This window comes from Plodia interpunctella, chromosome Z (genome assembly GCF_027563975.2).
Source record: "Plodia interpunctella isolate USDA-ARS_2022_Savannah chromosome Z, ilPloInte3.2, whole genome shotgun sequence".
Classification (NCBI taxonomy): domain Eukaryota; kingdom Metazoa; phylum Arthropoda; class Insecta; order Lepidoptera; family Pyralidae; genus Plodia; species Plodia interpunctella.
In genome coordinates, this window is record NC_071324.2 from 6507895 (window position 1) to 6796252 (window position 288358).

General features: G+C 34.0%; 19 protein-coding genes and 1 long non-coding RNA gene across 45 annotated transcripts in view; 11 read left to right on the forward strand and 9 right to left on the reverse strand.

Annotated features, from left to right (window-relative positions):
* Positions 1–2022: 2022 nt before the first annotated feature.
* LOC128682807 (tetratricopeptide repeat protein 39B-like) lies at positions 2023–19259 on the reverse strand. Its single transcript, XM_053767677.1, has 14 exons — positions 18953–19259; positions 13433–13541; positions 12959–12993; positions 10908–11009; positions 10592–10775; positions 9659–9816; positions 9235–9400; positions 8666–8827; positions 7923–8086; positions 7314–7475; positions 6813–7002; positions 6220–6380; positions 5644–5763; positions 2023–5299 (listed from the first exon to the last, which is right to left on the reverse strand). The coding sequence occupies exons 2-14, from the start codon at positions 13535–13537 to the stop codon at positions 5179–5181; spliced, it is 1830 nt and encodes a 609-aa protein (XP_053623652.1). The 5' UTR covers positions 13538–13541; positions 18953–19259; the 3' UTR covers positions 2023–5178.
* A 401-nt stretch (positions 19260–19660) lies between these two features.
* LOC128682806 (zinc finger protein ZFP2-like) lies at positions 19661–28123 on the forward strand. Of its 2 annotated transcripts, XM_053767675.2 has the most exons (15): positions 19661–20385; positions 21423–21584; positions 21914–22007; positions 22500–22607; positions 22832–22980; positions 23066–23198; positions 23288–23385; positions 23462–23542; positions 23764–23889; positions 24254–24480; positions 24839–24934; positions 25574–25731; positions 26206–26289; positions 26381–26559; positions 27011–28123. In XM_053767675.2, the coding sequence occupies exons 1-15, from the start codon at positions 20248–20250 to the stop codon at positions 27122–27124; spliced, it is 1947 nt and encodes a 648-aa protein (XP_053623650.1). In that variant the 5' UTR covers positions 19661–20247; the 3' UTR covers positions 27125–28123. The 2 variants fall into 2 exon arrangements, with proteins under 2 accessions (XP_053623650.1, XP_053623651.1); XM_053767676.2 differs by lacking the exon at positions 22500–22607 and having other exon boundaries at positions 19662–20385.
* Positions 28124–30139: 2016 nt separating this feature from the next.
* On the reverse strand, positions 30140–45445 carry LOC128682808 (keratin-associated protein 10-6-like). 4 transcript variants are annotated; one of them, XR_008406215.1, is made up of 19 exons: positions 45327–45445; positions 45188–45226; positions 44411–44440; positions 43970–43996; positions 43395–43421; positions 42756–42782; positions 41576–41602; positions 41149–41175; positions 39238–39270; positions 39026–39052; positions 38358–38384; positions 36013–36039; positions 35797–35823; positions 35673–35699; positions 34346–34735; positions 33111–33137; positions 32046–32072; positions 31570–31596; positions 30144–30200 (listed from the first exon to the last, which is right to left on the reverse strand). XR_008406215.1 is itself a non-coding variant. In XM_053767679.1 (18 exons), exons 1-18 carry the CDS (start codon positions 45378–45380, stop codon positions 30165–30167), a joined length of 543 nt encoding a protein of 180 aa, XP_053623654.1. In that variant the 5' UTR covers positions 45381–45445; the 3' UTR covers positions 30140–30164. The 4 variants fall into 4 exon arrangements, 1 of the variants encoding a protein (XP_053623654.1); XR_008406214.1 differs by having other exon boundaries at positions 30140–30200; positions 33111–34735; XR_008406216.1 differs by having other exon boundaries at positions 30140–30200; positions 33111–34944.
* Positions 45446–47216: 1771 nt separating this feature from the next.
* Positions 47217–123182, reverse strand: SLO2 (slowpoke 2). 3 transcript variants are annotated; one of them, XM_064437008.1, is made up of 24 exons: positions 122169–123182; positions 74262–74341; positions 72455–72554; positions 67969–68167; positions 66637–66711; positions 66138–66221; positions 63933–64027; positions 61563–61746; positions 60668–60895; positions 60425–60582; positions 59526–59723; positions 59305–59454; positions 58813–59225; positions 57145–57291; positions 56918–57068; positions 55835–55921; positions 53795–54145; positions 53587–53721; positions 53269–53380; positions 52825–53010; positions 52517–52651; positions 50613–50702; positions 49092–49297; positions 47217–49015 (listed from the first exon to the last, which is right to left on the reverse strand). In XM_064437008.1, the coding sequence occupies exons 1-24, from the start codon at positions 122363–122365 to the stop codon at positions 48391–48393; spliced, it is 4386 nt and encodes a 1461-aa protein (XP_064293078.1). In that variant the 5' UTR covers positions 122366–123182; the 3' UTR covers positions 47217–48390. The 3 variants fall into 3 exon arrangements, with proteins under 3 accessions (XP_064293078.1, XP_053624825.1, XP_053624824.1); XM_053768850.1 differs by having other exon boundaries at positions 50613–50705; positions 52442–52651; XM_053768849.1 differs by having other exon boundaries at positions 50613–50711; positions 52442–52651.
* LOC128683346 (uncharacterized) lies at positions 121814–127732 on the forward strand. 2 transcript variants are annotated; one of them, XM_053768883.2, is made up of 4 exons: positions 125450–126249; positions 126322–126394; positions 127059–127260; positions 127358–127732. In XM_053768883.2, the coding sequence occupies exons 1-4, from the start codon at positions 126196–126198 to the stop codon at positions 127668–127670; spliced, it is 642 nt and encodes a 213-aa protein (XP_053624858.1). In that variant the 5' UTR covers positions 125450–126195; the 3' UTR covers positions 127671–127732. The 2 variants fall into 2 exon arrangements, with proteins under 2 accessions (XP_053624859.1, XP_053624858.1); XM_053768884.1 differs by lacking the exons at positions 125450–126249; positions 126322–126394 and adding an exon at positions 121814–121890.
* Positions 127733–128770: 1038 nt separating this feature from the next.
* Positions 128771–153049, reverse strand: Plod (procollagen lysyl hydroxylase). 4 transcript variants are annotated; one of them, XM_053768864.1, is made up of 14 exons: positions 152960–153049; positions 150605–150798; positions 145937–146168; positions 145523–145698; positions 145270–145437; positions 144972–145168; positions 144159–144412; positions 143770–143994; positions 141089–141230; positions 140345–140527; positions 139437–139541; positions 139125–139271; positions 137413–137527; positions 128771–130538 (listed from the first exon to the last, which is right to left on the reverse strand). In XM_053768864.1, exons 2-14 carry the CDS (start codon positions 150747–150749, stop codon positions 130369–130371), a joined length of 2259 nt encoding a protein of 752 aa, XP_053624839.1. In that variant the 5' UTR covers positions 150750–150798; positions 152960–153049; the 3' UTR covers positions 128771–130368. The 4 variants fall into 4 exon arrangements, with proteins under 4 accessions (XP_053624839.1, XP_064293079.1, XP_053624838.1 ...); XM_053768863.1 differs by lacking the exon at positions 128771–130538 and adding an exon at positions 134708–135505; XM_064437009.1 differs by lacking the exons at positions 150605–150798; positions 152960–153049 and adding an exon at positions 146999–147795.
* LOC128683348 (immunoglobulin domain-containing protein oig-4-like) lies at positions 141573–143765 on the forward strand. The gene is made up of 4 exons (XM_053768886.2): positions 141573–141817; positions 141892–141963; positions 142144–142293; positions 143160–143765. The coding sequence occupies exons 1-4, from the start codon at positions 141707–141709 to the stop codon at positions 143316–143318; spliced, it is 492 nt and encodes a 163-aa protein (XP_053624861.1). The 5' UTR covers positions 141573–141706; the 3' UTR covers positions 143319–143765.
* Positions 153050–153935: 886 nt separating the features above from the next.
* Gbeta76C (G protein beta subunit 76C) lies at positions 153936–161071 on the forward strand. The gene is made up of 9 exons (XM_053768887.1): positions 153936–154093; positions 154182–154327; positions 155214–155347; positions 155841–156006; positions 156661–156746; positions 157432–157547; positions 159412–159538; positions 160389–160475; positions 160754–161071. The coding sequence occupies exons 1-9, from the start codon at positions 154025–154027 to the stop codon at positions 160858–160860; spliced, it is 1038 nt and encodes a 345-aa protein (XP_053624862.1). The 5' UTR covers positions 153936–154024; the 3' UTR covers positions 160861–161071.
* Positions 161072–161212: 141 nt separating this feature from the next.
* LOC128683343 (alpha-(1,3)-fucosyltransferase C-like) lies at positions 161213–163033 on the forward strand. Of its 2 annotated transcripts, none has more exons than XM_053768877.2 (2): positions 161213–162331; positions 162757–163033. In XM_053768877.2, exons 1-2 carry the CDS (start codon positions 161361–161363, stop codon positions 163031–163033), a joined length of 1248 nt encoding a protein of 415 aa, XP_053624852.1. In that variant the 5' UTR covers positions 161213–161360. The 2 variants fall into 2 exon arrangements, with proteins under 2 accessions (XP_053624852.1, XP_053624853.1); XM_053768878.2 differs by lacking the exon at positions 162757–163033 and adding an exon at positions 162461–162656.
* On the reverse strand, positions 162665–170777 carry LOC128683339 (juvenile hormone esterase). The gene is made up of 10 exons (XM_053768871.1): positions 170292–170777; positions 168133–168285; positions 166569–166716; positions 166259–166453; positions 165176–165372; positions 164862–165018; positions 164557–164729; positions 164017–164167; positions 163800–163926; positions 162665–163711 (listed from the first exon to the last, which is right to left on the reverse strand). Exons 1-10 carry the CDS (start codon positions 170760–170762, stop codon positions 163525–163527), a joined length of 1959 nt encoding a protein of 652 aa, XP_053624846.1. The 5' UTR covers positions 170763–170777; the 3' UTR covers positions 162665–163524.
* Positions 170778–171961: 1184 nt separating this feature from the next.
* Positions 171962–173103, forward strand: LOC128683347 (uncharacterized). The gene has a single exon (XM_053768885.1). It carries the CDS (start codon positions 172160–172162, stop codon positions 172736–172738), a length of 579 nt encoding a protein of 192 aa, XP_053624860.1. The 5' UTR covers positions 171962–172159; the 3' UTR covers positions 172739–173103.
* Positions 173104–174058: 955 nt separating this feature from the next.
* Cat (Catalase) lies at positions 174059–177297 on the reverse strand. 2 transcript variants are annotated; one of them, XM_053768875.1, is made up of 3 exons: positions 177150–177297; positions 176633–176785; positions 174059–175818 (listed from the first exon to the last, which is right to left on the reverse strand). In XM_053768875.1, exons 2-3 carry the CDS (start codon positions 176687–176689, stop codon positions 174352–174354), a joined length of 1524 nt encoding a protein of 507 aa, XP_053624850.1. In that variant the 5' UTR covers positions 176690–176785; positions 177150–177297; the 3' UTR covers positions 174059–174351. The 2 variants fall into 2 exon arrangements, with proteins under 2 accessions (XP_053624850.1, XP_053624851.1); XM_053768876.1 differs by having other exon boundaries at positions 176883–177284.
* A 9348-nt stretch (positions 177298–186645) lies between these two features.
* On the forward strand, positions 186646–192429 carry LOC128683338 (homeobox-like protein HDP1). Of its 2 annotated transcripts, XM_053768870.1 has the most exons (3): positions 186646–186930; positions 187780–189373; positions 190215–192429. In XM_053768870.1, the coding sequence occupies exons 1-3, from the start codon at positions 186851–186853 to the stop codon at positions 190257–190259; spliced, it is 1719 nt and encodes a 572-aa protein (XP_053624845.1). In that variant the 5' UTR covers positions 186646–186850; the 3' UTR covers positions 190260–192429. The 2 variants fall into 2 exon arrangements, with proteins under 2 accessions (XP_053624845.1, XP_053624841.1); XM_053768866.1 differs by lacking the exon at positions 190215–192429 and having other exon boundaries at positions 186648–186930; positions 187780–190123.
* A 129-nt stretch (positions 192430–192558) lies between these two features.
* yps (ypsilon schachtel) lies at positions 192559–196667 on the forward strand. The gene is made up of 5 exons (XM_053768882.2): positions 192559–192773; positions 194335–194398; positions 194620–194835; positions 195248–195391; positions 195558–196667. Exons 1-5 carry the CDS (start codon positions 192665–192667, stop codon positions 195832–195834), a joined length of 810 nt encoding a protein of 269 aa, XP_053624857.1. The 5' UTR covers positions 192559–192664; the 3' UTR covers positions 195835–196667.
* A 1146-nt stretch (positions 196668–197813) lies between these two features.
* On the forward strand, positions 197814–216925 carry LOC128683340 (facilitated trehalose transporter Tret1-like). 3 transcript variants are annotated; one of them, XM_053768873.2, is made up of 15 exons: positions 197814–197988; positions 198537–198819; positions 206066–206186; positions 208352–208456; positions 208771–208973; positions 209870–210025; positions 211398–211481; positions 212851–212938; positions 213395–213525; positions 213919–214047; positions 214378–214446; positions 214816–214914; positions 215571–215716; positions 216047–216167; positions 216274–216925. In XM_053768873.2, exons 3-15 carry the CDS (start codon positions 206069–206071, stop codon positions 216358–216360), a joined length of 1536 nt encoding a protein of 511 aa, XP_053624848.1. In that variant the 5' UTR covers positions 197814–197988; positions 198537–198819; positions 206066–206068; the 3' UTR covers positions 216361–216925. The 3 variants fall into 3 exon arrangements, with proteins under 3 accessions (XP_053624848.1, XP_053624849.1, XP_053624847.1); XM_053768872.2 differs by having other exon boundaries at positions 197837–197988; positions 213838–214047; XM_053768874.1 differs by lacking the exon at positions 206066–206186 and having other exon boundaries at positions 197836–197988; positions 213838–214047.
* On the reverse strand, positions 198971–205651 carry LOC128683344 (uncharacterized). Of its 2 annotated transcripts, none has more exons than XM_053768879.1 (6): positions 205406–205651; positions 204495–204773; positions 203965–204122; positions 201029–201287; positions 200510–200632; positions 198971–199500 (listed from the first exon to the last, which is right to left on the reverse strand). In XM_053768879.1, exons 1-6 carry the CDS (start codon positions 205595–205597, stop codon positions 199420–199422), a joined length of 1092 nt encoding a protein of 363 aa, XP_053624854.1. In that variant the 5' UTR covers positions 205598–205651; the 3' UTR covers positions 198971–199419. The 2 variants fall into 2 exon arrangements, with proteins under 2 accessions (XP_053624854.1, XP_053624856.1); XM_053768881.1 differs by having other exon boundaries at positions 204495–204624; positions 205406–205509.
* Positions 216926–218161: 1236 nt separating the features above from the next.
* Positions 218162–254847, forward strand: LOC128683335 (eukaryotic translation initiation factor 4 gamma 3-like). 5 transcript variants are annotated; one of them, XM_053768847.1, is made up of 30 exons: positions 224583–225135; positions 229085–229110; positions 229199–229362; positions 229946–230052; positions 232052–232189; positions 232743–232807; positions 233199–233381; positions 234849–234908; positions 234997–235079; positions 235261–235993; positions 241688–242086; positions 242676–242735; positions 242983–243291; positions 243406–243536; positions 243985–244138; positions 244236–244405; positions 244486–244689; positions 244853–244999; positions 245087–245171; positions 246028–246380; positions 247003–247185; positions 247383–247533; positions 248016–248096; positions 249049–249346; positions 249539–249725; positions 250995–251171; positions 251255–251416; positions 251526–251757; positions 251866–251967; positions 253362–254847. In XM_053768847.1, exons 1-30 carry the CDS (start codon positions 225080–225082, stop codon positions 253439–253441), a joined length of 5280 nt encoding a protein of 1759 aa, XP_053624822.1. In that variant the 5' UTR covers positions 224583–225079; the 3' UTR covers positions 253442–254847. The 5 variants fall into 5 exon arrangements, with proteins under 5 accessions (XP_053624820.1, XP_053624822.1, XP_053624823.1 ...); XM_053768845.1 differs by lacking the exons at positions 224583–225135; positions 229085–229110 and adding an exon at positions 218162–218428; XM_053768848.1 differs by lacking the exon at positions 242676–242735 and having other exon boundaries at positions 224584–225135.
* A 1166-nt stretch (positions 254848–256013) lies between these two features.
* On the reverse strand, positions 256014–266151 carry LOC128682829 (uncharacterized). 3 transcript variants are annotated; one of them, XM_064436996.1, is made up of 11 exons: positions 265679–266151; positions 263739–263865; positions 263047–263227; positions 262339–262552; positions 262039–262160; positions 261179–261357; positions 258978–259150; positions 258365–258497; positions 257004–257168; positions 256533–256691; positions 256014–256191 (listed from the first exon to the last, which is right to left on the reverse strand). In XM_064436996.1, exons 3-11 carry the CDS (start codon positions 263097–263099, stop codon positions 256046–256048), a joined length of 1344 nt encoding a protein of 447 aa, XP_064293066.1. In that variant the 5' UTR covers positions 263100–263227; positions 263739–263865; positions 265679–266151; the 3' UTR covers positions 256014–256045. The 3 variants fall into 3 exon arrangements, with proteins under 3 accessions (XP_064293066.1, XP_053623705.1, XP_053623706.1); XM_053767730.2 differs by lacking the exon at positions 263739–263865 and having other exon boundaries at positions 265679–266150; XM_053767731.2 differs by lacking the exons at positions 256014–256191; positions 256533–256691; positions 257004–257168; ... (1 more) ...; positions 258978–259150; positions 263739–263865 and adding exons at positions 259539–260024; positions 260195–260495 and having other exon boundaries at positions 265679–265815.
* Positions 257814–262543, forward strand: LOC128682830 (uncharacterized). Its single transcript, XR_008406217.1, has 3 exons — positions 257814–258284; positions 258367–258514; positions 262423–262543. It is a non-coding gene; the product is annotated as an uncharacterized LOC128682830 (long non-coding RNA).
* Positions 266152–266940: 789 nt separating the features above from the next.
* Positions 266941–288358, reverse strand: part of pico — a 52948-nt gene continuing 31530 nt past the window's right edge. For 3 of the 4 annotated variants that reach the window (XM_053767727.2, XM_053767729.2, XM_053767728.2), the window contains 13 exons: positions 285039–285128; positions 276314–276503; positions 275780–275916; positions 275519–275608; positions 274986–275220; positions 274309–274458; positions 273822–274013; positions 273427–273674; positions 273200–273292; positions 272783–272895; positions 272248–272339; positions 271943–272137; positions 266941–271851 (listed from right to left, as the gene is read on the reverse strand). In XM_053767727.2, the coding sequence (XP_053623702.1) occupies positions 270650–271851; positions 271943–272137; positions 272248–272339; positions 272783–272895; positions 273200–273292; positions 273427–273674; positions 273822–274013; positions 274309–274458; positions 274986–275220; positions 275519–275608; positions 275780–275916; positions 276314–276503; positions 285039–285128 (3027 nt within the window). In that variant the 3' untranslated portion in view covers positions 266941–270649. Of the gene's footprint in view, positions 271852–271942; positions 272138–272247; positions 272340–272782; positions 272896–273199; positions 273293–273426; positions 273675–273821; positions 274014–274308; positions 274459–274985; positions 275221–275518; positions 275609–275779; positions 275917–276313; positions 276504–277723; positions 278375–285038; positions 285129–288358 lie in introns of those variants that run through there. The other variant, XM_053767726.2, reaches the window with a different exon arrangement.

Here is a 288358-nt window from a genome sequence, read left to right on the forward strand (position 1 = left end):
AAAAAGATTTTTTAGGACTTTAGTCATTTTTGTATTATCGTTCTTTTCCTAGTAAGTACTAATCTGTACCTATTTGATTTATTTTATTATACAGTAGGTACTTTATTCATCTTTTCCTTATGTAAGCATTCGTTTATGCAAATATACAACAGTATTGCATATTCGGGTGCCGAAATATAAAAAGATAAAAAACTATGGGAAACCGCCACACTCTGCAAAATTTTCGAGTCAGTAAATTGTCAAAAATATGCTCGGAACACGACGACTTATGAAAATATGGACTTCATAGAGATAAGGTTTTCAGTCAAAATCAAGTTCACCACCACAGTCGACCAAATTAATGCAGAACATAACCTAAAATGGTGTTATTATTTTCAGGACCAGTTAACTGCCCTTCAGTTTCTTTATGGTCATAAACTGAAGTCTTAAAAGTGTACTCAAAGGTGACAAAAGAACTGCTAAACGTGAAGGTAAAACTCAAAGGGTAAATTTCACGACTGTTTGAACGCGGCGTGTAGCGTTTCTTTAGTATCGCACATGTTTTTAAATAAAGAATCATTTAAAAAAATAAACTATGTATTATATAAATTGAAAAATTTATAAAATTAACTTTTCTAAAATAGGTTAATTAAATTAATTATTATGTGTATTAGATATACTTAGTATTTTTATGATTTTGAGTACCTTTATTGATTAAACCTGTTGGGGCTTTGCTGATCACGTAGTTAAATTGACAACCTGTATATTTGTTTAACGTATCAAAATTATTTTCAAATTTTGAGTACCTTTATTGATTAAACCTGTTGAGCTTTGCTGATCACGTAGATAAATTGACAACCTGTATATTTGTTTAACGTATCAAAATTATTTTCAAAGCTTTCCACAAAGTCAATTTTTGTTGATATAGGTATAGGTAGTTTACTGAGAATATTTAAATCTGGCCAAGAATTTACTGTTACATTCAATAAAGAACCAATTAAAGAACGTCCAGACAAAACATGACAGCAGTCTTGATTATTAACAACATTGTTAACCTATTTCTTTAATTATAGTTTTAATAAGTATTTTAACTATATCTTCGTCTGAGCGTGTCACTTGGCTAAATTGGTGTATTACTGTAGTTTCGTGGTTACTATTATTAGTATATTCAAGCCAAGAACTGTACTAGTTGCAAATGGGACGAGTTGAGAACGATGAGAGAGAGAGATGATTTACGTCACACCCAGGGACGGACAAAGTGGAAACCATGTGAATAATTTATGCGTGAACTGATGAAGTTCACGTGACAACTGCAAGGGTGCATATTTCAACACCGATGATTAAAACCGAAAGGTTTATGCCCCCAGAACCTCAAAATCTTATATCCCGTGCGTTCATTGAAATTCAAAGTCATAGGTACATTGCAAAGTTCTGAATGACTGTTTCCACTTTAATCTAATACTAAAAATCTACAATACCGATGCACTTAGCACAGAAACTGTAAAATATTCTTATAATCATTTTCGTTGTGATCGCAAGTAGATAGGCCATCATCATGTCTACCATTATAAACCATTATAAATAAAAAAATATAAACTATGGCTATGCAACCGATGTTTGGGAAAAACTCATTCATTCATCTCATTCTCTATTTCTAACCCAAAAAGTCGTTCGACGCCATCTTCAGTTTCTCCGTAACTGATGTTGATCTCAACTCATATCTAGCTTAATTTATTTTTTGCTTAGTGGGCTTATGCAAGAATTCAGTGACGGGTAAACCTAACAAGTTTATTTTGATTATACCAATAAAATGCATAATGCTGGTACCTACTAAAAATTCAGGCGGCAATTTTTGTTCCGCAAATAGTATTTTTCATTATAAGCAGGCCAAGCAAAATAATTACAATTATTTGGGCAGCAAGATTTGTTCAATAACAATTGGTCAATAACGATCAGCAGAGAGTCAAAACCGCACTTGGTTGGCGTTTATTTTAGAATTTTGGACAGTCATCCGATACCATATTATGGAAATTAAAGAAATAGTTTTATTAAAAATCTTTTTATTTAAGTACACAAAACGGCAACCTAATAACTTATTTATAAAATATCTATTTCACCCTACCGTACAACAATGACCATAATTAAGTTATTTGCCAATTACACTGTAATATACCAAGAGCCTACCAGAGCTAGACCTTTATAATATAAAAGTGAAAAAATCACTGTGAATTTTTCTGTGCGATAGGGCACAGCGGTACTATTGGGAGGAAATTCCTGATTTGTTAGATTCAAGTAAGAATAATTAATGTTTGCCTTCTAAATCACTCATTGAAATTTTCTACTTTTATAATACCTATGTATTACATATACCCATGGAATTAGTAAGTACTACGTAATAGCTACTAATTCCATGACTATACCTAAGTCCAGTTTTCGCAGGCTCTAGATCTATAACTAAATTTGTACTGGGTGCCAAGATCGTGTCAATTTCGGCAATAATACGCATGTTAGCGATAGTTATTGGGTGAGATTCAACTCGAAACCTCAACCGTAAATGTCATAAATAATAAATTACAACCAATAAATAAAATGCAGCTAAAATATTTTTGTACATGGTACAGATGTATGCGTACTAAACTATATTTTCATTTCCAGCTCTACTAGTAATAAACATGTTATAGAATATGTTCGTTTTTAGTTAGAATACAATGCCTTTCTACCTATATAACTTTTTATTTTCGGTGTTTTTCTTTTTTTATCTTCTTTCAGAAAAGAGATACAGCTTTTTTTTAAAATAATTTCAAAAATATTCAATGCAACATGTTTAACAGTGTCGCCCTATCTAAAGTCTTAACATTAGTTACATCGAATTTGAGGAGTTTGTTTGTTACTTCAAATTGCAAGGTTTACGCTAAGCCTCCTTTAACTGTAGATGTAGGGTATGTCGAGTCAAAGTCGATATTTAGAAAGAATCACATTTACCTTAATACTTTTGGGGAAAAATATGCCTTCAAAGTTAAATGTATAGTACTTTGCGGCTTATAATCCTTTTGATTATACATAATTATCTTTAAATTATATTCTTATATTTTTATATAATAATATTTAAGATAAAATTCAGTTCATAAGAGACATTTATGCTAACAAGCAAGCCATTATTTTTGACATTGATGGTTGGCTGGCTTCTAAATTAGGTGTTCTAATGCCGTTGTAAACTATTTCGTATATACGTTAATAATGTACCGCAGCTATATTCGATGGCGCTGAAATGTGCAACTTACAGCCACACATCGTCTCATTTCGAATTAAAAAATCAATCGTCAATCCATGGAATTAGTAGGTGCTCAGTAGTACTAAATCCATGTATCAATCAATTAAAAATTCATCATGACTTGTGTCATCTAACTTCTAATAAGTACTTTGTCGGAGCACCTACTAATTTCGTGCCTAATACTTGTAAGCATGGAATTAGTAAGTACTCCGCACAGTACCTACTAATTCCATGCTTGCAAGCCATTCGAATGACTAATCAGAGATTGCTATGTTTGTCCATTACTTGCTTGTCATTTGCTGAATTATAATTAAAATGTTGCAATATAATTTTATTTCTGCGCACGTATCTGCGGTGTAAATTATAAAAATGTCAGATCTGTTCATTTTGTAACTGTTTAGAAAATATAAATAATATTTGTATATTGTACTCTTTGTATTACATTATAGTGAGAGTATACGTATTTGAATTTGCCCAATCAAAAAATATATTATTTATTTACAATACAATAGGATGTTATAGATTGTATTACATCTTAACAGTTTAGACAGTATCAAAACTGTTCAGTAATTATTTTTAATAATCTATAGTCTAGTATCAAGAAGTACAAAATTTAGAAACACAGGTGGAAGAGTTACAACTACAACTAGAAAAATCTTCGAGAATATAAAACTTAGAAATATGAAAAAGTAGCCAAGTTAATACATTATTACTAAACTTTGAACATATTTTTATTGAAAAATGTTAACAAAAATATTGCATATATATTTTGGTACGGCTATTTATTACGATTATGTCACAAGATTGTACTGATATTATTATCTATTTGGTCGCTGTGCTATATGAGCAGATTATATGACCAATATAAAGCAAATTATTAAAAGGTGCGCAAGTTTACTTGCTTACAATAAAGAAAACCTTTTGAAAAATTTAACTACTTATTTTACTACGAATTGATTACATTCAATACAGATTTGTGGCAACCAATTTGACGTTTATTCAGCTAACAAACTGTTAAACAACACAAAAATGAAAAACTATTGAACAACGTCAATCGAACGACTAAACGACCGCAAGGCTTTAGGTTTTATTCTATGTATCAGGTATCTATGTATTCATACATTTAGTTGAATGCTGTTTAATAGAACGGATATTTTAACCATTTTGCTGTGACAAAAAATGAAATAGGTTTAGATAAAAAGTATAAGAAATTTGAATATATTAACTATTGTCGAAAAATAATTGATGTAAATGCTTAAGTTTTAGGAACCCACACCTCAAAAAGAAAAAAGAGCCAACTTCGTTGTATGTCTGTCAAACTATCTGCCGTAGCCAAACAAGTTGACCACTACAGAGGCAAATAATAATAAGAAACCATATTACCGATTAAACTTAAGTTTTTAAAAAGTACGGAAACTTCTCCACGATATACAGTATTGCAGAAGTAACATTTAACTCGAGTTAGTCTTTTCTCCAGCTCATATGCGGGTTTTATCAAAAATATTTTTGTACAACTTTGGGTAAGTAAATACTTAAATGCGACTATACATCTACTACATGAATAGAAATGTTTTCGTTTTAAATGTTCATATTGAAGTATTGAACCACCGTGCCATGAGTCAGTGATAGCCCTGCTATTTTCATCTAAGTAGAACTAACGAGACTTAAAGCACCAGTAGATCTACTTGGCATGGCAATGAAAAATATGCAGTGAGCGATATCATCACAAACTTATGAATCAAAATTTAATTGATCTACAGAAAACTTCTTAATTTTTTATATAATAGTTTTGTTTCACACATACTTAATATTTTTTATAATAAGTTAAATGCTATCACGAAGTATAACAATATCCATATTATTATCTACAGCATTATATAATAGCCCCTTCATAATTAAACGTTATAGCGAAATTCATTTTCAATATTTCAACTGTGAACAGTTTTGCTGGACGATCCCTTTCCAAAGCCGTTGCCTTTGACGATCTGCATCTTCGAATGTAACCGAAAGTGCAAACGAGATTCCAACGCGTAGCCGGAATACTTCTTCCTGTAACATTAATATTGTACTCAATTATCATTTATCGTTTCGTCAAGCAGACGTGTAAGTATTGAATATGATTTTAGACTGTAATACGAATATGTTACATATGCATATAAGTAACAGTTGGACATATTTAAAAATAATTTGGTGTACATAATTTATTGGGTAGCTGTTTTCGCTAAGATATTACTCAAACGTCAAATAAGATTTATTTAGTATTATCTATCATTTAGTATTGTCACAGTAATTTTTTCACTTGTGTATCTTATAATACAAGGGTTTTCGAATAGTTATAAAAATAAAACTAAAAATGTCATCTGCCCTATTATGTACGTGTGTTTATGACTCACCTGGCATCGTGTAACATTTGAGCCGCCCGCTCCTTATCTCCAAGGTGATAGTGACACATAGCCATCTCCGCCAAAGTGTATGGAAGCAGGAACGTGTCTTCTTTTATGTCATTTTTCAACCTAGTTGTGAAAAGATTAATATCATATGAATGCACATTATAGCTGTTACTGTAAAATTAAAATACACCAGAAGACGGAAAACAGCTTTATGATCCTATATCATGAACTTGATTTTGGGAACGGATTTGCCCGCGTTAATGTGTGCTGTTTACCATTTCGAGTTTTTAAATACTTATATACGTTTTTTTAAAATCAACACCAACCTTAGGTATGAATATAAGGTACAAATAAGTATCGAAAGGACTTTTATCACAACTGATAGAACAAAACTTGTTTCTGTATAGTTCTGCAAAGTTGTTCTTTATAGTTCTGGTATTTTAAAAATAACCCTGTATATGTTAGTTATAGATAAACCCCGTAGTGCTCTGCTAGCTCAAGTTAAGCTAGACATGCAGCTGGCCTCCCACAGTTGCACCTTACTAGCATTAGCCTTGTCATAGAATAATGATGGCTTACTGCAGCACAGACTGTAAGGTGTCGAGCGCCAGCCTCGGCAGCTCCAAGGCGGCGAAGCAGCAGCCGTGCAAGTAGCGCAGCAGCGCGCGGTTGTCCGCATCGTAGCCTGCCATCCAGTCCTGAGGCCCGGCCTCCAGGCGGTCGCGACTGCTTTCTATCAGCTGCGATCAACATCGACTACTTTCACTTCAATCTTTATTATGCAACCAATGCCACATAACTATTTTCGTGATTTCTCAAGTAAACGTTAATATTATTCTCAAGTGGTTTTTTTTAAATATATTTATAGTTACACTGTCCTACAATGAAGTTTGCCTGTCTATCCGCCGCTTTCAGGGCTAATCTACTGGATCGGTTTTAATGAAATTAGTATCGAACACAGGCTACTTTTTCAAAAATCAATAATATAATGGGGGTAAAACTTTGAAAATCATCGATTAAAGAAGACCGAATTTGCTATCCCACAAGAATATTGGTCATACAACACATTAATCACAAAAAAAATATATATTGTCAGTAAGAAATGATATTGACATTTCCAAATCTGATAAAAATCTGAAAGCCCTATTTAAAATAAAAACACCTTCGTTTACCTTGAGCACGTTCTGCGCACCATTCTTATTTTTGGCCAGTATGGTGAACATGTTCCAGAGGCACAGGAGTTCGATCGCCGGCAGCACCAGCTGGCCGCCCTGCGCTTGGTAGCGGGCGCATCGGCGGATCACGAACTTCTCCATCGGCAGAGATTTACCCGCGATGCGCTGTTTGTAGTACGACGCGTTTCTAAAAAATAAATCGTTCTTTTTTTAAAGTATCACATGTGTATCGAATAATTTGTAGGATACTTGCTACTTCCTTAACTCTGGGCGTGATGGTGAAAAATGTGAATATGTGATGGTGGCGCTAGTGAGCGGGTCCGCCCATTCTACATTATACGGTATAAAACCAAGTAGATTCCCGTTGTCTGTTTGTCCATATGCTTAGATTTTTAAAACTATGCAACGGATTTATATATGGGATTTTTAAATAGATAAGAGTGATTTAAGAGCAAAGTTTATAACCAGAGCGGGTCGCAAGTAAATTATAGTACTTACCTAAGCAACTCTTGACACTGTAGTCTTTCGGCTGCCGTCAGTCTCTCGCCGAGTTGGAGCAACATGGCGGCTTTGGTGTAAGAATATATGGTGCGAGACCAAGAGCTGTCTTCTATCAACTTGTGCGCGTACACTGCAGCTTCACGCCACTCCATCATCAGTCTGGGTATAGGCAAATAAACATGTAAGTCACGTTTAAAGATCTTATAATGAAATCTTCATAATATGAAAATTAACTTTCCAAATATTGTTGTCATACGTTGTTGAAAATTAAGTTTTCGAAGGGAAATGTACAGTAAAATGACAGAAACAGATTTTAAGTACAGTGTGTCAAGGATTTTTCTTTAATAATTTTTAACCAAATCGTGGGTCAATGCTATGCAGGCAGAGAAAACACTGTTAAAATGTTTCTTTTCAGCGGGTCGTCACGAAATACCGACTGTACATTCTGTATATAAAGAGTAGAAAATAAATAAGGGCGCTGTGTCCTCTTGGCTGGCAACACTGGGTATTTATCATCGACCTTTCTACTTCGAAAAAAATCAGTTTGTTAAAAATCAGTTTTCTATTCATAATGGCATAACAAGTTTAATTATTGGCACCACTCACCCATTGACCCACATGATCTCCCAGTAGCAGACGTGGCGGAACTGGCACCAGGTGTCCTGGCTCACGATGGCGCGGTTGTAGGTCTCGATGGCGGGCCGGAACAAGCCGCGGAGCAACTCTTGCCGACCCTTGAAGACCAGGAACCAAACGCTCTCAGGGTATATCTGAAAATTATTATCAACTAGGAACCCGGTCTGGCTTCGCATGCATAAATAACAGTCAAAACTACATCAAAATACGAAGCGAAACAGACAGCCCCGGCGACTTTGTTTTATATTATGTAGTCATTATCAAGATTATAAATTGCTTCTAAAATATGTAGTTCGTTAAAAGTTCATTTTCTAATCTTTAAAGATAGACTATTCGCGTATTTATATTGAACAATCAAATTCGGTATGGTAGCAATAGGGTAGGTGCCCGCAATTAAATCAGACACTTTTTTCTATGCGTCTAAAACAAAAATATATGGGGCTTGTATTAATTGTATTTTGACAAGTGACGTCACGAATCAAGGTAGTCAAAGTGCGTTTCAATTATACTTTAAATAAAACTAAAACATACTAAATCTTACTATAAATACAATTGATCAACTAAAGTGACATTTGATTATCGTGTTTCATTATGTGAATGTTAATAAATTTTATTGTATACCCAGGCAACCCTACTCTGCCATAAAGATAGTATTATTATCAATGGATTTATTCAAGGTCTATTCTAACAACGGATGAGATCTGTTTGCTGACCTTGAGCTCTTTGTGCAAGATCTCGTCGCAAACGTGCAGGTCGCCAGGTGCTCCGATGAAGTGACATATGACTAGGTGGTAGCCCAGCAGGGTGAGGTCACACAGAACTGAACGGATGCCCGCCGAACGCGACCCTGCTTCGAGTTCTGCAAGACCGAGCGTCTGTGTGACAAAAAAATTCATAAATGTAAATAAATATGTACCGATAACAAATATATACATCTAGCATGTTTTGTTGGACAAATTAAAAAAACCCCGACTTTCAATATTAATTTCGCTATAACTTTTGAACGGCTGAACCAATGTTGATAAAACATATCCAAGAAAAATTAGCTATAAAATAATAATAAAAAACAGATTATCTATTATGCAGACATTTATCGAGGTACTTTCCATTTTTCTTGCTTCGTAATGATTTCAACAGAAAAATCAAGTAGTTGTTCTACTTTTTGTTTGATTGCTGTACAGACTGATCACGTGTCTTGTGTATCATTCGAACCTGTTTTCACTGTACCACCATCGTTTAAAACCAATAAACGCAAGATTAGGCGGTAAATAATATAAGCTACCTTGTTCCCAGAGAAACCAACAAACTCGAGTAGACTGATAATTTTGGGTGGCAGTAGCGAGATCATCACGTTGAAGGTGGCGGTCCCGAGCCGGACTCCGCTATGAAAATGCACTTTCGCTTCTTCGCTGTTCCATTGCTTTTTCTCGAGAATCTTTGCGCAATCTCTGTAACAAACAATTTTTCTTTATTTCTGTTAGAGACGGATGTCTCTCTCGGAGCTCTCATAAATATTTTTCTTTAATATTCAGAAAATTATTAAAGTAAAAATCCATGACACTGTACTTTCTTTGTATAGACATTGCTTACAGTTTGATTATATGTAGAGATTAGTATGGGAAGTCTGGTAATAGTAACAGCCTATGCACTGGCGGTTGTCTCGTCAAAATCAAGGCCGATGGATAACTGTGCAGAAGTATATTTACTTGTAGCTGTTGTAGCAACTCTTGACCTTGATGGTGCCCTTGATAAGTCCCGTGAGATCCTCGCCTTCCATTATGGTCATGGCCGCCTGCAGCAGTAATGCTTCAGCATAGCACAGCTCCGCATGGGCTTCATTGTCTGTGTACATGCTGTAGTCGGTCTGAAATACAATTGAAATTATCAAAACTAAATACAAACCTAGCTTATGCACACCGTACGCTTATCAAGCACGTGAACAGGAAAACTGTTTAAAATTTTAACACACTTGTACGCGTATACACATGCATGTGGTACAATTCGATTCAAAAAATGCTGCGCATGAATTTGGTGTGCTCTACCTTTTTACAACAATATAACCGGCGAAATTACGAATTTGTTGTCCTTAGTCAATATTTCTTAGATAATTTTATGTGATTTTTTTTGCTATTTTACACAAGAGTATCTAGATAGCTCTTGTATCATATTTCGTGATCAAAATGAACACGCATTTTCAACACGAGCTACTAAAAATCTCGGCGCCCCCTAAAAATCTGTGCCCGGTTTCATCGCAACCACTGCACCATAGGTAAATCCACCCTGTGTCATACTTCAGCACTTGATCAAATATTTCCCGCAGATATTAATTTCTCCAATCGCACATGCGCGAAAAAAAGACATATTGTTTGGCATTTTCCATCATAAGGTTTGATTTGTCACGGAAGGAAATATACTTCGGAGATTAAGGAATTATTTTGTAATTATACAAAACTGGTTTTAGGTCGTTCGACATATTATAATGTAGTGTTGATAAATTGCTCTTATATAATGGATCTTTAATGGCTACATTAATAGACGAAAAAGTAGGAAATCCGACCGGGATCCGATGCTCAACGGCTGAGGAAGAATCCGGGAAACGCCCAGATAAGAGAGAGAGAATGCTTTTTTCCGACATTTACCTTTTTTATAATGGTTCCCAGGCTTTCAACCAGCGTATAATTTCTCCGTTGTTGATTGCAAATTGAAATGCATATTTTGAGGGCCGCCAGCGCTCTATTTATTTGCGCGTGGTCGAATGTCAGCATGGCGGGTATGAACTCAAAGATGGCTGTGCCCAGACTATGGTACAACGACGACTGGCACCTGAAATTTTAAAATGGAGTTGCAAAGTTCCACCAGAATACATTGCATGTTAAATAAAACTTTGTAAAATATCAATAACGGGTTTCTGCTATAATTTCATCGCGAAATATGTTTTAGGTTACACACACTTACCAAGGTTTCATAATATTCATAGCACCGATCAAATCATTGCTGAAAAATTTCCTGATAGCCACTTCACATTCTTCCAGCGCTGTGCTGAGGTCCATTGTGTAACTACAAAAGTAAATTCAAAATAATACTAAGGTCGAATTTACAACCAACCTGCACTGGATGCAGTGTTGCGTTGTAACTGTTATAAATAAATCAGTTATAAATCAAACTCATACGGTAGGCTGGATGTCCGGCCTGTCTAATCGCCTTGATGACAGAGGTGTATACCATATTGGTATCAGCAGTATATGCTCAATATCCTTGTCTCGACTAATTCGAGTGTTTAAAAATTATTTGATTGTTGAACATTTTCGAAAGTCATTGTGCTTTATATTATTTATATTTTATTGATTGATATTGTTACTTATATTATTCAATGCCAAAGCATTGAATAATTGTTTCAAAGTAAACCCTCGGAATGATGGAGGTGAGGTGTTTGCGATTTTTCTGATTGATGTTCGCCTTTATACTTTGTTCCTCCACCTTAAACGCCTGTTCATCAATTTTATTCCTAAATAATATAAATCTCATTGTTCGAAAGTCATTATTCAAATATTTTTGTAAAGTTAGTAAATTTATTTCATTTCACTTAATTCATCTTCTATATTTTCTTGTTTTAGTATTCCTTATTAGACGAATTATTTCATTTTTATTGTTTTATTTGCTTTAATAAATCCCTGATTTGTGAACAGCAATTTTGCGTTATACGGTCGGTTTTGTCACGGGCAGGTATCTGACAGGATTAAAATGCGGGTTTCAGGAATACCGAAATATTGAATTTTCCCGATTGGAGCTCCCTACGAGTCTTATATATGCTGTGGATTCACAGCTACCTCTACGCTGTGTATCCGGAGACACGCTAATCTCAGGCTACGTGCTGTCTCCGTCCAGCGCCCACTATTCCGAGTTTAGCACAAGTTAAGCGAACCCAAGGTAGGCACGGTGGTCAAGTGGTTCAGTTAGCCTGTGATCGGAAGCTTTGAATCATCCCAAATAAGTCTATATACCAAACTGACTCAAGTGTAGAAGTTTTCGTAGATCGCCACTTGCTTCTGATGACCGAAAAACATCGCGAGGAATTTGCACACGGTGCTTTGTGCCAGACAGTGTAAGCTCACAAGCTTACACTGTCTGGCAGAAGGCACCTGATGTGTCAGGTGAAATTCGAAGAAATATATGGACATCTCTGAACCGTGGCTATATTGTCTATACCCGTGGAAATTGTGTGGACCATATCCTCCCGTGAAAGTGTATGAGGCGACTAAGGGACACAGTCTTGTCAGTTGTCAGACAACAATAGCATTCCTAAAGAGGGTTGGTCAGGGTGTAAAATAACAGCGATATCTTCAACATTTTAGGATTTACGCTGACCACGGGTCCGCACAGACCGGGACGACACTGGAAACACGCAAAGATGAAAGACAAAAACAGATCGCCTATTGGCATGATGATATTTTCCAAGCCGAGCGGTAGTTCTATATACTACAAGCCATGTCAGCTCTATTCAGCTATGTTAACTCTAACCGAGTGGAGATTTTCAACTTTCGCCTTTGACAAAGTATTTAATTTTCATAACTACTCGTATTATTCACTATTAAAAAATAATAAAATAAATATATTAGGACAAATTACACAGATTGCCCCAAAGTAAGTTCTAGACTTGTGTTATACAAACTCAACGATACTATATTTTATAACATATACATATATAGATAAACAAAGACCCGAGCCAATCAGAAAAAGATCATTTTCCTTCATGACCCGACCGGGAATCGAATCCGGGACCTCTCGGTTCAGAGCCAAGCACTTTACCACTGCGCCACCGAGGTCGTCAAACTATAGGTCATCTGATTCTGAATGCACGTAGGTATTTAGTAGCACGGTATTGTATTATTTTATACACAGCAAAATATATTGTTAGCTTGCTATGATTCTAAAAGCTGATGTAAGTATAATAATGGCACAGTAATTATATAAATTTTTATCGCTCTAGTAAAAAATTGTTTACTTACACGGTGTGCTCTTCCGCCGCATCTTCGAATTCATCCTGAAAAGTAAATATTTTATAGTATTACCATGTTTAGGGTTCCATATCTAAAAGCATAAAATCGGACCTCTTATAAAATCACTTCTACGATATCTTAAAGCGATGTAAATATCACACAACGCGATCAAAAGATGCACACTTGACCGGATTTTTTTACAACGTTTTAAAATAATAAACAGTATCATTGATTGAGCAATATTGCAAATAATTGTTGATTAACCTGTTGCGTAGGTTCAGCAAAAATTGTGCTGTAATGTTAAGCGTTCTATATATTATTTTATTACAATGCGGCAACAATACAATTTAACATTTCTATGATATTCAGTGGTTTTCATTTTCTATGATATTCAGGTTTTCATTCATGTTTTAATCTGTAATTTTAAAAAAAACGAAAGTTTACCCAACCAGATTAAGTAATAGGTATTCCTGAAGTACACACCACATCATCGAAATCTTCAGTAGCCAAAGGCGGCACGCCTTCACCTCTGTATTTTTCATGTAAAGTCGGAGTTATGGCAGTCACGGTCTCTTGTCTTAGCGCCATCTCGCTGCGGGAAACAAATTATTTGAATATCTAATCTATAACCACTACCATCTGAGCGTTTTCCCGATCCCTCAGCCGTTGATGCTCCCTTTCTTACTTTTTTGACTCCATTTCTGATTGTCGTCACTATCCCTAGTCCGACTATTATTGCCATACAAGTACATCTTGGATTTGTGGAAGCTGCTCAGTTACAAATGTTGATGTTATCAAAGACACGCATATCATTCTGACAAGTAAGGTTTTACAAGAACGAAGAAAAGAGGTTTGGCTTCGACGTTCTTTACAGCAACAATCAGAAAAAAGTTATTTTCGTTTGAATCAATATGTATATAAAATTCTTCCGTTACTGAGTGACTGACAGACAAGGTACAGCCGAAACAACTATGCGTTGCCCTGGGGAGTGTAGATGAGCACTAAGAGAGGATCCTCGGAAATTCCACCCCGAAGGGGTTGAAAGGGGTGAAAAACTTTTATAATACTTTTATTATAAAAGTTTTACACCGTTGAAGTTAGTGTCTTGAAAATTTGGATTTTAGTAGTTTACAACAATTTACGAATTGTTTCAGATTTTTCTGAAAATTAACCCTCAGTCTTTAAAAAGGGAGGTGAAATATTGTATTGGACTTAATACAATTTTCAAGATACAAAACTGAAAATTGGTAAACATACTCTTTGTAGTAAGTAAAAAAAATGGGAGTTGTAAATTAATTTAGAAGAATTAAAGAGCGCTGTTCGCGCTTTCAATGTACGCAACATTGAAAGGCACAATATTACCAAACTTGATGCGGGTGAAGCATCTAGCTAATATATCATACTTTTATCTTAACAAGATCACTTACACTATGTATCTAAGTAAAGAAATATTTTTAATTTTTCAATAGTAATCGTATATCTCCATGATTTAGTTATCGTCATTAAAAGACGCGTTTGGTGTGACCTTTACTAGGCAGCAGTAATCAATTGCAGTCTTGTGAGTTGCAGTAATTGTTTTGAGTCATGTGGCATTGAAGGTTTTGGAAAATTATTTCCTGTGTGGAGACGATAATCACAACACTAGTTACAACCCACAGAAATTATAACTTGTCTCATCTGGTTTGATTACTGGAAATGTTAAGGCAATAATAATCTTTCAATGTAACTCAAAATACAGAAACAATTAAGACAACTGTCCTTTGGCCTTTAAAGGCCTGATAAAATGTTCAAATGATTAACTGAAAAATAAATGTACTTACTTGTAAGTACAAATACAATGTTTCATAGGTAAGTTGTTTCATGTCATGACTTTAGTTATTCGTTAGCCGTGTGAGGTGACCATGACAATGTAGATGAATTAAAAGGAATGAGTTGTACATATGCAATGTATTGTTATAGAGATAATTTTATAACGAAGTTATGGAAAAATTCTGTATCAACTTGATATATTTTCAAAGCCCAAAAGATTATTTGTCATTAAATGATTGAAACGGACGCACGCTACGTTGTCTACACAAACATGACCTCAATCAACTCATATTTTACATTCTTCCTACAAAAAGGTAAAATTTACAAACATATTTACCCACAACAGCGTCAGTGAAAGTGGTCAATGTCGTTGGCTGACGATGGCGGTCAGTGCAAACGCTTTCACCACATGCGGGTTTAGTTTTGCGAATAAGTAGCACCCAGAAGATTAGGTTGAGGAAAAGGGTGTTATGTGGGTCCCATAACCGAAATGTATAAATATTATATGAATCACAGGTAATACAGCAAACTCAGATAATTTAACCTTTAAGGCTAAATAGTCTGTGACAGCAAACAAGGCACAATTGGTGATGTTCACCAGTTGTGCCTTGATAGAACAACACTAGTTACAGTGCAAGATAAAATACAGCATTTCCAAAGAACGATCCTGTCCTATACATATATCAATGGCTGCATAATAACATCCCCCAATGCAGCTTTGGTTGAAGATCATACTAATCATCAAACTACTAGACTACATACTGTGGGTCTATGGAAAAGGAACATCCTGCTCACCACATACACACATTGTATCAATGGCCCTGGACGAAACAGATCTAATGGTGTTAATAAATTACGGAATAGGGAGTATTAATGCACATTTATCCCGCCAGAGTACTGTATGATAGGTACACAATAGCTTTGCAGCCTTTTGCTATGTCGATAAAAAAGGTTATTTTAGAGTACTACATTAATCCTTTCATTATGTAAGCATACGTTTGTGAGAATATACAACAATGTAGCATATTCGGGTGTCGAAGTATTGGGAAAAATCGTTTTCCATACGATAAAATCTTTTTCCATACGATAAAATCTTTGAAAACTATGGGATACGCCTCACGTTAATTTTTCGAGCCAGTAAACGGTCGAAAAAAGCTTAGAACACTTCACACGTGAAGACTTCCTAAAATAGTGCTATTATTTTCAGGACCAGTTAACCGCCCTTCAGTTTTCTCATGGTCTAAAACTGAAGACTTAAAAGTGTACTCAAAGGCGACAAAGAGCTGCTAAACGTGAAGCTGACAATCAATTATGTGTCGTCGTATATGAAGTTAACACTATAGGCGGTTTTTTGTTTATATTTTTGATTTGAATATTTTTTGGGTGGAAGTGGTTAATTGATTAAGTATATTGAAGAAGTGGTGGTCGAAAATAATATACATATCTCAATCCCACAAATAGTGTAATATGTTATAAGTAGTGTTTAATAATTATAATAAAAGTATTGGACTTGAATCGTTTGGCAAATTCGTCTTTAATTTAACACTTTGTGTTCTGAAAGCCTATTCAATAATCCACTAAATCCTTTCTTTTCTAAGGTATTTTTGGTCGTAAATCTGCAACGATATTGAAAATTGGCGCTTTTTGCCTCCATTCTGCCGCTCCATCTGCGCTGAGCTTAGCGTAATATGCCCTATTGGCTAGCAGCAGTTCATATTTGACAAGAAATTCTAGACGGTTATCGAAGTAAAAGTTTACACCGATGACTTAAAGACGACGACAGACAGATAGAAGGCATAAAGACGGGAAACGGAGTAGGAGCATGCATGATCTCTCAGGACCTCAACGATGCAGCAGACGAGCTTGTGTGGCGGAATCTACAAGTACCCCCGTGGGACTCTACGGACCCATTCGCACAGGTTACTCATCTACGGTCCGCTTATGCATTTGCGAAGAATAATCTCAATACCCTTGAGACATGTCGACAAGCCAGAGAAGTCTTTCCCGACTGGGACGCAGTGGCCACTCAAGACATACCTTCGACACCACATCATAGTTGGAATCTTTACTTGTCATTAGATACTTTTTAACCCTAGGTCTTACAGATAGTCCACTATGCAGAGCATACATGGAGGCTGAAGATACTGCAAGCCACCTTTTTTTGGAGTGCCATGGCGATGCATCAACAAGATAAGTGTCCCTAGGAAATTTTGAGCGAAGCCAACTGTAAACCACGGTGAATGCTCTGTTTCCTGAAGGAGCTGGGCTGTCTCGACTAAGCCATGAAAGGGCTCAAACAAAATGCCTACCTGCAGAGAATTTGTCCTCGAAGGAAGTAAGAAGTATAAGAATGAATCACGGAATGCCTAATCACCACAGAAATAATCGAATGTAAAGACCTATGTGATACTTTTTATGCGAGGTTTTGATTCGGCTAGCTATATATCAATACGACTATTGGTGTCAATAGAGTTTCTTGGCATTCTACTTAGTGGACGAGTTAAGCGACACAATAAATTGGTGTACAAGATAGCCATGGCACATGGATACTTTAGTCATCAAGTGGAAGTAAGTCTTTGTGTGTCTTACTTCTGGACATCTGATGGCTTTAAACAAATACCTATGTGAAATTTTAAGTGGAAAATTGTTCTCTAGACACCAATTCTCAAAATCATCAAATCACAGACTGTTAAATACTGGTCAATTTGTGCAAGAGTTGCACTCAAGCACCATAAGTTAAACAAAGAGAACTCAAGACTATAGACTTGGGTAATAGATATAAATTTCAACCTATAGGCATTCCAGAGAAAAAGAACAACAAAATGTGTGAGTCTGATTTTACCTTCTGAGTATGGAACCCTAAAACCCTTCAATTCTACATCTTTTAATTTCATTACCATTGGCAAAAAAAATATAAAACACAGACAGATTTATAAAGTGATATCACAATTGAATACTTTACTGAGATTAATACAGATAACCCTATTCTTCATAAAATAGTTAAAATATGCTAAGTAATTAGTTAAACAACTTTAAATTATGTTTTATGTCTCCTTTTCTATACCAAACCACTCGAGTATAAAGTGATAGTTTTATTAGTAAATAGGTTAGTAGCTCATAGCCTGAAATGATAATAAACATTTTAAAGCCCTTTCTGTAGATTGATTTTCTTTGTTTTTCTTTCCCTCCCAGGCCAACAATCATTACTGATTAGATTATAATAAAAAATAATATAGAAATTTCACAGATTTTTAGATATTTTTTAATGCTGACATTGGCATTTATAATATACCTCAGCTTTGAAAGCTACTGGGAACATGCAGGGTAAATCATAGGTCACTATGATCATAATAATCATCACATACACAATAGTATAACCTCATGAGTAGGCAAAACCTTCCTTATTGGTAATTTACGATAAATAATCTCTCCTCTTTTCTATCTGTGGGAGTGGAATCACTCCCACAGACAGGCAAGTTATTCTAATTATATATTCATTTTACCAAGATGAAGTAATCTAACTTCTTATTGATTATTAACAGTTGCAATGTATGGTTTTCAGGCCAAAACATTATGACCCTTGCCTTTTTCAAACCCCCATTTTCTCAAATGATTGACCCGTGATTTTCAACTACATATTACAAATTTAATTTTATTACTCTCATTTTACTAATATCTGCCTAAAATATAATGTTTTTATATTTAATAAAATGCCTATAACTATGTAGAGGTACCAATTTTATGAAACAATTGTACTTCTTGACTTATTACTTACTACTGACATACTTTACTTCTTATTTTTATTTTATTTTAATACAACATTTTTCAAAAGTACTTAATTAAAATTTAGAGACCCCATATAAATATATTTTGGAATAATACTGTTCTAGGAACCATACAATCATATAATTTATCATGATCATAAGATGATTTATTTCCATAGTTAGCTGTGATGATATAGTTAATTCCATAGGTAAATAAAGCTTTTAATAAATCAGGTATTTAATATTTTTAACTAAGCATATTATGAAGAAAATAACTTATTATATAAAATGCATAATTCAATGACGAGCTTAGGTCTCTTCTTTCGTGGGACGTCGTACAAACTACCTATATGGTAACATGGCAAATAATATTAATATTTATCTGAAAACAGAAACATGTAAATGGAAATACGGTTAATTATGTACTCACATGTCTTAAGTTCAAAGTGTGTAAAATGTAGGTACAGAAGATTTACGCGACTGTAGACATTTTTATGCAATTTTTAACTACCTAAGATAGGTACACGTCGGCAAGCACCTAGTAAGGTAATTCACGCGTACATATTTCACACCTACGGAGTCAAATGAATATTATAAAATAAAATGTAACTAATGACTGGAAAAGTAAAGATTATTGTTTGAATAACTCTACATCAATGACTGAAATTATCCACAAAAAAACGAACAAACAAACAAACGCGACGTCTGACGGCGACTGATTTTGATTTTGACAACTCTGAAACGGAGTTTGACTGTTTTGTTTTCATTTTGACTTGACATATGATCTACCCAACTGTCATACTTGAGTATGACAGTTTGATCTACCTACGCAATGACCTCGCAATGACCTATGCCATTGAGCCATATTGACTATCTATTTCGTTTTAGGGAACGATGGATTTGGTAAATACTGTTGGTAAATAAAATATTGCCACCTTTTGCTACGTTGATGGAAAATGTTTTTTTAAGAGAACTGTATTCATATTTTCCATATGTAAGCTTTCGTTTTTGAAAATATAAAACAGTGTTGCATATTCGAGTGCCGAAATATTGGGAATCATTGTTTAAAAAAAAACTTCGATCACTATGGAAAACCGTCAGACTGCAAAATTCGAACCACTAAATGGTCAAAAATATGCGCGGAGCACTTCACACGTTTTAGTCAAATATAATTATAATTTTAGGCTTTTAGTCAAAAGGCTTTTAGTCGATGCAATAGTGTTATTATTTTCAGAATAATCCACTAAACCTTCCTTTTTCCTTTAAACTCGCACCACGATTCCGTAGAAGGTATTTTTGGTCGTAAATCTGCATTATTTGGTCAAATGTGGTCATAAATAAACTTTATGTGACTACAGACGTTGTATATTTTCACAAACCAATGCTTACATAATGAAAGGATTAATAAAGTACTCTAAAATAGGTAAACGTTTTTATCGACATAGCAAAAGGCGGCAAATCTTTTGTGTACCTAACATACAGTGCTGTACTCTAGCGGGATAAATGTGCTATTTATGTGTAATGGGTAGGTATTTTGTGTGTCGTGTCAGCGGCAGCTGCGGCGGTGAAAACATGGGAGCGATTTACTGTGAAATTCAAACAGCCGATAGCCTTGTAGAAAACAAGACAAGCATGTTTAGTTATGTATTTAATTAAAATCCAGCTCATATGAAGCTAAATTGTTACATATGCTAATGAAAGCTAATCCCTTTACTAAAACAAATAATGGCGTCGAATTCCAAAATAAAAAATGAAAGTATTTGTAGAACTTGTATGGGAAGAGAAGAATTACTTTCGTTGTATGAAATCATGTATGACACCATGACACTGGACTTAGTAATTTCTGCAGTTACAGGAGTCAAGGTAGGTTGGTACATACAATTGCTACTACAAAAAGAATCAAATGTAGGCAGGTAGGTACCATGTTGTTTGGTTTATGAACCTAGTTTAACTAGTGTGTATAATCATGTGGAACACAAATTAACAGTACAAAGCTAAATTTTTATTTTTGTTATTTGGCCTGTCAACTAAGGTATTCCAAAGACTGAAGTGCAGAATAAATAGTAGGAAAGTGGACCCCAGGCTCTGGCGCTTCCAGCTACAGAAGCAACTGGGAAACGTAGACAGTTGTCTTACACACTTATTTACATGCCATTACTTTGTGTTGTTCACTAGCCTTAACCTTATTTGTGTTTTGTTATGTATTTTTATTTTTTGCTCCTAATAAATATTTTTACTCCTTATTATTTCTAAAGTTTTGCTGAGCGAGTTCCTTTTTTATATATAGATAAAAAGTATAGTTTTCTAGACTAGAAGTGAATTGCTAGATTATTTGTGTTCATTGTTTTGCCGTGCGATTATTCTTATATATTATAAAACATAGTCCTCTGCCGCATTAGTCTATTTAACTCAAAAATTACTACCTACATGGATTTTAATGTGTTCTCCAATAGATAGATTCCATAAGAAGGTGCATAATTTATTATTATTTGACTCAAGTAAAGCTGGTATGGGCCCCTATTAATATTTATAATTACTATAGTTTTCTGTCTGCCTGGAAATGAATTGCTGCATTATTTTTTATTATTTAGTAGTAATTGTTTAGTTGAAATTTTTATTCTTCATCATTGTAAATCATCAACATTATGTTGAACAGTTGAACAAACCATTGTCGCGGGAGGCCAGATGTATTTATACATTCTGGAGAGGGGTAAGAACGCAAAGGCAGACAATACCAAATAAAACAGAATTTCCCCATGAGGCTGGCATAGTCGCACCAAGCAACAGAAGCCTCGACAAAAAATAGATTTAAAAAAAAATCATTGTAAATCAGTTTCAATGTCCACAGCTACATAGGTTAAAAACCTACTTTTAAAACTATCTTTTCATGTTTTTTAAAGATTGAACAAGGAGATGGGCTGCCATCAACTATTTGTCTGAACTGTAAGGAACAAGCCACTACAGCTTTTGATTTCAGAAGAAAGTCTCAAAATGCAGATATTGCATTAAGAGGTTTATTTAAGGAAAATGGTACTGCATTGAAGCGTGATGACACTTTTGAGGTAAAAAATAACAATGTACCCAATACAATAAAAGGTTTTATATGAGCAAATTGATATTAAACAGAAGTTTCTCCATATACTTTTTCTTCAGGTTACAAGTGTGATATATATAATACATATTCTAATTAATTGTGAAACAAAATGTGGCACAATATATCCTAAGATGGCTGTTGTAGTGTCTCAGTTTTTATCAGCATGCAAGCATTGTAAATGGTTTTGATATTAGCTGTCGGTGTTGCCTTTGTTGTCATTGACAGCTAGATTGGCACACGAGAATGTATATGTAAACTCGATCAGTTGATCTGATTTTAAATAATTTAATTTTTTAGCATTGTGAGCAGATAAAAACTGAGCTGAACTTGGTGGATGAACAGGACCATTGTCTGGATGAATGGGTCACTCTAGATGGCTTGGAAGATATGGGTACAGTATATTATAATTAATTACTACTTTTTTAATATAGTGACCAGTGAGAAACTATTGAAGTTTCTCACTGGTGGATTCTATCATTCATCTCATGCAGCAAGATACTGCTGCATGAATCCTCTCAATTAGATAATATGCAACAATAAACAATGTTTTTGTATAACTTTGTTCGGTTAAAACCTTAATAAATTGTACGTCTAAAACTTCATCAAGAAACACACTATCTATTACAAAAACCCCCATGAAAAGTGAAAGTTGTGTAGTTTTAAAGATTTAAACATACATAGGGACAGACAGTGGTAAGTGACTTTATATTATACTATGTGATGATACATAATGAAATGTTCCTTTTATTTGTACAACATAATTACCGTTTTGTATAATCCATTTTGTATTCTATATAGACTGACTGTACGTACATATACATGCATATAAAAACAATATTTGTACTTAATTTTGCACATTGTGATTTATTTGTTGTTTTTGTAGCCATTGTCAAAAGCGAGAATGACTCTCAATATGAATGCAAAAGTTGCACAGCTATTTTTGAATCCTTCAAAAAGTACCAAGAGCATTTAGGAAAAAAATGTGTAAAAGGTATGTAGCAGGCGAATTTTTCTTCATTTTTTTTCTTTGCATCAGCAAAATTACTTTTTTTTGTTTAATTTGCTTGTACCCCACGTTTTCGCTCCCTTTGACGGTCAACAGGAATATTTCTTCCTTTTCCTATACACTATCCATGATTTTGTCAAGAACTCAACAAAATAATGTTAATTTCCTTAACTTTTGAATACATTAGTTTTGGTTTCTTTTTGTTTCAGTGGAGATTGATGATTCTAGTAATAATTACTGTCCGCTTTGTTGTACATACTATTATGATGCTGTTAAACTGACAAAGCATATGTGGGACTGTCATACTGAGCTGATGGGTCCAAAGAAACGAGGAAGGCCTAAAAAACTGATGGCTGGTGTAAGATTAATTTATTTCTGATGTTAAACGATTATGAATGAGGCTGATAAAGAATTATATGATTATTATTTATTTAAATTTTTAGACTTTACTCAGCAAATTGACTGAAAATGGATTTCATTTAAAATCTGTTCAGGTGAAAAAATATAGTTGTACATTTTGTAATGAAGACTTTAAAACCAAAGAAGAAATTCATACTCATGTAATGAAACATAAAGGTACTTTTTACATTTGTATATAAACTTTGTATACTAATGTTTTTGTATATAACAGTGTAGTCCAATGATGTTATTTAATTTGTTTACAGATAAGCTGTTGTTTTGTCTTTTTTGTAAAAGGACTTATCTTAAAAAGAAATATTTTGACAAACACATGTGTATTGTAAATAAAAATATGCAAAACAAGGTATTCAATGAATTATTTCTTTTCATTTGAAATTGAAGAAATGTGGCTAGTAAATTTATATAATTTTCTATTGCAGGATTATGACCAGGACAAATCCAAACAAGATTTTTTAAGTGAAATCACTCTACAAGAATTTCTAGGGCCATGTGACGCCGAGGTTTGTTGAATGTAATGTACGGTAACGATTAGGTATCCAGCCGCATGTTTTACCCATTCATGTTTTTTGAAAGCACAGTATAGTTTTTATTAAGGTTTTCTTATTTTTGTTTGTAAAATCTAGTAAAAATCTTTCAAGTGAATTACTGACAAGATATTTATAACATTATCATCTTGAAAGTGAATCACTCAAGACAGTTTGCGATATTCCTTTGATTATAGGAAAATGATTCTGTACTACAAGCATGTCCAGTGTGCACAGAACTGTTTCATTCAGAGGAACAACTTGCTGACCATAATGACAATGAGCATCCTGAACTTTCTCTAAGATGTAATCTGTGCTCAAAGGTGAATATTATTTTATTATTACCACTTATTTTAACCGCCGACGTATTCACTTGCATGATATGTTTTATTTGAATATTTGATTAACTATGGAAGGAATGCTTATTTATTTCATAATTGTGACAAAATAGCATGAAACTGTTATACAAGTTCCTTGTATATTTTATTTACATGGGAAATTTTGTTGAAATTTGACACTGAGATAGACTAGACTTAATTTAGGAGCAGAGATGGGTGACGCTCTGTATTGTATTTTCCCTGGTTATTTAGTTCAAATGATATTGAACAAACCTACAAACAATTAGCATTTAGACTTTAACTATTTCAGAGTTGTATTAGTTTAGATCTATTTTTTTATCAATTTCAGATTTTTGCCACAGTGAAATCTGCGAGCCGTCATAGAAATCTTTGCAAGCAAGTCGAACGGAAGTTCAGATGTAGCACTTGCGGCCTTAAGTTTGCTTATGAATTATCACTCAACAAACATATACTTCGATATCATGAAGGTCAAAGTGTATCGGTTACTTTTATAGAAACTGATTCCAAGGAAACTATACAATATCAATGTGATAATTGTAATAAAGTTTTTGGCAGGTAATTATTAACTTATATATTTCTTAATATAATGATTTGCTAATATAGTAATATTATATAGTAAAGTTTTAAATTCAGTCATTGGCAAATCGATCTTCGCACATAAATAAGTACTTATTATGCCGAAATACCAAAGGAAGGAGAGTGGTGGACTTTACGATTTAGAAACATCATATGGGTGGATAAATAGGAAGAGAGATAATCTTTACCTAAAGTATCTGTGCAAAGGTAGAGAGTAGGTACCCTCTAATATAGAACCAAAGTTATAACAAAATATACCGAAATCTCTCGATCATGATTCAGTAAAAAGTATATTATTGTGATGATCATATTTATAATACTAAGTATTTTTTTATAGAAAAGAGGCACTTATCAGACATTCAAAAATACATTCCGAAAAAGTCTATGAATGTGATGTGTGTCAAAAGAAATTTAACAGAAGTGATAATTTAAGGTAAGTGTTTATACAACTCTATATATTTAAATTATAGAAAACTAGCGTTTCCCATGGAATTTGTCCGCGTGAATTTCTTACCGGAATTTGTACCTTCCTAGCTCAATTTGTGTGATAGTCCTAATACATTAAATAAATATCTACATGCATTATACATATATCTGAAATTTCAAGTAGGTGAAGCTTAAGTAGCAACTAATCAAGGCCAGTACTTTACGGTAATTTCATTATAACAAATAATCGAATCTTGCATTTATACAACATCCAAGGTTGCCGCTATCCATTGGAGCCGCGTATGACATCTGGCCTGGTAGTGGGAAGATCTATCCTTGTGATCGAACATTTCACCTTGCTCTCTCTGCATGTACACGTATTCTAATGATAGGATTTCTACACTGGTCGAAGTCATAGATCGGATTCGGAACGAAATGAAATCTTCGCAGACAGAGGGGCGTGTGGTGGTCTTAATATCGTCGCAGACAGAGACGGGGCACACTCCGGTTTATCTTACGTGTAAATAAATAGTACCTAATATGTAAATAGAAGTCCTAACATCCTTCACAGAATTTCCGTTAGTATTTTTCATCTGCGTTTTTGTATAGACTGTAATCCCGTATTTTCACTTTCGTCAATTACCAGGTCTCACAAACGGATACACGAGCCTCGAGACAAGACAAAGATCACCACCTGTCTCTGTTTGTACTGCGGTCGAAGTTTTAATAATTCATCAAATCTCATCGTGCACATGCGCCGACATACAGGGGAGAAGCCATACAAATGCGACTTTTGTGGCAAAGGTCAGTTTGTTTAATCACATTTGGTTACTACTATCTTGATAAACTTGATAACAGGCGTTACTGACGCAAGTGCATTAAAAGTAGTGTATACTTTCGACAACACCGCAAAGCTGACTAAAGTAAAATCCCGCTAAATCCCGTAAAATTAGGCAGAAAGGCAGATGCCTTTCTGCCTAATTTTACGGAACCCTCAGTATTCGGGTCCAACTTCCACTAGCACGTTCTTTATTTTATACATCTATTCTTACTGACAGCCTAGTCTTACTGAGATTTAGTCACAAAGCTTCTAAACAATTTATTTCGGATTTTAAGTCATGGAAAGCAATGTCATTGTATTATTAAAACACATGTTCAATACACACCTACTTAAACTGTCTAATTTTGATTACTTTAACTTTTTTCCAGATTATTGTAAACTTTCAAGTTTATGGATGAATTTTATTTCTATTATTTTTATTTATTATTACATTTCAGGATTTCCTAGATCTTCAGACCTGCAGTGTCACAGAAGATCACATACTGGGGAAAAACCTTGCATCTGTGGTGTGTGCGGTAAAGGTACGACTTACTACTGCAATAATATGTAATAATTTTTTGTTAAAAAATTGCAGTAGAAGTGCTTTAATTACTGGTCTATTTCTGATTGTAGGGTTTTCACGAAGCAACAAATTGTCTCGTCACATGCGGGTCCACACTGGCGTCAAGCCATACAAATGCACTTACTGTGGGAAAGCCTTCTCGCAAAGCAACGATCTCACATTGCATGTCAGGAGACACACGGGTGACAAACCATATATATGTGAAATTTGCGGTGACAGGTTCATTCAAGTAAGTTTTCTTGTATATCATACTTAGAGAATACAATCCCGGAATTGTACTCCCTAATTATACTTATTTTATAAATGCGACAGTTTGTGAAAAGTTATGATACCTTTTCACAAAACTATAATTAGGGAGTACAATTACTCTCTCACGAAATACTGGAGGAATTGATCAATTTAAGGTAGACTACCCCTCTGTGTAGTCATTTATCCCGATATCCCCACGTGAGCAAAACTTATTATTTCTTATTTTACGTCTTAAACAGTGTTGTTTTTTTATAAAAGTTTAGTAAAAAAACTTTAACTTTTCACACTAAGTACGATCAACTGATCGGTGAATTCAGATATCAGATTTAGCTCTTAATTTCTTCGTATAGCTGCTTTATTTCCTCATTGAAACCTGTTGCGAAAATTTGGCTTTTGTCTGATAATCTATCGTGTATATTTCAATGTTCCAGGGCACTGCGCTGCACAACCACAGACGTACTCACGGACATTTCCCAGCGTCAACGTCGGACGCGCACCTGCCTCCTATCACGTATACTGTTCAGCGCATAAATTCACAGGAATAATAAAAGCTATTTCATCAGTTCTAATAGTTGCTACATTAGTCTTTGTATATATTTTAATCATACGCAGATATATTTTTATATACCTAAATTGTATACATTTTACTCATTTTATTTATTTTTAACTCTGTTTTACTTTTGGGAAAAAATAGTTTTTACATAGTTATTGGTATGCATAGAAAACTAGAATCGTACGTATGAATGTTTTTTGCAGATTTTTTGTCTAGGTGTAAATGGTCAGATTTATTGATTGGTTTATTTTATGAGGGGTCAGATTGGAGCAGGGAAGCGAAACTCCAGAAGAACTCCATTTGAGAAATATATTCACTTTCTCGAATAGTCGGAGTAGCAAATCACTCGTATTTATACAATTTCAGGCTGTGTTGCGATTTTTAAAGTTTACATAAATGTTTTGAATAAAATGAAGAAAAAAAAATTAAATGTACCAATTAAAAGTTTTTTTTCTTAACTGTGATTTATGTTGGTTGAATACAAATAAATTTTGATTGAGAATAAGAGGGTTCCGAGTTTATGATCTCTTAACACACTGTGCTACAAGGTTGCGAATCTGTACAAGTATTTTTCATTTGATGGGTGTTGTCCGACTAGTTCATGGTGATAGGTTGGTCGGGGGAAATTGTTTGTTTCACCTGCAAGCCCCCAAATGTGTATGACGAATTTAATGAAAATAGTGAAACATATTTATTTTCGGAGCCGAGGTGTTCTTCATTAACAACTCTGCTTCAGAAATAGACTTGTTTCAATTAATTAGTTCCAAGCACTTTAATAGTTTTTGTATTAAAAAATCGTATCTTAAAGCTTGTGTGTTTAAGATTTGATTTTTAATTGTTTGTTTCTGATATTGTTGAAATATTGACAATGTTGGAAATAGCTACATTTTAGTTCGTCTATGATTTTTGTCTTTGGTTTTGTTTGTTCCCCGCACTCTTTCTTTCTCTGTACCTCCCAACTTTCTAGATGAATACACGTCTATTTCGAAACCTCCGGACCTTTTTATTAGCCCTATATTATAATGCATTCGCAGTAATATTTTCATTTATTGACAGATGTCGATGTTATATAGTCGGTTTTTTTGCACGTGAATAAGAATTGCTATGGAGGAACCATTGAGACATATTTCGGCCACCAGGATCCCTAACTCGATCCTCCAGGGGATCCTCGTGAACTTATCTGTTCATCAGGATTCCCTTGAGTATTTTTTGAAATTAAAAAACTTTAAAAATTTAAACAGGAAACAAATTAAATTAGATAAGATAGGTAATTTATCTTATTTTAAAAATGACCTATTGCTATATCATTATTTAATAATATAACTGTGTTTCCTGTATAAACTTATCAGTTGCGATTTGATCCGTCTTGCAAGCTTTTTTCGGTTGCCTTCGCTTATGTTTGGTATCTGTTTTTAATGCGTTCAGTAACTGTAGAATGTTGGGGGCTTTTGGACCAATTATTTTGATTAAACCCGAGTTCCAACTTACCCTACAGTTATTGGTCCGATGTCTTTCGCCGAAAGCGCTTTTTCTAACATCGTCATTTTTGAGCCAGTATTTCATATGACTTTCTAACTTTAACATATTCAAGAGCGAAGTTGGCTAAGGAAATCCAAAATTAAATGTTTTTGCTACAGGCATTGGTTCTGCTTGGGTCTCACACTTTTGCTTTTTCAAAATTTAATGATTTTGCTATAGGTTCTGCTATAGTATAGCAATTATGATTTTCCAAAATTATATGCTTTCGTTATATTGGTTCTGCGACTCTCGTTTTTGCTTTTTTTCTTTGAAGTCCTGATATAGACTGTCTTGTTACAAATCGTTTATTATTGGAAAGTATCTATAATTATTCGGAATAAAAATTATTGGGTACATTGCTGGATTGAATCTTATTGACCCTAGTATTTCACAAGTCCAATACTAAACATTTTATGTAATATAATAGTATATAATTTATATGTAGATCGTGGTCGATGATATCTTTGCTTGTTTTAATTATTTTACTTCTCATGCTGATAATGACGATTTAGGCGGTCTAAAATTAAGATTTTGCCAACATACAACAACATGTGAATTGCAATAGTTGACCATGTCATTTAATTTAATTAAGCATATAATATTGTAATATAAATAAGGGAATGTGAATTATTTACGTGTTAATCAAGATCTTTGTTCATTATATTTTCTTCAGATCTCTGAATATTATGATAGTGGTGGTATCATAATATTCAGAGACTCTTAGACTGAACCTCTAGACTCTTAGAGTAAAATGTAGTAAAATCCCATACAATATTCTCGCAATCAAAGTGAAGCTTAACACCTTGGCAATAAAGCGACACTTTTACCTTGACTAAAATGCATTGGTTTAATGTTATTCATAAACAAAAAGTTTAAACTAAAGCATGTTTTCTCAATATCGCATTGTACAAAATTTGAAATTGACACTTAGCTGAAAGTATGCTTCATCTTGTTCGTGAATAACAGTGACAATTATAAATTCGTTGTTCTGATAGTGCTTAGATTTTAACAATGTCATCAGCGTGTCGGATCTGTTAACATAATCGGTCTCAACTCAAAGATCTTTAGTAGGTTTTACTACGGAGAGACTATTTGACACAAGAAATAGACCATAAATATATGTTGACGTGGTGTCTCAATGGTCTCTCCGATCTTGTTATGATATCAGGGTGTAGATTCTTACAACTTGTAATCAAGCTCGAAGTTGGCTAAGCAAATCTAAAATTAAATGTATTTGCTATAGGTATTGGTTCTGCATTGGTATCACACTTTTGCATTTGTTTTTGTTGTAACAATACAGGATTTCGTCGTTTTCTTTCACATTTCTTTCAAAAATAGTTTTAAATAAGGCGTCATGTCCTATCAAGTGGCCAATCATTCTTTCCCTTCTGTTTTCTTACACAAGCGTACAAGATACTTTAAAATAGTCAATCTCGTGCATTGGCAATTTTATAGCATGTCGTAAAAAAGAATAAAACAACATTTATTATCGGTGGTAGTTTATTTTACTGCAGTTAGCTTTGGCTATGTTTGCATCGGCGTCCAGAACACTGAAATTAAAACATAAAAATGGTAATTAAATATATAGTGCTATAAAGATGTACTTTATGGGTCTAGCTTTTGCGCTCGGCTTTGAACTGCGTGAATTTCTTATTGGAAAAGTATTTTTATACGACGAATGATCATATTTCATCTTTAAAAGAGAAAATATATGTGGTATCTAATTAAAGTTGCCTTGGGAATAATATAAAATAATTTGGGAATAATAATAATTTGGGAAGCGGCGGAGAAGAAGCGCCTGAAGTACGACACAATGGAGCCACAATATCGTATTGTGCCCATTACGTGGGGACAATGGGCAGCTGGGGCTCTGATACCAAACGCCTTATTAGGGAGATCGGGCACCGTGCAGTGGAGAAATGCGGTGACGCCCGCTCTGGCGCATATTTTCTGGTGCAAAGAATAGCCATAGCAATACAGCGCGGTAACGCACTGTTTTAGGCACCTTTACACTTGCACCGGAGTCGCTAAGGTTAGATTTCAAATTGTGTATGTATTATTTTGCATGTTTGACAATTTTATTATTATAAATAAATAATCTTTTATTATTTTGGTAAACCACCTTCCTGGTGAAAACCAATATATTCCCAAATTAAATTATTAGTTAACACATTTCCTGGTAGAAATTAATGTAAATATCGCTGTATATAAACGTCATTTAGAAAGGTCCAAACACAATTATGTCGAGTTGTGTAAATGTAAGTTTCACATCTCGTGTGTTCGCGGCACTCAACGCTTCAACATACACCATCGTTAGAATCTGTGGCTTTTTCAGTGTATAATTTACTCTTTGTACACCGTACCGTACATTATGTATGCACCTATGTACCTATTTGGACAAATCGTGAAGAGGTAACACATACAACTTACTTTCGCATTTGAATTAATTGGGATTCTTAGTTATTACTTTGTTTTAGGGTCATGTAGTTCGGAAAGGAATAGTAATGTTTAATCGAATAGGTTCCCTCTGTCCCTATTCGATGGTCCTTAGAGGGAATATATTCTATTGAACGTCATTCTGGATTAAATTTTATACGTATATTTGTTAACAAATCATAACCATATGTTTGTTAACCAAATATAAAACATTGTTAAATAAATGTATATATCACGAAAATAGAAATAGAGAAAAAGATAAAAACATGTAGAAAGTCGTTATTTGCCCGTATGGCGAATAGTCCTCGGAGGTCTGAGGGCTTTTTTAACACATTGTGTACTGGAATATCCGAATGTAACCTATGTGATTTTGGTTAGAAGAGATAGTAGAGATGTTCAAGGTTAAGCTTGTTTCGTGAAGACCGTCTTTCTTGTTTCTGTGACGATTTCCAAAAGGTAATTTGAATTTTATGTTGTCTTTACCTTTGCTTCGCAAGCTGGACCGATGCACTGTTCGGGGTAAAACAATTTAAATTGATTAATGAATAGGTATAGAAAATAAACCTTAGCGACCATGGCTATGGTTTATTTTCTTACTGACTGAGTCCTTGTACATTGCGAACAAGTGATCAGTGCTATTTTAATTATGCTCACTGCTCACTTATTCTCAATGTCCCAGTGACTTTTATCAGTGAGATTGGCTACAAGCCACATGCGACATGTTTAGTTCAATATTTTTGAAGTTATCGCCATGCCGAAATTGGCCGCATGTCGTACATCATCGTCATAGCGAGGTCAATTTAGACTGAAAATTCACGATCTGGGGATTATTGACGTTTGTGGTTATTAAAACGCAAGAACAAAGATACTAGAAACGGATACGTAGCGGAACTTGGGACCATACCTAGCGGGAAAGGGGTTGGGACCCTTTTTGTAATGTGAAACAGATTTTTACTTACATGAGCTTTACAGTCTTTAGCAAAACACTGAAATCGAAAAATTTTAAAGTCAATACTTATGTTGATAGCCCCTAACAAGCATTTTTTTCACTTTGTTAAAATCAGAATCACATGATGTACTTATATACCAAATAGTCGATTAGTAGCCAAGGGCTGTAAGGCAGCAATTGCAGCTTGAGATATTTAGGCGCACGAGCGCAGCGAAGTCGCCTATAGCTCGAGGGTGCAATTGATGATTTACTCTACACATCACATACATCTCGATTGTGAGGTAAGTAGAAAAAAACCGACATTACAAGAATAAAACATTTTAAAGTAAAAGTTGTATTCCCGCCGATTTTCATTACAAAAAACCAAGTAAAGAACTTTTCGGAAGGGTTCTTAATTTTATTGAGGACTAAAAGGATGAAAAGGGTTTCGTAAATAACTATACAAATAATCAATTTTCAAAAAAATCGATTATTTGTTTGAAAAAAAAAATTTCGTCGTAATTAGCACATAAAAAATAAAAACTTATTAAATAAACTAAAAAAAAAAATCATCCACTCCGTTCACGATAAAAAAAAATCTTCACTTCACTAAATAAACAATCATCTTTATTATCAAAATATTTGATACATCCGTATTATATAGTTTATTCCCTATATAGTAAAACATTGAATTTAACATACTTCAACGTTTCACTATTTAAGTAGGAAAATGTACAATTCACATACACACAAATGTTCAATACAGTAGTGAATTGTATATATATTTTTTAAATACAACCCTCAGTAACTGAGTGTTGTATTTATATTTAAAGTAAAAATTATTTAAAATATTAAAACTTCTCTAAAAAAGAAAATTTGGTCTTTAATAACGAAATAAAATTTCAATTTTTCTAGACAAAAATCTATGAATAAAAATCGATTATTCTAACAATATAAGAATTTTTGAATATTCTATTATTTTCTACATCTCTATCGAGTGGGTATGTACCGTGTTTGGTGCGAATGTTTTCTGGCGCAGAATGTGTATCTGAAGCTATATTTCGTCGATAATGAATACTATTTTAATGTTATTTACCTCTGATATGCAGCTAGTTCCTTCACACTGAAATTTAATTTAAATGTTTGTATTTGTAATAAAACTCGAGTTTTTTCTATGTACATTCCAAACTTCATAAATAATGCTGATAAAAAACTGACACCCGTTAATCTTAGAGACAGAAATACCCAAAGAAAAGAACAAGTCATCACCATACACGATAAAATCGCATCATGGAAGCAGAAATCCCTTCATGGCAGGCATTACCAAGACATTGAACAGCCCTATGTCGACAAACTAGCGTCGAACGCCTGGCTGCGTCGAGGTGAGCTCTTCCCAGAAACTGAAGCGTTCATGATAGCGATTCAAGATCAAGTTATAGACACACGAAATTATCAAAAACATATCATACGAGCTGTCATTCCATCCGACATATGCAGACATTGCCATTCTAACCCCGAGACAATACAACACATAACCTGAGCCTGAAAATCCCTGGCACAAACTGATTATAAGCATCGCCACGATCAAGTGGCTGCTATTGTGTATCAGCATCTAGCACACAAAAATAATTTTATTCCTCACAAAATACCCATTATAAATACCAACCGGAAGCCATACTAGATAATGGCAATATTAGAATCTACTGGGACAGGACCATAACTACAGATAAAATAATCCAAGTATTTAAGGAAAGCTTGCATTTTGGTGGTGATTGGAGCTTGTTCTAGAATTTGTCCCCAAGCCTCAGGAATTCGTTGTAAAGGCAGGGGTGGAAACAGAACACAATCTAGTTATTTTTCTACCCTCTTTAGAGAATGTTGTTTTCAGCTCTTTTGATTTTTCCATTCTGCCTTAAGTGATAAAAGCAGCCATTTTACACCCGGAAAGGAATTATTAACATACTTCATTTGGGCCTGTTCGTAATCACATTTGTAAATTTGCGACTTCGTCCGCGTAAATTTCGAGTTGAATGTATATAATGTGAAATCGATATACAAGTGACCTTACCAATAAAATATATTTGGTCAATACAGCAATCCTTTGAGGTAAAGTAAACTCAAAGAATTTGTTTATATACGACATTATTAGCTTTCCGAATGGAAAACTAATAATGTTTCCATACGGAAAGCTAATAATGTCGCTAGTAAAAATAGATGGACCGCACTACTGACCCGTGAGCAAGCGTAAAGTTGGCCGTGGGAAAAACTATCTTAAATCCACTCCAGCGACTCTTAAAGTTATAAACCTTGTGACTTATTGATATTGATTACCTCTGAACCACATCCTGTAAGAATCTACTGAGATTCTTGTCTTGTCTATGCAATGCTGTTACTTTCAGCTGAGTACCGTTCACAGTTTTGGCGGTGTACAGTTTCTCATCAGGTTTTTTGTTTGTATTTATCACAAACGATGATGAGGCAACATTCCTTGTTATCTATCCAACATTCCATCCCATTCACAGTTGCGTGATATCGCACAGGTTGAAGTTGGCGACATCGTATCTAGTGGTATTTTAAACATTGTGTGAGCTGTTTTCCCTCCGGGAAGCTAGGCAGCCTTGATACGTGACGTCGCAGTTGCTAGAGCGATTTTACCTTGTCTTCGTATTTCAGCTAGTATTGCCTTAATTACAAAGGTCTTCCCTGTTCCTCCCAGGGCATCTAGGATAAACAGCTTTCCTTCATTATTAAAGGTACTTTGGACGACTATTGAAATATTTGAGACTATTCCCGTGTAAAATTAAATAAAATATCTTCGACTATGGCGTTCAATTTTGTTGAGTTGTAACTTGTTTCTGCAATGTATTCGCAAATAATATAAAGTATATCGGGCAGTATTTGAGGAAGACCGTAGTCACTCAATGACTTACCTGCAATTGAAAAAACAATATCTTGTATAGAAGAAAGTGAATGCTCTTTCATCAGTTGGATTGATTTCATGGTTCGAGTTTAGCCTCAGAGTATATTAAAAAAAAATTTTTCTTTAGAAAAATTCGTCTTGTAAAAAAAACTTGGGAAAACCCCGTGGGTCGGAAATATCAAAAACACTAACATTACAGGAAATCACTAACCTACTACCTCCTCGAGGGGTTATATATATAGTGTTCATCGCCTTCAAGCACGTGAAGAGCTCTGCAAGCTGCTTGGAACATAGCAAACTCTACACTGTCAATCGTTTTTAAAAACGCGTTTTAAAAACGTGGGCCCTGGTACATTGTGCAGTAACAACAGCAAATAATAGCATTCACGATGGCTGGGATGAACAGTGTATACTGGCAAGGCAGCATCTTCACCCCTGGAAAATTCCTCTACAGGAGTGCCGCCGCGTCGAAGTCAATTAAAAATACCTCTGTTTATTTGTAAAAAACGTTAACTTATGAATAAGGTCCCGCATATTACTAACGATAACTTTGAAAATTCGACTTCTTGACATAACTTCAAAAACCCTAAAAGGGTCGTTTGTCGTGGATAGTCTACGCGGTCTCTTTAATTTTCTGGGTTGAAGTATATCCGCTATCCATTTTCCAAATTAACGCTCAAAGGTCCCTCTATCCATTTTAGTTAATTTATTATATGTATAGACTATTTTTTTAATTACCTCAGATTTACAACTCACGCCTGTGCACTGAAATTATTAATTATGGATTTTATTAATCACGTATTTGTAACTTGCAATAACATTCACAAGTAATTTAATTCGAACATACTTAAATTTGACTTACGTTTGCGCTACACTTATGCCCCACACACTAAACGTAAATAATAAAATTAACGTGTACAGCCATCAATTTAAAGAGCATAAAAATGCAATCGCATCAACTGCAGTAAACATAATCTTTTTAGATCAGTGTTTTTTATATTCTAACTATTTTTCCCACTAAAACTTTTTAAAGTTATACATGATGCAAGCGATAAATATGTATTCGTTATAAACTCACGTTAGACGATGAAGACAATCCATCACTCTAGAATAAAACTAATTCATTATCAAAAACATTTTTGACTAATAAACAAGTCCTCTCTCTGCCTCTTTACCGAAACTTCGAAAAATGAAACACAGTACCACATTCTTTCACGAGCGTTTTGAACTCCGTCGCGGGCTCTCATTAGTGTTTATTAAATTGTACCATACAACACGGTAATCAATTCTGTATTTAAAAAAAAATTTGGACGGTAATGAAACGCTACACGCAGCGGTAAAACACTCGTGAAATTCACCCACTTATGTTGTACCCTAATGCATAATAGCTGATGGCGTTAATCTCCCTAGTTGAAAATCGTACTTTCTTCAGAGTTGATACATAGTGTTTTAAACGATACCTGCTTACATGGATAATGATGTGTAAGAAGATTTTTCCGGCATAAGGTTATTTAGTACAGCTTATAGCTGTAATTCAACAAGTTTCTAACGTGCATTGCATTGTGCACATTTTTTTCGATATACTTATAATTATACTTTTCATCGCTGCGGCTGCGCGGTCAATTTTCTTAAGGTAGGAATCATTTCCAAAATCAATCATTCATAAAATTTACATTACTACAGTACAGTACAGTACTCAATCTCAAATATCTTAAAGTCATATAGTAAAACTCATTCCTGTCTTTGTTAAAATTTGAAAAATTCTAATGTCAGCGCGTCCGCAGCGGTCGAAACTCTCTGCCAACCCCGATGTCATCGTATTCTATTCATATCGTAATACGAGTATATCACGACAGAATTGTTTTGGGGCATTAGTTAGACCCAAGGGCATTACTTTAAATGGTACTAGTACATACCAGGAACATGGAATGCCGTCTTAGGACGATCTTCCTTTCGTAAAGGAATTTCCCAAAATGCTTTTGCGATATCAATGGATGAATATTTACAATTTTTTACGTTATCTAATATATCTGAAATTAAAGGTAATTCGTAAGCGTCTTTACGAGTGATGCTATTTAATTTTCGCCTATCTACACAGAAGCGTCAGGTGCCATCTTTTTTAGGAGTAATGATAACAGGGCTAAGCCATGGGCTTTCACAAGGCTCAATTACCTACTCTCTCTGCTTTCAGTGCTTTTTGTTTCTCGGGAGATAGACGATATATATGACGTTGACCAATAGGGCATGATCACCGGTATCGATATGATGTTCGGTGAGGTGAATTTTCCTAATGGTTTATTTTCAGTAGAAATTTGTTTAAAATTTTCTAATTATTATATTAGCTAATTCTTGTTGTATGTTTGTTAAGTTTTGAAAAGTGTGAAGATTGGTGGAAGTAGAATAAATTAAAAAAATGTCTTTTTGAGATGTTGAGTGAGTGTTAATGTTACGAAGTATGTTGGGAGCAATATTGGTTGACCGTTAGCTACGGTACCTAAGATACATTGGTCTTTGTTTAATGAGAAACCTGATTTAAGTAAAATTGTATGAGAATCCTTACCAAGAATAGTAATGGAACTACCACTATCTAATAAACCATTTAAAGTAAGTTTATTCACTTTAATATATAAGTAAGTACGTATTGTGTCTTTATTTTTAAAAAGGAGAGTTTTCTTATTATGGGATCTAAAGAAAAGTTTTATATAGTTAACCCAATTATTCCAATCTGTTTTATCAAATTTAATAGAATTTTGGATATGTTTAAACTCATTCTTATTTAGTTTTTTTGGTTTGATTTATGACAATTTGGACAATGAGGAAATGTGTCGTTTTTTTTTGCCACACCTGCAAAACAAACTTTTTGTGTATTGGTACAAACAGCAAGGAGATGTGAGTTAGTTCCACATCTTGGGCAAGGGAATGTGGGTATTTCTTCAAATCCACTCTTTTTATTAGTAATTTTATATGAAGCCTTCAAGCTTATTTTGTCAATTTCAGTAACTCTAATTCAATATTATCGAAACCAGTTTTTTTTCATATTCATAGGTATCTTTAATTTTCTAATAAGTATACAAAATAATATAAAAAACGAATGGGTGACAGTTGCAAACAAAATATTAAGTTTAAATGATTATATTTATTCAGAGATAATGAAAATACCCAAATTATACCTAACGCACACAAAAGCTCTAAAGAGATAAGTCATGCCCATAACGAAATATTCTTATATAACCAACTTTAATAATATCATAACTTTAATTTTGCTTAAAATCACTTTCCACTACTGGACTAAAATTGCCATTTATTTTTCGTTAGTACGAATACCTACTTATTGGATTTGAAGCCAGTGCGTATGCAGCACGATTTTATGGAATTTTACGTCGTTAGACAGCATGTGGCAGTATTTTGTCTTATTTTACTTACATATGTTAGACATGATCCGGAACGACACTGAAAAATTAGACAACTTTGTTAATCATAATGTGAAAAAAATATTCATGGGTTTGACATTTATTGGTTTATTCATTCCCCTGTGAAATAGCATAATTCGACACAAAAATAATAGATTTTCATAACTATTTTTTTAAATAAATAAATATGACAATTCGCGAAAATAATATTATAAACTATATCATTTCGTTAAAACGTATACAAAAGGGCTAATGATCTCCAAGCAGTGGTGATCAATAATAATTTTATTTTCTTTTAATTATCTTAGTGAAAAAATGCCAACTTGCCACACATACACTCTGCTGTACAGCAAGGTTTAACTTTGATGATAATAATAAATGAGCCATTGTTAAGATGTAAGGAGTTACAGCTTGTCAATGGCTCAGGACGTCAATTTAGAGTTTGGATGAGAACTTCCTCTGACAACTGACACTCATTGATGCTATAAAGGTTCCATTTATCTTTTGAGGTTAGAAATCCTAAAAATGAGTGAAATGAGTGCCAGAAAATATCATTTTTGAAGCCATGAACAATAAGATTTGGTAAAAATGTAATTACTTTAACAATATTATGCCTTTACTTTTAGGAAGTAATCAGAACCAAAAGTAACGAGACTGAAAAAACTGGCCTAACAGACTCACCGTTGCCTCACAGGCACGACCGGCACACTGAAAAATTTAAATGCATTTATTACATTTGTTGAAGGAGGATAGTTGGAACTGAGGAAAATGTTTATTATTATGTTCAGTGTGTTTTGTTTAGCGAGTGTGAACTTTAAATTTTACTAAAGTTTTGTCCTATATGACCTTTGTAATGAACGTATAATACATAATGCTAATTAAAATTTATTTACCTTAGACATGCACACATTTATAATTCCGTCGCACTGAAAGCAAAACATATATATTTAAATTTAAGTATTGTAAAATGTGTTAAAAATCTTAATTTACATTAAGTGCCAAGAAAGTTGTTGTCTCATTCCACGAAATGACCACGACCCTCGACCATGAGGAAATAAGACTATGAAGTACGAGTATATATAACGAAGTCTGCACGTGTGCTGTCAGCTGCGGATATTTGGGTTGTCACCATTGTCCCATTATACAATCTAGTAGATTGTAGATTTAATCTATAATAAATTTTTGTAAAGGCTCGCGTACACCACTAGACTTGCCGTACAGAGTCAAATCGAAACGGAGACAACAACCAATAAATGATGGTATGTATGTACTTAGTATTTCGGAGAACCACTTGATTTTCGATTACTACTTCGATTTAGTTTCTTCAAAGATTTTGCTTTTTTAATGCGTCCACACTAGGAATAAATATAAACAAATAAATACACACACAGATTGAGCTAGCCCCAAAGTAAGTTCGAGACTTGTGTTATGGGATACTAACTCAACGATACTGTATTTTATAACATATACATATATAGATAAACATCCAAGACCCGGGCCAATCAGAAAAAGATCATTTTCCATCATGACGAAAAATTATGCATTTTTGTTCAAGTTTTTATTAAGCATAGCGTAACATTTATTAGACGCCTGGTTTTTGATTATCGTTCCGAGTACCCACGTAACATGTTTTGGTCCTTCGAGCTGGATCAAAAGATCGTATGTTTGATATAATATTGTAATTATGTAAAGCTGGTAAATATGCGGAAAGAAAATTTCTGATGATATTCGAACAAAAATTGTAATTTCTGATTGTAACTAGACTAGATGGACACAATAAGTTTAAAAAAAAAAACACAAATATTGCCTCAATATTTATATTTCTTGATCAAATTTATTTTAAATTGACTATATAAATTACGACGTGTGTTTAAAATTAAAAATATTTATTTGTTGATTTGTCTCCTTCAAATTATAATGATCAACTAAATGTTGAACATTTAGTTCATTCCCATGGTCCCAGCCTACTCAGCCTACTACTAGCCTACAGTAAAAGCGCCACTGTTTTCTTTGTCGACATTTGACTTGCTCGGCTCTGGCCAGAGCAGATCTTTTTCTTGATATTTTCCACTTTCACTTGGTTGATTATATGTGGAATATTATGATGTTTGAACTTCTCTTGCACCTGCAACGACTGAGTTTCAAATTCGAAGCTTTGAGCATTGAGCTTGAAGGAGAGGCTCCAAGGCTCGTCCCCAAACGTGGACTCCTTGATATACCTACTGCCCGGACCTATTAACGTTGCACATTTTTATTCTTATTACACTTAAAATATAGTTAAATGTTCACATAGACATTTGGGTATACCTAAAAATGTTCTCGTCTTAACACGTTTTATAGTTTAAACAAAATTCTATATCTTTTTTTATCGTTTTCATTTATATCGTATACACCGTCTCTAGTCTTCCAAAGCTCCAAACTCAGGACGGGTCTGTCTAATAAAAATAACTCGTTAATGGTTTCTATAATATTACTAATATTGCGACATATTATGAATAAACGGAAAATTCGATCTCTTTTTCTATGATGCGTGCTACACGTGGGTCAGGGTAACGGAGACGGAGTCGAGAGTAATGTAGGGAAAATCACACAGTACAAAAGAAGTTCTACTAAACATATGTTTATTACTAGCTGAACTCCGGCGGCTTCGCTCCCGTGGCTACTTTTTATTTTCGAGCATTTCTTGATAAAAAGTACCCTGTGTCAAAATTCATAACAATCAGTCCAGTACCTAAATAATGCTTTGAGAGTGAACAAACTAATGTACTTTCACATTTGTTATATTATAGTTGGGATTTACTTACGAACACTTTACAAAATGGCCCCTGACACTAAAAAATAACATTTTATTATAATGAAGGTCAATTTGCGCGCCAGGCTGTCACTCCAGTGGGAATTTCGGGGCAAAGTACCTTTTGTCCTAACCCTCATAATATGTAGATATTTAAGCATTTACCAAATATTATACATAACATTGATTGAGTAACAAACATTAAGAAGTGTGTTAATACACTCACGAATATACAAACTTTCGCATTGCAGGCAGTAGGATTACTATGATTATTTTAATAAGTTTGTAAAATAATTAGTAGAGTTCATGGAATATCGGGATAAAAAGCAGTTTAAATTTCATCGTAACCCGTTCAGTAGACGATTAAATTATAAATACTAACATTATATATCCAAAGAGTATTATTATTAGAAAATTGATTCTTTGTAGGTACCACTTACTTCGGCTATTGATAAGTCACCATATACCTAAAATAAAATATTGTCAACATCGAAAGTCGTCAATAATTAACTTGTTAATTCTAGAAAATTAGAGTAATAAAATGTGTTGCTTCAAGTATTTATTTGGAACTTTTTTCAAGGTTTAGAAAGGAAATAATTTCGCCATGTCTGTCCGCGGTTTAGCTCAAAAACAACTGGTACTAGATAGTTGTAACTTGTCAAGGGTGAACATATTAATATTCGGGGCAGCGGTCCAGCTGCTCCGTCCAACTAGTTTGACCACGGGCCTATAATAGGAGCAGTTGTGTAAGAGAGTTCCGTAATTCATTAAAAAATTACTTGCCTATCCTAAAACCTTAACAGCATCTTTTTAGTAAAAAAATAATAAAAGTTGGTGATAATTTTTTTTACAGTGTAACATTTAAAGCAATTTATCTAACGCATGACTTACATCAACATAAGCTGAAATCAGCTATTGCTAAATTTGTCGTATATAATCATCATTTTAATAATAGTCCTTTGCGTGCGGTATCACTGGATAAAGTCGTGAAATTTTAAAATATAACGGACGTGATATAGTCACATTTATTGTTAAAAAGTAATCGATGAAATAAAACATCAGCCGAGATTGCACAAGATTATTATATTTTGTTGAGAGTGAAAAAACGTATTTAGTATTCAGCCTAGACGGAAGGAGCCAGAAGTCAAGATGACATTTTTTATTTTTATTTTAGATTGCGACCATATAGTTCAACATTTATTGCATAATGCGCCTACTTAATTTTGAATGTGAGCTTTAGAGAAAATTTGTCAGCTATTTATATTGTCGCTGGTTATGTAAAATAAAATGGGGAGTAAATACTTAGCTGCATATTTTTTGTATTATCTGTCTATAGTTCAAAGGATTTTTTATTTAGGTGTTGTTTTTATTCATCCAATGATATAAAATGATGGCATGTATTATATTCGCAAGATAAGTTTTATTTTTATTCTTCTTTCACATTTATTTCTAAACACTTCAGATGCCTGCGATCGGGCATCAGTCAATCATATACTAAAGTTGTGTGTCAATAATTTTTATCAGCTTATATTTAAAATTATTCAACATTTGTCAAAATATAAATTAATATATTTTAATTTTCGACAAATAATTTGAAACATTATAAATTTAATAAATTACCGTTGCTGAAGAGTGAAATCCTATGGCCTGAAATGAATTACTTGTATTTAAATTATTAATTATATTCTTACTAATTCTCAATACCATTCATGTCGATTAGATTTGCAAGGAACATTGGCCATTAGATGCCGGAGCCGGAGCTAAGTATTTAGGTTGCGGCCCAATCATTCCCGAGGTCTTCTGTTGTCTCGACATTGGTCGACAGACAACGCAGAAATTGTAGGGAAATTTGACGCAAGTCACTGTCAAAATCTTAATAAACAACGGAGCGGTAATGTATAGGATGCACGCCCTTGTTTCTTTAAAATTGATATCCACCTTCGAACTCCTAAATATATGAATCCGTAAATTCGAAATGATATAGGACAAGAAAGAGTGAAGACGTAATAAACTCCTTTCTTATTTATGACTAGCTTTTGCCCGCGACCTCGCCCGCGTGTAATTCGTGCGTCCGCTCATATCTTATTATTGTTAATATCTTTTGTTCTAAGAAATTATTGCAGTAAAACCTATACAAGATTTTAAGTTAGACCATCCGCTTTACAACTGAAAAATCCGCATGCGGGAACAAACGTAATCCACTTACAGTTTTATTATTGACATAGAAGATATAGATATTAGTATACATTTTGATCATACCATCGCTGAAGACATTGTTCCGGTACACTGTAATTGACGTGAAGTTTGCAATGAATAATTACACACACAACACATTATAAGGGATTCTTAGAAAATATCCCTAGCAACGGAAAAATGTAAGTAAATAATGAACAAGTGATGAGTTTTCATAAACACACTGCATTTCACCTATTATTCGAAGTCACAATGTATTTTCATGGGTTTCCATTTGTGGTATTTGCGATTAATAAGATTATAAGTGGGTTCCTTGCGGTCTGTCATACCAGCGAAAATTGAGTGCTTTGCATTAGTATTTGTAATTTGTTACTATTTTTGTTTGTTTGTTTGTTGTTTATTCCAATCGAAGATATACCTAAATCTGGGTAGAACCGTAAATGTACCATCGGCAAAGTATTTAATAATCTTAATATTAATAACCTGCATTATATATTGTTTGCTGAAATGTATTTATTATATAAACAAAATAAAATAAATTGTAAAATATGTATGTACGCTTATCTAATTATTGTAAAACTTCTAAATATATTGGTGTAAAACTTCTAATTATATTGGTGTTTATGATTTATATTTCTTACATTTGCTTTACAGTCATCTCCTTTACACTGAAAAATAGTAACTACATTTTAGTAAAGTACTACTCTGTCTATAGTTTTTATATACCAATGATCACGGTAAATTCAACGTAAATTAACAGATACCATTACTAATTGTTGTTTTCTAAAAAATCTGGAATTACGAAGAAAATAAAGTTTATCGGCCAACGCGCCGTGTTTACTTTCCTAAATTTTACAAAGAAATATCAATAAATATGATATCTAAAAGAAATATAAATAAATATGATATCTTTCTTAAAACGAAGATTAAGATGAATTTGGATGACTGAAAAATTTGTAGCGGGAGCGAGGTGATCAAGCTCGATCAATTCTAGGTGTCGCTCCTTGTGAACCGCACGGTTCCGTAGGTGTTACGTTGTACATATGTGCTTATTATAATTTTTATCATTTAATACAACATACCTTAGCAGTGCAATTTTTACTCGAAGCAGCCTAAAAAAGTGCAGCATTATACTATGTTCTTTTTTATATTTTTTTCCCACCCAAAAGGTGACTGGAAGAAATCGCTTTAGTAATGAGTTCGCCTTTGTGCCTTTTATCTGTAGTGTGTGATAATTATTTTTGTATGTTACTTTCGTGCACCAAGGAATATAACTACTGTATTTATATGATTATATTACAGGCCTCACCCAATGCAAGTACGCTAATAGGAGTAGTAGATTAATCAAGAGCTTAACGTTAATACGACGTAAGTGACTACGCGAGTTGTCTTCGAAGGATAGTTATGCCTATATAGATGTAGGAGAAGGCGCCTGTTGTATGTTTTGGCTAATTAAGTTATTGGCCACGTAGTTTTAAGTTAATTAGATGAAGATTTTACTTTTTTGCTTTATAGTATACTTTGTATGTACACTTTAGGGCTTGACATCTATTGTGAGAAGTGAAATACAATTTCCAAATTTGGTACATCTAACAATGTCTAGTGTGTGAACTTCACCTTTATAGTTTACCACCGAAGAATTAAATGTTAACATGTGCTTTTTGACGTGGAACATTCAATCATTCATCATTACGTTATCGTAATGACACATATAATGTGGTCCTAATCTAAGGAGTCACGGGAGTGTCCCTGCCAAGACGAGCCAAGCGAAGCGCAAGGGCTAGTGCCTTTGCGCTTCGCGCATTTATTATTAATCTAAAAGAACTAAATGTAAATATGATAATAAAATAATGTCTCACATTTATATCTCTTCGCGTATCTTCAAAATGTAAAGAGGCCTGGAATAATCACTTATTTGTAAATTACAATAAATCTGATATGGTTTTACACAAAAGAAAAAATATTAAAATGCATTTAATGTTACACTTAAATTTATACCATAGTCAAAATAGTTCCAACTGTTACTAAAATGGAAACCTTTAAGTAAATCATAGTTGGTCAATTGTTTTAAGGTGAAACATACAGTTACATGATAGGCATGATTCCGCTCAAAGTTGCAATCACATGCATGATTGTCCATATAATCCGATTAGAAATAGTTGATGATAAGATTTTTTTAAAATTCAAGTCACGGCAAGTTTATTGAATAGAAACAATTTTATTATAAAACGCCAATCAACCACTACAACTCAGCTACCACAATATTTAAGACTTGTATGTGAATTTTCAATCGACTGTCTGCCAGACGTCCTTCAGCTTATTAGGTGATAGGGTAATCTCAGGGTAGGTTGGAGTTGGAGTAGAAATAGGCAAAGGCAGACAGTTGTATAATAGTATAATTGATAAGTAAAATACAGATCTGTGAACAATAAAAAAATACATAAACTATAGCACTAAATCACTGTAAAATTTAGAACACTTTTCCGAAACATATTAAAACACTTACTCTTCAATGGTCTATAAATAATTTAAGATATTTTATTATATATATATTTTATTATTATTACACCGTACTGTGGTACGTGCCGATATCGTTATGGTAATGAATGAGTCAAAATGTGATTTCAAAATATCAAGTGGAACAATAAATTTAAAATTTTAAATTTAGACTGAAAGAGATAAAAATCATGCCAGCACGCACGCGATATGACTAAAGAGGTCATAATGCGTGGCGTTACAAGCTGATGTTCTTCAGAAACTGTGTCTCCTATGTAGTTTTCCAGATTAGTATCGTTGAGTTAGTATCTCATAACACAAGTCTCAAACTTACTTTGAGGCTAGCTCAATCTGTGTAATTTGTCCTAATATATTTATTTATTTATGACTTGTCTTATGCCTCTCTCGTTCTGATAGTTAAGGAAAAATCAGTTAAAAATTAAGGAGAGTGTAGGTTAGGTAAGCACTAGAAGATAGTATCTAGTTTAGTGGTCCAAAACTACGAGGGGTGACTGATAAGTAATCTACCTAAAGATAATAGAAAAGACATAGATGGATGATTTATTTTTCTATGTATGACATTTGTCAATTAGTGACATTATACCAGTAAAAAAAATTGTCTTGGCGTCCAAATGGTCGTTCACATCTCTTCATCCGTTAAAAATCTGCGACCTCTCAAATTTTTGAATTGAGCGTGTTTTCCCCAAGGGCCCAATGACCATAACGTTGGTGTAGATGTGCCATAGGCCCCCCCGACGTGTTCCCATCTTGTCGCGATGGTGGGGCTTAATAACCGGGGGGGGCTGGTCTGACACAACCAGCCACCCCGGTGAACCAAGAGGAAGCCAAGGCCCAGAGACTTTGGTAGGTGCTCTGGGCCTATTGGACGGTCCCCTCGGTAGTACTGCCATTGACTGGTGACCAGCCACCAGCCTTTGGATGTGGAAACTAGAGGGGACCAGAGGTGGGGTCGCGGGGGTTTGCCCTCCGCGACCACAGCGCAGCCGTGGCGCTGAATACAGGGGAAGAGGAGAGTCGGTATGTCTCTCGACGATCCCCCCTGTCCTCTGCGGCCGAAGGGTGGCTGCCTCTGTATCGGGCGCAATGTGTGGGTGTCACCTGCCTATCACCTCTTGCACCCGTACAGGGGCAGACTTGGGTGCCCTGTGGCACCCAGGATTTTGTTGTGTGTGTCCTGTGTGTGTTGTGAGCGCGAAAAAAAAAATGGTATGCCATAGGTAAGTAGTAAGTAAGTAAAAAATAACGTGTCCAAAAATGATTTACCTAATCATTTTTGGTGTCCATTTCCTTGGTTCCAGGTTTAAAAAAAAGAACAACTTTTCTATCTGAATAGCACAGTAGGGATATGTGGAATAGGAGAAATAATACAAGTTTGTTTTACATACATGAAGTTTATTATTTGGTTAACTGATTTGATACCATGAGTATTTAAATCTGTCATCAAAACTACTTAATTTATATGTGTATGTAGAATCTAGATATAATTCAATTTGATTGATATATTTATAGATAATTTGGTCTGTAAATTCTAAATTCAAAGGCCAGCTTACGCCTTTAGTCAGCTCTAACTTGACAGCGTAGAATATCAATTAACTCTTAATAATTAATAAAAAAAACTCAACCGATATACGAAACTAATAAATCTCTTGCTTTTGAATGTTTTGACACGACATTTTTTTAGTTTCGCTAATTAACTGAGTACCATCTTCAAAACATCTCATCGAAATTAATTCTACAACATTGCTCGCCTTCATGGTGATATCACCTAATGATCATATCACATTCTCTTTAAATTATAATTAAATATTCTTCTTTGTCGCCTAAGTAGTTTTAACTATGTATAATATAAATAATTTTTTCCTTAGTAGTTTATCAAGAAATTGGTAAATACTAATTTATTTGCGATGCAATTGGCATATCATCTCTATCAATTCGTTTTGAGCACAGAGACAGTTCGTTTTCAATTTCCTCCAATTAGCAATAACTTATAAAGGAATACTCAATCTGAGTAGTTAGGCGACGACGAAAATGACTATTGTATAGGCGACGAGGAAGAATTGATAATTAATCGTATTATCTTGGGTTTCTTCGACTTTACTACCCACAAAGGCTTAAGTGGCCCTAAGAGAAGTATTTTTCTAAAAGCTGATATAAAGGGTACGTTTGACTTAATCACGTTATGTACATTTATTTATTTGTAAATAATTAAGCTATTCGTTTATTTACAGTGTTTATGAAGAAAGACTAAATAATATCTTATATATAATATACAGCAGAACGCTGATTTCCATATATTTAAGTAACTAGTTGATCCCGCTTAAATTACACAGCTCATATTCCATTTGCCTAGACAACTATGTTCGAAAGTACACAACTTCACAGTTCCAACACTAATAAATCAAAACTACGTGCGAAGTAGAGACGCTATGATAATACAATTCCGCTGAATTTAGAAAGGGAAACTATCAGATGCCGTCATCCTACGGATCTAAGTCCACTTATTTCTAATAACGGAACTGAGACGACGCCCCCACATTAGGTGGTATCATACAATAGTCCCTTGGAGATGTTGTGGGTCATTGGTGGCTGCAGAGGTCGACAAATTGGGACCTATAGATGTAGATGGTAAAGCAGCTTCTACTTCTTGATAGCCGCTAAGAGGGATACTGGGCCCTGGAAAACGATCTGATGGGCTTTCTTCAGGTGGCGTCACTTCCAGTCCAATACTTCCATTAAGAGCAATTTTTATTGCATTTGCATTCTGCTGTTGTTGTTGCTGTTGATGTTGCAATAAGGAATTAAAATGAGATATACCTATTTCTTCAAGGCTACTCTTTCGGCGCCGCGAAGCAACTCCACTTAGGCCTTGTCTTAGAGAGTTGGAACGCCTCAATAATATGTCATCAACAACTCTAAGCGAGTTGGAACGACCACGAAAATCGGTTATAATAGTTGGACTATCAGGTAATGAAAGTGAGTTTGCTTTAGTAGTGGAGAGTGGAGGTGCACGAGGTTGTGTAAAGCTCGCTGCTATGCCAGAACCTCTTCTGCTGGCAACGTTTTGAGCTTGAATCAAAGCTTGCGAGCAGAAGCTAATATTAGATTTTCTTCTACTGTTGTGTCGTTCAAAAGTTTTCTGAGCAGAAAACGGCGAAGGGCGAACAAGGTATCTGAAAGAGATTTTTTATTATTTCGGATTTGGATACAAAAAATAAGCGTGTTTATCATTACAAAAAAAACACTCACATAATATCCCCCTCTTGTAAGTTCAAATCGCAGCTTGGATTGATGATTACATAAGAAAGGCTATTACGTTTCTCGCTTACGTCATCATAATCAATACCAGTTAAATTTAATGACTCCATTCTAGAGCGAACTAAATTAGCTATTTCAGCTCTTTCAATCTGTTGTGCATGATTATCACGTGCTTCATCAGCCAGACTTGTAGAGTACTGTGAATTTATTCAAAGTTAAAATTATTTTCCTTAATAAGACTTGTGCATTTGCCATTTAACAACAACACGTAAGAGTTCTGTTTGAATTTAAAAATAGTTATAGGGAGTTGCCGAATACTTTTCAGCAGCCTTCGATATTGTCTTATTTTTAGTATTGTATTTCTATGGTGAAACTTTTGGTTGTTATTTGAATAAATTATTTTGGCCTAACGGTCATCACGCCGGCCTGCTATGCTGAGGGTCCCGGGTTCGATCCCCGGTCAGGTCATCATGGAAAATGAACTTTTTCAGATTGGCTTCTTTGATGTTTTCATTGTCTTTGATGTTTATCTACTTATGTATATGTTATAAAATATAGTATCGTTGAGTTGGTAACCCATAACACAAGTCTCGAACTTACTTTGGAGCCAACTCAATCTATGTGATTTGTCCATACATATTTATTTATATTTTCTTGAAATTTATTGCTTACTCGAATTGAATCGTTTTTCTTATAGCTTTGAATTTTTAATCTTCTATGATATTTAGATAAACGATGACCTATTTCAAAATTTGTTCGAATATTCATCATTTATCTACTTGTTGTACACCTCATTCGCAGTCAGTACAGTCGAATTCGCATGATTTTAATGTCCGATATAAAACCTATTTCTTCTGTTATAAATTAATTTCATATGTTATAATATGATATGAGCAGCTATGTATGAAGATTGATTAGCTAGAAATTACTCTTACATATTGTTGTTAAAGCTTCCATCAAGCAGTAATGACATGCGTGTTTGCTATTTTTTGTTCAACTTGTAACTAGATATCGTTTATTTGTTATACTCGTATTATCTAAACTAGTAAATAGTGCTTATACGTTATACGCACTTACAGCTTTACTAAAACTACCTCTAAGACTAGGTTTTAGTGAAATAGTTGGAAGAATACTATGGCCGTGTATATTAAGGAAATAAATGTGCTTTCCTGTTAATGTATTTATAAAAATATTATTATGTTTTCCTTTTATATCACTTTTTAATAGGACTACGAATGAATGGGCACTTTCAAGATTTATGCGTCATCAAGTTATATTTGTTATACTTTATTGTTCAATGTGTCACTCGTTATGTAAAATTTTATGAAGTAATTTCCAAAATTCACGTAGCCAATGAAAAGATCGTAATGATAAGTTATAAGAATGGACCGCAGTAACTTGTACCATTATATAATTTGAATCCATTACTAACTCGTATAACTAAATTTCGTCTCAAGCAGGTGTAAGGCGAGTGTAGTAATGGATTTTTATAAGTTTCGGTAGTGACCTTACCGCCGGCGTGCGTTCTCCGTAACAGCCGCCGAGGCAGCCAGTGGCCTCCCTGCGCCCGCACGCCGGGAATCCTCCACCTTCTCCCTCGTCCTGCTGCAACTATCGTGTCACAGTTTTTCCAACTCCCTTTTTATTCAATTTAGCCACATAGGAACAACAACCCAATCTAACTACCGTACATTGAACTCAAGTAATCTTTTTTCTTTATTTCGATACGAGGTAATGTTATTTTTATTGATAACATTTTTCAGATATTTCCGGTTGAAAGCAAAGTTTATAAAGAATGAACAAATCTATGTTTTAAGCAAGCATGCAATAAGCAAAGCAATTGTGTTTTTATTTTTTGCGCTACACGAATTGTATTACGGTTAGAGATTAGTATCCATTATTCAGCGGTTCGATTGTAATTGTTTATGACATTTTTTTGTTAATATTGTATCTTAAATAATTGATTTTTATATTAACATGCAATGATATTATAATACTTGTACTAATAATAATTTTAATTGAATAATTTTTTTATATCAGTATCTGAGAGAATGTCAGTTTTGCATTATTTCTATACAACGAACTCTTTATTTTACTTGGTCTCTTTTTTTACTTGGTTCGTTAGAATTGACAGTGGTAGACGATGGTCATTCATCTTATTAATTTTTGTGATATATATTTATGTGTAATTATTAATTTCAATTTCAGTGGTTAAATGTATAAAATATAAAGCCTAATTCTTTTTTCACTTCCTCTGATTTTTGGAAAATTATTGTATATAAAAATAAAACATAAAAAAACCATTGAATCATCGAGTAAAATTGATTTACCAAGAAAAAATGTAATGCTCGTATATAAAGTCAATCCAGCTAATGTATTCGGTATTATAGCTAGGTTGATTGAGGAGCTTAGCTTGGTAGATATAATATTTATATAGAATACGTATGTATATTGTAATAAAAAATCTCAAAAACAAAATAAAATTACTTGGTTCCACTTTTGAACACTATTCAATGTTAAGTAGGAGTAAAAAAGCGAAGTTAGTTTAAATAAAGCTAGTCGCCCTTTATATTAAGTAGAATTTACTCAGATACTGTATGTTAGAGGTTTAAGATTTAATCAATTACTATCGTGAGTGATGAAACTACCAATATTGCTAAGAATAGTAACTTTGTTTATATATGCTACTTTTTGTCTAAAACAGAACATGCAAACACACACTAGAGAAAGGTAACATAGAGGCGGGATTGCGATCATCGAGTTAAGTACCGACAGAGTTAGCGTAGATAACCCCCATAAATAAAAGAAAAGGTATAATCTTAAATTTATTCAGCCGCTGATTAATCTTATCTGAATGGAATCTCAACCGAACTGATCCAAAGATAGTGTATCTTTGTTCACGCAAAAGCAAGAATAATATTAAACCGTTTGGCCATAGCATTTTGCGATAAATCATAAATTAAGCTCGTGTGTTTCACAAGACAAACCAAGTTTCGCGTGATGAAATAGAAAGTTAGTAAATTCTATAACTAATTACAGACACGCCACAAGTGTTAGGCTCAATATGTAAATGTAAACAGATTATAATAATGGAAAAAGTGTGACGCTGTCGCGGATAAGGAAAAAGAGATAAAAACAAAACCCGAAATACAGTCCCGGGTACTGGACTACATCTATGAGTGAGTTTAAGGCATATTATATTAATAGTACTATTATATGAATATACATATTTAATAATGTAGATTTAATATTGTACATAAGTGTTATAATCTTTAGCGCATGACAGTTACAGCAAAGAAGGACTGTATTTAAGGAGACAGATATCTGAGTGTCCGACTCACCGATGCACGCGATGGTCGCATTCTCGCGAGGCGTGACCAAAACCATTTTGATGGTGTCCGTGGCGACATACTCACGTGATGATCGGCGTCGGCTATTGTTGTGTCCTGTGTGCGATATATCCCTATAGGGATTTCGCAAGTCGTAGAACACAATTTTTGATAAAGCCGACCATACGTACGTATCCACATGTCTTCTTTTGTTATTTTCATCTATAAAAAGATGCCTATTGAATCATTATCTAAATGTTTTTCGCTATATAAATAATAAGTATTAAAAACAATCAATCGCATGTTCAACTACTACAAGGCCAAGGTATTTCAAATTTCGCTAGCATCTTATAACACAAACGCAATGCAGTTGGTAAAATAAACAATGAACTTACTGAAGTAAGAAAACCTGATCCAGGAGCCTGATCTACTCCCAATAAAAGACGTACAAATGTGATGACGTAATCTTTAACAAATGCTTGATATAAAAGAGTATCCAACATCGAGGCTGAGAACACTGAGCCCGCTGCAAAAGGTAGTCTGAACATATAGGAGATGTGGGAACCACGTTCTTTTTCACGCTGTAGAAAGAAAGCTTGTTTTAGTATGGTGCTACTGTTACTGATAAAATTGTCAATCATCTCTAAATAAATGTAGACCTCGTGTCATTAATTAAATCTATTCCAAATTCCATCAAAAAACATGGACAAAATGAAATGAAAGCATGACAGACAAACATACTTTCGCTTTTATAATGTATGTTATGTTAGTATGGATAATCTAAAAACTCTTCAAGGATCTTATTATAAATAATATGTAAATATTAATACTGTGGGAACCTTTTCCATCTTGGATAGATGCAATGCATATTTGTCATGTGCTCTAAATTGCATAAACCGCATGTTCGATGATTGTGATAATTCCGTTATGGATTTGATTGATGGGAAGAATCTGCAAAAGAAATATAACATTAACAAAAATTCATAAATAAATAAGTGAAACTATTCGCATCAGCATCTTTTTATTTATCTTAGAGCATTGTCATGTTTGTTAAATAAATCTAATAAAGACATTCGCAAAATATAACAACAATTAACGATCGCATTTAGCCGACATAAATATTCTTTTTATTAGTAAGAATAATACAAAGTTTTTACTTGAACATAGTCTGAACAGCGACAATTGTATTACAGTCTGCTAGACTGTCTTCCTCTGCAGAATTTGATAATTCTTTATTGACTACGACAACATTTTCCGCCAGTGTAATTCCAGCTCGTAATAAATCGTCTAAACTGCAACAGATAATTGTATTAATTTAATACATTAAAAAAACTGTATGACATATACACATACGGTTACACTTACCAATCAATAGATCCTAGCATCCAGTAAACTAGAGGGAAATAAGATATAGCGTCTAAGAATGCTATATCCGGCCGTCGCTCCAGAAGCAAAATTATGGGATTTAGGGATGTCTTGGATCTAAAGTGAGCTCGTAATGGAATGATAAAGTTGTAAATCCCATTTGATGCAAAATCAGCGGCGAGGATAATAGTTTTGTTTTGCCATTGATATTCTTTGGCATTTCTATATGCGCAATGTTCGCATACTTGTGCTAATTGCAAACAACATAATGGCTTTTTCTCCTTCAGTAGATAACACAAAGTTGGGCTTACACCGATAAAAGGCGACACAGGCGGGAATCCTTTGACAATCCTGCAACATACTGTTCGTGTTATTTTATCCCGCACCTTGAGCCCTGGTGCAAATATTTGAAATAATCAACTTCGACTGAATGTAGAAAATTTCCAATTATACAAATTTATTTCAAATTGGAGTACTTCTAGGCTCTTTTATGTTATTGATTTATATAAAATACGCCAAGAACACACACATAACACCCGTGGCTAAAAATCTTTTACCAACATATAGGGAATTGTAAGTGCAAAGCTTTGAACTGTTGTTAGTACTGACCATTTTTTATAATTTGATTTGTACTAATCAGCCTTAGACTTAACTATTCATTTTACAGGATTCTTAGGGGTTTTTTACGAATACTTAAAAATTAGAGACAATCGCTGTGTTATTTATAATTATAACGCTGAAACGATATAAATAATATTTATTTTCTTTTAATATAAACAATGTGTTAACAAATTAACTTTGAACTGCCTAAATTTAGGCGTTTTCGTAAAAATCATCCAAAAATTCCGTAAAAAGAAGAGTTAATTACACTTTGACGAAGACTCATGTAATTTAGGTTCTAAATGGCTATTATTTCCAGCTAACTACCTGCTTTAGCTTTGCAACCATCTGCCAAACTACCTGTATAAAATTAAGTAATATTTTAATCGAATGATGATTAAAACATTATTTGATAGCAATAAACCCAAGATGTTAAAATAATGAAAATAAGTAATGTTTTAGTTTCAAAAGTAGATAAATCGAATTTGTGAATAATTCTATATTGAGTGCTGTATATAATAAAATCTAAACATTCAACATCAAATTAACGAACTTTTCATGCTGGACATTTGTGCCAAGGAAGTTTTACCGGGTTACAGATTGAATGAAAAAAGTTAATCAAGGACCATTTTATATTCTGTGCAGTAAACCCATCAAACTTAAATACTATAGAGGCGACAATACACCATGGCGTACTTTGTTGTAGTCAAACGATTCATTTAGTCACATGTATCGATCAGTTTTCTAAGTTCTGTCAAAATACAAATCGAAAAATGCTTTGCCGTGCTTGTTTAATAATCGGTCAGCCGGTAAGTAGACAACATTGAAATAACATAAACCAATCCTAATAACATAGTATAAAACATTTTGTGAAAAATGTATTTGATGGGATATATTATGGCCTCCCGCCAAATTAGAGGAATAAGCAGAATAACGAGGAACACCGAAAAGATTCGTGTTAGAAATCAAGAAATATATTTCTGTATACGTATAAGAAATAAAAAAAAAGAAACCAAATTTAATTATTTTTATAAATATATATACAATAAACTTACAACTTCCATTATTAAGAAATATTATGAAGAAAGTATTTCCGAGCAATGGCTTACAGTAACTGTTGTAATTTCTCTAATCCCCTTGCTTGTATCTTTCGACATACTTGCAGCTTTTTTTTGCTACGTTTTACAATAGAATAACAATAGTATTCCCAAGGACGGTTAACGTCAGGCAGGCGGCCGGCAAGTAGGCTACATACAGAAATATAATTCTTTTACTAAACTGATTCCGAACTTTTCACTAAGGTGAACCATGTACATCTGAATGTACCGTATATTATTGGCTCCTTAAACCAAGTAAAAATTTACAGCATTTATTTTTATATCTATTTGACACTGAAAATATACGTTTCACTTGGCCTGAGTGAAAGTCATTTTGGCTCACCTGGTGAAGTCAGTTCGCCAGGCGCTGTGACTGTGAACGATGTCGCTGCCTGCCAGCGAGGAGAAGGAACTCGCCGTTAAGTCGTCACTGGAGGACGGGCCGTGCGTTGGGATTTATGCTCAGGGGTAATATATAGATACACAATGCACACAATTGCTTAAAAAATTATATTAAAATATTTGTTTAGTGGAGATGTGAACTCTAATTAGGATGTTGAGCGCAGTGTTCATCTAATGATTGCGTATATTTTCAGAAACGATTACCAATTTTGTAATGAAATCGAGCTTGATTACAGTGACTTCATTTTATGCATTTTATTGCTTTAAATACTAAATGATTTGTAATAAAACCGCACTACATGTCGTATTTATTATGAAAAGGGTTTGAACATCAACTGTAATCAATTTATCCCGAGATAAGAATGCAATTGTGGCATTGTAGATTTTAAAAATAATAAATATTTTTTGTACAGTTGTTAAATCTTTTCAAATATAGGTAAAACGCCGCGAATTTCGAAATTCCGATTCCGATTTAAGTACAGTGCTCATATATTTAAGGAATACACAAGGATAAGATGAAGTGTCTGGAAGCTCCCGAGAGGCCTTTTACCATAGGGAAAATTTAAAAGAAATAATTTTTCGTTAATAATCTACGATGCTGCAATGATTGTTTACAGTGTAGCCGAATAATAAGTGTAAGTATATACGTAAATAAAAAGCAGCGCAAATTGATAGGAAGCAAACAGAACACTTACATGTAACAATGACTGAGATATTGTGCGCTTTTCATGCATCTGGAGTGTTCCTGGTCTATATCTAAAGAAAAAAAATAACGAGACGAGAAAAATAAATAATATAAAAGACTATAAGGCTTTTAACTTTACAAACCTGCGATGCTATTTATAGAATTGTTAAATTCATAAGAATATGTATCTAAAACGTAGATAGAAATAATTTGGGTATTAAAAAATATTTTAAATTGTAAATTTTTATAAAAAATATTATGAAATTTGAAAATTGTAGGGTAACTATTAGCATGTGCGTACTTGAAAAGCATGCTGGTTCTAGTTGTGATGTTTCTTACGCAATTTTTTCAGAAGGCGACCTCCATGGAACATCGTCCTCTAATTCATCTTCACTTTCATCGCCCTCGGGTTCCTCGTCTTGATTGTCAGGAGCTATATTATGGCTGCTCACCATATCTGGCACAGGTAATATAGAAGGACGTCGACTTCCTAAAAACATAGGTGTGAACCGTCAGGGAACATCTTTGTATCATTTAAATATCAGGAAAATAAGAAAAAATAATACCTCTACGATAATTTAAAGCATCTGGACTTAAAAAGTTACTATTGTCTGGCTTTGGCAAAAGTAAATGACTGTCAGTAGCACTATCAGTGCCCGGTGAATCCTTTAGGCACGATCTAGAGTCTGTTGACGTGCCTTCGCCATATTTCGCTGTATAAAATATTAATTAAATATTATTATATATCCTTATTATATAAAATATTAATATATATCCTTGATTTGAAATAAATATTTACATATTTTATTTTCAAATATGTATATTTACTAGTTAGTAAATTCATAGGTATGAATAGCATATTATAAGCCATGACTTGCATTATGTATTCAAGTAACAGAGTCCAAGCACGGAAATCGTTATACCTGATTTATTGTTTTACTCTTTACTCTGACATTTATGTCGATATTGAAATTGTCAAAATCAAGAACTACTGACATTACCCGTAAAACAAATGTTGTTTAATTGATAGCTCGAGAACTGATGACCGGTTTTGAGAAGGTAATTTATGTATCTTTTCACACTTTTTGATTCTAAAGTGTTTGGGTATTTTTAACATGCCAAAAATGTTATAAAAGGAAGTATAGGTAACTTGGATTTAAAAAAAAATGTTTAGGTTAGGTCGGCGTATTATGGATGATTATTATTTATTGTTTCATACTGCTTAAATGATCTTCTCAAAATCAGTCATCGGCTCTCATGCTGTTATTTATAACGGCGTCAATTTATTGTTTACCAAATGAGTAACATACAAAAGTATCTTTAACTAACGATTAATTATTCAAAATACAAAGCCATGATGATACCAAACCGACACACAAAAACAACACGGATGAATGTGACTCAATAGAACACCGGGTGCAGCGTATTATTTAAAAGCATGATGGCATGAAAAACTTGACCTTGTAATAAAATAAATAGTTAAGATGTGGATAGAAGAAACAGAACCTACGATGCCAAACATTTTTGATTGTTGCTGGAAAATTTGTATATTGGGAAGACACAGTTCCCAAACTGTACGTATATGTTACCGAATCTGAACAATTTTATTAAGTGTAATGAAATAGAAGCCCTCATGCTTATTATTGAGCAATTTAAGTAACTTTTTAAATATAAACGATGCACCAGATGTCATGTCATGATGTAAATGTCAAAGTCGTTCACCACCCTTCTAGATTAGAAGCTTTAATGGTTATGGATATATTTATACCATCATACAATTATGCAAAAGCGAAATGTCGTATTATTATTTTATTATATCAAATAAATACTAATTGATTTTTTAAATTTTAGGAAAAATAAATTTTTCACCATCCTGTGAGTCTTATAAAAATGTGGGCTGCTGTTGTAATTCCCAAATTACACATTTAATAACTATGAAGTCATAAACATTCAATGACAGCACTTTGCTTTCAGTAGCCGACAATGAATCGATAGCTCTTATCTCAGAATATTTTCTATTAATACAGTACCTATATAGAAGATTCAAATAACTTAATAATAAAAATATGCGATATTTATTCCAAGATAAAGAGCATATATTCAGCCAGAACAACTGCTGTAGATGAAATACACATTCATTTTTTTACGCAAAAAATCACGTAACTGAACATAATTTGGCATTGTAACATGTGTATTTTTTCTACTTTGGGCGTTTATTCAACTGTGACACTCACAGCTAGCAACAGTAATATTAGCAGATGAAACAGTATTAGCTTGGTTGATGCGTGATGGCGATGCGTTTGGTGTGGAACTCGCGGGAGCTTGGAGAATCACTTGTGGAAGTTCGTATTGAGCCACGTTACTACCGTCTGGTTTCTTATGCTGGACAGTACCCTCCTCTGCGTCGCCGCATTTCTTCTCGGTTGATAAAAGACTACAGGCAGTCTGGTCTTTAGGAATAGCTGATTTATTTTCAGTTTGTCTTTCCGCTACTACGAATGCTGAATTTTCTTCTTTTGTGATACTCATATAGTAGCACGTGTCACTGCTTTTCATAATATGCCTTGGGCCAGGGTTCAATAAGATTGTATCTTCATAAAATTCTGGCAACTCAGCAGGGCGTACACCGACTAAAGCTACTCCATACCTTGATTAAAAAATAAAAAATAAATTAATGTCTAATAAGCTAATATCCTTCGAACCGCATGAAGCATGTAAGTACTAACTTTCTATGGGAATGAAAACTTGCATAAGTAAAACTTTTTCCCGCATATTCTCCAAAAAACCGGCTGTCACCTAAAACTATATGATAAATTTCGTTTCCAGAGCATTTTCCATATAGGCGATGCCATTCTTCTTGTGATTGTTGGCCTTCCCTAAAAAAAATGTTTACTATCAAACACTCAAATATTGAAGATTTTTTTTGTAAAACAAGTGTTTGACTTACTGTCCTCTGCTTGTATGGAGAAGTAGAGTTACAAGAGTAGATGCTCCAGGGCAAGTGCAATTGTTTGCTAATAGAGCATATTTGAACTCGTCCTCGCAAACCACAAATTCAGCAAATTTCACATGTAATTTGTTTTCAGGTCTGAATATTTGCACATACTGGGGTACATCTGGCGCAAAATCTTTTACAGCCCAAGACCTTTAAATTTAAAGTTAAAATATATATAACATAAAGTTATATAAATAAGTTAAAAAATATATATAAATAAGTTAAAATATATATAACATAAAGCGATATCGCATAGTGTTGCTACACTCGCTAGGGAATAGGTATACTTTAGCGACTAAGGGTCAAAGTAATCGATGCCGTCAAGGATGCTTTATTTAATTATGTGTTGCTTGGCGTCATCGACCTTATAACATTTTGGTAAGGCAGAGCCATTCTGAGAGACCCTAGTACTTCAGGTAAGTTTACATTGGCAATGTCTACGTTGCATAGGTACGAGTAGTTTTCTTTATCCACCCATCTCTTGATACTGATCGATGTCATAGTAGAAAAGGCACTTCTTGAATATTTTGAAAAATGAGCTATTAGCGCTAACATAATCGGAAGTGATTTTTATATATTTTATTTAAAAAATATTATATCATATTAAAAATACTTCCGATAATATAGATTATATTATCGTATTTATGCTGTATCAACCAAACTACGCTGTACTACCATGTTTGATACTTCCGATTGGTTGAAAAATTAAGCTAAAGTGTGATTGGTATAAGACATTTCCTAACAAAATGATATAATGGAATGCATTTATATCGCAACAAAGAAATCTTCCGTCTCATCTTGGTATTGCATTTCTTGTAAAGTAGGAACGTTATATTTATTGAAAACAATACCTTAAAATAGTGTGTTCGTCCGCTGCCGTTTTATCGGCATAATTTCGAGCTGCTAGGACAAAGCATGCTTCTGCTTCGTTCATTCTAGCTCTTATTAAATCTGTATCTTTCAGACATGAACCTTGGATATATATAACTCTCTGCGCCCATATCGGAACCTGAGGCATTTAGAATGATGAATGATTAATTTTGGTTGTTTTCTCTTTCTAATTAATAAAAGTAATGAAATAAATTGGTATATACCTGTAATATCATTCGCATAGTTGTGTCCAACTCCATAGGAGATAGTAAAACTACGTAATAATCTTGAAGTAAAGGATGAGCGTAAAATTCATTTAGAAAATCCATTATTGTGTCGGCGTGCAGTGTAGTGGAACAAACAACGACGTGCTTCTCGGACTGAGCTCGGTGTGACGAGTAAGAGCCTCCAAGTTTTTGTCTCTCCATCCAAGTAAAAGCCAGTTGCTCGAACTAAAAATAATAATAACGTTCATATCATCTGCTACAATATCTGCTCTATACATTAACAAAACATGTCCTAACCTTTGACATTTTGGTTTGAAGCGCCATCTTCAACCGTCATAATGGAATAGTAAAATAGAAAAGTTATAAAGCTCAATTTATTCTAAAAATATTCTTATTTAATAAATATGCTGTTTGTAAAATATAGTAAAAATATGCATTACAGTTTAATTATTGCTGTATTGAATTTTAATGAAATATATAGATTACATAGAACAGATGCCAATTCATCAGTTAAATTTTATAACAAGAATTCCTGTTGAAATATCCTAATCCTTATTTCATTGTTACTTTATGTGAAGTACACACATACATTTTGTTTGAATCCAGTAGTATTTACTATAAATCCCATTTCTTTTCAAATATATAAAGAAGTAGGATTTGTAAGTTCGCCGCATTGTCATGACAATTAAAGAAGCAAGTTGCACCCGTCAACGTTGACGTGGACTTTAACCAGCACGCTGCTGACTTTTAGACAAAATGACGTACTTTGCGGTTTTTCTGGGCAGGTTGAAGTTAACATTAGAGTTAACTGGTGCAACTCAGATGACGTCATTGTTTGAATCGGAATCTACATAGAAATTTCTTAATATTAAGTCAAATTCACATCGCATACCTGAGTAGGTAATACTACTAGAGCAACTCCTATCATTATCACCATATATAATTGTGATGGCCAGATATCGGGAACAAAGTCACCATATCCCACAGTAGAAAATGTTACAACGACAAAGTATGTCGCCTGAAATAAATTTAAATGGCGGTGACCAGCTCTTTGAAAGTGTTGGATGCCGCATACGCTGAAATTAAAAAGGAATACGAAATGATACACAGGTAACGAAAATGTATAATCTAATATATCTGTAGAAACCGGGATCCAAAAATAAAAAGCTTAGAGCCATTTTATATTTTATTTCGTGTCCAAATCGTTTCCCACGTCTTTCATATTTTTGAACTTCTAGCTCTATCTCTCTCTAACCTTATCTCTCTCTCTCTGTGTTCCTAATGTTGCCATCCTAAACTCGGTCATCCTGCAACTATGGCTGTTCTCAGACATTACACAAAACATAAACAAGAATACTTTAAACATATTACCTTATAAAAAATAAGTTTTTAAGTTTAGACCGAGATCTAAGTGTTAACAAAATAAAATAACGCAAAGAGAAAATTCTAAGTTAGAATTATACACCTTGGAGATTAGATTCAGACTTAGTTTACTCTATCTAAGCTAAATCAGCATGAAACTCATTAATACTTTAACGTATATAACTATAACATAGAGACTACTAACTAACTACAACCTTAAGAGATTAACAAAACAATACAGAATGGCTAATCTTAAATTAACAAATTATAATGTATGTTTATAAAAATACAGAATAAAACAAACTCAAAACTCTTAACAAATGTTACAATGATGAAACATAAGAAAGGTAATATTTTCCATTCAGATCTTATATACATACACCCCTATCACTTCCAGTAAAATCAAAAGTTCCCATCTTCACTCGACTAGACGTTTTAGTAGGACCTTCCGTATCGCTATCAATTTTCACGACATCATAGCGATCATTTGGCTTAACTTTCAGAATCCTATAAGGGCCTAGGTATTTAAGCTTCAATTTAAGACTTGGCCCGAATTGAGTTCTCTTTATTGCAACCAAATCTCCTTCTCTGTATTTCGAACCAGGTTTTCTTTTCTTGTTGTAAGTATTTCTATTTTTCCTCTTGAATTTTCATAATCTGTTGCTTTGCTTTAATTCTAATTTCTTCTCTTGCCTGTTTTTGTAATAATTCTACTTTTTAAATTCTATATCTTCTTTCACCTTCATTCCAGTGCCAATCATTAGATGAAACGGTGTGTTACCTATTATACTTCTCTGATAAGTACTGTTGATTGTTCGCTGAACTCTACTGACATGTTGATACCACAAAGTTGGTTCTTCTATGTAAAGCTTAGTTAATACCGCTATTATAAGACGGTGAAGCGTGGTGTCTGAGTCTAAATATTCATCTTGTTCCCGTCTTCGGCGCCGGTCTTTGGCGTCTTTCGGCATGATTTCGAAAAGGCGTAGTCGACGTCCAAATCCAAGCTTTTTGCGTCGTTCGAAGGCCGCGTGGCTAGTCGCGATTTTCGTCGTAATACGCAGCACACCAATCAGCAATCAGTTTTTTTTTTAGATCCCGGACGAGCCTCCAAAATTTTGTAGAAACCGGGATCCAAAATTAAAAAGCTTAGAACCACCTTATATTTTATTTCGTGTACAAATCGTTTCATAAGTCTTTCATATTTTATAAAAGAAAATAATATAATGTAAAAATAATGTGGTTTTGTAAAACTTCACGAAGCGGCCGACGTTTTAAGAATTTTGCATATTACGTGAATGAAGTTAACGTACTGTTATGTTTTGTGATATCTCACGTCTCCTCCAACTTTCCTTGAACCAGTGTGGCCCTTGTTTTCCGTAAACTTCAATGAATTTCTCACTGTAAAGCTCTTTTCTTTTTATAATGGTTTCGTATGCATTCGTTTCCTCTTCCATTGTTTTTAAGGATCTGTTAATACGACAATATGAGGATTTTTTGAGAAAACCTTCGTCTTCTTTATTATAAAAGGTAATTGTATTAATGCAAATTTAGATGTAAATATTTTACTTTATAATTATATTAGAATGTACCGTCCCGCGCCGGCCGCTCTGACTCAGGTAGTACTGGCACTCCCGAATAAAAAATAAATAAGTAGTAATAGTCCAGACAGATGGATCTTCCGGATTTGGTCAAATATGCAATTTGATCAACTATCATCATCATCTCAGTACTGTTTCACGAACTGCTGAACACAGGTCTCTTTATTTCCGCCAAATTTCTCATCGTGTGCTAATATTAGCACACGATGGTGGGATATCCCACCTGCCATATCCCATTTCGTTCTGTTTATTTTAAATAGGTAGAATTTAAAAGTGAAAATTTTCACGATGGTTCTTACCTAGTGAACACAAGACACAGTAATGTGACGCATAGTATCATTAATTGCTGAGATAGTGCTGATTGTGATTTCTGCATCGCTCGATGTAGATCGTTCTGGAAAATGTAATTTACATAGGTTAGAATTAAACACACAAATGTGTATGTAAATGAAAGATCCGTCTATAGACGAGATGATAACTGCTAAACTTAGCTCCAGCCAAATATAATAACTAGGCTACGCCTTAAGACCGGCTGTAGATAAGTCTTGCTGGCTAAACTTTAATCCAGCCGCATTTGGATATAGCCGTAGGGTGAATTACGAGCGCATTGACCGCTGGCAACGAGTTCTTCAAATTTCAACAAAGACAAGAATGTTTTTGCTATCCTAATTTATAAATAATAATCTGTGTTCTTTAAATGTTACACTACCCACGTAGTGTAAATTTTAAATAACATTTGATTTTTAATATTTTATAATGGTTCTTTATTTTGAAGGAGGATAATGTCGGCGTTCAAAACGCTCGAAAATTCACCCTGCGACAGTATTGTAGTTTTATAACTTATAATACTAATCATATTATAAGTAACCCTGCATTATAGTCGATTATTCTACAAGTGTGTGGAATAGAGAAGGTAATGCCAAATTAGCCCACGGAAGTCATTGTGATCATGTAGTGGTTCCGGAGCCAGGTCTATAACAGGCTAGTAAACGTTTATAACCACGGAAAAGGGCCCATTTTATATTTTATTATTTTATATATATTATTTTAGCGTACTTTTGCTAGTAAAACACTCATTATAAACTTAGCGAGCACAACTTATACAAATAATAGACTTAAAGTTGGACTAAGCGGAACCCGAAGCCAGCTATGAGCATTTAATAGAAGCAGGCAGGCGTGTAACGTACTCCGCGCGTCTATTACTAGCTACTTCAAACATTTGTTAATTTTGTTGTGTTGTGCGGTTGTAAGAAAATTAAATAGTAAAAGTTAAATTCATCATCTATTTTATATAAAATGTATTACAAGTATTCGCACGTAATATTGTACGTATGTACACACGGTGCACGACAAACGCATAAGTATTTTCGGTGAAATATATTGTGTTTTACATCTCAATTTTCGTACGCCTTGTGAACATGGCGTATTTACTATGATGTGTGATATGACCTAACAGCGTTGTCGCGCCATATTGTGAAGAATTAGGGTTCTGCATATACATGTCTTATGCGAAATTCTTAAATTGACTTCACGAAGATGTCTCTTTGGACTTTAATAGTTTTACAAGAAAACTCTATATGGAAATTAAGACTATTACAGCATTCGAGAGTCCACAATAATACCAAGTACACTTACTCACAGAATAAACCATTGTAGAACTAATTCACTTATAATTGGCACCCCTATAATGTCAAGTAACAAAGGCAAAAGGTTCCAAGTCCATTTAGTTTTTTAAATTACTATTACTGGCGTATGACATTTATAGCGGAATTATAATTACTCTTGTAGGCGATTATAAGTGTAATTTATTGGAGCAACTCTTCTCAAGTGTATTTACACTTATGCAACACATTTCATATGCCATATTATTTTTTGCCATTTATGCCTTTATTGGGCCTATAATTTCGTTTTATACACGACTAAAGTCGAACTTATAAGAATATGTGTACTATAAACCTAAACGAACTCCGTGTGACCAAGCTTGGTAGTAAAACCTAGAACCACTAAGAAATAGGTACTAGTGCTGTGAGCCTGTAAACTGTTCACTACAGGAGAACCTTGTTACTTGGGTATCCACAACGTTTCATTCCATATAATAAACACTATCCACAAAGTCATCAATACATATAATAAAACAGTAGAAAAAAAATCCCGGACATTGGATAAATTTACATAAAAATCAAATTAGGCGATAGAGTCACAGCAGCAGAGTAAGAATTTGAGAAAAAAAATCTGTCCGTTTGTCTGTATGTCTGTCGGTTTGTCTATTTGTACACGCGAATCTTTGGAAGTTCTTGACGGATTTGAATGAAACTTTTTTTGTTATGTAGCTGTTAAGCCTGGGCAACATATATAGAATAAATTATTTTGAAAACTGGAACAGTTGATGGAGAATCATGATAGTACAGCTAAACTATATCAAGACTCAATAGGAGTAATGCCGGTAATTTGGGTGAGGTATGTTAACTCTATCAGTGCAGTTAAATGTTACTTGAATTACTTACAAACATATTTTCCAATGATCGCTTGGCTAGCCAGCAGTTCAGAAATACTGGTATGAAAAGGTTGCGCAGAGGCGGGAACGGCAACTGAAATAAAAATAAAATAATAATGTCAATTAAAACAAATTAGTGTCGTTGCGGTAGGCATCTAGTAATTAATACGTCCGCCAGTGCGCTTGTGGTCGAAAGCTTCCAATTTCGTACTCGTGCTTGATGACTAACATTCTTACTCATTTGATTTATTATAATGTATATTTATATGTTATGGTGAGTTTTAAGCAGGTTGGGTGGGTCTGAAGTTGTATGGCAATTGTATGGTATGCTTATTCTTTGAGCGAAGAATTCACAAGCCCTCGAGTCCATCGGACCCAAACAAATTTTTTATAATTATTTTTTTTTTAATAAAAAAAAATATGCCTAAATTAAATTTAAAGTAATAGACGACACGTGAAACTTAAATTAATTATTCAATCATAAAATATATTATAAAAAAATGACTTACCGTCAAGGCAAATGGTATCGTATTCACCATTTCTAATATGAAGTGAAACGATAGAATTTGTTGCCATATATTTCCCTGAAATGAATAAATGTTGCTATTATCTAAGTAATTTCATTCAATTACTAAGTGTTGGTAATTTATTTTATTGGCGTGTGTTACCACTCTCTGTCAGTCAGGGATACGTAGCTTTGGCAGCTAATAGACATAAACGAAGTTGAGAGACGAGAGCAGTCAGCAGTAAAATTCATACAGTTCTTCGAATTTTTGAAGTTTTAAGGTTGTATTTTTTCCTAAACAACAGATTTCGCGGCGTGCCAGCCCCAAATATGACACCCAAACATGAGAGAAATCTGTCGGCACGGCAGTGTTCGCAAGTCGAGCAACAAAAAGCGGTACGGCCGTACCTCCTTTTTTCGAAGCAATTCAGGCAAATTTCGAACCCTAATAATTTGGTTGTGTCTAAAACAGGAAGCCTGAATTTTCAGTATCTAAGCAGGTATTGTATAAACTGTATGTTTAAAATTTTATTCAATTTGAACCAGTACTTTAAGATTTGTAACTTGTAAACGCTTATTGATTTTGTCACTCATCGATCATCAAAAGTATATGGCACTTTTAGCAGATATATAAGCTTCAAATTTAGAACACAATTAGTGCTTAGTATCTAAATCAAGGGAAAACCTAAATATTTTGTAATTTCGGTCCAGTTTTCTAGATATGAATGCATGAATGACTTTGTATTCCCATATAAATAGGAAATTATAAAGTTACATTTGTAATGTAACTTTGTAATTTAATTAATGGATCATTGTACCTGTATAATGGTAAGGTTGAGAAAGGGTGTGTTTAGACCATGAAACTGAACTATATCCCCATAGGAACACATGTCAAAATATAAAAAACACGACTTTCCACAAAAATTCGACTTATGACTGCCTACAAAAAGCTTGTTCGCCTTTAAAATTTCAGGACCATTAACATCTTAAAGATACTCACCTAGATCATCTCACATCGAAAGGACTGGTGAGAAACCAGGTTGATGGCTGTATGGTGATGATGATAGTGATGATGATATGGTACTGTAGGTGTGATTAATACTAAACTATCTAATCATGCGCTGGCCAAGTCGATCTATCTATTTAAAACGTAATTTTTTTTAAATATCTAAGCTATATCATTATCTCCTTTGTATTTATTGCCTTTTGCGGACAGCTTAGCCTAAAGCTTTTTTGCAAAATATAAATTTCAGTTTAGAAAAAATATTGTAGTTATTAAGTATATAAATTAATCCGCTTAATTACCGTTACTGTAAAATAATTAACATGTACTTACCTTGTACCCAAGGTAGGCTAGTAATATAGCTTCAGTGAAAGATATCATAGCCAATATGACTTGCACTATCCACAAATACAACGGTCTATTGACCCATATTATTCCGTCCCAGTTGATAATAGGATGCTCTTGGAACTCCTCCTCTGTCAAGTTAGCCGAATATTCGAATTCAGTCTTATTGCCTGGTATACAGCCATAACTGGAACAATAAGTTGGTAAACGTCAATTCCACTTATAAGTTACTATTACTTCAACAATAAATTATCTTCGCCTTAAAATATTTTTTTATTAAGCAACTGGAGGACTTGTATAGTAGTAGACAAAACTGCGTACTAATGTTCGACTAATATGCTTTTGTTTTATTATATACTAGCTTTTGCCCGCGGCTTCGCCCGCGTGAATTTCATAATCATTTAAAATCTTATTATTTTTTTTTTAACGCGTACTCTGTAAGATTGGTAAACATATGTGATTCGAATTCGTATTTTTTCTCATCTTAAGTTCAATTTCCTGTTTCCCGCTGCGTATCTCGTGCCGCAAACTTGTCCAATCCCGCCTCCTGATATGTAATGTAGATATCCCGTTCCGTTTCCCACTACGTGTCTTCTTCCCATTTCCCGCTCTGACTCCCACTCCCGCATTCTGCAACGCGTGCCGTCCCATTTTCCATGACGTTTTACGTCCCGGTTTATTATTAACCACAAACATAAATTATTATTTTTTTGTATTTACTATTACAATTATTTACCACAAAAAGTAAGTGTGCAAATTTTCAGCTTTTTATCTTAAAAATTATATTAAGTCACATACAATCTTTCATCCCCCTTTTGTAGATAATTTTCAGAAAAATCTGAAACACGTATTCATTACTTTGTTGTAAACACCCAAAATCCAAATTTTCAAGTCACTAACTTCACAACAGTGTAGAACTTTAATATTTACAGTTTTTCACCCCTTTCACCCACTTCGGAGAATATATACATATATATATATATATATATATATATATATATATATATATATATATATATATATATATATATATATATATATATATATATATATATATATATATATATATATAGCGCGTTTTAAAAGTCTTGATGGCGCCGTCTATTATCTTTATGTTCAAAACTAAAATATAACAAAATTAAATTGAAAATTGATACCTTCTGATTATAAATTAAAAATTTTGATTCGTAATTAGTTTTTCAATTATTCTACGGGAACCTGACCATTTACCGGGATTAAATGTATCTAATTTTCCTATAGGACCCTCCTCATTTTCCGGGATGAAATGTCTATAAGATGTTATCCCGGGATTCCAAGGCATTTTTGATTCATAATTCGTTTGAATTATCCTACGGGAACCTGATCATTTACCGGGATGAAATGTATCTAAGAATTTAACCCGCCATATAAGGTACCTACATACCAAATTTCAAGCAAATCGGTCCAGTAGATTTCGAGTGATGCGTGTTCAGATAGACAGACAGACAGACAGACACAAAAATTTCCAAAACTATATTTTCGTCATCTATATCTGTAACTAAGTATATTCCATGAAGAATTAAAAAAATATATCCAATGTACAAATTTGGCCTTTCTTCAATTTTATTATATGTATTGATTATATATTTTTAATAGAAAACAGTAAACAAGCGATATCATTTGTCGTCACGTTGAAGTAGTCGACGTTGTCATAGACACCACATCGCAATCGCATCGAACAGAATATTATGTGTTCAAAACACTCAACGAAACAAATGGAGACTTGCAGACTTCATAAAACGTACATCGTACGAGTTTTAAAGTTCTTAACATTTGATTTTATTTACCTTGAATCTAACATGCTAAGAATAGATTGTGAATGCCTCTGACATACTTTGTGTCTTATACATACTAGTACTTATGCCCGATGCAGTACATGTCATAATCGCTAACGGAGTCGATAGAACCAAGAGTCTTGAAGTTTTAGGTCACGTTAACTTGTACAAAATCATTAGATAAGCCAATTTTAGTCAACTGACTGATGAAAACATGAAATTTTATTTAGTCAGTACAAACTGGTGCTATGCCTCTTTATAGGCCTTGACTGACTTTACGACTTTTAAAAAATAAACCCAACAATGACACACTGGAAAAAAAGGGTCTCTCTACTAGGGACGGAGTGCAGGTCGAGACGCGGACTTTGTGCGGAATTTACCAGGAGGCTGGTGCTCTAAGTTGAGGAGTAGACGTCCAGTTAGACACAGTTCATGTTTTGCCTTGACTAACTACCAAGTGTCAACTGGTTGCGGGGTAGCTGAGCATCAGCAATTACCACCACGTCACCTACAACCAGTATGGTCTGTCAGCATCGTGGAACTATTTATTTATGTAGCAAAGGGATGTAAAAGGAATCAAGTATAAAGTCATTAGGCATCAAAGGCAAGTACATCTCTTGACAGAGTGGGAAGTATTTTTTTTATTGACATGGTGTTAACACACTGGAGTATTGTGAATAACACTGAATTATTGGCAGGGTCCGAGGACTGGAATAGAGAACGAAGAGATTATTAAATATCATGACATTTAATACTCTCTTCGTTATCTATTTTACAAGGAAATTTAGTATTTAATTGTACTACTAAGTACATAGTATTTTTCTACGCTTTTATGACTGAATTTATACATTTGTTAAAACGTATATCCTGTTTAGACGTGAAATCTCTCGTTATTGATGCTGGAAACATTTTAATGGAACATTTTATGTCTTTTATATCCTTGCCCGTAACCAAATAACGTAATGTGACAATTTCTTTAGCTCGGCGCGTATGAAACTCACTCGAGACGTAGGCGCATGTTGGCTTGGCACCATCTATAAGTAAATACATTGTTTACCGTGTTTTACGTTAGTAGAGGGTAGTACACGATTTTGAATTGTACTTTCTTTCGAGTGAAAGTACTTTATACGACACGTTAAAATAAAAAAAATAGATTTAAATACAATTTCTAATCAACACATATAATAAAACAGTAGAAATAAATCTGTACATAGAATATTTTTACATAAATTCGAAACTACTGGACGGATTTGAATGAAACTTTTTTTGTTATATTGCTATTAAGCCTGGACAACATATAGGAATACATTATTATGAAAACTGCAACAACTGAAGGAGAATAACGATGGTACAGCCAAACTACAGGAAATTAGAAATGACGCCCTAATAAAAGTCGTTCAGTCTGATGAGCATTTTCTGTTGAAATATAAAAATCGAAGATCTAGAACACCTGATGACCCAAGATGGTCCAGCTAAACGATAGGAAATAAATATATGACGCCTTGACAAAAGTTTTTCAGCCTGATGAGCATTTCTTGTTTATGTATAAAAATCGACGATCTGGAATACCTGAAGAAGTGTCAATGGTCCAGCTAAGCTAAGCTAAGAAGGGGGTAAAATAGGGGTTGCCAGTTTGTATGAAAATTTGCAATGTTTGAAATGAGACACATGAAATTTTTGATTTAAATTTGTAGTTGAATAAAAATATTAATGTATTAATTCGATTTTGAAAATTACATCCCTATAGGGGTGAAATAGGGGCTGCAAATGTGTATGAAACATCGTCATTTTTGAAGTAAGACTCATGAAATTTTTAATTTAAATTTGTAGTTGGTATAAATAACAATGTATTAATTAGATTTTGAAAATTACATCCTTATAGGTTTGTATGAAATTTCATCATTTTTGAAGTCAACATAACTTGATTTTATATAAAAACTGGTGATTAGTATTTATGCGAAACTTTATTATTTTTGAAGAGTCATGAAATTTTCGGCACGCGTTACGGGAAAAGGGAGTGGGACACGTAGCAGTAAATGTTGCGTAATACGACATGGGACAATTTGCAGGAAATGGGACGGGACAAGTTTCGGAACGAGACACGTAGCGGAAATCAACAACAAAAAATGCGAAATTGAATCATAGTCATAAATTTTATCAGTCTTAGAATACACGATAGAATCAAGACAAGAACAAGAATCATAGATAACAAGAATCTATTTTATATAAAATAGATTCTTGTTATCTATGATTCAGTTCAGTATAATAATTTATATTTTTTTTAAATTATACATTATTATACTGAACTGTTTATATGTATATAAAAAAGATTCTTGTAAAATATATTTTAATTATTTAATGAAATCAGATATCAGGTATAATTTATATACGTAATCTAGATTTCAAGGTTGTATTAATTTTTTTATAAGAAAAGATTCCTTCTTCGAATAAATTTTAAGTAATGACAGCTGTGAAAACATTCGGTATTATAAGCTTGATTATTAAATATTATATTTTATACTTAAATATCTATAGATCCACAATGCAAGAAGCCTTTTAGAATGTGTCCGTCTAGCTAATTATTTCCGGAAATCGATGATTAATCTGTGTTAACTGTTTAAAAATGTGTTCCAGATTTCGAAAAAAGTTGTATAGTTTACCAAGTAGCAGATATGGGGTCTCCATCAGCGCAGACACGGAAAATGTACAGCACGCAGGCCAACAGTTTGAAAAATAAGTTCGCTATTCTAATGCGTAAACCTGCAATTAACAAAAAATATTGATTAATTAAAGGAAAAATAGATCCCAGGTCCAGCGAAAATCAATAGCGCAATGAAAAGTAAAATTATAGGCAAAAGAAATAAAATTGATAGATAGCTTTCAACTTCACACTTAATTTCCATAATACCACATGTTTAGATTTGATTATAGGCCGAGTTAAACGATAGAGTTGGAGGAGTACTGTGGTTTTCTAAAGGCCATATTGTGGTAAAGAGTTTCAAATTAAAGTTTACGTAGCAATTATATCTGGGCGCTTAAACTTCTGTACAGGGACTATTCCAGTGTTGTGTGTCTGATAAATGGGAGCTGTACAGTCTAGTTTGAGATTGTGAGATTCTTGATTCTAGCATTTAACTGTGTCTGAGACGATATTGGAACAGACTTGATTTCCTCCTTCCTTTCGATTTCATCCTCCCAGTTCCTTCCCAAAAATCTGGGAAGATTGATATATAGTAGCAAATATTAATTTATTAAGAAAAAAAAGTTTTTGACTTTTATTCATAAAAAGTTACGAAATACTTCGTTAATTATAACATATATTAATTTGCTGTTTTACAAGTGTTGATAATCATCAACACTTGTAAAACAGCAAATTAATATATAATCAACTCTGTAATCAACTTAATCAAGTTGAGCTTTTCTTTGGTTTTCTTTAATTTAACTAACCAAGATTGTAACAGAGATTTCATCTTTACGTTTTACATATATTCGGAATTGACTGATATTCTCCTAGCTGATGCATCTCCATTAAGTAATACTACTCATCTAGACACACTACTAAAGAAATAAAAATATAACGAAGTAAGAAACCAGTAGTGTATTCCAATGAGAGAGGAATTCTTTTCCCTTTTTTTACGGTTAAGCAGATCCAACATGAGCAGTTTTCTAGTTAATCTAAGAAAAATATCCACAGTGGTGCCGTATAATTCAGTGTTACTGACAGGGCAGATATGTTCAACCGATGGAACCTTTAATTGAAAATAACATAGCGAACTGGTTTGAATTTAGTAAAATTGTGAAATTGTGGCTTTTCACATAGCTACTCGTCCTACATTGGAAATCTTAATTTTTAGTCGAGAATATAATTGTTCCGTTCGCATAAAAATATAATGAACTCAATTCTATCACTATATGAGTTCGTATCAGTACGTACGTGTCACACACACAGCAGTGCGTACACTCAGCACGCAATAGTGTTGTACATGACCAGGAAGTGTTTATTATATACCCATTTTTGGCGTAGCTGCTATCACATTTGTCTCTGTAATCACATTGCAATCCTACTGGCGGATTTGAAATCGTTTTAATCCTACTGGATCTGCGTCATTAATGTTTTGCCCTTGACCATTGTGATTAAACATATCCAATGAATGGAAGTAATTAAAATTAATCTGTATTTAAATTAATTTTGAAATAAAATATAGCCTATAGCAATCTTGGATAGTTAACTTACTAATGGTGAATTAAATTCGGTTTGGTAGTTTCGGAGATTACCCACTTCAAACGTACAAATTCCCAAACGCTTGTCTCTTTGTAATAATGATGTATGGATTGTTAAATATCAGATTCTAAATACGTAAATTTATTAATTGTATTACTTTCAATAAAAAATACAATTAAACTCTATGCTAGTTATACACACAAGCATGTGTAACGCTACCTATATAATAAAATTATGTTACTCACTCGATCGTTGATTTTTTATAAAATATAGTTGCAGTCTTTCTTTGAAAGTGTTCTCATTAACGTAGTACTCCACGCGGACCCTGAAACAACGAAATACAATGGTAGAGAACAGAAGTGAGTCATACTTCATGCATCTCATCTATGTCACATTTTTTTGTATGTACATACACTATATATACATTTATTATAATAATTACTAGGCAAACTTGTGGAGGTACTAAACTTAAGTCGTCAATAGTATTTTGGGGATATTTTTTTAAAAATTGTGTATTACTGGGGGCAACTACATCCATACCAATTTCATCTAAATCTGTCTAGCGGTTTAGCTAGACGAAAAAATCACAGACATACAGACAGACCGACTTTCTCAACAATACATCAAAACAAAACAGGAGAAAAAAATCTGAACAATTAATATTCTACATAAAAACAAAATGAGGCGAGAGCCATAGTACAGAGAAAAAATGTGAAAATAAAAAATCTGTCGTTTATCTGTATGTCTGTTTATACACGTTAATCTTCGGATTTACTGGACGGATTTGAGATACAAAATATATAAAAATCGAAGATCTGGAATACCTGATGATGGTCTAGCTAAACTATAGGGAATATAGAAATGACTATGATGAGCATTTTCTGTTGAGGTATAAAAATCGGAGATCTAGAACACCTAATACAGATCCATGATGGTACAGCTAAACTATAGGAAATATAGAAATGACGCCTTTATAAAAATTCTTCAGTCTGAAGAGCATTTTCTGTTTCGAACCGCGAGACGACAGAGCTAAAACTGAGTTACGTTGTAATGGTAACAGGTAACAACAGGTGACATTTTGATTCACTTTTTAATACGAGTACGATACGACAGAATTCTTATCTAAGTTATAACTCAAAATACCATAGATTACTAAGATAGTCGCGGATTATCATCATCCATTATTAACTCTCAAATATGACTTAGGTGGTCCTCATGACCTTAAAATCCAGGGCCGTTGCCCGTACACCTGGGCAAAACACTACCTATTACGGCAAGGATTCGTGCCCCGCCCCGCTCGAGTCGGTTCGTGACAGCCAGTTACGTCTACTGATCCACGACCCACGGTAATCACAATTATACACCAGGATTGCTGGTAACAAAGAAGTCTTAGCACACAGCTAATAATAATCACACTAAATAAAATCACAAGCGAGTTCTTCAAACCTTTCCAACGGCTATGACCCGAATGAATAACCAATTGCATTACTTTCGCATTTAAGCATTATAACAAGCTAGAGTCATAAAGCTCACGCGGACGAAGTCGCGGGCAACAGCTAGTAAAGAAATAAAAAAAAATCAATACACATAATAAAACACCTGGTTGCATAGGTTTTACCAACTTAAAATAAATGAATGAAATAAAAAATAAATGAAATCCCACCAAAAATATTTTCATGTAAAAATGTTCTAATCTCCACATACATTCTAGTTAAAACGTGTGACTTGGCCGTTTTGCTACCGTCACATAGATTTCATAGGCATTCCTTATCTTATTTCTAGAGCAAAGAAACGGCGGGGCTACACGTTTTAACTAGAATGTAGAGTATGTGAAGTTAGGTTTGGTAAAGTTAGGGCGCAAATAATCAAGAATCTTGGCTTTACATGAGATCTGACCACTTTTTTATACATTTTGACTAAAGTGTAGAGTTTGTGAAACAGATTCGACTCGTCTTGGCACCATTTTTAATGAAAATGTTTTTGGTGGGATTTACATTTCCAAACTATCCAAATCCATTGCCGTGGGATTTGCCATAAAAGACTGCTAATAAATGTTTTGAATTTTAATACTGTAAAAATCAGTAGATGGCGCAGAGTGCATGTTATAACACGAAATATAGGCTTTTTACAGTTTTCGTGATATTTATTGACTCTGTACCCGATACAAAACCGTGAAAGTACGTTTGCTTGTTTGGTAGTTTGTACCTCTTCACACTAAGTCTACTCAACAAATCTTGAAATTTCACCTGTGTAGTCAGTCGCATGACTACGAAAAAGGCAACCAAAAAGTGTTATTCCTGTGGGATTTACTAGAAATGACTCTGCATTGCTTTATTTATCCATTCATACAGTCATGGATACAGAAAGCACTTCTAGTTTCCAGCCCAATAATTCCCACTAATTTTCTATTGACAAACACAGATGGTTGCAGAAGTACATCTGAGACAGTCATGCTTTTCCCAGGGCCTGTAGTATGTTTGCCTGTGGTCAGAATTTGTTTGTTTAATTTCCAATTGGGAGAACAACTTAGCTCTCTAACAGAGAAGACAAAATGTATTAAATTCTCTCTCTTAAATTACTCGCATAATGGTATACCTTTAATAGTAAATGGTAAAGTTCTAGAATGGGTACATAGTACTAAATTCCTGGGCATCACGACAAATTAAAGTGGGATAAACATATTGAAATCACGGCCAAAAAACTTAGTACGGCAGCTTTTGCAGTGAGAAGGATCAGACAGTGTACGGACATAGATACAGTAATGGTACGGGTAATGCAGTTGATATAGGATTTTTTTTTTGTATTACAGAAAAAAGCTATTCGTTTTATTTACGGATTAAAACCTCAAGATTCTCTTCAAGAACTCTTCAAATAAATTAACATCCTTACTTTTGTATCTCAGTTTATCTTTGATGTGATTATTTTTGTCAAATCAAATTTACATCTATACAAAAAATTAAACGAAGTAAATAGTGTAAACACTCGAAATAAGCACAAACTTTGTATGAACAGATTCAGGCTTAAAAAGGTTCGGCGGTCTTTCACGGGTCAAAGTGTAAAATTATTCAATAAACTCCCTGCGGAAGTTAATTTGTTCTTAATTAATCTGCCAATGAAAAAAAAATGAAACTTATGTTAAGAAAAATTTAATGGATAAAGCGTATTACACAATTAACGCCTATTTGACTGATAAAAACGCATGGATCCTCCCGACAACTTTATCACTCCACACATGATTTCCTAATTTTTATTTTACTGTTTTTTATTATTTTTTTTTTTATAATTTTTATTTATATTATAATAATTCACATATTGTGTGTGTGATAGTGACATTTAAATTTGATTTGTAAAATATGTACGTGATTTGTGATCGTCAAGTGTCTGAATTACTTCTATTTCGACGAATAAGATTTGTAATTATGAAGTCATGGGAATCGAGTGTGTCATGCTCACTCAAATGGTCAATCTGGTAGTGGCGTCGTTGGCCGGGTGGTGAGGTTCCCTCTATTATGGTTGAGCTACGCGATGGCTGACCCATGCGTCAATTCGTGAACGGGTGCTGCCAGAGGGAACTGACATCTCGTTTCTCATATATTTTTGTGTAAGTTAATTGTGTTTCACATTGATATATATATTATAATCAGCACTCGGATCACAATCATAAACTGTTTTGATATATATACCTTTTGACTATGTACATTATGTACTTTTATGTATTATTAGAAAGGCGAAGCCGCGGGCAAAAGCTAGTTGGAAATAAATTTTGTGTGGAAGTCTTTAGGAAGGCTTGTCCGGATAGAAAATATTATAATTACTAGGTTACTAAATATTATATTATAATTACAAATTTATGAATTATGAAACAAGTGAAATCACGTAGATTTCACTTGTTTCATAATTCATAAATTTGTCTCCTACAAGATCATTAAAAACTTCATTTCAAATGGAAAACACAATTCCGGTATTTAAATCTAGTTATCGAAATTGTGGTTAACCTATTTATCGTCGTTGCGGGCGTATTGAGTAGCTGCGCTGATCGTTTTACGGGTCAGCGCTCAATGCCATGCACACAGCTTTGTTTTTTGGAAGAATCATCAACTTAAAATGTTTGTGAAAACAATAATTTCTGTTTAATGTCTTTTCGAAAAGCAACATGCTTGTTTCTATTATTTTGTTGAAATATTACGAGTTTTAAAAACCTGCCTGGTTTGACTAATGAAGCCATTGTCACTGGAGGAAATGCAGGAATTTGTTCCGATCGTAATAATCTTTTTAAATTTTCTGTATTTTAGAATGTGACATTATTTTTCTCAAGTCACCTAAATGTTATTGATGTGAATTTTCAATCGATTATTCTATAATTGCGAGATTCTTTAGAGGTATCAATCTCATCTAAATATAACGATACCAGATACTCTATGTATGGGTGATACTTAAACAATAGCGAGCGATGGCTTTGTTAAACGATATCAGGTCATTCTAGATCACTACAGCGATAAGGACGCAATAAAATGTGGACATTTTTCAGTATTGTGAAATATTCCAATGACCTACATCACTCCAACAACCTGGAATAACTATAGGTACTTTTTATCCCGAAATTCCCACGCGAAGCCCCCGGGCGTAGCTAGTACCATATAAATTGTGTAAGCCTATGATATTAGCATAAGCAACTCAAGGGTCGGGTAGCAGGTGTTATTTTTATTATAGGCTTTTATTTTCTTGTCATTACTGTGGTTAAAAACGTCATAAACAATATGGGTGGTCAAAATGTCTTGACTTCTTCGGCCATTAGAGGAAACCATCTTTTGTAACCCGATGCGATCGAAGACTTTAATTATTTAGAACGTATTTGTATGAACTTGTTATTGGAATTAACCTTGTCACCAAAAATGTTTTTGGTGACAATGTTGTAACTTTGCAACCTATGTCAGGTTGCATCAGGTTACAAAAAACATTTTAACCTCACACGGAAGAATATTGTTCTTTAAATAATTTATGTTTTTAATATGCACGGCCGACATTGTTTGAATTTTTATCGCTTTCTGGCAAACATGTATAGAAAAGTAGAAAAACTCAATAACATGAAAAATTAAATTGTTGTAATAAGGCAATAATAATTAAATTTATAGTTAATTATAAATTAATAATATAAATATAATAAAATTTGTAGTTATTTCTTTGAGAATAATGGTGAATGGCGGTGAGGCCAGTCAGAGAAAATAGTGGTGTTACTTTGTTATGGATTCTGTGATGATACGCTACGAGGTCAGTGAGCGAACACGCGTGTGGTGTTCCTTGGTGTTTAAATGTGATTGGTCAGTTAGCACGGTGGGTCGTGGATCAGTAAATATAACTGGTAACTATCACGAACAGACTCGTGCGGGGCGGGGCACGGATCCTTACCGTGGTAGGTAGGGATTTGCCCACATGTGCAGGTAACTGTCCTGGATTTTGTGGTCATGAGGACCACCACCTAAGTAGTATTTGAGAGTTAGTAATGGATGATGATAATAATCCCCTGGTATTATGAACGGTAACTTGAGATAAGAGTTCTATTGCCTGTTCCTTGGAAACTGTGCGCATTATTTTAGAGAAATACCCTCATCCTGACAGTTAGCTAAACGTCAGAAAGTAAGAAGCCCACGGAGTCGGCCATGTTATTATTGTTTGTGGTTTAACCTGCGGGCTGTTGTTTTTGGGTTACATAATCCTCCGTTATTCCGTCATATTTATAAAAGCGATTTATAAAACACTCACTCACGTATTACGAAATCGTAAATCGTACGAATCGTAAACTACTGAGCCCGTGAAGATGAAATTTTGCAGGAAGGTAGATTGTGACTAGGAGACGTCCGCCAAGAAAGGATATATCGAAATTCAGTTTTTTTGCCAAAAAGTTGCCAGTTTGTATGAAACTTCGCCATTTTTGAAGTGAGACATATGAAAATTTTAATTTAAATTTGTAGTTGGTAAAAAATAATAATAAATAAATTCGATTTTGAAAATTATATCCCTGTAGAAGTGAAATAGGGCTTGCAAGTTTGTATGGAATTTTATCATTTTTGAAATCAACATAACTTGAAATTTTAGGTAAAAACTGGTGATTGAAAAGTGGTGATACTAGAACTACTGCTAGAATTTGAAAATTGCAGCTCTAGGGGAATGATGTAGATATGGAAATTTATGCGAAACTTTACTTTTGAAGAAAGCTCCATAAATGTTCGGCACGCGTTACAGGAAGCGGTAGTGGGATACATAGCGGGAAATGGCATGGGGCATGTTGCGGGAAACGACATGGGACAATTTAAAGTAAACGGGACAAGTAAATTTTCGGAAATAGACACATAGCGGAAATCGTAGTGGAAAACAGTAAATTGAACTACAAATGAGAAAAAACACGAATATTAATCATAGTAATAAATAAATTTTACAAGTCTTAGATATACGCGCTAAAAGAAAAACTGAAATTTTACTTCGAATCCTTTTATGAAATTTTAATTAACGCGTGTGCAGCCCCGGGCAAAAGCAAGTAAAGTATAAAATAATTCTTTGAACTTTTTTGTTGAAATCGTTTTTTTAACTCCCTTTATTTTATTTCTCGCATTAATACTTTCAGTCCAATTTACACGCACTCATACTTAAGAATTACATTGTTCTCCACTGAATGCACATCTCAATTCTGAGATTTTTGGGTCACAATTTCATTCTTACAAAACTTTCATTATTTTTCCATCAAAGCCAAAATGTATTTGTTTGTTGGAAATTTATTTCGATGGTATTTTCTCCCTTCAAATAAAAGGCTACACCTTGTCTTTGAGTAGAAATAAACTCAATATCTCCCTGTTTTGAATTAATTTTTATGTTGATCAAGATTAATTATTCAATCTTGGCGTTTGTTGTATATTACTGGCATATTCAAAACTTGATTTTATCTTTCCTATACATGTTGTTGTACACTACATGACATTACTTTCTTACTTCAATAAATAAAGACAAAACTATCAGCGTCGATATCAAATATCCTAATATCTGTATTGTCAAGAACAGTTTGATTATTTAAATATAAAACGAGTATATTGACCTTTTGTTACTACGAGTACTTGCATTAAAAAGTGGCCAGTTCCGGCTGTAGATATTAACGTAGAAATTATTCCTCTACAAATAACAACATAGAGTTTTAATACGAACTAAACAGTTCGTATTAAAACTCTATCGTATTAAAACTCGTATTAAACGTAAAAAGTATTTACTTTTTACAAACGTAACTTTTTACGTTTGTAAAAAGTATTCAATTGAAACCGATTTCGAATGAGTACGAATTAATTCTCCATTGAAACTGGTTACGGACAATGATGATAAAGTCGACGTCGTCGAAAAATTGTCGACGGCGGCTGAAGGGGTCTTGAATTGTAGAATGCAAATGCAATACACCATTTTAAATAATCGAATCTCAGAATCGCTATATAAAATTGGTGCATTACATATTTTTGCAGGTAGTTGTACAAACCACAGCGTTGTCGATATCAAATAAATATTTTGAGCGCGCGCGTTTGCTTTGTGCGGCCGTGGCAGGAAAAGCCCGAAAAATGTAAATATTTATGTATCCGACTCGCACTTGCTCGGTTTTTGTTAATTCATATTTCTCTGTATCCCTCATTATCAATGATGGTGATGTAACATTATGAAGAGACGAATTTCTATTTTCGTTTCGAAAAATTCACACAATTAGTGGTATTATCGTAAAACACCTTTGAACGTACTTATATAATGTGAATGATAGCCATTATGTTTTATTAACCCAATACTTAAGTTTTACGACGTATATAACCAGCATAGCGTTCTTAACTATAAGAGCTGGTGTAAGTAACCTCGTCATTCAGCTTCGAAAGTTTACAATAGTCATTTTGTCCATTCATTAAGATATTCGAAACCGAAGTTGCGAACCAATACGTTTTTGCTATAGTTATATAAATACAGTATTACTTCTTTATCTTTTGGAATTGCTGTTGGTCCGGAATACATAGGACAGAATGCAGCCGACTTGGTTGTAGTTATGCACCTGCGTAGGGTCGGGTTTTTGGTGTTGCTAAGCGGAATGCACAGCAACCGCTAATCCGTAAGGATACCTCACAGCACCTCCTTTTATGCGCTTTCGATAGCGACAAGTATGACCGACTGGACTAGGTAATTGCGATACTGGGGGCAATTTATTGGAGGGGAATTATGAACGATCAATTATCAACGATATATCAGCTTTCAACTTATTGTAATCTGGTTTTTAACAACAAAGTTTAGTACAGAGTGGAAATTTTTTATTTCAAGGCGGCAACCCTTTTGTCATCTGTCTTTACAGATTGTTTTACAAGTCAATCCGGTGGCATTATTGTCATCCGAAAAAATAATAGTTGGCCTTTGTGGTAAAATTTTGGTCTCATATCTTGGTACTTAAAATTTACGGACTGATTTCCCATTTTTATTACTCGTGAAATATATTTCTTGTTGAATATGGGAATCTCTCTTCCTGTTTTTGGATCAGGCCATATTATAGTCATATTGTATCATTTATATTCAAGTATTGTGGTCTTTTCAAGTAAAGCTTTTGCCCATAATAATTTAATAGATTCAGAGGACTTCACTGCTTCTAATAATGACATAAATGGAATGTCTCTAATGCTCGAAAACAAATAAAGTTTTACCTCTTCAGCATTTCCCCATTTTACATTGAAAAATTATTATTATTATTTATGTGAAAAATAATTATAATTTTCCCTTTTATAAGTAATTGCCCTTTTTTATTCGCAGGCTTTCTTTATTCTAGTCTAGGGGGAGTAAGATCATCTTTTAACGCGATTTACTTACTTGTTATGTGGTCAAAAAATAGATTTAAACACCGAAGTCACTGGCATTGACGGAAGGGACAATCACAAGGAGTAAAGGTGTCATGGGTCAATCGCAGGGGCGAAGGGGACGGTGACTGGACGAGCAGACTTCGCAGGCAATCGACTCCAGCAGTACCTAGGTGGTCGGCCGATCTCGGCATCAGGTAGCGGTCTTCAGCAAGTTCAGGCTCCAGGAGTCTTCCTTGATTTATTGCTCGTATCTTCTTTTTAATAAATGATTTTACGCGAAGGCTAGCTGGGCCTCCTGACCTCGGGACATGGCTTTGATCTCGCTCCCGCGCTCTACTCAAGAATAAACGCAGAAGTGACTGCCTAAAGTAACAGTCCGTGTGTTTTTATAGCCGACGGGTCCATGTCACGAATTTTTCTCATAAATTTCAAATTGGAACAATAAAATTATACAATGAAATTTTAGATACATTTTTATAGAAAATCTTGTTTTGGTTGTCAAGACTGCCATTTTTGATGTTGTTCAGTGTGAAATTATTTTATACAATAAACCCTATAACAAAGCTAATTTAGGGGTTCTAAGAGTATATCTAAGCAACCGTTAAAAATCGTATATAAAATCTATAATACAAGGAATATTTCATGATAGCATATAAAAGACAGACAACAAATTAATATTTACACATAATACTCTAGGAAATACATAATACACACCGTAGACCTCAACTGCGACCTAAACTGATCTTCATCGCAAAATCGTACCATCGACGTAATTTTTATTACTAAATGCGATTCATTTTAGGTTCTTAAATTGAACTGCGCTGCATTTGAATCGTTCCGTAAAAGGTGATGGTATGCCTGCAGTTATTTGAAGATTACCCGGCAGACTCGATGTTATCCCTGACACTGTAGATTTGTATATAAGTACCTGATACCTCACGAAAGAATCATTATTTAAGGATCTGTTTGGCGAGTAAGGTGCCACAATCTATTACACACTTCACAACTGTAATATAAAGTACCCGACCATCCACCAAACAGAGACCAGCAGGCCGACTATGAGCATGTGTAGCAAAATGGAAAGGAGATTCAGAAAGGTTAAGTCTAAACCTTAGTCTAGTTAAGTCTTTTGTATATATTTTTTGTAATTTTGTGCAATAAAGATTTTAAAAAATAGTGTCAAACTACTGTAATGTAAAATTAAATTACTTCCAATAGGGTTTGCACGCATAGTGTGGTATTAGGGAATGAAATTCATCACACATATTTGAATTTTGTTATTTTTTTATGTCACGGTTTATTTAATAAAATACATTGAAAAATGCGGCAAGCATAGTACTCTAGTGCAACGAGTAATTATTATTCTAGAGTAAAGAGACCACAGACACAGAGTTTTATATCTGAATAATCAATAATTTATTCATAACAATTTTAATTCGGTATGTAATTTAATGATTCCAAATCCATTTCGAAATCTTATCTTGGTAAACTGTATTTTTCAATTAAAATTCCTTAAAACTAGATTGAATATATTTTTAATATTAAACAAACATTGTTTGATCGATTAAGTCGACCTATTCATTTAAAACGTACAAGATTTTTAATATCTTGGATAATAATGGATGTTACCATATTCCTAAAGCGCGACAACTCGAACAAATAGAATGCAATAGTCAATCTGGTTTCAAATTAACTGCATTTTAGGGTTCTGTGCCTATCAAAAAATTCGAACTTGATACATTGAATGTTTGCCATTTTACAAGGGAATCAAATCAACTAGGTATTTCCCTAAAGACATGAAATTTGGCAAAAAGTAAGGTCTTAAATAAGTAAAGGTAAATAAAGATACGATATTATGAAAATCGTAAATATTAAATACATACATAACAAAAAACACTGACTACCGATATATATACACTATATCTCCATAAAATAATCTTAAGACACTGTGAACCCTAGCGCCACCATCACATTTTTATGAAATTCAAACGGGCGAAGTGGCAGGCATAAGCTTAAAAAATAAGTGCAAAAGCAGAAAGTCACCATCTGCCTAAGTTAATCTCGTCTAAAACAGCAATTTACGTCTTACTTAAATTATTAGAATAAAAACATACAAAAAGTTTTGGCTTCGGACCGCTAATTCAGAGATTGACAGACCAATGGACCCATCATGGTTTAAAATCCGTACCATTATAATATTAATAAATTCAAATCCCGCCACTTGTACCACAACTAAACCCTTATTCTTTTGAATCACTTTTAAATTAGACGGTTATGATTTGGTACCTACGTACCTATATAATATCAGTTAGATTTACCTCGGTATTTTGTCGTAGCTGTCCCAACCCGTTAGGCAGTTGTACGAGCTGTATCTACTGACTGCAGTCATGTTGAAGGTCTCGTCATAAATAAATTCGAAATAATTGTAGAATGATTCGATCGCTTATTTTTTAAAAACTGCTTTCATGTTGTCTCTGTAATCTCAAGTTATAATCCGTCTTATGTTCAATATCATCTAAATCTATCAATAGTATTTAAACCAACAAGAGGCTATTAGTTATCATAGGGCCTTAGACGACACCATCACGCTCGTACATGCAGGCGGCTCTTGATGACAAATCCTTTCACCCCCAACTACAAAAACGTACTGCGTGACTTTACTTTCATATCCATTTAACCTTCATTTATTTAAAAGCTTCATAGTAAATTTATGCAAAATTACTTCAACTGAAACACTTCACTGTATAAACCTAAACGAATTTAATCAAAATGAATGGTATGGCCTTACTGTTGTCGTAAATTGAAATATTGTTTACTTTTCTTATTTTGTTGTATTAATGTTTATATGACATTCAAACATTGTTTTTACATATCTTTAATGCATTAAAGGTTTATATTATTTATTAAAATAGAGTTAATATCACTGAAATAGATTACACTATGTCGGAAAAAATTATTGAATTTCACGTAATGAAAAGTCCATATTTAAAAACGCCACGAGATAATATAACTGACAAACCGAATAAGTTAGAAGTTAATGGCAATAGTTTGTTAGATATATTTGTAGCAAGTGCGCGAGACAAATGACGCGGTATACGTCTCGTCCTGGCTGACACGCGACCGGTTCTGCCGCGGCCGCCCAACGTAACCGACACCACTTTGCCGCCCGCCCTCGCGCGCTGGCCGCCCAGCCGTGGCCGTGGCGAGCTTCAACCGGTTGTAAGCTCTATGCTTTAATGCATAAATGATGTTTAGTTTTTAACTAACGTTAGAATGTTGAAGGTAACAATATTCCAAAACATCTAACATTCAATATAAGACAGAAAATGTATTTCATTATTAAAAATGCGTTTTAGATAAAATTATTCATCTGATAGCGGTATATCTGGAGGCACGGGAGTGCCTCCGCCAATACGAGATGGGCACTACCTACCTTTTTTCGAAACATTTCGTCGTATTTTTGAACCTTCGTAACTTTGGTTTGGATAATGCCAGATTATTAACATTTTTAAGATATAATACCATGAGTACATTAATTAAACATACAAAGTTTGATTATCGTAGCTAGTATACTTTAGATTTTATAGATGTCCAAAAACCCTTAATTTCGTCACTGACTGATTCACTGATCATCAAAATTGTTAGAGTACTTCCTGAAGTCTTAAAAGCTGAAATTTTGTATGTAAGCTAATATTAGTAAAAAAAAAAACAAAAAAAATAAAAGTTTAAAAAATATATATAAAAACAAAGTAAAGAAAACAAAAAAAATGTGGGAATAAAGAAATGCAAAAGTTAAACTCCTGGTTGCATAGGTTCCACAAAATTACAAAAATAAATGAAATCCCAACAAAAACATTTTCATGTAAAAAAGACGAGTCTGGTTTGCTTCACAAACTTTGCTCTACGTTTTGCTACTATCACGTAGATTTCATAGGCATTCGTTATCTTATTTCTATATGAGTACAGAAATAGCCAAGCCGTTTTAACTAGAATGTAGAGTATGTGAAGTTAGGTCTGGTAAAGTTAGGGCGCATATATCACGAATCTTGGCTCTACATGAGATCTGACCATTTTTTCATACATTTTGACTAAACTGTAGAGTTTGTGAAGACAACTCGTCTTGGCGACATTTTTACATGAGAATGTTTTTGGTGGGATTTACTATGTTCCAAATTTCAACAAAATCTGTTCACGGCATGTAGTGGAAATGTTATAGACAGATAAATTTTCATATTTGTATTAGTATGGAATTATTTATAATAATGCCAAGGATGGTAAAGAAAATATTTAAATATTTGCGTGTGATAGATAGTCTTTTAAACAGTCGAATTGGTGTTTCTAGGTCTCATATGTTTTATAATAACCTCATGCCAATAGGGAATTTCATGTTATTATGGCCTAAATTAATCAACTTTTTAACGTGAAAATAAAGTAAAGAGGTATGAAAATACATATTCAATTTATTTTATAAAACATAATTTAAAGTATTGAATAAAATTGAGCAGTTTCAACCCAGTCATTTTGCGCGAGTAGATGACGTCGTTTGACACTTTGTTTAAGCAATTAATAAATGTTGGAAATCGTAGGTGAAAAAAGAAGACGGAAATAAAAAATAAGAAGGGAAGAATAATTAGCCACTTGGTGTGACACGATTCCTCATTATAAGTATTCTTGAAGGAAAAGTGAAAGTGAGAAGAGATCCAAGGAGAGCGAGGAAGAGTTATGCAAGACACTTGAAAGTGAAGGCAGGTGCCGTATTGAGACTTTGACAAGAGGTGTGGCGACTACTCCATCGACAAGAGCATAGCTCTTAAAAAAATATATTTTAATTTAAATAAATTGTCTATAAGCAAAACTAAAACAACTTATAAAATAAATACTTATTACAATAAAAGAAATCCAAATATTTATATGGATTTACTAGTAATATTTTATTTTGCTGAGGCATATAATGGTTAAGGAAATAGTTGTGTGTCATAGTCTCGTATACGTTCGAATTGACATTTCTAGGTCTCAAATGTTTCATAATGCCAATTATGAAACAGGCAACGAATAATGCACCTGTATATTACACGAAAATTTATTACTAGTTAGTAATAATGAATTTTTCTGACTTTACCATCTACCCTACGGTAGATGACAAGGTCAGAAATCAAAAATATGTAACTGATATAAATAAAGCATTCCTTTAGAGATTTTAAGGTTACTGATGACATGTGGAAATGATGAGAAAATGCCAAAGGCATGGTTGACATTCTGGTAAGATTAAAAGGAGTTTTGTTACCTATAAGAGATTGCTCATATGTACCTGATTTGCGAGTTAATCTGTTGTCTATTAGTAAGTACAGAACGGTTGGAAAGTGGTTTTTGATTCTGATGGTTGTAAGTTGATTCACTCATCGATGGGCCAAATTACGAGTAAACTTGTGTTTTAAACTAAATTTAAAAATAAAAATTATATTATCAATACATATAATAAAACAGTAGAAAAAATCCTGTACTCTATCACCTAATTGTGTTTTTATCTAAATACATTCAATGTACAGGTTTTTTTTCTACTGTTTTATTATATGTATTGATGATATCATTTTTATTTTTAAATTGAGTTTAAAAATGGTATTTTTCAGTTTGAAAATCATTAATTGTTCAATAACCACTGACAAAAACAATGTTCTTAAATGTTGAATGAAAAAAAAATCTTCAAACGTTACCACGTTACCTCATTTATGATGAAAACATCATTATGATAAACATTTTATTTTGAATTTAGAGATGAGTTAATGAAATGCATGCTTAAATTAAAAAGTGGAGCGAGAGTATCGTTAGTCGCCAGTTGATAAAATAATTGAGTTTTCTTTGTATAATTAATGTTACTTAATCAATTTCCAAACCAATCAGCTCTTGCTAATCAGTGAATGAAACCAACAACGAATTCGATTTCGGTTCGAATATGTTAGTAATGTGAAAGACTAATTGCTTTTTTCTTCGAAAAAGAAATATGCCGCACGAGTGCACGAGTTTGAATATAAATAAAAGACCATTCTTATTTTCTTGTCAATACTAAGGACATCGATTGTTGGAGAGCATTGATTACGTTTCTTTCATTCGCACGTTTATTGAAATAGAGTTTTAATGAAATTCAAAAAGTTTCGCATTTGCTTTCCCAACGATTTCCGAATGTGTTTTTGGTTTTTGACTTGTGTGAAGTCACATGTCACTCAACCATCACCAAAATTTGGTGTAAATACGAGTAAGTTAATTTCAGGCCAAAAAAATATCTACTCTCAGAAACGAGCAATTATATTTATTCTGCTATTTAGTTGGATAACCGCAAATATTATTTCATAACCATAAGCATACCTGCCATACATTCAGAAGTGTTCAGGTAACACAATAAAACCTTTAAATATATATAAATCATACAGTTGGAATAAGCCGCAAAGTAAGTTCGTGACTTGTGTAGTAGTATATTACAACGATACTATTATTTTATAACATGTAAGGATTGGAAAACACATAATTTTTTAGGTTTAATATTACAACACAAGTTATTTTATTATTTTTTAAAGAAAAATAATAACATTACAAGCTGCCGATTACCTTTTGAACATCTGAAATCACTTTAATCACAAGTCAATTCACAACTATAACAGAAGAATAATCTCCATTATCCGTTAACGAAGTTTGCCAAAGTCGACCGACCTACTTAAGGCGGACTTCCTTACCAGTAAACTACATGAAAATTATATGAAACTTAATCTTCATGACTTCGGGCCCTAATAGGTTCAACCAGGTTTCACTTAGGTTTTTAGAGTTGATATGAATGAATGAAAATATGAATTTTAATCATAGTAATAAATAAATTTTACAAGATTTACAATACGCGATAAAATAATTGAAATTTAACTTCGATTTCTTTCAAGAACTGAAATACACGGGCATGAAGCCGCGAGCAAAAGCTAGTTAAATTAGAAATACGAAAGTGAGGATATTTGTTACTTATGTGGAGAAATCTGGAGTGAAAGTAAAAAATATGTGATGTTAATATTATTTAATGTATTACGCATATCTGATTGGAGCCATAACAGGGAGCTCTTGGAATATTTCTAGAATAGACTGGCGTATACTTCCACAACACGTAACACAAGCTACAGTGACTAGAGTTAAGAACCTTGGAACCAGAAGAATATTTGCCGGTCATCTCTCATGGTCTCCTCAAATATCCGAAGTCAATAGGAAAATTTTCGCATCGGCTGGCTCATTCATGAGATTAAAAAACTTTCTGCCAATTGATACCAAAATTTCGCTGGCTCAGTCAATACTTCATCCAATCCTCGACTATGCTGATTCATGTTATTGTAATAATACAGAGGAGTAACTCAATAAGCTTGAGCGTCTTCAGAATTTCTGTATCAGGTTCATATTCGGATTTAGAAAATATGACCATGTCTCCACTTTCCGCGCATACCTTAAGTGGCTCCCAATCCGCTACGTCGTACCACATTCTTTCACTTTTATTCAGTATACTTTTTAGTATACTTTTTAGTATACGTTTTAGTATACTTTTTAGTATACTTTTTATTCTCTTCTCTCCAAAATATCTGAAAGAGCGATTCCAATATCTAAACGAGGCACAGGAACGTCCTGCCCGATCTGTCTGCACTCTGCGGCTCACTTTTCCCACCCATTCTTCTGAAAAATACTCGAAATCGTTTACAGTACAGGCTAATCGACTTTGGAATGCCCTGCCCCTCGATATGCGTACCGCTCAAACTTTAGACACCTTCAAAAAACGTCTCAAGGAGTAGTATTATGTTTTATGTTGAGTCATTATTTTTCATTATTAAGTACTTTTTAATGTCTTGTTCATTTGTTCAAATCTTCATATTTCTGTTTGTATAAGTGTTTATGTATGTTAGTTTATAATGTATTTATTTATTTATGTATCTATTTATGTAAGTAAATGTATGTATACCTATTTATCATTATGTTTATTGTATTTGCTAGTAGCTGTGCCCACCCCCTGCTATTTAGTACCTTTTCTCTACCTAAAGGTTGGTTGGAATAGATTGCTGAGCAATAAGTCCGCTCCATATGTACCTAATCTCTATTCTTTGTGTACCTAATGTGATTATGGGCAATAAAGTTCATTTATTATAATTATTATTTTCTTAAATTTACAATTTATTGATAATATATGATATACTATCAGAAATTACAAATTGGCTTTGCATCTGCTCACACCACGTACATAGGATGTCTTAAGGTCCGACTCCAAGGAATTTCTTCCGGTATGCCGTATTGTCTTCGGCGTCTTTAAATTTATTGTCGATCGCGTTGAGTTACGGGTCATTAGTGTGGAGTAATCATATATTATAATTTATTCCCACTCCGGATTCCTCAACACTTAATTATCTACATAAACTTTTTGATCGTGGTAATAAAGCCCAGGCAATTCTGTGACCTCGAATACTCGGTTTTTCACGATGAAACATTAAGTTCTTACATATGAAATTGGCGTTTGGTATAAGAGGACCAAAAAGTAGAATATTTTTTAATATATCATATTTATTTAATCAAAGTAAGAACCATTATTATCTATGCACTTTTGCCATCTCATCGGTAGTTCATTGATCCCTTTACTAAAAAAACCATTCAGATGGGAATCAATAAAATCTTTGAAGGTGGTTTGAACTGCCCTATCGGAGTTGAATTTTTCCCTTGTAAGAAGTTATCCAAATTTCGAAAAGTATGGTAATGTGTTGGAGCAAGGTCCGGGGAGTACGCTGGATGTCTTAGACATTCCTCTAATTTGGTAGCCGTCTGTTGTGCAGTGTGTAGTCTGTCGTGAAGCAGTAGTGGCGTGGAGGCGTATATATATATATATATATATATGATTAGTGTCGTTCATATCACAATAGTCTATCAATCACAATGTCACAATAGTGTCGTTCATATATATATATATATATATATATATGAACGACACTATTGTGCCACTGACACTGTTGTTAAGTAATGTAACACAGCAGTCGACACGCGTTTGCCGGTTTGCTTCACTCAATTCGTGAGGTACCCACCTTTCAAGTTTCTTAATCTTCCAAAGTTTCTAAATTTGCTTCAAGTGGATTAAAATAGTTTTATCACTAACACCGAAGCCTGAAGCTAATTCGGACGTGGTTTGCGATGGATCCGCTTCCACAATAGCCTTCAATTCTTTATTATTAACTACGGTCTCCGGCCGTCCACGGCGCTTGTTCTGCAGGTCGAAATTTCCAGAACGAAAACGTTGGAACCAAAAACACACTGTGTTTTCTTTTGCGACACGCTTCCGCAGCCCTTGTACCACGGTGGAACTCGTACGTATTAAAATTGTTCAATAGAATAACAATATAAATTATAAGTTAAGTTTACTTAATGTTATTACTTTCAATTAGTAAATATACTTTTTGATATTGTTATAGAAACGTCGTACATTTTTTGAAGAAAAGTCTGTACTTAACTTATAACACAAAGATACTTCTTTTATTACTCTATTGAAAAATATTTAATACCTGATTGTTTTTTTATTTCAACAGAGATATTTACGTATAAATTAAAAGGAAGTTTTATTAAAATACATAAACATAACCTTACATGATAATGAAAATATTTGACCACGTCTAACAGTCTCTTAACTCTATGTTCATCACATATCAATATATGCACCTATACTTATCAAAGTATTTTGAGTGCACAAAATGCTACCTACCATCAATGTTGTTTATCAAAATCTCCCGACGCAATTTAATTGAAATTTGATTAAAATACTGGACGCACGAAAGACTACCTACTGTAATCATAGTTTTTTTTCTTAATTCGTAAAACGCAAACAAAACAAATGAGGTTGTTTACAAAAAAATTGGACGCACGAACCGCTACTAGACCCTATCAAGGCACCCATAGGCTGCGGTACGTATACAACTGTATTTAGTAAATTAACAGATTAATGATTAAACATCTATTGAAAATTGAAAAACCATCTACTTTAAGTTATAATTTACAAAACTTTAAGTTATAATTTGCGCCTTCCCATATCTAAGTTGCCAGCCTCCATCAAAGAATAAAAACATTCACTAATCTAATACATACTGCGACATGTTGTCATGATAGTAAATTAGTTTTCTTTGACACTAATTTTATTGGTGAATGTTTAATGACTAAAGATAAGAATATTTATCTCTCCAAGTTTCATAGACGGAAACTTGCTACATTGGTAGCTTATACTATTAATTTTTGGACGAGTTTACATTGTAAACAAAAAACTATTTATAAGGAGACTTCTACAGAATTGCCAATATTTTGAGATGGTAACTCTGTAGATAAATTAGATTTAAACTAGATAAGCAGACAACAGGAAGGTCATATGAACTGAGAATAGTACACCAAAACCTAGAAGGCCTTCCCGGCATGAAATTAATTGTTGAATTGTTTTTAGAAAAACTTAATGTTGACATTTTATGTTTAACTGAGCATTGGATCTTAGAGAGTGATATGATGATCAGTTTAAACAACTATAATATTGTAAGCTGCTTTAAGAGAAAGTCTACAACTAGAGGCGTTTCAGTTATTTATGTAAAAAATGGTCTACGCAGTAAAGAGCGAACAGATATAGTGAGACTTTCTCTTGAGCGCTGTGCTGAGCTTGAGAACCATATTATTATTTGTGTGTACAGCCCACCCATTAGTAAACTTAAAGATTTTTTAAAAGTAATGGAAGATGTTCTCATATTAGCTTCACAAAGTAAGAAAAAGTTAATTGTTTGCGGAGATTTTAACATTGACATTCTAATTGACTCCACGGAAAGTATCCAATTTCAAAATCTTTTCAAAAGTTTTGGTTTAGTAAATGCTTTTTCAGAACCAACCGTATTACCGCCACTTCTGCCAAATGCATTGATAACTTTTTTAGCAATCAAATATTATTAAGTAAATCAGTTTTTTCTAAATTACCATCTGACCATTGCGGCCAATTTATAACTTTTACCAAAGAACGTCCTAGCGAGGAAATAATTACATGCCAAACACTAACCATAATATTTGCAAATGTAAAAGTTCATTTCTGAATAAAATGTGTTCAGTCACATATACTGGCACCAATCCTAATGAACACTATAATATTTTATTTAGTACTATTTCAGGAGTCTTTACTGATATTTTTAATCAATAAAACGAAAGCGGCATAACAAATTAAAGTTTAATGAATGGCTACATTAGGAATATATAAAAGCAGACAAAAACTTTTTGATTTATATGCCCAAAAACAATATAGGTTCGATACCAATTTCGTAGAATATGTTAGGAGTTATTCAAAAATTTTGAAAAAAGTATGTGGGCTAGCCAAATCTAATTATATTAAAAATAAAATTAATAAGGCTTCTAACAAAATGAAAAAGACCTGGAATGTTATTAATAAAGAAATTGGTAAAACAGTAGTTAAGGAAAGCATTCCAGAAATTAATTATAATAATAAAAAAACTACTTCGAAAAAAGAAATAGCTGATTTATTTGAAAATTATTTTACTAAAATACCTCTAGAACTCACTTCTAATATATATTCAAGTCCTAGTAATGCTGTATCTCTACTTAAAACTAATGTCACTGCATGTAGATCTAAATTTAAGTTTTCACACATAGAACCTAGTGACTAGTACTAGTTAAAACTTTTAAACAGCTAAATCTTAAAAATTTTGAAGATCATTGGGGTATGTCTGTTAGTTTGATTCAAAATATAATCAATGTCATAGCTGTAGACTTAGCTTTTATATTTAATCAATGTGTTGACCAAGGTACTTTCCCAGATTTAATGAAATATAGTAAATTAATTCCATTATTCAAAAAAGGTGAAAAATCTGAGCCTGGCAATTACAGACCAATTTCCATATTACCCGTATTAAGCAAAGTATTTGAAAAGATAATGCTCAATCAAATGCAACATCATTTTAAGACCCATAATCTTTTCCACGGCCATCAATATGGCTTCACTGCCGGAAAAAGTACGCGGGAGTGGCTCTTGTCAGTCATATTTACAACGCGTGGGAGAACTCACAGGATGCCATCGGAGCATTTTGTGATCTTTCTAAAGCATTTGATTGTGTAGATCATGAAACACTTTTGCGAAAGCTTAGTCAGTACGGTTTTGATTCTAAATCAACTGAGCTAATAGCTGTTAATATTAATAATGTTAAATCAAATGGTTGTGATGTAAACATTGGCGTACCACAAGGCTTAATTCTAATACCCTTTCTCTTCTTAGTTTACGTCAATGATCTGCCATACATGGTAGAAAAGCGGGCTGACATCGTGCTGTTTGCTGATGACACGTCATTAATCTTTAAAGTAGACCGCCATAGCGAAGATGTTGATGATGTAAATCGTATTTTGTCTACCATTTCGAATTGGTTTTCTGTTAATAACTTATTGCTGAATGCAAATAAACCCCAATGCATTAAATTTACACTTCCCAATGTTAGCCAGACTCACGTTGACGTGACTCTGAATGGAGAAAGCTTAGATTTTGTACTAAACACCAAATTCTTAGGAATTACCCTTGATTCCAAATTGCAATGGGATGCTCATATTAATGGCCTATCTAAAAAGCTTAGTTCCGCGGCATTCGCAGTTTGGAGAATCAGACAACTGACGGACGTGGCGACTGCTAGATTAGTTTACTTTAGTTATTTTCATAGCTTAATGTCCTATGGGATACTACTTTTGGGGAGTGCTAGCACCATTAACACTATTTTCATTTTACAAAAAAGAGCAATACGTGCTACTTATATATGGTTTGAGGAGAAGGGATTCCCTTAGAGATTTTTTAAAGATATTAATATGTTAACTTTACCCTCTCAATACATACATATTTGACAACATTATGCATGTCCGGAAAAATTTAAAGTTATTTAAAAAAGTTGGTTATTACACTGATAGAGCCTTACGTAATAAAGATAAATTGTCTGTCCCCGGGCATCGGTTGGCCAAAGTTAGAACGTCTTTTGTTGGGATCTGTATCCGTTTTTATAACAAATTGCCTAAATGGATTGATTTGCCGGACAAAAAATTTAGAAATTATATAAAAGAAGTACTTTGTAAAAAGGCATATTACAAGTCTGACGATTATGTGAACGACAATAATGTTTGGCCCAAGCATGGTGCAGTATCCTCATAACATATGTAATTGATTTATGACATTATTACGTACGTTTTGTACATTTAGCTTTTTATTTATATATAAAAATAAATATTGTGTGACAATTTTCAATAATTTTATTGGAAATTTTTATTGTAAACTTTTATTTTATTTATTCATTCAAATTTTGTCATTTTTAATAATGATGTAAATTCGTCCTCCTAATTTTTAATATATGTATAAGACCTATATTTGTTAATTGACGTCCTTGGAGAAAAGGCTGCGATGAAGTTTGTTGCGCCGCTTCTTCTTCACCTGCGCTTTGGAAGCCGGCAGTAGACTTAGTTTAAGTAATTTTTTTGACGTCAACGACATTTGGGTTTATGTTTGTTACGATTTATCACTTGCACAAACTACGATTTTATATATATATTGTTATCCCTGTAACAACAAATTATGTATGTTTTATAATTCTATAACAACTTATGACGCCAAATTTTTAAGAAATATTTAGTTATTATGTCATTCACTGAGCTAGCATCGTTAGTAGTATCCGTAATAGTAACTCATACATCTCCACCAAATCTCGGTGGTGCAGTATATTATGCGCATAAGGCCAGCGTCATGAAATTTTAAACTGGAAAGATTACTGTTTAAATATATAAAACACTTTTTTAAAACACAATAAAATTATAAATATACTTAAAGGCTGAACAGGCCAAACTGCTGACACCCGTCACAAAACAAAAACTTAAGTATTATTTCTTCTTTAACTTCTTTACAAAAAACCATACCTATTATTTATTTTCAACCAGCCATTACAAAACCACATTATAGCACAGATATAAAATTCCTTTCCCAACAAGTCCCATTTAGTCGTAGTCGGGAGAGCCACACTTGAAAATGATCTCTTATTGAAACTGTTAATTTTGTCATTTATAAGTTGAACGCCATAAGATGATTTATAGGCCAAATATTTTTTTTATTGACTACATAAGCGCTATTGTTGCCAACAACAAATTGGCTGCGTGGTCGATCCACGACAGTGTCTCTTGGTGTCCTTTGTGCTTATTGTTAAGAATTTTATTTGTGTTTGGTATTATGAAAAACTCCCGGATTTGACTTGTTGTATAGGTAAATAGCCAATTTGCGACGCCGTCATAAAGGTTTATGCCACTGATAATAAATAGTAGTCGCGTTTGTTTATCCCTTAGGGTACACTTTTGGATGGCTTTCATGTTTCTTTTTTCGAAATCTGTATGGTTTGACATTTCTTAAAGCAGATATTGATATTACTAATAATATGACTAAGACTTTAGCTGAAGGTGGATCCTTCTCACGAAAAACGAGGAAAAGGTTCAACAGCATTTTGGTTGACTCCATACTTGGTTGAAAACCATTTGAAATAATACAATAACATTTAATCATTTTTGCCTGAATGTGTCAAAGTGAGACTTCTAAAAAGTTTCTAAAGGTGCTCCAAGATCTAGAATTAGTTTTCGTTAACTGCTGCGGCATGATTCCTAAGTGTTTTTCAACAAGGAAGATAATTTACTTTAATTATCAACAACCCCATGACTACACCTATTCCCAATACGCAAAGCTATTGGCAAACTAATAGGGGGCGTCAATTCTCATCGTGCATTGATGTCAAGTTACATCTGTACGAGTCAAGCTAATTGATTAATTATACACATGCAAGGATACAGGTTCTGTAATATATGTTGATGGCCATATTTATGTAAATATGGTCATCAACTTTTAGTTATCAAATAACTTGGAATATAACGTTATAAAAAAATTACACAGGTAAATATTACAGATATTCCTGTGGTTCTTTTTTTAGTATTCTTAGTTTAAGTGCGCGCAAACATAACACTAGCGCCACAGTCACATTTTTATCAATTTATTTTATAAAGTTACCAAAATATAGTTTTCTCTTGGACAGTTTTCACAATTTACAAAACCAAAAACACTGACCCAAAATACGTTGTATAATTTGTTGACAAAATAGTCACCAGCTTTTGGGTCACCTCCCCTGAGATATAAACCAGGCGTGCGGAAATTTCTCTGTACAGCGTTTTGGCATACGCACACCAAGGTCCCAGCAAAAGGCGGGGCTAGGTCTCTCCAGCAAAAGGCGCAAATACTCGTATACATATATGGCTCTTCCAGAGACGCATATTTATGCCTTTTGCTAGACTCACCACCACAGTAGCACCAACCTTACAGGCGTCGCTCCTACGTGACATGGAGTTACGGTATCCACGCAAGTCGCATCCCACACACACAAGCAACCGCCTATTCTTCCACGGAATGAGTGCCATGCAGTCAGGCCTCTTACCGTGGTCTCTTGAAATGCCAGCAGGCTCTAGGACTGCTGGCACGCCGACACCGGTAAGAGCGCGACAGATGACGTTATTCAGTGCAGCATGGCGTGAGAAGTGACCTGCACGGCCTCCACTACGACGACAACCCAAGCCATGGTGACCCAATAGGTGGGTCGCTCTGCTGACAGCAGACAGCTGAGTCAATTCGCTGGTTTTCATAAACCAAACAAGTTGGCTTAATAACACTGCCATATATAAGCATATATGGCAGGTATATAAGCCTTTACTTGTGACAGTAGTGCGCCTCTGTCGACTGACTGAATTGAACGCAGTCTTGACATCCACCTTCAATAATACCTCACCTTATATTAGGTATAAGGTCAATTTTATTTAAGAGGTGCAGTAGAATATATCTGTTCCAACATAAAATATTTTCGTGGTATTTTATGTTACCTGTATTTGTTTCATTTTTGGATATAATTCTTTGTACTTATTTTAGGTTATATAAGTAGCAACGTCATGCGAGGAAATTTATATAAATAAATAAATACTATATAAATAAATACATAATTTACAGATAATTTTAAAGTAATATTTCCGAATAAAGAAAAAAATAAAATGGGTGTTCTAGTTTTGCTTATTAAAAATGGATAAACATCATGGAAATCATTTTCTATGATCAAACTTATAACTTGGAAATACGTAATTAAAGTCGGGACAAAAAGGCGGATGGAAAAATTGTATGAAAATTCATTATTCCTGTGAGAATAATAGTATATTGTAAAACAAGAAAGTAACAGATTTCATCGAGAATGACGTGTTAAGCCTCAGACGTAGTCGAGGGTGTTAATCACCTGAATCGAGACCCGTACTTTTTTCTGAATAACTATACAATATATTTGGGTATATGAATACCATATTATGGGTGCGTGTATACCTCCCTACAAGGCTAATAAGATAAAAACTCATGTTAACACTTGAATGAAAGTGCACTCATGTGCACTTTCGCTAATATATGGTGGCGTAAAAATATATTCAATATTGACACTATACAACGATAGTATATACAACGAAAGATAAGTCATCAAATATTAATAGAGTGTTATAGTACATTTGAAAGAAACTATAAACTGAAAATAAAATTCAATAATTTTCTAAAGCGCAATTTTCAAATACAATGGTTTTTCAGACCAGTAGGTACTTATTGCACCTAAATCTCGCAAAAGATTGCCCAACAGCCCACTTAATTATTCGTAATGGCAATGCGATAAGGTAAGTCAATTTATAATTTACTAGCGGCTCGTTCCGGCTTCGCTCGGGTAAAAACAGATTGAATCCTATAAATATATAATCCGCATGAAAATGCGTGCAGTAATTTTGGAGTCTAGTGCAAGCAGAAAGACAGATGCGACAGAGAACTATGTTTTACAATATGTATGCATAGAGCATAAGGAAGGGTTATTATGATTTCGTACAAAATGTCGCCTAAAGCCGAAGTTACATTTTAAAATTTGCCATTAAATTTGGAAAAAATATCTATGATTTTACAACGGACCAGTCGTCAACCTTTATTGGGAATGCTATCGTTGTCTATCAGATTAAGGCTTTATGTCGCTTAGTCGACTCATACGACATCGGCGGGAGGATAAAGAGTGGTCCTACTCTAGGGCGGAACCACACGCCGAAATGGCGTATTTAATGACAAAATGATTTTTCGTTCTGTCCATCACAAAAGAACCTTCTTAGGTACTCTTAAAGGTACCTTTAATCGAAACTTCATAGTTTAGAAGGTTTAAATCTAAATTGAAGTTAACCTTTATTTTGCTTATTTTCCGATTTCGATTTCATAATCAACTATCCTACTACACCTTTTTATGATTCACGCCTACTTAAGAAATTAAGGGTACTGTAAACCACAGTTAGTAAGTCACAGTTCAATGAGACATCAAATGCAATATTACCCGACCCGTTCCAAATGTGCTTTGAGTTGAGAGCGATTTCAAGGACGTTGATTGTCCTCAATCAGAATCAATGCCCAGGTAGCAGTAATGGACATAATTTTATTAGAATGTAAACGAATTATTAATAAGTTACATTGTAACCTATTACAAACCGATTCTGTTACTCTGTTTACACTGTAAAAGAATTACTTTGTGGTATATTTGACAAAGATTCGTCTCCTGAGACTACTTTACATTGCTTTCATTAGGTTACACAGGGATCATGTTACAAAGTACCTAACACTGTTATAAAATTACGAAACGTCGTAATTTTATAACAGTGTTAGGTATTATTTTTCTTCGGATTGGTTATTGATTTGGTTAGCATTTTAATATCGTACGGTACATGGAAAAATTTAAAAAAGGAAGACGATTTGACAATTAAAAAATACATGAAAAAGAAGTTATAAGACTGAAGTAAAAAAAGAGATTTTAAACTAAAATTACGTGAATAATACTCCTACTCAATAAAATAAAATCAGTGGTAAGTAGTTAACATACATTTATCAAAACTGTAATAAAGTAATATAAATATTTATTATTATAACGTGAGACTCGGTAGGGTAAATAATACGCCATCAAAAACATGCTGTAAAAACACCAAGTCTTGCATATCAGTTTTCTACTGTATAAATTTGTGAGATCCATGTAATACCAAGTCGGTTAATTTATTTAGTCCCTACTTAGGGGACCTTCTGTCTTAAATTATTACGTAAGTTATTATCATATCAATATTAAAAACCTTGTACGTTTTGAATAAATAAATCGACTTGGCCATCGCATTATTAGATTAATATGTATCACACAATACAGCACTACGGGCCATCAACGATTTTTTCCGTTTCTCACAAAGTCCTTTCGATGTGGGATGATTTAGGCGAGATCTTTAAGAAGTTAATGGTCCTGAAAGTTTAATAGTGAACAAGAGTATTAAGTGAAATGGTTGCACTAGCTCCTGTTTCCACTTCCCGGTTTATGGACAAGTTTAAATGCCCCTATTTTGGAATTCATTGTGTCATCCGATGAGCTGCTTGGAAAAATCATACATTCGTTTTGGAAATAAGAATTTAAATAGCATGGGGCGCCATAGACTAAATAATCTAATATAATATGTATTACTTGTAAGATACATTGTGTTTTCATGCGATAGCCAAGTCGATCTATTTATTTAAAACGAAAGATAAAAGATCTTTAATATTGAAATGATAATTACTTATGTAATAATTTAAGACAGAAGGTCCCTGTAATTAATCGACTTGGTGTTCCATGGATGTCATCTCACAACTTATTACGGTAGAAAAACTAAACTGCGAGACTTGGTGTTTTTTACAGCATGTTTTTGATGGAATCTCACTTCTTTTTGTAATTACTTTTTTCATATTTCGACATATTTTCCTGTGGGAATGTTGTTCAGTTTCATGGGCTAAACACACCCTTTCTTAGCCTTTCCATTATACAGGTAAAAGATTCATTAACTGTAAATGTAGCTTTGTAATTTCCTATATTTTTATAGGATTACAAAGATTATGGATATGGATTATTCATGCCATTGGTGTATCTAGAAATTACAAAATATTTAGGTTTAAACTAATCACTAATTGTATTCAAAATTTGAAGCTTCTATGTCTGCTAGAAATACCTTAGACTTTTGATGATCGGTCAGTCAGTGAGTGAGTGACAAAATCAAGAAACTTTAACAAGTTACAATTCTTAAACTACCGATTCAAATTGAATGAAATTTGAAATATATTCATGTGTTTATACAATACTTGGTTAGTTCTTAAAAATTCAGGCCTCCTCTTTTATCCACAACGAAGTTATTTGGGGTTCGAAATTAGTCAGAATTGCTTCGAGAAAAAGAATGGTACGGCCGCGCTGTTTTTTTTCGCTCGACTTGTCCCCCAAGTCGAATATTAATTCGAAAAGGTTAAAATTTGAATTATGACAGTTATAATGTATTGTGTGCCAACACAAGCGAAATAGGTTTAACGACATCAAGGTGATGACCACGTTATAATATTATCGGGCGGCGAATTTAAGTCACATTTGACAATTTATCCCGAATATGCACTGAAGCTGCCCCAAGGCGCAATTTGTCGATATCCTCGACCGCAAAGATTCAAAACACAATGTATGTACGAAATGATGACACCGACACCCACATTACGTCTATACAAAAATGTTGGTGGTTTCGCCGGCGCCGCGTGCCTGCGATGCATTAGGGCAATTAAATTGATATGACTAAAAGGCTAAAAGCAACTCCCACTTACAAGTATGTTGGATAGCTAATTAGTGAAAGTGCCGTAAGTAACAACACTTAAAGAATGTTCGTAATATTTTTATAAAAAAATCGTATTGCGGTAATTAATACAGCCTTTTGATATTTCGTGTTAAACTTTTACACTGGCGGCTGTAGAACCATTTTTTATGAAACAAATTTTATTATGTCTTAATATTTACATCATTTTATTTTAAACTTTAATGAAATTACATACCTTGTGTTTAATTTTAGCATATTCTGTTTTTCTTGTAATGTTTTATGGTGTTGCTATTTAATATTTTAATCAGTTTATTGTTTCGTGTTTCTGTTCGAGGCCTGCGATAGGTTAGATTTTTTTCCCCTGTGAAATTGCAAAAAATTGAACTTAAATTGTTACTTTTCAGATCAGTTTCTTGTACGTAAGTTTAATTTTCCTCTGAGATAGGTACGTAATCCCAAATATTGAAGATTTTGAAAAGAAAAACAGAATAATACAATGCATCGAAACGGCAACTACGATAATGACTCTTTGAGCAACAATAATATCTCATTTATTTTTCTTATTTGCATAAAAGTTATATAAAACAACGTAGGTATGATTTGTAAGGAATAACTTGTTTATTTAATAAATTACCTTTTTAGGGTTCGGTTTCTTAAAAGGTAAATACTAAAACTTCATAGGACAACAACCTTTTTCCGTCTGTCAAAAACTTTCTTTATCTGGCACACCAGCATCTGCTGAAATTTCAATTTATTAATTTAACGTTAAACTTCAACTTAATAGGTACTTTAAGGATACGAAAAAGCAAATTTTGTTGTAAACAATGACAGACATTAAAGTATGTCCTCATATTGCTTCTTGCCAAATTTCGTTATACTGACTGGGTCAACGGAACGGTACAGATATATGTTTTGATATCCATGGTGTATTATTTATTTTCCAGATAATTAGGTTCATGATTTTCATTTTTCAGAAAATTAAACTGATATTTATATTTGTTTGAAGTAGAATAAATCCACTAAAGAAAAATAATAAATATAATGATTTATTTATAGCGGCCTGAATCCTATGTGATGAATTTATAGCGGCCTGAATCGACTAAGGAGCCTTTTTATGTCCAAATTATTGATGATCTAATGTAATAATTTCATTATTACATATACTTGCAATGCGAGTGTTACTTGAAGATACAATGATAAATTTTAATTCCCATAGTGAAATTCCACCACTACTCATGTGTATATTTGAAAAAGAAAATTCAGTACCAATCTAATTCTACGCAAACTGTCATAATTGTTGTTATTTAAATCATGCAATACATTTAGCTTAATTTTTGTTTCAGTATACACATTTTATATCAAGTTTCGTCTTCCCAATTGTCGAATACCTAGTATAATTTTATTTGTAATACTTTGATAACATCAACTATAGGAAATTAACAGCTAGAAATGTGGCTTTTCATGCGATTACACTTACATAAGCAAATTATTGTTCTAAAAGCTAAATTTTTAATAAAATATATATACTGGGTAATTAATTTATAAGGTAAACAAAAATTGGGAAATTGTGGAGGGCCTACGTATACATAATTATTATATCTTAATAAGATTAATTATTCGCAAAAAGTATTTATATTACTTTGCGTTAGTATTCGTTAAGTATAAGATATATAAATTTATTTTCCACAATTTCCAGCTTGTCTGTTTGTAATTAAATAAAAAACGGAAAATACGAAATTTTCTGAAGCTTGTTAAAGGTGAGGTTATAATAAAAAGCAAGGTGGGACACAAATCTATAGAGAAACCATAACAATCATTATGAACCTTGGTATTTGTAGAGCAATTTCGTCCAAGCTGTCGACCGGTTCGCTGAGCGGTCGCTCAAGCAATCGCGATGGTACAGTCAGCGTATCTGAGCTCATGTTTCGTCTAGTTTTCGGATTTCTGTGCTTCTTTCGGTTCTCCTCGGCTCGTCGCAAATTGTGAAATCGGAAGAAGAACATCGACATTATCCCGTCTGAACGAACTTGAGGTAGGTTTCGGACTTTAGTGAAGGACAGGCCAGTGTATAATGAAAATCACTCACGTTCACTTACACAGTCTTTCATGATTGGATAGTTTTGTGTGATATGTGTGCGATTGTCACTTGTGCCTATGGTACTTAATGTCGTAGATTGAAATAAATGTGTCAAACATGATCGATCGTGCATAAAGTTCATAGAAAATAGAACATAAGAATGAAAATAAGTAATAGTATTACCATTAGATATTAAAACATATGTATGTACATGTGTCGACAAAAGGGCATAAATAACTCGACATCCATATGACCTACATTTCATATGGTGTGTATGTTTCGTAAATAATTAATATCCTCGACGGTTTGGTCACTGAAGTTTGCTATACTGAGGTTCAACATAATGCATATACCGAATCGTATATGTATTATTTTTCGATTGGCACCAAGTGTGAAAGAATAATTAAAGATGTTTTTCACAACTACTATAAAAAGATAACAAATTTTGTTTTATTATACCTGGGATAACACATATCGAAGGAAAGGAAGTATGCACAAATTTTATATTATTTATCTCAAACACAAACCAAAACCGAGAGGAAATACACAAGCAAATGTGTAACTTATTTGTATATGTGGTTCGGGGTGCATTTTCTTCTATTTTTAGTTTTCGACGATGGCAACGCCGTAATTTTAGCATAGCCGACCGAACTGTTTAATTGGGTGGATCCTACAGTTGAATTACGAATCTGTTCACGCAGGGCAATCGTGGAGGGATCTGAGAGGTTCGAGGAGGGCGGGCCACTCCCAATACTCCGTATGATGCGTTGGAGTCAAATCAAGGACATTAACTTTTGGGAAGTAACATTCTTTCACATTTTGTGATAAACCTGACTGCGTTCTCAACGCTGGCAGTTGTTTCGCCTTAGCAAGGCCGTCGAACAAAAGTGTAAATCTTATTCAACTGTAAAGTAAAAGTATGTCTTACAATCGTTTAATTTGTATATCTGATTTTTGGAAAATAATAACTAGACGCTTTGTGGTATTTTCCCTGTGTGTATACACTAACAGAAAATTGTTGTATCATATTGTTGTATTTTTTCGTTAAAGTGTGTATACACTAACAGAATATACCACAAAGCGTCTTTGTAGTCTATGTGTATTTTTGGCTTTGTTGTGATCGTGGATTTATTTGTAACGTTACAATTATAACTTGAAAAAAGTGATGACACTTCTAGTTTAGTGAGTAAATAAAATAACACACGAACTGTATTTATTTAGAAAGAATTAATTATTGCAGGTTATAAAATATTGCTTCGGAATTTGTTCAGATCGTTTAGCACATCAAGATCTTCGATTAAAAATTCTCCAGTTGCGTCAAGGAAACGCAGAATTTTTTTCTTCCAGAGGGAGGATTCATTAATGACATTCCTTTTATCTATTTTAAAAGCCAAATTCACTCACTTATCACGAAGTCCCGTAAGCTACACAACCGATTAAGATGAAATTTGGCAAAAAGGTACATAAACTGTAACGAGGAGACGCCCGCAATAGGTGTTGCAAGTTTCAATGTAGGTATTTGCTCATTTTTGAAATGAAAGTAACTTGCAATTTTAGATAAGTGGTGGTGGTTTGCAAAAAATAATAATGCATTAAAAACATTTTAAAAATGATTGATGGTTGGTTGCAAGTTTGTATAGAACTTTGTTGTTTTTAAAGATAAAATAATAATAGTAAAAAATATAAAACATTGTACCTACTGCAATAATGCATTAAAGGAATGTTGTTAATTGTTTAACTATGGGGATGAAACAGGAGGTGCCAAGTTTAATCAAAATTTATTATATATTTGCATTTACAAGGAGAATGCACGCGTGCGAAGTGGCGGACAAAAACTAGTTCTGATACAGTAAAATCATTGAATAAAATAAAAGTAAAGAAGTTTCATTATACTCGGCACCCCCTATTTCACCCCCATTAAAGCAATTTTATAAACAGAATTCAAAAATATTTTGTTGTGTACAAACCACCTATATTCAAAGAACTAGCTGATGTCTGCGACTTCGTTCGCGTGGCCGAACAATTTTTGGTAAGGAGTCAAACTTATTAGAGAAATTTAATTGTACAGACAAATGTAACGATACCTATATGTACAGAAGATGCTAATCAGACTAAAAAAGTATACTTTCTATAGTTTAGCTGAACAATAGTTCTGACTCTTCTTCAGGTGTTCCAGATCAATAGAAAATGCTCATCAGACTGAAAATCTTTTATTAGAGCGTCATTTCTATATTTCCTATAGTTTAGTTGTACCATTATGGGTCTACATCAGGTGTTCCAGATCTTCGACTTTTATATCTCAACAGAAAATGCTCTTCAGGCTGAATAACTTTTGTTAATAATATCTCCTATAGTTTAGCTGTACCATAATTGTTCTCCATCAGCTGTTCCAGTTTTCAAAATAATGTATACCCTATATGTTGCTTAATAGCTATATAGCAAATAAAGTTTCATTCAAATCCGTCCGGTTATAATAATAATAATAATACAGACAGACATTTTTTTTTTCAAATTACTCTGTTGCTGTGATTCTATCGCCTAATTTTATTTTTATGTAAATGTATTCAATTTTTTTTCTACTGTTTTATTATATATATTGATTAGGTATTTGATAAATCGTGCAAAAGTTTTGTGGAACAGTGTTTTAAATGACTTATTTAATCCGCTACCGTGCCTACCTCAAACGCTTTTTATAAAAATATCTCGCAATTTTTTCATAAATCCCCATAATCCAGCGAGCGAAAAATACAACGGAAAATGCCTACCAAATAAAGTATTGAAAACTTTTTGTAAGCCTGAAATCTGTCAATTGTAGCAATAATAATCATATAGGCTAGATTACATATTGCACACAGGTCAATAGATAAGTTTATTATTCTTGCTATAATTAATTATTTTATAACTATATATAACTATTAGGATCAGAGAAAAAATAATAATTTCACAATAAAATTAACTTAAAATAACTTAGCAAAAACTACACATTGTGCTGTGTTATAAATCACACTGATTGAGTTTGCCCAGAAATAAGTTCGATACTGGTGCTACGGGATATTAACTGAACGATAATATATTTAAATATTTCAAGTGCGTATTTTCTTCTCATGATACCAGAACAAGACAATAACATTTTATGAAACCGTAATAAAATCGTAAACTTGTCTTATTACGAGCAGTAAAATTTAAAAGACGCACAAAATATTCGTACCCATACATGAGTAGAATCCGAGACACGTCAAAACTTGCGTATTCTGCATACCTACCTAGGTACGCACAGTTTCCCCAGAAATAAAGAACGTTCTATTATATCTACGATCATTGTGATAATTCATACGATGTAACATGCTAGGTAGTATCATTCATTATACGAAGATTTAAAGTTGGTTTCAAAGTGCATTTAAATAAATAATAAATATAAGCACAACCATCGTAAAAAAAACTAAAATGTTGTAACAACTTTTGTTACGAAGACCATAAACGCAACATTTAAGGTAGCTGCCAATCAAGCATACCTTTTTCCGTGAGAAAAGAACGCTTGACGTCATGTTTTAGTGTCATTTAGTAATGAGCGTTTGAACGAGTGCAAAAGTGTTGTACATCAAAAGGTAATAATGGAACCCATAAGAGTTTGTGCGTTATAAATGATTCTACAAAGGATCACTTTTTTATCCGTCTGTCGACGTCCTTTTTCTCATGAATGCGTAGTACACATATAAAGTTGACAATACCAAATTACTAGTATCCTTTCTGTATCCTTTCTGGTATCCATAGTTTTGAGCTAAACAGCAGACAGAGGGACATAGAGATGGACATGACGAAAGTAATAGGGATTCCTTGTTAAAAAATTGGAAAGGAGACCCTGTGCTTCGACGCTTAATGGCTGAGGAAGAAACCGGCAAAGGTCTAATGAAAATAAGTAGCGGGATTACATCTGGACAAGCCTGTAATATCTAACAAAATATAGATTAATATAATAAAGACAACCTCATACTCGTAGGATATAATCAATTCAACGTTAAGCCGTTAATTAAAAATATTTTACGCGCAGTGGCTATTCCATTAATTCTCTTGATGCTCTTGAACATTGGGCATTATGTGTGTAGACAATAACGTCCAGTTGATTCAAAATATTTATATATTTGTGCGAGTAAAGAAACTATAGCGATTTCTTAAATTTTATTTATTAATAATCCTTCCCTATATGACACAGTCAATCAAAACAGTATTTACAAAAAAAAACTAGTTAAAAACCAAATGAGGTTTTAGGCCCGTGTGACCATCGCCAGTAATCTGAATTAATTAAAGATAAGTAATGAATTTCTAATGTGTTTTTGCATGACAAACAAATATCCAACATTCTCTTTATTTCATTTGTTAATACAACCTACTAGCGCGCGTAAGCTTCTCGTAGATAAAAATAATGATTTTGTGTTTCAAGTACATAAAATGTTTGCTTCCTTCTTGCAAGCAGGTTAAATTTGAATTGAAGGTTGGTTAAATTTTAATGTTTGAATGGCGTAGTTCAGTCAAAGAAGTAGCTGTTTGATTGTACGACTATTTTAACTAGTTGACTGCGACACATACAAACTCATAAATGCTTACTTCAATATAATAATAGTATAGATGTAAATCTTTAGTTGTTAAAAATTCTGTTTGAAATTATCATAGCAGCGTACTCCTTACATTTTTATGCAGCCATCTTCAGAAGATCTCTTTATACGGAATATAAATTCACCACTTCTCATTCAAATAAGTACATTCTTAGGCAACAAAGTTCAAATGTATCAGTATTTATACTTTGAAAGTACTTTTGTCGATTTTATATATATACTAGCTGCGCCCCGGGGCTTCGCTCCAAATTTCATAACAATATATCTATAAGAGAAAGCGTAAAGAGTAGTATCTTAAACAAACTTACTTTCGTATTTATAATATTAGTTGGGGTATTTCAATTTGAATGTCAATCTGTACGTACCTAACCGTTGTTTCTAATTTTCTGAAGAAAACCTGAACTTGAACTGAAAGTAATAATACATTACTTTTAAGTTTACATACATTTTAAGTAAGTACGACGAGTAAATCATGAAAGGATTATATAAAATTAGTAAATACTTTTATTATTAACATGTAACTTTAGCCCCCGAAGTCCGGCTACATATAGGTCTCAGTTGGTTACACCTAGGGTCAGGCGGTCTTCGTCGGTTACCTGTAAGTACTTATCCCCGGCTAGACCTAGGTGCAATCGCAAATGGCGCAAGCTTGAAATTTTTACGCAATATTTATGACAACTTCGACTTCACTCTAATTTTTGTTGTTCACTTTTGATACAGTTTGTGAGAATTTAAAGTTTGTCATTTTGCAAATTGGTCCTTTTAAGAGTAAGTTTAGGTCCTTTTAAGTTAAGTTTTGAGTCTAGGTTGCCATAATTGATTGGATTTTATCTGACCAAGAATGAAATATAATATCTCACTTTTAAAATTAAGAAGATACAACAAACTTCTCAACCGTATTTTACCTACCATACGTAAAATAGCGTTAAGAAGTTTGTTGCAATTTTCAAGATATTACCAGCATGTGTCTTACTTCTAAAATGAAGTTTTATACAAACTTGCACCCGTGTGGTGAAATTTGTAAAATCTAATAAATGCATTGTAATTACTAAACAAATTTAAATTTACCTAAAATGGTATATCTCACGTCATGTACGTAAGTTGAAACAAACTTACATCCCCTATTCACCTCCTTGTCACGTATCCGACCTATACTCTACGCTTCATCCGTGAACTCAAGTTATAATATTAAATTATGATACAAGCGGGCAAAAGTTGATGCGGATTTTGACGCGATGCAATTTCAAGCGCTATAATAAGGCCGACGTTTGTCAACACTCTTAAAGTCTACTGTATGTGAGACTTAAAACAATAGTGCATATTGAAATAGTACATTAAAGCAACCATATTTACTAATCGTCTGATAATTTTCAACACACTTGAAGTTGATAAGTGCTACGTAAAATGTCAAACAATACACTAGTGCTTTAATGTTACGAGCAAGTGTGTTTGAAAATTATATTTCTGTGACATCATCAGTATAGTCACATAAACATGTAGGTAACTACTGAGTGTGCGTAGGTATTGTACACAAACACAGGGCAATCCAATGAGGTCGAGTGAGTAGATCAAGTTCGCTTCAAATGACAAATGAATAGGTTCTCTATAGTATATATAGATATATATAGACTTAACAATTGCAATTTATTTTAATTAGTTATAATGTAGCGGTAGGAATCGATCTGGTACCCTACTTTACCAAAATAACTAAGTACTTCACCAAAAAGACAACTTTTTCGTATTGACTACAGTTTTTCACAAATATCGAAATAGATTGAACCGTATTTACACTGTACATATATATGTTTTTCAAGACAATTACCAATTAAAAGTTTGGTAACAGCAAGCTATTTATTTCCGCATTGTGAAGAGGGAAGGAAGGAAAGATGAGTGCTAGACTTAAGTGTGGAGTCGCTGCACAATAGTCTATTTTCGCCGCTGTCAGTGAGTAGGTAGCTGTCTTGTGTAGTTGACCTCGAATCATTAATTTTAATTTATGCATGCATGTAAATTGTACAAGTCTGTAATGACATGCTTTTGAGAGTTACGTACATATGTCATAAGAGCATTAAAGTCTTAATGAAATAAATGTACCTGCTAGGCGAAGACTAGAAGTGCTACTAATTACATATAGATACAGTCTATAAACCATTGCGAGTTTTACATTTATTTTGAAAATACAAAAGTACAAGAATATACAAACCCACTGCGTCCATATATAAAAAAAATATCGTCGCCTAATTCCATAACCGCTACTCGCCATCCAACTAAATTGACTTTAAAAATAAAAGGAATACAAGATTTATCTATAAAAAAATTCGAATAATGTTATGTTGCAAGCAGTTATGTAGGTATCAGAAAATAGCACCTACAAGAAAAAGTTTAAAAAAATTTTGTCACAAAATCCTACAAGTCGTAAGTCGAAATTAGTTAATTAAAAGTTGTTTCAAAGCACAGCTTGTATAGTGTAATGCCAATTACAAGTAAGAGGAATTCCGGAGATTCGCGGGTTTGGGCGCGCGACTACGCGGTTTCGCGTGTCGACGTGAATACGAGCGCGCCGTGCGTTTCACACAATCTGTAAGACTAAATGTGATTGAGTCTGCCGGCGTCGCGTCTCCCGCGGGAGACCCTCCGCCGGCCAGCCGCCCACCGCCAGCGCCCGCAACCACCCCACCCCGAATTTACGGAGCTGGTCCTACCAAACGCACCTTCCATTTTGATGGAATATAAGTCGGGATTCTCTCCCGTGGGAATTTCGAATTACAAACTATTTAATTTTGTCCCATTCCAAATGTTAACTGCAAATTAGTTACCTACAAATGAGTTACCTACAAATATATGAATGTTTATAATGCAGTTTATAGTATTAGCAAAAAAAATAATAATTATAGTAGCAGTCACTTAGTACGATCAAATGCTTAGTCAACTGAAATATTGCCGCTTGTATACATGTAAGACACAGGTTAAAAGAAATGAGGCACGATCTATGTATGTAAGATCTATGTATAAGAAAAACTCTTGCGTTACTGAGTGACTGACTGACAGACAATGTACAGCCGAAACTACTGGGCGTAGGAAGCTGAAATTTTGCATTTAGGTTCCCTTGGGAGCGTAGGTGAGCACTAAGAGAGGATTTTTGGAAATTTCTCCCCAAAGGAGGTGAAAGGGATGAAAAACCTTTATATGAAAGTTCTTCTTAAAAAGAAAAAGAAAAAATTGGGTTTTACTTATTTACAATAAATTAATGAATACGTTTTTCAGATTGTTATGAAAATTAACCCTCAACCCCCTACAAAATGGGTGTGAGAAATTGCATGGGACTTAGTACAATTTTGAAGATAAAAAACTGAAGATTAGTAAACATACTCTTCATCATTTTTGAAGTGAAAAAAACTTTAAATGTTAAGAGGAAGAAGTAAATATAATATTGCATTATATATTTTTTGATGTGTGGATATATGATGTAGGGATGAAATTTATATGAAACTTCATTATTTTTTAAGAGAGACCAGTACGTGATTTGCGTTTGTGGTTATTAAAAGAGGGGACGTAATACGTCGTGGAAAATGGGACAGCAGTACAGCATGCGTTGCAGAAAGCGGAAATATCAGACGTAGCGGGTAATGGAACGGAGACACGTGGTGGAAAATGGGCGAGGCAAATAGTGGGAAACGGGGCGGGACATATTGCGAAAAACGTGATAGGACAATATGTAGAAAACGGTACGAGATCTCTACATCGAAGGAAGCGGGAAACGGTATTGGATAAGTTGCGGTACAAGACATGTAGCGGGAAACAGGAAATAGAACCAAGATGAAAAAAATACCAAATTCCGATCTTACAGAATATGCGATAAAAATTACCGAGATTTTACTATGAAATTCAGGCGTTCGAAGCCGTGGGCAAAAGCTAGTCATTATATAAAAATATATGCAGACTCGACATCGAACGGCTCTTAGAAGCTAAGTTGAGGTCAATGTGGCATCCCGTCTGAATAATAATGAATAATGATAATAATAATCTGAATGTTGTCTGAAAATCAAGATGCGATATTGACTTAACGTTAGCAGAATCTGTAAAGTATACCGTATCTACACGCAGGTGGTGTGGGCAAAACTGCCACGTATATTTTCTCGTATACATACTAGCATTGGCCTGCGGCTTCGCCCGCTTTAATTTCGTGCATCCGCTAATAACTTATGTTAAAATTTCTGGTTGCAACTTATCACGATGAAACCTATGCCATATTTTATTAGTTTTGTATACTATGCTCTATACAGCTGTGAAACCCGCGTCAAATTATATCCTGTAGTTTATGCGTTATGTGCGAACAAACATACAGACAGACAAAAATTTAGATTTAAAATAAGTTTTGGCTTCTATTAGTCCCATTAAGACCCCATAATTATTTTTCTTTAATATCTCCTATGGACATAGCCCACTTACAGTTTTATTATATGATGATGTAGGTAATGATACGGTTCAACCCCGAAATGCGGCTACGCCTAAGTTTAACCAGCTTGACCTTTATACGAAGGCGGCATGAATTGATTACACACCTAGCTATACCTGGGTGTAGTCTTCTTATCATAAATATTAAACGCGCACAACTCTTTTCTTCTCAGATGTTTAGGAAAGGTCTGTGGTCACATTGGGCGACTGAATGAACAAGCTATTGCAGAGTTTTATTTTCGCATGAGAACTGACAATGTCTAATGTTATTTTCTTTTTACGTTTTTGATTATTTGCCGAACAGATTGGTTGTCAAATTGACCACCATTACCGCTAAGTAGGCATTTTACTGTATGTCCTTGTGTCTTCGTCTGAGTTAGCATCAAGGCGAGTTTATCCTTGACCTCTGACTTTTGTCTTAAAAAAATATATCATACAATAGCCAGTGAAGTCTTCTTTAAATAGAACATAATATTGCAACTTCGAGTAACTTGGCTGAAACGGTCTACATACATCTGTATGAACGAGTTCACCTGGTGCGGTGGCTCTATCTCTCGTACCAAATTTAAGTCTATGAGCTTTCCCATAATTTCAACCATCACATGTTTCTTTATCAAGTGGTAAATCTAGCCCTAGTTCACGTTTAAATACATCTTTGACATGCCTCTTATTCTGACGCGCAAATCTCTCATGATATAGCTGCATCGTCGCTTCAGTTGCATCAATTTCAGGTGGACTCTATGATTTAACATTAACTGCATTCAATCTGTATAAACCTCCTTGTTTCATATAGTTTCGGTACTCCATTGACAAAGACGGTACATTCTTTTGTCGTCGATCAGAATAAACTATTTGGGCTTTTGTCGTGAAGCGCAAGAACCGAAAATAAGTTCTTATTAACTACCACCGGCTGGGACATACCAAACATCTTGCAAGAGAATTCGCTGTTGCTTTCTCTTCACATTTGCTTCGATTATCACTGTGCCCTAGCCTTTGGCTCGAATCGTATTGCCGCCATTAGCCGTCGTTACAGTACGATCATCGTTAAAACGTTCAAAATGCGCCATTACCTACATACCAATTTTCAGTATCGCGATCGATCGAATAAACTACTTCATTCTCTATAGACATTATGGTCATATTTGCAGACTTAAATGTAGACGGTGTTGGTTGTGTACTACTGCTTTTCGGGGGCTTGACATAGTTGATCCACATCTGTCAGTTTCTCACTCGATGACCGATAGTAGTTGCACTTCAACTTTCTGTCCTTGCTTTGCTTAGATCTGGCATTAAAATTTGTAAATAGAGGTTCCTGGACGTTGTTTCTATTATTTAATGCTCGCTCAAATGAACACAGGTGGTTAGTGAGGCTTTCTATAGTTCTATCTGATTTCAGTAATAGCAGCCAACTACTTCAATAAAAAAAAATATTCATTCAAGGTATCCAAAATTTTGCATATCAGTAACAAATCCGGTAGTTCTCTATCATTATCCTTTTTAATCTCTTTATTTAATTGTGTCCAGATGTTCTTAAACTTTGACATATGAGTGGCTATGTCGTCTGCTGAATCCGAAAAAGCTCATACATCAATTATATGCCTTATCATCATCTGTGCCATCAAATAGTCGACGCAATTCTAGCCATACATCTCTAGCACTTGTATATCTCATGATCTTTCTTAATGTCTCTTCCTGCAAATTGGTTGTGAGTAAAAGTAGAACGGTGGAATCAGCCTTGATAAAACGCTCGAAATTAGCCTTATACAAACTGAGCTCCGTATCTCCAGCTTCTATGGAAGGCAGAATAGGTTTCTGGAACGTGCCTTTTACTACTTCAAGGGCCTGAGGTTACCACCATTGAGGTTGAGGGTTCGTAATAAGCAAATAACTTTGTATTTCCAAGTGTCCTAATTTTCCTTACCATCAAACAACCCAATATTATTTTTTTCAGTAATTCCTGAAATATCCATGATTGACAAGGATTTTACTGTTTATTGGTGCTGGTCACAAAACCTATCGCAGAATTTTATTTTCGCATGAGAACTGACCACGTCTAATATTATTTTCTTGTTACATTTTTGATTTTGCTATGGAGGTTATCACCTTAGTGCTTTAACCTCAACAGCAGCGTCCAAATTATTTCCCCGCCAAGTACGCCAAATCACAAAACACACTTACAATGTCTTTATTCCGTAACATAGCCTTTAACAATTTGGTGTCAAGTCGGCTGAAATTAACCAGAATATGGTTAATTTTAGCCGACTTAATACCAAAATGTTTTGATTTTATATGTAATTATATAACGCGAAAATTTAAAAGTAGTTATAGTCTTCTTATCTTCGGCTCGACCTAGGTTTATAGTCCAGTCGGTAGGTCTTTATCGTTCCAGCTAGAAATAGGTGCAACTAATCACAAATGTGATTGGTCAATGAAGATTTATATTCGTTTAATGCCTGTGTATTTGGTCCTTAAAGCCGGGAAAATAAACATGTTTTAGGATATGGATCGCTGATCAGCTGCTGCCCTTTAGGTCTGCTATAGACGGCACTGGCATAAAAAAGGATCGGAGGAAGTGACGGATCAGATAGAGACGACGACGGGGGTGTGCGCTGCGCCCCACCCTGTTCTCCCGTGGAGATTGAGTTTTATACGTCTTGTACTGCCCACGACCAACGATTTGTGGAAATAAGGATACTTTACGAAATATTCATAATTCAGCAATGCTTACGGGCTTGGTTTGGCGTTCACGTGTTCGATCTGACGAAACTGTATTCGGCGAAATAGTATTAAGAAATCGAATTATAAAAACAGTAACAAAGCAAAGACGCGCCCAATAAAATGAGTAAAAAGTCTGAAGTGCCTTCCAGTAACTCAAGAGTAGTCCCGAATAGTATCCTGCGGTAGATCATCAAGAAAGAAAAAAGATAATGAATATAAAGAACATTAACGCTTGTTGTGGTGTATTTAGTTGTAGCTATTAGATTACTCACGAAGTCCTAGCCTTATATACCAAGATTGCTGGAATAAATGACTATTTTATTTTTATTTATTTTAGCTATACTCGAATCAAAAGTGTCAATGTATAGAGGATGACATGCCTCATAAAATAGTCTATCGATTGTTAAGGTGTCGGTTATGAAAGAAAGATAGAAACAAAAAGAAAAAGAAAAATGCTTCTTTGATACAATCATTTTACAACGAACACAAGTACATCAAGTAATAGTTACTACATAGCTAACCATTGTATAATCATTAGCTATGTAGTAATGTAGCTATGTAGTCAAAATGGTCCCCGCTCAGTATGTCGTGGCGTGTGTTGTGTTATAATAGTAATATTTTTATTGATAAAATAGTACATTGTTTATAATAAAAATGTCTACCCAATATATTTTTTTTTAATATAATTCCTCAGGAGTTATATAAAAAAATCGGAATGTTGGAATCGTGGTTATACTATTTTGTCACACCAGTATGACAACGAGTTATTTATTTTACTCGTGGTGACACTGCTAGTGTTAAGAGATTAAAATAACCTGTACTAGTAAAATGACTGTAACCAAAAGACTAATGATCTGTCACACGAAGTACAAAATAAATGGAAAAAAGTTGAAGAAAATCCGTATTTACAATAAATATTATTTTTAATTATTTAATATAATTTATGCATAATCTACCCTTACATGTAAATATATAATACTATCTTTTGCCCGCGGCTTCGCCCGCGTTTATTACTTGCGTCCGTTCGCAACTGATTTTTGTCAATATATCGGGTTTTCAGCAACGTATCTCGATGAAACCTTTACCAGATTTCAAGTTAGGCCATATATTATACAACTGTGAAAATTGCATTTAGATCAGACATACAGACAAAAATTATCTTGAAAATTGTATTAAGTCCCATACAATCTTTCACCTCCCTTTCGAAGGGTTTGAGGGATAATTTTCAGAAAAAAATTAAACAATTATTCATTAATTAAGTAGTTGTAAACAACTAAAATCCAAATTTTCAAGTCACTAACTTCAACGGTGTAGAACTTTCATATAAAAAGTTTTTACCCCTTCGGGGTAGAATTTCCTCTCTTATTGTTGAGACCTACACTCCCCAGGAAACCTACATGCCAAACAGCTTCCTACGTCCAGTAGTTTCGGCTGTACGTTGTCTGTTTGTCAATCAGTCAGTCACTCAGTAACGCAAGAGTTTCATATATATAGACTAGCTTTTGCCCGCGGCTTCACCCGCGTGTATTTCATAGCAAAATCTCAGTAATTTTTTAACGCGTATTCTGTAAGACTGGTTTCTTATCATTAGTTCCTGATTTCCTGCTTCCCGTTTCCGTCCATGTAGGGATCTCGTACAGTTCTTGTCCCATTTCGTTTTTCGCCATATGTCTCGCCCCGTTTCCCACTATGTGCCTCACCCATTTTATGCTAGGTGTTACAACGTATTACGTCCCGTTTTTTTATTAACCACAAACATAAATCAAACATTTTATTTGTCTCTCTTAAATAAAAATCAAGTTTCATATAAATTTTCACCCCTAAATCATTTCCCTCTAGATGCAATTTCAAAAAAATTGATAATGCATTATTATATTTTCTTCTTCTTCCTCTTACTTAACATGTCAAGTTATTTTCACTTAAAAAATGATGAAGAGTATGTTTACTGATTTTCAGTTTTTATTTTGAAATCAGTCAGTCAGTCAGTCAGTCACTCAGTAACGCAAGAGTTTAGTTTAGTAGACTAGGAAAAACCATGACAGGTTAAGTTTATATAAAATAAAAAAGGCATAAAAGAGTGTCAGTAAGCATTAATGTTGAAACGTGTGCCAATTCAGAATGTAGTAACTGCGTTATCATTGAGTTTTAAGTTATCAGCATGCAAGTACAATCACATTATTACGCGAAAAGTCCAATTTTATGTTGAAGATTTATAAGGTATATATAAAGAATCGATTCTTGCAAATTACTATTAAATAATTAATTTAGGTTAAAACTGGGTCGAGGAAAATGTTACTCTACTGTTGTTGGCTATTATACGCTGCCCAGAAAGTTACAGTTTGCCCAAGAATACACTTCCTAACATAGTGCAAAACGAACTGTAAAGGTCAATTATATTGCGCAACATGAATTAATAACAAGGATACTCGAATAAATAGGAAAACTTTATTTTCTTATCAAATTCACAAAGTAGCAGCGTTTTTCCTTTTTGTTAATTCACATTTCGCAATGTAATTGACAGTCTACGTATCTAAATAGTTTGTTTATTTTGTGGACTGACATATTAAGTGTATTGTTAAGTATCTACTAAATCTTTAGGAACTAGGTATTATTTCTAATTTTAATATCTATATGTATAAGACAAGCGTTTTTACTAATCAACGCCCAGCCTAAACCAACATCTATCAGTGCTTGTGCTCAGATAAGAAAACAGTTTTCTAAATTCGACCTCTATGCTATATAACAAAAATAAAAAAACCTGTGTTTCAGGATTTTTTAAATTTGACCTCTAGGTAGATAAATTAGGGTGAAAAGAAGTAACGAATAATCTCAATTCAAAATTTCGTCAACTAAAGATATGAGTAGATAGCTCAGTAGATGGTTCGAATCCTGGACTTAAATTATTTTGTTTTTTTTTTTAATTTTGTAAAGATTTTTACACGAGATTTTCATACGGGAGAAATAAAGACAAACAATTCTGCCCGTTTATAGGTACGGAACCATATCTCATGGACGACAGATTGTTGCTGGTTCGAATCCTGTTAGTTACTTCTACTACCCACTATTTTTGTGTCCTTATATAGTATTAACCAAAGTCCTCTGCCGCGGCTTTCTGTGTGGTCGTGATAAAAAGTCTGCGGTTTTCACCAATAGATAGTGTGGTTCCTGAGGAAGGTGTATAATTTATTATGTTTTTATCCGAGCGAAGCCGTGACGGGCCGCTAGTTGTATATACAATATTAAAATTTAAAAAAAATAAAAGAGAATTTAAATAATACGGTAAATGAAATATTTCATCGAGCGTTTAATATCGTTCCCCAGGGAACCTACATGCCAAATTTCAGCTTCCTACGCCCTCTGTTTCGGCTGTACGTTGTCTGCCAGTCAGTCACTCACTTACTCAATAACGGAAGAGTTTTATAAATATTGATTTAGATTGATTTAGATGACGCTTGCTTCACTCAAGTCTTTGAAAGTCTTGACTAAGTATCCTTTGTAAACTACAATGTGATATGTTCCATTTCCTACAAAAAATTACGAAATATTAAATTCAAAACATAACACAGTTCTACTTCTTAATTTATCTGAAATTTCCAGCCTATTTACTTATATTTTTACAAAAGAGTGGTTACCAGATTCAGGTGACTGAGTCTTTAGTATGCAGCAGAATGTGTTTTTATACTGATATATTTTTATGCAATGTTGGTCTTGGTAAAATATACCTAAAATTGTTTAAAACTAACAATATAGTAACAAAAAGTTAGGTAAGTAAAAGTTAGTTAGCTCAATTTGAGGTAGTATTTGCATAAGTTTAAATATACGTTTTTTTTTACTATGAAACTACTTATTTCGAAATTTTCTGTTATGTTCTATAACCGATAACAGAAAATTGATTTATATTTTAGATGAAATATATCTGTTATTTAAACTACTAAATAACTATATATGTACCCTAATTCGAAAAAGAAATCCATTTAGATACAAAATTGAGTTATGTATTTATTTAGTTGATACACAAACAGATTACAATCAAAACTGGTCTTAAATAGACATAAAGTGAAGTTAGGCACTAGATTGTATTCCAATTACCCACATGTGTATACAGAATCAACATATTTAAGGATACATACATAGACATTGTAAATAATGAAGTGTATAAAAAAGTGCCTATATTTCTGGAATAAATGTATTTACATCTCTCATATTCGGTGTGTAGGACCTTATGACCCCCAATGCGGTTTGTAGGTGACCAATAAGCGCTCTAGGGTAATAATGTAGCTAGAAAAGTCCTAGGGCGGTTAGTAACACTTCACTCTCTCAAAAAGTTCGCTTAACCTAACTCTAACCATCATACTGGCAATAGACATCATTATGTATTCAGCCCAATGACCAAAGAGGTCGCTTCGTTATTCAGCCTTGTCTTCGTATGAGTATAATAGTCATCAATTTTAAATAGGTATCGAACGGGGAAGCTCAATTTCGTAGTTGAAAAAAATTAAAAACTTGGTTCTTTTTAATAAAAAAGGCGAGAATAGAAATCTTTTTATTTAAAAATTGTTCGTTTTTGGGATTTTTTTTTATAATTACGTGCTAATTAGGAAAAAACAATTCTTGTAATGCCGTTTTTTTGAAGTGAAATTACTTTAGCGCCGTTGTGCACTTTTTGTGAATTATTTCTGTGATTGGCAAATGGCCAAACAAAAGAAGCTGCTACAGCCCTTTTTCAGATTTGTATGATGGCCCGGATCTTGGATGTTTATCCATATATGTTATGAAATATATTTAGTATCGTTGAGTTAGTATCCTTAATAACACAAGCCTCGTTCTTACTTTGGGGCTAGCTGAATTTGTGTGATTTGTCCTATTATATTCTTTTTTATTTTGATTTTAGTTACTGGATATACTATTTTATTTTTACATTGAAACATTTATATTTGAAATTGTTAAAAATACTAATTTGCTGTATGAAACGATAAATAGGAAACGAAACAAGGCGACCTAATCAGTTAGATATTAAAACATGTAAAGGTCTAGTACTTTTATTTATAATGGTAATCTGCCATTGAAGCGAGAGACATAGTAGAGTCTCTTCTCGAATTAGGATGTTTAAAAATGCATTGTAGGACATGTAGGTAGGTAACAAGATAATTAGTTTGTCATACCTAACAAACATGTCGTGTGTCCCTGGCTTTTTTATAAAATTGTTATTACAAATCGTAGAGTTCTTTATACATTTGATTTAGAGTCGTAATTCACATGAACCACAACTAAAGCCGTTGTGAATATAAGTATAGCTAACCGCGGTTTCTATTGCGCATGTCAAGACGTGGCCCGATAGAAGAATGCGTCAAATATTTTAACATGATGACCATGGCGATTTATTATACAATTCAATGTTTCAACGGTGAGTGGTTGTTAGAATCCCCTTCTAGTCTATTGAGCTCACCTCGTCACGATGAATTAAGTTTAAAGCATGAGCTATCGCTATCGGTCCTACATATAGCACTGAAATGAATCTACAAGCACTCCCTAACTTCTCGGTTATCTTAATATCGCATGATCTCTAAGCAGTTTCTTGTCCTAGTCTGTAGTATTTATATAACCACTGATTGAATTCAAGCATTTTAACGAAATATATGTTCCAATATGTATAAGAGCGGAGTGCGTTTAGATATCACTTACCTCTCTTCAAAGCGTATGCTCGATCGGCTGATGTCACTCCAAGCACTCATTGACCGACCTCGACCTCGATGGTAGGCAGCCACGGAGGCAGTCGTAGTAGGTCGCCGTTCCAATTCAACTTCAGGAGGGAAATTAACTTTAGTGGAACCTCGTGACGAAGGGACTTCCGCAGATTCTCCACCTCCTGATAGTTCCATATCGAAAGCGGTGTATTCTGGGCCGTCGTCGGGCTCACCCTCGCTGCCGTCGCTGGCAGCCGAGAGCGCTTCATAGCCGTAACCAGGGCGGACGCCGCCGCCGCCGCCGCCGCCGCCGACGGCCGCACCGGCTACGCCATGTCCACACTCCGACCCCGCAGACACTCTTGGCGAGGCTTCGATTCGGCTCAATGACGTTGCTTTTACTGACTGTCCTCGAGCATTCAATGGTGAACCTCTTGATGGAAAATGATTTGAATAACGTAATTTTCCGTGGCGAAACGTGGTGCCGCTTTATGATTTCCGGCTGTAAATATAATAATGCTAGCGAATAACTCGCGGTCACCTTGATATATTTATTGTCTTGCGTGTAATTCACTTGCTTGAATTATAATTGTTTAGACAGGTGCGATTTAGAATTGCAATTAGTTCACATCAAACTTATAGTTTCGATGGGTATTGGTTACATGGCTAGAAACATGCAATATTGTTAATTTATGAATATTTAAATTTTGCCGCGATCGCTCGATGGTCACATCAACAAACATCCACAGGCGTACAGTTAGTTTCTTGCTCACTATGTTTTAACTCGCGTTCCGATAAATGACGGGCACTATATTTGATCCAACAAGAAGCAAAAATACCAGGAACGACCGGACGAAAACATAGCCTGACTACAACAGCCTCTATTCGACTAGTGACCTTTATAGCGCCAAGAAATATTAGGTTTTGTTAATGGGGGTTGCTAAACAATAGACACGTATAGATACTACGTTTCATACATAAGATAACGTGAAGTGAGCAAACTGTGGGGCCGTATTAGGGTGAAGTACGAACAAGTAGCAAATGGGCGGGGTGGATCGATGTGTCGACCGCTACCCTTGTAGTTCGAATTTCCACCGCCACCGCACTGTAGCGCTATTGTTTCCTTAGATTATTACTATTTAATAGTATAGATTTTGTTAGCATTGCTTTGATGTGACTTCACGCGAGTTAATGTTATTATAGATAGATAGCAAAAGCATTTGAAGTATCTTCCGTGGTATCCGCACCCTTTTCAAAGTACCTGTCTGTAGATTCCTTGAATACATTAATATTTAATTACTAACAAAAAAATAAAATTTGCAATTTATGAATTATTAATTATTCATGCTTTTATTATAAACCACTCAATTTTTCCTCCAAGTTTGAATTACAAAATAAACTGTATGACTATTTATTACCGTATTTTACTTGAAATATTTTTCCTACTTTCCACTTGAGTAATTTTTTCCTACTTTCCCCACGTGTCAACCCCCCTAGAGTCCGTTTGAGGCCCCGACTAAGGATTCCAGAATAGGTAATTATACAAAATATATTTTCACTCATAATATCGAGTGTGTCATTGCTAACACTGGTGCCAGATAAAGAAACATTACTAGTGAACTAAACTATCCACCAGTGTGCAGGTTTTTTCACGATGTTTTCCTTCACCGGAAGCAAGTGGTGGTCTATGAAAACTACTATATATGACGGAACTACTATGTATCAGTGGTATACAAACTCATATGGCTCGAATACCTTGAACCTGGGAACTTTCGATCCGTAGGCGGGCGGCTTAACTATTACACCACCACCGCTTCTTTATATTTTCACTATAAATAAGGGTACCAGCATGGACACTGACACAAAATAAACATGGGACATAACTGTTAATATATACAAAACACTTTCATAATACTCGTTATTTATTTCATCTTAATGGCACTTCTAAAAAAACAATAAAATCATATTATATAACCGAACAAGCCAAAACTGCTGACACCCATCACCAAACAAATCTAAAAACATAAGTATTTCTTATTTTATATCTTTATAAATTCTAAAACCATATCTATTTTTAACCAGCCAGTACAAAACCACCGACCACCCAAAAATATATTTACATCAATTTGTTTCACAAAAAAGGCCTTTCCTTTTAATTTAATTTTCAAATAATAATTAAAACTGTAATTAAGCTTACTTTACGGGTTTACGGTCTGTGAAAAGGACCAATCGACATGTAGACTTAAAGGCTGAAACCGTTGAAACCCACAGCGCCCAATCTGATAGTCGTCGATACTCTTCAATAGGGATCGTTGGATGGGATCACATGGTTCTTTATACTGAATACGATTCGCGTGATGAACCGTTTTGCAATCCATTTTTTCAAGATTGTCGAGCAGACATCATTACGAAAATTCGGATGAAGAAAAAAGAGAAGACGCTATTTTAATAGCTTTATCGTAGAATTAATAAACAATAATTTAGGTTCATAACAGTAGTAAAAAGATAGAACAACGACGTCAATCTGAGCTTCAGTAAAATCATATTAGCACCGACTTATTGATCGGCGTGCGATCAGAAGAACGCGTGCGAGAAGTAGCAGGCAGGTGGGTAGGTATACGAGCGGCCATTGTTATAGAGAAAGCATGGGGGTCAGATCACATCCTAAGATCGGACCGGTGGACTGGATCGTGCTCCGTAGTAGGTACTAATGAAACGCGGATATCTAAAATTCGTTACTTAAATTTGCATTTATTGAATGTATCTGTCTTCATCAACTCGTAATCATTACGTAATCCCGTTCGTAATCTTTCATTTTTTTAGTTGGTAGTATTGCTCCGGAAGTAGGTATTAGATAATTTTATACTTAGTTAAATCAAATTATTGTTCTTTCTGCCGTATAATGTTTTATTTTGTATATGATCCTAATCACCACCGGTAGCAGAAGCCGAAGAAACGGGCTACCCCGCTACTTACAACTTCGACCTCGCGAACACAAAATTGGGAATATTTCAAAAACAACTTAACCTTATTATTTTGTTACCCCATGAACTTTAAATGCCTGTTCTTTTTAAATGCATCAAAATCAGACAAACGATTCGAATTTATCGCGTTACAAACAAACATACAAAAAATTATCTTTGCCCTAAGTTGATTTGTAGGTTTTTTTTTTATTTCTTTATTTATGTTACAATAATTTATATGAAAAATACAAGCACTACCAACAAAAACCTATATAGGTTTAACCTATTTAGGTGCAACCCACATTTTGTTTTTGATCGGTCAGCGTGAGGGATTATCTTGTGGAAATGTTGTTAAATTAATTTTAAGTTTTAAGTAGATTTAAATTCATTTTATGATATTTGAACACAATATTTTCGTTAAAATATAAAAACAAATAAATGATACTTACCTGGAACCACGAAATTTAATAAAAAGCAATGATAAAACATAATTAATGTCGTCGATCTCATCGCAACATTACCTACATAATTACACTGCATGGTGGAAACATTTGATAGAAACCAAACAGAAATATCGAAACACAAACATAGTAATATGGCATCATAGGCTTGGCCGCCATTTTTGTTACGTCATTGCTTCACCCTCATGGGTCATACGAAGTGATTACCACACTTTCCATGTTCACGAAAACATACCGAATTATTACTGTGCAGGAGCTGAGTCTCATGAAAGTTAGCTCGATATCCATTGGGTTATTGAGCTAAATTTCAATAACTATCAGGGATAACGTATACGTTAATAAATTCAACATTACACTTATTATATCCCTCTTTTTTAAAGTGGTGTTAAAATAATTTATCACATGGATGGTTGAAAGATAATTCAAAAATTGATCAACATTTTCATTGTCGTTGCGCAGTTATTAAGTAAATATCCTGTTAAAAGAATTTGATTGGAATCACAATAGTCAATATATCAGGCATCAGTATCATTAGTGTTAATAAGGGAATTGTCTCTAAAGGTTGTATTCTGTGTCACATAGCAAAATATTGTTTCTCACCATGGAGAAAGGTATCACGGTCCTGATACTCTTCGTGTTTTTACCTATGGCTCGTGTAAGTGTAGACCATTTGCTTAGATAAGTATTATGTCGTGCATGTAAATCAAAAACAGCAAACTGTTTTTAGGGCGGTGGCGGTAATGTTGGAACATTCTTTTGGAAGCCCCGCTTGGGTCTGGATTTGGCTGTACCAACTACAGGTAAGAGAACATAAATTACAAATCTATTGATTTTTTTCTTCTTAGTGCACATCCTAAATGCATGGGTAACATCTTGAAATTCAGTATCAATTTCAAAATTCTTTATTCAATTTAGGATGATAGACATCACTTAAAAAATTACTTAAACTAAGTTTATATCAAAAATACATATTAAATAAAAAATAGTTTTTTTTCAATAGGTTTTGGACTCTACCCATGAGTCGAAAATCGATTGAAATTAAACTATTTTTTACTAAAACGTATAAATTTTTAGTATCTCATCAATTTCAAATACGAAGACGGAGCGAAAGCTTGTTTCATTGAGAATAAAATAATAGTTGAACGTCGTATCGTTTGGTCGCAAAGCGGATGGAAATCCGGTTATTTCCATATGAAAATGGATTATCACGAAATGGAATTTACAACTAGTTTAAAAGAAAAATAATAATTGGAATATAAAAATTCGTCAGTCGATAAAACGGAGAAATGAATCACATACAATTTACAAGAATTGATCGTTGAAAGTATGGGATATTCATAGTATTGCGACCTTGAAGATCGGTCGATCTTCGATTGTCAATTCTAAAAATATTCAGTCGATAACGTATATGTCGATAGTATATTGCTTTCTATATATGTACATATCAATGATTCTGTGTTACAGAACCAACGAATCTCATCGCTAAACCCACAAAAGAGAATATTAAAGAGGGCCTCGTCTCACTAATTGATGGATATCAAGCAGGCATATCTGTTATAGCACTGGTGGCTGGTTTAACCACCGGTAGGACAAATTTTCATTTAAGTCCAATCTCTGCATACTTTTACACCAATGTCTACCGATGGGGTCTCCGATATTTCAGTCTGTAAGTATAAACTCTCTGGTTTAATAGTAAAATAATACTTTTGCACTGATACAATTCATTACATTGTTTGTCCCGTTGTCATTATTTTTTTTTGTAGTATACCAGCATGGTTAAGCGGGCACGGTGGCAATTTCGTAGAAACATCGAAAGTATGGAAAAGACGATTCTATTACATGGATGAGTTTTTACCGAAGTGGGCAAGATATATATTCCCGTATGTTAAGCAATCAGAGTGGGAACAGGAAGAAAAAGAGTTTAAGAAGTTCAAAAAATATTCTGAGTCAGCGTTCGGCAAACATTTCACATTCCCAAGCAAATCATTCAACAATTTCTTAAGTCTAGAGACTGTGGAAACATTGGAAGACGAAGATATTTCCTCCATTTCAATTTCGGGAAATAAAAACGGATAGTGATCTATATATTCTGTACTTAATATAATATTCGTACTGCATTATAATATTGCTTTCATGAACTGTTGCGTTTTCGTACATAAAAGTTTTGGTAATGAGCTAAAAAATAGCAAAACAAAGAGAATCGTGGTAAGTATGAAGCTTTGGTATTCGTACCATAGTGAGGCCGCAGGACAATAAATACGACGAAGGGTAACACGGAATAATTTCATATATAGTGACGATTTCAAAGTTTGTGCGTGTGCATTGAGTGAGCACCCTCTAATTTTAATAAATATTAATATTCACCATTTAGTAAAATGTCTGAAAAAATGTGTACTAATCTTAGAATTTGTAAAACAATTAGAACAGAGATACAAATAGTTAAATATATGCTCACTGTGTTCTCACAGAGGGCCAGAAAGATCTTGGTATTACAAAAGTTGGCGAGTGTCCTAATATAGGGTCTATGAGTAATTGAAAATCCCGCTAGACCCATTAGTGGAATTTAGCAGTGGAACCTACATCCGGAAGCAAATTTTGTAAAAACTCTCTGAACAGGGTGTCCAAACATCACCACTACTTAGTATAAAACAAAGTCGCTATGCTGCTTAGATCTTTAAAACTATGCAACGGATTTTTTTAATAAATAGGGTGATTCAAGAGGATGTTTTATATGTACGCCAAAGTCTAAGATATTACATAATAAAATTTGTGAAAACAACATATCGTAAAACATTGTCAACGCTATAGGCATTCGTTTAGGTGATCTATGACACCTTCTTGTGACGTCCTCTTCTGAATATGACTAATTCTGTTTCTGACCACTTCTTGTTACGCCCGGTTCTAGTAATACCCGCTTCTGTTTTTGACCATTTCATGTTATGACTACAACAAGTACAGGGTGAACAAAAAGAAACAAGAGATATTAGAGAATAAGGAGTTTGACATCGGAAATCTTATTCTGCTCAAGTGTTTGTAATTCTTTTTTCAGCTCTATCGAATTATATACAGTGGTGGTCGTATAATTAGAAACACTACCAACAGTCCTTGACATTATGTAAGACACTACACTGCAATCGTTTCTATTTTGAAATTAAACAATGAATAAGACAACAATATGTTCAATGATTTATCATTTATTCCCATTATACAAGTGCAGTTTTAATATTACATATACGAACAAACATTTCTATCAGTTTTTAGGCATCAATAATAATGGACAAGTAATTAATAAAAATAACAAAAAAGTATAATAACAATATTAACTATTTTTATTTGGTATTGTTATTTACGACGTAACTACTGTCCACAGCCTAACCATTAATATTTAGTGATGTAACTCTTATTTTCAATAACAGCTCTGCAACGATTCAATTTCAATACATTTTTCTTAGTTAGTTTTGACTGGTGTTACGTTTGTTTCAGACTTTATTTTTAACAATATACCACAGATTTACTATCTGGTTTAAATCCGAACTATTTTAAAACAGATATACGCTGTTCGCTCAGATAATCGGCTGTAAGTTTTAAACAATTATCAGTCTAGTTGCCGCGTCACCACTTTTTATTTTTACCCATTTTCAACAAAATTGAATTCGGATAAAATTTTGAATTGCTGGCAAAATAACAGAAAAAGCCAAGTAATAAATGTTATTCTCCAATTTCAAAAAAAGAACGAGCTATGGATGTTCATTCTAATTAAACTCTATATGTGAGACTCATTTTATAATTAAAATTAAAAAAAAAAATGATATTCACACACAGTTGGCACTGCTCCAGGTCGTAGTTTTGTATAAAATTTGCTAGTATCCAAATATTATTTTCAAAGTGCTTCGAACATAACAGGCTGATGGGTTTTGGTGTCCAGGTATGGACATTTCACTATCCAACATTATCTCAGATTAATATAATTAGATAATTATTATTATTATAATTAGATAAACCTAAAACAACGTGATAATAAAGCAGGGTTTACATTTTGAAAGTAGATAAGTAGGTGCCTATTGAACACATAATATATATCAATGGGTACATAACTGAATTCAGCCCTGTTCGATACTATCCTATGTTATATATAATACAAGACCTGTCTTAACAAATAAACACATTCATAAATTTGCAAAAACAATAGCCCCATTTCACTGGAACTTATGGCGACCGACGGCATGCGAAATGTGATGCGATAGACAAATGCCATTGCGTTAGTGTCGCTATACGCGAAAAACAAGGACTACGCATATATATTTAAAAAGTAAAAGAGATAAAATATTTATGAACACATACAAAAAATGTCTCATTATTCAAAGATAAAAAAAAATATTTCATCTTAATTCAGATTCTTATTTTTAGGTTTCCGAAACCCTTAAAGAAATAACGCTTCCCAGCTAGTTTGCTTCGAAACTACTGAACCAATAATTTGTTGCGCAAATGAAGTCGTGACCTAAAGTCGGACAACTCACTTGAATAAATGGAGTTTTATTTTGAGAACCTATTTTAAATAAACAGTTTAGAAATCTTTCAGCACCAACCACAAGTTCTGTAGAATTTATATAGGTTCCAGCTGTACTTAATGGTACGGATAGTGAAAAATAAACTGCCGAGTTTAGGTATGGCACTGTAGTTCTCTTAAAGTATAGTGAGTTAAGTAAGGCTTACAGATAACAAGTTTATATAAATGTAAAAATAAGTGAAGTTTAAAACATCTCAGAAAAAAAAATTAGGGATTGACAAAAGAAATCATGATGTATCTAGTGCCTTTGGTGACTAGTAGACCCTCGTGGTAATGTGTGAGTCGTCCCGGGTGCATCAGCAACCAGCCGCGCCGCATTTCATGAACGGAGCAGTTATACCGTATGAAACGGCAACCCCCACCTTCGTAGTCCACATCTAAGACAACAATTATAACATTAAGATTACACTCCACACCAAGTTATCCTTCGAATATAATTTAAAATATAGTGCTTATCTCAGTCAGATTTTACAGGAACTACTCTAAATTCTCATAAACGAAAAATTTCCGAAAAAGACAAGGTTGCCAATCCATCAGCCACCGTCCTAACTTACATTTCGTAACCAATTTCTATGAAGACGTTTTCGTACTCATTCGAAACCGGTTTCGAACAGGGAAATAGTTGCGATGAATGAAAAATTCGATTTTATCCTTCTGATATGGTTGCACTAGGAATGAAATTCTTCGATACGACGTGTTTCTGTTGTAGTCTATCGCAGATTTAATACACAAACATACACCTAACCCTCTAAATCAAAACATTATCTTCAGTAACTAAATTGAATTAACTTTTCGTCGATGCTATGAACAATGCAATGACAATATCAATGTTAGTGCGACTGTAAGAAATCGCATTATATGCTCAATCGATTGCACTTTGATTATCAACCTATACGTTTGACAAACTAAGTGTCTGTATCATTTGTAATAATCTGCTGCTAACCTTAGGAGATAAGCGCTTTTTTTAGAAGCCGCCTCTGATAGTGCAAAATATATTCGTGGCACTGCCTCGTTCTAGCACGATCACTACCTTTATTAAATTCTTATTACACGACACGATATAGATCGACCAATTCTAATATTTCTTGACTAATAACCATGCCAGAACGGGTGACAACATATTTCGCTTCTCTCGACAGAATAAGTATTCCTTTCTTTAAAGTCGCCTCCCCAATCAATGTCTGATGATCTCCATTATCAGGGATAAATGGAGCCAAGATTACGACTTCAACGCACTACGCCCGCTCATTCGGAACGACGACATCGCAAAATTCTCATATCGCTTGTAGTCTTGACCGCATATGCTATTCCACCCATTAATAATATGGGACGATGGTAGTAGTGGTAATATACAAACTAGCCTCACAAACTTTTTTCCTTTCGTCGTATTGACCAAGCCCAATTGATTGGTTTTTTCCAGACTGCCTGAGAAAAATGGAAAAAACATCCCGTGATCCTACCAGCTGGGTGTATACCCAACTGGGACTGTCACGGGATGTTTTTGCAATACTGTACGCATTTATTTGAGCCTGGATATAAATGAGACTAGATATAAATGTAACTTTGAAATCAAAGTTACATTTATATCTAGTCATTTTAATCCCCAGCACGTCACAAATTAGTGTAAATAAGGCGGTATATGTGTTTTGAGTCTTATTTGACATCATAGCGTATAGGATGGGTAGAACATTTGTATGGTGCTCATCGCTTGCCACATCATGTGTATTGAAAAGAGCTCGAAAAAGGGAGCTGGAACCGGCTTGAATGTGCCATCGCCAAAGAATACTCTATGGCTATTTTTCGACTTCGCATATTATCAGATGCAAACAAAAATATATCTTCCGCTCGGGATCTAATTCGAATTCGGCTAACCAAAACTTTTTCTTTTATTATTTTTGGAATTTCCACATCAGCAGATCTTGAATATTGGGTATTATTAACTTTTAAATACTTTTTCGCGTCCTGTGTAACGTATCACGAAAGATTGCAATGGAATGGGATTGCTTTCATCTTCATCATCATCTTCGATGTATTCTATCTAATACCGTATTTTCATAAAGTTTTTTCACTGATGCCGTGCTCTTTTTAATATTTCCGGGAACTGGGGCGCATACTTGTGCGCTTACTCGGACTATTTTAGTTTTATCACGATTTAATGTGATCGACGCACTGCACTCATTTCGTATTGTGCAACGGTAAAACGAGTTGCCGGAAACGTTTTCTTTGGCCCAATTGTATCGATAGCCATTGCAATATAGAGCAAGTATTGTGAAGGGGATTGCAAAGAAGATTTAAATAAAAATAATGGTTATAGTAAAATTTATAGTACTTCTCCTGTATGTACAGCTCAATGACCGTGAAAAAAAAAAAAACAAAACAAAAACGCAAATGTCGCTTTTAAAATGAACTAAAGTAATGAGGTCGGAGTCCGGGCGCGCGCGTCCTATCCTTCTTGTCCATTTTTATTATTTCTATGAAATATCTAATTTGTGTCAGACATGTTAAACTGGTATAAATATTTAGGTTTTTTTTAATTTCATGGCTCCATCGTTCGCCAAAACGATGATTTTGCCAACGTCAAGGTTGAAATTGACACGGAATATAATGTAATAATGATATTATAAACACGGATCAATGTGTAACCTAAAATATAAAAGTATATAAATATATTCTACATACATACATACGGATAAAGTAAATAAAAATTATAAGTATATATTATTATTTTGTATAAATTTTGCCAATATAATTATAAATGGGGAGAAAACTAATGTTAATAGAAATTGCATATTTACAGGTCTTGAGACATAAGGGGGAAGCAAATCGTATAGAGATGGAGAAAATGTTGGGCATTCAAAAAATCAGGTGTACCCTCGTCTAGGGTCTACCCTATTCACATAGCGAGTTGTCTTTACTTAGCTACTTAGCTAGGAATACCGGGGAGCATGCGTGACCTGTGCGGAGTCTAATAATAGTAGAAGTGGGGTGTGGATGGAGCGGTATTTATTGAACCAGGGTTTGAGAGGAATGTCAGGTTGAATCTTTGAAAAATGTTTCGCTTTATGTGCATTATTTAACCAGAAGGAACTCCAATGCATGTATAATGTTGTTTGAGCTGTTTGTTTAAGATCATAAGGAGGCAGATTTTTTTTTTCTGAGTCCAAATGGATTGCCTGTTTTGCAAGGCTTCCTACTGCTTCGTTTTCCAAAATACCAAAGTGACCTGGGATCCAGGCCAGCGCAATTTCAATGCCATCAAGATGGCATTTTTATAAAATTTCTGGCTTCCTAAGAGAAATAGGAAAGTTGTCCTTGGCATGAAAAAATAGTTTTATTAAATCCTGTAGACTGCTTTTGCAGTCTGAAAGAATCAGTGACTTTTGTTGAGTTTGTGAGATTGCACAAAGGATGCTGCTTCTAATAAGCAATAGATTCGCCAGAAAATACGGTAAATTGTGGAGGACATTTAAAATTTAGGATAATATTGAATTTGGGGATCCAAATGGCTATACCTATTTTACCTTCAGCAGACATTTTAAACGTGAAGATTATTAGGGTCCAATCAGACCACTGTTCTTCTATTACCCTATTGAATTCCCTGTTCGCATCTAGTGATCCTTTATTTATATCTATATTAAGAAGACATAGGAATGAAAAATTATGGCCCCATACATATGAAAAAGTGGGTTACCCACAGACTGCTTAACTGGACAGGGGAGGCTTTATATTTTAATAGGCTTTTAACAAGGGGAGGAAGAGATTTGTTTGTCCAATAAGAGGAAGTTGGTAGGGATTGGAGAATTGAGTATAGAAATTTAATAAGATATTTAGTTGTTATTCATTTGAAATTTTAATGGAAATGACAGAAACAACAAGAAGACAGCACGTCATCGTCATAATTTTACCTACACATCAATTCATATTATAAGTGGCCAGGACAGTCACCCAGGAGAAAGAACTATAGCCATGAAAAAACAATTATTTAGAAAAGTGGGCATTTTCTCGATGAAGTCATTATGCGACCAAGACTTTTTAACTACCTGCAAGTAAAAAGTATTTTTGCAATGTAGTCATTTTGCGACCAAGGTATTTAACAACTACGGCATTCTAAGGGTAGAGCAGTGGACATTGTGCGACGTCGTCGTTTGTCATGTAGTAATTTTACGAAACAGTCACTGTCCTAATGACACGATAAATGCAATAAGTTTATAACTGCGTAGCTAAAGGGTTCAACAGAAGCGGAATAAAAGGCCTGAAAGTTGTACCTACGTTCACGTTCGTACGGTCACGTACATGTACAGACTGACAATATTCAAATGACTTTACAGAGGCTCGAATTACAATTAATGTCAAGCGCCGTATCATTTCGCAAAATGCGTCCCTACATAAACTAATAAATTCATATTAAAAAGGTTTGTTTCAATTTAGCCCGTAGTTTCTGCTGATTTAGTACTAAATCATCTCTACGCGAGTTTCATTTCTCTTTAGCTATTTTTTTTTGTTTAAAAATGTGCTTTGACAGCGTGGAATAAAATAAAAATGCATATTTCACATTTTAAAACATTTACTCTGGTTAAAGGATATGAATGTCGAAAAATACAAATCTTTGGTTTTAATCGAGTTCTGTATTAACTAGATTTTGTACGGTCTTAATGATAATATTAACATTTATTACTATTGCAAAATAATCACAACAATGTTTAATAACTATTTTAATAATTATGTAATTACAAATGTTGGCAAAGTTCTCTTTGAATTATTCGTACTATTTGTGCCTCAAAGTAATGATTTCTTGATTCTTACTTCGTAACATACTAAGCGAATGCTAAGCAATTTACCTTAATTGAATATATTTTCTAGATTTAAAAATATAAAATTATATATGAGGACATATAAGATAATATTTCAATAAAAACTAATACTGAGTATACAATACAAACAAAACTGAATAATTTAGGGATTAACTGTAGTAACTGCCTACTGGAGCTAAAGAAGTCTGTACGTAGTACTAAGTTGTTTTTAATCCATATTGATTTAATTTTGTTTATTAATCTTACTATTTGAAATTAATCAGTCCCAACAAAATTATTTTGTACTTTGGATTTTTCAACTTTTGGTATAGTATAGTACATAATAGATGAGTTTTTTTTATCATGAAATTTATATTTGATGCTTCACGGATCAACAAAAGAAATCATGATGTATCTGGTGCCGTTGGTTACGAGCAAACCCTCGTGGTAGTGAGTGAGGCGGCCGGGGTGCATCAGCAACCAGCCGCGTCTCGTGTCGCGAACAGAGCAGTTGTATCGTATGAACCTGCAGCCGCCTCCTTCGAAATCTACATCTACAATAATTGATAGATAAATAAATAAAGCAAAATAAAAAATCCAATGATCAAATTAAATTAAATTTACACCTGTAGATGATCTCTGTAAAATAAATGATATGCAGACAATGAAAGGCTGAAAAAATAAAGTAAATGCGTAATATCATACACTAATAAGATTCACTTGCCATTCCGGCAGGTACGAATTAAATGTTTGGAACCTAATTGTAATGGAAAAGCATATTCGAAATAAGAAATTATTGAAGCCTCCTAAAGACAATTATATAAATTGCCGGGGTGAAAAATTAAATGTATTAATGAAACAAGGTGATTAAATGAAGATATAGATAATAGAAATATAGTAAGCGGATTATTCCAACAGAATATGTGGAACGCTTTTTGACTCTAGAACGCTTGCTATTATTTCACACTATAAGGGACATCGGTTGATTAAAGATAAGTAAATAATTAGAGTTGTACACTACTTATCTAGGTTGAATTGTTTTTAATGTCAGTCGATGTTTGAAATTAAACATATAATTTCATTCAATGAAACCTATTTATTTTATAGGCAATTATTATCGTATGTCGTCGTCTATTTCCAATTGAAATATACTTTTTAGGAAGTTTTCTTTATGAGAAACAGTTATCTACTAACATGCAATAATAATGTAGTGTGAAGAGACTGCTCTTTGTATTTTGTATGACTGATTTTTGTATTATTAAGGGCCATCATATGAAACAAAACATCCATGCCTATTTAAACGTAAATATGAAGTAGTATACATCTCATTTGATTGTCTATCTATAATCTGAATATAAATTCACAAGACAAGCACGCAGAAAAAATAATTATTCCGATTCAGATAAACGATTTCAGATCACGATATTTACTAATCCATCGATAAATCAGAATGGAACTTTCATCATGAAAATGATGATGATGAAAATGAGTGGAAAAAATGTGGAAAACGAATACATTATTGGGTCAGAGTGATATATTTTGTACACTGTTGATGTTTTATGCACTATGTGGTAGGTATCATGGTTACATGCATTAACTATACCTATTTTGGTTCTTCATGCATGAATGTATAAAGTAGTTGTACAAAATAAATACGAAACATATTGGTACCTTTGGCAGATAGACTGTAAAAAATAAACTTCCACTACAATTTTTGAATTTTCTTAAAGTATGATGTTGTAGACACTGTGTATTAGTAACAATTGTTTTTATTTATTTTTTTGTCAACGCTGTTTTTTAAGCCCGTTCGAAATCTAAATGGATGTTCGTTGGGTTCCGATCAAGTTTAGCAATTTAAAACACAATTAATAATTGGTGTATATTTTGTGGATTTTATGCGATAAAAGTGCATTTATTACGAGCAAAATTTTAGTTTTATTCATGTCACTTCCCAAATCTGCATAAATTGTTTATAATTCGGGTCTAATGGTTTAGGGCACGCCATAAAAAAAATATTCAACACTTTTCAACGGATCTCTAGTTTCTTCTCGACAGAATATTAAATTAATTCATCGTCATTACTGCAAGCATAAACAGTTTGAAACAGGTGCTTCACAACTTGAACTCTTTTCGAACAAACTTTCGGAACATTGAATTTTTCGCTGTATGCCTTTTTCTTTTAATTTAAATAGATTATCGCGTCATTGTGAGCTTAAGAAACAGTTATTTTACCTTGCTTAGCGTCGTCAGAGCAATTATTATTATTATATTATTCATAAACACATATAGAACATTGATTTTTTATTATATTTGTTTTTTAGTGAGAAACTGGCTTTATTATTATCTTATCGTTTAAAAAAAATAACTAGTTATGCTCGCAACTTCGTTTGCGTGCGGTTTGAATTATAGAGCATATTCCTTTCGAATATGAAAACCTTATAATAACATGTAGGTTACTCACTGGGTGTATTGAGCGCCAAGTTGATGGTGTATGTCGAGGAGTCATGATGAGGTCGCAATGAAGGCTGTTCGTCAGGTCGATATCGCACCACGAAGTTCATCAAAGAATTTGGAGGCTGAAATAATAATAAAAAAAACAACGTGAAAGGCATTACACCAACACCTTTCCAACACTCTGAATTCCACTTCTGCTACAAGAGACGTACGTACGTTACGTATCAACGTAAATATCTGTTTTGTATCTTTTTTAGCTTATCAACCAACATTTTAACTCGTGCGTGACAAAAGAAAGCGTATTTGAAGTGACTCTTTGACTGTTGAGTAATTTTTGAACCAAAAATAACAACAACAACAACTTGAACAACAAAACATAACAAATTGACTTTTTTCAATGATGATTTTCAATTCTACCCTGTCGTAATAGATTTGTAGTCTTTGGAAAGAAGCATGGAGATATCGAGAGTTAACAAAACTATCGACAATGGATTTCTGTAACGTAAATGCGGGTTAGCATTTCATCAATCCGAAATGAGACGAAGCGAACCAATCACATTGCAGTGACGTTGCGTCACAAGGGCGCAATTTGATTGGTTCGCTGCGTCTCACTTCGAATCGTGATAAGAGAAATGCAAACCGCACTTCGCCCACTGATAATTAAGCAGTATAATTCTTGTGAATTAGCATCTCACACCTGGGGCCCGATACTCGAGCAATAGAAAAAAGTTTACATTCGTAAAAAAGTTCGAAATTATTTCGAACGTAACACAGTTTGTGCATTCTCGGAACTTCCCAATCGAAAAAGTTCGATCATAAATCACTCGGACGCAACGAGTGACACGGATCAGTCGAAATGGCCGTTCGTATACGATTAAAGCTGTTAAAATTGTAAACAAAGTTTGAGGCTATTTTGTTTGACTTTCTTACTTTGGACTGTTTGAAAATGACTGAGGAAGAATTCATTGTAGACTTCTTCGCCAATTTGGTGGATGAGTTAGAAGCAGCAATTGCTATTGGTATTGACAACCAGTCAATACCATTGATCCTTTTAAAATAAGCAGTGCGGAGTTCATGAAGCATTTTCGCTTAAATACCTTCCACAAGATGTATAAGACGGAGCTTCTGTTCCGCACTAGCATATTTTTTGCTGTTTTGATCCATAACTACGAGTATTAGTATTACCAAATCTAACAAAAGGTAAGAAAAAAAAAAAACAAACAAGATATATTAAAAGTAAAAAACTCAGTGAAAACCATTAGATCTATTTTTTTCCATCGTTCGCCCTTTAAGGTGAAAACAAGAATGACAATGACGTGTGACTTGACATTTTCAGCGTTCCGTTTATTCAGTGCACATCACGAGATATTTAAAATTCAACCTGTTTCATAGTATTTTTAATAATTGCTATGTATTAATTTTATATATGTTGTATTTTAATGAAAAATAAATTAAATGAGTGTTCTTTGTTTAAAATTTTACCTCAAGAAAATATAATTAGACACAAAGTAAACTTTTTACCACGGCGTTTTTAAAAACCCCGAAAACGAAACGTAATAATAATATATTGTCTATGCTGTGCCCGACTGATAGTTCGATTGGTAAATTTTCTATTTGCCCCGCGCAGAAATACATGTGTCAGAGTTTAATCCGTGACTGTTCCATGCAAATATATTAGTTAAAATAAATAGTAATTTATAGTAATTTAATTATACTAACGTTATGATAATATCCGGTGAAGACCATTTCTTGCAGCGGCCGCACATATGTTTTCAGGATGTATAACCACTGGCGCTCCAAACCAACCTGCTTCATGTGTATGTCGCGCGTTGGCACGGCTTCATAGCCACCCTCCAGGCGTGAGTCCTGATCAAATTTATAAATGAGATCACTAAGGGCACGATTCACCGCTTGCTGATAACATATCTGACAGCCTGCTAGATATATTTGTATAATTTGAGTTACAATGTTGTTGCTTATCAGCGCGTTGAAATCGCGGGTAATTTTGAAAGTATATTAATAAAACATTACCTGATTAGAACCATCGCTCCATTTGCCATAAGCTTCCATAACATCGATCCATTCTTGGCAGAATCTAGCTGACATCATCGGGAACCAGTACACGTCCGGACACGGCTAGAAAGAGATCAATCAATTGAAAATTTGCTATCCGATCACAAAAGTAAGTATATAGTTAAGTATATAGGTGATCCGTTAAGGCGCTATGTATTTTTGTCTGTTCTATCAACTGTGACTACATCGTGACATAGAAAACTATACTTTTAATACAATGATTTCTCTAGTGCAGTGTTGTTAAAGTATTTTAATTTAGGCTAAGAAATAAAATAAATTGACAAATATGTATGTGCACCTTGCGAGGGTATATAGCTCCTTGTGTATTGAGTACTTGTCATTAGAAAAGAAAAACTATTCTAACAACAAGTGATATTTTATTTAACTGGTTTGAAACCTCTTATTTTCATATAGATTTTTTCCGGGCCACTAGTAGCGTAGTAAGATATAGTTCTTTATTAAAAAGGTAGCGAAACTTTGATAAACGCTTTTTCGAAAACAGCTTAAAAAGATTTTAATACAGTTTTCGTACCATTTTATACTTAAAATTCAAAAATGTCGTATTAAATCGTATTTAAACTTTATTGAGTTCAGTTATGGTCACTCTATTTGTTTTTCATTAATTAAAAAGTGAACCCGCCATATTGATATCAAAATGGCGGGACCAATTAGTTTACACAATAATTTGAAATCGTATGAGTGTACATTTTTTTAATTTAAGTATAAAATAGTACGAAAACTGTATTACAATCTACTTAAGCTGTTTTCGAAACAGTTGGCGGGGTCCGGCCATCTTGACATTCATAAACTTTGTCGCGAAATCGGCCGGAGTGTTAGTAAATTATAATCATATAAAAATATCTCACCATCAAATGCTCTCGGTTAGGTTCAAAGTTTATGGAAAAGTTCTCGTTGAGATACCGTTTTTCCCACTCAATCTTGTTATCAATGACCTGGTATACATCTGGGTGAGTGCGGGTTATGTCATAATTTTCAGGATTAATTAAATGACCAAAGTTCTCCTCGTTGCTCACGTACATAAAGATGCCCTGAAAATACATATATATTTTTTTTTATTTTCACCCTAGAGTGTTTTCGGTTTGTGTCGAGTCCAAATCGAATTTAGCAACTTCTTCTAAATATTTGTTACCTCTGATAAAAAGAAATTCACACGAATCAGGAGCTGAAAACTAATTTTTATTTTTATATGGATACATTTCATCTAAAATGATAAAGAAAACGTAAGATTGTATGTAGTGGATAATCTTTAGAATTACTCTCAACAGATTTCCTTAATCAGTAGGAATTTACATTATTTCTGAGTGTCGTGAGATATTTTTTATCCGGATATTTCCGATGGTTGGTTGCGAATCTCCGGTACTAGTACCAAATAAAAAAAAATCGCTGACCATGTCTGCATACCGGAAAGCCGCCCCATAAGAGCACTGGTTTCAGTGAAATTTTGTACACGAGTATAATACAAATTAAAATATGTTGGTAACACTTGATATCACTTTTTCTCTCGATATTCCCACACCAACGGAGCTCCGGAATGCAACTACTAAATATTTATTTTCAAAAATACTTTACAATCTTTTTGAAATACGTACATGTTCCCGCAAACTGGCACAGAATGCCATATCTGCATCAACATTTTCTTTCGTATAAGATACAGTTTTTGTGAATCTTGTTTGGAACGTAGATATTTTCATGAGATAGCAATTAGTGATGAACGGCACGTTCCATATTCCCCTGAAAAAGGAAAATCGAAATTTAAGTTCTACACTTCACAACTACGAGGCTTTACGAGGGATTTGTGGTGGCGCTTTAGCGATTTCGATACTAATGCGCGAAACATGGTTGTTATAAACTACGTCTGAATATCGTTATTTTGCTTATTCCATCTCCAAAAAGCTACTAAGAAAATCGTTCTCAATACACCTATTGTCATTGACCCATTGAAAATAATCCTGTCTATTATTTCAAAGTAAGGACGAACGAAATGCCAAAGGAAATGACGAGTGCCATATATCAGATAGGGGAGACAAGGGCCCTCCTGCGAGCACCTCTGCTATTAGCCAATTGAGAGATTGGCGCGGAGAGAAATCGCTGGCACCAGTTGCAATCGGACCCCTCACAAGATCGTACCGGGATTCGCCACCTGGCTTGGAACAGCCGCCAACGTTCCAAAAGCATCGAGTGAAACATAACGGCTCAAAACAATTCTAATGTTTCTCCTGAAGGCAAAACTATTATTAGGGCTCCTCATCTTTTACTTGTTCTTCATACAACATGCAGAGATGAGGAGAGCGCGCACAAGGAGCAGAGCCAGGTCAAAGGTACTCCACGTGGATTTTGCATATTGTTACAAATTAGGTGAAGCACTAAATAACTATAAGACTATTTCTTTCAGGTACAAATCGGTTTACCTATAACTGGCAAATATAGAGATCCAGAATCTGACCAATACTACAACAACAATGATGTAAGTTATAAATACTACTTAACGATTAGTAATATTTACTCGATTATTGTTAATGATTTCTATTTAATAATATTTTAATACTCGATGCAAAAAGTAAGCAGAGAGAGGGCGCAACTCGTTCTAGGAACTGTGCTTTAGAAAATATTTATGGTTACGAAATAAGTACAAGTTTTATTGCAGGGTGCGAAGATATTATTGGCTTCGCACTTTGACCTTGAGTATGTTCTCGGACATAAAATTGCATTTCTGTGCATCGCCAAAGGCTCGCCGCGGCCACACATCACTTGGTTTAAGGATGGCGTCGAAATATTTGCTCATCACTACTTACATGTGAGTCAGTGTTGATATTATTAAAATATAACGTATTTTTAAATTATTCAAATATCACATGTGCTGGAATTAAACTTTATCATGTTTTAATTTCAATATGACAAAACCAACTAGAAATAATGTTCATTCATATGTTATAATGATGTCCGAGCGATTTCGCTTATGGCGACAATTATTTTTGTTAATAATAATAATAATAATTACAAAAAAGTTTAGATTTGTGTTTGATAGACAATGTTCGATACTCAATCACATAAAATATTTCGGGTGAATTTCGATGAAATTTGATACCCCGGCAGACATGTAATACAATACATAGCATAGTGTACTTTTTATTCCGAAATTGCTAAAAAGAAGACCCGAGGCGTAACTAATATGTTATAAATAGTCGAGTACATATATGGTTGAAAGTAGTCGCGTATTCGCTTCCACTCGAATCAAGTAGACACTAATACTGAGAACGCTGACCACTTGATTTACTAATACTCAATTTAAATACCTCTTCCATCAAACCTGCACCCTGCTTTAAGATAATATTTCTGGAGAAGAGATTTTTCAAAGAAACTAATATACGATAAATAGAATTCAAATGGACACAAAGAGGATGTCGGACATCTATAAATATCACACATGGTTTTATGATGTTGGGTCGACCGTTAAATGAGACGGCAGGAATAGTAATAACTTTTGAGTATAACAGCAAACTGCCACATCTCTGTATACTCGCTACTAAGACGGCAGCAGGATATATATCTCAAAGCTTTATTTATTTATATGGCATAACATCGTCTTCTCCTATATATATGAATAAATAAAAATAATAATCAAGCTTTAAATACGTATATTTTCAAATTACTCTTTCACAGATCCACGAATGGCCAATTGGAGAGGATAGAGTGAAATCCAAAATTGAAATAGACCCAGCTACTCAGATGGATGCAGGAGTATACGAGTGTACTGCAGACAACATGTATTCTATAGATCGACGTTCTTTCAAGACGGACTTTTCTATTGCTTTCGACTGAACTGCGATTAATCAAATTGTATCATGGCGAATTAAGGTCAATTCTCAATGTCCATCAACAGCTTTAAATAGGTACCTATAAGATGTTGACTGAACAGTGTTCAACTTAAATTGTGTTTAAATAGATAAATAACGTTCTATATTTTTTTGCACATATCTCTTATCGTGTGTTAATGCCAACACTGGTGTCAGATTTTATTACAGTCGCTATACGCTATATATACTATACTACACATTAGTAACTAGAGTATTTATAGTGGCCACGTAATGTACCTACTACTCATTTGACACAATGTTACTTGCATTACAGTTCACCATTTCGATATGCTATTTATAGACTGTCGCTTATGGTCGATTCATTTTAATAGTTTTGTGAATTCCAGAGCCGTTATGAAGATCAGTAAATGTTATATAATTTATTTTAAAAAATAAAGCATTTTAAACTGTCTTACTTGTTTCCTCTGTACACGATATCCATATAGTCATGTGATCTCGCGTAGAAGCCGGCGGAATTGGTCGCGCCCCAGAAATTGGACCAGGCCTGGCCTGACCGCGCCAGCAAGGGGGCGATGACATCGTACCCAGAAGACAGCAGATAACGGAGTGTACCGGGCTCCACGCGAGATAAACTGTCTATCGAAAATAAGTACTCGCAAATGCTGTTCATGCAACGATCTCTGAAAAAAATATTATTACATAGTGATAGAATTTTCACTTCATAGTCGATTTACTTTAATTTACTTTCATTGGTTTGTTATTAGTAGAAAACTTAAACTTTAAAAATTAAGTGTCAGTGTAATCAAGTTCAGTATTTGGTCATAAATAATTACAACTAACTTACTTGGCAATATTTCTAGCTTCTGACTCTGCAATCAAGTCACTAGGCTTGATACGTTTTGCGGTCAAAAATTCCTTAGAATGGCTTTGGAAAAATGTATCCACTTCACTTTCATGAAATTCTACATTGTTTCTAAGAAGCAAATGTATCTTCTGTTTGGGATAGTCAATTTCGAGTAGTGAGACCAAGAATTCTTCCAGGAAAGGAGTTTCTTGCTCGATGAAGACAGCCATCATGACATTAGGCAAAAGGTCTTCCTATAGACAATATTACTAAATAAATAAAACTATTCTGTTGTTAAATAGGTATAATAATTGGGAAATTATCATAACTACGTAATTACAAAACAACTCTCAAATAAAATCTCGTGTCTCGTGAGACAAATGGTATCTCTCAAAAGTTTCACCGCCTGATGTTGGCCATTGTCAAAAGAAAATAGCAAGAAAAAGAAGACTTTAAAGATTGTGTTGGAAATAAACAACAACAGCATATATAGAAATATATAGAAATTAGAGTTACTACTGACTTAGCTGTGGGATATAAACTACAAGAAAAAGAAAAATATACAATCGTATACCTAAACATTAGTGAAAACCGCATGAAATTCCGTGCAGTAGTTTTGAATTTATCGCGAACAGACAGGCAAAAATAGGCGGCAGAGGACTTTGTTTTGTAATATTTAAGGATAAATAAGAACACATTAAACTATTCCATGAAATTGCTGTTAAGGACCATCTTACATATCTTTGTTATGTTGTTATGTCATGAATTAACGGCATAATGAAGAAGTATGAAAGTAGATAATATGCAACAAACCTTCAGCTCAATTTTTTTCTCTTCACATATTGCACAACCATGTCTCTGAGACCAGGATTTGGCCAAATAATTACCCAAGTTGTTCAATGTCAGTTTAGAGGGACCATTACCATGTACAATCAAGGGCCGTTGCTTGGTCACAACATTCTCAATGTAGGGCCAATCTTCAGTAGTATTCAACTTCAACTCAACATCAGCTATAAAAATAGACATAAAATGTTTGTGTATAAACAAATTCTTATTTTTCCATGAAAAAACTTGTAGATAGAAAAACAGAATAATGATTTTCGTCACTCACATAGAGCTCCATTTAGATTTTGAAATATGACGGAATTATGATCAAGTGATATTTTGAGTCCTTCACGTAAACTTTTATCTAAATATGCCATTGTGTAAAATAGTTGGTCATCATCATTATTTTTAATTTCTTTGAAGTTGACAATTTCCAACAGTTCTGGTAGGTATCCTGAAAGAAAAAACAAAAGTATAAGAATATGTAATAATAATGTAACATGTCTTACAACAAATTTAATGTTAATATATTTTCTTACCAATGAATCCACCAGAATTTAAGAACGGGTTAGCAACTTCAGTAGTGGGATATTGTGTAGCTAAGTTTGTGTTTGGCCAGCAAAACTGCTCAGCAGAAAACAATACTCTGGTATCAGGGAAGCTCTTGAACTTTTTCACAATCTCCTCCAAAGTTGAAAGGAACATAACATCATAGCTAAAGCAAACAAAGTTATAACAACTTTAAAGCATTGAGTTCCAAATTATGTTGATTGTTGTATTAAAATATGATAAACAACATAATATTATAGTGATATATATATAAAATATTATAGTGACTTATACTGTCTATTTAGCAAACTTTTAATTAATACAACACAGTGACACATAAATTTACATAAAAATTTAAATAATTTATATTTTATAGTATCATTTTATAAAATTTTTGCACAAACCTATCTGTAAACAAAATTATTTTTTCCTTGTTTTTAGCGTTAATTAGCTCTTGCAGTTTATCCTTCAGCAGGTTGATTTTCTGCCCACCACCAGCATAATTCATGTCACCACCACTCCAAACATGCCCGAGACCCAGAACTTCCACATTGATACCATAAATTTTGGCTGATCTCAAAAATCTTTCCAAACCATTATTTTCATCAGTTGCAACTGTTAAAACAGTTACATCATCTGAAACAATACAAAACCTGTATTAACTTTAAACATATTCAAACTTTTTAAGACACTAGGTACCCATATTGCCATTGGTATTGCCAACACTATTGTATTTCAGAGAAATTACCTGTACACATAATTGATTATTTCAACAACTAAATTATGTACCTATATTTCATTTTTTATTTAGGTCAAATTATTTTAATTGTGATAAAAAGCTTTTCCACTAAGTACAAAAGTTAACTTTGTATTTTTAATCTTTTTTATAACACCAATATGTTCAAAACAAATATGCTACCTTTCTTACTTCTTACGTTGAAGTATTTAGTTACCCAAAATACCATTTCTTTATTGATTGCTTTTGCAATGATACCTTAAATTGTTTTTGTGATCTGGTGTTTTGTTTATGCTAGAATTAGCTACATAATCAATATGCAAAAAATTAATAAAAACCGGACTTGAGTAAATTAAAAATGTTTAGTAGGTAATTAACATAGTAAACTAAAAGAGATAAAACAAAAGCAATGCTAACAGCTACTAAAATTAATAAACATAATGTAGAGTAAGTACAATGACTTTATAGTCTAATAAAAATAATTTTTAATTTGAACTTTATGAATTTGACTGACATTACAATCAAATATGTATCTATTAATAGCCACAGTTACAAGTAACTGATAAGAAAACATAAAAACATACTGATTGTCTTTACTTAACAGATTTTAAAGTTAAGTGTATATTATTGTACCACATTTGCACAGCATTAATGTTTTAAACAATTCACAAATTTATAAATAACAGGAAATTCGCAACACTGCATGGCTTTGATTTCTAAATTAACTTACCATTTCCAATAACTAGTTCATTTCCATTTACTTGGGCAAACAAAATTATTATAAGCAGCTGCAAATGCAATAAGAAGTTCCTTGGCTCCAGCATGGCGATTCAATGTTCCAGAGAGTACTAGCAATGAACAGCCGGCTAATAAAATATCGATATAAAAACAGTGCCGGCCGCTGTTCCAGATACGGCTACTCCCGCTTCCGTCCAGTGACTAACGATAAGGATTTAGACGAACGCTAGCTCAACGACGATCACAACTCACTGATAAATGAGGACGCAAACGAAACTTCCTACTGACTGGTACTCGCGTCTCGAATGCGCGACATCAATTGATTATGATTTCGAGTATGTAACGTTTTTATAATAATGAGATCGCACCGACATTACGAATATATACTGAGTATTATCATTTGTCTTGAATAGCTTGTTGATCAAAACATTTTACAACTTATTATGAAACAACGTTTGTAAAAATATAAATATGCACTAAGTGTGCGTTCCCACTCGATAATTCGTTGCGAATATTGAAAACTATTTTATTTTTTTATGCAATAATATTCAATAAAACTAACTTTTGTTAGCACCAACATTTTAGTTTTCAAAGACATTTCATTCTTGTTTGTGTGTTAGTCAGGGAGTATTTAGCCAAAGACAAGTTATAGACAAGAATAAAGCGCAGGAATCACGAAAATGTGAAATAAAGCTTTTTTATGTAAAAAATTACCAGGAGAGTGTTTTTGGAAATTAATATAAATAAAATACACATATGCTAACTAGATACTAATCACAATCACACTAATCACAAATTATTTGTTAATTATTGAACTATTTAAAACCTACCTATTGAAAAAAAAAATACGTGTACCTACTGTGACAGTGAGTGACGAAAAATTTTAAACAGAGTGCTCTTATCAAATTTATTCGCTGCGCTAATCTCGATGTGAGCGCTTTTTTTATACAACCTATAAATAATGCTATAGATACATTAGTTTTTCAGAAAAACAGATTGTATTGATTTTTTGCCGAATCTTATCAGTTTATGTTGTAGTCTAATAACTACACTAAAATCGTGTTTCCTAACAACATTTCATTTTTTATAAATGAAATCAAAACTTTCAAAAATTCCATAGTTTTAGCTACTTGGAAGAGAATTTTAGAGATAAAGTTCATAATAAAATAAAAATACATTTTTAATTTAATGTTATTTATTAACTACACTAAAATCGTGTTTCCTAAAAACATTTCATTTTTCATAAATCAAATAAAAACAAAATTCCATACTTTTTGCTACTTAGAAGAAAATTTTAGAGTAAAGTTCATAATAAAATAAAAATACACGTTTACAAAATGAATTATTGCCTACTTAAATAAATGATTTCTTTCTTTCTTACCTTTCAGAATTCAAAGTACCTATATTCAGATTATTGACTGTCTAGTAGTTGTAGTAGTAGATTGTCTAAGGTGACTGACAGAATGACGGAAAGGAAAAGTGAAATGACATTTATCTGACAGTGACTGCGTCAGTGGAGTGCCAGCCATTGAGTGGAGTCGTTAAGCATGGAATTAGTGGGTAGGGTACGTACGAAGTACTTACTAAATCCATGCCGCTAAGCGACAGTCCTTGCATTTTTTCAGTATGGTTGTCGTTAGGTCACAATTACCATCGCATTCGATTTGATGGTATCTCACCATACTACAATGGTTCGCTGCGTCTCATTTCAACTCGATTTGATGGTGAGAAGTGAAATGCAATCAATATAAACAAAACCGTTCCGTTACTAAATGACTTGACTAGTTGACTGACTGACAGAAAACGTACAACTTAAACTACTGGGCGTAGGTGAGCACTAAGAGAGGTCTCTGGAAATTCTTCCCCGTAGGAGAAAAAAGGGATGAAAAACGTTTATATGAAAGTTCTACACCGTTGAAGTTAGTGACTTGAATTTTAGTTGTGTACAACAAATTAATGAATACCTGTTTTAATTTTTTCTCAAAATTTACGCTCAACCTCTTCAAATGGGCTTAAAGATTGTATGGGACAAGATTTTTTCAAGATATTTCATAATTTTCAAGATAAAAAGCTGAACATAGGTACTTTTCATTATTTTTGTAGTGAAAATTAAATACTTGAAATATTAGGTAAGAGAAAAAAGAAGAAGAAAATATAATAATCTCTAGGGGAATGGTGACAGGTAAAACTTTAAATGAAACTTCATTATTTTTGAAGAGATCAAATATTATATGATTTACGTTTGTACTTTTAAAAAAAACGGGACGTAATACATCGTGGAAAATTGGACGGCACACGTTGTAGAATGGGTGTGAGAGACGTATCGGAAAATGGGACCGTGACACGTAATGGAAAATGGGCGACGCAAGTATTAGGGACAGTGCGAGAGACATTTCGGTACGAGATCCCTACATGGAAGGAAGCGGGAAAGAGGAAATTGAACTAAAGATGAGCGGGCGAAGCTACGGGCAAACCAAGTACCTAATATAAAGTTACATCCTATGGTTACATAAATTATATATATGGTTGAAATAAATTCTATCGGGATTTATTCAATGCAACTCGATGTTGTGAGATGTCAGCACTTGTTTGAATAAAATGATAAAAGAGCAGTGTAGGTATAATGGTATTTTGTTAGTAGGTACCCATATTCATCTTACACGTCATGAGTTAAGTATAAAAAGCAGAATAAGCAATCAGGGTAGGGGAAGAGGCTACCGAAAGTTGGTGATTTGGTCGCCATACGGGGATATGGTTGCCATATTGAACCACAAGTTTTTTAGGCCAAATTCAAAATATTTCAGACAGAATCCATATGATCTTAGTAAGTAATATATACAAAAGTATACCTAAACGCACGAAGGCGCAACCAACGCTGAAACAAGGGGTTATTCCACCAGAAGTTAATAAACTTGTATATGTACCTACCTATGTGTAAAGTATTACCTAAGTAGTTCGCATAGCATAATAAAAATGAAGTAAGATTGTGCGATAATTGTAAAATTATTTAATTTTACAATTATCGCACAATTAAATGTAAAATTATTTAATTTTACAATTATCGCTAATTATAATTTATGTATAAAAATAAAACTATAATAAATAAATAAAATTAAAACTAACTACAGCTACTTTCTTTTATCTATTTATAGTAGTACAAGGTTAAAATTATACTAAAAAGTTCCAAATTAAATAATTTAGAAAAATATTTTTAATAAAATTACAATAATTTAAAAATCTACATTTCACCCGTCATCACTCAGATGGTTTAAAGCAGTGTCTAAAGTGTCTAAAGGAAAGTTAAACCTATGTACTAAAATTTTTGCGTGCTTATATCAGTGCAAGTTGAGAAGAAAAAATAGGAAAAATCGAGGTGGGATCCGGAAAAACACTCAGCTGAAAACATTTATTACTCAAACATATACAAGTCGTTTTCGTTAAAATTTAGTAGGTATGTTAGGTACATATCTACTAAATTTTATCGAAATCGACTTCATCAATCGAATTTACTAGGTTACTCATGTGAGTAACCTAGTAAATTCTAAGCAGTTAAATTGGATGAGCACCTGAGTGCGTAAAATAAATGTGTAAACGTTACCTTTATAAAATGAAGGATGTGCTTTACAGTTTTCGTTTTCATCTTTTGTGCAGACATCTTCGGATAGAACGCCGGATTTGAAAATTATCAGTATTGCAACTATCCAATAACATTTTGAAAGACATCGTCGTTCCTTCACAGCCATGCTCCCGGTGAAGACTACGATGGCCGACTGTGTCGCCGAACCCCAGAATCTATTAGATTGATTACAACGGTGAGAGCTTATTCGCTATAGACCAACAAAAAGCCACCAAGCCGTGAAATGAAAGTGGCCGACAACATTTAAAAAGAAAACCTCGAAAACCATGACATAACTGTTTAATGTCGTCGATTCCTTGTTCAAGATTCGCACCAAAGACGGAAGAAGTACAAACCGTTTAGTAAGGCTAAATGGTATGTGGATGAAAGGCAGACGAATTAGTTTTTTATTAAATAATATGTAGTCTACTCAGTATTATAACTGCGGGAATTACAACTGAGATAATCAAGATAGGTAAAGAAGTTGGCGAATAAATATATAAATTGCATAATATCATCGTGAGGGCACTACATATTTTGCCCCGTACATCTTAATGGTCCCATTTCTTTATAGGTTTGTATTTTATGTCCTGCTTAAATCAATGACCGTAAGAGACCGTTTGTGCAAGTTGATTATAACAAAACAAATATTATGCTATAGGTGACTTGTAAATTTGTTTTATTTATATATTTCTATAGATGAAGACGCCATCGTGTACTAAATGTTTTGTGCCTTACAGTACTTGCTGGGCGTTTGTGGGAGATATGTAATATAGGTATTTGTGTATCCTTACATTTTATTCTTATCCTTACATATTATAAAACAAAGTTCTCTGCCGCGTCTTTCTGTCTGTTCGCGATAAACTAAAAAACTTTTATCCGGTTTTCACCAATAGACAGTGTGATTCCTAAGGAAGGTTTTGGTAAGAGTAGGTACAATTTATTATGTTTTTACCCGAGCGAAGTCGGGGATTCGCGCAAGGCTTACAATGCAATGTCCTTCGAATCTCGGTCTGAGTTTCTGTAGCGCGTCTAGGATATTTTTCGAAGCGCGTAAGTATGGACGATTTTTATGCAATTTTACGCAACATTGCACCTTCCCTGATGTGCAGATTGCTTAGGGAAGCATCAACTACGAGCTGATCCAGTGGCACTGTGTTGTACAAAATTTTAAATTGATGTGTTTTATAATAACACTCACAACAGCTTGTAAGACTTGTAACTAATACAATATGGGTTTGGACCGAAATATAATATTGTAATTTTTTTCCATTGCCCTAGATATAATAATACGCTGTTTATTTGATTTTTAATACCTTCAATGAACTGTAAGTAGTGTTATTATAAATGTACATCCAATACCAATTTACCAAAACAACTTATCCTTTAGATCGTCCACGCTTCCATCGAGAGACCTAGAGGTACAGCAAAGTAGGTCTAAAGGTAGGTACCAGGCGTGGTATTGTAACAATATTAAATACTTCGAGTAGGTGTAGGTATATGCGTAGTTTGTATTACAACGTTACTGGCGAAGACGACCCCCGGAACGAATTATGTTGAAGGCGCGGAGCCACCTTTATGTGTACAATGGATATTTTCTTTATTCAATATATTTGTGAGGTGTAATGGGGATGCCATTACACCTCACAAATAAATTGAATAAAGAAAATATAATCCACTTTATAAACTGTGTATTACACGCATTTTTTAAATCACTTTTCTAACAGTCAATTTCAATATTGACATGACAATAAGAAGTTTGTTGTGCATCGACCCCAATATGTATATAAGTCTATTTCAATTAAATATTCAACGGTTTAGGGTTTTTGCGACAAATAAACATTTCACTTATCAAAATTTTTCTAATGAATTTTTATTGCCTGCGTTACATCACAACCTTTTCTTGAATGCTAGAACCGCATGTACCTATTCCGTTGCCTGCTACGGACAAACAATGTTATGCTTGCATTGCTTTCGTGGCGATTTTGCTGGTGTCTACTTTTGATTTATTTTACAACAAAAAAAGGTAAAAGTAAAACCATTTGTGAAAGTGGTCTCGGTTCAACGATTCTATTTAATGTTTACTGTAGCTTTATTTTGGTATCCACGTTCATACTAAGTCTACCACGGTTTCACGGCAAATATCACTGAGACGATTTTGATTGAAGTGGATTATAAGTTTAAAGCTAATTACAAAATTAGACTACCGCGGACGGAGCCGTGTGCAATAGATAGTATTAAATAAGCACATGCCACTCCGTGGCTCTACCTAGGGGCTATTACTAAGAATTAATAAATTCTGACTTTTTCTTATGATAAAATAATATTACTCATTACCTAATTTATTACTGACTAGGACTAGGTATTCCTCTTCTAATTTTTATTTATTAAAAAAAACCTTCGGAGACAAGTCTCTTCTGGCTGGCGATGGCTGGGCGAGGCGTTGCGAAAAGCGTTTCAGCTTGATTCGCAATTTGTAAGCCAGGGTTGCTAACTATCGTGTCATCAGGAAAGTTCGTGTCATTTTCCACTATTGTCAAACCACATTTCTTTTCCAAGGTGAGCGATATCGTTTGTCCATTGAATACTACGTTGAAATCCGGCTAAGTTGTTATAGCTAATGAAAAGTAAAATCAATCAAAGTATTTAAGTATATAATAAAATATAAACTATCACCTGTAATGTAATCATGATTATAATTACAATATTTGAATATTATTACGTAATAAAATATAAATGTAATGAAAATAATATTAAAATATTGTACGTAGACTACGGTAGCCCTACAACGTGTTTACTTACGGCTTGGCTGTAGGTACAAAAACATACTTGTTAATCAAAAAAGTTTAATAACAAAGGAACGCATACCTATAATGTAACTGTTAAATTATTTGTTTTTACAAAAATGCACCATTTACGATTGTTGATGATAATTTTAAAAACTCTATATTAAATTGCAGGAATTCCAAATTTGAATTGGAGTACATACCTGTTCTTTTCATGATTTCATTCATTTATCTTGGCCATGTTCATCTCGCTCACTTCAAACCTTGAAATAAATGGAAAACGTTGATCAATGAGAACCTTCCGATTTCGTGGGAATCAAACTCCTGAGCGTAATCTCGGTTCCTTACCCAGCCATGCTAGAACGCGGATAGGCTACTTGGACTACTTGGGATAAATATGTTAATAATGATTTATACAGGTGCGTTTTTTTACAAAACTATGTCAACCAACCGCCAGCGCACATGTACAGCTTCAGCACATTTCAATCCAATTTAAGTAATAAGATTACGGCAAGCTCTAGATGCGAGTCACCAGCTCATAGGTGACGGAGGAGTGACTGGTGTAGCCCGTTGGTTGAAGCTCCACGCTAGATACAAATACCTCAACTCAGAAGTCATGCCGAAAGAAGACCCGGAAACCACTGCTCTAAAGAAAGAATTAACAGATTTGATCGCTAGAGTTAAGGTGCTTGCGTGATTTTATAGAACTTTGCCGATAAATAGGATGATTTTTACCTTTGCGTTATTATAAGTTTCCATTTTAAAATTTTCAGGCAGAGCAAGAAAAAGTAGCTGATGCCAAATTAACAGAAAAATGCGGTGACCTGGGTGATGTACCGAAAATAAGACTCGTAACAAAAAAAACCTTAAAAGGACACATCAACAAAGTCAACTCAGTTCACTACAGTGGAGACTCAAGGTACTTACTACTGTAACTTAGTTTTCAGCTACTAAAGTTATTTATAACTATAAATATCGTGCATGCGAAATGCGTACCTACTTTCAACTTTTATTTATAAGACAGCGATTGGCTATTATTGCGTGTTTTTAAACAATATTATTGGTATTATTTTAAGCTTCACCACCGCCGTCGCAAGTATGTGACAAGCTGTGCCAATACAATACCACCGCTAGCACGTTATATACATATTCAGGACAAAAGATTTGATTTTTTTCAGGCGTCATGAAATACATCGTATTGTATACATTTTCTGTCTCTTCAAAAACGTTACCTGAGTAACCATAATGAAATGTTTGTTTCTTGAAAGCATATGTCTGAGGCTACTATATGTCTGAGATAAATACTTGATTTGAAAGGGTCACATGTTTTATTATGGCCCCTGTGTTAATCCGAAGTCTCACTACCACAATATCAAATTTCATAAAAATTGGCCCAGTCGTTAGGAAGTAACAAACATGCTTACCCATAAGAAAACTTTTATCTATTTAATATTAGTGGGATAAATATATAACATACCCTGTGTACCACAATATACCACAGCAAGATTTTAAAGTTGTTTTTACAAATTTTAAAACGAAGTCCACTGCCGCGTTTGTTTGTCTCTCTGTTCGCGATAAACTCAAAAATTAATAAGTACATGGATTTTCACGCGGTTTTCACCAACGTCTAATGTAATTCCTGAGGAAGGTATAGGTGTATAGGTAATTTATTATGTTTTTACACTTGCGAAGCCGGACGGAACGGGCTGTTGTTTTTATATAATAGAAACATATTCTAACCAGGCAGGGGAACATCTACTGCAGAATCCTTGAAATGTCTTATAAGACATATCTGTTGTTGGCAGACACTGCGTAACGGGGTCGCTGGATGGGAAGCTAATTATATGGGACACCTGGAGCGGCAACAAGGTGCAAGTGATACCTCTGCGCTCGGCGTGGGTTATGAGTGTAGCCTTTGCTCCTTCGGGAAATTTTGTTGGTATACATGCGCATTTAGTAATCATGTTTTAATATTTGTTAGTACTCGAGAATGTTTGTAAGGAAAAAATGAAATGCCATCAAAAACATGTTGTAAAAAACACCAAGTCTCGCAGCTCAGTTTTTATATATATATTAAAGAGTATACATTTCATTTACACATGCACTTCATTGCTATTATTCCCGTGGGATTGTGGGAAAATCTGTATTATATTACAGGTACCTACATTTATTTATAAAAACATTAAATAGCGCTGTGTGAATATTAAAATTTAAAATGTAAAATAAAATTCATAACCCAATTAAAATTTTAATGGGTTATGGATAATTTATTTCAACTATCCTTCTTAGGCGAGGGCGAGGGCATTTAAGCGGACGAAGCCTAGGGTAACGAGCTAGTTCCAATATAAATACGTATTTTGATGTAGATATACAACTGTTTTTATTTTGTTTTTATTTATTAGGAAATAAACTATTTTTGTTTTATTATCCATTATGTGGTGGTATGGACAACATGTGTACAGTGTACGATGTCAACAACCGCGATTCTACCGGGGCGGCTAAAATGGTGCGAGAATTGGCTGGCTACGAGGGCTTCCTCAGCAGCTGTCGCTTTCTGGATGACACACATATTCTGACGGGATCCGGTGATATGAAAATGTATATACCTATAAACTACCTTTCATCGTCATAATCATGGTTGGACTTTAATATTTTTCTGCCTTGCCTTAAGTACTTTACCTCCTAACTATACAACACCAACTGTCTTTTGTTTCATCTTATTTCCTTTCCCACTTCTGGCTGCACTACCGTTACAAATTCTCAGACTCTGTCTGTCATTCCATGTGTATATTTTAAAAACTAAGTATACTTACTACGGATTTCGAATCAATACTCTTGATTAAGAATTTACCCGAAGAAGTTTGTATTTTTTAAAGGGAAAGGATAATAAAATTATAAACTTATTAGTAATTGCCATACAATAAATAATTTATTGGCTCTACATAAAAATGTCCTTGAAAATATTGAAAAATCAGTTAAGATTTTATGATCTGTCATCATGGATCCTTTATAAATGTTGTAAAAGTTTATGCTCCTCCTCGTATAACATACAAAGGAGAATATAAAGTGATTCTTTACCAAGGCGTGAACTACTACTAGCCTCAACTCACGCGCTATCTCTGTCTCTGGAACTAACCATCCGGTAGTCCGTTACGGGAGTCATTAGGAAAAAATATTATGAAAGAAATCCGAAAATCCCACAGAAGCGAAGCCTCATGGTACACTAGCTTGTGACTATTCATTCTTCTTCAGATGCATTTGGGATCTAGAAGTTGGCAGGAGAAACATGGAGTTCGATGCCCACGCTGGGGATGTCGTCAGCATTTCGTTGGCTCCTGGTACGTATTTTTCCTAATTAAATATCATACTCTATGCGTTATTAGTAGTTGCTAAACAATTTTTAGTTTTTATTTGCACTTTTTATTTCATCTAAAGCAGGCTTCACAAAATCCTTTTAATTAAGTATTAATATTGCAATTTTATATAGCTATCCCCAAAGTAAGTTCGAGACTTTTGTTATGGGGTACTAACTCAACGGCACTATATTTTATAACAAATACATATACATATAGATAAACATCCAAGACCCGGGCCAATCAGAAAAAAATCGTTTTTCATCATGACCCGACCGGGAATCGGACCTGGGACCTCCCGGTTCAGAGGCAAGCACTTTACCACTGCGCCACTGCGCCACCAGGTCGTCAAATTACATGGTACAGTTATTATGGCATCCATCAATTTAATTAGTTTATGAACATAGGTAGCACTTATTTGATACTTAGTTTCCCGATTCTAAAATCGGGGTTAGAAATGGTCTTCTCCACTTGAGAAGTGTAAGTTTATTATCGTTGTATTGGTTTTCACAAATTTGGACGAATCAACACGTTAAGAGGAGGCTGATATCAATTTTGCCGTGAGTTTGGAATCAGGTGTGCCATGGTCTGGAACGATATTTATCAACTATATTTTAAGTGCCCTCACGATATTTTTGAATTGCCAAATTATTGAGCATTTTCCTTCCAGACATGAAAACATACGTTACGGGATCGGTGGATAAGACTTGCAAGCTCTGGGATGTCAGAGAAGATAAAGCGAAGCAAACATTTTTCGGACACGAAGCTGATGTCAACAGCGTCTGTGTAAGGGCGGCAGTATTTTAGATGTTTCATTTCATATTTTCTAATTCAGAATTAAAATGAGACGTAAAAAGTCACAGCCGTATTAAAAAAAATAGTATGATAATTGTACAACCTTAGATTACAGAAATTACTATGAAGTGGACCCAGCTTAAAGTGGTTATTTAAACTAGTTTAACTAGTTTAAGGTGTTATTTATACACGAGACAGACAAAATTAATAGAGACGAGTTACAATACTAGCTTTTGTGATTATTTAAGTAAGTAAGACTGGAAACATATGTATGATTCAAAATCGTATCTTTTCTCGTATTTAGTTCAATTTCATATGTTTCCCGTAAGATAGGTACGTGTCTCGTTCCGCAACTTGTCCAATCCCGCTTCCTCATATAGCAGAAACCTATATACATATAATGTAGATGTAGATATCCCGTACCGTTTCCTACATATTGTGCCATCATGTTTTTCGTAATGTGTTCCGTCCCATTTCTCGCTACGATTTCAACTCCCACTTTCTGCAACGCGTGCCGTTCCATTTTCCATGACGTTTTACGTCACAGGTTTTTACGTAAATTGAACAATTTCAGTGTGATTGTGTGATTTACTACAACGAGTATGTTTGCCAATTTAAGTTAATTGAGGGTTGAGAGTTAATATTCACAAAAATCTGAAACACGTATTCAGTGCTCAGCTACACTCCCCAGGGAACCGCCATGCCAAATTTCAGCTTCCTACGCCCAGTAGTTTCGGCTATATGTTTGTCAGTCGCTCAGTAAGTAAGAATTACATAAATATAAATTGATTACAAAAGTTTCCCTGTAAGGTTAAGAAACAAAATAATTATTATATTTATTTTAGTTTCTAGTCTATAGCTATATTCTCAGATAAATTTAGTACGAGTAATATATACCTACATATGTACCTCCCACCCAAAGCTGGGCACCGTTAATCAAATAATTAACTTCATTAATCTAAATTAACTATATTAATCATAACTAAATTAAGTTAACGTTAATTGTTAATCTATTATCAAATTAAATAACCCAAAAAGTACGTAGTATTATAATAAATTCAATAATTTTAAAGTATAGATTTCAACTCAAGTATGATCCAAGAATTTATTAATGTTTCTTTAGTTTTCGACGTATCTACCATACCATTCCTCTCTTGTAACTTATACTACTAATATGTAGCTATATAGTATCACATAACTTCTGGCTATTGTTTTTCATGTGACCCTGTTTACATGCTTGATGTTTACAAATTCTTCTTCGATTCATCCAATTCGAGGCTTAATTGGCTTCCTATTTTTAACTTTCATTTCTATCTATTTGTTCTTTAGCTGTAAGTCTTCCTAAATATAAATAAATAAACAAAAAACAAACAAAACACTCGTCACTCTAAGCGCCGACGATAAGTAATGAAAAAAATATGTACTAGGCACCTACATATGTAATAGGTACCTACAAATAAATCAAATTTCTGTGCGTGCTACCAGCTGTGCTACCAACCTTGGAAAACCCACATATTTATACCTACCTTACCTTACGTACTAATATTAAGTAGTAAATATTAGTACTACGAGTAAAATTGTAGTTATTTTCTTTGTGTTTTATATCATTTCAATATCATAAGGATGAGATAAAGTCTTGTTAGAGAAAAAATACCTGTATTCTATGGCTAAAGAGTCTTGTTAATGAATCTATTTATGTAATTTTTTTACATGTATAATACTCCGCAATACTCAGCAGTTCTCTGAAAGATTTTACATAATCTTCCTTTTGCCTAAAAACTTACTTGAATTTTTTTGCAAAGACGTAAAATATCGGTGCGTCAGTTGTTGAGATGTATCATTCTGTATTTGTCAGTACCACAACAGCGGCCAAGCATTTGCCACAGCGTCCGAAGACAAGACAGCTCGTCTGTTCGACATACGAAGCGACCAACAACTGGGCCACTACACGCCTCCTGGAAACTGCGGCTTCACTAGTTGCGGTCAGTGCCAAGCCGTTAATCGCGATTATCGCGTTACCGCGATACAGTTTGCTGACCTACATTTCTGGTTTTCCATTGCGCTATAAAAAAGCTCTCATACATATTACTCAATGTTCATGCATCTCATGGGTTCATGCATCTCTGAGTTCGGCGATATGTGAAGCCAGCTAACGTCTCTCTCTGGCTTACATTCGCCTTCATTTGAAAATAAAATTATTTAATCGAAAACATGCAAGTATAGTACTATTGTTACAAGTGAAATAAATTTGAAGTTCGAGACAGCAATAGTGATTATAAGACGAAAGTTTACAATATTTTTGTCAGTAATAAATAGCTGGTAATATGACTCGCCATACACATGTTGAAACAGCCGTAGCAGAGAATTGGATTTATGTAGACACCTAGTCAAGGCTTTATAGTTAGTACATAAGTTTTGTAAATGTTTCGCAAACTATCCTCGCATGAATTTAACATTTGTGACCACAACGTATCTATGAAAATAAGCAGTTACCTATAACTAGTCATATTACATTTATTTTTCTTTCGCGGTTAGTAAAAAGGAAAAACAAAAGTAGGACAGATGGATGCGGGCGATAAATTAACATATTTGTGTATGGTATAGTGCCACGACGACACTGTGCACACCGATAGATTAATGTTGCATTTATACCTCTTACCGGTACCAATATGCATGGGAGAACAAATTATGGCCAGTGTAGGTAATAAAACTATAGGATCCGCAAAACGAGAATTAGAAAGAATAACAACAACATGATAGGCGTGACAACAAATCTATTCTATTTTGAGAACATATTATAAGAAAAAGATAAACATATTTTACTTAAAACAGGTCTATCTTTGAGTGGGCGTTACCTGCTGGCTGGCTCAGACGATAACTCTGTTCACTCCTGGGACACCCTCAAAGTTGCTCATACAGGTAAATTTTGCTATTTAAAATAGATACTTACCTTTTACCTAGCGCCCGAGTGAGTTTCCCACAGGAGATGTATTTTTGTTATTTTTTGGAATGGCCCTTCTTGGTAATTTTAAAAATGTATAAGAAATTTCAAGTTACATATACACAATTTAACTTAATCTTGCATTTATATGTTGGAATGTTTTTACACCTAAACAAATAATAAAAAACTACTCATATTCATTCGATTGTGTGAATATGGTCCATTTTAGCTAAAATTATAATGTTTTGATTTTCAGGAACGCTTAATGCCCATGAGAACCGCGTCACGTCTATCTCCTTTGCCCCCAATGGGATCGCGCTTGCCAGCTGCTCCTGGGACCAAAGTGTCAAAGTGTGGGGCTAATCGCGATTGGTCTTATTAAATTTTATCACAAATCTTTTTTTTGAACCTAACTTATCTTACGATCAAAAATGTTTTATGCAACTATCGAGTTCTGTTCTGTGTCCTTAGAAAATCAAATACTCTGTGGTAAGTTGTAATTTTTGTTACCCATTGCTATCCCTTAAATAAATAGTTAGCGTTATTTAACGTTTTAATTAAACATTTTGGTTGATTTGATTTGTTTGATTCTATAAGTGTTCCGTTTTGTGGCATTTTGTACGGAGCCCTAAAAATATCATGTGTTAAATACGGAGGGAATAAAAGACACGTCCAAAGCCGACACACAATCGTCAGAGCTATTTTACAAATTTAGCGATTTAGCCGAATGTTTGTGTCCACATATCTCGCATAATCATAACATTAAACATTCGCAATGCGATGTGAATTAATTCAATTCGCATTTGTCAGTGGCGTTGCAAGGTCAGATTTGAAGTTCAATAAATTTGATTAAATAATTAAAAATGGGTAACTCGTTATGTATACCAATTCGAATTCATTCCAAATACGTAAAAATGTTATATTGTTTCCTCTTTAGCGCGAGCATATTGATACTGTTTCGTCAGACATACTGGAGAGACATTATCGAAGTTAAACCTTATAATTGGCCCACAGCAATCGTCGATGATATAGTTGAAGTTCGTCATAATTTGGATCGATCGAAATACAAATACATGCTTCTATGGACCCATCCCGAAGACACTCCATTTATTTATTTTGGTCAGGGATCTTCAGTATTTATAAATAAAACTTGCAAGTGGTCTAATTGCTACGTAACTGGCGACAGAAATATTCTTGGTGACTATGTTAAGTTCGATGCCATACTATTTAGCAGCTCACGTTTATCGGGGATTTTAGAAGAGACGGATATCCCTGTTAGAAGGTCAGCACATCAAAAATATGTTTTCTCGAGTGTAGAATCTGCAGCTCATTATCCCATTACTACAAATAATTGGAACGGCTTTTTCAATTGGACTTGGACTTATAAATTGAATTCAGATGCCATCTGGGGATATATTAATATTAGAAACTCTACTGGATATACTGTTGGACCCAAACAAGAAATGCATTGGATTGATGTGAGGGATATGGAAGAAATTGACAATGACCTTAGATTAAAACTGCAATCTAAAAATAGAGTTGCTGCCTGGTTTGTATCAAATTGCAATACCTTAAGTCGCAGAGAGGAATTCGTAAAAAAAATAAACTCAGAGTTAAATAAATATGAATTAAGTGTTGATATTTATGGCAGCTGTGGCAAATCATATTGTCCTAAAAAAATTATGGCACGTTGTTTTAAATTACTGGAAAAAGCTTATTTTTTCTATTTAGCATTTGAAAATTCCTTCAGCGAAGATTATGTTACCGAGAAACTTTTGTATGCTTTACAACACAACACTGTTCCAGTAGTATACGGAGGGGCGAACTATTCCAGGTATGTCCAAAATATTAATTTTTAATTCCAAAGATGTGTAAAAAGTATTTGTGAGTCTTTGTAAAACTTAGGTACAAACACATTTTTTAATTATTTGTGTAGATTGATATTGACTTATTACATCTTTAGGTTCAATATCCATACATATTATAAAAAATAAGTCACTGCCTATAGCGTCTGTCTGTATGAACGCGATAAACTCAAAAACTACTGGACGGATTTTTGTACGGTTTCCACGAACAAATTATGTGATTGCTGGAAGGTTTAGGTGTAAGTATAATTTATTATTATTTTACCTGACGAAATAGAGCGTATAAAAGAAACACTTTAATATACCTATTTATACATGATTAGGTTTTTATTTATGTTTCGTAAAATTTTAATTCAATTCAATTCAATTTATTGATACTTTGATTTGTTATTAGATTCCTACCGAATGGGTCATACTTAGACGCCCGACAATTAGGAGCAGCAAAGTTAGCACAAAAAATGTTTGAATTATCAAAAGACCCGACAGCTTATGCTCAGTATTTTAAATGGAAGAAATATTATTCGTATCATTATAGACATGAAAGTCCAGATACAGATGACTACTGTCGGTTCTGCGCCGTGTTGAATAATGAAAAGCTCGTGAAGAAAAAAGGTTATTACACTAATATTAGAAATTGGTGGAGTGGTAAAGACATGACATGGGATAAATAATAATAGGAATAAACCGATATAAGAAACCGATATCGGTATTTTCAATGATATAATTTGTTCATCTACCACGGCTTCTTAAAATGACTATAAACGTTTCTGATATACTTTGCAAATCAAAGCAAATACAATTAGGTAAGTATATTAGCTTTATGTTTAATTTACCTAACAGTTTATCTGCAAAATTCTGTGATATTTTTTTCTACTAAAAGTCCATTTCCGTAAAAAAAACTTATGTAATTATTAGTTGACTTCGGAAATAGTAACTACGATATATTAACCAAGTAATTGAAAACATTTTGTTTTCTATCGTAACAATAGCGTTGACTGGTGGATAACCATAGAACTATGTTTCCTTTGGTTTAGTTTAATTGGAAATGAGAGGATTTGTCACATTATTGTATATTAATAGGTATCTAAAATATATAATGCTATATAGTAATATAGCATTATATATTTTCAATCGCGTTAATACCTTAGTTACCAAAATGAAATCACAGTTCGTCGGAAAAGCGTTGAGTGCGCACGTTGTGCCACAGAGGCAACCCAGCCCAGAACCGGGATCTAGACCCTAAGTTTTGTTTCATTGTTGGTTTTTTGTCGATCTGCAAATATTCCATTTTTTGTCCACTCGTCGCAGGTTCCCATTTAAATGGTATTTTTTTGGGTTTATTTGGATTTCTGAAAGTAAGTAAAGGATATTTTATAATATGTTTTTTTAAGTAATAAGTGGAGGAAAGACTCAAAACATACTTGTCAAAGTACCCACCCACTAGTTGCGAAATTTGTCCAAAGCGTTATGATGAGTTTACTCATTTCAACGTCTTCTTGGGATGGTTTCTTCAATAGGAAATGAATTGGGAAAAGGTACATTAGGTCATCAGCATGGCATACACCTGAAACAGAAAAATAACACCTATGTATACTTATGAACTGAGAGGTTTTAATGCTTGGCATTTTTAATGAAATATAATATACGACCTTACCTATTTTTTCCTCTCCGTATCCAAATATTTGAGAAAAACTATTTGTTGCTTCATAAGCTAATTCGTATAAATACACAGAAGATTTCGTGTAGTTGAAAACTGATTCCAGGGCCTCAACCGCAGGATAAGCGAAATAGGAATCGGTATAAACCTGGAAATCATATGTTTTTCATTCTTGTTCCTATTTTAATCGTATGACAAAATAATAATAGCTAAAACAAAGAACACTAGCAATTAGATGTCATTATGTAAAATTGTCTATCAATATTATACTATGCTTAAAAACATGTAGTAGTTTAACTCTTGACATTGTTCTGCCCAATGTTATAAAAATACTTGTTATCAAGTGACGATTGTGACATAATGGCAGCAAAATCGAATCTCAGGTTTATTGATATGTTGAAAAAGAAGACATCATAGGAACAATATAAAAAATACGTAACAAGGACAGCGTCGGTTCTAGAACCAGTTCTTCTGGTCTACAAAGTTTTTAAAAATAACGTAAAATTTATCGCTCGAGTTATATAAAGTACGACAAACCTGTAATACTCCATGTTTAGAAGCTTCCATGTCATTGCTTATTGCATACTTTTCGCGAATAGTTTTAGTGATTACTGCTTCAAATGGCGAGTTCTCATAGTAAAATGTGACTGGTGCAATTGTATCAAAACCTGATAAGAACTCTTTGTACCTTGTTTCATTTTTTGTAATCCCTGAAAAAACTTTTCATTTTACAAGCTCGCCAATTGTTGAATATAAGTTGCTTAAATATCTAAAACTATAATTATCTAGAAACTCAAATTAGTTACATGAATTCGAAATCTTATGTGAAAAAGAAATCTTACACCCAGACTTTAAACAGCCTTCATCCTTAGTCAAGCCAGTCAGCCACGGAATGTGGGAATTCTTGGGAATCTTCCTTGCACTTCGCGTCAAGAACGCTCCGGGAAGATCAGGCTCCACTACAGCTTTGAATGGAGTCATGGGCTCGTAATCCCAAGCCTGCAATTCATTCAGATTTTATTCGAGTTAATAATAACAAACGAAACTTTGAGTAAAACGAGAAGGTAAATATGAATTTTTAAAATTCGAAAGTTTAAGTACCTACCTACATCGTACTTGTAATATAGTTAATTATACTCGTACTAAATATACTCACGTAGAATCGAAACTCTGTATCGATAATATCATAACTATCCTTGGTCCTCAGACAATTTATCATTTTCGGTGAAGGCGCTTGCGGACAGCCTAAGAATTTGGCTAGACGAAAAGCATTCTTCAAGGCCTCGCCAGGAGCCGCCTCCGCCCATGGTACTAATGCCGTACCAGATTCAGATATAGCTTTGTGAAATAGACCTAAAAACACGAATAGTGATATCTTAAGAGCTTTCCGTTCATACTTTGATGATCAAACTAAGAAGTTATATGTTATTCAGCAAGATATATATTAAGTGACCACGGGATTACCAAAGCGGTAATAAAAGGAAAGAACACGTGATAAATATCACTCATATAAGTACAATACAATGCAAGTTTATCCGTGGAGAAGGATGGCCCTCTGAAATTTAAACAAGAGAGTTTCCTTCATGTTTTCCCTCAGCGCACCGGCAAGAGTTTCTTCTACCTTCTTAATTATTATAAATGTCGGTATTTAACCTGACATGTACTTAGTGACAAATATAAACTTGCGAGGGCGAGCATAAAATTAGTTACCTACTAATCCGTACAACTAAATCTATGAAGGCGAGTAAGATTTGAAACAATCTATCAACCGCAAAAAATATATAACATACTTAAACATACTTAAACATAGGAAATCAAATAACAATAATTTGTGGAAAAGAGGTAAGTCTGTATCTATATACTAAATCTAATTTAACTGTAAGTACCTATTCGCAATTATATTATTTTATTCATCTAGGTGTTCGTAAACATAATTTCAAACGATGATGTCTTCTGTCTGTAGGTACATGTCCGTTCATTATATTTTATTATACTGTATTCATAAATAGTTATTTAAATCTTAAAAGTGAACCTATTATACAATTTATTTTGAATTAACCACCCCTTAGTTAAATCCCCAAGTAATAGCTACGTGTAAAATGCTATTTTGATGAATTTTGCAACAGAATTGTACCCGAATATCGTCTATGCGATCTCTCCCTGTTGATGTAGTCTCCGATCATTCTCACGAGAAACCTTGATATTAGCACAAAATATCTAGATTAACATTTCTTTATACCTTGACTAGAATCAGACAACATGTGGAAATGAGCGCTAGCTCCTCCAGCGCTTTCTCCAAATAATGTAACAGAATTTTTATCTCCACCAAAACTGGCTATCGTCTTTTGGATGTAACGAAGGGCTTCCTGTTGGTCCTTGAGCCCGTTGTTGCCGGGACAGTGCTCGTCTTGGGTGGACAGAAACCCGAGAGGACCTGGCAGAGTGTAAAATTGCTGATTAATTTAACCTCTTAAAAACAAAGACTAGCATTTTAACGTATCAAAATTAGTTTTGAGAAAAATTAAGCATATAATGTATTTTTCTTTTACCAAGCCGGTAGTTGATGGTGACTAATATGACGTCTCGGTCTAGGAGATACTCCGGTCCATACATAGCCGTAGTGGAGTCCCCACACATCCAACCCCCTCCATGGATAAAAACCATCACTGGCAGGAGTTTATTCTCGCGTATGATATCCTGAAAATGTTATGAAAATATAGACAAACGAATATAGTTTACTTTAGCTGGTTATGGGTAAATAAAACGTAATATAATAAGGTATTCCAATATATTACTATGTATTTATACATTATGATAATAAGTTTGGTAATTTAAAAATTACAAGGTTTATAAACAGGCTACAAGAAAGCAGAGGCTATAATATTCAAAGCGCACGAATGTCATACTATATTTTATAACATACTAGCTTTTACCCACAAAATTGTATATGAGTAAAAATCTGTTCCGCGTGGAAATTTCAGGGAATCCCTTCTTAATGCTACACTGTCCGGATCCTACACACCAGATTACAACTTTCTATGCCCAGTAATTTCGGCTGTAAGTATGTTGTCTGCCAGTCAGTCAGGAAGTAACGGAAGAGTTTTATATACTTATATATTGATTTGTGAGGTATTTAATAATACTCCGAAAACTAATAAATCTTTAATTACTTTGCAGATATTTTTCGCCGCGCTGAATAATTTTACTTGTTCAAAAATTAGCGATGCGCGCGCAACAGCGCTTTTTTTGGCAGTCCAAAAAAACAAACAGTATGTGTATAAAACAAAAAACAAAATTTGTGTTTTGTTATATATTTTTTTTATACCTACCTAGTGAAATACACTGATATAAAAAATATATATACAATGCCGAGTAATTGGAAAGAGAATACATTGAATGGAAGATGTCTATTTCATGCCAATGAACTTAACGGTTAATGAGTTAGAAATTCAAAGCGATGAAAGCATGTATACAAACAGCATAATAAGCATAGTTTCTCCGCTTTATCGATGTATCTATATGTAACTGTAGAAGCACCCAGGTACAGGTAAATCTTAGGATTTTTTTTATATTTAAATTTTAGGATTTACCGGCATGGGTTGGTAAATGTAAGGATTTATAAATATAATTGAATTTACTGGAATATCTTAGGATTTACCGTAGTTCGTGCTTTTACAGTAACATATACACATAATAAAACTGTAAGTGGGCTATGTCTGTACATAAGAGATATTCAAGAAAAATTACTATGAGTCTTTATAAGACTATTATAAGCCTAATTTCTGTCTGTATGTTTGTTCGCGCATTACCTAAAAACTACTTTATGGAATTTGTTAGCGAAAATATTTTTAAAGTTGTGTAGGTAGTGGAAGGTCTAACATAAAATGTGGTAATAGGTTTCATCGTGATACTTTACTTACCTACTTACATATCGATAATAATTAGAAAATAAACGCGGGCGAATCTGCGGGAAAAATTATGAGTAATATAAAATTATTTTATGTATAAGATTACTAGTATGATAAAATCTTACAAATTGAAACCTACATTGTAATATGCAATTTTATATCTATATATATATACAATAAAATATTCATAGCAAAATGTACTTACATTGCTCGTGTATGGTGTGTATATGTTGAGATATAAACAGTCTTCTTGGCCAATTATCTCTTTTTGTCTGATATATGGGTTTCTTTGAACACATAGCGGAGTGGGTCGAGTGGCGTCCAGTGTACTTCTCCATGAATCTATTGGCACTGGACCCTGCACAATTCCAAAGTGAAAATTACTAATTATGAAAAATACAATGGCTAATCTATGTTGTTAAACGCTTACATAATAACTGGGAATACAAGTAGGTATTGGAGAAGAAATACATTACAACATTTTCACATTCCTATTATACTATTTCTACATTTCCCTAAAGTATTTATTTCGAAATAAGTATATTGTTTTTATGGGGTAAACTTAATTATTATTATCTTAAAACTGTTTCATAATCATTGCAGCCATAAAAGAAAAATAATGAAAATGATATGTGCATTTCTTTACATTTCAGGCGGTGATGTCATTTGTTTCGCTTTGTAGTCCCTTAAATTATTTTTGTGCCTTTTCAATGAATTCTGCATATGTACAGGTATATTTTTAGAATAATTACTACGGCTTTTATTATATTTTTAAAATATGTCTTTGAGTAGGTGAGATAAGATGTTTATATTCATATACTTAGGACCTATTATATTGAATTGTTACTTTAGAAACGTAAACTAAAGTCTACAAAGCATAACAATGTCTAACTAGTCTATTAAGTTTATCAATGTCCTCGAGTGTATTAATATACATGTCACGATTTTTCAATTACATTTAAAATAATAAAAACAATGACAATGTCTCGTTACTTTCAACACAGTTTTAAAAATATTTGTAAAAAGAACCTAACAGTTCCTTCAAATCGCGGGGTATCAGATTTCTCTGTGGCAGACTGTACCATTAGCTTTTTTCACAGAGGCATAGCCTACCTGAGTGGTTCGCAGCAGGACCGCTACGGTCGCGCTGTCATTAGAACCCGTATTTATATTTCTTATTTCACTGTTAAGCGTAAGAAAAAATAAATTTAATAATTAATGAAACTAAATTCTCGACACAAAAGGGAAGTTTCATCGTGTTGACCGGACCTGCTATTTGTTTTTCTCATAACCTTCACTTTTTTGTTCGAAAGATATTTATATCACCACCGCAAAGCCAATTTGTTCTATAACTATAGGTACTAATAGTTTACACCAAGAGTTATTCGTTCTCAATTCTTATTATTTAAGTATTATTGTTTATAGTAATCTATCTGGATGAAAACCAAATAAAAAAATAAAAAAAGATTAATTAACCAGAAATAAGATAAATCTAGCTACCTAATTAATTTGCTTGACAGGCTGACCTTGAATTATTTTTACTGGTCTCCATAAAAAATCAACCAAATGGGAGCAACATGTAGGCACTGACCGTCCGTAGGATAAAAATGCTTGACAAAATTAATTTACAAATAAATAAAAAGAGACACCAAGTCTTAAATAACTATTTCTGTAGACGACACGGACATACATCATGACAATGACAATATTAAATTATAATCATAGAGTATGTAATGCATGCTTTAATTTTTGTTCATGTATACCAGTTCAGTACTTAAGAATATATAGAACAAAATTCTTGTATCTTTAGAAGTCATGTGGGTTTTAACTAATTTTTAATTTATTTAACATATAATGTTTATGCGACCTCTTAACACTAGAGCTTTCTTTTTGGACAAAGCTTTTCAGAGAAAGTTTTATTAATTAATATATAAAGAAAAAACATATTATATTTTGTTACCTCTACCACGCTTTATTATTTAAAGTTAACAATCTTGAAATATGTGAACAGCACGGAGAATAGGACTAAGTACAATTCGATCCGGAACAAACAACTATTCCCGTGGGAAGTTCAGGGATAACTTAACTTCACACGTAAAAATATTTTTACGATTACTTATCATTTATATACTAAATATTATTAATATATTACCTAATGAAACAACAACAATACTTATTTGATTTTGGCAAGATTGTTGCGCCCGAGGAATTTGCGGTGCATGTGTCTTTATCAATACCTAGCTAAAAATAGGTAATAACTTTTGTTATCTACAATAGATGTAGAGACTTCACTATATTTAAATCAGATTAATTCAGTTAAGTAGCGCTATTTAAGATTATTATTTATATAATTAATAATTTTACCTTAAATCTGAGATCTCCGAGGGGAGGTACCGCGTAGGGTATACCTGTGAAAGCTGATATTTCCCTACCTCCTCTAGTTTTCATATGATAACCTCCGATTTTCCCCAGAGGTGTCGTTATTACAGTATCAATTTCACAATTCACATAATGTATACTTAATATACATAACACCCGCGCAAGTGAGTTTGGTAACAAAAAGAACTTCATTCTAGTTGAAGTTATCACTTGAAATTTGAATGTGCGCCAGACGAATACCCGAGCCGAGTCGACTACAAAAAAAGTTATGGAAACAAACGCTGTGAACACTCCGGTTTTATAATAACCTCTCACGTAGGCAAATGAACTTAAAGAACACGCCGCACTACCAGACGGAAAATATAGAAGGCATTGGAGGGGCCTACGCTGTATCCATGAGTAAGTTGTTGTTTCTATTGCGTCTCTTTTGTAGAAAAACAAAGATAGATTACACATGTCTCGTAATATATGCTTGAAGATAAACTCTACTTTTCTTAAAACGAACAATTCATGAAATCACTAGAATTTGTTTATACTCTACTACATTTTATATACATGTCTATTTTTATAGCTGATATTGAGTTGAATTAGAATACTTCTGAAGATTGGCCCTACATTGAGAATGTTGTGACCAAGCAACGGCCCTTGATTGTACATGGTAATGGTCCCTCTAAACTGACATTGAACAACTTGGGTAATTATTTGGCCAAGTCCTGGTCTAAGAGGCATGGTTGTGCAATACGTGAAGAGAAAAAAAATGAGCTGAAAGTTTGTTGCATATTATCTACTATTATCGTACCGGGTCTTCGTTGCCGTGGGAATTTCGGAAAAAATACCCTATGTGTTATTCCTGGTTATATTTTACCCGTGTACAAAATTTGATAACAATCGATCCTCACAAACTTTCGCATATATTCACCACAAATATTATTAGGATTTGATTATCTATACATACTTACATGTAAACTAAGTAATATTGGTAATAACAAATTAATATAAGATAAAGAATAAAAACCAAAAAACGCTACTGTAAAATGATAAGTTAATAAAATAAATAAGACCGGATTATCAAGTTCGCTCGTTGCATGATCTCCCGAGTAAGTCTGGTGGTTTATTCAACTTTGTGCTTCTGGGTGATGTCAACTGTGTGCATAACGTATAATGTCGAATGTGCTCATTTTACGTCCATGTGGCTCAAATAACTTTCACAAAATGTTTTCTTTACCAAAATAATGAATGGGCAGCATGGCTTAAATTAGATTTGTCATTCATTCCAGCTGATTAAGGACGATGAGTAAATACCTATAGGTAATTAGATGTTGTTTCATGCTTAATTGGATCCTATTTAATTAAATTCCTGTTATGATGGAAAATGATCTGTTTCTGACTGGCTCGGGTTTTGGATGTTTATTTACACCTACACGTATTTATTATAAATTATACTTAGTATAGTTGAGTTAGTATCCTATCAAGTCTCAAACTTTGCGGCTTGCTCAATCTGTGGGATTTGTCCTGTGAGTATCTATGTTTTCACTTGCTTTATCAGAGATAATGGAAACGCCCGTGAGGCCCTTCTAAATCTATGCAGCAAATAGTTTTATTTTATTATTCTATGGCTAAATTATCTCCCAAGTCATTTGATTGTCATAATGACACTTAGTGATATTGCCTTTAACTGAGAGAAAGGCAGATCATGTTTGTGTCATATTTTTTACTATTTCATTAGGTTGTCTGATAGTACAAACCATTATGATCATTTCCTTTAATTATTTTCTGCCTGGGTTATATGTGCGGTCTGTATTTCAAAATAATACAATAATTCGATAACTTGAAAAACTATAATTATACTAAACATGATATGCAAGCGTTGTCATAACTTTATAAAACATTGTGACGACTTTAGATGCACTCAGTGTGACTCCAAGAATCATCTGAAATGTGGCCTTGAAGCCTGCAAGCCGGCATCACAGAAACATGGCAGTGGTGACCTCTGCTACCAGTGGCGATGTGCAGCCTGTCAAAACCCTGTCGGCACTCCACCGGACAACTCCAGGACTCAGTTGTTGAATGCAATCCATACCATATACGATAAATTCGAACTCATAAATAAAATTCAACTTCCCAAGATAAACAGCGACTTAACGGAGCTCAAATCAACAACAGACAAAATTTTCAAACAAAACGAAGATATTCTACAGAAAATTAACAAAATCGATGTAGCTATGAAGAATAATTTTCAATCATTAAACTCACCAAAAAATTTCTTCAGACGGAAAGCAACCAAATATGCGCCAACAAATAACTGCGATAACAAAAATTTTACTCCGGGTTTGATAAGCGATAGAACAGTTTATAGGCCTCGAAGAAGATCGTATATGTTAAATAAAGTTTTTAATATACTTAACAGGAAACTACGGAGAATAAACAAATAAGCTTGGCAAGCATTTTTTTACTTTTTAAAACTTTCTTAAGAACATAGTTATTCATCATTACCATCCAACATTCATCATGTTCACAGCACAATTTTATACACTCAAGCTCAGCACATGGAATGCAACAACTTCCAAAATAAATAATGTTAAAGAACATAAATTTTCGACTTATTTACTTAGTCTGATCAATCCGCTGGACCAAGGAACATTGTTTTCTGTTCCGTAGTGTGAACGAATAAAGTAAAAATTTTGATTCCTTTGGAAACCGAGTTACGGTTACATAATTCAAAACTGCTCATAAAATGAATTGTCTAGTGAATAAAATATACGGAATAAAATATATATGTATTGGCAAGACGCAAGAAGCATAGGTTCTTGCGTCTTGCCAATACATATATTGCTTCTCTTGGAAAAATAAACTCCTTACGTATTTTAATAAATACCTATCTACACTTTAACACAACTTTGAGGTACACATTGTTATATATAACGTCCATTACACATATACATTGATTACTTACTCAATATTGCGCAACAAGCGATGGCGTAGTAAATGAGTGGTTTCACAAATGAGTTATATGATTTATATCATGACACATAATGAAGTGTATTCAATGTTAAGGAAAATGTACCGTGTAATGACAGCAATCATTTGAAATTAAAGCTGATTGCTCTTTTTAGAAAAGACCTTACCTACTATGTGCTGTTACAACTAGTATTGTCTCGTGGTTACATTAAGGAGCCAAGTTGTTGTACCATTACGATTAATGTTACTAGATTTCAAGTAAAATTTATAAATTTTCTACTTTTATTTTTGGAAGAAAACGAAGCACGAGATTCCTCTCGACGATTCATGAGCCTTTGAAGTCTTCATTTCTGCACATAATTACTCTACTGCTTTAGTCAATTCGGGGCTCCGAGCTTCATCTCATTTCTCACAACTCTAATTACATTACTTCGACCCTGTTTCACAGTTTTGAATAGTGTTAAAGATTAAATTCAATCACATCAGGTAAATTTATCTAGCAGTTAGTTTTACCTGTCGGATTACAATGTAATACTTAATTAGACAGATGGTGAAACAGGCTCTTAGGTCCTGTCCGCCCTGCGATATTTCACCCCGCGTTTTATTTCTCGCTATTTTCAAAGGCGTTAAAAAATTCGCGTGGAAGCACGGTACAAGTGCGGAATATAATTCGCGAGAATTAATTTCGCGCGGTGAAATATTGCAATGTGGACAGGACCTTAGTGTTATATTACAACCAGGCGAATAAAAATAGGATACATGTTTTCAAGTACTAATTTAAGAAAAAATATATATGAAGTAATAATGACTTTTTATTACAACAAACCATATCATTCCAATATTAAATAAATTATTGTTGTTTAAATTATTATGAACAAATACCATATTCAAAATACAAATTAAGCCTTTGGAAATAAAAGACGCCCAATAAAGGAATTTAAATATTATAACTACATATGATGTAAAATAACAAAATGTAACTTAATTTTTAAAATAGATCAATCACCTCAATAGTCCATAAAAATTATATAGTAAACCTACATTATGCATATATAAAGTAGCACCATAAAATATCCAGACCAGTTTATTACAAATTGGCGTGGTACTTCTTGAAAGGAGCCAGCCCTGCAGCGATTTTGCTTCCAAGCTCAGGATGCACCGCAGTAAATTGCTTAATGACCCTCTCTTGCAAGAATCCGGCAGCGTCTTTCGCATGACCGACAATATTGTTCACGACGCGTTGTTTAGCACCATCATCAAACACTTCTTTGTATAGGATCGTTGCTTGGCTGAAATTGTCCTCATTTGCACTGTCATACTTATCAACATCCCCACTGACATGATATCTTGGCTGTAAACGTTGAGCCCTCGGACACTCCTGGGGCCCAGAGAAAGAGTTGGGGAAGTAGTTAGGACAACCTTCCTGGTTAGCTATAGCTTGTGGCCCATCACGTTGGTAGTTTCTGACACGTGTTTGGAATGGGCAGTTTACTGGAATTTGCAAGTAATTTGCTCCAAGGCGGTGACGATGGGTATCACTGTATGAGAACAGACGACCTTGCAGCATCTTGTCAGGAGATGGTTCAATACCAGGCACTAAGTTAGCTGGGCTAAATGCAATCTGTTCAACTTCAGCAAAATAATTCTTAGGATTTTTGTCTAGAACCATTTTTCCTACTGGTATAAGAGGGTATTCCTTGTGTGGCCAAACCTTTGTGATGTCGAAGGGGTTGAACTTGCAATTCTCAGCTTGAGCAATAGTCATAACTTGAATATAGAAAGTCCAAGAAGGATAATCGCCTTTGGCAATGGCATTGTATAAATCTCTGATTGAGTAATCAGGATCAGAAGAAGCAAGCTCTGCTGCTTTCTCAACACTTAAATTTTTAATGCCCTGGTCAGTTTTGTAATGGAATTTAACCCAATGTACCTCTCCTTGAGCATTCACCGTTTTGAATGTGTGAGACCCATATCCATTCATGTGTCTGTAGCCATCTGGGATACCTCTATCACCAAATAAATAGAGAATCTGGTGAGTAGTTTCAGGCCTTAAAGTTATGAAATCCCAGAACATGTCTGGATCTTTAAGATGAGTAGCAGGATTTCTCTTTTGAGTGTGAATGAAACTTGGGAAAAGTGTTGCGTCCCTAATGAAAAAGATTGGTGTGTTGTTTCCAACAAGATCCCAATTTCCATCTTCAGTATAAAACTTAACAGCAAACCCCCGAGGGTCACGGACTGTGTCAGCAGATCCAACTTCTCCACCTACTGTAGAAAAACGTACTGCAAGTGGAGTTTTTTTTCCAACAGTTTCAAAAACCTTAGCAGCACAATACTTTGTGATGTCATGAGTCACTTGAAAATATCCAAAAGCACCAGCGCCTTTAGCGTGCACCACACGCTCAGGTATGCGCTCCCTGTCAAACGCAGACATCTCATCCAGGAAGTTCACATCTTGTAGGAGAGCAGGTCCACCTGTTTTACCTACAGTTTGCATAGCAGTCTTCACTCCTACTGGGGCACCAGTTTTAGTGGTTATCACACCTGGGTCATCCTGAAATTGGAAAAAAATATAAATTAATATACAGAATTTATGGTTTTGATCAATACTTTGGATTCGTTTTTGAATATTATTAACCTAAATTTCACATTGAAGAAGAAATAAATTAAATCTCTAGTATATTAATAACAGCTTATTTTTATCATCTTTCGCATATTCTGATAAATGTATAGGTAGATAATATGTCTGCATGTTTATAATCATTACACTGATTTAATAGTTGACACTTATTCTAAAAGCAAAGAGGGATTTGATGATGGTGCTATTGAAGGTCAAGTTATGTAAAATTTGTGTCAAATCAACAATAGTAGTGTATAGTATAGTTTAATGTTAACGCACAGCCTGACCTAAACATAAAACACATTATAAATTTAAAGATGTTCATGATATTACATAGTTACACAATTTGGAAGAGTTCGCTTTAAAAGGTTGGTTCAATAAGTATAGTTAAATTTAAAGTCAATTTCAGTGTAATTTGTAAATAAAATATATTAGGGTATAATTTTTTCATATTTAATTTATAAGTTATTTATATGTTTGCATTAAACAACACATAATAATATTGAATCATGATGAATCAATTGAATTGAAAAAAAAGCATCTAAATCACTTGATAATTATTTGTATTTGCCCTAATATTTTTATGTAACAATTCCATAATACTTCAAACATAAAGCTACACATTCTGAGAACAGGGTATCAAAGGGCAAAGAGCAAAGCCACAAATCATTGTAAACATTGATTCCTTGCATATCAAAGAACACACAAGGTTGTACAATAAAAAAAGAACTAAATTATTTGTACCTACCTTTAAGGATAACTTAAAATTGACCAGTTGGTCGGACGCTGGATCCCTCGAAGCCATTTTGTCACAGAATGCACAGAACCGGTTTATGGACAACGGAGCGACTCACTGGACGCACACCGTAGAAGCAAATGATGCTCGACGCGCGATCCCCACCTATTTAAAGAGTTGCAAGCGATAAGAAATCAAACGAGTGCAAATGCTTGTTCCAACAATGGTACTTAACACACAACAAGTATTTTTTGATACCTACCATAAAGTTATCACTCGATAAGTAATAAAATACATAAACAGGACAAGACTAAAAAATATATAAAGAAATTCTTGGTAGATACCTACCAAGAATTTATTAGATAATTATTTCAATAAAATACATAGATTTTATCTGAGGATTCTGTACCAAAACAATAATGTATTTCTATCGATAAGTATCGGTAGCGGTAGGTCATACTTCTATTTTGAATAAAGACGCTAAATAGGTAAATTTATTCAGTTTACATAATCTGAGTGATGTAAGTACCTATCTGTTATTGTTTTTCGGTTTGTTTCACTTAAAAGTTATGTAGGTTTACTTCAAAAACCTACAGAAATAAAATTAAAATAATATCGGCGGAAATAGCGAGAACGAATTGGAGAAAAATGGGTGGAGATGGATGCGATGACATTTGGTTTCGTAAATTTTGATTGATGACAGTGGACGTGACATTGCAAATTCATCGTTTTGGCGAACAATAGAGCCCAAGAAAAGTTTTTCATTAGTGTGTTTACAACACGGTTGTTTACATAGTCCATCATACGGATCCACGTACGAGCAAAGACCGACGGCTTTGCTCACAGCTCGTCATGGTGATCGATCAAAAAAGTTGGAATAGGGCATATTACGCAAAGTTCAGCGCAGATGGCGCTACTGGTACAACTAAGGTACATAAATGTTGTCAATGGAGGCAAAAAGCGCCAATTTTCAATATTGTTGCTGATTTACGACCAAAAATATCTTGGTGGTGCGAGTTTAAAGGGAAAAGGAAGGGTTTAGTGGACTATATTGAAAATAATATATGTTCTACATTTGGCCAACTGTGGTCATAAACTGATATAAACTTGATTTTCACTGAAGATCTTACCTGTATGAAGTCCATATTTTAATAGGTCGTGTGAAGTGTTCAGAGCTTCTTTTCCACCGTTTACTGGCTCGAAAATTTTACAGCGTGAAGCGTATCCCATAGTTTTCGAAGATTTTTATCTAATGGAAAACGATTTTTCCCAATATTTCGGCACCCGAATATGCTACAGTTTTATATATTTTCACAAACGAATGCTTACATGATGAAAGGTAATAAAGTAGGTACTCTAAAATAAACGTTTTAATCGACATGGCAGGATAAATGTGCAGTAATACTCCCTATACAACATTATATCCTGTTGAAATCATAGACTACCTACAAATTCCATGGTTCAAATCATCAAACCTTGCTCACCATTCAACAAGACTGCGGCTCGATCCACAGGCGAGCTTTATCCGATGAATAACAAAACTGTGGGTAGAAACAAAACGTATCGATCAGGGCTTTTATGTTTTATGTTTTCTTTGGCTAAGTGTGGTGTTGTTGGCGTAGCAAACAACTAAACAAACAGCCGGCATGCAATTTAGAATTTTGCTTTTTCTGCGAGCTGTTTACAGTAATGAGTACGAATAGTAATAATCATGAAGACAATCATGAAGTAATAAAATAATTTATTTTTAAAGAAGATAGTTACTTAGGTAGCTAATTATGCTCTCTAATTATTTTTGTTTTGGCACGCACGGCACGGACAGATTGTGCTGTTTCAAAACATTCGTATTTCAAGCTTAAAGTATAAAGTATACCTACGTATTTAGTACGTACTTACCTTAGTCCAGGTTATCTACATTTTCGATATGGCATGACCTTGATATTATATGTTACATATAATATGTTGATATCTTAAGATAATACCCTAATCACGAATGGTTTTATCGTCGACAGTAAGTACCTACTTATTCACCAGTAACAGACCATTTCGAATTGTTTTGTGCTACCAGTGCATCAGCTAAACGTGGCACCATAAGATCTTTGACTATGTGTAATTTAAGTTTCCGATTAAACTGACAATTGCGGATAACACGGACGAACAATAATAGCTTACACACGGATTAGCCCGCGTGTTGACTTGCAAAAATCAATCAACACTGTTTTCCTCTACGTGTCCTATACCATATCCGTCCGGCAACGTACCTATCCTGTCTCATTTCCTGCAACCGTCCTCTTTCTCGCAAGGCGTCCCATCATCTATGTCCCGTATATCTATTAGGTTACGGCACTACGTAATTTTAAGGTTTAGACTGTACGGGCATTATTGTAAACCTATATTCGGTTGAGTTCAATATTTACCCATAATACTGACCAATAAATGACCTATAATATATACACTTTACTTGGTTCCTGAATTCTTTAATATCAGTAATAGGTCAGTAATCTGCAAGGTATGTTCATAAGTAAGTATTGTATCATTTTATTATTTTACATTTACTTATCTATACTATTTAAAATAAAGATAATTAATCTTGATGATTATGATATAATAGCGTAAAGGGTGGCGATAATAAATGGACTTTTGCTCTTATCTTTGTAATTATATGTTTTAAATTCTTTTCTCTTCAAATATATATAGATAATTACATGTAAAAATAAGTTACTTAGTTTTATTTTTGTCAACTTTTTCAACAAATCTTTTAGCGATTGCTTGCTTACTTTTTTTTTAATAGGGCCTCCGCTTTTTTTTTCCTCAAATCTCTGTCGAGGGTAGCGTGCGTAAAACCATCCTTCATGAAACCATCAATATCGTCCCGTCCCGGCATCTCTTTCGGTCGTCTTTCTCTATGCTTACGCTACTCTGGCGTAACCAGCTAGCACCCACCCTATGAGTGCCGTGCCGGTGGGTGCGTAATAATTTAAGTCCCTGACTACGTTAAACTACTTACCTTCCATTTCGTTTACCTTTTGATAAAGGAAATTCATCAAGCTATACGCCATGTATGGATACATAGGTACCCAATGAAAAAAAACTCATCTCCTATTTAGGTAAGTAGGTAGGTACATGACAAATCGTGGGCTGAGTTAAAATAATGAAAACGATATTAAAATAGTTTATTATTTTTTCGGGCGAATCTAAATTAAACTACCTACCTACTTATAACCTAGCCAAAATTCAATGTTGTGTTGTTAATGTATTTCATCCAATTTTTGTAGAAACACTTTTTGCAATACTTCACATTTTGCAATCATAATGTTTTTGTCAATACTGCTAACATAATATTGTTTAAGTACCTTTATACCTATATCGATAGTTACCTCTACTCCATGTGTGTGCCAAGGTCTGCCGGTTTGATTCAAAAAACCTGTTTACATTACATTGCACACATATGTAAGACTTCTGCAGCTGATTCTGCTAACATTAAGGCATGTTCACTATAACTATTTAGAATTACTCTAAGTAGGTACTTTTGGAAATATATTATGATTTCGTACATATTCACTATTAAAAAATACGTTTATTTGTTTCTTTATCTGTTACCAGTTCACGCTCTATTTATTCGACCAATATCCCATATACGCCTGTATAGTTTATAATTACATAGAGGTTACCCCAATAGGTACACCTACTTGTATTAGGTACTGCGGCTCCGTCCACGTTAGTTTATAAAAAACAGGGATGAATGGTAATTTATACCTATATAATACCTACTTACTGCATTATACTGTGCTATTGCTACTGGCATTTCTACCTAAGATTTAATTTCAGATTACCCTTTACTCATTGCCTGCCTACGCAAGTAGAGTACCTATAGCGTATTATAATTTATACGATTTTCACAATAAACTGGTTCAAGTTTATACGTAATTATGTACCGTTACGAATAAAAGTAAAAGTAAGTTTTACTTATTTTAATTTATTTCTTTTTAAATTTATATACTATAGCGAATTCGAATGCAACAAACTGCACATATATTTTGAAATTATGTGAGTGTAGGTGTGGGGAAAGGATGATTGTTACTGACTCGCAAACATGCCCAAGTTTTAAAATATTTTTACGTATTTTTTGTAAGCCAAAGCGACTTTAGTCTTTATCGTCTGTTGCTGTAGTAAGTAGCTGTACATACCATGTGCTGTATGTCTGCGTCTGCGTTCATTGGTCTTGATTCCGTTCTAAAGCCATTTTTCAACAGTCAACATGTTTGCATAGCCACACAAACACGAACTACCCTACCTACTGGCTGCTGAGACGTGTGGTATGTAGTCTATGATACTGCTGCTATACGATCATTGCAATGATAATTTGAATGTCTATCTATAAGCATAAACATTTGAGAAACATATGTGTAACATACTGTCTGTATTATGATGTAGGTACCTAATGATTTTAAGCATAACGTGCTTACGCATAACTATTTGAAGCTTACTACCTTATCGAACCTAAAAACATGGAATTACTTACTAGATACAGATTACCTACTAATTCCATGCCTAAAAATAAATTGTGCAAATAATTTGGCATACGGGTAAATGTGACATCACATTTACTCTATGCCAAAAATCAATTATGCTTAAGTACCTCATTATCATCATCTACAGCCCTACGTTACGCAATGCCTTAGACGTTTATGTCAAAATATTTTCTGCCACAACCAGTATACCTACCAAAGAATAAATCACAATAAAATAATGAATCAAAGAAGCCTTTGATATCTGGTGGCCAGTAGATGGCGTTCGATTTTTAAAAAGTTAACTAAATATTTCCTTTTTAAACACCTGATGCTAGAACAAAAAAAGATATTACCGGATTGTAATCTCTAAATAAATCATGTATTTTCGAACATTGTAAAAGGTAATCTGAATCAAAATATAATAGAAAAAATAAGTAGAACCATGTATGAAGAATGTTGACGATCACCAAACACATTTTTTCAAATCTGAGTAACACAAACCTACACTTGTCACACATAAAATGACACAATGAATGTCACGATTTGGCTCCTGTTTATTACAAATGTAAACTTACAAACGAATATGCTACATGGAGTCATTTACGATTTATTTTAGTAAACTATTGTTAACTGTGTTAACTATAATTGCATGTATATACTACGTAAATACATTTGTTCATTTTAATCAAGATCATATCCATTATTGTTTTACAAAATAAGTTTCTAGTTCCTACTTACGGTTAACTACTTAAGGTAGGAAACTAGGAAGTTTCCTACCTTCTCGCCCTTTCATTATAAACAATGAGAACTAAAAATTAATGGCATGCTTTGCTTTACTCAGTATACATATAATTGCATTTTAGTAAATTAAATGCACCACCCTGTTATATTGGATTCAGCGCATCTTACCAATGCATGCCACGCAAAAAAATATTTTAGTTTTTATATTTTATTTTATTTTGTTTTTGTTTTTTAATTGTTATATACTTATTGTCTCGAACTTGCTATGAAGTAACTCGATATGTGCGGTTTATACCTATTTTATAAAAAAAAATTTATTATCAAATATGTAGAAATTAGTGGACTTACGCCATATGGCATACAGTACCAGTCAACCATAAGACCAAATAGAGATAACATTGTGGTACGATAAAGTACATTTAATGCTATCTCCACATTATCGAATTCCGACGCGAAAGCGCGAAAATGGCGTTGTGTGTATGAAAACTTTTATTTACTTCAAGGAAAAACCAACAATGTACATCGAAACCGCAAAAATTGGCAAACTATTTTGCGATAGTTTGCTATGATGATAGCCGGTATAATAAATACAAAACTTAGGTACTCACCGAATATAAGCGAATAGGTAATTGAAATAATTATTACTTCTTTTGAAACATCTTAAAATGTTTTTAAATGTATTATCTATAAATAAGTACTTATAGATATTCCTAAATCCATAAAACGAAATCATTACTTAGGTACTTACCTACCTAGCTACTGGCTTCATGTACGATATTGTTTAGATAGGTACAGGCAACAAACAGCACTTCAATAAAGTCAATGCATTGTCATTGCTTTGACATCTTTAAATGCAGGTGACTGTACAATGTACATTAATAGATAAAATAACCATACACAATAAATATACATACATACACAACATACCACGAGTTTTAGTCCAATGTTATGTTTAGTTATACTAATGAATGTGATAATAAAAATTTATTTTCATCCATACAGTGATATGATAACTAAGTATGATAACAACGCTAATTTCCAATCCTCAGCTACCCGCGTCATACGCAGCTATACTCCATGGTCTCTCTCAGGGCATTGACTACTTGAAGTATTATAATACAGACAAGGGTAAGGGCAATGCATAAGTCTCCCTATGTGTACGTACCCGTTGGCTAGGCTAACATTTACCTATGGTTAATTTTTATGGTTTTATGGTTATTTTTTTTTATCTTTACGACAAAATAATTTTAACCTACCTATCTCACATAAAATAATTTTACCAGACGTCAAAGTTGCCAAAAGGTGGGCAAGAACAAATATATACTAGTAAAGAATACCTACGTTACCCCGTGACGCCGCACTTTTTATTTCTGTTCTTAATGTAGGTATGCCGGGTGGGGGATGTAATCAAATAGCAAAATGCAACAGAAATAGTGCACGTCCATGCTGCACGTGAAATGAAACACGAAAATTAATGATTTCAATTTTCCATTAAAAATGGAATAATACAATTTATTTAGTGTTCCGCACCCAAGTGCAGAACGAGACCGACTCAACGTTAATTACAAATACCTACCTACCACGCTCAGATAGGTATAGATTTAGTGTTTCCAATTTTTTTTAATCTGCTATTGTGTAATTTGTTTTAAATACCTATACAATAAATGTAAGTCAAAATACTGGTTCAAAACAAAATTAAATTATGCCTTATTTGCATGCAAACATATTCAATAATGCAAACATAACATTACACATGTCGATATAGGTAGGTATGTGTGTATTATGTTTGTGTAAACGATGACCGGCACGACCGCTGAATTGTTATCAGTCAGAATGTGACGTGTACCTATTTTATTACTTATCTATAAAAAAAATATTTTTCTTTCGTGTGTCATGTAAGGAATACTGTTTGAATGAAATATAGGTCGAAGTCGATAATAAAACAGATCATTAGACTGACATCCTTCGAAAGTGTATGTTGTAATTTACTTTCCTCGAATTGAAACTGTATTTTTACCAAAAACACATACAAAAGTACCGTTTCTAAAATATTTATTGTAAGTAGAATATAATCGAAGTTATTAATTGAATTTGTGAAGAAACAAATTCCTAAATTAAAATGGTGCAGTTTTAATACGGGTCCGCTTTTAAATATACATAGGTATAGCGCTCTAAGGACTAAGACTAACGATATATAAAGTATAAATAGTACAATTTTCTTTCCAAGATCTATGGAAACAGAAGTATCCAACATAAAACAAAGTAGGTAACCTACTTATTCTGCCCGCATTTGCCTAAGTACCTAGGTATCTTCTATTAGATTAAGATTTTCATGCGATTTTCCATGATGTAGTGTGATTGCTGAGAAAGGTTTAGGTGTATTAATTTATTATTTTTTACCCGAGCCAAGCCAATATTTATACAAGTAGAGGTACCTAGGAAAAATTTATGGGATTATTTTTTTTGTTGATCTCTGCCTATTACATTTAATACTATGCATAGGTAAATTAACTAAATTGAATTACTATAATTGGTATACTCATCAATAGAGACAAATGACTAGACAACATTATTGTATTATCACTTCGAGTGACGCTACAATTTGTTGTACTTACCTTTTTACATGTATTCTAATATGAATGACGTTATACCTATGTAAAATAAAATGGCACTTGTTACGTATAACCGTATCGAATTTGCATCAAAAATACCTAATATCCACGAATAAGATAAATATAACTATTGACAAAAATATCCTAGTTAGACACAAAAAACAAGTAGGTACCTACTTATATTATACTAGCGGTCCATACGGGCCATGCTCGGTTAGAACATAGGTAATAAATTATAGAAACATTTAATTAGTTTCCTATTTTATTGTTATACTTCCACGCCCTATTGTCACCCATAGTGCAATTTTGAAAATCTAATAAGTAAGTAAATTACATTCTTCTTACAAGCTTCTGTTTTCATCTCGTCTTCTCTTGTCTACCTACTTACCTAATTCTTGCGCGTTTAATTTCACCTCGGTAAGTACCTATTTCCGTTTGCCCTGTATGAGGTACATATATACTACGAATTTCCATCCTCTATTTTCATCCTTAGGGGTGCAATTTTAAAATCCATTTAATGCATTCTTATTTTTATGTACTAAGCACAACATTTTGATTTATATCACAAACGAGGATATTTCATATGAATTAACAACTATAATTCGCTCTTAAATGCGAACATTTCAAAATCCAATAAATGTGTTTTAGCTAAATATTCAATTGATTAAACTTCCGTCTACAAAGCAGAACAAAGTAGAAATTGTATGAAATTTCGACATTACTTCAACGCTCATCAGTGTCAATACCATGTCAAAATATATAGAAAATAACTGAGATACGATATGGTGCGTCGTCGCAACGGAGCAAGACTGAGCAATGGGGCGTGGCTCCTTGAGATCAAAATTTCGTGCCCATTTATGTCACATGACGGACTTTTGTGCAAACTATCATGTTTCTAGGTATTAGTAGTTCTGTCTGTGCGTTGATATCACACAATCAATATCACAAAACATATGAAAACAATTGATTTTAATATGCCGTGGCTAATATAGATACCTACTTTACTTACCTACATTATAGATTACATAATACCTATAGGGCCCGGCCTGTGGCTGATTTACTATTACGCTGAGTAGGCTGGAGCCTAGATGTAGGGGGCGGAAAGTAAAAGGCCTTAAAAAGAGGCGGCAAGATTTAAGTTGCCTAATGGCGGCGCGCCACTGAGCCCCGTGCCCACAGACTTCTGGCGCCCTCTAGTATAAAGGCCACTTATATCAACACTATTCGCAGTAACACACTCTGCGTTTAGTATCAAAAAGCAACACAAGCGGTTGTTACGCCAGGCGCCATGCGCAAGCTGCTCCATAATATCGCCGAACTCAGACACCTGCCGACGCGAATGCGTGAACATTGCGTATTTAGTATGAGTGCATTTATTTACCGCAATGAAAAATCAGCAATTTATAACGAACCGCCAAAATTTGGATAATTATTCGACCGTAGTGTGGAGCCAGGCAGTATTTGTTGATTAATTTAAATTATCCAACCTTATGTGGAGATGGCGCACGTGGCATTGAAATAAAAAAATTAAAAATCAATAAGTGCGAGTGAAGTCAAGACTTCAACTAAAACCTACCTACCTTGTAGGTACTTACGAAAATATCGGAATAAGATGATTGGTGGTATAAAAAAAAATCGCGCTTATGCAATATTTTTATCGAACTTATAGGGATTAATAATTTTAATAAAAATAACCCTATGTTATGAGGGCTTATTATATTAAGTTATAATATAATTAGGTATGCCCACCGTAAGTGTCCTGGTGGAAGTAGGTACCCCAACATTTTTTGTAATTTTTTCTAGAAGTATTATTATCTCTTACCAATTATATTCCCGAATTGAACCATTAATATTTCTTTATTTCCACACCAACCAGAGTATCCTCACGATGTTTTCCTTCACCGGAATGTTGGTCGATGAAAGCTACTATAAATTAGTCATATTCTTACACAACCCAATACTTATTGCACGAGTAGGAATCGAACCTGGGAACTTTCGGTTCACAGGCGGCGTCTTCTTAATTATTACGCAGGTAGGTAGGTACCCACCTAGGTAGTTATATTTTCTAACGAATCTCGTAGCATTCAAAATATGATTTCGTTGCTTTTATTGTAATAATTAAACACAATGCGCCGATTACGAAACAACACAAAGACAATCACGAACTGAAAGTCAAGCACGTTTCGGCATGACTAAAAAGCTGACGCGTGCATTTGTACGGTAATTAACAGCTCTAGCAATTTGTTGTATAAGAAGTTGTGACTGAGTTGACGCATGCATGCCGCATCGTGGTGAATGATTGCGTGGTAAATTTTTAATTCACCGAACCACAAAGGAAACGCGTTTGCTCCAGAGACGCCATTAGAATGTTTGTGCTATTCTTGATGAGTTTTATGACCATCTCAGTCTGTGAGCTGCAATCGTGCGATGACTATTGCTCATTACTGTGAGTATCTATACTTAAATCCCATACAAAGCGCTACGACACATTTTGCAAGTCCTGAAAAAAAACTAATACAACTTCAACCACTGAACGGGTGGTGGTGTAAAATCCAAGTATTGTACCTACATGTGATTGTATTGTATGTTTGTTTGTCTTCACACTTTACCTTTTCAGACAATCTTGTAATTTTGACGCTTGTATAGGTTAAAATTATCTACTGGTATAACGTTTTTATGGTACGGTAGCCAAATGGCAAAAACGGAACCCTTATAGATTCGTCATGTCTGTTTGTCTGTCCATCCGTCCTTATGTTACAGCCATCTGTATTCTGTGAGCCTTTCATTAAATCAATCCAAATATAAAAATATACAAAAATCGATCAACAAGAATTTTTATATTTATGTTACTTTCTTTTACGGATGATGACGACCGATGATGCCCTGGATCGTGGGCGAGTCCGACTGGTACTTGCCTTTTTTATGTCTTAAATACCATATGTAAATGTAACTAGGTTTGTAAACATTAGTTTAGCAATAATAATAAATAGGTACTTTAAACAAGAGCTGAGCACTGTCATTATAAGTATACATAAATAAGGTTAAAAACCACGGGTTAAAAGCCTCCAATATAATTTGAAGACTATGCGATGGAAACATCTAAGTCATTATAATAATGTATGAATAGATCAATAATTTTAAATGAACCTACTGCCAAACGTGATAAGTACCTACTCGTACTTTATTATACCAAACAAACGTCCCCACGAATTTATTTTTGGAATGAATGAATGAAAATGAACTCGTTTAGTGCCTAGGCTGCCTGGTGTCAAATTTTATTCTGTATTTTTTTCAGGTTGAACGGAAAAATTGGCGCTACTTGGAATTCATTATGTAACTGTTATCCTGAAAATCAAAATGAAAAATCGCAAGCAAGAAGACGAAGTATGAAGGCCTACCCAATATTACATGAACCCATCGTGTTAAATCCATCAACAGATGTGCTTTTTGAACCTTTCATAATTTTGAATCCATCTGCGAATAATAAAATAACACCGATAAATTCGTCTCAAGAATCAGAACATCACAGAAAACATAAGCGAAATAATAATTTTATACAGGTAAGGAGCAATGATACAGAAAGCCAGCCACTGTATATGGATATCGATGTATCGAAAAGTCCCGGACAAAGATCGTCTCAGAATATAAACGATTTATATACCTTACAGATAAATGAACATGACGTAAAAGATTGTATTGATCTACATTTGTTAGTACATTTTAGAAAAAAAGGAGTCAATGCTGCCAATCAAATATGGGACAGATATAATACTATCAAGCAATACTTTCATATTACTGATGGTAATTTAATGATGGTGCTTGAAAAAAAATGTAATTTAGCATCCAACATTTTAAATCAAAGCGTACAATATGTAGAACAATTACCTAAAGTAAAACAAGCTCACAAGGTGCCTGAAATAAATAATTTTAAAGATAACCATAAAATAAATTCCAATTATACTTATAAAAAAGATAGCGATTCATTGGTATCATCTATTAAACCTGAAACACTTTCTGTTAATAATGAAAGTGACATATTAGAAAATTCTTACCATAATAAACTGGACGTCCATTTAGAACCTAATATAATATTAAATAAAAAATTGTTGAATACTAAATCGATGGTCTTTCGTTCATTAAATGAAAACCAAAAACTAAATAAAACAAAAATATCAAAAAATACTCCTGACAATTCTATACAACCAATCGTATCTGGACAAGAATTAGACCGTAACGAAGTAACATTATCTACTTCTGTGGAAAATAAACATGAATATATTGAAAACGAAATATTGCACAGACAGAAAAAAATAAATAAAACACAATATAATAATAGTCTCTATGAAGAAAATTACGAAAATAGTTTAGATAATGAAACAAGAAAAATAAAGAATGATATAAATTCTACGCAAAATACTATTGATGAGGTCATCGACTCATTAGAGCAAAATAAGAGTAATGTGTATTTAGTAACAGCTCAACCTACTACCACCTTTACTAATGAAGTTTATTATAATACTTCGCAAAACATAGGCGATGTTGATTACACCAATTTTTTAAGTTCTAAACATGATATAAAAATGATATCAATGAATAACGCTACTCGAAATAGTAGTGAAGGTTGGAAACAAACATCAAATTATTCTCATAATTATAATTTACAGGAAGGTTTGAAGGAAAATTACAATATAGATTTGTACAATCCTCAAACAAATAATATGCTTACAGAGGCTACAGAATCAGATGACACAATTAAAAATTCCACGGAAGGCGTATTGATCGAATCTGAAAGTAAAAAGAGCAATGCAACTAAATATTTTAACAGGACTATTCCTGAAAATGATGTAAGAATACTAAGAATAGACGTTACGAAGCATACAAATGACACCGTAAGTACATTTATTGACGTAACTGAAAATGAACTGCATATTGACCATGGCACAAATAATTTGGAGACAAATGATATGAAAAGGGTATTGAATGAAAAAAACAATTATGATAGTGAAATATCTGGTAACCTCTATTTCATGTTCAAGAAACTACTTATACCGATGCGTTTTGTACAGGCACCCGATGGAAGACTAAATTTAACGATCGATGGGACTTCCTTTTGTGAAAACTTAGTAAAAGACAAAAAGTTTGATAACATTCTTTCTACTATATGTAATGTTGCAGTTAACAACAATATCAAACAAAATTAAATAATACTTTTATAATGCACACAAATTGTAATGAAAACTGGAGACATATTTTATTATATACATACTTACATTTATATTTTTTGACACAAGCTTTAGTCTTGTCATAGTCAAAATCAAATTCAAATCATTCAGAAATTAGGTCTTCACAGGCACTTTTTCACGTCATATTCTAAATTAAATGATGTTTACCAAAGCTACAAATTACTAGCATTTCGGAACGACCACTGCTGAGAAGAAATGCCGAAAGAAACTTATTCAAACAGTGTTGGTCCCTATTATGCCAGAAGGGCTTACCATTTTTTCAATATAAATATATAAATTTATGTATATTTTTTTATCAGTGTAAGTATAAAAATGTATGATTTTGAGCATTTTGAGCATTATACCTTTTGAGCATGTACTTTATTGTGTACTTACATTTTTATACTTACATTGTTATACTTACACTGATAAAAAATTATACATAATATAATTATAAAATTATACATATATATAATGCTGACCAGTTTATATGTTTAATTGATTAAAGATTGAGCTGACCAGTTCCCTCCGGCAACACCCGTTCACGAGTTGATGCGTGAGTCAGAAAGACCTTGTTTCATTCAACGCATGATTAAAACAAGCATGTCCTCGTGCGCGGCTTAATTCATGTACATATGATGAGGGACAAAAGATGTTAGCGCTCATGCGCTCAGCGCTCAACATGAAAGAATTATACGTTAATAAAAATATTAACTGGCATATTAATATTTATATTACATGTGCAAGTGTCCTATTGGTTTGTCAGTCTTGCAACGGGGCAGGGCTCAGGACCATAGTTTTAGAAAGGACCCCGCGAGCGTACTCTGAGGGCAAGTGGGCGCACAAGGTAGGTACGTCTCAAATGTGTGCAAATATTGAAGTCAAGCGTTTTTATAAGTTTATATGATTATACTTTAATGAAAACAAAAAATACTTAGGTAGGTACTTTACATAAAATTTATCTAATTAGATGACATTTGATTATCGTGTTTCAATTTCAATCATATAATTATTAGGTAGGTAGGTACATACCTACTAGGTACCTACCTACTAATTCTATACCTACTCACTCCGTTATACATAACATGGAAAATATTGTAGATATTTCGCTAGCACATGGGTAAAGGTTCCTCGACGTTTTTTGCATGTATTTTTGGTTTCAATAGTTTTTGAGTAGCAGATTGTTGTTTTTTAGTTAGGTACCTACACATGTAGGTACCTAACTAAAAATCGACCATAAAGTTCTTTTACCCGTGGAACGTATTAGAAAATACGGAGCAAATAACTGTGTTGTAAGTGTTTCAACATAATTAAGAATGCATACATTTATATACATAATTATGCAACCTAATGTATTATCCTAATGTATTTTGACCTAATATCCAAATAATAAAAATAAAAGTAATATATGTATAATTTTATCCAGTCATTTAAAATGTTAGTCATCATTTAACCTAATGGTTAAAATATATTATTGGAAGAGCAAACACAGTAGGTAGGTATCGCAATAACTATTTATGACTTATGAGTTCGTAAAAAATCTTTGGAAACAAGCAAAGTTGCTAATGTGGCAACACTGTCTACGGATATAACGTCATTACTAGTAGTGATGAGCACTCTCGAAACATCGACAAAAACATCGACTCTTTCATTGCAATGCAATTCATTCTTATAAGAACATCGTTCAATCTTGTCTATGTCTTGTCTTGTTGTGGACTATATTAATCTGGTTCCCTACTTTATTTGGTCCATACAAGCCCTTCTTGGCTTGGCTTTCCTTTTCCTCTTTTCGTTTCTATTTTTTACTTGCAATAGCATTACTTTCTGCAATACGGAGTATACTGCGCATGTATAAAAAACTATGTCGCCTTTAGCTAAGTTGATCAAGACGTTTATTTTTGAGTACTTTATTAATCCCCCCATTATATAAGCATTCGTCACGTATATACAATAGTGCATGTTGCAAAGTATATACAATATACAATATTCGGGTGCTGAAATATTGGGAAACAACGTTTTCCACAAGATAGAAAACTTCGAAAACTATGGGAAACTTCCTCACGCTGTAAAATTTTCGTAAAGGTATTGTGTTTTACACTGCAGTTTAAAATCATTTAGCAAATTCGTCTAATATTTAATACTTTATGTTCCGAAACCTATTCAGTAATCTGCTAAATCCTTCTTTTTTTGTTTTAAACTAGCACCACGATTAGGTTTTTTTGATCGTAAATCTTCTACAATATTAAAAATTGGCGCTTTTGCCACCATTAGCAATGTTTGTTTACCGAAGTTGTACCAGTAGCGACATTTGCGCCGAGCTTTACGTAATATTAATGAATTATTATGGCAGTAGTTTAATAAGGTATGCCTTTTCACTATCGCATTTAATTTAAAAGTGAATATACTTTTACATAGTATAATATTTTGAAGCGTTTAATACGGTTTAGCCAGAGTTTAACAAATCATTTTTAGCCAGGGCTTTCACAAATATTTTTTGACGGTTTTATTATAATACCTAATTACGTGGTTATTAAATAAGTACTTCAATACACAAATGTTCATATAAATCGACGGTGTGGCCTTGTTTTAGACTAGGTTCCTATATGCACAAATAATATAAATTAGTAAGTTTTACCAACATTTAAATAGTTCAATGCTAAGCTTCGATATGACAACGACAACACTATTTCCCCTTCTACTAGCCCAACGAAACAATTTATTATTGAAGCCAATAGTGGCGCTAGTATCTAAGCAAGTTTCAAACAAAAATACAAAACTCATAAAGTCCTGATTTTTACCACTACCATTGTTGCGCAGCTCTACGCGTAGCATAGCATGGTTACATCAAGCCGCTATGAACCAAAACTGTCAATCGTAACGATCGAAGAGTGGAACATCGAGGAGAGGTCGTGGAGGATTTTTACCATCTAGCCACCATCGCCGTTCGCCAATTACACCATGGCTGATACCGAAAAGGCGCCGCAGCCGCAGCCCCAACAGCAGCAGCAATCTGAACAACCAGTTCAGCCGCAACAAGCTAAAGCGGCTAAACAAAAGCAGGTCATCGGTAAGTTCTCTACGCCATCTTAGTTTGCTTGCCCGGCATCATGTTGAAAGCACATGGTCACGAAATTATTAGATAGTTTTACGGAGTATCTGTATTTATTTCTAGTACATTTTATTGAAAAAAATAGTTTTTATGTAGTTAATAATAGCGTCGTACTTGATTAGGTTGATATACTTTGTTTTCTGTACCTAGCATTGAATTTATAGGTAGGTAGGTACTTCTAGCATCCACCATAAATCAATACTGGGGATGCGTCTGGCAAGGTAACAAGCTGCGTTGTATGCACTTTTATTGATTTATGTAATTCGGATGCGCTGCAGAAGTTTGCGCATACGAACGACATACCTACCTACCTTCAAATAGCAAATGTATGCTTCCCAAACCCAACCCTAGCCATTATAAAATTATGACTATTACCCTATTTAGGTTTTGTAAAGTATGTATGGTAACTAATAAATTCGTACTTTTACGTTCCGATTTAGTTAGTGGGCTTTTGCATTTTGTTTGTAAACAATGTTATTACAACAATTATGTATTATAATTAGGACACTGGTTGTACATACTAAAAATATTTATTCTTACACATAGTCATAAACATTCTCAAAATGCTTGCGAATTACTTTACTCATGTTTGATTCGGCTGTGCTGTGTGTGTATATAGATAATTGTTTTTTCCATTTTATTTAACATTTATGCATTACCTACTTTACTTTCTATATTCGTGTGCTGATGCTCTCAAAACTAGCTATACAATAGAACTATGTAGCTGTCGTATATACTGAAATTATAAATGTAAAACATTAGCTATGATTACCTATGTCAGATTCACAATAACACAATCAATAGAAGGGTGTTTCAATAATACAGTCGAAGGGGTGTTTCCTAGATGTTTTGAAAGATGCGGCCGAGCATTACACTCTAATTTTAACAAAGGGAATTCTAATCTAACTTTAAATTATTACTCTTTACTGGGGTTACGTCAATTATTATGAATTATTGATTTTGGTAATGATATTTTGTGAAGAAATTTGAGGTTGTATAGATAGCATGGCCGCAGCAGAAACCTGCATACTGGTTGATTATTAAGTGGTGTTTAAAATAGAGGAGGCAATGGTAGACCACACCATTCATAGTGCTAAATAGTAATTGGGTATATCTTTCCACATAACAACCACAAACTTCAGCCATGTGGAATACAACTATGAAATAACTAATACATATTTGATTATTCCAATTTATGTAAAAATATTGCTCTGAAATTCATCTGGTGCAAAAGTTTGATTTCAGATGGAAACACTAACTATATACATGAACTTGATTTTATTATTTTTCCATGCTTTTTTTAAAATTTGAATTTATGAAAGTGAGACATTGCAGCAGATTTTGTGCGGGCAGACTTGTTTCTCAGCTCAATGTTCTTTTTCTCAAATAGGTATACAGTAATCCACAGACACACAAGACGTAATAAACCCAATGAATCAAAGTTCTCTGATCTTCTAGTTTTAATAGATTAATATTAGTGTTATAAAAATACTGGAGTCATTTTTCTTTATTTTTTCAGCTGAAAAAGTTTCGGGAACTGTGAAATGGTTCAATGTGAAGAGCGGATATGGTTTCATCAACAGGTAAAAATATTTTGAATATACCATTCTTTAAAAAGATTCAAAGCTCTGTAGTACAGAGCAGAGTACAGAGTCTGTACCTATTTTTTAAGGCATAATACATACTTACCCCAATTGATCTGCAAGATCCAGAAAAGTAGTGTATAAAAAAATTCTTTTCTGTGTATACTAGTTTTATTTGTAGAGTTTATATATTTTATCAAGACTTTTCTATTGTTCGCTAGGAATGACACCAAGGAGGATGTGTTTGTGCACCAAACTGCAATTGCCCGGAACAATCCACGCAAGGCTGTGCGCTCGGTCGGCGACGGAGAGGCGGTGGAGTTTGCCGTGGTCGCCGGGGAGAAAGGCTATGAAGCGGCCGGAGTTACGGGTCCCGGCGGCGAGCCAGTCAAGGGTTCGCCATATGCAGCTGATAAACGCCGCGGCTTCCATCGCCAGTTAGTATACTAACTGATAGGTAAAACGAGAAAAGGAAACATATTGATCATGGAATCCTTAGCTAGAAATGAATTCTGTACAGATTTTGTGTATCACTTGTAACACACCGTAAGTGAAGTAAGTGGTTAATCTGCCAAATTGAGCAGACAATAAAGGATCTTTTAAAACCTTTTATTTAATTCACAATTCTTCAACTGTTTAAGCCGAAAAATTGTTTAATTTTTATGTAAAGGCACTGTTATAATGCATGATCAGATGGTGCACGCTGCTCCTATGAGAGTACTCATGACATGATTTTTTTGTAAAGCTTGAATTACATATCAAATTTCAAAACAAATTTCGTTCAGATTGTGAAAGGTGAGAATGATAAAAAAGTTTGCAGCCTATTTTATTTGTGCATTTTTTTAACAGATATTACCCCCGTCAAGGCGGCGGACGGGGAGGTGAAGGCGCTCCACGTAGAGGAGGTATGGGACGTCGTGGGCCCCCGCCCAGCCAGGGGGGCGCACAAGGTGATGAGGGTCAAGAAGGAAGCGGAGCACCACCGCAGCGCAGGTACATTTGTTCACTTTTTGACCATTTGGCCTTAATACTTGGTCGGTTCAACTATGGACACTGAATATTTATTAATAAGTAGTGTATTAATATTCAACTGAAAATTTTAACCACCACAAATGGTTTTTATTGCAATGATTCCTGCAGCAAATATTTTTATTTATAGTTACTTCCGCCGCAACTTCCGTGGAGGGCGTCGTGGGGGCGGCCCGGGCCCAATGAACCGCGGCGGCTACCGTCGCCCTCGCCCGCGTAACTACCAGGGCCAAGGTGGCTCAGCGCCTGCCGGTCAAGCCAACCAGGCCCAGCGCCAAAACGGCCAAGAGGGTGAGGCCTCTGCCACCGCATCGTCCCCTCAACCGCAGCAACAGGCCAAGCCCAAGAGCAACAATAAACCAGCTGGCGCTACCATTGAGACAACCACCAATGAGAGCCAGGCCTAAACACCTAGCAGCCCTATGGAGTGGCACACTCCCTCAATGTAGTAGTGAATGTTAATTCTAGATGTGCCACATGTCCATCACAACTATCTGTCTTGTCTGTTCAACTGAAGAGTGTTCGTTTTAAATGTTGCAGACATTTACATATACATTTTAACATCAATTTTTTTGTCTCAGTGATAATGTCGGGGGATTTTCTATATGGAACTGCATCGGTATCATGGATCAAAGATGTGATATTTTTATTATTATAAAATTTAATATATTGTCTTGTTTGAATGTTTGTACTTACAATATTTGGTTGTGTAACATTAGATTGTGTACAATATTTTAAACTGTTTGAAATTATACAAAAAAATCATATGTACACATTTTCATAGGTAGTGATTTTGATCTCCAAGGACGAAATAACTGTTGTGCAATGAAATAATAATAATATTATTATATTTATATATATATATTATTAGTAGAAAATTGAGAAATGATGTGCAGGTTCCAATGCCCCAAGAAAATCACATAATTTTAGTGCGTCTTTTTATTTGTTGCATATAAGTCTTTGTCATCCGTTTTTTTTAACCACAACTTATTTTAATTTTTTTTTCATATTGAGTCTTTTATGGAAGCTCCAAATGTTTTAAACCAATTGTACTTTTTAGTTAGGTATTAAATTTGTTGCATATCAAGTCTTGTATGTCCGATTGCGTATTATATAACAATCTCTTTTTAAGTTGCATTTTTATTATTTTAACTTAAAAAGGTTATTTTTTTCCTTAAACTACTTAATGTAAAACTAAACACTCTCAGAAAGTAATAAACTTCTTTTTACCTGTGTGAAACATATTTTATTTTTTATATAGTAACTGAGAGCCTTTAAGCTTTACCCTTTAAGCTGCCGGAAAAATACAAAGTTTGAAATTTAATTTAATGTTGTTTTGGGCTTTATACCCAGAAAATTTAGTGTCTTCAAAATGTTCTTGTATACATATTGGCCAATTAACTTTAGGAATTACCGAACACTACAAAACAACGCAATGTCCTTGGGTAATTACCTAAAACGTCGTGTATTTACTTGCAGCTTGAATTATGATGGTCCGGCTATTATCATCAAGCAACAATTTTGTCATCGTTACGCTTGGTTGAGATTGTAAATAGTAGTATTAGAAATCTAGACATTTTGTAACACAGGTGTATAGGGTGACACAGAAAATATAACCAAACCACAAATCTATAAGTATTAGTCCTTACATATGAAATTGGCGTTTTGTCGTACTGGTCACTAATCACAAATTTCTCCTCTTTGGTTAGGAATTCCAAATTCAAGTTTGTACTGCTATTAACGAAACACAAATATATGTGTACATATATTTGTGTTTCGTTAACCGTCATTCATTTGACTATTTTTTCAGATTTTTCTGTTTGCGTCACTTAGTTTACAAAACGGAAAACTTGAATCATCGCATTATTTACGAGTACGAGTTCCACCGTGGCACCAGTGCTGCGGAAACGGCTCGAAGGGTTAATGATGTGTATGTCGGTCGTGTCGCAAAAGAAAACACGCTAGACCACACACTGCACAATATACTGCTATCAAATTAGAGGAGTAGTTACTTATTAATACCAAACCGTATGAAAGTCGAAATGGTCACAAAAAAATTTTGAACATTTATTAGACACTAGTGTCGCCCGGGGCTTCGCTCCCGTAGGAAATTTTGATAAAATGCAGATTTGATTCAAATTCATTCAGCTGCATTTCAGTGCAGTTATATTTTTATTTACGCTATTACCTACCTAGTAAGCAATGATAATTTGAATTCGATGTGTGATACAATCCATAATAGGTCTACTTGATCCTCGGGTTTGTCTGTTTTTGTCGCTCGATTGATAGGTCAGCCATATCATACTTTCTCAAGCCAGCACTTCTTGGGTTTGCCCCTTATGCTAGGCCTAGGCAGGAGCGACATAGGATCCAAAAAGATGGCGGTTGGAAGATGTGGATTTTTACCCTACATCTTTGTGTCGGTTGCCATTAGTACTTGTATGCTTCATGGGGTACTTAGACACCCAGATGTCAATCGAGATAAAGGTCTGTGGGTACCTACTTATTGTAAGTGTGACATAGCACAGACCACTAACTCAGTGTCAGCTTCGTGGACGTAGGTACGTACTTACTATCTATCAGGGGTTTAATTCTCACCCAAGCGAAATGCACTTCATAAAGTTTCTCCATTTACAAATGAAAATGACCGAGCAATCTATGCGTTCGATCGAACTTTTGGACGGTGATTGCAGGCATATAGATAAATGCAGAAACCACCTTCAGAAATAATTGGAGAGAGAAAACTGATGAAGTGAACTGCAATTGCGTGAGAATCGGGCCTCGGATCTGTGTGTTTCATATTTTATAAACTTTTCCGAATGCCAACTTCTTAGGTATTTGACAAAAAAACCTTAATTACCTATATGAGTGGGTAAAACTATAATTCAAATAAAGTTTGTACCTACTATATTCTATATTCTGTACTTGATATAATTGGAATCATTTATATAATTTATCTACGATACTTCTGCATCAACTATGTAGTTCATATAAAAGAATAAGTAACACTTTACAAAAATAACTAAACCTAAGTACTTACCTACCTACATTAAGCATGATACCTACAAAGGTGTATGTTTTCGGTGGTTTTATGTTTTTCTCTTTGCAGGGTACACCATGACAACATTTGCTCCTTCTCTCCTACACTTCGATGTGTTTGATACCTACTACCATCTTTATTACCTACCTTATTAGTGTATGGTATCTATTTCGTCCCGTTTCGGTCACCATTGCGAATGCGATGCCTTACGTTACGATACATCCGCACTTCACTACCGACATTTTAATTCAAGTTTTGAACCAGTCACGTTTACTGCGCTCGCGAAGTCGCTTGTGTGTTTCTCACTGTCAATTTTACGATAAAACAACGGCGACATCAGCACCGAAGTCATGTGAGTAGCTTTAGCCTTAAACAAATGGAAAGTTTTAAATATTTCGTAATCCAAGCGTCTCGCATTGAGAAGTTGACGAGGGGTTGTGTAAAACGTTTGCAATAATATTGTTTACTTATATTTTTTTACACACTTTATTATTCTGTACCAGTAATTAGGATTTGCGGTAGGCATCTTCAATTAATTTGTATAAATATTACACTAATAAACATTAATATTTTCTTTGACTCATTATTTACATAGGTATAACGATACCTTCAGTTTCGATACGAACTAATACAACAGCCTCGCGATTACAATTTGTTTATTAAAAGATTTCAATCATCATTCAATAATCAAAAATACACTTAAAAGTAACCACATGACGTATCTACTACATACATAATCGACATCCACTCAGTTTAGTAGGTAGGTAGGTACCTACTTGAGATAAGACGGGTTTCCTGAAACAGCTAATTTTAATAATAGAAAAATAATATAAATGCAGGTTTTTGATAATTAATTATTTTTTTCAAAAAATTTTTACTATTTATGTTAATGCCTTTTATAAAAAGGTCCCAAATTATTTAGTAGTACTTTTACGACTAATTTTAGAAGATTTTATTTCTTTTTCAATGATCGCAGCTTTTCTTGAATTTTTGCAGAAACTGTTCGAACTGTGATCCTTCTAAAACTTTCTTCCTGAAAATCAACGAAGCTAATTTATTCTATCTGTATGTAAACGAGAAAGAAGATCTAGGTACTTACCTATCATAAATAAATAAGAAAACAATACAAAAGTCTACCTAACGAACTACAGACGGTTGGTCTATTATATGTAGGTATGACTAGATCATGCCCGCGACTTCATTCGGGTAGCCGTCTGTCTGTAAAATTAAATGTTTCTAATAATTTTGACTCCTTATCAAAAATTGTTCGGCCACGCAAACGAAGTCGCGGGCATAAGCTAGTTGATTGATAAAAATCACGCTTCTGCCATTCACAATCTATATGTATAAAAGAACAAGCGTTTTTTATTTATGTTGATAAGTAAAAAACGCTTGATCTTTTATACATACAGATTGAATGGCAGAAGCGTCCAGCCTAATCATAGAAACTATAAGCGAAATTTGGGCAATAGCTTTAGGTTATTACGTAGATAGTGCTCAGATAAGGAAGTTATTTTCAAAATTCGACCCCTAAGGGGGTAAAAATGGGGGTGTAAAGTTTGTATGAAAAATAACGAAAATCTTTACTGATCTACTTGAATCTTGTCACAAATGCTATGCTACAAAAATAATAAAACCCGTGTTTCAGATATTTTTTTTAATTTGACCTTTAGGGTAGTTAAATGAGGGTGAAAAGAAATAACGAATAATCCTATTCAAAATTTCGTCAACTTCATAGTTGATGAAATTTATACGTAAGTATACAGCTCAGCAGTAAACACCATTTAATTCACGTTGTTATTGTTGATGGTTCGAAACCTGAACTTCAATTATTTTCAATTTAATCTGATTATCTATAGGGTGAAATTCTGGGAAAGTTTTATTATGGTTTTACCTGAGCGAAGCTGGGCCGCGCTGCTAGTTAAGTATAAAACAATGTATGGGTCAGCGGAAGTAAATACATCATGACATTGTATATTTCATATTATTTTAATTATTTTGACGCATTTATTGCAAATTTTAAAATCTCAACTGATGCTTACCGTACATCCTGTTTCCATAGGGTCAGAACTTACATCTTGGTTCTCATGCTCATCATCAATATGTGCGAATATTATTTCCTTTTTTCCAATTTCAACTTCGGAACTACTGGATGTACTTGGAACCTTCAAAATGTGGAACAAAAACAATGAATGTAGGTAGGTACTTTATATGTACCTATACCTAACTATGCTTTGTATGCTATGGAAGTGATTTCGTTTTGACTTTGTAAAATCCTTGTCTGGCAGTAGTATAATCAAAACACTGTAGCAAATCGCCTTTTGCGAGACACACTAAAACATTTATATCATTGTAATTAACTTTATGAGTCGGTTATAATTGGTTTGACAATCAGAAACGGATAAAAACTGCGGTATTTACTTTCAAACGTAAGTACATTACAACTTTATGAACGTAGAATTATCTGTGAAATTAAATTCAAGATAGGATTATTTAAACATAATCACACATACAGTCATTTTACACTGTGTGATTATTTTTAAATTAGATAGATACTTTACCGGTATTATGGAAGTTTTTTTCAGTACAATCTTATCCAGCGGGACTTCATCCGGAGGGATCAGTACAGGGTCTATGCAAAGTCTGTTATCTTCATTGGTGTTAAATATGAAGAAAGTGTTGGTGAGCGGTGGTAGACATCGGGACATAAAATGGCTGACTATCATCAGGGCGCAGAGAACAGCGGCCATTACTGCAATGACTGGCGCGTAACTAAGCCTTTCTTCTGGCATACCACAGTCAGACTTCCGTTCGTCAAACCTGTATACAACCTGGTATATGATTTTTCGTTTGTGGTAGACAGACATAGCCGAAGTTCGCCCGGGGCGAAACCATAATTACCCGCCCTTTGAAGTTATAATTTGTCGCCCTTTTGACATCATAATCTCCCCTGAGGTTGACACACGTAGGTGTTTTTAGAGAAACAGTGCTCATGCGCGATTTGAGTAAAATCTTCTTGAATTTGTATAAAGTGGCAGCGAGGCGCGAGCATTTTGATGACGGGTTCTGAAAGGGACATTTTTACCGCCCGTCGTAACGGTTGCGCCCAGAGCCGTCCGCCTATCCTACGCACCGCTACTGCTGCAGATAAAGGTAAAACGCAAGGTTACATGTTCATTGGTCCGGGACGCTGACTCCAATGTCGAAACCAGTCGAACAATGTTGTACGATGACTTTGTAGTTGTAATTCAATCATCACTTCAAAGATCATCGCAACTATTGTATAACAACTTCATAGAAATTATATGGCGGCACGTCCCGGTTTCGCTCCAGTTTAAACTGTTTTGAGTTTCTTGCGTTCATACAGACTCGACAGAGGGTTTTTTTTAAAGGATTTGGACGTGGCATGTCATCGGCTCCCTTTAGATGTTATTTCGCTACAAGTATATGAAGTATTTGTTGTTTTCTTTTCATCATTCACTGGATACAATTTGTTTATTTCCTGCGACGCCCTGTTCATTAACCGGTGATTGTAACTTCTCTCAAAATAAACTGCTGTATTTATTTAATATGTATGTAAGTATGTAGTTTTTATGTACGCAATGCATTTAATATAACTACTAATGCCACCAAAAACATGCTAGATAAAGTACCGCAGATCAGTTTTTCTACCCTAAAAAGTTGTGAGATCTATGTAATACCAAGTGGGTTAATTTATTTACTTACTACTTAAGGGCCCTTCTGTCTTAAGTTATTACGTTAGTTATCATATCAATATTATAAATATTTTACGTTTTAAATAAATAGAACGACTTGGCCATTCTTAAATATACTCACCTAAATTATTACGTCGGAAGGACTGGTGAGAAACCAGGTTGACGTCTCGTAGTACTGTATGGTGTGATACATACTAAAACAATCTAATCATGCAATGGCCGAGTCGATCTATTTATTTAAATGTAAAAGATTTATTGTTATTGATATGACAATAACTAACGTAATAACTTAAGACAGCAGGTCCCTTAAGTAGGGAATAAATTAATTAACCGACTTGGTATTGCATGGATCTCACAACTTGTTACGGTAGAAAAACTGAACTGTGAGACTTTGTGTTTTTTACAGCTTGTTTTTGATTGCATCTCACTTTTTATAGGTAGTCATAAATTGTATTTGTATAGAAAATCGTGTTTTTTCCATATTTCCACATATTTTCCCATGGGAATGTTGTTAAATGTCATGGGTTGAACAGACCCATTCTCACCCTTACCATTATCAGGTACAATGTTTCATTAACTGTAAAAGTAACTTTGTATATTTCCTATATTTATATGGGATTACAAAGTTATTCATGCAGTGGGTGTATCTAGAAAACTTTACCGAAATTACAAAATATTTAGTTTTTCCCTTGATTTAGATACTAAGCACTAATTGTATTCTAAATTCGAAGCTTCTATGTCTGCAAGTAGTAGTGCCTTAGACTTTTAGAAATTTGAAATCAATAAGCGTTTACAAGTTACAATTCATAAACTACTGGTTCAAATTGAATGAAATTTGAATTGTTTATACAATACCTGCTTAGTTACTGAAAATTGAGGCGTCCTGTTTTATCCACAACGAAGTTATTGGGGTTCGAAATTGGCCTGAATTGCTCCGAGAAAAGGATGGTACAGCCGTGCCGTGGGGGGCACTGCCGTGTACATTTATGTAACTATACATTTTATACATAATCAAAGACTTATTTAGATATATTGCCGTTCATTTCTGTGCTCATAAATTTGGATTCCCATAAATACTTCAAGTAAATCTATTAAATACCATAGGAAACTAATTTTATACTAAATGGACCAATGATGTATTGAGTTTTCACGTATTTACATACTATTTGCGTTTAAAACCTACTGTGCCTACTACTTATCGTACTTACATCTAATGTATGTAGGTTACCTTTAATATCTTGTTATAGTTTTTAATAGTTCACGGTTCTACATGGTTTTTGAAACACGTTTTAATTTTACACTCGCCGTGATAGGTATTATAATATGTATGAGTATGTAAGGTATGGAGAACTATAGCTGATAACAATTTTGAAGAAAACCTATAAACAATCAGCTACTATTAAATTAATTTAAAAATATTCTGTAGATAGTTGACCTAAAAAGGCTAGCCCTCCAGTCATGTCGTAGACTATCTAATCGCGATCGAGATCGACAATCACGGTAGGCTGCTATTCTGAAATAGGTACATTTATTTATTTACTATGTGTACAAAAATTAAATATTTTGTCCATTGATTTGTTTCATTACCTACCGATTCAGTTTCATCATCCACGTTACTCTCGTTAATCACGAAGCTCACAAAATTAGGCCAGTATTTAAAAAAATCCTGTATTGATAACAGCTACAAAGCAATTCGCGGTCTGAGGCTAGGATGACTAAACACTTCTGACTAACTATATTATTTTTAGTGACTAACTATAATATAACGAGAGGCAATTAACCAATCAGGTACTCCACAATTTTTGATGCCATCACACACAACGCCGCTGGTGAAGCAAAACTCATCCTGCAGGGTCGTGCACAAGGTCTCGTTGTCTTTGGCACAGCCTTTTGGAGGCTTTAAACGAGCAGCGGTGGCAGTAATTTGATACTGTGTGGCCTGCAAACCGAAACAGCGAATGTGAAGTGACCAAATTCGCTGTTGATTAACCATTTGAATTGAACTAAACATGATCTAAGACTATACCAAAATCAGAGTGTTTTAACATCAGGCAAATTTTTATAATGCTTAGTGAAAAACTTTAAAATATTCTAAGAAAAAACATAACAGTTCGATGTAAATCAAAAAGAGATTAATATTTGTTATCCTTTACTACCTACAGATTTATTTTTGCTCTTTGTCATCCAGATCTGCTGGTATTCTTAATAATGTTTGTGCCAGTCTAGATAAATATAATTAATTTAAATTATATTCATAGGCGACTTTCGTGTTTAATCTAGTAAGGTTTTATGTACATGATATTTTACTTACATTTAATTCAGAATTGATGCTGCTATTGCTCATAAAATGCAGCTTCACTTGTCGTCTAGTAGACATTATGAAATAGGGTGTGAAAATTTCTCTAGTGCCGATAACTTCGCAGATTGTTTGACAAATATTTCTATTGAAAATAGTTAGAACATTCTGATTTAGTAAGCAGTTGTTACCAATGTCATTGGGAAACCGAATAACGACTATGAGATGAATGTCTATATCGGTCACAATTTCTATTATGCACTGGTAATCTAATTCTGACTGTGTTCTTAATACCTGCCGAAAAGATTTCATTTAAAAAACGATGTTATGTTAAACAACACTCTAATGCACAAATCGCAAAGTAATCACATGTGTGGACAAAATTGATGTCCAAAATTTATTAAAAATAAGAAAAAAATATTAAAGATTTATTAACTTGCCAATATAATTTTTAAATGTGTTTAGAAACAACGTGTGATTTTTTGAATATTAATTATTTTGGTTATTGATGTCCTGAGTAGAATACCGTCATTACATCTCATCACGCACAATAACAACTAAACGCCAAGGCCGGCGTTGGAACGGGCATTCACTTGTCCGTAATCTCGAGGTTTATGATCACTGATAGATCTATAAGCAAATACCTTTAAACCTACCAACAATATACTGTTGAAAAACAAAATATACTTGATATGCCCGAATTTTGCCACGATCTACATACAATCATTTTACATGTCTAATGATGAATACGGCTAGATAAACTGAAACATTTTTTAAATCGGGACGATAGTTTCAGTATTTACCGCGTTTACATAAATAAAGAAGAATGTATACGAAAAAACAAAACAAAGTGAACAGAATAAATGAATGCATTTAGCGAAACTTTATGCTTTAGCTCATCTCTAGTGTTAATTATATATATTCACCAAAGTGAGAGTATCTGCCATTCCCATTCCGAAAGATATGTCGTATCTGAGATGATGTGACAAAATGCAGTCGTTGCTAATGTCTCGGGGCCGGTACAGCAACATCAACCCTCGCCCTTGTACAGGGAGAAAATTCCGACACAGAAAGACTGTAGAAATTAACATAATTGTAAACCTCCTTAAGTTTGTCATGTTTATGCAGCAAATTGAAAATCTATGCGGTCGATATTTCTCTTTCTTTGTTGATTAGACATAGGCCATAGACCATAAATAAATAAATAAATAAAAGATATGGTCTATGGTTCCGAATTAAATTTTAAACATTTCTATTTTTAGACGTGTTCAATGTACTTACTTACCCAGAAAAAAAAACAATTCTGTTTGTACATAGGCTTATTTGCTTGTTTATATGTAATTGTTTTTCTTTCGTATTCGAGTATTGTGTCCAATTTGTCCCTCACCCTACGTATATAATTTTGGCGTGTTACTATCACAGACCAATTAACAATCAATTTATTTATCTATTTTTATCTAACACTACCAACTAAGGTCAAAGTTTAAGTTTGACAAGCAAAAAATAAATAAAAGGCAAAGATTTTGGTATGAGTAAATAAACCGAGATAGAATAGTGCTAAAATGAATTTAAATGATAATTTTCAGACAATGTCTGTGAAAGAACATGGAGATCTGGGCTCCCAGACTCAGTACGGCTATGAGAAAGACTTCAGGACCGCCCTGCCGCAGTTCATCGCCGTCAGCGTCAAGAATTTGCTGCTACTTGGTATTTTTTTATTTTATCCCATTTTTTACACTGCTGGGCATTATTATGCCTGCCTAGGGCCTGATTAATCCTAAGGCTAATTAAGCTGCAGCTTAGGGCTTGAGGATCAGGGAGCGATGAAATCGTACATTCGCATGCACTAATATGTATTTCAAGACAAAACACTAAATTAAACAATAATATGTTGTAAAAACTCCTGAATTAAGAGCGATCATCACAGGGAAAACCATAAAACCTGATTGAAATGTGAATTGCAGGAAATTATACATTTGTCTGATTTGTAACATTTGGTATTTCTTGGTCTATCTCTACGCTGTCGCCGAACACAAGAACTATCCAGCTAATCAATTAACTACAACGTCAATTACCGATAAATACAATGCTAAATAGAAAAAAATAGTGTAATAATACCTACATAGTGAATTAGAATAGACATGAATTAAATTTTAGTGCTATCACATGACAGTAAAATTTGCTACTTAATTCACGTTTAACGGTCTCATTGACCTCGGACTTCGGACATAATTAATAATCGAAGAAACATTGAGATAACGTAGAAGAGGGGATAAACTTGATAATTTATATATATCCTGAAATCTTAATTAGGTTCTTACCACTGAACTTAAACTATACGTTCTTTTGTATTTTACACGCTCGGAACAGAAGAAATCACAATAGCATGTGAACATACTCTATTTATAACTATTTACTATTCGGGAAATGTTTGTATGAAATTTATAGTACTTACTAGCTTTCACCCTCGGCTTCGCCAGCTTAATTTCATAGTCAAATCTCGGTCATTCTTTTATCGCGTAAGCGTTTGTAAGACTGGTAAACACTGGTGATTCAAAGGTGTTTCATATATTAATCAATACATATAATAAAACAGTAGAAAAAAAATCCTGTAGGTACACTGAATGAATCATCATCATAATCATCATCGTCATCAATACATATAATAAAGTTGAAGAAAGGTCAAATTTGTACATTGGATATTTATAAAAATTCTTCATGGTATTTACTTAGTTACTGATATAGATGACGAAAATAAAATTTTTGTCTGTCTGTCTGTCTGTAAGTCTGATATAGATATAATAGGCGTAGTATGTATTAATATATCAGTAAAAAAAACTCTTTCGTTACTGAATCAAAGACTGACTGACAGACAACATACTTCCGAAATTGTATGGGACTTAATACAGTTTTCAAGACAAAAAGCTGAAAATTGGTACACTTACTTTTTGTAGTGAATAATAAATACAAAAAATGTTTAATTTACGTTTGTAATTAATAAAATTGAACAAAAAAAAAGAAAATTGAAATAAAGATGAAAAAAATGCGAATTTGAATCATATATAACCAGTCTTACAGAGTACGCGATAAAAAAATTACTGAGATTTTGCTATGAAATTCACGCGGGCGAAGCCGCGAGCTAGTTTACAAATAAAATTAGGCGATAGAGTAAGAATTTAAATAAATAAATAAACTGCACTTCCGCAAAAACAAGAAGCTCACCTTGAAGCTTAGGTAGGTACATATTTAGGTATCTAGAATGACGTAACTATTCTGTTTTCCAAATTCTATCAAAAATGCTTATTCTTGATGTATTAATGAATACTTGAAATACTTGATTCATATTTCTTAATCAGCAGTAAAACCGTTAGCCAGATATTATTTAAATAAATATTCCCACGGGAATCGTAGTAATAGCGAGTTATTTATGCTTAGGTAGGCTTTTAGGCTTAGAATTTGGAACCAGAAATAAATATAATTTTAAAATAAGAACTAGGAATACCGAAACTGACTGTATAGACAGGGTACGTTTGATTTTTGTGAAATATTATGTATAGCATAGCACCCTATGTTTTTTTCCAAGTTATGTTCTTTCCGTGTATCATATTCCATAACAATACGTCGAGTAGACTATGATTTTGAAAATGCAAATTCAAGACGTTCGTTGATGGTACATCAACGAACTACAGGTACAATGCTACCTCGGCCCTCGGCAGCCCTCGCCTCGGGTTTTTATGTCTACATCTTTTTCAAATTTCATCACAATCGGACTAACGGTTTGAAGCGTGAATACGTATGTAACAGACAGATTAACAACTCCCGCATTTATAGTCATTATTAGTAAGAATGACCTAAGAACTACTATTTTTCAGGATATGGGATGACATTGGGGTTCCCAACGATCCTCATTCCAGCCGTGAAAAACCCAGCAGAAAGCGAAGTCTTGCAATTAACCAATTCTCAAGTCTCATGGATAAGTAAGTGCGTAAGTTGCTCATTAAACAAATGCCAACGAATAACGTTTAACACTTTAATTTTGTAAATAATCTCAATGGAAAAGTCTCCATTCGCAATTGTTGCACCTGTACATACAATAGGTATTATTAAAATATTTAATTTTAAAGTATGTGGCTATAATTAATTGTATTACAAGTATTATTATACTTGTAATATGCAAACGACAAAATTAGTTCTAGTGTCAAATTTTAACTCTTGACACTATGACTAAATTTTGTCGTGTCACGATCCATCTGTGATGTTGACTGTACATCCTATAAATCATTTCTTCCAGGTTCCTTAAATTTAATAGTAGTGCCCTTAGGCTGTGCTCTGTCTGGCGTGGTGACTGCTCCCATGGGCCGAAGACGAGCCATGCAAGTGGTGAATCTTCCCTTCTTTGTGGCCTGGTTACTGTTCCACTTCTCCTCCACCACTGAACACCTGTACGGAGCGTTGATTCTCACAGGACTGGCTGGAGGGATATTAGAAGCACCAGTTAGTATTTTCGAAATGTAATGTCTTGTATTAGATAACTATTTTCGAGTTTAATCCAATCTAATTTAAAATTCATTATCAACCAATTACGTCCCGCCGGGGTTTCGTTCCAGTGGGTACATCTGTATAAAACTTACTCCATGCTCTCTGGAATAATGTAACTTCTTACAAGTAAAAAAAGTCTGGAATCTACGCGGCTAGACATTAGAAAAAAAAAATTTAACTATATCTCGCGCGTGGCTCTTTATCTGTTCTAAAACTATAAGACATATACCAATTTTCATCAAAATCAGTTCAATGCAGAGGTTTAGGTGTCAATGCGTACAAATAAGTAGTGAGTCTGTCTACTTACGTATTTGTATTGTTAGTATTGAAATGGAGGTATGGAGACTCTGGCTCCATCACATTTACGGCTGCTCTAAATTTCAATAAATTACTTGGTTACGAGTCTTTGAATCTTTGTTGGGGTTTCATAATATATGGCGAGACAACTTTCCAATGTATTTGGTAGTATTCGCACGTAAAATTTCTTACGTAATGCTTTATAGTAGCCTGTAGTACCATCACCACAATCATAATATATGCAGGAGTTTTCCGAAACGATAAAAAAATCCTTTTCTTGTAAAAAATAATCACGCAAAATAAAAATGAAAAATCTTTGTTAATACAGGCACATTAGCAAAGATTTGTAATCTCTACACAGTTTTCTCCATACAATTTCTCTACTCCTGGTTAAGTAGATTTGAATCTGGTCCATATCGATTTAAACCTAAGTTGCACAATTTTGCACATGCGATGTCAGTACTTACTTACACATGTGTTTATAATGTTATATTGTGTTAGTTACGCATTAACGTTACGCCACTATCTAGAGGTCATAATTCATTGTATTTTAGGTGCTAACATACGTAGCCGAGATAACTCAGCCACATTTGCGAGGGGCATTGACAGCCACCAGCTCCATGTGCATCATCATCGGCGTCTTCACCCAGTTCTTGTTTGGCCTGTTCATGTATTGGAGGACTGTTGCATTGGTCAACATAATTTTTACGGTAAGTAGGTACCTTATGTTTATAATACCTTAATTGAGGTTGAGGGCGTATGGACCCGCACTAAAATCAAACTACTTCATCATTTGCGTGAACGTAAATGTCATATGAGGCGGGTAAGTATCATTACCTTCATAAACAGGTAACAATTGAATTCTCAAGGAAGATTCACATCAGGCAGACTGTTGGTGGTCAAAATCACAGCCGAATCACGAAAATATTATTTATTTTCACCTGTCCCGATGTTTGCTTGTTTGTCTGTAATAAAATCTTACTGTTTAGATTGGTTCTACTTCCAGTCGTCCTACAGAGTTAAAATTTCCCCCGTGACTTCAGTTTCCATGACAATGCATCATTATGATAAGTATGACCTGACGGTACACCCAAGATCGGTTCCCGATGAACAAACTCGTCCACATCACGGCTATGGGTTTTGTCTCAGGCGTTAAATGCCACAAAATCTCTGACGACAATAAATCTTGGGGCGAAAATGGCATTTTTGTAAAAAAAAAAACTTGTTAACGCTGAGCACGCGAGTACGAAAGTGAACCACCTAAGTTGAGTTTGGTTATGGGTTTGATGAAATCATTCCTTCTTAGTTTCTTTTATTGAGTGTGCGTGCTGTAAACTGGTGTCAGATTTTATTCAATTTGGGACCAGTTCCTTGAAGGTATCTATAAAATGTATTGTATAAACTGGTTTAGCCTAGGCTATACTAGTTCGTCCTATCGCATGTAGGAAAAATTAGTTTATCCTAGGCCAAACTAGTTTATCATGACAGAAATAAACACACTCAGGTTAAACAGAAATGATAGGTCATTTCTGTTGTTTCTGTTGTCTAAATTAATTTAGCCTAGTCCAACAAACCAAGGCTTCGTAATAGCATTATAATACTATTAAAAATACTTTATTATTTGTTAGAATGTGAAAAATTTATAACTTCATCATCATAACTTCATGTTATCGTAATAGTTTTGATTAAATTGTTAATTTTAATTGAATAGTATTTTATTCAATTTACCTATTTGTCTTTCAAAATATTCTATAATGTTTAGACTAGGCCATGCCAGTATACCTGAGAGTGTTTTAGGATAAACTAGTTAGGCCTATGTTAAACTGGTTTATCATATCGGGATTAGGACCACCTAGTTTAGCCTAGGCTATATACCAGTTTATCCTATCGCACGTAGGAAGAATTAGTAACTTAGGCAACACTATTTTATCCTGGAATCGGGTTTGGCCGGTAACAATTTACTATTTTTCTTCTTTTTTTTACATTTCTAAAAAAACATAGAGTATATTTTATATTTATACATAGATTTAATAAGTATAGTAGCTACTAATTCCATGCATTTATGTTTATTTCTCATTTCAGGTGTTGGCTGTCATGGCGCTGTTTTTTGTGCCAGAATCACCACATTGGCTGGTTTCGAGGAAACGATTTAGTGACGCCAAAAAGGTTTTTACTATTGTTATGTTATTTATCTGTTATTGTTATCACTAACTCTGTCCGTGGTTTCGCTCTCGTGGGAATTCTGGATATGCCTCCGAGCCACGAACATCAATAAAGGTGAAATTTTGGCATGTATCTACGATGTCTACCTATGACTATGTCTAAAAGACGTATTGCTAAGAAAGGTGTTTTGATTTCATCATTAAAGGGGTAGGAGGGGAGGTTTGTATGAATCGCAACGTAACGAAGAAAGCGCAGGAGGAAACGAAGGAAACGCAACGAGATACGTATCTAGCGAAAAAGAGGATGGGACATCATACGAATACCTCAGTCCTGCAGAATTATATACGCCTTAAGTTTTAAAATATGGCTGAAGGTTTTTGCGATTAATTTTTTAAATATCGTTAGGTACAGGTACAGGTACAGATTATATACATGTAATCGATGTTATAGTAACATATAAACTTTGTCACTAAGTTAGTAGGTGTATAAAGCGTTACTGGTAGGTATCAAACGCAAATCCTCCTAAAAACTACATCAAAACAAGCAACTTTTATTCTACGACTTTTCGTGATTTGTAGTTTTTTTTTTTCATTTAAAAAATTAAATCTTATTTGCGATTGTACACATCTTAACTATATGTAATAGCCAAGCAACACGAAACAGTACTACAGTAGCGCGTTATGTAGCGGAATCGAACATCGAACAATAAAACTAATTTTTTTATTACGTTTAGACAAATGTCGTAGAACAAAAGATGTCAGGCCCTATGTATCTTATACGCCTTTGGGAGGTTATGCGTTAGGTACCAGTTTATAGTATAGATAATTAGTATTATTATGTAAAAAATACATACGTGCGAGATTTGAACCTTCATTATATGAAACAAAGTCTTTTGCTGCGTCTGTTTGTGTTTGCGATAAGCCAAAAACTACTGCACATTTTTCACCAATAGATGGTGTATTCCTGAGGAAGGTATAATTTTCTGAGGAAGGTAAAATAAAAAAGAAACAGAATTCTAACTATGTAGGTAGGATTTTTCATTGATCTACTAGCGGCCCGTCCCGGCTTCGGTCTAATAAAATACAATAAATTATACCTTCCTCAGGAATACACTACCTATCTATTGGAGAAAACCGTACAGTAGTTTTTGTGTTTATCGCAAATAGACAGACAGACATAGCTGGGTACTTTGTTTTATAATATATAAGGATGACGAATTACTACACGAATAAAAAAGTTAAACTAATAAAAAAAATAATTGTAATACATGATAGTAATTTCAAAATTTATAAGTAAATGGGTATACTTATAAAAAATAAATATTATAAATATTAACTTTTATGAAAACAAGAATTTTGTATTGTAATTTCAGAGTCTGCAATGGCTTCGAGGTTGGACTGAAGCTTATGCAGTGGAAGATGAACTGAAAAATATTCAAGCTCTGTATATATCAAAAAAAGGTTAGTTACTAGGTAGTTAGGTACATCATCTATTTATATAAGTTGCTTGTTGCCTTTAATAGGCCCACAAATCAGTAGGTACGTAATAAAAGCTTTCCTTGGGAGGCGACAATGATCTACTCTTTCCATGAGTGAAAATCGCATGAAAATTAGATCCGTCGTTTTTAGTTCCCCTTAATTAGAGATAAGAACTAACAGGACCGTAGCGCAGCAGGGGATTTTATTATACTCGTAGTACATAGGTATATGTTGTATAGTGATAGTGTATTTACATATTACAAAGTCATCTGCCGTGTCTGTCTGTTCGCCATTAACTCAAAAACTATTACACCGATTTTCATACGGTTTTCACCACTTTATAGTGTGGTAATTGAGGAAGGTTTAGGTGTATAATTTATAATATTTTAGCTTAGCGAAGCCGGAACGGACGACTAGTTATTTGATAAATGTTTTCAGATAAACCTGAAGATGAAGAATCATTCACAGAAAAAATATCCAACTATACTAAAAAAGGTTTCATTCTTCCATTCCTTCTCGTGAGCTATAGTTTCTTTGTTGGACACTTCTGCGGCATGACCACACTCCAGGTAATACGATTCATAAACTTACTCAATTAAGTGGATCCTGAGCTCCAACGACATAAGTAGTTGAAAAAGTAAAAGGGGAACTCGCTACCTAGAGTTACCTAGTTGTCTATACCTACAAAGGACCTGAATGATGAGGGGCATGAGTATAATGTAGCACTCATGGGGCATAAAAAATTTTTCGCTGCACTGTACAAAGTTCTAAATTGATTTAATATTAAATATAAAAAAACCATTATGAGAACAGGAAATATTTACTTAGTTTTGGTAGAAAGAGCTGAATGAAAAGGAAAATTGTTCTTTCAATTGTTGCAGACATTTGCAGTTTCCATATTTCAAATGCTAGAGGCGCCACTGGACAAATACTATGCTACACTAATCCTGGGCGTGTTGCAGATCTGTGGGACTATTATCTGTGTCCTGCTCGTGCACTACACAGGAAAGAGGCCATTGACCTTGTTCTCGACAGGAGCAGCCGGTGTCTGCGCTCTCCTGGTCGCTGGTTATGACGGCTTTCTCAAAACTGTAAGAGAATAACTTCTGCATTTTCTGCTTCTGCCTTTTCTTTTCTACGTTGTTCGTGTAACGGTTAACCCTGTGTGTAATCTAATGGTGAGAAGTCGATTCGTTTGCTCATTTTTACACACGTCGGGAGTGTTCACCTTAAGGTAGCTAACTAGGTAGTTAGCTACCTTAAGGTGTATCAAATATATTGATTGAATTTTGAGTAGATAAGTGTAAGTGATATTTGCGATTTTATACTATGTATTGAGAAATAAAAAACATTTAAGTGAACTAGGTACTTGACAAGACCTTTGTCGCGGAAAGACATAATTAAAATATTTTTTGTTTCAGCATGATCTAACTCTTCATTCTAGTGTTAACACAACAAATATGACTACAGATAATTTGACAGGACCTCTGGTAATTAATTCATCTTTTTCTTTTATGATTCACCTAAAGACACATCTAATGCTTCTTCATAGTGTCGCATGCAAATGCAACGCAATGCATCTATGACACTGCGTCGCATGTCAGTGTGAATCTACGCATATAAATTCAATACGTGCTGCAGAATTGTATATGTAACCAAACCAGTTTTTGATAGCCTTAAATGACTGTGTGCAAAAAACTCTACTTAATAGATTTTCTTGCTATTTTCTTCAATATAAGCAATACAATACGCAATACTTAATTTACATTCTTTATTTTTCTATTTATACACATTTAATTTCATAGACCAATCTACGAGATCTTTGGCAGTTTTCTAACTTTTATTGTGAATATTTTTAGAACAACCCCTACTCCTGGATTCCTATGACTCTTCTGATGCTGTTAGCTCTTATATCCCACAGCGGTATTCGACTTTTACCTTGGATTTTGATCGGCGAGGTAAGAGGACATCTTAAATGCTTAAGTACTTATTAAATTTATACTCGTTCTGACTATAATATATATATATGGATATACTACTATATATATAGAGGTATATATATATATATATATATATATATATATATATATATATATATATATATATATATATATATATATATATATATATATATATATATATATATATATCTCTCTCTCTCTCTCTCTTCTCTCTATATATATCTTCGGGTATTCCCGGTTATATTAGGAACTGTGACTTTGATGCCCAAAATCCCAAGCATCATCTAAAAAATAATTATAACATTTTGAATATTTGGCTATGATTTTTCAACCGGCTGCCAGTATGTCGCACAACCATCTTAGCCAGCTCTTTGGCCTCTCCCATACATCCACGGGATGTCCCCGCCCCGTGATGTCTGTCGTGGTGATTCTTATAGATTGTTTTTATTAACTGAAGGACCACTTCTATAATATCTTCAACAACATGGCAAATGTTATTATCACCAAAGGGCTATAAAATTGTTGAAACAAAAAAAGCCATCATGATATCTGTGACTTGATAATGTCCTACTTACCTACCTTTAGTACCTACCTAAATTATACCTAAGTTATGTCAGATACATTTTTTTAATTTTACCAATACCTACCTACAGGTTTTCAGTGCAAAAACCAGATCTGGCGGTGCGGGCCTGGCTAGCGCCGTCGGCTACCTCTTCGGGTTCCTTACAAATAAGATGTTCCTCAGCATGGTCGACCGTTTTGCTGTTTGGGGAACTTACGGCTTCTATAGTTTTGTGGGGTAAGGGATAAATTCGCGATGACATTGAGAAACGTCATACATCATTTAAATTGAAACAAATTTTAAATTGTCAGAATATACGACAATTAAAATAATCTATGAATATACGTATTTGTATATTCTATAATATATGCTTATTATAAATGCGAATTAAATCACGGGCAAAAGCTAGTATGTCTCTTTTGCGTCCTACCTAGCTACTGCTGCTGGTACCGGTACTTTATAACTAGTGCTTATTGGTATTTAGTAACTAGCTACTTAGGTATATTTATAAGTAAATATAAAAATGACGAAATTATGTTAGACATGTGAATAAGATTTTATTTTCAGGATAACCGGTTGTTTTGCTTTTTACTTTGTCTTGCCTGAAACAGAAGGGAAAACGCTTAATCAAATAGAAAATCATTACGCCGGCATAACGAGATTAACAAATGAAGTTTATAGATCTAAGGTATTTTTATTCCATTTCTTATTTTAATAATAAAAGAAAATGTAATTTTACCATACAATAAAGATAAAGTCTTTGTGGTTAAATTATGTATACTATATCGTTTCAGAAGCGGCCGAAGAAGGTAATTTCGTCAGTGTACGAAACTAATGGAACGATCAATCCATCTTTCGAACCCGATATTTCAAAATTATAAATGTGTAATGTGGTAGGTTTGAGAAAATGGGGGAGACGTATAGTAATTCTTACAAATATGAGTATTCTTTCGAAATCAATAGAAAATCCACAGTAATAAAGTCACAAATAATAAATCCTACCAATTCGATGCAATAAACATCATACTATTAGATGCGATTCGATACAATAGACATCGTACTACTTAAAAGCTTACCTTAGCTTACTACCATAATGCCACAATCAATTCATAATTATTAATATTATCAGATAAATTATATAATACTACAGCTAAACTCAGATTTGGCCGCTTAGATTTACCCGGCTGGACCAATCGAACTGATATTGGCTGCACTTAGGTCTAGCCGAAAGGATAAAGGCTAATTCTAGATCTAGGTGATGACCAGCCAGTTGAAAGGGTTTTAGACGAAACATATGTATGGAAACGTAACCTGTAAAAAAAGATTGGTAAATGATTAAATTATCTAGTTCTAAGTTCATAGTTAAATATTCTTCTTGTCTGTGATTTAAAAATAAATGATAACTTTTATATATGAAAATAAATATAGTAAGTACACTTTCTATTATCTAGTTTGTTTATTTTATGCTTCCCTAAATTACTTTCCTCTAGAACATAACATTATTTTGTTAGACATTAAGGTACTTAAATAGCATGGATTTAGTAAGTACTTCGTTGTACGGACTACTTACTAATTCGATGGTATATACCTTATGAAATAAAAAAGAAAGAAAGAAAATCTTTATTCGGCTAAACAAAACTCATTTACCTATGCTAAAGTACTTATACCTAATTTTACTATGCTAAAGTACTTATACCTAATTTTATAGGAACTTATTAATAATGGAAAATTCGGAGATCGAAGCCGAAATGGTAATTCGGTGGCTTAGGGGTCACAGTATCGTATATGGTATATATAATTTACAGTAATGTATATGTAATTTACAATTTCGATTTTATCAGTTTTGCACTGCAAAATGAATTCTTGAAAATCGAGTACTACTACTTAGAAGTAACCTTCCGGGAACTATTATATGGATCAATGGGATACATAACTATAAAACGTATTTATAGTGTGCATTATTTTACCATTGAAAATGATAACTAATGAGAGTTTTAACAGTACTTACATTTCTTGAAAGAATTAGTAGCTATTAAAAAGGGAGTTCCATCTAGTTAGGAAGGTAGTATCTACTTGTGCTTATAATTAACTAACTTATATTACGAATACGAATATTGGTATTATAATGTTATTTATTGTAAGATGATTGTAGAGTTTGGTACTTATCTCACTAATTCCAGCAAAGTATGTGTTAGTTACACAGGCTTAGGATATAGGTAGGTAGGTACATAGTAGGTAACTACGATCAAAGAATTTCCTCGAAATGAAAATCGACCAAACAAGATATATAGGTAAATAAATTTTACAATATTCAGAGGTATTGGATATTTAAAAACATATTTTCACATTATGAAAGGAAGTTATAGTAGGTATATCTAGGGAAGTATATATTTTTCATCGCCAGCCCACCACTCCTTGTGTATATATGTGATGCTTATCTCCTTACTCGCAATGCATAAGAAATAGAATTCGGACAAACGATGAAAGAGATAGCACAGTATGTAGGTACCTTAGCATCTAAAAGTTTGTAGGAGAACTGGCTCCAAAATTATGTATATAGGTATTACTTCATGGGTATATCACGTCCAGAAATGTATTTCACCGAAGCTATCAATATTATAATTAACACATTGATTCGAAGAGGGTAGTTCAAAAAAGAGGCTATCGGTGCAGACATGCTAATTAACGTCAGGCGTGGTTTTTAATATTTTTAGTCATAATTTTATCAGTTATTTTGAGTAGTTAGCACGAGTTCGAACATGGATGACGAGCCTATAAATTATTTTGAAGAAATAGATGACAATGTTAACCACGAAGTTGATGACGAAACATTTAATGAAGAAAACAAGCAAGAAGCCGTAATCGAGGTGTGCATTAATGATGATCCTTACTGCACAATTTGCTTCTGCCAATCTTGCTGCCCATACAATACAGATTGTTATGAACATGGTAAGTAGATTTGATTTGTGCTGTACCTAGGTAGGTACAGCTCAATTTGTCGATTATATTTCTAACAATATTTTGTTTCTGCAACCTTTCAACCAATCTAAGCAAAAACACAAAAACAATAAATAATATCCTAAAATTGTATTAGTTTCAACCATCAAATTCGCGATAAAATACCTATATTCAATTTTTACTTATTTTATTTTAATTCTTTCAAGTGCGGGATTTTTATTGCGTCTTCTCCAGAGGGTTTTGCAGTTTAGGTACTCACTAGCTTTTTCCTATAAATTACCAAGAACCCAGGACTGGTCGGCTCGAATCTCAGTAATTGTATAAGATAATCAAAGAAGAAGGCATTAACAGTAAATGGAGATACTTCATACTCAAAATATAAGCGCGCCATACATCTAAACGTAGCCTTCGATTATCGTGACTCTATGTATATTACTACTAGCAGCCCGTCCCGGCTTCGCTAGGGTAACACCATAATAAAATATATAGATATATAGATTTACATGGCTCTGTTTAGTCCACCCCCTTAGGACAAGACGAGATTGTCTATCTGTATCAGTTTAATAGGCACTCGATCACATGTATAATATATTTAGGTTAGTGGGTTTTTGCCTGAACACTGCGTAATTTATATGAGATTTTTTAATGCAATACAAAACCAGCAATAGGCAAATGTCGATGAAAGTGTGAACACGGCATGAAACCATCAGCGCCACCTAATCAATTTTTTCTTGAATAAATTAATTTATCTGAATAAAAGCAGTCTATTTGCGTATATTTTCGTGAATTACATCATAACTGTTTATATAAAAATTATATTTTAGTTTTAGAGTTTGAGAGTTAACTTACTTTAATGGGTTTGATAACTGGGTTTCGATTCGGATAGCATATGCTATATATGCATAATATATATATATTGTAATCATGCATGCTGAAATTTATACAAAAACATAGTCATTTACGTCAAAATGTTCAAATAAAATGGTCATTTACATTCAAATAATCGGTTGACTTTCGCCCCTTCTTGGAGTTTGCTTTAATTATCACGGCCTTCACTTATACCACTTAATAATTTTGTTAAACAACTTTTTATGGTAAACGCAAAGCCATTTTTAAACTATTTACGTTTATGAATATCAATTAAGTTTTGAATTAAATAATAATAAAAAGATAAAAACAGAAAAATCTAAGAAACTTTTCACTAAAAACCATTGAAATCGGTCCAGAGCATAAAAAGTTAAATAGGTATAAATTACGAAAACAAAATCTTTTTGCTTTTTTGAAAAACTGTGCTTTGGCGAAAATACTAAGAAAAACCATAAAGACCGTATAATATATATGGGTAGAAAAACGTTTTCTCTTTTTGTATATCTACACATGTCGGGTGGCCGAGTGGCCGATAGACATTCCTCTTAACTAGTCCACACGATTGTTCTTTATTACAAAGAAAAATATGAAACATGAATACATTACATTTACGACTAAACCAATAAATACAAATTTAATAAATAAGGTAGGTATTTCACAATAGTTTGATGGGCGAGAACATTGAATTTCAAAATTATATCCTACATAAGTAGGATAAGTAAAAAACTTACTAGGTAGAATACTTATATGGTTTTAAATGGCAAGAGTATTTATTTTGATATATCCCATAATCAATCAATGTACATATTAATAGGCAATACAGATGTTGCATGATCAATTTACGCACTTAAACAATCACTTCGCTTAAACATAGCTTTAACAATTCCTTGTTTATCCAGATTCATTTTTAAGAAAAAGAGGTAGAGAAATAAATCATTGTCAACCCTCAACTTAAATTGTAATCAAATGGCTACACTACATACAGTTTCCTAGAATCATTTCCTATTTCAGAAATATTTTAAAAAAATACTAATAATCCATAAAGTTTGCTTCATAGAAGAAAATGTTAGAAAAATAAGGTTTATAAAATAAAAATACAACTTTATTTAAAACTAGCCGATGCCCGCGATCTCGTTAGTGTGGCCGAACAATTTTTGGTAAGGAGTTAAAATTATTAGAGAAATTTAATTGTACAGACAAAGCGTAGGTAACGATACCTATACATATGTATAGATGGTCATCAGACTGTAAAACTTTATTTCTTATAGTTTAGCTGGACCATTATGACACTTCTTCAGAAAATGCTCATCAGGCTGAACAACTTTTGTTAGGGCGTCATTTCTATATTCCCTATAATTTAGATGTACCATCAATGTTCTCCATCAGGTATTTCAGAACAAATTATTTTGAAAACTGGAACACCAGATGGAGAACAATGATGGTACAGCTAAACTATAGGAAATATTAATATGACGCCTTAACAAATGTTATTCAGCCTGATGACCATTTTCTGTTGAGATATAAAAATCGAAGATCTGGAACACCTGATGTAGACCTATGATGGTACAGCTAAACTATATGAAACACAGAAATGACGCTCTAATAAAAGTTGTTCAGTCTGATGAGCATTTTCTGTTGAGATATAAAAATCGAAGATCTGAAACACCTGAAGAAGAGTCATAATAATAGGTCAGCTATACTATAGAAAATATACTTTTTCAGTCTTATTAGCATCTTCTGTATGTATAGGTATCGTTACGTTTTGCTGTACAATTAAATCTCTAATAATTTTGACTCCTTGCCAGACATTGTTCGGCCACGCGAACGAAGTCGCAAGCATCGGCTAGTATTACATATAAGTTTACATATTTTAAGTAATGTAAACTTAGTCTGTCAACAATCGATGATACTGTATCATCAGCTAAGATACCTGCCAAAAAAGACACTACCAACTATTCAGTTTCACGGTTTTTCATCAATACCATCTAGAAGTATCTAATACTGTTCCATAGTCTAAGGACGAAAAAGTCAGTTTGATAGTTCATATGACAGTAAATAGCAAGTAAATATTAAATAAAATAGGTAGGTAGGTATAGTGTGTGAAAAATACCATGGATTTAAAGAAGTACTTCGTACTAATTCCATGAAAAATACACGTTGCATGTTTACCATCTACCAAGAGGTTAATGTTTTAAATCTTGACAGAGATTGCGAAATGGGTAACGTCATGGATTTAATAAGTACTTCGTCGCAGTTTTACCTACTAATTCCATGGATAACGTTACCAAACTTTTTGATTGTGTCCTAGGTATCTAGATATAGGTAGTCATTAGACTACCTACACCTACAATCCTAAGTTACAATGTATCAAAAGTGCACCACCATATCACGCTTTTTCAGACAATATCAGTAGTCCATTGAAAAATGCTGTCATTGTCTAAGTTCCAGACACTAGTCAACTTTGACGTTAATATTAACCTGCTCAGTAAAACGCAAAGTACGCCATTTTGTCTTTCTTTCTTTTTCTGTCCTGTGCGCGGCCAACTCTTTTGAAAGAAAGAAAGAAAATATTTATTTGCCAAAAACATGACTACAAATATACAAATTGATGTTATTATTAATGAAACCTAAATATTTTACCGAACATAGTTATGCAAACATAAATAAATAAAGTGGAACATGCTATCCACTATAATTATAAAAAAAAAAAACATGTATGTATTGCCTCTAAATTCTGAGTGTATCATTAAAGAAATAATTTCAAGTATAATAACATTTATCAGTTAATAAAGACTTGAGGTGCTTTTTAAATAGATTTAAGCTTTTATATTGATTTGGAATTTTGTTGTAAATTTTCGGTGCCATGAGTTTTTAAAGAAGTTTTTAATGGGTGCATGCATAATCGTTAAATATGTCGATGATTCTTCCATACAACACAACATCAGCTAGACGAGGGAATAAATATGAGCATTGGTTTTCACAAATGTTGCAACCTCATGTATGTAAATTGATGGACGTGTAAGAATATTGTGTTCTTTGTAAAGCGGCTGACAACTATCAGTTCTTTGGAGTCTAAACATTGCTATCTAAAATTAATTCCGTGGTACCTATAACAGATCTAATACTAATTAATTCGAATTTAATAGGGCATATTACGCAAAGCTCAGCACAGATGGCGCTATTGGTACAACCAAGGTACTCAAACATTGCCAATGGAGGAAAAGAAACAAATTTTTAATATTGTTGCAGATTTACGACCAAAAATGCCTCCTACGAAAAAGGAACAATTTAGTGGATTATTCTAAAAGTAATATTAGTACTATTTTAGGTTATGTTCTGCATTATTTGGTCAAATGTGGTCATAAACTGATATAAACTTTATTTTGACCGAAAATCTACAAGTAAGATTTTCGGTCAAAATCAAGTATTATTTAAGCAAGAAGTCTGTATTTTAACAAGTCTGAAGTGTTCCGAGCTTTTTTGACCGGTTACTGGCTCGAAAATTTTACAGCGTGAGGCGTATCTCATAGTCTTCGAAGTTTTTTATCATATGGAAAACTTTTTTTCCAATATTTCGGCACCCGAATATGATACATTGTTGTATATTTTCACAAACAAATGCTTACATAATGAAAGGATTAATAAAGTACTCTAAAATAAACGTTTTAATCGACATAGCAAAAGGCAGCAAAGTTTTTATGTACCTAACATACAGTGTACTCTGTATGTACTCATCACGTTTTTATATGTATCAATCGTCTATCGATAATTCGGTAACGCTCGTTGATTTAGAAGGGCCCTGCACGCGTAACGCTAGTGGTGAATGTCAAACGCGCTGTTATTAGTTACCTACACAACATACAACAGTCAACCATGGACACTATGGAATAGAGAGTATTACTGCACATTTATCCCGCCAGAGTACAGCACTGTATGTTAGCTCACATAAAAGCTCAACCGCCTTTTGCTATATCGATTAATACCTTTATTTTAGAGTACTTTATCAATCCTTTCATTATGTAACCATTCGTTTGTGAAAATATACAACAATGTGGCATATTCGATTGCCGAAATATTGAGAAAAATCGTTATCCATAAGATAAAAAACTTTGGAAATTATGGGGTACGCTTCACGATATAAAATTTTCGAGCCAGTAAACGGTCGAAAAAAAGCTCGGAACACTTCACACGTTACGACTTATTAAAATATGGACTTCATACAGGTAAGATCTTCAATCAAAATCAAGTTTATATATCAGTTAATGACCACAGTTGATTAAATAATGCTGAACATAACCTAAAATAGTGTTATTATTTTCAGCATAATCCACTCTAAATCCGTCCTTTTTCCTTTAAACTCACACCACGATAGCTTCGAAGGTATTTTTGGTCGTAAATCTGCAACAATATTGGAAAGTGGCGATTTTTGCCTCCATTGGCAATGTTTGTGTACCTTAATTGTACCAGTAGCGCCATCTGCGCTGAGCTTTGCGTAATATGCCCTATTAAATGTGATGAGGTGGGTAGTTAGGGTAACTTTCGATTCGGCTATTTTCGAATGGCTGTTGTTCTGATTTTATTTAAATGTATAAGGTATGTAGGATCTGTCAATAGAATTTTTAAGGTCGTGGAGCATCGAAATCGGATCGTTTTTAAATATTCACCATTATGATAGAACTCATCATTGCTTTTTTGTATTCGGAGGTCTAAGTTCGCGGTATTTCTTTTATCTACGTTCGCGGCGAACAATATATACCTAGGTACAGATTAACCTAATATTCATTAAAAAGTTAAAATATACTTTTAGTTAAAATGTGTTTTGTCCCTTTAAGTCAATATTATAAAGTGCTATAGTGACAAAACATATTTTAGTTTCAGTTTCCTGAATTGTCCTTCAGTTTGTTTCTACACTTTTATTCTGCTGTTTTAAGAATAACGGAGTAATTTACAAAACTGAATGATATAGATAGGAATAGTCGGACAAATTTAGGTCTAGCTGTGCTTCGGGGTTTAGCCGTAACATATCAAATGAGAATAACATAGAAATACTAGATACAAAAATATATAACCATCAAATTTTAAAATCAAGTCAATTAATGAAATGAAAAACTGGAAACCATTATTTTTAAAGTAAAACATTTTTATAATGGAATTATTTTGACAAAATCCGCTGATTTCGATTGGTAGTGCTGGAAAGTGCGTGATTCTCTTTGGTGCAGGGAGCTCTGCTATCTATCACCGCAGAAAAAAAAAACATTTTCAAAGCATTGCATGCATGCGTGACGTGAGTAGACGTACAATACTTGATCGAATGACAGTTTTAAGATTTTAAAAAAATATATCTATTATATTGTTAAAGAGAAAAAATATTTTTACACTTTTATTTTTAAAACAATGAAAATATAATCTCGCCAAGTCAAATAAAACTAAGTGATTAATAAAATTTCGGGACTCTATCAGTGAGAGTCACGTTTGTTTATTGCTTGGTTAACATCCGCCATTTTGTACTGTCGTTTGTTTAGTGACTGGAGCAGTTCTCTCATAGTGATGCTATATATTTTTCCTGAAAACATATATTGTGACTTTACATGTGGTGTACGATGTTTTTGTTAGAAACGTTGTTAACAAGGGGTAGAAATTAAATCGTGTGACTTGTCAATTTGACGTCGGTATAATCATCTACCTATGTGCCGGATGTGTCCTACAATCGGTTAGGGCGATTTTACGTGCCACCTTGAGTGGTGTACGTGTCCCGCTACCTATGCTGCCAAGAATATGAGTGGCAACGGGAATCAGGTGCCGTTGGCGCCGAATCAGCGCGGGCCCGGACCGTATCCTTTCCAATTTTGTATTTACTGTGTTTTATTAATATATTTACGTAATATATGCCACTTCAGCATCTATTAGAGCCGCATTTGCGAGTAGTGTTTTTTTAAGTTTTTGTTATCTTGTTAGATTTTGGTTTGTTTTGTTTGTTATAAGTGGTAATTTTTATTTAGTGATCAAGAATGGTATATTATTATTTAATTAACTGGTGACTAACTTTGTTGTTTGGAATTTGTAGAGCTCCTTTTTATATATATCTCTATCTAGTCAGTCAGTTTCATAAATTGTTGTTATAACAGTAACTACAAGTATATTTTAGATACATGCATTATTTAATTGTTTATAAATCACTATTGGAGCAACCTTCTTCATTTTGTAAGTAGGTATTTTACTTACAACTTAACATTATAATACTGTCAAGCAAAGCGATTGTTGGTGACAGGGCAAGTGCGACTGATGATTTAAGAATATTATTTATTCTTTGTTATAAGAATGTTTGTCTTACCTGAATTTTCTGTTTTCAAATAAAGCTGTGTTGTTATTTAAACATTAATCTATTTTCTTAATAAATTTGGGTTTAAAAAATCTAGATAGGGAATATGCAATTGCAAAATCACTTAAAATAATTTTCATTACTTAAAATATACAATTTTATTTTTCAAATCAATATATTAATATATACATATTTTAAACCAAGAATCTGATATTGACTTCATCGCAAGTTATTAGGTACATCCACCATTAATAAGAGTAAGGGTAACACGACTGATTCAAGGTTCAATTCCCTAAATATTCAATCACTATTGACTTTACATACAGAGTTAGCAATGTGTTCATGAAGAAATAATTTGATTCTTCATTAATTTGGGATTCCATCATTTTGTATAAAAAGAAAATTGTGATGTTTTTTAAGTAGGTACTGAGAAACTTTTGGAAAGATATTTCACCTATAGCAAAAAAATTGTGTAGGTATGATCATTTTTGACAAATTTGCTGTTGTAATTACATTTGAAGAAAATATTTTGGTAGCCTTCAATAACACTCTAGCTAGTTGATAAATAGTGGATTTAGATACAATATACATTATATATACAAATAATAATGGCTGTTATTAATTTTTGTTTATTCATTATACCTAATGAGGCCAACTTGAGCACTCAATCATGACTCTTACTTAGGACCTCTTGTACTGTGTACAAGTTTGTTAATTCTGGTAAAATTCTATAAAAAATATATATTTACTGATATTAATATTTAGGAGTCATTATATTGGTTATTGCAGGTAAGTATACATTTGACCGATTGGTATTTGTGTTCATAAGATGAAAATGTCATGTAAAATTGTCCTAGGTGGATACCATGTTGTTATTTTTTTCAGTCCTCCAGCAGACACATGACTAATCTATTGTCTTCTTTGTTGTTAACTGTGCTTGAAAAATTAATAGTGTCAGTTAAATAATATAACTAGACTCCTATATTTGTGTACTTCTAAGTATTTCAGATTGTAATAGAAACTTCAAAAAGACCAGTATTACTCTTCTCGTGACTCTTGGGAGTAAGATTAAATGTGTGTATCACATTATATTTCATGTTGATTGCAGAATTTGCGTAAATTTTCCATGGGAACAAAGTTACTTTTCTGTGATGAAAAATTTCAAGAAAATTGGTTGGGTAGGTAGAGTCGGAAGAGATAACAAACAGACTCACTTTTACTTTATTTAATTTACAATATCAAGTTTTAATTTTCCAAGATTGTCATGTCAATAATAATCGACTCAAATGATCCTAGCTGCTAAGTTATTTTGATAAAAAATATTTACTTGTTTTGTATTTGGTTATGTAGTTGTGGAATGACTAATAACTAATTCTGACTACAACTGGCTATGTCTGGCTGGTTTGTCTGGATTTAACGAAGTTATAACAAATCACTCCCCTAGTATGCCACTAAACGAGAATAGTTCTTCCTGCGTGACGAATCAATAGCCAAAGATGCTGTGGTAGAAAATCATTTCCAATTCACGCGAAAATGCACTTTAGGTTGTCTCCTTGTGAAGTGAAAAGATCTCCAGTTATCTTTTTTAATTGGATCGATATATGTATGTAACAGGTCTTTAGTACTATCAAAACAGTATTCTTCATAATAAAAACCAAATCAGAACTAATGTTATGAAGGCAAAAGTGAAGTTTGTCTTTTATATCTTGAGATGTTCCATACATATTAACTCTACATATGAATAATTTCAAGTAGTGGGGAAAGAACATATATAGGCTATTATTCGTCACGGAAAAAGTGCTGCTCCCCTGAAAATTTTACGCGGCTGAAGATGCCAGCAAATCCTAATCTCTGTACTGGAACTCAGAATAACGAGTCCTTATATGTATGTATCTACAGAGATACTGAAAATGATATATTATTGCCAGTTAAGTAAATTTAAAAATTTAGTGTGTTTAACATACAGGATATAACCTACCTACATTGCTTAATAAGCTTAAAGCTTATTATAACCTCAAAAACATGTGAGTAACTTAAAAGAAGAAGACTTGTGCTCGCTAGTCATACGTTAAATATACAAATTCTATTGTTCCATTGCTTTTTACTTTAGCAATTTTGTTTTTCATCTCTACGGTTTGCAGCGATGTACGCTATACAACATTTTCCGCCACCCCTATGAGGGCTTAGTGGGTGACAGGGGTAACAAGGGGTAATAGGGAACGCCCCAAAATTGTAAAGCTGTTCTATTGTATACCTCCGTCTCGCTCTCTCATTCAGTAGTCCGACGTAGTATGGAAAGAAATAAATTGTACAGTAGTTTGATTCTCTGTCTCATCGAACGTGTTTCAAATAATGCGATCATAATGGATAAAAATCTTTTCTAAAATAAGTAAATCTGTGTGTGTTTTGTGTAAAGGAATTGCGGATCGTTCACGTTAACGCGAAAGTGTCACGGTGGCATTAATTTCAGTGAGCGAGCGTACAGCGATGTAGCGCGCCGTTTCCTTATCGATTTTCTCTATGCTGCATTAAATTACTATTTAAATTGTGAATGCGGATTGCAAATACTTTATTACTATGCTTTACATCAATATTTTTGCTAACGAAATACGATTTTAGGATAGTGATCGATAAATACACAAAATAGGCGTGCTGTAATAATTTATTCATCTCGCCCATGTTATAACGGACGGCTCATCTCAACGAAATAGAATCTCTAACCAAACGTGTGGTGTTATGAGATGATAAAATTGTAGAAATATAGCCATATGCCGCTGATCGTGTCTCCATTGTTTTGGGAATGGTTCAACATTTGGCTCGTTCAATTTCTAAAAGATTTATACCATGAAATTAAAATGGTTGCCTTAAGAGGAACTAACAGTTCAATAAATTCTTTGTCACATTCGTGTATCAATCATGGCAACCAGTCGCAGCCGACCGCGATTGATGTCGCTCAAAGTTTACAAACATCGGTGAATATACCACAGTCGGCAGTGGCACAGCATATGAACGCAGGTCAAATCAACCTGCCGATAAACAATGTGTCGGTGCAGTTCGTGCCGCAGCACACCAACCCCACCTCGTTGAAGCATGAGCAGTCTGCGCGGTACTCAAACTCCAACTGCATGATGCCGTCGCACCACTATCGGCTACTAACACAAACTAGTAAGTGGCCATCACCATGCCCGCGCTCGCTTACCGACTGCTACGTCATTCTGGCTGCACTTACGTGTTACTATTTCACATGACGTTTTAAAAGACGTGATATGCTTTCTTAGGCCCGAGTGCGCAGATTGTGTTTTATGCGCTATTGTTACGCGATAAAGAAATTTGCGCGGAGTACTTGCATATTTACTATTCGTGTTATAATATTTTAATAAAGATGCTGATGTTGGTTCTTAACTGCAAATTAACATTTTATATTATTGTGTATGTAGTAATATTTCCTTAGCGCTATACAGTTATCCACGGGCGTCAACACCACACAGTGAGTAGAGAAGTGTAACGTTCAGCGAAAGAAGTATTGAAAAATATTGTTTAGAAGTGTCAAGTTATAATTTTAACGTGCTTCACAGGACCGGTGGATTGTTATCATCCGGCGGGCGCGACAGCGGCACCTTACCTGCAAAGTGGAGCAGGAGGCGCCCAGTCCTCCGGTCAGGCAGCGCTTCGAGTCCAGCAAAATCCGCAACCATCAGCACCGCCCGCGCCTCAGCAAGACCTGTCCAAGACGACCATGGTATGTTTTAACGACTATGGTCTTGTTTTAACTTATCTGGTGGTGGTAAAGTCGTCAAGGTGCTCGGCTAATGAGCGACTTCGAATCTAAGATGCAACCCGACAAGTCCATAATTCAGCCTGTCAAAGAATAGGATGATGTCTAAGAAAGAAAGTGATCCACAAAAACATGAAATTACAGTAATAAGACAACTAGAAATGCATGTTCTATCTTTTAATACGAAATTGCTATTTCGACACACAAAATTCGTAATTTTGTGTGTGTCGTATTTCCGTACACATAAGGCGTTAATTTTATCTGAGATATTAATTTTGAGTTTCTATGAGTTAGCTCCAAAACTTTAGTGATATATTAGAAGTGTTTTTATGTCAATTTTAACGATTAGTTTGTCAATATTCCTGTGTCGTTAAGATAAAGACTCTTCCACTCTAATTATTAGGTAAATACTTTTAAATATTTGATATGCATAAGTTTTGAATAATATTTATTAAGATTTTCAAGGACAATTGTTATATTGTAATATATCTATTGTTTGAAAGAATAATTATCAATATGGTAATAGTGTAACATTTTTCTTTTATAGGCCCATAACTTCGTGGCTCAACCGAACCAGACACCACAATCTCGGCCACAATACAACTTTCAGTATAGAACGGCACAACATGGAACTAGGCAGACTACCCATCCTCGGTAAGTCGGAACATATAAATACATAATGATTTTTTTCGGTCAGTTCAACGTGTTATAAACATTCGTACTAACCCGCGCTTGTAATGGTGGTGGACAAATGCGCGGCGTTTGTCTACCACCGCCGTCACCGTCACGTCATCGAGAACGAGATGACTGCGCCGAGGTACATACATTTACTTAGCCGCGTATCCGTCTCCCGAGCGCCGTCATCCCGGGCGCCGAAATTGCGAGTAAATCGGCGGGACCGCTAGAACGTGGCCCAAGACTTTGATGGGCCGATGTGCCGGCAATACAAAACACGTATGAACTTGTCCACACACTGCCGTCGCCGTCGCACAGTACACGAGCTCAGTTATTATTATAATCGGTCGCGGTGGACAAACAATCGCCGTTACGTCATCAAACTCGGCCCGAAATAATCTCGTTCACGGTGACGGTGGCGGTGGACAAACGCCCTAAGGATTGGATTGGAGGATGCCATCAACCAAGGTGCTTCTCACTTTTAAAAAAGGTTGTTGACTTCGTAATTTGATCGTTGTGCGATTAATATTATAATACCCAACGAACTTTTGCTAGATCCCAAATAAAATAGTATTCCTTTTTGCCACTATATCCTCAACATTAAAATTATGGCAAAATTTATAAATCCAAAGAAGAATCAAAAATTTATTTGTACATATTCTAGCTTTTGTTGACACTTCCTGCTGATTTATTCATGCTGCAGATTCCATTCTCTCCATGCTATCTCTTGGGCAAGGTACCTACCATCTCCCATTTTGAATTACATGGAGATGTTTCATGGGGTTGTGAAATGTAATATGTAGCAGGCAACATCTGTTAAATATTTCATGAAGATGCAAATACGCACTCTGGATTACTGTTACTTAGCCGTGCCTTACTCTAAAGAGCGTGTTTGTTTCCTTTGTCCATCGTCTTAGCGTGATTTTGTCTTACTGTTTTTGTCAAAACATTACGGTGTGTCATTGTGAGCGTTTATTACGTTGTGCCATTGATCTATCATCCTTTTGATGTTACGAATCCTAAAAATTAATGTTCTCAAGCCATCTACAGAAAATTGGGTGCAGTCAGTGCAATCTAGATGCCGTTGTTGGTGTTCGAATGATTTTAAAATATTATGGTTCACGGATAGACTGGAATCTAGATTAACAAAAAGGGCATTTTATCTAGAACCTATTCTATAATAGGATACGAATCAAAATATGTATTACACCAAATTGCTGGCAAAAAATGATTTGATATCCTTAATTAAATTAATGAGCAATATTTATTTTAAGTAGACTTTGACGCTGTTGTTTCGCCTATTTGGCATCCGACTGACTTCATTGATATAGTAATAGCAAGTACTATACGCGTAAATTTTCCAAGCGAACAGTTATTTGCCGGGATAAATAGTACCCTATGTCTCCATAATATAAACTACATCTACCCAAAATTTTAAGAAAATTGGTTGAGCAGATAGAGCGTGAAGAGGTAACAAACAAACTTAAATTTCGCATTTATAATATTAGTTAGGATAGTTCAAAAAATACTGATATAATTTTACGTGATTTTTACCAATAAACGAGAGAGATTTACGAAAAAAGAATAACTGAAAATGTCTGTAGGCCTGTGTGTTCTGTAGTCTTCTTCTTGAAAAGTTATCCACCAACTTCTTTTCTATGTAAAAGTTCACTTGCTCCATTGCCAACGAGGAAATAAAAATCTTCTCACACAAGGAACGTACAGGAGATTGTATGTGTATTTTTTGGAGGTCTTTCATTTTTCACCGCATTTATATTTTTTTTATCTGCTGTTGTTGGTGTATCATATTTTGTGTTCGTCGGAGCCCGACCGTAGACCGATTTGTGCCTATTTTTTATATATAGTTGACTATTCCTTCTTTGACTTGTTTTACCATTATTTTACCATAAAAATGTCACGTTTTAATCAGTACGAAATTGAAGGTGCTTTTATTTTTGTATAATTTATTGTTGTGCAGGCAACAACAGCCGTTCATACCCGGCGCAACAGCTGCCGCCACTGGCCCCGTCATGTACAGCGCTTGCGTACCACCTTTGGTGTTCCAATCTCACATGGGTATGCAGACGTATCAACAACCTCGATCAGGCAACCCTGGGTGAGTGGAATTTACTCGTTTCTATTTAACTGTCATTCACAGAAATAATTTTTAAGATCTGTAGTAGTTCCAGAGACGGAGTAATAAAGGTTTTAAAAATATGTACAGTCTCTCCAGCTCTATTATTAAAATAGATTACGTTATTATAGATACCTAGTTTCAGTTTTGCAAAATACATGAGCATAATTTCCAATACAATATAATTGTGTAATAATTTTGTCCTTATTACTGTTTATTGCTATAACGTATGATAACTAAGTGCCGAAGCCCGTGCGAAATTAACATGAAAAAGTAGGAATGATGAGCGCTTAACGACTGCGGAAGAAATCGGAAAAACGTTCATATACATTTCATTCCTTATGAGCAGTATACCCTTTTGTGAAATTTAAAATATATAGCTCGAATTTTATATTTTTGATTACGTTATTTTTACGATTATATTTTTGATTACGAATTTTATAAGAGTGAATCATGAACGAATAAATCTATGGTTAATATCTCACAGCGCCGATATTAAATTTGTACCTATTCTGAACTAGGCTTTTTTTTCCAGATTTTATCCATATAGCATGGGACCCTACATGAGTTATAGTAATCCGCCAAGTCACACAGCACCTTGTAAGTATAATTGCTAACTTTACTTTCGTAGTCACAGTTAGTTTATACCTACTTTCGGTATAAAAACTAATGTTATGTAGCAATACTATAGAAGTTCTTATTGCAAATTAAAGTAGTTGATGAGTTCGATTCTTTCATGTAATAATGACTAAGAAGGGTTGACTAAGAAGCAAAAATTTAAAAAATATATCCTGGAACTTTAAATAGAACCTTAAACACTGTATTCAGGGGCTACATATGCATACACTAGCAACACCGTTACATTTTTATCAATTTGTTATTCTTTTAGTTTTTCCGATTATATAAAAAAAATCTACAAGATAATGATGGTGGCGCTTGTGTTCGCTAAGGTGGCCTAACCTAATGTGCAATGAGATTATGTTTCTTCCAGATTTTTATACGTCAAATAGTCAACCCCTCCAGACACCAAACCTGCAACCAAATGCGCCGGGCGGCCGAAGTAATCCGAGCACGCCACTTGTGGGACCCCAGGGAACAACCCCGACCCCTAATGCTCCAAATTCTACCCTGCCGCACCCACAAGCACCCGCTCATATCCACCAAGCGATGAGTGGTAAGCTTTTGCCGAACGAAAACGACCATTCATACCAACGTTACACAGAATGTCACGTTCCACGGGTGAACGTACCTCATGGACGCCTCTTTGTATGTTTTTATTTGTTTGTGTGCCCGATAAAGTTTTGTTAAGGAGTTAAAATTATTAGAGAAATTTAACCTATAGCTCTTCCTATAGTTTAGCTGACCCATTATGACTCTTCTTCAGGTGTTCCAGAGCTTCGATTTTTATACATCAATAGGAATTGGTCATCAGGCTGAACAAATGTTATAAAGGCGTAATTTCTTTATTTCCTATAGTTTAGCTGGACCATCATGGGTTTGCATCAGGTGTTCTAGATCTTCGATTTTTATACTTCAACAGAAAATACTCATCAGGCTGAACAACTTTTATTATGGCGTCATTTCTTTATTTCCTATAGTTTAGCTGTACCATCCTGGTTCTCCTTCAGGTGTTCCAGTTTTCAAAATCATTTATACCCTGTATGTTGCCCAATATTAATAGCTATATGACAAAAAAGCTTCATTCAAATTAGCGTGTACAACAAGCAGACATACAAATAGACATATTTTTTTTTTCATATTCTTACTCTGTTAGTTACCTATCTTTATTTTTATGTAAATTTATTCAATGTACAGGTTTTATTTTTCTATTGTTCTATTATATGTATTGATATGAACAGCAGATTACAGAAATATACATAACTAAAAATGACCATTTGGTACTTTTTACTTGAAGGTGCCTTTTTTAGCAATGATGATCATCATAGTTTAAAAAAAAACTTAACTTGTGAAACTACAAGTTTTTTTTATTAATTAAAATTTCTATGTACCACACGTTTTTTACACGTAGCCTTGTTATAACTTTTATCATTTTTACAATAATGTTACTTTGGTATCTATCGATATATAATTAGTAAATTGAGCTATTTCGGAATTTGATAAAATAATAGTGAATGCATATGAGAGTGCATAAAGTCTATACGATCAAGACCGGTGGATAGTTACGCCAAGAATGGAATGGTTCGAAATTGTACTCTACTTTTCAATTTTATTGCGAGGATAATGTTTGAATATTTTTGTTGTGTAAATTTCCATAAAAATTGTCGATATTTTTACTTCTCGGCATTTTATTTAACGTTCTTCTCCATCTTTTCGATTGTGTCCGATTTTATTGAACTTTGATTTGTAATAATTTCAATAGAAAAAGTGAGAGCCACATCAACGAATTGTATTTTAAAATATTTCGTTTTAAATCATCACTAATAACCAACTAGAATTAATATGCCCTAATTTTATTGGTATAAAGTACATAATACATTATAAAATTATTGGTAATCACCTTTTAGCTAAATTATCCTTAACGGTATATAATTTTCGGCTTGAATTTGGCGTAAGATTATTTTAAAGGATTATTATTATTTTTTAATTGGGTATTGTTTAGTACATAGTGTTATTGTTTCAGGTATTCGGCCGTTAATGCAAAAACGAAGTCACAGACTCCCTATTATTAATCCAGTTACTCGTAAGTTTATATTTTTGATCAGAAAAAAAGATTAAATGTTATGTTGACTGTGCAGTATTTCCAAATGGTTCAAAATATATTGTTTCAGAGCAAGATATTTTCTCGGAAATTAACTCTAACGAAAATCAGTACCCAAGTGGTGACTCAAGCGGCAGACAAACTCCGCAATCCGTAAGTATTGATTTGTCACTAGTCTCTGTTACGCTTTTATCGCTTGTTAGTATAGAAGACCACTTTACATCTAGACGGAACAACGAATCCGAGGCATTATTTTACATACATTAATTACATTTACTCGTTGCATTAGTTTTCTAAAAGTTTTTTAACTATCGTTTTCGTATTTCAATCACAGGAACATCCGACCCATAGTGCTGCCGAAGAATTTTCTAGAAGAGTTAATGAGGTTATAAACCAACCGAGTCCTGCTGAGATAGCAGCGAAAGCTGCAAAAACCGCCGAGTTGCCTAATGCTACGCACTCTACCTCGCTACCGCCTACTAATGCAATATGTATTAGTAAACCAGAGAATATACTTATTAGTGAAAGTAAAAATTTAGGACCCGATGTTGCTGCAGAATCTATTGAAACTCCAGTTGTCTCAGCAATATCGGATAGTCCTGTTATAGTGCCTAAAATGCCGAATAATAAGCAACTCCAAAAAAATAGTGATCAGCCCGTAGTAATAGAAAGTAATACTAGTAAGAATCAACCTATTAAGCAACAGAAACAAAACAAAATCAAACCAGTTGTGCCTGATGATGTAGAGAGAGAAGTAACGGAAAATATAAGTCCAGAGACGAGTCAAGGCGTGCCAGCGGCTGCAAGTATTGCACCTCCCGTGCCTGCGCCGGCGACGGTCAATCCGTCCTCAGCTCCTATCCCCACTCACGTCGCTGCGCATGTGCAGTTGGCCCCCTCCTTCAATACTCTGCACGCGCCCGCTCCACAGCCGCAAAGAATACGAGAACACAGATCCAGACTTAAGTCTGAAGAGAAAGAAAAGATTAAGGAAACGCAAAAAGAAACGCACCCTGAAATTGAAACTAGTGTGCCTGTTAAAGCCAATGGTCCTACTTCAGCTGTTGGTGAGTGAATATTTTTAATTTTCTACTAATTTCTGTACCTATCTTCATATTCAAGAATGCACCTCCTTCATACTGAATTCGAGCATTCTTCAGTAACAAATATATATATATCTAAAAATATCTATTCGTCAAATTTAATTATGTAGATGATTTTGTATGTAGATGATTTTAACACGTATCCAAACTAATTTAAAGAAGGCTACTTGACACTATCTTATCACAAATACAGCTGTAACTAAATCAAAGAGCGAAGTCTTGTTTCTTATCGTATAGGTTGAAGGTCAATTGACCCGCGAATTCCCCGTTTCTAAACTACCTGATGGTCGTAAATGTGGTTTACATCATGATCGCTAATTAATCGCTATTTAATGTGACCTCCGCTAACACTTTTCGAAGCGTAGAAATAATTTATAATATAATTCACGTTTTACTTGTACATTATTTGAATTTCATACAGGAGTTTTCGAATTTATCTACTTAACTTTATCAATAAGTAATACAAATACGGGGTACACACTATTTGACGGCCGGCTGTCAGCGGTGACAGAAAGCATCGAAGCGCAACTGGCCTTATCATTGAGAGTATCGTAACGCCCGAATCCATTGCGCTGTCAGGCGGATAGATATATATTTAAAGCAAGCAATGAAGTTTGTTATAAGATATGTACAATGAAGTGTCAACACTTCATCTCGTTCAAGTCATAATTAATAACAATTTTGCAAAATTTAAAAATGATTTGTATAATGTATATATTTTATATATACACAAAATTTGTAATGATTTCATCTTTCACCATATTCACTTTGCCGCTTGTATTTTTACAAATAACCACAGAACAAATCGGCATTTTGTGAAAAATTGGTAGATGTTGACACAGACGCGTAGTAAATTTGACGGCGGAAATCTAAACAATGTAAAATTCTTCATGGTTTGTTCACACGAGCCGTGCTGCTATGATAAATCTATATTTCTTTTATCTATGGTTCCGAACGATGTATAACGCTAATTCTAAACAGTAATACGAGATGTTCTAGACTTTAACATCTGTAGTACTAAATAGTATCTAGTAGTTTTAAAATCCCATGTGTTTATTCTACACACGTGGGATTTTAAAACTACCGCTATTATAACTATTATTTACTACGGCATTTTTGGGGATTGTGATCAATATTCACCTTTCGCCATTGTTGCTTAATCTTTCAAGAAATGTCTCCTCTTTTGTTTGAAGCTTAGGTGAATATTTTCTTCATTGTCTATACCGATCTATTGTTAAATCTTGAGTTCCAGATATCTATTCAGGATATTCCAGGATATCTATTCAGGTACGGACCATTGCTAATGTTGTCCGCATTTTTATTATACATGCATTTCCCTTATGTTACCTACCTGATGAGACCGTTAGACAATAATAGAATGCACAGTATAATAATAGATGTATTGTGTTTTTTTATAATTTCGTCCGACTATTGGTAAAGGTCTCTTCATCTCTTAGCCGTTCTTTCTCAGCTGAACATTTTCTGACAAGGATCCGTTTTCTTGGTTTTTCGCTCCACTTCGCATAGTCCTTGGCATCGCTAGTTGACAGACCATATCATAAACAAGTCTTCCTATTCAAAATCCAACAAGCTATCCAGATCATCACTTCAACGGTTCAACTTCAACTCTTGTTTTATAACTTATCTGGTGGTAAAGTCGTCAAGGTGCTCGGCTTATGGGCGACTTCAAATCTAAGATGCAACCCGACAAGTTTGTCTGAGTCTATAATGCAGCTTATCGAAGAATAGGATGATGATGAACTTGTAGAAATGGCTAAGAAAGAAAGTAATGAATAGAACCATGCAAAAGCAGTAATAAGACAACGAAAAATGCATGTTCTGTCTTTTAATACGAAATTGCTACTTTGTTTCACGTGTTTCCCATTACCGTACGTATCAGAATGCGCATCTAATATCACACAAAGTTTAAGCTGCGTGCTACAAATACCTCCCAGGTATATTTTAGCCTCCCAGACTTGTATCTTCTTAAGTCATCTTAGGACATCTTAAGTCCATTTTTGAGCAGAGAATTGAGTTCGAATTTTGTCCAGACTTTGACAAAGAGCTTGTGACGACAAATCTTTAACATAAACTTTTACTTCTCTACTATTCTAAACTCGAGACGAGCCACGAAAATAAGATTAGAGACCAAGGATTAAATCATAATACATTTTTTAGCACAAGCATTATTTCATCTACTAGATTTTGGTGCATTAAATGTTGAAGAGTTCCTTCATAGGTGATTATGTATGTACAACGGTTATGCATGATTATCAGCTATGTGGCCTATAGGATACATGCAAGGTACATGAAACTCAAAATTATCACGAGTTTTCGGTACACATAAATGAAGTTTGAAACATCCACATTAATTTTTACATTGCAAGAATATAATAATGGTCGCAAATGAGCTTACCATTTTTCAGCTAAACAGTAGGTAAGTTTTATGGGTATTTTACCCATTAGATATGCTTAATTTAAGACGTTTCAGTTCTATTCAATACTGCAAATACCTATTAGTATTCACGCGAGTTTAGTAGTGAGCGTCTTACACGTCTGCGTTATCGCATGTGTTATCTTTCTTGACGTAAAACGTTGTTGACGCAGCTTTTACTGTTACTAATTATTCGTGAAAAATATTTTCAGATTAAATCTTAAAACGATGTATAAGCCAATTTTGTCAAAAGAAAGGGGATATCGAACTCGTGTCATTCTCCTTAACTCGAAAACCCAAGACATGTCGATTCAATCTACCCTTAACGTTCATTGGTCAACTTTGATAGTTTTTGTTTATTAATGCATGATAAACATTGCGAAAATCATCAGATTCCTGACCACTCTTTCTTTTCCTTATATTTGATTATTTTTAATCACTCGGGCTTTAAATAGAATAAATATATTTTTAGCTTAAAACAATAAACAAATATGAATCTATAATAGTGACTACACTTCTTTACTTATTATAGAGTTAGAAAGAACTATCTTTCATATAAAAACCAAGTAACAGCGAGCACTTTTACCGATAAGGTATAACTCGGTACTGTAATAAAAGTAGGCTAATTAATCCTAATATAATAAATTCGAAAGTAAGTTTGTACCTCTACGCTCTTTACCTGCTCGACTAATCTTCTTGAAATTTTGCATACAGGTAGTTTGAAGTACAGAGAACATATGTACTTTTTACTCCCGTGGGAATACGTCCCAAAATTCCGACGGAGGGGAAGCCCCGGTGCATACCTTGGCCACCGTTTTCGGATTATTCAAATGTTACTGTGACTACATTGTATAATGGGAAACTATAAAACTTTCGAATATAATATCTTAATGTGGTATAATATTTACATTTCACTAAAAAGTAAAATAAAATTATAAAAACGTAATGGTGGCGCTAGTGTAACACCTCACACTAGCGCCACCTTTACATTCGGTAATCGGTATAATAGGTAATTGCCTACTGAAATACCTAGCTCAATCTTCCTCAGAATTCTATGAGTACGTAGTATAGGTATTTTGAAATTATAAAAAACTAAATATTTGATGCCTTAATTTACAAAAAAATTAAAACTTAATAATTCCATGATGAACTTACTAATTAAAATTAAAGTTTCATCTAGAAAATAAGTTCAAATAAGTAATAAATGTTTAATTTAAAGAAGTTTAATTCTAAGCTTTGATTTGAATAAAATTGTGTGCGTATAAGGAGATCCCTATTTCTTTATAAAGCAGATGCTTTAACTCTTTTCTATGAAATAACGCCAGGAAACTATTTCCATTCACGAAATAATAAAATAATATTATGTGGATGAACCTTATTTTCACCAATCATTTTAACTTTTACTATGTTTTTAAATGGATAAATATACAGGAAAATAAATTAAACTAATAACCTGTAATAGGTACAATGAAAAATAATTTTAGTTTTTCTATGACATTATAATGTCCTATTATATTTTATTCACAAACATACTAACGCGTACTGTGCCAAGGAAGAATATTCAAAGAATATTCAGTGCTTAGACTTATCTCTTTCCTTTATAAGATTCCCAGTATGCGAAAAAAAAGATAGCTATCCAATTGTGAAATTAAACTGGGGTAATCATTTTAAGAATATTTTCATCTTAAATTAATGAGTAGATTATTGTAAATATGTGTATAATAGTCGTACAAATAAAAAACATGAAATGCAACGTTATATTCATAACCAAATCTAATATTAAACTGAATCGATCGATTTCGTACTTGCGCACATCACTACGTACATTAGCCGCCTGTCCGCATGGAACGATTCAACATGGCGGCTTTTACTTCACAGTCACTTGGAGCATGGCTGCGATAAACTAATATTTTTAGTAATTTATATCTCGTGATTTTTTACATTTGAATTGAATAAATCTAGCTTTTTATAGGTATTAAAGTTTTATTTAAGTTAAAATAAGTAATGTGGTAAAAGTGCTAAGAGTGTTATAATCCGACATTCTAGATCCTTGAGTGACCTTTTGGATACTTTCTTTTTCCATATTGTTACGATATCGTATCATATTTTAGTAAAGTGTAATTTTATGAAGAAGTTTGGTGAATTGGGGAATTGTGATATGATTTAGCTAACAGTGCCACATTTCAAAGTCTGATAATCAGGTAATGTGCGAGAAGGAACTCCCACGTGGAAATACCTCACGTCTCTATTTATAGAACTCGAACTGGGTTCACAAAAATTGATTGGAGGAAAGGAAAATCAATTCAATTGGTTTTATTACTTTTGCCAAATGTAAAATTAGATCTTTTAAATAGGTACATTTTGTTACATATTTATATTAAGCTTTCAATATATTGATCTTGTCATTTTATAGATTTCTGCCACCATCATACCTAGGTAGCCACTTGTAACGTGATAAATCGTTATGAAATCACTTGCCACTATCTATATATTTGCAATTTTCCTGTAAGTTGTGCTTTTTTGTGTTCTGCATTGACCTCCATTTTGACATTTTAAGATTTCCATGCAAACCTGTACGATGTACTTGCGTGGTGGGCGCGTGATAAAATACTGATTGGCCTATATTATAAGTTTCTAGTCAACTATGTAATATGTACATCTGCTGGTAAATACCTATTTATGTAAGCATTGAGACACCAATAATTTCAAATTATTCAGTATTCATGTTCAACCTACTAAACATGCATTTATAACTTGGGCCTCTCACAAACCTTGAAAAGCAAATAGGTGTGATCATAAATGTTATTTCTCCCTTTACATTTGTTACAGGTATGGGTGAATTTCATGACTGTTTGAAGGTGGCATGTAGAGTTTCAATAGTGTCACACATTTTTTTTTTAAATTAAACATTTATAAAATTAACATTGTACCAGTACTTTACTTATTTAGGTTTTAAATAGGATAAATAAATTTATTATTGTGTATGGTACAATTTAATACAACACTAATGATAAAACATGGCAGCGTTCAAAACGCTAGTGAAATTCACCCATATATGCATTTTTTATAGATATTTTTTAAATATCTTAATAAAAAAAATTATTATTCTAGATAGTTTTATTAGTTATTCAACATAGAATATTAATTTTATTAGTTTTAGTGATCTTTGTGATTCTTAATGTTGAAATACTATAAATTAACATGCTGTTGATCTTTTATTGCAGTGATTAGTTCAGTTGATAGTTTACAAGAAGTTATCAATCCTCCAACTAGTCAAAACAATCAAACAATAGGATCATTAACTAAGAAACAACCTGTAACAAAGATATCATCTCCTGCTCTCGAGATTGATGCTTCTAGTGTGGAAGCAATTGCTGAACCAGTAAATAAGGTAGTAGTTGTAACTTCGGAACCACCTCCCCTAACTGCTACAGAGTTGCTCTCAGCAAGCATTGAGAAGCTTGCAAAAGAGCTGCCGGCAAGTCCAGAAATAATAGAGACCAGAGAAACGTCTAGTGTAATACAAGCTCAAGCCAAATTAACTCAGAGCATAGCCAGCTGTATTCGCACTAATCAAGCTGACTCTAAGATGAAAGATATTAATCTTAACAACAAGTCTACTGGTGAGTTACATATATGACTTATTTGTTTCATTTTGATTTTATTCTCTTTGCACATTATATTTTAGACCTACCTATTTTAATTTACATGACATTAGCATCAGCCAACCATCTTAATACTGGTATGTATTAAGATGGTTGGCTGTTTAGTATCAAGTTGTAAATATAGGACATCCTTTTAGAGTTACACATCTTCCAAATACAGTATACATATAGGTAGTAGTAGTTCTACTGATTAATTGCCCATTTTAGTGTTTTATGGTATCAATATGTGAATGTCTCAGAATGAGATTATCTTGCAAATAATTTTACACTTTAGTATACCAATAATAAAGTAAAAAATAATTATTATTTTTTTTATGCACATTTATTATTTATGATTATATCATGTTGTTGGGAAATCGAGCGACAGGATATAATCATGTACCAAATGGTTGATAAGAACTCCCAATTTGGGACCTTTTCACCCATTTCCCCGAGACCCTTTTTTTTGGGGTGCGGGTTAACCGGTAAACCTATACCGGCGGCAATGCATTAAATTTACCTAAGTTGTTAACTGCCCTTAGTCTTATGTCTTTGAGATCATCCTCAGATGATACCTGTGCTCATGATCTCTTCTGGCTGCAATATAAGCATGGCATTTGGCTACAAGGTGAAAGCTGATTTTCTCTATTTCCTGGCAGCTTGGGCAAATGGGAGGATTCCCATTGCCTTAGCACTATTATGTGCATTGTTCAGCCGAGTGTTCTGTAATAAGTATTATTTTCAGTTAGTTGCATGTTATATAACCCTGCATGGACCTTATATGTGGCGGCAACAAAGGCCTATTTGTAAAAAAATATTTTTTAGTGTGTTGTTGACTGTATCTAAATAAAAATTGTGCTTTGTTTATTTTTAAGATCCAGACACTGCCAATGGAAACACTACAGAATTAACTAAAACTGACACAAAAGAGGATATAAATAAAAATGAGAAAGTTGTAAAGAACTCAAAGAATAATAATAAAAAATCTAACAAAATGGCAACTAATGATGTGGCCATAACTGAATCAGAATCATATGAAAACGGTAAAGATGAGACTGATAAATTAAGTAATGTAGATCAAGAAAATTTGATTGAGAAGGAGGAGGCGGAGGACAAGTCTACTGCTGTTGAGACTGAGGTTCAGACCACTCCTGTATTTGTGCCCAAATACAAGTATTCTGATGGTTTGTATCTAGTCATTATCTTAATTAGAATGATTATATTATTTTCTAATACAACAATATAAAATTATGTTATTGATATTAATAAATACAATTTTTTCATCTTTGTATTTTTAGATCAATGGTCGCCTCTAAATAAATCTGGCAAGAAGTGCTATGATATTGGACTATTGAAGCAAATCAAAGATGACCCTATGTCTAAGAATAAACCAAATGTCCCATTATTGGAGGCCTGCAACATAATGAGGGTAAGAAGGGATAAAAACCACAAGGTATTTTTAATGGAGTTAACATTAAAAATACCTTGTGATTTTTATCTGATTCTAGTTAAGAGCACCAGTACAAAGTCACTTTTATAATAGTTAATTTGTTAGATATTTGAAAAAATCCCCGACTTTCAATATTCATTTCGCTACAACTTTTGAACGGCTGAACCGATTTTGATCAAACATATCTAAGAACCACCACATAAAAATTACCTATCAAATAAAAAAACACCATCCAAATCTGTTCACCCGTTGATGCGCTACGGAGGATACTTACAGACAGACGTCTGTCTGTCTGTCTGTCTGTGTGTCTGTCTGTGTCACACACAGATACCTAGCGGTCAAACTTCACTCTTTTGCATCGGGGGTTAATAAAATGCAAACTCAAATGACTGCACAAATTAGACTCGTCAGTTATATTTGTTTTTAGGCTGTACCCATTCAGGACCCTCTGCCGTTTTCTACGATTTCAAGGCCTATGAATGATTCTTTGTTCCCAACTTTTGCCAAACCCTCTGGGATGGGATCAAGAAGTAACACTCAACGAGATGCTAAAAAAGATGGTAGGAACATGGCAATGGGAGGTAAGATGTTTATTTTCTTTTATTTAGAGTTTGCTTTAAAATTTAATGTTCCATATTAACAGATGAAGGTAATGAATTATTATATAAATTTACACAGGAAAGGGAAGTGTGAAACTGAATTCCAGTCAAGGTGGAAACAGTGGTCAGCGATCTATACATTTTGTGACTCTGTCACGTGAAGAGGTCAAGCTAAATGAAGTGGATTCAGCATGGAAACCATCCCGATTTAGGAAAGAGAACCTGCCCGAAGAGGATTGCAAGACCCAGGTATGTTTTATTTATGACAATGTATAACAATATTATAATATCTGCCATATTTTTAATTGTTTATATTTCTCTTTTTTCAGGAATTATACAAGAAGTTCAGAGGAATTCTGAATAAGTTGACTCCACAAAAATTCGATACTTTGCTGGATAAAGTAAAAACTCTTGATATAAACAATCAGAAACGATTGGAAGGTGTGATTGATCTTGTTTTTGAAAAGGCTATTGATGAACCTAATTTCTCTGAGGCCTATGCTGCTATGTGTAATAAGTTATCTACATTGAAGGTAGGCAGCTAATATATGATTGAATAGTCATAAATATAAGTAAATCTGTGAGCCAACATGCATCTAATTACTGATGCCAAAGTTATGATACAAATGATTAAATTTTTCCAATTATGTAGTTGTAGAAGTAATAATATGGTTTTTATCAATATTAATCTTTCAGGTACCAGCTCATAATGCGAGTTCTCCTGAGCAATGTGTCAATTTTAGAGGATTGATTATTAGCAAATGCCAGGCTCAGTTTATAGCTGAAAAGGTAGATGAGCAAATATTAAAGTTAGAAAAGGAAATCTCTGAATGTACAGATCCTGTAAGTAATCATGTAAATAAATGATTGTTGTATGTATATGTTCTAGAATTGATTATTTTTAATCAAGATGTTTTTCGTTTTATTTAGGCGAAAAAGAAAGAACTTCAACTAATGCTGGTAGAGGAGTATAGAAGAGTCAGGATGCGATCTGTTGGAAATGTTAGATTTATAGGTAAGTAATATTAGATATTTCATAATATTTTTCATACTATCTAAATATAAAATCAATTTGGAAGGTAATAGTTGTAAATTGCGCATATTGATGACCAATGTTATGTTGACAAATGTTGTAAATACTGGTGCTAAGTCTTAGTCGTGTACATGTCGTAAGTGCCAATACAAACCTACATTTTTGTTCAAATTTTTTGTTTTGTTAGCTATAGCGAAAGAAAATTTTGAATTGTTACTTCTAATTTTGCTTGCGATATTATTTCTTTTTTGCTTTGGCGATATTGCTTTTATGAAATACATAAAAAAATAAAGCTAGCGGTATTCATTTTCGGTTATATATTTCGGCTTACGTTTTGATAAATTTAAACTAAAAAGAAAAATAATAAAGCACTGTTCATATTACTGAAACAGTATTTTAAAGTCTTTATACTAATTTAATATTTGCGGATGTGTGTTACAACCTCAAACTTTGTTATGGATAGATCTGGTCTTTGATGCACCACTGATTGCCACTGAAACATGTAGTGTGTGGGTAGGGCATAGCGATAGATATTAATGTTAGTACATAATTAACGAAAATACATTTTTATCAAACAATATGCAAACAATCTTTTAATTGCTATTTCATTTAAAGAAAATCTCCTGTCCTTGCGAAGTTATTGCATGGTATATGTATGGTACATGTGGTATCCCTAGACACACTATTTAACGAGTATTTATAAAAAATTGGCATTATTTTCTGATTTTATTGATAGGAATTCATTTTACTCCCATCTTAATTGAAGCTATGCGAATGTTATTGTTGTTAGTTTTCTGAAGATACTATATTACTAAGATATAATTTTCCTTGGTTTCAGGTGAATTGTACAAATTGAAAATGCTCACAGCAAAAATCATGGTTTATTGTATGAATCATTTGATTGAAAAACTTGAGGAGGAGAAATTGGAGTGTCTATGCAAGTTGCTTACCACAATTGGAGAACAAGTGGAGAGTGAAGTGAAAGACCAGCTTGATAATGTGTTCAAGAAAATGCAGGACATCATTTCAGATAGGAAAAATAATAAAATCTCCAGCCGTGTTCGGTTTATGATTCAAGATGTCATAGAACTGAGAAGAAGAAAGTGGGTCATCAAAAGTGTAGTAGACTCACAGCCTAAGATGATGGATCAAATCCAGAAAGAGGCTGAGCAACAACAGCGGCATATTGAGGTAATTATTTACTGCCAAAAATCTGTGCCGAAAAACCAAATAGCAATCAATATTCTGTGTACTGAAAATGATTATAAGTTCTAACTTGTAACATCTAACAAGTTCTAACTTGTAACATCAATTATTTTATAGTGACTGTATTATTATTGTTGTATTTCGTTTAGTTAACATTTGAGGTTTATTAGTAAAACTTATCAACATGCTGGACTGCTATACTTGAGGTTCCCGATTTTGATCCCCTGTCTGATCATCATGTAAAATGATCTTTTTCAGACTGACTTATCTTGGATTTTATTTATATATTTATACAATTAACATGAGTTTCGAACTTTGGGGCGAATACAATTTATATGGTTTGCCGTATATGTGTATTTATTTAGGCATAGCAATGACATAATGTAATATACTAAAATCCATATATCACAAATTTAGTGTTAAAATGTTTAGTGACTTCAAACCCAACATACAAATGTTACAAACGAATTTATATAAAGGAGGCACAGTAGCTTTATTGTACGGTCGAATGACGAAGGCCGCATAGGACTCGAGTATCCACTGACATTTTGAATAAAGTTGTTATTAAAAAATATTCTTGTTTATTTTGTATGATATTGAATTGTAGATGATGAATGCTGTGCCTATGGGAGGAGGTGGCGGAGGATTCCGACGTGATGAAGGTGGCCGTGGCAAGCGCGGTGAACGCAGACAGAATTCAAATTCCTTCCAAACAGATACCAATATGTGGAAATCAAATTCTCGATACACAGTTGATACATCCAAATTAATGAAAGCGGCTCCACAGAAGGTAACCTGGGTTGGATAAATAGTTTTGAAAGTATTATCATTTATTTTCATTGAAACAACTCAATTTATTATTGTTGTACCCTTTATATCTTTTATTTTTTTTTAATGACAAGACGTATATAAATTCTAGAATAATAATCAAAGTTTAAAAGAATTGTTTAAAAATTTCATAAAATTAAAGAAAAAAATTTTTTTTAGAACTTGAACAGCATCAAATTGGCCCCTCCTAGTTGGAATCATGGAGCTGCAGCTAAGAGTCAGACCCAGGCCACTAGCAGCTCTATGATTGGCATGAAAAATATGTACAGTGTTTTAGAAAATGTGCAAACTGATCCTACTTCTCTGAGAGGTTAGTTTATTATGATACTTTTTATTTTATAATTTAAGTAAACATTATTTTATGTGTTCATTTAGTTACATATGCTAAGATAACATATTAAGTGGATATAAGTGCATTATGTACTTTTATATATATTATTAGAAAAAAAAAACATTGTAAGTAACGATAATGGTAAGCCGATCTGCCATGATAGGGACCAACACTGTTCAAATGAGTTTCTTTCGGCATTTCTTCTCAGCAGTGGTCGTTCCGAAATGCCAGTAGTTTGTAGCTTGTGAGAAATAACTATAAATATAAAAATTGACGAGAAAAAGTGCCTGTGAAGGTCTAATTTCTGAATAAATGATTTGAATTTGGATATAAGTATGTAACCCTGAATTTAATTTTCTGCATTCAGTGCATTAGAAACTATAGTGATTCCTTGCTTATGATATTCAAGAAAATATGTAATTTCTTAATATCTTAAGCTTAATATGTATTTTTATTTTTAGACAGCAAAGACTTGCCACTTAGTTACCATTCCAAAGGTGCTTCTATTGAGAGATCCACATTTAACTCGAGAGGTGACTTCAGTAAGTTTTCTATTTATATCTAGTTCAAGTTTTCTTAAATTATTTTTTAAATTTTATTTGTTGCATCCCCTATGGATAAAGTACCTTATGTGTTATTCCCGGTTATAGTGTACCTGTGTACTAAATTTTATCAATCAGTCCAGCAATTTGGTGTGAGAGAGATAAACTATGTAATTTTATACACATACATCCTCACAAACTTTCGCATTTATAATATTACTAGCCGCGTCCCGGGGCTTCGCTCCCGTGGGGATTTCATAATAAAACGTGTCCTACTACTCGTGTACCAAATTTCATATCAATCGGTCTAGTAGATTTTGCGTGAAAAAGTAACAAACATATATAAACACATGCTCACAAACTTTCACATTTATAATATAGTATGATTTAGGAGCCTATTTAATAATTCTCATAGAAATCGCAGTAATTTTCAAAATATTGGCCACGCAAAGTTTCAACCACTTATTTGTAACTCAGGGGGTGAATTCTAATAAACTATGAACACATGTTCACTGAAATATTTTTCGAGTGTGAATTTAATTTTTTATAATAATCTGTACCGATTTGAACATTTGTCCATACAAACATTCCAACCCTTATTTCACTCCTTCAGGGTTAAAATTTTGCGATCAATGCTCCTCTTAACTAAAAAAAATTCCTCCTGTGCCATAACAACTACAATTACAATTGACATCTTTAATGGTCTGTATCTATTAGTAGACTTTGTTTTTGTAATTATACTGGCTAACAAATATTTCACACCAGTCCACAATTGAGACTGTGGGGAACTAAGGGAAACATCTATCATTATAATTTGGCTTTATATTGGTTCCGTTCAAATTAGTTCTTTAAAATGACATTTTTGTGAAATTCTACCTAATGTGTGAATTGTGTTATTTTTACTAATAATTCCGTGAGACAACTTTCATTAAAAATTTATTTTTAATTGTAGACAGCGGCAGTGGTAGTCGTTCGGGATCCATTGGAGTACCCAGGTCGAACTCGGGCAGCAGAAGCGTCAGCGCGGCGCCTCCTACCCCGCCACCTGTGCCTGAAGTCCCTACCGCCCAGCCTGCACCAGTTCCACAAGAACCTTTACCTGAACCCAAGAAAAAGTCTGTCCATTCCATGATTGAACTTTCGCTCATCAACCCCGATGAGGACGAACTAGTAGCCGAAATCAAGCATCTATTTGAGCCTCAATATCATGCTGCAGTAGTTACTGAAATATTCAATGTAGTTTTGGAAAAGTAAGTGATTATTGCCCATATTACCATTTCAGTTATTTTTATCTTCAGAAAAATACAAGTGCTCAATATGTGTATAGTTCCCATAGCATCCATTTTCATTTCTATGTGTAAAGTTCCCACAGCATCAATTTTCATTTGTTTGAGTGGTCATATACATTTTTAAAACTTACATAATTATTGGTTTATTTTCAGGCCAGCGAAAGATGTAGCTACAATCGCAAAATCCCTCCTGTATGCAATGTCTGCTAAAGCTATTTCTCCAGACAACTTCATAGCGGGCGCCACAGAAATATTTGAATTCGCGCCGGACTTATATATTGATATTCCTATGCTCTATGAATATTTTGGAAAATTTATTGCACCCCTAATAGAGAAGAAGGTAAGAACTAAACGATATGATGAATCTATTGATTAGGTAAACCATGTTAAATATATTGTCTTGTATAATTGTGTTTAGTCACTTATTTATACTTTAAGGCTAGTTAAAAGTGACCGCGCAAACTACTGTCCCATCATGTTCCTCATTATTACAATAGAATTGTTAACATTTTATTAGAGCGTGTAAATATTATTAAAACACAGACTATATTCTTAAAAAGCTGAATCGTTATAAGAAACGAAGAAATAACAAACTTTTAAAATTAATATTTTAATGTGTTTTGGTAACACTGATTTGACTGATCATGACATCGTTTATAATAGCTATTCTATTAAGAGGAAGAATGTATTAAATTCTCCCTCTTAAATAACTCGCACGATGAATGAGTGTACATAGTGCTAAATACCTGGGCATCACTATTGACGGCAAATTAAAGCGGGATAAACTTTGAAATCACGGGCATGACTTGTGTATTTTAGCTACTTTCATAGCATTATGTCCTACGGATTATTAGTTTGGGGTAATGCAGCTGAGATGAGAAAAAAATGTATGATACAGAAAAATTCGTTTAATTTAGGGATAGAAATCTCGAGATTCTCTTTAAGAACTCTTCAAATCAATTAACATCCTCACTGTTGTGTCTCAGCACATCTTTGATGTACTTATTTTTGTCAAATCAAATTTACATCTACATAAAAAATTAAACGAAGTAAATAGTGCAAACACTCGAAATAAGCATAAATTTTGTATGAACAGATTCAGGGTTTAAAATGTTCGGCGGTCTGTAAAATGAATAATTTTACACTTTGTAATTCATAATATACTGTGACTTTAAAATTTTATTCGTAAAACATGTCACGTACATGTTACTTGTGTACATTTTTGTCTGAATTATACTCTATTTCTATGAATAAGATTTGTGTTATGAAGTCATGGGAATCTAGTATGTCAGGCTCATTCAAATGGTCAATCAGGTGGTGGCGTCGTGGGCCGGGTCGTGAGGTTCCCTGTATTATGGTTGAGTAATGCAATGGCTGGACCCATGTGTCAACCCGAGAACTCATCTCGTTTCTCATATATAGTTGAGAAACACAATTAAGCAAAAAGGCCATTCCGAAATGCCAGTTGTTTGTAGCTTGTGATAAATTACTATTTAATATGAAAATTGACGTGAAAAGTGCCTGTGAAGGTCTAATTTCTGAATAAATGATTTGAATTTTAATCTATTTTATAAAATAATGATTAACATTATTATACATTTTCTTGCAGCATATCACATTTTTACAAGTATTTAAAATTTCAAAGACCATTATCAACGAAAAACATGGTCATTTATTGCTCAAGGCAATAATCAAAAATTTGAAAGACAGCATGGGCCCTACATTCGTTAAAAGCAAATGGCAAGAATCTGGGTTAAAATTAAAACAATGGATGAGCGAGGAAGAGGTCAGTGCCAACATTCCAATTAGTTGTAACTGGAGTGACTTATTTTTTTATATATTTAAATAATGTTTCTTGCCTGCTTTAAGGTCACGACATGGTTACAAGATAATAAATTTGAATTCCTAGAAGGCAGCGTAGTACCTAATGAAGAAACAAAAGTAATTCTGTCGCCTACTGAGGCTCAAAAGAAACTGCTACAATTAATGAATTCTGAGGAAACTTGTGATTGTATAAAGGGATGGGTACAAGTAAGTATGAGCAGATACATTAGTACGGTTGTCACAGAAATTGCTTGATTGAAAATAAATATAAGATATCCTTATTAAAATGTAATGAATTTTAAAATGTTTTTCATAGGACAATCTAGGTAAAGCTTCAAATGAGGATTGGTTCATGCGAGGTTTAATCCAAGCTATTTGCGAACATGCTCTATTTGGCGCCGAAGGGCGCGAAGTCACGCATTTCAATCAAGAGCGAATGAATAAATACATAGGACTTATAAATGAATTTGGTGAATCCAAACAAGCAAGAGAAGCAAGCTGTTTATTCGGCATTCAACAATTGATACATAGGCTAGAACACCCACAAGGTAATTATTTGTTGATTGAATATTAAAAGATATATTCGCCTACTAAGAAAAATATGTTTTAGGTACTTATAGATCAAGTGTTTCACAATGGTATGTTTCTCATTTCAGGTTTAACATTACAAATTTTTGCATATTTACATGAACAATACATAATATCAGTAGAAGGATTTATTGAGTGGGAGGAGTCGGACAAGGAACCGGAAGGCAAGGGTATGTTATCTTTTAAGCTATGTGCTTTAAACCAATTCTATTTTACTACGGAAATTTCCCCACAAATACTCATAAGTCCATATTTTTTCTGTAATGATAAGTAATAACGAATGTTATTTCATCACTTACTCATTACTCTTCCAATTTGTTTTACCAACCGTATATAGGTTTCATATTACACTATATTACGATTGTATATTACACTATATTATGATAGATAAAATTGCAAATTTTGTTGTCTACGAACGAAACGAAATAAATGATAAGATTGTGCGGGGATAAGTAGCCCCGCACAATCTTATCATTGTGGATCACTGGTTAACAAAAAAATATATATATGGCGTTTCAAGCGTTTAGGTAACCACTTGGGTGGTATAAAAGCTGTATTTAATAGATAAACAGTTGGTTGATCATATGGAATAAACAATTAACTTTATTCACATTTATAGGAAAAAATAATTTAAAGTTTCTACTTACAAAAATCACTTTGTTAGGAAACAGACGTTGAAAGTTTAAACTTTAATAGTAGAACGTTTATTGTATGAAAACGCCAAACTTTTTTCATAAAATCTCAAATACCTCTGAAACTGGAATCTGCCCAGTGATAGATACGATGGTATATTTTTTGTTGGTATACCTATGACGATATATATGTTACTGCAAAAGCCCGTATATAGGTAAATCTTAGGTTGTTTCAGAAAAGATTTACGATAAGATTTTAAATGTCAGGATTTAAAAAAATATATTATTTTTTCTTAAATATAACTTTTTTGGGCTTTTGCCATTAGAATTTAGTATATGCTAGGTTTTGCCACTGACAGCTGGTAAATGTTGGTTGTGGGAATAGAACAATGAGTAATTCTTTTTAATCATTTACTATAAAATTATTCAGTCAAAACCTTACATATTTTTATGAAGATATCATAATTATGAGAGTAATTACTTAACGAAGTAATTAATCAAATCCTTACCTATTTTTTATATGGTAAGTAGGTATTTTTATTTATAAAATATTTTAAAGGTATGACTTACCTTTAAACGAATACGATATAAAATTTTTTTTTCAACATTTACCGTGCCTCTGATGTAAATCCTAAGATTTACCAAGTGAATTGTGGTAAAAGTTTGAATCGCAAAATTGTTCGGAATTTTACCATTAAGAGTTGGTAAATCTTAGGTTTTACTGGAATATCATAGGATTTACTGTAGTTCGTGCTTTTACAGTAACATATATACACAACTTCTTGGTCAAAATCTAGTAAATAGTAAGGTACTTGAGATATTAAAAAAGTTTAGATTAGATAGACATTTTCATCGAACTGTCAAAAACATTGGGTTGAATTAATAGGGCGAATAAAATTGAGCATGAAATATGTGTGTGTACTTTTGTTAAGGTGTGATGCTGAAGGCGCTGACGTCGTTCTTCACGAACCTGAAGGAGGCGGACAACGAGGACTCGTGCAGCGAGGAATGACGCGGGCTTACCGCCGCGGCTGTGTTCCCGGCACCGCCTGACGCCTCCGCGCCACCCTCATCCGCTTACAATGTCTTCTATATTTTTATATATTAGAATCATCCTACACGGAACTCATAGATTATATTATTATTATTATCGTAATGCTTAACCTAACAGAAGCTAGAAAAAAGTTGTATAATATTTTTGAAAGCGATAGTTATTTATCGGAAATCTAAATTAAATTTGCTTCAATGAACTCCCGTTTTGTTTTATGTGAAGAATCTTTTGATTGATGAACAGATCACTGTTCTTCCTTTATTATGTAAATGGTACAGTTACATTATTTTTTCATCACAACCTTTTTCTCCCTGCTAACGATAAGTTATAGTAAACGAAGAAATGTAAACGAAGCTTGTGAGCAGCTGTATTCTCTGTTTGCCAGATCGGCATTTTTTTCTTTTTCTGATTGACTGTCTTTTTCCGTTGCACTTTTAGTTTTTGATAAATAGGCTGTCTCTTACATCTGGAACTTGTGTTTTTTTTCTTGTATATTTATTTGCGATTATGCTATATTGCATTATATTATTTTCGATTGGTTCTATTGAGATATGTCTATTTTATGTATAAACATTTCATATATAGTTTATTTTTAATTTATCTGGTGATCAGAGAATATCATCAGTGCGTACCAAATTCTGATGAAACAATAATAGCAATATTTAAATGCCTCGAAGTAATAAACGTACCTTCATAAAATAAAATATGATAGATGCTCTGGTGAAGAAAGCACCAATAAGTTAATGTAAGCCTTAATCATGTATTATATTTTGGGTACCAGCATTATTATTTAACAGAAAGTAGAATACTTTGATATAACAAATTTGAGTTCAAAGAAGAACGCTAAATATATTTCATATTACGTATATCTCTTTGTTTTTGATATAGAGACAGTTAATTTTGAACTGATAAAGTAATTAAAATGTTAAAGTGTATAAATAAAATATAAAAAACCTATAAAAATACCATATTGTTATGGAAAATGTGCTTACGTTTGATATCTTTATGTTGAAAGATTCCTAAATTCTTACATCGTCTTTACAAATACGTCCCTTTTTTTCTAGCCATCAATTTCTGGACGCACTCAATGTTTCTTTACATTTAACTTTTTGATTTTAATAGATATTTTATTGTTTAGTTTTAATTATGCTATTATAGTATCTCAGTTGGCAGTGACGATTGTCTCAAATCTGTCGTGAAGTATATGGCGGCGCGGGCCTCGCGGTCGTGGGTACATGAGCCACGTTCTTTCGCGCTCGCGTCCTTCAATTTATAATGTCCGCTGCTGAGGTTATTTTATTATTATTATAGCTACTCTCGTCAGTTATGTATGTTATGTAAATAAACTTTTTATGAAAAAAAAAAAACTAATCTTTACTGAGTATCCTATATGAACATCCATAAATGTAATCGGCCAAGTTGTGGTGAATTGACTTATGAAAGCGTTATAGAGAGACATGAATAGAGCTTTTTATATTCCATTAAAAATGTGTGTATTCAACGAGGAATTTAGTTAAACACGTTATTTATTATTATTAAATTTTATAAAAAATATAAAAATAAACCTCTCCTTGAGGTTTTTGTACATAAATGTTGTTTAATTTAAAGTATTTTTTTTGTTAAATTTACTTTTCGTTTATAACCCACAATGTCTTATCAGTTTTGATTAGATTAATCTGCCATAAAATAGTAAATATTTGGCTACTTTACTGGTCACTTTTAGTCGCAAAATGTCCAGCGTTTACAGAGTGTACAAAATTCAACAACTGACCAACCAGATCCTGAACCCTGGTGAAAACTACATAAAAATCCATGCATCGATTTTTTAGTTTATTGCGAACAGACAGGTGCGGCAGTGGGCTTTGTTTTATAATTGATATTTTTGATATGTTTTTAAAAAAGTGGCTCCGCCCCGCAGCACGGCAACTAATTAGAACATTATATTTGCTGGTAGTACCGATTAAGGCGGGTTCTTCTTTTTCGTAGTAGTAATCCTCATGGCTGAGGGTCGTGGTTATTACGTGGAAAGAAACAACTTGGTATTATTATTGGAGTGGTTTGCCATTGCCTTCTCCATTTTACACAAAAGTTAATAATAATCAACCAGTGTGCAGGTTTCCTCACGATGTTTCCCTTCACCAGAAGCAAGTGGTCGATGAAAAATACTATATATGAGTCAGATTTGTATACAAACTCATGTGGCACGAGTAGGATTCGAACCTGGGACCTTTCGATCCACACGCTTAACCATTAAATTACCACCGCTTCCTACACTGAACGCGTTACGTCTTCCGGTTGTTACGGTGTTAGGTTAGTGGTGCCGATTCATTTGTATGTATCCTGCATCCTCTCTTCAACTCTCCTTAACGGATGAGCCTAGAACTTGCACGTAGTGTTCGTAGTAAGTACTAACAAGAAAAAAGAATGACTGCCTTTTACCAAGAGTATCCCCATACTGGCCGGCCATGTGCCGCACAAAGCAACTGACGTCTGAATCTTGAATTTCCCATTACTACTATAGTAAAAAAGTATGTATGCTTATCAATGGCATTTAATAAATCAATATTATACTTTATAAACACATAAACAGAGTTTGACTCCTAAAAATTCCATGATTTCTTCAAATTCTTCTGTCAGTGATTCGACGACATTCTTCCAATAATCTCTTCTGCACTCTTCATCTTGAATTTGAATCATGATTTGTTTGAGTTCTGGGATAAAAATTAGTCGTGATTAGTAAATCCGCCTCACCGGTTCACCTATGCCTACATGGCATAGGTGAACCTAGGTTATTACTAAGTAGTACTACCTAATTTATTTTATTTTTGTAGTAAAAATTAAAAAATAGTGTGACACTCCGCTTCAAAAATAAATAAGCGAAAAACCATCCTATGAAATAATCGGTATGCCTCATTGGGCTTATCGCCTGAAGGTGCATTCCAAGCGAAGTTTTTAAGGTTTTCCTACGTTGTAGGTTCTAATCTTCTGTCGTGGCCCGTATTGTGAAATTACCACATTCAATTGTGTGTTAGAGACGTACAAAAACACTTACTCTCACAAACGCCACACGCGATTATATATAACATCCTCTTTAGGTCCACTTCGTCTTCCACGCGACCCACATAGAAGAACCGGACTAGGTGCGGCATCAGCTCAAAAACGCGGCGTAGCGGGAAATTTGCAAATCTCCATTGGTGAATACTCAGCGTTACTGCAAATAGGCGTACAAGTGTAATCCATGAAGTTATAAATAATTGAGCCACGCATTGCTACTTAATAACTTTGATGGAAAGTATACTTACATATATTTGCTCTCTTTAATCTGTGGCCCAAGGTTTGGCTTGATGTTGTGAAGGATAAAATGTGTGCGAAGGGTCAATAACTAGTGATGCCGATTAATTTGTATGCAACCTGTATCCTTTTCGGTAAAAGGGTCTTTAACGTTCCTAAACGGATGAGCCTAGAACTTGCACGTAGTGTACGTAGTAAGTAATAACAAGAAAAAAGAATGACTGCCTCTTACCAAGAGTATCCCCATACTGGCCGGCCATGTGCCGCACAAAGCAACTAACGTCTGAATCTTGGCGCTGTTTCATCTTCAAGTCGATTCCGAGCTGCAGGTGGACCTCACGTAAAGGTATGCTGGGTGTCAAGAATCGACGGATGTTGTCATAATCACGAATACGGACTGAAAATAAAAATATTACCCTAAGGTAAAACCTTCGTCTAGATTATCCAGTCAGTCCACGGACATACAATCAAATTTCCAACAACCAACCAGCCCTCAATATTGCCAGGCCAGGCCAGGCGGCAATATCCACTACCACTGCTATGTAATGAAAGAAGAGTAGGTACCTAACCACGATCGTCTAGCCAAAAACTGTTTCCGATTCCACCGTTCCCAAGCTATTTTAACCTCCTCTCGAACTTCCTTTCCCTCCCTCCGGGGGTTTCCTATAACGTGGTGTCTTGAAAAACCAGAAACTGCTACTACCACATTTTTTATGTTCGTAAGAATTGAGGAGCCATTTTTCGTATCTTAATAGAGTATCTAGTATACTTTAAAATATTGTAGGCGCGATTCTTGGTTTTGTAGTGGGTATAATACTTCAAAATCTAAATAAACATAAAGGTGGCTCCTCAGTCTAAAAATGTTTTTAACTGAGGAGCCATGGCGTATTTGGAAACGTCGTGGTTAAATATTTTTCATTATTTGGTATGATATTGTAGCATTTGAGAGCAGTTTGAAAATGAAATTTAAGTTAGATAGGATTATAAATTTAAAGTTTCTATACATTATATGTGTGGCTACTTAGACCATACATACGTCTCGTCATTCTTAGAGAAGCAGTAGTAGCTCAGTTAAAGCACGATTTCTTCATCATTTAGTCATAAGTACATAAAAGAATATTAGGATAAGAGTCAGTTACTCAAAATGAGTGGTTTGGAAGATATGTTGTATTGTAACTAATGTAATATTTTGATAAATCGATTTGCTTCCAATAAACCTATACTTGCGATGAAATTTGGTACAAAAAACGTTTCTATTTACCTAGTACCTATTAAATTATACTATATATACCTACGTATAAACCGGCCGTAAAAAACACTATATATTTACGAAATTATTGGCAATTTTTTTATTTCCGAACAATTTTTCTTGATTATAGATTACCTTCAAATATAAAAAACTAACAAATAATAGAGTGGTCTGTTTTTCAAAGAAATATATATATTTTTAATTTCTTTGCTCTTAATAAAAACAGACCAATTTATTATTTTTTTCGTTTTTATATATTTGAAGGTAATCTATACTATTGTTATACTGACTACTATTGTGACTTATTTATAGAAGCAAGCTGTGACAATGTGTTGCTTACTTACAGAAAACCATCAACACAAACAAATCAGGACAAGCTATTGTGACACGTCTCCAGGCGGTGTCTGGAATGCCATAGCCTCCTGTTCCAAGGGCGGCATTCGCACGTCCAGGCATTTGATCTTCCCGACATATGAGCTGCAAACATTATATAGGTAAGTAGTTATCCCTGTTCTGCATTCCGAGGTCTAGGACGTTATTCTTGCAATATAATTTTTTCTATTACCTATTGTTTTATTTTATAGGTTAAGCGCTTTCGTGCTCATCTAAGAGCTTGTGAAGAGAAACGTCCAAAGGTTATTTTCATCTTGTACCTGATTAGATATCCGCACGAAACCACAGATACAAGAACAATTAGTCACATTGAAATGTTCTTAAGTAGAAGTAGTCAAAAAATCTGTTTTTATTACATTTAATAGGTATATTAGGTATTACCGCTTGCTGATAAAGTAATAAATCGAACACAAGTAGCGTTAAATTTGTGTTTCACAAGGGTTGGATAGTGAAATTGCAAATAACTTCTGATTAATCTAGTAGTTCAACTACCAGATGACAATAACATATTTTATCAGGAAGTGGAGAAACAGGCCTTAAAAGGTTTTTATTTTCTTTACCCACCTGCAACCTGAAATGCGTTCGCTTGAGCACGGGCAATAGCGCGATTAGGGCACCGCCAGTACCGTCAGCGATGTGGGAGTACTCCAGAGCTATCATCCTCAGGTTGCGGAGCTCCCCCAAACTTCTCAGGAAACACTGCCTGGTGTCTGGGCGAGGTATATATGCCCCACTACCTAATTAAGGTATAGGATTAAATCCCCTTACATTTTCTTATTAGAGTTGCTTGATGTAAACCATAAACCTAATACTTGGTCACCGATGTGTTTATCGACTACTTAAGAAGACAATAGACTCCTTTCTTGGAGGACCTATTGTCGAACCATTAGCGAATTCGTTTTGCCCATTAATTCTTATCACATCATCGCATTTGGACAATTTATTCCCCAAATTCAAAGTACCTACTTACTTATTTGTTCCGAAATTATACCTTTAAAAAGGCAGTTTTTTGCCAATTACTAAAATTAGAAACGTTTCACAAGACATTTGATTTCTCATTTCATAATCAAATTAGAAACTGCTCGATCACAGCAACTGGAATACCCAGGTAATTAAAATTCAAAATTGACACGATCAAATACTTTTAATTAACAACATTACGAGATCGTTTGAATGGATAGATCTGCCGGCGGCGAGATAACCACAGCAGGCGAGTCCTCAATCACTGGGGCGATTTCAGCTGGATTCTCAGTAGTCTGGTCCGGTTTGGCGTCTGATACCTTGTGCGCTTCCGCCAAGATTGAAGTGGCAGTGGAATTAACTATTCTTTTGTATTGAAAATTGGGTAGATTCTTCATAGCAGCATCTACTGTGTCACGCAGTCGCTCTGCCCCAACATGTGGAGACTCAAGAGTTTCTTCGCGACACTCTTTGACCAATTCCATCATTTCATTTTCAGGCATAGGTGTGATCATATCCGATGACTTTTCATGATGTCGCTTTAGTTCACTATCGATGCGTAGTAATTTCTCTTTATTGGAATTGGTCCGCCAAGGTCTTTTCGGATCGGGCCCAGTCAGGATAACGCTCTCCGCGTTTTCTTTTTTTACCCTAAATTGAAATAATAAAATTATAAAGTGGGTAACTAGCTTTGCAAATTGTGTTAAAAGTTTAAGAACCCTTACTTATTTATTATTCATTTGAACAGGAATTTGAAAAATCATAATACTTGGGTATTTACAGATTCAAGAGTATACCTATTAAGTAAAGAATAAACTTACTTTTTATTTTGAGATAATAGCTCTTTCAATTTTCTGTCGATATTATCAATTAAATGTTTATCCACCTTGTACGGGTTAACTTGCAAGTCCCTGGTCGGTGCTTCCTCTATCTCCTCATCTTCTACTTCTTTGCCAAACTTATTGTGAAACTCTTTCACTAAATCCGAGCATCGTTCAGTTAGTTTAACTTCCGGTACGTCTATATTTTCCAAAAGTTTAATTATTTTCGTTTTTTCTTCGTCCGTAGCCATCACGATGATCAACAAACAATTTTTGCCGTAACCACGGCAACACTCGATCACTGAAGAGTGTTATTAAATAGCATATTTAATTTTACGTGTGCAATTTCATCATAATACGTAAACAGGCCGCCTAAGTAAGCACCCATGATCCCCAGTAATGTTCCAATGGGTAGGAAAAAACAAAAGAACTTAAAAGTTGGGCACAAAATCATAACAGGCAAGCAGTTAAACATTGTGTAGATTTTATGTATAAATATTTTTCAATTTTTATAATTTTATAGTTAGCTATATAAAAAAATGATTATTAAGTCAAAATGACATTATTTTCAAGGAGATTAAGTACCCTAGGTATGAATAGTTTTTTATTCATAATTTCATAGAGCCTATCGATGTTGCTTAAACCATGGAATTAGTAGGTAGGTATCTACCTAAGTACTTCGTATACTCCCTACTAATTCTATAGCTTAGACAAAAATATTTTAATAATGTAGCACACATAAAAGAACAGAAGAAGTTCTTATATGAGTGTAATGTAGATACATTTTTTGTCCATTGTGAATTATATGAATAAAAAGCATTGTGAGTTTGTCATTAAGTACAAACTATCATCACCCTTTGAAATTAGCCTATTTGACCTCGGGTTTCCTAACGCCGAAAATGTTCGAAATATAGACGAGCTACATAAATTAGTACCTACCTATATATGGATAGTAGGGATGTACAAATATGAACCATGGATTACCCGTGATATAACTGTAGTTAATAATTAAAGGATTTTCATTGGGTAGGACGAATCGCCACAGGAACAAGTATTTGAGTGAGTCAGCGTTAAAACACGCAAGCTGCTGTATCAACCGAACTCCCTCCAGCCTCTTGCAGCATAGGTTCTCAAATGATACCAGCTCCAAAGAGTTCTGGAAACTGATTTTTAATTTATTTTTCGATATTCATGGAGACATAGGTACACGGCCAAAATCTGAGGAAGTAAATATTTAAGTATATCAGAAGCATGATGTCGATCCTGACGAAGATGACGTTGTGTAATTTTTTAATTAGTACATAATCATTTATCTTTTTATCTTTATTTATCACCGTTTACTTATAAATGATTGGACATGGGTGTTCTAGATCCTCGATTTTTATACCTCAACATAAAATGTTCATCATACTGAATAATTTTTATTAAGGCATCATTTCTATATTTCCGAAAGTTTAGTTATACCATCATTGTTCTCCAGTTTTCAAAGTCATGTATACCCTATATGTTGTCCAGTCTCAATAGCTACCTATACAACAAAGAAGTCTCATTCAAATCCGTCCAGTAGTTTCGAATATTAGCGTGTACAGACAGCTGTCTGTCTTACTTAGCTACTTACTCTGTTACTATGACTCTAACACATGTACAGGATATTTTTCTACTGTTTTATTATATGTATTGATATATTATAATGGTACATCCATGGAATTAGTAGGTAAGTACTCCGTATAAGTACTTACTAAATCCATGGATGATGAATTCATCTTTTCTGCTTGTTATTATTTATATTATAAGAATAATATATTAGTGCCTTATATTATTATTATTTCTAAGTAACGGCCCACCTCATTATATTTAATAGAATACGAAAAAAGGTTTGTCGTTTGAAGTAATCAAGCCGGTCAATTTTTATCAGTTGATCCGATACTATCAGTCTGTTCATTTGGACTTGCTTCGCTTCCATTTTCTGTAATCAGGATATTTAATCTTTAATTATTTATGACACACGAATTAAAGTCTTCCAATGACTTTCGTCAAGTATTTATACAATTGTAAAAGAAAAGCGTTTTCATTATTATCAACGCGCTGAGGGTACCCTAGATTTATTTGTTGTGTCGAATCATTAATTATATAATAAACGTTACCTTCAAGGTAATTTCAAAAGAACTATGTAATTCCTTCTGGTACATTTTGAGCGGTAATTTAAGGGCAGTGTTTGCCTTCCACAGGTGGCTGCCATGGCGTGTGGGCATCCTCAGGTTGGGGTACTGGTAGGTGAACAGAACTTGCTCACAGTGTAGCTCCCCATAATAATACCGCTGGACATCGTGAATCGACCAGTACCGTGAGTCCGTAGATCTTAATTAAAGTACAATACAAAACCCTTTATTTCACATAAAGCAAAACCTGTTAAAAACTTGAAAATTAATTTATGTGTAAGCAGCATTATCGCTGTTAGTAATATGTAAAATCCATAGATGCTCAAAATCCTAGTAGGTATACCTAGTAAGGTAGGTTCCCCATTTCGAAATGCAAATTCTTTGGTCGATAATTTTTTACTTTCTCTAGGAGCCGGCGAAGCATAGATTTCCCAAACAAAGAATAAATGATATTTGGTGTGAATATTTCAATATGAGCTCTTTTGCTTCACGGTCTTATGGAATTAGAACGCTTGCGTAATCATTAAAATTTCATACTTAACACACACTATACTTACGCTGCGCAGGTGCAGGGCCTAGGTACTACTTAATTGTCGGTCTCTTATCTGAGCGTTTTACCGGTTTTCTACTATTTGTACCTTACTTGTATTTGTAATTAAAACATAAGGAAATTAGAAAAACCAGAAAGCATACTTCAACACGTCATCCTCAGGTAATATGCCATCGTCACTTTCGACGTAATGCATCCAAATGAAGGGGTCCTTGGTCCAATCCCCTAGCGCGAGGTAGTTGGGGCTTGGCTTGTAGTAACGTGGCCACAGGTACCATTTCACCGCTTCTAGGTGTCCGATTATCTTTATACATTTACACGACTCTAAAATACAGACAGTTTACTGTATGTTAGCAAGTTGGTCTCCCCTTTTAATCTTTCCCTTTCCATGCGGCTGTCGTAATATTACGTTCAATCTAAAACCTTACACCACATGGTATTATTACGTTTCATAAAATCTCCCTGTACGGCTAGACCAATAAGAAATGTAGCTCTCCGGTACGGTGAATACAAACTCAGCGAACTTGCGTGAAACGGCGGTAGAATAGGTACTCACTTATTATTAGATGTATACGTTGTTGTACCCACGTGGGTTGCACGCTTTTCATTTTGTGATGTTATTAATAAATAGCTTTTGCCCGCGGCTTCCCTTGCGTGAATTTCATAGCAAAATCTCAGTAATTTTTTCGTCCCGCAAATTTGTCCAATCCCGCTTCCTGCTATGTAATGTAGATATCCCGTACAGTTTCCTATATATTGTGCCATCATGTTTTTCGCAATGTCCCGTTTTTTATTAACCACAAACGTAAATTAATAATTTTTTGTATTTACTTACTGTTATTTACTACAAAAAGTAAGTGTCAGTAAGATTTTTCAGGTTTTTCTCTTGAAAATTGTATTAAGTCCCATACAATCTCTCACCCCCCCCCTTTTGAAAGTTGAGGGTTAATTATCAGAAAAATCTGAAACACGTATTTATTAATTTGTTGTAAACAACAAAAATACAAATTTTCAAATCAATAATTTCAACGGTGTAGAACTTTCATAATAATAGTTTTTACCCCTTTTTCTTTCTGCAAAATTTTAAAGTAAATCGGCTCCGTGAATTGTTATTTTAATTATTCTACAGGACCCTCCTGATTTTCCGGGATGAAATGTCTATTAGATGTTTACTCGGGATTCCGAGGTATTTTTAATTCATTTTTAGTTTTTCAATTATCCTACGGGAACCTTACCATTTACCGCGATGAAATGTATCTAAGATGTTAACCCGGTATATAAGGTACCTACATACCAAATTTCAAGTAAATCGGTCCAGTAGATTTCGAGTGATGCGCGTTCAGACAGACAGACAAAAATTTCCAAAACTATATTTTCGTCATCTATATCAGTAATTAAGTATATTCCATAAAGAATTTAAAAAAAATCCAATGTACAAATTTGACCTTTCTTCAATTTTATTATATGTATTGATGATTGATTGGGGTGATCTAAGAAACGGTGATAGTTAAATACGAATGGTAAGTGTCTATTTTATATATTAAATATGTGCTGATATCAAATATTTTGTTATTTGTGTTATTTTGCATGGAAATCTTCGAATAAAACTCAACCCAATTAATGGAAGAATTACAATTCTTAGAACCGTGTACCTATGCGGTCTACAGCTATGTCGAAATTTTGAGAATGCTTAAACCACTGAATTTAAGCATTAATATTTATTAAATAACATTAAAAAGTACCACTTAGCATTCGGGTGTATAAATATCTATTACACGTAAGGTTTTGAGAACGCAATATTACGAAGCATTGGCACGCCCTCGTATCTCGCCCACCGTTTAAAGTCAAAGTCAAAAACATTTATTGCAAAATCTGTGTTCATGTACAAGCACGATAAATATAAGTAAGAGTTTGAACAGATTGCCCTTTCAGGCATGGAATTTTTTTCGATAACAAAGTTATCAATTTATTGTAGTATTTCTATCTTAATTTTAATAAAATTACATTTACATATAACCGTAGAAATCTTAGTTTTTTATTGTTATAGATCATAATTAAAATACTCATTTAGATGAAAATTTTTAACCATCTACTATGTCTACTAAGACATAGTAGATGGTTAAAAACTTTGATTCCATTAATAAATGCACTTTTTTGTATGTTTCATCATTTACACTAAGCAAATAGAAATCATCGTTATGCAGAAAGGATTTCATACATAACCGCCCGTACAAAGCGGCGCAATTGGATTCATAGTCCCGCATGGAAAGGGAAAGGAAATTAAACTCACAGAGCACAGTGTGGTGTTATGTGTAATAAATACACTAATAAGTGTATTATACAATTTGTGTATACAATAGACGGATTTTCGGAGGGACACCTCGGTTTTCATCGTAAAAAATATATTTATGTAGGTAGATTAGAAGGAAAAGTTATACTTAAACAGAACGTTGAAGAAAATCCTTTGGTGTAGGGGCAGATGATATTTTAGGAATACCAGTTTCTTGTTCGTTATTTCAGATCCGTTTTTCTTATTTTTTCATTTCGCATAAAATATGTGCATTGTGAATGAATACTTGGGTGACCAAGGTGATACAAGGGAGATCAAAGGCCAGGGTGATCTGTGATGAGATGTCACTAGATTTCCCTTTTCTTTTCTTTCCATCTCCTACCCTAGGTGTTGAGTCCAAGGTGAAAGAGTGACATCACCCAGTTGGCCAAAGTGGAATACTTTTATAAACAAGATAGTTGCACTATTAGCGTTAAAGTTTTTACCTTCCTCCTTTTCTTCCACCATAACTACAAATTTTTCTTTAAAACGAATTAACAATTTAAAAGCATACAAATAAACAATGCTAAAAATTAACTTGACAACACTTGCCAATTTTGTCAATATAGAATTGACGTTGGTGTGACGATATGATGTTCCTTGATTGATGTAAAACTAAAACAATAAAAATCACAGACAATCAATTTTACATGTTAGTCGCGGCCCCGCGCTTTCTAATTTTAATGAATAGGGAGTATTACACTGCACTGCACATTTAGCGTATGTGGTACACACGTACGTATGTATACACGTAGCACTGTATGTGGTACACAAAAGCTTTGCCGCCTATTTCAAGTCTGAAGTCTTAGAAGTGTACTCAATCGACAAAAAGCAGCTAAACGTGAAGCTAAAAATCAACAATGTGTTGTCGTATTTGAAGTGAACCCTATAGACGGGCTTTTGTGTTTATAATTTTTATTTGAATAGTTTTTGGGTGGAAGTGGTTAATTAATTATGTTGAAGAAGTGGTGGTCGAAAATAATATACATATCCCAATCCCACAAATAGTGCATTGTGATATCAATAAAATAGTGTTCAAAAATTATATTGAAGGTATTGTGTTTTACCACGGAATAATAAACTTAACATGGAAGGGATGTGTGGCGAGGTGCGTGTGCCAAAGTTAAGTCTAGGGAGGCTTAACTCGACTCAGTTCACACGCAGTCGCTTCGTAGTTGCTAACAATTTGTGACGTCTGTATACGGATGTTCGATTACAAAAAAAAACACAAAATTACTCTCTATGTTCTGTTCTAGAATGCGCATACAATTGTGGTAATAAGAACTTATTACGATCTGGAATTTTCTATCATCGGTAAGTCGCTATTTACTGCGAATATCAATATTTTATATTTCTGTAATAAATCTTTCCTATTAACTCGAAAAAAATAGTAGTGAGAATGACAAATGATTTGTATTCCATTGTTAAATCATAAAATCGTATAAAGCTTGATCCGTAAGCGCCATCTAGCATTGAATAGCTACCCTACCACCTATTTGAGTAGCAAGCACAGTTCTAGAAAAAACTAATGTAAAGACTTTTGAATGAAGTAATATTATGGATATATTATTTAGTGACATCTATCATCGAATAGTTATGCTATGCTATAAGTTAACAGTAATGATGCCTGGTAAAATAAGCTTTTATGTACCTATCAACTTAGACAGGTGAATTCAAATATTGAAAACAAAAAATAATAAACATCAGATATTTGGAATTTCGTTATATTTGGAAAAATATACAAAGAATTAATATCATAATCAATTTGGTCTGTACATTTTAAACATAATTTATGAATACTAATAAATGCTGTATATAAATAACTGTAAAATTTGTTTGGATTTTAAGAATAAATATTTGGGCTTGTGTATCGAAATAGATACGAAGCATCTAACCTTCAAAGCCATTTGAAGCAGCTAATGATGGATTGCAGCAACAGTTGTAGGTAGGTACTTACATATTTTCTTTTAAATCTCTCAAGTTTTTGAAAAAAGCTGTTTTTGTCTCAGCTGAAATTATGACTAAGTACTTAATTAGCTGAACAACGCTGATATATTATAGACGCACTTCCTATAGGTCACAAGTACCTATATCGTATAATGAATAACTATGACACGAATTTATTCAAACCCATTGTTATCAAGTTTCAACGTGTTACCTTTACTGTAGCTTCTAGTGTCATTAGTAACCCAGCAAATTAACTTTTATTTATAAGTTTAAATTTTGTGTGTGAAAACAAAATTTAAGCCTTTTTTAACAACCATTTAACATTTCTTTAACAACCTAAAAAATCGCGTTATATTTGGTCTTCAATCACCGGGTTGTCGTTTTTCTTCAACACACGAGTAGAATACAATGTCTGTTCAATAGAGGATTTTTATATTAAAACAATCCTACAATCTAACAAGATTGCCTTTGAAACATGATAACATCCTCGTGATGTAATGTAGTAATCTTCATTCAAAATCAAGGTATAGCTCACTAACCCTAACTTATTTTAACTTTAAAATTAAGTTTAATAAGTGTCGTTAAATCATTTATTTTTTTAATATGAATATATGATAATAGAAAAGACCGAGTGGACGGTCTTTTCTATTATCAAATTAAGTGCGGACAAAGGATTATGAAGGTAGCATAATTAATGGTCAGCATATTAGATAAGATACTTTTTACTTACTTATAGAAAAGTCTATAATAATGACCAACAGAGAAATGATGGCTCGGCGGGCTTCGCCGGGTTGCCAAGCTAATAACGTGGACCGCAGCTGTTTTGGACGTAACTTTATTGTCTAAATCGGATTGAATCTAATTCAGTCTTCGCAATCCGATGAGCAGTGGATGGACACCAATATGACAGTCCAACTAATATTCATTTTTCTAGACTAAGTAAAAATATTTAAACTAATGGCCCATGCTAAATAAAAATTACGATTTACAAAAAAGAGTCGTAGATGTGCACTACGACTCTACAAGACAAGTAGAGCAGAGAGGTAGAGCCTCGTCAAGTTAGATATCTAACAAACTCGCTTCAAACTAGTCTCCACTGATCAGCCTATCCAGTTTCTACAATTCAACAATGAGTACTTATACAATTCGTTGTAGCTGTTGTTATGACAAATGAAGGCTGCCGTAGGGATATAAGTATTTTTCACACTATGTTTACTATTTCACCAAAAACACCTGTGTTTCATTATACAATGTAAAATATTTACCTACTATGGAATATATTCGAAACTTAGGTTTAATAAGGAAATTCCAACCTCATTTATGAACATTCGATACTTTACCCAGACATTATCAGTTTATTGTTAGTTTTTAATTATGAAAATATTTTGTAGATAAATGTAGGTATTTTTTCCTTGTATAAACAGTATAGTGCATAATGGGAATAAACATATTTGTTTTAGCAAGCCTGTATAAAATACATGTACAAACGAATACATATCATGATCCAGACGATAAAATCACAGCCCAAACAATAACATAACGTACTGCGCAAGCACATGCAGCGAGATCACTCATTGGAGTCCTGCTTACATTCCATTTTTTATTGAAATACAAATTTATATTTTTCCTTACAAAGTGTTTATAAAATTAATTCATAGAAGTATAATATGAAACCCCGACATATGTCCTAAATCAACGAAGTGTTCTTATTGATAAATATAATTATAGTTAAATAACTTAAGTATATTATGAAATTCCAGTCATATCTACCTATGTACAATAATAAATTTTATTTTTGGGTTCGATCGAAACGGCTTATCCTTACAACATGACTATGGCACATATTTAGGAATATGTCAACTCACTATTTTATGAAAGCCTCACTAGAAAACTACTTATATATTGGGACACGGTCAAGATCTTATCTTCTATGGGCTTCACTACGACTACTAAAGATGCAGACATCTTCGCGTGTATATATTTTTCTACTACTTATCTACCCGTAGGTACCACCAATTTTACACGCATGTTTGCGTTCAATGAGATTTATTTTCTTCAAGCTTGGCTATAGATGTAGACCATATATATAAACTATACTTAACTACATTACGTGTAGTAGTATGTCCTATTTTTGTTACGAATGTCATATTTTTTACAAGTCTAATATTGCATCCTTGCACCCGTTCATATTATGGATACTTTTATAACTTCTTTAAGCACAATAACTGTTTTTCTGCATATTATAAGCATACAAATGAATACCATAAATCCAAATTTTTATTAAAAGGAAAATTTGACATGATGGTTTCGCGTTACAAAAAGTATTATTATTAATATGGTGTATAAGTACGTATGGGGTCGTCCATTAAATACGTGAGGCTTGAAAGGCAGGGGAGGGAGGGGATTTAGCAAAAATAACGAAGTATATCACCAGGTGTAGTAAGATATCACGTGTATTTATTTTTACGTCAAACGTGCGAATTTTAAACCAAAAAACGGCGTGATATTATTTCTATCTAAAGATATTTAAAAAATTAAGAATATCTGTAGGTAATACAAATACACGTGATTTTGGGTGGGGTTAGTCTTAAACCTCACCACGTACCTATCACGACGGTTTAAAAATGTTAGAAAAAACAACACATGAATAATGGACGGCTCCTGCTCACATCAAGGATATTTCCCATCACAGATCCAGGATAATCTCCATTTTTACTATGCTTATCTTTGTCGTTCAGTTTACGTAATTATTTATTTCTTTTTGCGAAATATCTGCGCACTATATACATAACACGCAATAATCAACTAGGAACATAATATAAAATTGACAAAACTCCAACTTCTGCATTTACAATAAATATATTTTGATTGTCTACTTGTTATTATGAAAGTAAGTCACTAAAATTTATTATATAAATATATATTCTACACATAGAAAATCGCTAAGTATTCTGAGCTCTGCTCATTTCATTATGCTACCTTAATTTTTAAATATTTATTTAATAGGCATATCTCGTGTTCATTACAAGTAGACAACAAAATCCGACCATACTACATACCTTAGTAAGTATACCACTTTCAAAATAGCACCGCCTTTCCAATTACCATAAAATTATGATTAATTTTCCTTCAATAATAATGATAATTTAATATAAAAATTGGTCACATTCAATGTCTAAACTGATTAGCTAAATTAATAATTATAATAAAGTGACTGAACGTTTTATCCTGTGATTCCATCTTCTGTTTAAGAGAGCATTCAAAAAGGCTTCTTCCCAAACTATACTTACGACTTATACTAGTATAAAATAATCTAGTGAATAGGTACATATTTATAAGAAAACCGTCAGTTCAATGTGCTGCCATAACAAAAAAACGGATGACTACTATAGACATTTACATACATATAAACGATGCCCTAAACGGATATTTACACTTTTGGTCATTGGTACGTTGTGGAAGTGCCTAGGTTAGGCAGTAGGGTGTACTGCTGAGGGATGCGGGTGAGTGGAGAGGTGCGTGGACTCGCTGCGGCGCGGCGGCGCAGGCGGCGGCCTCTTCTTAATCGGCTTGGGCTCTTCTCGCCGTGGCTGCGGTTCTCTTCCATACATATTCTCATAAAACGGATCTTCTACCCCTCCGCCGTAATGTTCTTGCACCCACATTGACACACTTGTCTCTTTATAATCTTCTGACAGAGGATACTCCCGAAAACCCAGAACTTCGTGAGGGGTCGTCGCAGGTTCTAATTTACATTTTTGCGCTACTTGCCACTTTTTCCTCATAACCCTTTGTAAGTCTTTCAAAAACTCTTTCGGTGGATTGCTATTGGAGTCGGCGAGTTTCTTAGGTGAAGACAGCCTCGTGCTCTCATTGCGTTTCGGCGGTGGCGGCTTGCGAGGAGAAGGTGGCGGGACTTCTTTTAAATTAAATGAAATTTTCTTTTTTCCTTTAGTATCGGAACACGACGGAATATCATCTACAAAAATGACTTTTTTGATAGATCCTGTTCGTTCCTTGATCGGTTCAGTAGCTTTCTTTTGAATAGAGGGACTGCCAGTACTTAATTTTTTGTTTTGTAATTCTGCCAAACAGGCGCCGTAAGCTACGTTCTGTGGTCCATAAATACTCTTATCGGAATGAAGAGAGGATGTTCGAGAGTTGTCTGAGTTGACGCTGTCTAGGGACGGCTGTCTCGGGAAGGTGCGAGCCTGGCCAGCGCGCGCCGCCTGTTCCATCTGCTGCGCGGTCAGCTGGCTCACGATGTCCTGCACGCGTCCACTGCCGGGCTCCACCGAGTGCTCAGGCGGCGGCGGCGGCAAGCTCAACTGGGACCCAGAGATATCCTCGATTGGATCCAGAGGCGGCGGTGGAGGCGGAAGAGAATCCAAACTTAAAGTAGAACTGAACATACCATCGGGTATATCTTCAGTAGGCGGTGGCGGCAGAGGTAAGTCTTCCGTAGCCGGAACTTCCGGTGGTCTTTGCACTTTATCATAAATAGTAGTATAGCCGTATAAAGCTGAGCTATTGTCAGCACTATTTCGGTACAGATTGTCTCTTGGAATACTCTCATAGTGACCGTAAGAAGGCGGTTCGTGTCGAAGTGGGCTGCTTAATGAACTGTGATGAGAACTGGTTGGTCCGCTGTAAACGGAACTTTCAGTTGTTTCTGAAAAATAACACAATGCTTGGTCAGTGAGCAGAATTTCAAATGATATCAGATGCTTTAATCGGTATACCTAACTAATCATCATGCTTACCGATGCTATGATGACGTTTGAGCGTGGAGTCGTCGACCCGCGAGGTGCGCGGACGCCGGGTAAGTGTGCCGCCGTCACCACCGCCTTCGTCCTCTCCCTCACACTCTCCTCCTTTCTCTGCCATCTCTTTTAGCTGACGCGTCATCCACGTCAAAGGAATGTTTGGTTTCATTGAAGGCTTGCGTTTTATAGTTCCTGTAAATTAAAAATTATATTTACAAATGCTTAAGTACGTTAGAAAGAAGTCTAGGTATAGGTCGGCTTGAGTATATTACTGATATAAATATAAAACTAGATTAACATACCCATGGGAAATTCACAATCGAAAGCACTTTCTGAAGCGGTGCCGCCGTCCGACAGACAGCCACTGGAACTCGACGAGGACGCCCGCGAGTGCCTGCCACCATTCATTCAGTTTATCAACATTTACACTTTCATGAATATTGAATTAATTTGCTATATTTTGGGGATTCGCCATGCCTTAAGTATAAGTAAAACCAAGCGCATGCAAGTAACAAGTACAAATTAATAGGTTTAGGTGAATTACACATATATAAATTACTTAATTTATATATGTGTAATTCACCTAAACCTATTAATTTATATATCAGAAACTGAATTTTAAGTACCAAAAAAATTACACTTCTTTAGTAATTCTAAAAATACATTATTTCAGAGTGATATAGGGTACTATTTATTAATTGATATGCATAACAGACATGGATGAAGACATTATAATATTCGCATTTGTATAAAATTGACAACTAATCGCACAGCATAATAAACATAACAAAAAGGTTAAATGAAATGGCAAATTATATCAACATTTCAAGATCATACCTTCCGCTGCTAATGTCGGAGTTGGCAACACTGGCGTTGCTGGAGCTAGACTGCGCCGGGCTGCTGATCCCGGCCGCGGTGGAGCCATTCGTCTTCGTCGGGATTGACGATATCTGACAACCAGCAACATGCCAGTTATTGCACGAAACATAACATTGTATAATTTCATGTCTCGTTTATTATCACGCCTGTTTTAATCCCAATTTGCTTTTAATCTACAGATCTAACATGACGGAAGATACATTTTATTTATTGGATGGTAGATATGCCGCCGTGGAATGAGGACACCAAAATTCATGAAGCCATTGTTGTTATTAAAACAAAGAAAAATAGTTCTAAAACCTATTGAAACTATATAAATATTATCTTGATGTCGCTACATTAGCTTATCAAAGAGCTAGTGCGATAAATACTCACAGAACATGATCGTGCGTGTGCCAAATGATCTAGGTCTTCTTGCGTGAGCTCTTCTATCAATGATCGGTGATTTTCCAATAACTGTCTTCCGTGCTGTAACAAAAAACTTATTTATCTGCTGTTGGGGGTAACTGAACCAATTACTTAGTATAGCAAAAATTACTCTTAGCAGATTTTTTTCTTTATTAATTGATAATTTATTTCGTTTGACATACGGTCATTCTTACCTTTGCTATCCTCATCGCGGTTACCCATCGCTCGAGGGTACGCTGATCATCAGCACATAGGAACTTAATAAATTTTACACTCTTTGGTTGTTGAAGTCTCGGATGTTTGATAGCGAAGCAGAAATCTGTCGGAGATTTGTATTTCTTCTTCCAGTTCAGGCCCAGGTAAACCTCGTTGGTGTCGAAGGTAGCCAAGCATACTAATTCTTTAAGCGTCTTCACTTTGTCCTTCGGTGAGTAGTACAGTCCTAATTGGGACAAACACAGTTATATTATAATAACAAAAGGAAAATTACATGGGAAACATAATATTCGCCAAGCCGATTCGCAATGCAAATAGTTAAAAAAAGAAATTTCACGTGTGGCCACACATATTGCACTATCCGGTTACAAACCTGATGGTCTTAGCACGAAGTGGTATTTCTTCCATCCCTTTTTCGCATCGCTTTTTAAATATAGTGGCCCCTCCATGGGGGGCACAGGATGCCCGGAGATGGAGGGCACAGTGCTCACAGTCCCACCACTTTGACCGAAGAATTCTTCTATGATCACCTGTCTTGAATGTTCATCATGTTCACTCGACCAACCTTTGCAATTGTGAAAAAGACTGATTAGCTATAGTCGAGGCTTGAAAATGGTGAAATTCTGACAATAGAACACTACATATACGATAATGGGGATGATGACTTATAGTATAAGTAATATATTTTCATTTAATTATATTAAAAAGAGAGTTCTGGTGAAGGTTGTCTGGTGTCATTACCTGTCATGGGAAGCGAAACTTAATGGCAATACGATTCTAGGAAGTAACAGTGACGATTGAAGAGTCGACTTAACAGAGAATCCCATCATAATCAGGTGAACGCAAACAAGTTTACATACCTCTATCATCTTCAGTCAATAAAAACTTTTCTGGTGTTTGGAATAGATGTATTTTATCATGTCTCTCAGCGAACAAAATTTTATTTTTGGACTCCCTAGTCCACAGCATTAGATTGTCAACTAGCATTTCGTGATCTTCGTATACACGTTCTGGAAACAAACAAAAATGCCGTTATTTTCTCGTAAAGACCATAATCATGATATCAATGGAATTTTAACAGTCCATTGTGATCTTAATTGTGGTGCTTTCCAAAGTGACCAAATAATAAAAAAATACAAAAAGCGCATTTGTTATAAAACACTAAAAAATAAGGATATAACCAGTTGTAGTGTAACCTTTTGTTCTATGATGATCATTTTAAATGGAGGTAGTGGCAGTTAAATAAAGAAACCTATCGGGCTTTTTATCTCTCTCGTATAATTGCGTATTCACGGTATCAATCTAGGCAGTGTGGTAAAAAATAACCTTAAATTTTGAAAGATTGAGCTGTGATTTTACAAACGAACACTTGACTTCATCCCTCTTTGGGAATACTATTATTGTCTGTCAGCTATCAGGGCTTTGTAGGATCACTATGTAGTGATCCTACAAAGCCCTGAGTTTTGAACGTGGAATTATTCCATTCTGTGTCTATGGCTAGATAATATCAAGGACAGTTTTATTAAAATTTCCGTACCCATGTGTAAATCGGGCAAGTGTTCCACAATGGCCCACTTGGGCTCCATGGTGACGTGGTTTTTGTCGGCCAGAAGGCGCGCCACGTAGCCGCACGTCATCTTCTCGTCCACTAACAAGCTTTTAGAGGACCCATCCATAGAAAACGCCTTGATGAATAGTTTCTTCACATTTGCTTCTCGCATTCGTTCCAGGGCCAACTTTATCTTGTCGGCCTTTTGCTGAAAACTGGCGTCCTAGAAAATGTTTTATATTCGTTAATAGCGAAAGTCTTATGATTCAAATTTATTTTGTTAACTTTGCCAATACGGTAGAATATTGCAAGTATAACTTAATTATTTCTATCTTAACATGTGCTTACCCACTACTAACGTATATTACTATACTATACTACACTACACTACACTACACTACACTACACTACACTACACTACACTACACTACACTACACTACACTACACTACACTACACTACACTATACTATACTATACGAGTTATTACCTGTAGACGGTTTGTATAACTATCAAAACATACCTTCTGAGTATCATGGAGATTCAATTTCAAGGCTTTGCACTTGGAACTAGTATTACTGGACGCAGACGATTCGCTGGACAGCATAGATACCTGCAATCACGTTTAGATAGTGTCAGTAAAGTTCACTGTAGGGTATACATATCTCGGTTGTTAGATTGGTGAGCACTACCTACTATCCTCATACAACTGACACAAATGAAATACTCCCATTTATAATTATTAGCTTAGACGGATTTATTTTGGGCAATAATATTAACTTACAGTATCGCTGAAAGCTGAATCATTGTCCGGTGAATCTGTGCGAGCTATACTGCCAGCTCTCTCGGCACATTCCTTGGCGCAATCCTGTCGTTGGGAACCTTCCCCGCCACTACTTTCTTTGGAGCCAGATGGGAACCCTGAAATTTTCATTGTACTATTAGAAGCGGTAGTGGTTAAGTCGCTCTAGCTTGCTCCAGTGGCTGATAAGTCTACTCATACTATACGTAATCAAAGGTACTAGAATAAAAATAGCTAAAACAAAAAATAATGGTTTCACTTGATAAGTAAGATTTATCAATTGTTAATGTAACATTTTGTTAATAAACCCTAAAACAGGAAAACAATTGTCGGTGGATTATATTTAGTCGAGTAGGTACCTATTATTATTTTTATCACCACGATATGTTGTACTTATATAAGTACAACTTATACTATTCTATAGTTGATTAATTTTATTCATTTCCTTTTTAAAGTGAACGAACCGACACAGAAACGAACGAATAAGGAATATTTTGAAGATGAATTTTGATTTACCAGATGACACTCTGGATATCTCTTCATCGTATTCTGAGTCGAGCGCACAGAGTTCCCCCAGGATTGCGTCCAGATCTGCGTCTTGGGTCTCCTCCAAGTTGGCCATAGAGAAACGATAGGTGTCGATGCGAGGCGCCACTATCTCTAGCGGCCGCAAGGCCGTTGATGCTTCGTTGGAGGAATTTAGCCCCTGGAAGAGAAAAGGTTTATGAGCATATTGATTCAGTAATACAAATATGCTCATTATTTGTATGGAAAACGAGATGTGTCAGTGATATAATAAAATACCACTAGTTTTCATTTTCATACATTCGTAAAGCATCAGGGTATACATACATTGCTCACTTGCTCTTTTATTTTTGTGATTGGCCAGTATTGCTACCGAACCTTTATTTGTCTTAACAGTTGTACACATTATGAAAGTTTTCTAACACACACCACCAGTAGTCAGTATGTACCAAGGCGTAGGTTCCAACGGAGTGTTGCATTTTATCAAGGATTTGACACATCTGGTCAAGTCAACTGACAGTCCAACAGCGGTTCAACTAGCGCCATCTGGCGGGTAAAGCCAAGTCAGGAAACTTTGGAATACCCTCATTGTATGCAGGTATATATTGTCCTTCGCCCTTTGCCCGCAGTTTAGGTATCTTTACAGATTTTATTTGTGATCTCAATTTATAGTTTCAACTATTGCACAAAAAATTGGATTGGATAAAAGTCTTTATTAGCGATAGATACAAGTAGGTATCAAGCTTACACGTAAAGCAATTTTAAGGATTTTTTTATTTATTTATTTATTAACATTTCTTAAATCTAACATTACATGATGTTTTTAATGCAAAGTTCACACATTTGCCCATTCATTAATTATATATTCAACCACGCTTAATGAGTCCCAGGAAACTAATCCTAATCCATAAAAGTGTCCAGAGGATGCCATGAATATGAATGAAAGCCCGTATATGTCAAGAATTCATTAGTACTCGGGACAAGTCAACATCCCAAAACATGGTTGGAAATGCATTGTCTTATCAAACAATGAGTTGATATCTTTATGATGATACTTGCTTACATCAATGTAAGTACTTACTACATAATAATAAATTTGCTGTATTTATAATGTGACTAATTCTATAAATAACGAAGGCGGCTTCTCCACTCTCATTGCATTTCTCACTATTTGGATTCATTATCTGCAGCACTATACTGTAGAGTCCAATGACCTAACTGAGATACGTCCATTCTTAATCAGTAGACTAATTTTAAAACTTATGAGAATCGTACAGCTGATACTTGTGTGGGTTGTATGTATGTGGTTATTGTTTCTTAACACGTTACTCAAGATAGAGAAACCATATTTAAATGTTATATTTTGAAATTAAATTGTTATATATCTTTTGTGCTACATACCGTCGAGGACATCTTTATAGTTTGTTCGATAGATTTGTTATCTACCGGAGAACTATTGACACTTCTGGACTTTCCACTGGCGAGTCTGAAACTCCTATTCAGGCTGGACAAGAACCCGCCGCGATGCCACTTGCCTGGCTCGTTCATTGGCAACTCCGTCATTTCGTTCACATCGCAACTTGCTATGACTCACGAGCCAGCACTTCGCGCTATTAGTTACTAAACGCGCAAAGCCCGGCAATGCACACCCAATTGAAGTTTTAACACGGCTCTTTCGCCATCGTCAAATAACAAAGCAAGGAAGTCGGATTTGTTAACAAGAAATTGAGGTTTCTGTCAATTGAAAATTAAAACCATTACATTTCACAGTTATGAACGTGAACGATATTGTTATTAATTCCACTTTGACCAGAGTCTGCGCACGAGCGGCTCACTATTTTACACACTACGATGTCCTCATCCATTCACTATTACAAAACATTGTGTTCATGGCTTTACTTAGTTTTACTGTAAATATTAGATCACAAAAGGTAAGGAGCTGTCGGCCACGAAACGCGTTAAGCCGTACGCTGTCTTGGATACAACTAGATTGGTCGAGTCGAGCGAGTAGCGTTACAAAATGCGGCATGAGCGCTTGCAGGGCAGGCAGTACGGCGCAGGGGGGGCGCCACGCCAAGCAAACCGACTGCGTTTTGTGGACTGTGCACGTGTGCGAGCCCGCTATGTATAGTAGGATTCCAGATTGACAAGATGAGAGGGCTGCGGGTGTGTGTGTTCCCCTTGTTCCCGAGTCGGATCCCTGCCGAGGCTGACCGAGCCCGAACTGTGGGGTGCCCGAAGCCCGAACTCACGCACACATACCCATTTACGCTCAATCCGTAGCACACAGCCACTCGCATCCGGGATTTCGGTACAACCCGATTCCGGTAGCGTACAATTCAAAACCCCGCACGACTGGGTGGATGAGGGTGAGTTCACGACCGAGGATAAGTGACAGAAATGAATTGTAAAATATTATATACTACTTACGTGAAAAAAACTTGGAAATTCTAAATTTCGACGTAAATGCATTATAACACTACTTGCTATATCATAGTCATCGTAGCTGTGAAGTCCAGGTTAAGACCAAAGCGGTATTTAAAAAACTTATTTCTTCCATCCTACGTAACAGATAATTTCATTGGTATAATTGATTAGTATACCTATTACACACATATAATGTGATAGTCTATACCCATTACACACGTAACGTGATGCGTCCCTGTTTGAAATAAAATGAAATGATATTTATTAAATAAACAAAACTTTGCTACATTGCTTATACAATTGGTCCCACACTAACTAGGCAACATGCATGTTTGTCTATTGTTTTTCTTTCCTTTCTGTTCTAAGCTGTTTATAACTTTTTAATTTACAAAACAAGAATCTGTAATTGGCATTAAGATTAACACTGTAAGATAAAATGTAATTTTGTTCAAGTGCTGTTGATTGCAAGATAAATAAATAAAAAAAAATAATAATTCTAATCTAGTTTAGTCAATTTGTATAAAATAGCGGCATAATAAATTCTACACCTAAACCTTCCTCAGAAATCACACTATCTATTGTGAAATCCGTACAAAAATCCATCCTATAGTTTTTGAGTTTATCGCGCGTACAGACAAACAGAGACGACAGGGGGAGTACTTTATATAATATGTAAAGATAAGGATGTATATACAATATATGTTACTTTTAACATTTGTTAACATATATTACTGTTTATTTATTTAGCAACTATGCCCTGTTTCATAGCACAATGACCTACATTCATTTTGTCCTACTTTTCCGCGAACCGCAGCTCCACCCTACACCCCAAACTGATTAACTTTATGGCTCTCACCGGTTTATAATATGAAAATCAAATCAATACAGATAATAAAACAGTAGAAAAATTTTTCCTGTATATTGAATATATTTACAAAGAAAAACAAAATTAGGCTATTGTAACAGAGATAGAATTTGAAATAAAAAACTCTGTATGTCTGTCTGTTTGGACACGCTAATCTTCGGAACTACTGGACGGATTTGAATGAAGCTTTTTTGTTATATAGCTATTAAGCCTGTGCAACATATAGGGTATAAATGATTTTGAAAACTGGAACACCTGATGGAGAACAATGATGGTACAGGTAAACTATAGGAAATATAGAAATGACGCCTTAACAAAAGTTGCACAAATTCAAATTCAAAATTCTTTATTCAATTTAGGATGATATACATCACTTTTAGACGTCAAAAAATTACTTAAACTAAGTCTACTGCTGGCTTCCAAAGCGCAGGTGAACAAGAAGCGGCGCAACAAAACCACAGCCTGTCATCAGGCTGTGGTTTTGTCTTCTGGAACTTTCTGGAACACCCGTTGTAGACCCATGATGGTACAGCTAAACTATAGGAAATATAGAAATAACGACTTACAAAAAGTTGTTTAGCCTGATGAGCATTTTCTGTTGAGGTAAAAAAATCGAAGGTCTGGAATACCTTATGCAGACCCATGATGGTCCAGCGAAACTATAGGAATTATAGAAATGACGCCTTAACAAAAGTTGTTCAGCTTGATGAGCATTTCCTGTTGCTGTATAAAAACGAAGAACTGGAACACCTGAAGTAGAGCCATAATGGTCCAGATGAACTATAGGAAATATGTATTTCAGTCGTATGAGCATCTTCTGTATAGGTATCGTTACGCTTTGTCTGTACAGTTAAATTTCTGTAATAACTAACTCCTTATCAAAAATTATTCGGCCACGCGAACGAAGTCGCGGGCATCAGTACTAGTATATAAATAAATTTAAAGTAACTAGGAGTTAATATTTAATTTACCTTTTCAGCTATCGATGACGTCACTTTCATAAAAAATATAATCACTCCTTTCAGTTTCCATTGTTTACAAACTTGGGAGTGGTATTCCAAGAAGTTCACGATCACGCACTCACAATGATACATATAGACAATTTATATTTATAGTTATTTAGAACATGTTTTATTGGCTCAGTACATGACTAAACGCTGTCAATTTTAGAAATGAATAATTAAAACGGTTATTCATTTCGATTTCAATGGAATGATTTTGAAGTTCAAAAGAGATTTCATAGGGTACTTAAGGCGTGGTAACAAATAAATAAAAATGTTTGCTTAAAGTCTGCAAAATTGCGTTTGTGTATTATTATGGGATTTAAATAACGCAATGAAAAAATTCGGGACTTCAATAGCGGCAATCTAACCTATGACCCTACCTAACCGGGGATCTTTCTCGCTCGCTTTCTAATTCGAGTGAATTCTCGGTTGCATTCGCCTCTAGAGCGCGTTCGAGCCCAGTGTTCGTTTTTCTACTTTTGTTTTTGGCATCCTTTGTCAGATCATTAACACGCATATCCTTGACGACATCAAATCAGCACATCTTGGGGTCTCATTTGTTCTCTATGTCATTTGCTTGTTTAAACATGACAATGGCCGCACTAACGATGGTGGCTCTCCTGGAGTTATCTCGCCACCGATCTATAAACTATTTATTATTATTGTGGCAAAATAAGAAAGTGAGGATTTATCACTCAACTTGGTTGAACTACTACTATAAAAACACTACTATGAAAATAGTTATAGCACTTAAAGAAGTGCAGTTTGCGTCAGATTCGAGGAGATGAAGAGGCAAAGATCAAATCTCCACAACTACCTACGTAAACACAATTTAAAATTGCCTCTAAAATATTCACTTTCCGGCACATTTGCGCTTTCTGAAGTAGTTATACGGGACAGATTATGGAAAGATGCACAAAAAACAGACAACAGGTGGTGCAGGCTAGCACCTGCGCGCGCGCAGATGTGAGCCGGGCTTTATTGTTGGGTTATATACCGATAGCTACTTAAGGACTCAAATTTTATTTCTTTGTTGCTGTTAATAAACGAGCAATTTAAATTTGTTCCAAAATAATTATGGAGTGGTATACACAATTACAACACAATTTCTTTGTACTTAAGTTACAAAACGAACGCGATCTACGTAGCAAACTAAGTACTCACGTACTTTTCTTTATGTAGATCGTTTTTTTTTATTTGACTGTTTGATATAATAATATGTCTTACATGATTCTACTAAAATTAAAATGAATGGTACTTGACCAGTGTTGTGTGTGCTTATTGTTTCTACCAAAGTGTATGCAATGTTAGTCGATTTTGTAGATTCACGATTCCACTAGCTTTTGCCCGCGAATTTCTCAGCGAAATCGGAATAGACATGTTTTGCATATAAACTATAACCCCAAATTATAGTACATTTTGGGTAGAATTTTGAAAAAAAAATCTATGTCTACGTTTAAAAAGCCTTTGAGCGGGGGTCTTTAATAGAACGAAATTCGCTTTCACGGCTAAACCGCTGGACCTATAAATATATTTAATAAAATTTTGTGTGCATCTATATACACACCAAATTTCGTAAAAATCGGTCCGTGTTCGTATTGTAACTTAAGTACAAATTTTATTAAAATCGGTCCAGCGGTTAGTCATGCGGTAGCCATGAAAGCGAACAAACAGACAGAATTTCGCATTTATGATTTTTCGTTAGAATTGATTATAAATAAAGAAATTATCATTTAATTCACGTAAAATTAAAAGAGTCGAGCTCTTGGAAATTGTATATTGCATCTGAAGCGCATATACTCAAATCGGTGAATTTGCATCTTGAATATTAAAATCGAAAATGCACCTCGCTCGGCCTTTGCTCGGCCTCGTTCGGCTTCACCTGCCGAAAAGTTATGACATTAAATTATTTTATTTAATAAAAGGTATTTTAGTATGCATACACAATGCAACTATATAGATGAGTCCTCAGATTTCAACTCGTTTGGCTGATAAATGTGTGCAACACTCAATAGCATACAAAGAAGAAAGAAGAAACACGAAAGTTTAACTTTTTTATACATTACATTCAAGTAGATATTTCATTTTTCATTTCTAGATCTAAATAATGATCATGCGTATGTCCCAAATCAGTATATGTCAACCTGGTATCATCACGGATCATTGACCATAAAGCAATTTTTTTTTTCATTTATTTTGGCACAAAAGACAAAAAATAGTTATAAAAGTTTACAATATAATAGACCAAACAGTGCCGACTATGTATATAATAATAATATTAAAGCGAAAATTACGTGTTAACAAACATTATGACAACTTAACTAGAAGCCCATCATTAATAAGTATCAACATTAAACTATGTTCAACAAAGTTAAAGATAGAAAAAAGAAGATAAAATTATAAGACATAAGGTTAAGATAAAAAATCCCCTATTTCAACATCAACTTTGCTTTTCGTAGACTTCAGATAATTGGAAAAAATGTCAATATCTGAGAAATTATTGTTATAATGTACATCGATAAAAGAAGTTATTGCGTGTATAGTTCTTGCGAAACTGCGGTAACAATTATGGTATTTAAAAAAAGGAGGGACGAAGAAAAGTTCCAAACTTTATAAGATCTTCAAGACATTTCAAAGGATAAAACAAGAAAGTGAAAATTATTGTTATGCAAATTGGAAATAGCAAATAAATTCTATTCAATGTACCTAAAGATTTTCTGTGTACTTATCACAAATTTAAGCAACATCAATCTCATTAGACAAAACACCGCAGTAGCTATACTGTGTGTGAATCAGCTAACGGTCCCTTTGCGGCTTGATGGCCGTTCACCAATCATCAAACATTGAATGCCCATCAAAGCAAAATCAATCAAACCTCAACTATTTATATATGTTGTATAATATACACATATTGCAGTAAAATGGTGATATATTGACAGTGTATACTTTTATAAAGTAATCTATAAGGTTAGATACATATTTCTAAAGGTTATATTCCAATATCTTGGTATATAACTATTTATATATTTATCAAATTAGAAAAAAATAACAGTTGTCAAAATACGCACCTGCAAAATTTTCACGCTATTTTTTTTTGGACAGTCGTGTAAAAGTAATTCCGGAATCCAATTAAAAAATCGGATTCAGTAAGCTCTAGAATAAATTAAAATAATATTTGATAGGAAATTCAAAGCTCGAGCGCGTGCTAGTTGTGCGTCTTAATTTTTTTTCCCGAAATGGGACGCAGCTGCCTCCATGCCACTTCTTTTAACGAGTCCCAAAAAGATAAATAGAGAACAGAATATAACAAAAATGCAGTATGGGGATTATGAAATATTCATTTGCGAATTTTAGTTACAGAATGTCATATGAAAGCATCATATATATATTTATAAAATTAAAAAATATTATAATACCTAGCTTTGATTTCGTACGATTCAACATAATTTCTCTTTAGATCAGACGTGCACGTAAAATCATGGCGGCAGGGGCCATATGCGCGGGCGCACCTGTCTGGCCGGCTGCACAAAACACGTGTTTGATTTTTTTAACACAATCCGGCATGTTCCCTTTTATATTGCAGTATTTTCGTTTTTGTTTATTTAATTAATGAAGGTATATTCTCTTCTATCAACATGATATACGACTTCGGCGCGCGGTTACGGCCAGCCTCTATTTATGGAGATTAGCGGTAGAAATAGTAGGACGCTTTTCTGTTTCGACTATATAATATGACTACATAATAAACTTGAGACTTATAATTAATATTTCGAGTATACGTACTCTTGTTTACTTTACCTATACAACATTTTCAATAGGTACCTTAGATAATTTTTATACACCACCGCCAGGAGTAGCTCCGTAAATTTTAATATATCTAATTATGTGGATTTGCCTTTCAAAAACAAAAGATATCCGATGAAGAAATAAAATAAAAATTATATATGTAATCGAATCAATTCTCTCTAATCTACAATAGATTTATTAGCGGATTTATTTCTGTAAATTTCATGACGAAATAGTGTTGAGGTTGCAACTGTAGATGACGATCACCTTTGAGTTGTATTTTAAAAAATATATACATTAATTATACATACATATACAGAGAGATCTAATTGATTAAGTTAAAAAAATCGAACAATACAGCCTCGATTAGTCAACTTTGTGTTTAAATTGACGAATTTGAGATTCAGAAAAAATTGCAGGATACGAATTTTAAAATCTGCGCAAGAATAGAAGCAACTGCTATTTTTATTCTCCCAGATAAACATGGAAGTAATAAAAGGGAAATTGGACTCTGATATACCACTCTCTTGAGAGTTCAGCCAAGGAGATTCAGATTGGACAAACTCGTCAGTGTACAGTCATCTGTGTAGTGTTGTTGTTGTTGTGATGTGTTTAGTTATCAGCATTTACTGACCGCAGTAAGCACGGTGAGTTCCCCCAACCACTCGTTGAGCAGGGCTTCCGGGTCTTCGGCGCCCGCGCCGGCTTCTTCTACCAGCGCCATCTGAAAAAAAAAGAATGTTCAAATGTTTATATTTCAATTACAAACTTGCCCGGTGTGGGCGACATCGCTGCTGTTGAATTTTGAAAGTAACAATTATGTTGGTAATGAAAATAACCCTCATTTTGACATAATATACTTCAATGTAACATCCGATCAAATCGCTATTAAAATTGCTAACCACGTGGAAGAAGTGAAAAGGAAAATTACTGCGACTTGTTTTATTTAGAAAAATTCGAAAATAAAAAACGCAGTAATTTTGAAATTACAAACAATTAAATTTTATTTCATCGTATAGACGTATGGATTTATTTATAAAAGATGTTCCAATCTCTTTGTGGAACTAAAGAACTCTTTGACAAAAACCTGCATCGCCCGCAGGTATCAGGCGTCACGCATGAGATTATGTGCAAGTAATGAGAGAAATTTTAATAACACACAGACTCATTATTAAAGTTGTAATTTATGATCTACAGCGTGATTCGTTGCGGTTTAGAAATTGGAAGACTTATATGTTTGGTTGCCATTGGGATTATAGATTGTATGACATTCAAGGGATAAGGTAAGAAGTGTTTAGTTTATAATAATACATACGATGTTATTTCTTTAGATAATTAGAAAATCTAAAGCAATAAAACATTAATGTAGAAATCAAAAACACGAGTGTTAAACAAAAGTAGTAAAAATAATTGTGTATCATGGAATTAGTAGGTATTCAAGTACTTACTAAATCCATGGTAGGTACCAATAGCTGTTAACAACATTGAAGTCTAAACAGACGTTGTAATCACGATGTAAAGGTATGATTGCTAGTTGAAATAAAAATTCAAATATTAAGTTCCAATTTTCATGAAATTAATACGGATTTCCTCTAGTGTTTAATTATTTATATCTAGTCCTATTCTCATACCATTTGTTTCAGAATTGAAATGGGCAGAGGGTCTAGGCAAGTGAAAGCGAGATCCGATGATAGATAACTAACGGAATTACACTGTCAATAAAAACGTTCTTGCAGAAATAGCTTTATTAAAGAGAAGTTTCTATGCTTCAGTTTTTTTTTTATAACTACAGTATATCCAATTTATCTGGTGATGAAAAAAATGATTTATAGCACTTGGCTGTCTGTCCCTAATATCTTTAGGGATACGTGGCGGTCAAAAATGAAACCCTTATACGTGATCATTATCTGCCCGTCTTCCACTGTATTTCGAATTTAAATATATATGAAACTGAAAGTATTAACTATAGTCTACCAATAGGTTTTTATCGGGACCGATTGTCTATAATGTATTATTATAGACAATCGGCTTACTACTACTACTATTATTATAGACAATCGGCTTACTATTACTACTACTTCTAAAACTTTTTCATCTGTGACTTTGTAAGATAAAGTGGTAGAACTTTTGAAAATAATCAAAATATTTTTTGCTTGGAAAAATTATTTGTTACTCTTTATAATATTATATCTGTTAAACTTAATCTACGGAACACTTCATGGTTGAATGACTTCACTCTTTCTTGATTGCTTGTATCGACTAACAGTGGAAAATCCAATGAATAGGTTTTTTTGAACGATATCATAGCTTTAGGAACGCGTTGGGCCAGATCGGCCCTTCTGTACATGGTTAGTTTTTGTTATCATAACAAGGAAGGAAAGTTATTTCAATGTAATATTTACGTAACGCTATAAGAACATATACCTAGCTTATTTTCGTAATAATATTACAATATCTGACCTATACACAAGATCTTACGAAGTGAATTGCAGTGCAGAGCCCACTGTAAATCCTGGTCTCTAAGCCTCGCTGATACATTATTAACTTTGATTAAACATATACATTTTTTTTACTACTCTATAGTGATTACACTCAATAGCTAGTTCGATAAGCATTGTAATTATATATAATATGAAAATATAATAGTTACGTAAATTTTCACAGAGATGTAATTTTTATGGCATATCTTTTAAATGAAATATTATTGTATTGCAATATATTAAGAACGCTTTAGGAGAAGCGATTTATAAACTTACTGTCTTCGATCGTGAAGCCGTGAGATATAGTTGGTGAACGTGACGAAATGAAACTTTACTGACCTGATTAAAAGTAATATTGAAGTATGAGTTATGATGCTGACATTACTAACGTCACATCTAAACTAGTTCATTAGGCATTCAACAGAGGCGATCGTCTCGCGCCAAAGATCGTGTCAATGGTAGATAAACCTAATCCCCTAACGCACAACTACCACAAGCCGACACCCCTGTGATGACAGGTGTCGATCTCAAGTGAACAGTAACTGTAATCTACACATTCTCCATATTATATAATGTAATCGATACTTATTGCTTTTAAACAAATTAATCAATCATACGTCGCTGTCCTTGTACCATTGGGCACGAATCATGCTTATCGATTTCATTATGTTTAATACACACAGACCACGCAGCCTTACAGCCACTTTCTCCGAATCACAGCTATACCGCAGACAAGTGTTTCTCAAACATTCTCTGCCATGCATGGCTCATTGCCTAATTAAACAGCGGGGCAGGTTGGCCCTGCCTGATCCACAATGCCCAACATCCACAATTACATCAACTTTTTATGTTCTGAACCATTCAACATCCCGGTGGATATTGCTTTGATAATAAAGAGTTGCTATTTAATTTTGATGGCCAGGTATAGGGTTGCGACCATAGTCGCCTATAGTTTGGAAATCGCCGCAGACTCCATTTTGTTAGGGGAAAGTGCATAGTACAAGTGAAGATAAATGAACGGAGTCAATTCGACGCGAGCATGCGGGCTCTACATCATACGTTTGACAAAGACGATGAAGATATACAAAAATTCAAATTATTTTATAATTATAATCTACAAGAAAGCATAGTGTTTCATAATGTAGAGGATAAAAATAAAGTTTGTTAATACTCCAACATGTCGTACGTCTCTTTTGTAAAATGTGTTTTGTCGATAATAACACTAAAACCACTGCAAATGTTGGGGCTGGACTTTCGCGCGACATAATGCAGAGATTTGCAATAAAACAAATTATCTGATAAAACTATCCAATGACGTAAAATGTCGATCAAAACTATGTAAGTAATATAAAGTAATAAAGTACCATAAAGTTTCAAGCAAGTGAGTTATATTTGAAATGTCTTTAAGTGGAGATTGAAAGTTAGGTAGATATTTCATAGGAAAATTCTACAACGGACGAAATTCTCGAAATTC

Bases quoted from the DNA above. Each gene is read 5' to 3' on its own strand.
- LOC128682807 (XM_053767677.1), bottom strand. From the start codon at position 13,537: ATGGCGCTAAGACAAGAGACCGTGACTGCCATAACTCCGACTTTACAT. The intron at 9,401-9,658 runs GTAAATATACTT...TGTTTGTTACAG, and splicing joins AGTTGCTACAACAGCTACAA to AGATTGCGCAAAGATTCTCG. The intron at 6,381-6,812 runs GTAAACGAAGGT...TGTTGATCGCAG, and splicing joins GTGCGCAGAACGTGCTCAAG to CTGATAGAAAGCAGTCGCGA.
- LOC128682806 (XM_053767675.2), top strand. From the start codon at position 20,248: ATGGCGTCGAATTCCAAAATAAAAAATGAAAGTATTTGTAGAACTTGT. The intron at 23,386-23,461 runs GTATTCAATGAA...TTTCTATTGCAG, and splicing joins ATAAAAATATGCAAAACAAG to GATTATGACCAGGACAAATC. The intron at 26,560-27,010 runs GTAAGTTTTCTT...TCAATGTTCCAG, and splicing joins GCGGTGACAGGTTCATTCAA to GGCACTGCGCTGCACAACCA.
- LOC128682808 (XM_053767679.1), bottom strand. From the start codon at position 45,380: ATGATTTACTTAAAGGTTTCCATTTTAGTAACAGTTGGAACTATTTTG. The intron at 41,176-41,575 runs GTAAGTGGTACC...GTTATTTTTTAG, and splicing joins GTGACTTATCAATAGCCGAA to TGTCAGGGGCCATTTTGTAA. The intron at 35,824-36,012 runs GTGAGTTTATAA...ATTTACGTTTAG, and splicing joins GATTGTCTTCATCGTCTAAC to TGTGTGGGGCATAAGTGTAG.
- SLO2 (XM_053768849.1), bottom strand. From the start codon at position 122,365: ATGGAACTATCAGGAGGTGGAGAATCTGCGGAAGTCCCTTCGTCACGA. The intron at 68,168-72,454 runs GTAAACTATACA...TTATTGTTCCAG, and splicing joins GACCCCATATCTGCTACTTG to TTATGGCTGTATACCAGGCA. The intron at 55,922-56,917 runs GTAAGAAACATC...CCCGTCCTCCAG, and splicing joins TCGCCTTCTGAAAAAATTGC to TGACGACTTAACGGCGAGTT.
- LOC128683346 (XM_053768883.2), top strand. From the start codon at position 126,196: ATGGAGAAAGGTATCACGGTCCTGATACTCTTCGTGTTTTTACCTATG. The intron at 126,250-126,321 runs GTAAGTGTAGAC...AACTGTTTTTAG, and splicing joins TGTTTTTACCTATGGCTCGT to GGCGGTGGCGGTAATGTTGG. The intron at 126,395-127,058 runs GTAAGAGAACAT...TCTGTGTTACAG, and splicing joins TTTGGCTGTACCAACTACAG to AACCAACGAATCTCATCGCT.
- LOC128683348 (XM_053768886.2), top strand. From the start codon at position 141,707: ATGTTTCTCCTGAAGGCAAAACTATTATTAGGGCTCCTCATCTTTTAC. The intron at 141,964-142,143 runs GTAAGTTATAAA...GTTTTATTGCAG, and splicing joins AATACTACAACAACAATGAT to GGTGCGAAGATATTATTGGC. The intron at 142,294-143,159 runs GTGAGTCAGTGT...ACTCTTTCACAG, and splicing joins TTGCTCATCACTACTTACAT to ATCCACGAATGGCCAATTGG.
- Plod (XM_053768864.1), bottom strand. From the start codon at position 150,749: ATGGCTGTGAAGGAACGACGATGTCTTTCAAAATGTTATTGGATAGTT. The intron at 146,169-150,604 runs GTAACGTTTACA...GTATTGTTTCAG, and splicing joins ACATCCTTCATTTTATAAAG to ATGATGTAACTGTTTTAACA. The intron at 140,528-141,088 runs GTACGTATTTCA...ATGTATTTTCAG, and splicing joins GTGCCAGTTTGCGGGAACAT to GGCATCTTTATGTACGTGAG.
- Gbeta76C (XM_053768887.1), top strand. From the start codon at position 154,025: ATGCCGAAAGAAGACCCGGAAACCACTGCTCTAAAGAAAGAATTAACA. The intron at 155,348-155,840 runs GTATACATGCGC...TTTATTATCCAT, and splicing joins TCCTTCGGGAAATTTTGTTG to TATGTGGTGGTATGGACAAC. The intron at 156,007-156,660 runs GTATATACCTAT...ATTCTTCTTCAG, and splicing joins GGATCCGGTGATATGAAAAT to ATGCATTTGGGATCTAGAAG.
- LOC128683343 (XM_053768877.2), top strand. From the start codon at position 161,361: ATGGGTAACTCGTTATGTATACCAATTCGAATTCATTCCAAATACGTA. The intron at 162,332-162,756 runs GTATGTCCAAAA...ATTTGTTATTAG, and splicing joins GGAGGGGCGAACTATTCCAG to ATTCCTACCGAATGGGTCAT.
- LOC128683339 (XM_053768871.1), bottom strand. From the start codon at position 170,762: ATGTGTAATCTATCTTTGTTTTTCTACAAAAGAGACGCAATAGAAACA. The intron at 168,286-170,291 runs GTAAAATTATTA...GGAATTGTGCAG, and splicing joins TCGGAGATCTCAGATTTAAG to GGTCCAGTGCCAATAGATTC. The intron at 166,717-168,132 runs GTAAGTACATTT...TAACATTTTCAG, and splicing joins ACACACCATACACGAGCAAT to GATATCATACGCGAGAATAA.
- LOC128683347 (XM_053768885.1), top strand. From the start codon at position 172,160: ATGATATGCAAGCGTTGTCATAACTTTATAAAACATTGTGACGACTTT.
- Cat (XM_053768875.1), bottom strand. From the start codon at position 176,689: ATGGCTTCGAGGGATCCAGCGTCCGACCAACTGGTCAATTTTAAGTTA. The intron at 175,819-176,632 runs GTAGGTACAAAT...TTCCAATTTCAG, and splicing joins ATTTTAAGTTATCCTTAAAG to GATGACCCAGGTGTGATAAC.
- LOC128683338 (XM_053768866.1), top strand. From the start codon at position 186,851: ATGTTTGTGCTATTCTTGATGAGTTTTATGACCATCTCAGTCTGTGAG. The intron at 186,931-187,779 runs GTGAGTATCTAT...TATTTTTTTCAG, and splicing joins GATGACTATTGCTCATTACT to GTTGAACGGAAAAATTGGCG.
- yps (XM_053768882.2), top strand. From the start codon at position 192,665: ATGGCTGATACCGAAAAGGCGCCGCAGCCGCAGCCCCAACAGCAGCAG. The intron at 192,774-194,334 runs GTAAGTTCTCTA...TTATTTTTTCAG, and splicing joins TAAACAAAAGCAGGTCATCG to CTGAAAAAGTTTCGGGAACT. The intron at 194,399-194,619 runs GTAAAAATATTT...ATTGTTCGCTAG, and splicing joins GGATATGGTTTCATCAACAG to GAATGACACCAAGGAGGATG.
- LOC128683344 (XM_053768879.1), bottom strand. From the start codon at position 205,597: ATGACAAACTTAAGGAGGTTTACAATTATGTTAATTTCTACAGTCTTT. The intron at 201,288-203,964 runs GTTAATTGCCTC...GGTTGTATACAG, and splicing joins AATTGTGGAGTACCTGATTG to GTTTGACGAACGGAAGTCTG. The intron at 199,501-200,509 runs GTAAGCATCAGT...GTTGATTTTCAG, and splicing joins CTATGGAAACAGGATGTACG to GAAGAAAGTTTTAGAAGGAT.
- LOC128683340 (XM_053768872.2), top strand. From the start codon at position 206,069: ATGTCTGTGAAAGAACATGGAGATCTGGGCTCCCAGACTCAGTACGGC. The intron at 208,974-209,869 runs GTTAGTATTTTC...ATTGTATTTTAG, and splicing joins GAGGGATATTAGAAGCACCA to GTGCTAACATACGTAGCCGA. The intron at 214,447-214,815 runs GTAATTAATTCA...GAATATTTTTAG, and splicing joins ATAATTTGACAGGACCTCTG to AACAACCCCTACTCCTGGAT.
- LOC128683335 (XM_053768843.2), top strand. From the start codon at position 228,392: ATGCCGCTGATCGTGTCTCCATTGTTTTGGGAATGGTTCAACATTTGG. The intron at 228,789-229,198 runs GTAAGTGGCCAT...CGTGCTTCACAG, and splicing joins TCGGCTACTAACACAAACTA to GACCGGTGGATTGTTATCAT. The intron at 251,172-251,254 runs GTCAGTGCCAAC...GCCTGCTTTAAG, and splicing joins AATGGATGAGCGAGGAAGAG to GTCACGACATGGTTACAAGA.
- LOC128682829 (XM_053767730.2), bottom strand. From the start codon at position 265,700: ATGGTGGAAGAAAAGGAGGAAG. The intron at 262,553-263,046 runs GTATGCTTTCTG...ACTTTAATTAAG, and splicing joins CCTGAGGATGACGTGTTGAA to ATCTACGGACTCACGGTACT. The intron at 262,161-262,338 runs GTAACGTTTATT...TCCTGATTACAG, and splicing joins CTTTTGAAATTACCTTGAAG to AAAATGGAAGCGAAGCAAGT.